Source organism: Amblyomma mixtum, chromosome 1 (assembly GCF_055824585.1).
Source record: "Amblyomma mixtum isolate Tamu chromosome 1, ASM5582458v1, whole genome shotgun sequence".
NCBI classification, from domain to species: Eukaryota; Metazoa; Arthropoda; class Arachnida; order Ixodida; family Ixodidae; genus Amblyomma; species Amblyomma mixtum.
The window spans coordinates 32,167,464-32,379,240 of NC_143012.1; the positions used below are offsets into that span (position 1 = coordinate 32,167,464).

At 48.8% G+C, this 211,777-nt stretch overlaps 3 protein-coding genes and 1 long non-coding RNA gene across 4 annotated transcripts; 2 read left to right on the plus strand and 2 right to left on the minus strand.

The window, feature by feature from the left end:
- The first annotated feature begins 11,813 nt into the window (after nt 1-11,813).
- On the plus strand, nt 11,814-174,935 carry LOC149365959 (TBC1 domain family member 2B-like). Its single transcript, XM_089547445.1, has 19 exons — nt 11,814-12,487; nt 16,355-16,511; nt 19,087-19,312; nt 20,247-20,488; nt 21,471-21,598; nt 23,849-23,983; nt 26,627-26,849; nt 29,175-29,281; nt 30,072-30,157; nt 30,292-30,388; nt 31,304-31,421; nt 31,689-31,834; nt 34,124-34,235; nt 35,310-35,441; nt 37,412-37,549; nt 39,731-39,907; nt 42,130-42,264; nt 172,293-172,370; nt 173,457-174,935. Exons 1-19 carry the CDS (start codon nt 12,138-12,140, stop codon nt 173,553-173,555), a joined length of 2,886 nt encoding a protein of 961 aa, XP_089403571.1. The 5' UTR covers nt 11,814-12,137; the 3' UTR covers nt 173,556-174,935.
- Nucleotides 43,199-170,926, minus strand: LOC149365960 (uncharacterized). Its single transcript, XM_089547444.1, has 4 exons — nt 170,582-170,926; nt 72,048-72,158; nt 50,122-50,335; nt 43,199-46,156 (listed from the first exon to the last, which is right to left on the minus strand). Exons 1-4 carry the CDS (start codon nt 170,669-170,671, stop codon nt 45,849-45,851), a joined length of 723 nt encoding a protein of 240 aa, XP_089403570.1. The 5' UTR covers nt 170,672-170,926; the 3' UTR covers nt 43,199-45,848.
- Nucleotides 90,425-94,378, plus strand: LOC149365961 (uncharacterized). The gene is made up of 4 exons (XR_016283369.1): nt 90,425-90,862; nt 91,085-91,174; nt 92,269-92,380; nt 94,264-94,378. It is a non-coding gene; the product is annotated as an uncharacterized LOC149365961 (long non-coding RNA).
- Nucleotides 174,936-177,355: 2,420 nt separating the features above from the next.
- On the minus strand, nt 177,356-185,992 carry LOC149365962 (tRNA (guanine-N(7)-)-methyltransferase). The gene is made up of 6 exons (XM_089548971.1): nt 185,900-185,992; nt 185,210-185,319; nt 182,665-182,849; nt 181,090-181,203; nt 178,622-178,723; nt 177,356-177,685 (listed from the first exon to the last, which is right to left on the minus strand). The coding sequence occupies exons 1-6, from the start codon at nt 185,989-185,991 to the stop codon at nt 177,554-177,556; spliced, it is 735 nt and encodes a 244-aa protein (XP_089405097.1). The 5' UTR covers nt 185,992; the 3' UTR covers nt 177,356-177,553.
- Between the last annotated feature and the right edge of the window lie 25,785 nt (nt 185,993-211,777).

Sequence of the window (211,777 nt, forward strand, 5' to 3'; positions counted from 1 at the left end):
CTCTTTCAGAGACGAATAAAGATGCGCAATCGCCATACAATACTTTAGCGCTCAGACACAAGGTCTTTCTAAACGTCGGCGTTATAAACTAACAAGCAAAAATCAAGCTAACGTTAGAGAAACAGTCTACACCAGCTAATTCTGTTTATCTACAGATTGCGATGTACAAAATGAAATATATTGAGGGTAAGTACAGAAAATCACAATTCCAGTCATATAAAAAGAGGGCATCGTTTTTTGTTGCAGCCTTTTTTTTTAGCGGATGACCGCATATACTTGTGAAAAGCGTAATATGCTTCGGTTAAGGGGTACATGACTGGCTGTACGCAACCATACGTGACCAGGACATCACTGTGACATGCTATGGGAAGGGGAACAATACAAAAGCATCAAGTTTGTCATTTTAACAAATACAAATCTTTCTAACTGCCACAACAAGCTTTCAAAATGGGAATTCTGGGTAAAAGACTGAAGGTGCATATTACAGGATTTGTACTTTTAAGCATCTTCAAAATATTTATGTAATGATCGCTTTGCAAGTGCATAAAGGGGAATAACTGGGTTGATTTTTCGAAGGTTGTATAGCTTTAAAATCGACATCTCGAAATGTCACTCGGAAGTAACCAGAAGTACAATAAGTCTAATTAGTCACAGTATATAGATTACAAGTTGAATACTTCTCCAAAAACTGTTGAAGACTTAAGGATTTTTTGATATCTAAACTCCTCAGGTGCACTAACAACTACATATTTGTTTTGCATCTTTTTCTCTGTTTAAATGAAATTATTAAATATGGCTGTGAGAGATTAATGATCGATGTCAAAATCTGTCGTCTTACATGCGGCTGTAAACACCGAAGTTCACTTGCACGCAAGGGCGTCCTCACGCTTTTTCCGGGGGGGGGGGGGGGGGAAGCACCCGATGTCCGGGGATGGGGGCGGCGTTAGGTTAGCACCAAAAAGGAACTAGTGCATAAATAATATCCGTAATTCCAGGGGGGGGACGCCCATGCTTCCACGGCACCGTATTGAACTGCTCGTGCAACAGTCTAACACTATACAGTATATGATCCCGTTCAGGACGAGGCAGCTGTAGCTGTCGGTAAGAAAGTGCAGATTAACGGCGACACTGTAGAAACGTTTACGGCATTAACACAGAAGCGACGAGCACTTTGTTACTACTGGTATTGATCCTCCGTAAAAAGCATAAGTAATAAAAACACATTATTATCGAAATTAACTGTAACGCTTCAGTTCACTTGCTGCCTTTTTAAACATCTATCACCCCGCACGCGCCTTCCAAAAGCAATATCTGCGACAGCTATTCTTTGTAACATATAATATCACTCTCAATTCGGAGCTGTGGAAAAAAACAGTGTGTGAGAAGATATATCTTATCACACTATGCGGTACGGGATACAAATGGGGAATGGGGCCGATGGGGCACGATTCTGAATGCTGATAAATGTGTTTATATGCCGATAACCCGAAAAACCGTACGTCATAGCCACACATATAAATTAGGCTCTCTCCCTCTTCAACAAGTATCAAACTACAAATACCTAGGAGCAACCATAAGTAGCAATCTATCGTGGAACTTGCACATAAACAATATCTGCTCTGCTGCATTTCGAAAACTGTGTCGCTTAAGACATAAACTAAAAAATGCTCCTTCTAACATTAAGCTACCTTGTTATTCTTCAATAATTAGACCTAAACTGGAATATGTATGCATAGTGTGGGACCCGTATACTAAATTTAACGTAAAAAATCTGGAAAGAATACAGAGAAGAGCCGTCAGGTTTGTTTTTAATAAATATGCAAGGACTGACTCCCCAACCACTTTAATGGAAATTAATAAAATTGAACTACTTGAACATCGGAGAAGAAAGCTTAGGTTAGAATTTATTTCTCTCTTATTACATAACAAACTTGGTTTGGATCCCTCATCATACTTAACGCCGGCGCTACCAGACAAACTCGTCAACACCATCCTATTTCTCTAACCCCTATATTCGCTAGAACAGACACTTACAAGTTTTCGTTCTTTCTACGCACAATAACAGATTGGAATCAGCTAGTCAAACCATTGTCTCATGAGTTTTAACCAATTATTGCTGTATTGTGTTGTCCTTTTTTTTTTTTTGAACGGTTGCGTTTTTTGCCGTTTGATTGACTTGTTCGCCCACCCTGCTTGGACTCAGTGTCCGCAGTATTTTGTAAATAATAATAAAAAAAAATCTCGACTCAACGAAAGGACGAAATTAGGAAAACACATGAAAGAGCAGCTGGGGCTTACCATCCAGCTGCTTCCCCACTCACCCACTTCATAGACCCCCTCCCAGTTCTGCAAATCCCCAGTTCTGGCAAAACCCCGCAAAACCCCAGTTCTGGCAAGCGCCAGTTCTGGCAGTACAAGTGTACAGCTTGGTACTGGCTGCTTCCAAAACCAATGGATGAGTGCAGCTCTTGTCGTCTGCTAGCCCTGGCGTCGCCAGTAAATTGCAGCCAGATGTGTGCCGCCTACCTCAACTGCCGCCAACATCCCGAATCACGTGAACAATATCAAACAGCACATCGCAGCGAAGTGTTGTCATGCGCCAGACTCGATGCATGTGCACCTCGCGGCAGCTGGCGCGAAATGCACGTGTGTTCTTTTACTGAACACGACTGAGTTTGCGAGCGCCGAGTTACATGTATGTGAATTACGCTGCATGCGCGTGTTTGCTTTTTAGTTAATGTACCAGGTGCAGGGTATTGTGGCGAGCCCACATACTGCGTGGGCTCATACGGGACGGAGAGACAAAAAGAGATGCTGTTAGACTCGGTTGGAACGAAACAGATGTATTCAGCTAGTCAAACCATTGTCTCATGAGTTTTAACCAATTATTGCTGCATTGTGTTGTCCTTTTTTTTTCTTGAACGGTTGCCTTTTTTGCCGTTTGATTCACTTGTTCGCCCACCCTGCTTGCAGTACATGATGCAGTACTGCATGTAGTACATGCAGTACATGATGGGGATGCTAGCGTGGCCAAGCTTACGTGAAGCTGCGTTGCCGCCGAAGTCTTCGTCAGGAGGGACGGAGGGGGTGCTGTGTTGACCCTTCCCCATTGGCTTGGGTGCCGGAGGGCCGACTGCTCAGTGGTGTCGTCTCGGGCGTTGCTCGTCTCTCTCCACTGACTCCTGACTCGCTTTCCTTGCTTCTTCGTCCATTTGGGCGATCCCTTTTTCCAGGCTGGAGCGTCTATCTCGCCCCCCCCCCCCCCCCCCCCTCTTTTAGCGCCAGTGCTTGCGTCATCCCCAGTGCTTCCCGGACCTCCCGCCGGCCTCTTTTCCCCGCCTGCCGGCGCCTGGATCACTCCAGCGGGGTGTGCAGTCGCAGTTGCGTCCCGGCAAACATCTCGGGCTGGCCTTTCCAATGTGGGTGGTGGTGGGTGGTGAAAACATTTATTTAATCATAGGGAGAGGTGTTGGGGGTCATGACCTGAAGGGTCACGCCCTTACAACCACTAGGTGGGATGCCTAGTCAGGCACCCCATTGGCGTTTGCCGCAGCCCGGGCGCGCAGCCCTTTTGGCGTTTGCCGTTGCCGCAGCCCTTTGGGCCTCGAGGGTGCAGCAAACGGACAGGGTCGCCTCCCAGTCCTCTCGGGTGGGGTTTGGGATAGGGGGTAGGGATGGGTTCTGCTGGCAGGCCCACACCATGTGGTAGGTGTCAGACACCTCCCCACAGTGTGAGCACCGCCCGTCGAATTGAGGATCGAAATGTTGCAGAGTTGCCGGGCACAACATCGTGTTGGTGAGCAGGCGCAGGAGTACCCGCTCGTTGACCTTCCCCAGCCCTTTGCACGGGATGGAAAGAGTTTGGTGCGTGGATTTGTAATAATCGCAGATTTCCTTAAAAGTGTAAACCGGATTGAAATCGAAGTCCTGGTCGGCGTCGGGTCCCGGGGGAAATTACTCCCCTAGCTTATCGCATTTGCCAAAATTGTAGCCGAGACTCGGATCCCACGCTCCGATCTCTCGTTTGGGCTCCAGGTCACCAAGGCGTCCACGGAAAGGAGGCAGCCGACGCCGCCGCCCGCGCGCTCCCTCTCCAATGTGGCGCAGGTGCTTATGTCCACAGCGTTGCCGAACGCCGCTTAGTCCGAAGGGAGGGAAGAACGGAAGGAGCTGCGGTTTTTTCCTGCCCGCTCTCCGAATGGGCCCGTTCATTTCAAACAGATCACCGCCAGTCCTCTTGATCAGCTGAGTGCTTGTCGGCATGCGAATTAAAGATGACGGCTAGGCTGTAGGCATTCGGACCCCTAATTGGCCCCTGACACCCGACGGTTTGTGGTGCCATACAGTCTCTTGCTCAAGCGCCTTCGGGTGCCTCAAAAAAGGAAGATGCCGGCGAAGACAGTGGACCTCCGGAGACGCGCAGCGCACTGTCACAGTATTGTTGCTGCAGGTATAGCTTTATTGGTCTAAAGGAAAAACGCCTCTCTGTCGACGCCCCCAGTGACGCTCCGTACGTCGGGCCCGAGACGAGCACCTGTATCTTCGGCGATTGGAATAACTTGAGTCTCTTACCGCGCAAGCCATCGTCGCCTGCTTCTGTGGCGGCTGCATCTGCATGATCTGGACGATTTCGGCACTGACCACTGAGCAGGGGCACAGTTTTACCGGAATGGCCCTGCACGAAGTTTGCACGTTTTGAAACGAATGGCATCGTTCAGAGGGCGTCATGTTGCACCACTTAAACGCATAGCGAAGACCTCGAGAACCAGTTTCATCAGGCGAATCAAACGGGCCTATATCGACCTATCGTTGGAAGAACGTAGAATACTGCCGCCGGTCAACGGTGGCTGTCAGCGACGCGAGCGCATACGAAACTCTGAAAACCTTCATTTTTTCCTCTGCTGTCTTTCTGCGCTTAAAAAAAAAAATCCCCGAAACTCCAGCAGGCTGGCATGAAACTCGTACAGGGGGGGGGGGAGATAGATAACTTTTATCTGCACCCGTCAAAAATGACATCACGCAAGAGAACACTAAGCCGGTAGGTAATCAACGATTACTCCTTAATTGCCGACCAGTGAAAACACAAGGAGGAAAAATAAGAATTGGCCGACACTTAAAGGTGCACTGAAGAGGAATCTGAACTCGTCTTTTTGCCGCGGGAACTCGATCTACACGTTCTGAGCATTCTTAGAAACTTCGATTTATTGCCCTGTGTGGCTGATTTTCCTAACTAAATCGAATTAACGTCCGGCTCCCGCCTTTTTTTAAATTCTCCCTCGTACGGTGGGCGGAGTCGACCAAAGCGTGGAGTGCCTTGCAGCCAGCTCCGTGGAGGCTTTGCTTTCGCTTTATTTTGTTTTTTAGGTTTCCTGAATAAATAGTTTCATTCGCAGATAATATAGCCGCAAAATAAGCCCGCAGAAATAAAAATACGCGCGGACTATTTGCTTCTACGGACTACTACGTATTACTCCGCCGAAGGCAGAGCGGCAAGCCGCCGCTGGACTGGTTGAAAGGCGCGTTGGTCGACTCCACCCACCGTACGAGGGAGAATTCAAAAAAATAAAAGGCGGGAGCCGGACGTTAATTCGATTTAATTAGGAAAATCAGCCACACAGGGCAATAAATCGAGGTTTCTAAGAATGCTCAGAACGTGCAGATTGAGTTCCCGCGGCAAAAAGACGAGTTCAGATTCCTCTTCAGTGCACCTTTAAAAGCAAAATAGGGAAGCCTGCCCACGGGAGAGCTGCGGGTACATTGACTGTTAATTTGAAATCTGACAATATGTAAAAAATTGGGCTCGTAAACTCCTTCCCGTTCAAAAATGCTTTTGTCCAGAATTGTTGGGTGTGCAGATAAAGCCCCGCTTTAACCAAGCCGTACGAACTTGTCAGCCTGGCATAGAGGTAGCGTTGCCTGACTCGCAACCCTAGGGCAAGAGGGTCAGGGGTTTCCTACGCACCGCTGATGTGGCTGACGCCATCTACGGGACCTCTTGTAATCGACCAGTCCTAATTTTTTTGTCACGCCGACGGCAATGCCGACACCGGCTTTCCTTCGGCACGAGGCCTTTCGCGCGAAGAGGCACATCTAAGTCGGCCCCACGTGACTGCTAGAACCCGACACCGGGCAATAAAACTTATCACGGGCTGTCTCGATCGCGAGGCCTGCTATCCGTTCCTACAGCGCAGCTGTTAATGGCTCATTTGCCGTTTGGGCAGCGTCGGTGGTGATGCACGTAACAAGGTCACGTGACCACTCGCAGATGACATGACCACTGACCAATGCATGACGGCGCTTTTAATGCAGAAGCTCTAGAAGTCCCGTTCACGAGAAAAGCTGGCGTCCGTCCTTACGCGTCACGAAAAAGCATGCGGCTCACCTGCCCACCGTGTTGTGGGCAACCTGATACCATGGAAAGTGGCAGTGAAATTAATTCAAATAAATTCAGTGCATTTATACCACATGTCCATCGCAACACTGCACATCAGTTCATTGGTCGAAAGATAGACTGCCCCCCCCCCCCCCCCCTCCAGAAACAAAAGAAGCTCGGGAAGAGCAACCTAACTCTCACAAGCCTTACCGGTGGCCGCGTTTGAAACAGCCACCTGCCGGACCATGGCGTATCGCCTAACCACTGCGCCACTGCGCCAGGAGTGCTATGAGGAATTCTGCGATCAATGCATCTATGAAAGAGAAGGAGTACTTATTGATTGGTTTGCACATTCGTGACGTCATCACTAAAGTGACCGCTCCAGGGCCTCTTACTGATTCTCAGAATTAGTGACGGCACCACCATTGATACCAGTGACGGCGTTCGCCACCGCATCAGTTAGCTCGTTTCAGTGCCTTGGAGCTGCACTCAGGGGCAGGTCTCCCTGGAGCCGCAGCCAAACGCGCATCCCACGCAAAATCTCAGCGCCGGTGCCACGGAGATCAAGCACATAAATCATCCACAACCGCGGGGCTGTAATAGCGCATTACCGAGTGTAGTAACTGTCCTGCGAGTGTTTTAGTACGCTTCAAATTTATCACGCAGCGCTTACTGCCGAATTTTACGGCTGCAACTGCCTATAACTGTTGTCGGCGTCGTCTGCGCGCGCCACTGAATGATAACTTACTGCACCCGGCTGTTCCAGGGCATTCATACCATGAAATTCTGGACGAGCGCTTTTTTCAACGGGGAGTCGTTTACGAACTCGGTTTTTCGCATATCGCGAGACTGCACGATTACAATCCCTATATATCATCAGCTCCCCTTTCGGGACACTCGTTATTTTTTGCTATTTTTATAGTCAGAAACGCGCCTCGTAGGCTTTCTATGTCATCCTTAACTACTCAGTAAAAACGCAGGAAAAACTTCAAAAGCAAGGTTTTGCTACGCATAGGAAGATTAGACTGCACCCATCAATGTAGTACTTGCTGAAGTACTTGTTGTTGGGCTAGTTGGTTCATCATAAAATTTTGAATGGCGCAAAGGAACAAACACAGAAAGACAAGGAGACAGAAAGATTGCCTGTTCATTAGAGTATATCCTGCAATATTCCGCAGTTGCCTCGCAGTTAAAAGTGATGTCCAAGAGAGTTGGAATTGCTTGGTACACGCGTGCTTTCTTGAGATTCGCTCCCATCGAAATGTCGCTACTCTGGCCACGAGTTTGGAACTTCGTCGTGAGAGTATACTGCGGCAAGGCGTAATGCGCGATGGAGGCGAAACACAAGAGACATTCCTGTGCTGTGCGATGTCAGTGCACGTTAAAAAAACCAGGTGGTAGAAATTATTCCGGAGCCCTCAGCTACGACGCCTTTTCCTCTCTACTTTATTTCACTATCTTCTTCATCCCTTCCCTCACCGCACGGTTGACGAGAGAGAGAATATATTGTCTTTCAAAAGAAAATTGAGGCCCAGAATATGTCCTGGAGCTCACAAGGGCACGCTGGTCGATCAGGACTGAGTGGCCTCCGTATAGCGAAAAGGACAGCGCTAGTTCGGGCAGGAGTGATACTGGCGTCATCATCGTCATCATCATCACCAGCCTGAGACTACAGGGCAAATGCCTCTCCCATGTCTCCCCAATTAACCCTGTCCTTGCCAGCTGCGGCTACCGTATCCCCGCAAACTTCTTAATATCATCCGCCCACCTAATCTTCTGCCACCCCGCTTGCCCTCTCTTAGAACCCAGTCCCTTATTCGTAAGGGTAATCGGTTATCTTGCCTTCACATTACATGTCCTACACAAGCCCATTTCTTCCTCTTAATTTCGACTAGGATGTCATTAACCTGCGTTTATTCCCTCACCCACTCCGCCCCCTTCCTGTCTCTTAACGGACAGGAACCAGATCTTCGATAGAAGATGGGCCGTGTCCATCTTAGGGTGAGGGAGATGAAGGGTACAGACGGAGTCTTTCAGATGCTTGTCAAATTCCACCAAGAGCTAGACAATTACTGCTCTTTAAGGTTTCCAGCCCTGGTAGATTTATTTTTACGAGAAAAAGATAAAGCAACGCTGTATACGCTACGAAGGTACGCCGTATAATGGAGGACTCCGGTTTATTTTCAGCCACCCGTATTGGGTACCCGCATACTAGCACGCAGATTCCAATCAGCGAATACTGCGTGCACACGTACTCGGCAACGGCGCGTCGACTATACAGCGCTCGGCGCACGATTTCCGACCAGAAGTCATCTACCGAGTTCCTCATTGTTTCGGTGCGTTTCGTGCCGCGGTGGCGAAAGGCCCGGCGTACAGCCTTGACAAGCGCGTGCGCCCGGCGGTACATGGGCGCATTCCTCGTGGGAACAATGTATGCGAGTGAACACGCGCAGCCAGCAAATACCTTTCTTCCCTCATTATGCGCGGAGCGCGGCGCAAGCGTAAATGCACTTCCGCACAAAGCTCGCTAAATAGATCCGAACGCGTTCCTCGCGATCGATGGAACGTTGATGGCCATCCATAGCCGCCAGCCAAAGGCACGCTCGGGAAATGAATTGCCGGGTTTAGCGCACGAACATCAACGCACGCGCGAGCATTGTGAAAGCATTCTCAAGCAATGCATATATGCTTCCCGCCTGGGGGTACAATGAAAATGCATTTAATTCACGTCATACCGGAACGTTACTTGGTAAAGCACTTCGAGCGGTATCCTCACTCTGGGGACAGTACGTATATCGGTTGCGGCTCACTTCCAAATTAAATTAGGCTAACTTAAAAATTAAATTAGGGGGCAGGTTTAAACAGATGGCGGTATAGCCCCTCCAACCTGGCCGGAATATTTTTTATCGGAATTAGCACTGGACTGTTACTTTCTTTCACGCAAAAAGAAAAAAAAAAGATGACTACCGCTGTGTAACGCGAGATTTGCTACAGCTATTGAGGGGGTGAACATAATACACTTCATTAACTATCATTTGTTTTTTGCTGGCAGGGTTCGCATGACGTCACTGTGTATGAACTCCGATGCGTGACTCGTTAACCACGGTGCTTTGCAGTGATATCGCTGCATGAAGACCTATCAGCATGTTGTGCCGCACGTTGCCACGGTGCGTTGAAGTGACGTCACTGTAGGCTGACCAATTAGCGCGGAGCCGAGTTACGCCTACTCCGCCGAATCGGAAACGTGTCCTTAGCCTTTTAGTGCCTAACGTTGCTCGTAAGCAACAGGTGAAATTTTTTATGCGAAGCATATTGCTAGAGCTACCACTCACGCCGTCGCCGTGGGACCCCCACGTGACACCGTGACGTCACACCACGTGACATCGGATGAGAGAGCCGGCCTCCACCTCGCGCCGTCGCCGTGGGACCCCTAGCCGTCGCGCCACGTGACACCGTGACGTCACACCACGTGACATCGGATGAGAGAGCCAGCCTCCACTATAGTGTACTAGCCTCCACCTCGCGCCGTCGCCGTGGGACCCCTAGCCGCCACACCCGCGCATTCCCGCGCATTTCGAACGCGCGTTCACACTCGGTGTAGGTGAAACGCTCGCTCCACCGGGCAGGCAGACGCGGCTTCCGTGGTAATCCAGGCGCTCACCCAACGCGCGTCTCGGGGTTAGTCGGCGTTCCGCTGTAGCCATGCCGTTGTCTTCCCCCACGACGAAGGCTTCTAGTGGTTGTATTAAAATGACCAAGTATTCAACCAAGGAAAGCCATGTATTACCAAGCCTAGCCACTAATATGCTTCGCATTCCCCAGGCTTAGCCAAGCTGAGCCTCAGCAATTTTTTCTCGACTACTACCACGATCTGATCCAGGGACTGAGTCATGACGTCACAGTCATCGTTCGGCTTTTGAAAGCGAAACCGCGAAAGAGCATAAGAGAAAAAAATTCATTATAATTTATAATCATTTACCCGCCGCAGGACTGCATATCACGCCCGGCTACGTTATCCTCTCCTTGGAATTTACATTGTTGCCGCAATGGGCTGTTGATTGTCTGTGCTTAGCACTATGGCTTAGCATTATACGTGTCATGCCAATATCGATTTTCTCTCAATCTGCCGTGGAGCAACGTTCCACTAATTTTTTTTTCTTATTCAGATTGCTCTCTTTCTGCCCCTAAACGTAGCTAAATACCGTATCTTCGATTTCTCCGCTCTTATTGTACGTTCCGAACAGAAATGTTTTAGGACAACATAAAGGTGCCCTAACGACCACTACTCGCATTACTTGCTCGGCAACCCGGGAGTTCTTTAAAGCGGGGGGAAAAATTGCATATTTACTTTCACTTTATGTGGACTTGCTACGTCAATTACTGAAGTTTTATTACAACCTTATTTTTCCAACTCCGACAGGACATAGCCGAATTGAGGACACGAGTTTTGTCCCCTCACAAACTAACTTAAATTACGTAAAATCACAGCAACAATATGCAAATGGCAGAATTTTCAATTTTCTCATATTTAATTGTTAAGGCCTGGGAAACCAAGCATAGCGTGAATAAAAGAGACAAAAAAGGCCAACATTTCTGAGCTCTCTTACCTGTAGAGTTTCTCACAACTCCATGCCAACGGAAAGAAGTTTGCTGAGCCCACTCCCATACAAATTTACGCCGATTTTACTTCGCGATTTACCAAGTGCGCAAGTCCTGACGCTCCAACATTACCCGTTTCCTAGTTAATAGCGATGCTGTCTTGCACATTTCCTTACACACGGCACGCAAATATATAGCACACATAAAGCGAGGAGAGCGAAGAAAGACAGGTATTGCATGACGTGTCTCCTGTACGTTAGTTCCACTCAGTTCCTTCCTACGTTATTCTGTTTTTGCTTCACTGATGAACACCTAAATTTCAACCTGTTAAAGCAAATACGGAAACGGCATAATATACGCATTATATACTCCGTAGATATAGAGCTTTGAAAACCGGAACTGCATTTCAGCTGTTTCGATGCCGAACAAAGCTAACAAAAGTTTCGGTTTCGGAAACAGTCCTAGCGACAGCACCATTACGCAGAGCAGTTTCGGTTTCGCATAACGGGAATTGCAAAGTTTCAAGACAGGCTCCAACTTGCTTTTAATGTTGACGCTACTGTACTAGTATTGTATTTTTTAGAATGCTAAAAAGTATCTAAGCGTAAACAAACATGCTAAGAACAGTGAGAATTAACGACGCAATTATGAGGTTCACTAAACTCCAACTCGTCCGCCGCAAAAATAGATGTTTTCAACATATTACCTTTGATATTTTAATACAGTATTTTATTGTTCCCGTTTTTAATAATTTAGATCGTCAAGAACGGTGAGTACGGATACGAAGCTACCTTCTTCTTGTTGTGAACCGCATGGCTTCTTCTACTTAATGCACGTGGGCGTGTGCATAGCGGTTGTAAACACGGGAGCGATCGTGGGGATCTTGACGCGGTAGCGCAGTCTAGGCTCGTTTCGAGCCGATCAAAATGCGACGGCCCGTCCTAAAACCCCTTGCATCGAAGGATCACGGCGTTCCCACCGGTAAAAGTTTGAATTTGTGACCGCGTGCCGACGCGATCGCGTCCTGCAGCCGGCACGGCTGACTGTTGTGTCGCGGCTTGAATGGTCAACCACTTTCGCTACCTCCGTTCACATCCGTCATCCTCTCGCCTGACGACGTTCGTCTCCGATTACCCCGGTCGCTGCCTCGAGGCATGCGCCCGAAATGGCCAGTGACAAAGGTGACTGCAGCGGCGGAGACGGCGCCGGTGGCGTGATCGCACTCGCAAGCGAAAGCATCGCCGGCGACGAGTCGACGTCGCCGCCGCCGCCGACAGCGTCGTCACGGTCTGCGGCGCCCAGCGTTCAGCTGTGCGGCTACCTGAATAAGCTGAGCAGCACGAGCCTCGTCAAAGTTTACAAGCGACGCTGGTTCGAGTTCGTCGAGAGCGACTGCAAGCTGTACTACTATCGCGACCCGGACGATGCCAACCCCTTGGGCGAGATCGACATCAAATCGGCGAGTTTCTACCTCGATGTGACGAACTGGGAGAAGCCCGGAGTCTTCGTAATCCGGTGAGTTCCGCGGTAGATGACGATCCCACACCTGTTCGACGCTCATTCCGGGCTCCACATGCAGACTGCATGACACTCGCGGAAACGGTTTCTCTTTATCTGACTTGACAGGCGTTCTAGCGTGCAAGCCCACGCCGCTTTAACCTACTTCTGTCTCATTCGCCTCACCTCATGCCAGCTGCTCTACTGTGACACAGCGATCAGAACAGAAATAATTCCAGGGTGAAATGATCTGACGCGTTGGATCAAGCTGTGTAGAGGATCATCGTGTACCAGTGCCACAACGTCGTGATCGTGATCGGTTTCATCCGTGATTGTATGCCAGGCAGACAGATTAGTGAAAATATCAGCACGCCCTACGCCGACCTTTGTACAGCGTGCATGGCTGAGGGCACAAATTAACGCCTCCCTCCCTTGTCAGTAAAAGTTCAGCGTTGCTGATAACAGCGTGGAGCGATGGGATCCGCCGCTCGATCGTTTTCAATTAATCTCCGGTAATCGCCGAGGTGCTCGTACAGCAACGTGTACGGGGTGGGTTGCGTTCGTAGCCAGACTGGCCGCACAGCGCAGGTACTGACGCCACGACGGGGAAGCGAACGTGTTTTTTTGTCATCGACGCCCACGATCGTGTTTCGCGTTTCGTGGAGATCTGCGTTTTGCCGTCGCGTTGCACCAGCAGCAACAGCGAGCTCCGTCGTCGACATTCCTTGAATTATTTATTCGATCTGTACGGGTTGGTCGAGCCGCACCTTGCGGGTACACCGAAAAAAAAAATGGTTGTACAGTCTTTTTTACACATTTCTAGACCATTTTTAGACATTTTTAGACGTCCTGTCCGTCCCGTCCTGTCATGTCTGTCTGTGTATTCGTCTAAAAATTTAGCACTGTTTAAATTTAAAGAAAAGAAAATTCTTAGTCTCTGGCGGCCCGTTTGCTTTTCGATAGTGTACCGAGTATACCTGTAGGATTTTTGCTTGTTCCAACCCGACACGAGACGCCTCATGTTCTGCTGACTTTAACGCAGCTTCTTTATTCTCTGCTAACTTGCAGTGGCTGCAGTTTTATAGAGATTCCTTACGTGAGGTAAATACTCTTTTTTCATAGTGCTATTTTAATGCATCATCGAAAAAGAGCATGCACATCAGCAATAACTTCAGCCTCAAGCAGCCCCTTTTGTCTTCTTCCTGTAATAAAGACAAACCCTTAGTCAGTTCAGTTTGCAGGCAGCATTGCTGAAGTGGAATTTAGAAAATAACAGGAATTATCCTGCAAGCAGTGAGCTGTCATATTTTTTTAGCTTGATACGGATGATTACAAGTACGTTTTATTAACAAATAAGTAGGCTTTTCTATCAAACAGCTGTCAGAGGCCTATGCATCAGCTTTAGCAGCTACATATGCATGCATATATCTGTACTGTTAGTTATATATAAACTTGTGTTTAGCTGTATGCAAAAACTATCTGTGCCAATATGTATGCACCTGTTTGTCGTGTATCTATTTGTAAGTATTTAGTGTGTTTAATTGATTTAAAAAGTAGGAAATTTTGTGAACCTACATCTTTCCCTTTGAGGGTTTCAAATGAGCATTGAGGCAACACCTTAGGAGGGCGATATGTTGCTCCTTTGAAGAAAAGTGTCAATAAGGTGCTGTAATTAGTACAAAAGTATAAAATTATGCCTTAAGCTCATGCATAGAGTCTCTGTGCTCTCATGCATCTGAACTACATTGCTACAAGAGAGCGAGAGATGCATGTTAGCTCTGAGATATGAAACTGTTGTCACATACCATATTTATTTCTCACATTGCTACTTTAAAGAGGCGTTTAGCGTAAGTATGGGCACATTAATAGCTACCTTGCATGTGATGGTGCTGTTGAGTCATCATCATGATCATCATCATCAGCCTGACTGCGCCCACTGCAAGGCAGAGGCCTCTCCCATGCCTCTCCAACTAACCCTGTCCTTTGCCAGCTGCGGCCACCGTATCCCAGCAAACCTCTTAATCTCATCCGCCCACCTAACTTTCTGCCGCCCCCTGCTACACTTGCCTTATCTTGAAATCCACACCGTTACCCTTAAGGACCAGCGGTTACCTTGCCTTCACATTACATGCCCTGCCCAAGCCTATTTCTTCCTCTTGATATTGATTAGGATGTCATATTGAAGCTATATTAACTGACGCAGCTAGAAAAAGAGTTTCAGCCTTATGCAGGAGAGTGGAATATATATATATTTTTTTGCATGCGTACATGTGTCTAACTTCTCCTCCATAGCAATTTTGTTTTGTTGGCCACTGTGTAGTCTTAAATCCGGTGTGTCCTCACACGCTTTTCTTGTTTCACCAAAGGATTGCGTGCCGTCATTAAATTTACTTTTCCACGCGCCATGTGTTTTCATACACTGTGAGTCTTCACACTGGGACCATGTGAAAGCCAAACCTCCACTTCTTTGTAAAACTGAAGTCAGTACAATGACATGATTACAAGAAGGACAAGTAAAGTGTGTTTCATGCCGCTGTGGCAATACAAGACCTGATAGCTGAGTTCCTTGAGAGTCAAAAACACGGAGAGATTTCCTTTAGCGATTCATCGTCATCAGTGTGTGAACTGAGCACTTGCACAAAAAGATTAGGATCGGGTGTGCAGTTGTTGGGAACGACATGCTTCAAAGCATGCGATAGGAGATAGCGTGCACAATTTTCGCTGCCCTGCTGAACGGCATGAAGGAACGAGATTATTTCCGCAGCCCTGCCAAACTGCACGAAGGCAATAGAGAAGCCAAAAAAATTTGATCAAGTCTGGGAAAGAGAGAGAGATTTATTTGCTTTATTCAACCCATAAATCTTGCATCAAAATCTGATGGGACCATATCCAAAGCTAGTTTGGGCCCATAGTCACGCATGCTTGGCAGCACAGCAATAGGTTAGAAGTCCAAACAGTGCAAATGCGTGCCATTCGTAACACGAAAAAAAGATAAAAACAAACAAACAAGCAAAATAAGATATACTGCTTGTAGCTGCTACATATTACTGACAAAAAAATTCTTTTTACAGAGCATTCAAAGCTGCTAGATATTTTGACTTCAAGTGGGATGTCATTCCAAATTTTATCTACGTAGAACTGCAGCAGTCGCTGACCATAAAGGTTGTGCGTTGAATGAAGAATAAAGTTTAGATTGCTTGCATTCCTATGCATGGTAAGCGCAGTAAAAATGTGGATTGTGAGTGGATGGTTGTTGAACTCAATGTTGTAGACTGTCTTTGACACCTTGACCTGAAACACAAGCATGAAAGGTATTTTGAGTTCTTGGTAGTGGTCGGCTTGGCTGGTGACTGTTGGAGAATGTCAAAATGTGTAACGCCCTTTTTTGAAGGCGTATAATGGGATTCAAGTATGTTTTAAAGGTAGAAGCTCGTGAGTTGCAACAATAAGCGAGGAAGGGCAAACAATGAACCAGTCTTCAGCCGGTCATTGTTCCTTTATCAGTCACTGCCCTATCACTGTGCAGCTGAAACTTTTTATGCATCCTGCCCAGACTTCTCTGAAGTGACTGAACCATGATGGGACACTCATCCACTTGTAGTGTTTGTGCAGATGTGTAAATCTATTTACTTTTCTATACGGGGAAGTAACTTCGTACTTTTTCTGTTTCCTCTCCTTCGCTTTATCTGTCATGACTCATTTATCTATTATTTCTCCACTCTTCATTCCTCCCGCCGCTGTTCAGCTGCGAGACGTGCGCAAAGCAGTAGTTGTGGCCAGCCCTTCTTCCTACGTTCACCCTTATCCTGAATGGTCACTGCCACCATCACTGTCTGGACTTATTAGTTCGGTTTTTTTTTTTTTTTTGATGGCTTTCTTCCTCAGCACGCCTCAGCGGCAGTACCACTTGGAGGCCAAAGACCGCCAGGCAAGCCTGTACTGGCTGCAGGAACTTCAGCGTTACCGCCGGGCGCACAGCCTACAGAGGAACCTGACCCTGAAGAACAGCCGCTCGGTCTCGGACACCTGTCCGTCCTCACAGGTATGCGTCTGCACTAGAAAACACTTCAACCACTGCCGTCATCATCATTGTCGTCAGCCAAACTAAGTCTGCTACAATTCAAAAGCCTTCGTCCACTGATATCCAGTTAAGCCTGTCATGCGCCGACCGAACTGTCCCCGCGAACTTCATAATCTTGTTCTAATTTTTTCTATGTTGCCCCTGCTAGATTTGCCTTCTCTTGGAATCCACTCCGTTGCCATTTGACATTGCTTCACATTACATGCCCTACCCATGTCCATTTCTTCCTTTTGATTTTGACTAGGATATCATTAACTCACATGTGTTCCCTGGCCATTTATACTCTCCTCCTGTGAGTAGATAACATCACCAATGCTTGTCTTTAGCAACACGTCAGCAGTGATAGTCTGTATCTCACCTGTGGTGTAAGAAGTTGGAGGCTCACAAGAAGGCTTGAAATTGTATTAATGACACTGTACTTATCTTTTGAAAAGTAAAATGTGAAAAGTAAAATGCTAGAGTAATATTGAGAGGTAGAAAAAAGAGCTGCACGGGTTTAAGAATGAACTTCAGTTAACAGTATCTCAGCTTAGATCAAGAGGCGGAAGTAGGCATGGGCTAAACATGTAGTGTTGAGAACAGGTAACGGATAACCTGTTGGGATGACAGTATTACAAGGGAAGGAAAATGTAGTTGGGGGCTTAGACAATCAGACTGAGAGATAAGGTTAGGAAATTCATGTGGATAGGTTTAATGCAGCTGGCACAGGATAGGAAAGAGGTAATCCCAAATTAAGGCCCTAATAATTAAAAGCAGTGCCCTTATCCAGGAGAGAATGTAATGTGGCTGCAGATGGCGATGCGAAGCTGCAAAGAGGTCTATGGGTCATTTACAGACTGTACAGGAGACAAAATTCAGTTGATAATGCAAATACTGTTACTCTGTAGAATAAATCTGTTGTATGGCTGCGATTACTGCACAGATTATTCCATATGAATAATCTACTCACGGTGGCTCGAAAGTTAGGCGGAGGATGTTTGTGAAAACTGTATGCGTATGCTGGAGATTCCTTGCGTAGCAAATATAAGCTTTCCTTGTCGTATTTACGTTATTTAGTATTATAGTAGCAGATTTTTTTCATTCTTTTTAAGGTATGTATTGTGCTTGTTATAAACCAACATGAAAATTTTGTAGGTTGCTTGTAGTCAGGCATTGTTAAACTAGTTAAAGACATTAATACTTTTGTGAATTTAGTGTGTACTACTCGGTCCATTTTGTCTACAGTACATCCATACTGTTGCACAGTATTTTCATCTCGCTCTCACAGGTGGCCTGCCCTCCTGTTCATTACATTGCAAAAACTTTGAGAAGTACTCCACAAAGGTGCTTTAAACGTGCACTAGGGAATACAAGACTGCTCGAGAGGAACACACAACTTGGCTAAGATAACGGCAGTCTGTGGGCTAGAGGATGTCAGGCTTTCCCGACTTACCTGCATTCTTGAAAGTTGAAACTGTTCCAAGATAACACCCTCCTGTGATAAGAGGATCGTTTGGCGGCATGGCAGGGACCGTCCTTATCTCGCCCCTCTCTCTTTGAAGAGGAGTGCCAGTAATGTTTGTGTCACCGCTCGCTTCACAGACGTGGTCTTGCGTTGGCAGTCTGTCGTGGATTGCTGTGGTGAACTGCATACTAGTATCCTGACTTTACATGTAGCCTGTGGTAGGTGAGTAGAATTGCTCTTGGCTTGTTATGCTATGTTGTGGGTGTAATGTTGAGTTACCTCCTCTGAGTTGTGCAACATAGCAAGCAATGTTTCAGGAGCTTTATGAACACAACCCTGGGTGAGGTTAACATGCTGCAGGAAAATACAGAACCTCGGTTCATGTGTTGGGAAACACTACCAATCAAGTGTTTCCTGGTAAAAAAAAAAACATTTTGGAGAGAGTCTTTTTATGCAGTATTTGTTTTTCCTGCTTGTGTCTCTTGGGTTTATTCCAGCACACTAATTGTTCTTGCAACTTTTTACACTGTTGTCATTCGTGCAGCCTACTTAACTGTCTCGGAAATTCGGGCCGAAACTAATTCTCATAGATTTCGTCACATTAAGTGGCTTCCCCTGTATCGGTTGCATGGGGATGTTTTCTGTTCCAACAGAAGGTTAGACTCGCTCAGTTTTATCAGTGTTTATGTAACGTATCTGTGTCTCGTTTGTTAAGAAGGCTGTATTGTGTTGAAGGCATGAACACCATTTGTTTTACTTAGCTTACGTCTGGCACACTTCATAATAGGTTTACCTGCTGTATTGTAAATGTGATCCTCATCTTAATTGTATGTTACAGAATCCTTCTGTCATATATCTGTGAACCTCTCACTGCGCGACCTCAGCCTCATCTTATTTTTTCGTTGCAGTTTTTTTGCCAATGTTTTTGATGTAGTACAAAACATGTTGTTTATGCCCGCATAATTTCTCGAGGCAAACGGCTCATTTTTACTCATGGGCGCAGGCACTTTCGGAGAAGGCATTTGGTGTGTAACGTATGCTTATTTACCGTTATCACGGATAAGTGAAATCTGCCAACTTCGCTTTGCGCAGGCAACCAGTGGTCTGCTCCACAAAAAGCCGCCGCAAGCGGAGGAAGTGCCCGGAAGCGACGATCCTGACCGGGGGCTGCTCTTATCTCCTGTGGAGTGTCCGACAACGGTCGTTGGAGAGCACACTGCCTCACAGCCTCCTCCAGTGTCCCCTGCTGTGTCGTCCGTGCTCTCCAACTTCAGGCACCCATTTCAAAAGAAGCACCAATGGTCCCCAAGTGTCGATGGTAAGTTGTGGTTCATGTTTGGCCCAGCGGAATGAGGATCGTAGGGCATTTTGAATTCTTCCTATGACATTGTTTGTATAAATGACCGTGAGCACGTGAAGTTTAGTCCTTGTTTGCTGTCAGCTCCTGTGACTTTACAGAGGGAGTTCAAGTACACAAGATAGACTGAGTATGGCCTTTACTTCTGTTGAACTTATAGTAAAGAAGACGGTAGCTATATTTTAATATTCAAAAGGAGATAGTGTAGTGTCTATCTATTGTATTGCAGCTGCAGGGATTGGGAGCTGTTAGGTTAGACGTTATTGAGTTATTATTGGGACCATTGTGTAGGTAGGTACGAGAGGTTTTATTAGGAAGTTCAGTGTGCATATAGGAAATGCCATCAGGTTTTTTGCCATTTCTGTCAAAGTTTTTTTTTTTTTTTCCTTAGTCAACAGTTTTTAAGAAATTTGCAAATTGTATTTCACCTTCATTGAATTGGCTTAACAGTTTGTTCGCCGGTGCTCATGTGTCCTCTTGCCTCAAAACTATATGTGAAGTTTCTTTTTACTTTCTCCTAATTGGCTGACTGAACAGTTTATACAGCAGCTGCTTCTTGGTACTTATAGTGTTGTTCTCTATTATGTTGTAACGTGTACATCAACAGCAGAACTGTGCGCATAAGCTTTAACCAATTCTCTTTTTTGTATACTTTCTCGAATTTGGGATGGGAGCAGTCCCAGCTTATGTGAGAATCTGGCTCACTGACACAGATTGGCTCACTGACACAGATTGGCTCACTGACACAGATTGGCTCACTCACACACGCATGCGTTATTTGATGTGAGTGGATGGTATGTGTTCATGTGAATGTGAGTGAGTGGGCGGAGGAGAAATATATTTGCGGGATCCATCGCTCATGGTATCGAGGTGTGCATACTGTCTTCTTTTTTAGAAGGAAAAACAGAAGGTCTCAGCCACTTCTACACGAGTGAAGAGGACGACAGTTACGAGTACGAAGACTGCGACATTCCGTCGTCACCTTCCAAGTTGAAGTCGCCAGCGGTGTTCACATCGTTCAAGAAAAAGCTGCAGGACTCGTTTCGAGCTCGACCCAGGGTGGAAGTGGAGATGTTCTCTTCAGCGCCACCCATTCTGCGGAAGCTGCACGAGGGAGTTTGCTGCAAGTGCAAAGAGGTATGATGCAAGAGGTGATTCATCAAGTTCAGTCGGCAGTCATATATTGTAGATTTCTGTATCTTTCAGCCATCCACCATTTGTGCTTCGCATTTTGTGCACGAATGAATGTGGAAGTTATCGCATCACTTCAAAGTATTGCTGCTACTAGCATTGAGGTTGACACTGCAAGCAAACTGTTTGAATTGAAGGGCTATATATTGAGGAAACCAAAAGATAGCTAGTCTGAGTACATGTACGGTATTAGCTTTGGACATAGTGGAGACATATCACACTTAACTGGCACAGAAACACTACCTAGACCCTGCTGTTGTCATGTTTGCTTCGTGCATGATAGTTACGAGTGCAACTTACTGTTCATAAATAACCCCTCAAGGCCCATGACAGGCTTGAATTTTAATGCTGTAAGCATCTGCTAGAGAGCAGGGTGACAAGCTCAAAGCAGTTTGGACTTAGTAGGCAGCTTCTGAGTGTCTCCAAGTTAGGCCTGCTTATTTTCTTTTTAAAGAATTGGAATGGCTTCTGGGGTTAACAGTATGACCAAATAAATAAATAAATAAATAAATAGAGAGGAAAACAACCTATACTTTCTTTTTCAAACTGTGTGCACGACCTGTGAGAACCCTAAGGCTTTTTTCCCAGCTGTCACGTTCGGTGTGCATCTCACATGGGATTTAATTTTCAGCATCCTTCCGTCCTACGCCACTAAAGACTGGAGCGGTCTTTCTCGGATATGTCAGTGCCAACACCTGCCTGTTATTGTTTGTAGAAAGTTTAACCAGTCATCTTTGTAACTAAAACTTGCGTGACATTGATACTTCTTGTTTTAGTCAATGCAGCCCTTATGTGATAAATACTCTGTGCAGGGAGGGGGGGGGGAGCCTTTATGGAGCTAAAAGGAAGTTCAGCTTGCATTGAAGGTTGTTTCTGCTTGTGTGCCAGTTTTCATGCTCTTATCCTTTCGTGCTGCTCCTGTTTAAAGCTGGAACGGGAAGCAAGTGCCTTACGGGAGGAGTTCCAGTGCAAGGAGGACGAACTCACTGCCAGCAAGGAGGTGATAAAAGTCCTCCGCCAACAACTGGAGCTTGGAAGCAGAGAACAGGAGACACTGTGAGCCATTTTCCTGAGTACAGTTTACCGCATTTTCTTGTGTAACGGGTGCGATTTTTTTTCACAAAAAATTTACCACAATTTGGGGAAGGGGTACCTTATTGAACAAGGTTTTGTTATATATATATATATATATACAGGGTGTTTCACCTAAGACTTTCTGCAATTTTTAAAAATAAGCTATTTAAATTAGATGCGCGCTTTTTCTGGCATAACATTGTCAGTGGTGCAGTACATCATAATGCAGCTAAGACGTGCTAACTAGCAGGCTTGTTAACCAATATTTAATAGTTAACTTTTAAACTATTACCGTTGGGCTCCTTAATTATTGAGAGGCATGTAGCCCACCGTAAGTAATGTCCATATCCGTTTTTAGAATTTCGAGAACGCGATTATCCTCGGCGCTGTGGCCCAACAAATTTTGGCTATTTCGACGAGTTGCGTTCACTGGAGAGGTTGCTTTGCCTGCAAGCTTCTCAAACCGCATGTATTTTGGCGCGATGTAGGCGAAATTTGTTGGGCCACAGCGCCGAGGATAATCGCGTTCTCGAAATTCTAAAAACGGATATGGACATTACTTACGGTGGGCTGCATGCCTCTCAATAATTAAGGAGCCCAACGGTAATAGTTTAAAAGTTAACTATTAAATATTGGTTAACAAGCCTGCTAGTTAGCACGTCTTAGTTGAATTATGATGTACTACACCACTGACAATGCTATGCCAGAAAAAGCGCGCTTCTAATTCAAGTAGCTTATTTTTAAAAATTGCAGAAAGTCTTAGGTGAAACACCCTGTATACATATGAAACCAGTTTTCCGGCAGGTGGTCCACCTGCCCACCAGGTTGTGAGCAACAGGCTTTCATCTGGGTGTAGGCCTTCGTGAAGGGTACACCTGGGTGAAGGCCTTCAGGGTAAATGCCTTTAGGGTGAAGGCCTTCATGGTAAATGCCACCTGGCTAAAGGCCTTTAGGTCAACTGCCTTTAGCATGTAAGGACCTTAAGTGCCTCCCTTAGTGCTACTGCACGATATTCCATGCTTAGCCATGCTAAACCGTCTACTAATTTTTTCATTGCAGTGTTGCTTGGACTTCTAATACGGGGAGGCCTTGTGGAGAGTGAAGATAGATGGGCTGGGGGTCGATGGCGCTTTTGGAGTATGGAGTTGGGGTGGGGAGGTGGGTGGTCATTATGGAGGGGCTTCACTTGCCGAGCTTACACAGAAAGAAAATTTCCACTGTTTGCACAGATAAGGGCAGTGCTACTCTTACTGCAACCGCAGTAGAAATGCTGATATAATTGCACTCGCTGGGCATCTTACACTGAAAGTCACTTTTTGCAAGCAGCTGTTGGAAAAATGATGACTGGTTAGGCCCTTCAAAGTTGATTCACACAGCCGCAAGTTTGAAGAGGTGTTCACTACCACTGTGGAAACATCAGAGTTTGCATTGGAGTGACAGCTGCATGTACAATCTGGAATGTTTCACTTGGAGCTTAAAGTCACTGGGAGCCCAGACGGTGGTTAGGCTTTCATGCAGACTCCCTGCTGGGAACTCTGCTGCTTCCTTTATGCTTTTTATTTTACAAACTTTTTTCTACATCATTTTCAAGAACTCCTATGATGAACGCATTGAATCTGTCTGCGGAAGCATGACACTTGTTTTGTGTGTCATGCAGGCTTGTGGGATGCATACAGTGTCTTGAAGTGTAGCATATATAAACACTGAGAATCTGGCTCAGTGCCTTTGGCTGTGCAGTTTAATTTCTTTTTATTTTTACTCTATGTGTTTTAACATGTATTTCACATTTTACCAGATTCGGAGTCATAACCACTCAAAGTATTTTGAAGAGACTCCTCTTCAGGACACACAACCAGTACATTTTCGCAATTGGACTTCCGCAGACGTTTAGAAAAATAACAAACTTAAGAACCTGTGATGTTTTTTGCAGATGTAATTTCCTTCATAACATTTTAGAGACACAGGGTTGCTATATTTTCATCAGCTTAGGGGTTATTTTATTGGCAAGTTTGTGTATATTTTGTGTATACCTTTTTGTATGTATGCTTTGTATATATCTTGTTTGTGTGTACTTTGATCTGAAGTCACGTTGGAGCAACTGGGCGATAGGTCGGTCACACAAAGCGAAGCATGCAGAAATATGATTTAGAAGCCTTTGAATTGAGCCAGTGAAAGCTTTGCCGTCATGTCAAAGATGACGGGAGTTAACAAGCGTTCCCTGTTGTCTCGCAGCATCAAGCTTTATGCAAATTCCAGCAATGAGAACTATACACGCATGCTACATGAGAAGGACAAGCTTCTCCTCGAGCTCAGAAATGAGCTTTACATGTGCAAACTTCAGCTTGAAAGCACTCAACACAGGCGATGGTAAGTAATCATGTCTTATATGCTGCTGTCCCCAAGCAAGCTTTCCATGGGCTGTGCTTCCCTTATTGTGGTCACTTCGAAGACCTACCATGGGCATTTTATTTTATTTTTTCTTATGATAGTTGCTCTCTTGATTTGCATGAGTCATTGCAACCTTGGCTAAACATAAGATATACAGGGTCTGTTCTGAAAGTAGTAGGACTGGTTTCTTCCTGGGCGAAGGGGCGGACGAGAGGTGGTCTGCGCGTGCAGGATCGTTGAAGGGGGATATTGGGAATGCTGGGGAAAATCGGCATTCGGCTCTCGGCCGTTGAAGAGAGGAGGTCGCTTTTACTGCGAACCCCTGTCGAAACGTCTCATCACGCAGAATCATCGACCGTTTACTGGATCAGCAATACGCGATCAAATTTTGAGTAAATCTTAGTAAAATGGGCAAAGAGACTCACAACATGATTAAGGAGGCCTACGGTGACGCTTCCATGGGTAGATCAGGTGTTTTTTGAGTGGCACAAGCTTTTCCGAGAAGGTAAGGAAAGAGTGGAGGAAGACGACCGCTCCAGACGCCCTTCGACCAGCAAGACCAACAAAAATGTGTAGCGAGTGAAACATTTACTTAACAGTGAGCGTAGAATAAGTATCAGAATGATTGCTGATGACTTGAGCATTCCTCAAGCCCAAGTTTTTGAGATCGTGGCAGAAAACTTATCCATGAGGAAAGCGTGCGCGAAGTAAGTGCTGGGAGTGTTGTCAGAGGAGGAAAAGGCCAACCGGTAGGATCTTCTTCGTCATTTGAATGAGGACCCCAATTTTTTTCCCAGCACAAAGCGGGAACACTGCCTCAGCCGCCCTACAGCCTCGACTTGGCCCTGCCAGACTTTTTTCTATTCCCGAGAATAAAATCGACGCTCGAGGGGAAACATCACGGATCGGTAGAGGTGGTTCAACAGGCTGTGACGAGGGAGCTAAACAGCACTCCTGTCCAGGCGTTCCTGGAGGCGTACGAAAACTGTGAAACTCATTGGCAGCGGCGTGTAGGTGCGGAAGGGTGCTACCTTGAAAAATTGTAATCGTTTGAACTATTCTCTTGAATAAATTTTGTTTAAAAAAATGAGTCCTACTACTTTCAGAACAGACCATGTATAAATATTTACAATTGTCATGACTTCTTTGGAGTTTTTGAACAGCGCGTGGCATTGAAAAAGGTCAAACAATACTAATGATAATAAGAATAATAATAATACTCTTATTTTCACTAATGAAACGGCACATATATTCAGGCCTGTCAATGCCATTCTTAACCTCCATAAAATCTTCATCGAGTGAAAAATTGAGGGCCATTATATATTCAGACAGTACTGATAAGGCCAAGGTTGTATGCTATGTACATTATTTTAAAGCCCATACATTACATGCAAGCGCTGCACCTTTATGTTCAGAATCAGTACTAGCTGTGTGATAAAAAAAAAACAAAGAACAAAGAAATTAATCATTTTCATTTTGGATACGCATTTGTTTTTTCAGTCTGTGCGTCTACACCAGGTGAACTAAACGCCAAATTTTAACACAAGAATGGAAATGCAACCCTTATACGCAGTTATGACGCATTCAGTTTGGTATGCTCATGTAGTTAAAAAGTGTTAAACTCTGGCTAATCCTTCACTAATAATAATGCATAGAGAACAAGTGCGGGGCTTTTTTCAGCAGTTTAAGTTCCTTGAAGTTTTTGGACATTCCTTAGAGTACCCTGTCTCTGGCACAAGAAACGATTTTTTAAAATACCAAGCAAAACTAAACTAAAACAGCAAAACCAGTCAGCCAAAACTGGAACTCTGTTTATGGCCAGGGTCCACGCTCAGATTGACGCAGCAATGACGTCACAGATATTATTCGTAAAACACTCGTACACTCATTGAATAACTGAAATAGTAACTGGAATGGATGACTCTGTTCATAAAATGCATAAAACAACCTAATACAAGCCTCAAAATTTGCTCTTTATATTGGGAGTGGGCAATAACATGCAAATAATGTTTGTGACTTCGTAAACGCACTGCTGTCCGCAGAAGTTGCCCGAACTGAGGCCACAAAAACGGCAGACTCTCAAAATCGAATTGCGCTAGAATGAATTGCTGCATGGCTTCCAAACTTTGTGGGTATTATTAGAATAGGGAGGAAAACCCAAGTAAAAGTTTTGTTAGAATATTTGAAGTTTTGTCAGAATATTTGAATCTCGACAAAACCCCGCAATTACCCGCCGCGGTGGCTCAGTGGTAAGGTGCTCGTCTACCGAGCCGGAGTACCCGGGTTCGAACCCGACCGCGGCAGCCGCGTTTCGACGGAGGCGAAAGGCAAGAGGCGCCCGTGTGCTATGCGATGTCAGTGCACGTTAAAGATACCCAGGTGGTGGTAATTATTCTGGAGACCTCCACTACAGAGACCTCCACTACGGCACCTCTTTCTCTCTTTCTTCTTTCACTCCTACCTTCCTCTCTTCCCTTATGGCGTGGTTCAGGTGTCCCTGAGATATGTGAGACAGATACTGCTCCATTTCCTTTCCTCAAAAACCAATTTACCAATTCAATTTTTTACCTTTTAAGTCCCCTTCAAGTCATTCTCACCTTCTGTCCCCCCCGCCTGCTTCAGTTCTGTGGAGAGGGAGCTGGACGAGCTGAAGGACCAGAGCTCCCTGTACCAGGAGGTGTTGAGGGAGAAAGATCGGCTCCTCATGTCACTCACCAATGAGCTGCACGACATCGAGGAGGAGAAGAAGGAGGAGCAGGCCACCATCGTGCAGGCCGAGCAGGCCGAGGAAAACGCCTGCCGAGCACAGATGGCCAAGATGGCCGAGGAGATACAGCAACTCAAGGCAAGGGGGACACCACACTTCCATTACTTATACACCAGTGTTTGGAGGTGGTGTACACCCAGTTTATTCGTTGTAAAAACGAACGAATTAAAAAGGAACTTTGCAGAAAAATTTAATATCTCTCTACTGATGGGTTAAAGACACAATTGCTCTTCTCAGTAAACTAAATTCTGGGGTCCTTTCCGACTCATCATCATCATCATCAGCCTGACTACGCCCACTGCAGGGCAAAGGCCTCTCCCATGTCTCTCCAACTAACCCTGTCCTTTGCCAGTTGCAGCCACCGTATCCCCGCAAACCTCTTAATCTCATCCGCCCATCCAACTCTCTGCCGCCCCCTGCTATGCTTGCCTTTGATTGTAATCCACTCTGTTACCCTCAAGGACCAGCGGTTATCTTGCCTTCGCAATACATGCCCTGCCCAAGCCCACTTTTTCCTCTTGATTTCAATTTAGGATGTCATTAACCCGCATTTTTTGGTAGCAGGAGATGCAGTTATTGCTGAGAGAATTTAGTTTGGAAATTTTTCTGCCACTTGAATCAAACTTGCGGCATTGCCGGAAAAAAAAAAAGAGACTCCGTGATCACTGTTTCGAAGTGAAGGGCATTGTAGCCTAGCCTTAGAGATCTTGGTAACACCGCAGTTAGCTTGCGAAAACGGCTCAAGGTTGCGATGCCTGCGATTCATTTCTTTGTTTTCTAGCTCACAAAAGCTCTGTTTTCACTGAAAATAGAGTCTTTGTGGTTAGAATGCAGCAATATCTTTTATGCGGTATCGTCTCTTTTAGGCTGCTTATAGTACTGCGTTCAAGCCGTCACTCTGAACTTTTGCTTTACTGTGTGCCTCCTCATATTAGGTCATTCAGCTCTGAAGGAGTGCTGCTGGAGTGTTCTTCATAGATGCATAGTAATGGCGCAAAATATAGCATAGCTAGGGTTCTTTTTCTTTTGTGAAGATCAAGGATTTGAGCTCTATGCTGCAGGCATTCCATTTCATCCTGTATTCTTAAGAAACAAGATTTACTGACACTTTTAATTGCATGGAATGCAGTGTCTACACATACTCTGCTAATCTACTAGTTTGATCAGAAGACCGTAACTCATTTTACCCTTTTTGGGTGGATGTGTAGTACTATACTCATGGACAACTTTCTGTGGCAAGTAAAGAGAAGGAGACGGGCCTCTGCCTACCTGTCACAGCACCAAGTAGACCGGCCTGTTAACGAGCTTTTAGCTACCTTATGAGCGTTCTTTCCTTTTTTTCTCTTTCTCTTGAAGACTGAGGCATTACAACTTCTGTCTTTGGTCGGAGACACAACGTCTTTACGGCCCCTTTCTTTCCTGCTGCCTAATCGTACGATTGCTAGGGGTGGGGGTTCTTCTATTGTAGAGCCCGACAGAGGGGTGGGATCTTTTGTGTAAGCCTGTTGGCCCTATCACCCTGGTCTTCGGGACTGTATTCTGCATTCTGGCATGAATGACCCTTGTGCTGCAGTCCTTCAGCCTTGACTGCAGTGCCAAAGAAAACTGTCCACAATTATAGCCCACAATTACAACAGGGTGTGTATAGTGTGCCTTGTGTAGTGTGGCTACAGTGCAGGAAATCTTAACACAGGGCTTTGTTGTGTTCAGTGGATCACTTGTAAGGGACTAGTCATACAGCCTCAGAGCATTTGGTGCATGTTGTCAACCTGTCCATGCTTGTGACAAGGAGTTTTTGTATGTGCATGGGAACATTGGGCGTCAAATTTAAAACATATAAAGATTGCTAAGCAAACGCACGGGTGAAAGAAATGTGGATTTGGCATTTGATGCGCCTATTATGCATGCAACAATATTTTATATAAGTATAGTGAAAAAGTTATTGTATAGGGACATTCATTAAGGGTACATAATACCCCCAACAAAAGAAATGCATTGAAAATTTTGTGCTGGAACGAATTCCAATTTGTGTTTTGTTAACATGCTCAAATTATCAAGCAATGCACAACCATCAGTGTAGGTATAAATGTTTACTTTTGTGTTCTTACACGTATGAAAGATGCAGCAACGAAGCCAGATAATCTAAACCAACCATGTTTGTTCATTAAAAAAAAAGGAGCACACAATACTTTCTAAGAGCTCATGGTAACAGAATGCAGACTGTAAGCAGCTTATGTGTGTTGCAGGCTATGCTCATTGCAAGGCGAAGCGATCTTGTGGTTAGCGCAGTTGTTCATATGCTATCTGCATATTGCTATGGAGGTCAGGCGTCGAGAGGCTTTTTGGAATTGTGCGCTTCCTTTCAACGTTTATTTTTGTTTGCACATTTTTCTCTCCTCTCAGGACGCAGTTGCAGCATTCCATGTCCAAAACAAGTTTCTCAACCAAGAAATCCTCGAACTGAATGAGCTCCGGTGGAACTCTGAGGAGAGGGAGAGGCAGCTCATCATGTACGTGCCTAGACGGATTCTCTGCTTTGTACATTGTGCATGTCAGGCCGAGGTTCCCTACTGTTGTGGCTATGCTGCTAGCGTAATTTTTTTATGCTGTGCGCTTTACCTGAGTGTGACCCCCTTTGCTGCTATTAAGGCGAAAGCCTTTAATGCCTCATCGTTGTCGACAGAAGGTTGTCAGCAGAAGGTTGTAAGCAGAAGGTTGTAAGCAGAAGGCTGTAAGCAGAAGGCTGTAAGCAGAAGGCTGTAAGCAGAAGGTTGTAAGCAAAAGGTTGTCGACAGAAGGTTGTCAGCAGAAGGTTGTCAGCAGAGGTGTCCCGCTTTTGCTAGTCAGACCAGAAAAAAAATCTTTGTGCACGATGGGATTCGAACCAGCATCCCTCCGTTCCGCAGCCGAGCATGCTAATGGCTACGCTACTTCCTGCCAACGCATACGTTGTTCTCCTTGTCTAGGACGCTGGAGACTCGGTGTTTGCAGAAAGGCGTCGAATCAGACGGATGCCTCCCAAACGCCCTCCAGTGTCTCCAGCATTTAAGGCTCACAAACAATTCTGTACTTAATTAAGATCTTAACCACACATCAGTGACACAAGCAACAACACCGCGCTTAAGGCTTTCGCCTCACCGCACTTTAGGTCAACAAAGTGCCCCCCCCCACCCCCCTGAATTTTTTTTACTGCTGTCATTGATGCTTGCCTAACTTTCTTTCTGTGATTAGGAGAGTCAAACAACACGAGTACTCACTACGTGAATCTTTTTTTTTTCTCTCTCTCTTTTTACAACCCAGAAAATGCTCAAATGCAGAGGCTAGACATTACCAGACTCAGAGCAAGCTTCTCTTCCTTCTCAAAGAGCTCAACAGTCCTCAGGAAGGCAAGTGGGATTTGTTTTTCTTGCTAAAGAACTTTTTTTTTTTGTTGTGAATGGATGTGTGGCAGGCAGTGTAATGTTGATGTATCTTTGTTGGTGTATCTGCCAATTTTCTGATCACCTGTTTGCTGCTCCAGGTGATGCTGGTGTTCAGGCCATTGTCACTCAGCTTCTCGAAGAAGCCATGCAGGACCCCACGGTTCCCAAAGAAGTCCAGGATTCCCTCCAGTCTAGGTGAGGGAACGAAGACTAGCACAACTGATGAGTCACTGTGAACACATCTAAATATCAAAACAGAATGACTGTGACAGAGTGCTTTGCTTGATTGTAAAGGATGACATGAACCAAAAGTGACGTTTCCTTCACAGCGAGCATAACAGCCAACCTGGAAAGGAAATGATTGTCGAGCGGTGCTTGAAAAATATCAACACGGGTCTAAGTGCAAATGCAGAACACTGGAATTATTTTGTGCATTGTATTTATTAGCTATGTGTGAAGAAACAAAAGTTCAGTTATATTTTTGAAGCTATGTCAAGGCTTTGTAGAATAAATTGCTGTTTAGAGTAGTTTACTTTTAGGCTGGTTTTATAGGGTTGAACGCCCGAAAGTGACTCAGGCTGTGAGGGACGCCATAGTAGAGCACTCCGGATAATTTCGACCACCTGAGATTCTTTAACGTGCACTGTCATCGCACAGTACATGGGCTTGTAACATTTCGCTTTCATCGAAATTCGACCGCCGCGGCTGGGATCGAACCCGCGCCTGTCGTGTCAGCAGCCGAGCACCATAACTGCTGAGCCACCATGGCGGTTGCAGTTTGTAGAGTAGGTTCTTTTATCTGGCTGTGAGTGTGCAAGTTGATAGCATGATCAGACTAAGTGGCTGTGTTTAGTGCTTCTACAGCAGCTTATACAGTATGCTTTCTAGTAACCTTAATGCACCTTTTAGGCACCTTTTAGTTCAATATTTGCATTGGTGTGTACACACTGCTGCAATAAATGAATTGAAGATCAGATAGATAACCATTACATTCAACTATTGTTAACGGATTCTGGAGATGCACGCTTGCAATGAATGTAAGCTCACTTCCAACCCTAACAGTCTGCATTACTAAGATTTGGTTAAATTTTCCATTTCGTTATGTTTCAGTGACGAAGTCTACGACTTGTACGGATTCAACCGAAAATGGGGAAAAGAATGCGACATCGTCGTCTCCAAGGCGGAGAACCTGAAGAGAAAGTCTGAGAGCATCTCAAGCAAGATGCAGGTAGAGAACTGCCAGGATCTCACCCATCTGTGATCTCAGTGTGCAAGATTAACAACTCGCCAAAGATTTCTAGCAATTTAAAAAAAGTCTCCACCACTCATTTGTCGGAGGAATCTACGGGAAGATCTATATATATTTATGATGCTGTTTTCGAGATAGTCAATAAAAGGGAGAAGTCTACGTGGAGATACCATATATATTTATGATGCTGTTTTCGAGGTAATCAATAAAACCTGAAGTAACTCGCACGTTTCCGTTCATTGGAAGGATCCGCTCCAAATCTCGTGGAGGGTGAAATGGGAGAACTACCGTGCTAACCTGGCCCCTGGTCGGCCCCTTCAAAAGACACCCGAGCTGAAGGCTCTTATTCGCTCCAGCATTCCACAGGAATTCAGAAGCCAAATATGGAAAGGGTATGCAAGACTTTCTTTTCTCACTGTTTGCCTAGAAACAGAGCTGTCTGTACACTAACTTCCTTCACAACACTGTGAGCATTGGTCATAGCTCATGCCACCTAAGTCTGAAGTCCCACATTTGTGCACGGCTACTGGTCATTCATTACAGCGTTTGCGCGATGATAGTGGCCCTCCTGCTTACGATATAAAAACAAGTTTTAGCTGTTTAGAAAGAGGAATGCATTTACTTTTCAACAGTTTTCGTTGTTAAAACAGTTATTGTTGGTATGAGTGCAGAGAGCAAAACACAAAGCATAAAACGATACTTTTGTTCGACTTGCCTGCTTACGTGTAGTTTTTTTTTTTTAAAAAAAAGAACTACAGCACCAAAAAGAGGGCTGCTTCTGCAGCATTTAAATGAAATGCGAATCTTGGTAAATGCTTGGTGGTATTTGGTTCCAGTGGGTAGTTATTTAGAACGGGTGCTCTGACAAAGACCGAGACTTATAAAAATGATGCAGATTAGAGGCTCAACAGCTTCAGTCAAATTGACGAAACTGAAGCATATTTGGCACATCTGTGGACTGTGCATATCACATTAAGTATGCAAAATTTCTTTGAGCGGCACTTAGTCGTTCTTTAGTTTTCAGGGTTCAAAGTCACCCGCCATGACAAGAACGTGACCCACGGGGATCTGGGTGCTGAGTGTACATACGTTCGTGGGTCATTTTTACGAGCATAAGAAAAGCTAAAATGAATAAAGAAAGGATGAAACGAAAGTCTTGTTTTGTGCTCTTTGTTTTTTGCTTACTCAACTCATTGCAGTAATAATTGCTATCAACAACACATACCGTTGAAAAGTAAATACGTTTCTCTTTTTAAGGAACTAAAACTTGTTTCTCTATCAAAAGTGGGCGGGCCACAGAAATTGCGCAGACATTATAAATAGCCAGTGACTGCACAAGCGTGAGACCACTGCCTGAAATGTTAGTAGCAGTGGTGAATAGTGGTGAATACACTGGAACCTCATTGATATGTTTCTTAAAAAAATTGCAGTGGAAAAGTATACATCTTCAAAAACTGCATGAAAAAACTAGGACACACAGAGGGCACACTGTTTAGAAGATGAATGAACTGCACCAAATAGCCCGCCAGAAAACATTCCTGGAAAAGTGTATTATCCGGCAAAATGTATGATCCAAAACCACTCAGATTTTGGAAAACATGACAGGTACGAAGGCATTTACTGACATTCCTTAAAGGCGTGGCGGCACTTGTTGGTGCAAGATCTGATGAGCTTTTGTCATGCTCGTAGACTTCTGTCTGCATTTGCGTTATCTAATCTGAGGCGTCAAAGGCAAAAGTGGCAGGGATCTCTTTGTCTTCACTGTCATTGAGTGGATACTCTGCCCCAATGCAATAACGCACTGCAAAGAAGCCGTTCAGGCCGCTGACAGCTGCTGGGCTTCGGCTGATGTTGCATGTCATTGCGCTCAACCTGCTTGTATGTTAGCTCACCTATTCTTGGTGGCTACACGTATCATGTGATCAGAACTTGATGAAGCAAAGTTGTTAACATACTTATCATGAAATATGTTATCTGAGAACGTCGTAACCTGAAGGAAAACAGTGCAACTCTATGGGACATAATTTATAACCCACGATTTTGAATGTATGAACCGGGAAATCATATGAACTGGGAACATATCAGCGATGTTCTGGTGTAAATAAAATTTAGTGATGTTTGAATGTCATGGCAAAGACCTGATACCAAAAGGGCGGTGTTCTTCGTTCAAACACGTTTTGCCTAATAATTGAGAGGTCATGACAAAGCTTTGAGACCTGGACACATGCATATTTTACAAGTGATTAGTATTGTACTCGTCTTTTAGTATGATTACACAACAGACAATAAAATGGACTACATCTGCAAAAGCAGAATCGTTAATTGTGTTCACATAGTTCTCAGTGTGTTCAAAGTGCCTTTATCTAGTTGCATAGAAACAGTTCACATATACTGTTGTGCTGCCATCGGGCTATACACTACTGAATTTTTAACACTCACATTAAACAACCAATGTTGACCAATGTATTGGTTCAGTACATAAATTCAAAATCTTTCATTCTGAAAAAACAAACACTTGGCTAATGAAGGTAGCTTTTGAGGTCATTTTAAATTACCTGAATATGATTATCCTTATATGACTGGAGCAGCTCTTTGCCTCTTTTCTCTTGGGCTTGGATAACAACCCACAAGTATGGCACTCATGTTAACAGAGTGAACTGACTGTTAGTTTTATCACGTAGGTGCGTCGAGTTCCTTGTTTCTCAAGAAAGAGCAGAAAAGGGTCCTGGTTACTACGAGGATCTTGTGATGTCCCCTTCGACCACAAGCGCCTATGATCCTGCTGTAAAACAGGTAATACTTTTCGCAGTATGCATACTCAGCATCACAGATTGTTGCATCACTTATGAGCATGATGGCCTCTTGGTTCATTTACTCCTGCTTTCATTAGAAAAGTGGTATGCACACTTTTTCTCATTTGTTATATTTATTATCAGTATAGAACAGGCTACTACCTCGCTTTTTCCATCCCTTGTTGTGTTCCTTAGTTACTGTGAGTTGCATAGTGCAGTGCGAAATTTTTGCTTGTTGTGTAACCCCCTTCCCATTGATGCACGCTACCTTCGAATTGCTTTTCAGGCTTGTCTAGCTCCTGGTGACATCTTCAGTTCAACTTAAAGGTGCACTGAAGAGGAATCTGAACTCGTCTTTTGGCCGTGGGAACTCGATCTACACGTTCCTAGCATTCTCAGAAACGGCGACTTATTGCCCTGTGTGGCCGATTTCCCTAATTAAATCTAATTAACGCCCGGCTCCCGCCTTTTTTTTTTAATTCTGCCCCGTACGGTGGGCGGAGTCGACCAACGCGGGGAGTGCCTTTCAGCCAGCTCCGTAGAGGCTTTGCTTTCGCTTCATTTTGTTTTTTAGGTTTCCGTGAATAAATAGTTTCATTTGCAGGTAATATAACCGCAAAATAAGCCCGCAGAAATAAAAATACGCGCGGACTATTTGCTTCTACGGACTACTACGTATTACTCCGCCGATGGCAGAGCGGCAAGCCGCCACGGGACTGGGTGAAAGTCACTCCCCGCGTTGGTCGACTCCGCCCACCGTACGAGGCAGAATTTAAAAAAAAAGGCGGGAGCCGGGCGTTAATTCGATTTAATTAGGGAAATCGGCCACGCAGGGCAGTAAATCGAAGGTTCTAAGGATGCTCGGAACGTGTAGATCGAGTTCCCGCGGCAAAAAGACGAGTTCAGATTCCTCTTCAGTGCACCTTTAAGCCTAGCATGTTTTCTGAGAAATACATGAAATTCTTGTTCCTTAGCTGTGTTTGTATTGAGGAGTTCGTTCTTACATGTGCGATTCATTGAACGCAGTGCCATTATTTGTAACATCAGAAGTGTTATTCACATTTTCTTCTTCAAGATTGAACTTGACCTGCTGAGGACTCTGCCGAACAATCGGCACTATGAAACTCCCGACGCTCCGGGAATAAATCCTCTTCGACGGGTGCTACTTGCGTACAGCAGACGGAATCTCATAGTCGGATACTGTCAGGTAAAACTGTGACACATCTTATCTGCTTCTTGTGTTGTTTCAATTTTTTGGAGGCCTTTCTATTGACTCCTTATCAGTTTGTCAGATATCCCAAGTGAAAAATCATATAACCCATGTAATAACCTGCTTCTGGATACAGGTTTCTGAGAATAGAACTGGCGAGCTTAAATTGTAAATGCATGCTTAAGCGGAAGAGTGGTTTTCTTAGCGATTGGTAAATATGACACAAGATTTTGAAGGTGGTTATTTTGGGGCTGCAAAACAACCTTCTATACCAACTGCCATTTTCTGGGGTGTCCACAATGCTTTTAATTCTGTTTGCTGCTTTCCTTTTTGGTGGCTTTCCATCCGCCTTTCCCCCGTCTCCCCTACAAGTGTAGAAGGGAATTTCCCTCTTCATTTTGCTACATGCCAACCGTGGCCACGGTGGTAGATGGCCACAACACTACACCGGACAACACCAGACACTTTTTCCTCATGGTGCAGCTTCTAATGCTAACATATTAAAGGGGCTGCGAAACACTGCCTGGGGGAATACCGGCTATACTTCAGGTGGGTTCTTTATGTCACACAGATGCTGACTTAAAAAGAGTTACAGGAATCGATGCACAGGAACGGGAGTTATTCAGTGAAGAAATTTCAAAATACAAGCAAACAAAATGCTGCCCTCAACTCGATTTTGGCGGGGCTTCCCACTCCTATTTCGCTCTCCCAATGACGGCACCTGGCACAACCAATCAAAACAGCCTGCCAGAGCACGTCGCGGAAGTTTGTACTCCATGGTTGCCTGCTCTCTGTAACTCGTTCCTGCTGAGACTGATGGTGTATTTTTATTTTACTTGCTTTGCAGGGCTTTTATCTAAGACAAAAAAATTGTTTTTGTTGATCTAATATAAAACGCAGACAGGTGACAAAATGTGTCTCTATTTAGTCACACAATTTGCAGTATATTTACTGTTTGTCCGGTCATCAAGCTCGCGCCAGGTGATGTCATATCCGCTGCTAAAAACCCACCACTGTGTGACGACACCATCAGAGCCATGAAGTTGTTTTTGGGAGGACATTAAAATATTAAAAAACTGAATGTATGCGGTATTACCGACGCTAATAGCACCACTGTAACTCACTGTATGCAATCAACAGGCAAAACAGTTAACTAAGATTGTGTTTCTGGGCCCCTTTAAAAAACACTGTCATGTCTGTGCATGCTGGACAAGATTGCTGCCAGATTGCATGTCCTGTACTCGTACCCTCATCCTCCTCACACCACTAAGTGCCACAGCAGCAAAAATTGCTTACAACATAAAGTAGTGATGATGATTTGATTTTAATAGCAGGAGCGGCTAGCTCGAAGAGCACCATAGCTGATATGTTTGGTGTGCACCAGGTGGGGTCAAGGAAACATTTTTCCACCCATCATGATGGTTTGGTGGCTTTGACGATCACCTACTGATCCTAAGGTCACAGGTTCAATCCCGGCCGCGGCGGCCCTATTTCAATGAAGGCAAAACACAAAAGCATACCCGTGTGCTACCCGTGTGCTGTGTGATGTGAGAACATGTTGAAGAACCCCAAGCGGTATAAATAATCCAGAGCCCTCCGCTATGGCATCCCTCATAGCCTTTGTGTTGCTTTAGGATGTTAAACCACATAGTTTACAGTTTATAGAACTATTTTTCCAAGCATTGCATCCCAGAGACGCTGAGCACTAGGCCAGGGGAAAGCTTGTGCCCATTGGAAAATTGCAGAGTTACCTGAATGCATTGGGATCGAAGCCCCGCACCTCTTGCTTACAAGAAAGATATTTTAAGCCACCAAGCCAGCACTGCGGTAATAAACGAAGGTAATAGAAGCCACAGGAAATGGCAGGCAGTTGACGGCAATGTGCAAAAGGGAGTTTCAGGACTCCCTAAATTTGGCGCTTCCGTGGGTGTATAGTACATGCGACATGACCGCTTTCTTTGCTGCAGGGTTTGAACAGGCTAGCCGCCATTGCTCTGCTGTTCATGACCGAGGAGGATGCCTTTTGGTGCCTTGTTGCTGTTGTGGAGTACATCATGCCACGAGACTACTACAGTCGCACACTGGAAGCCTCACAAGTGGATCAGGTAAATAGTATGATCTGCCATTAATGTGACATGAGCTGGAATTAGCTGGACACATTTGAGAATGGGATGAATGAATATTCTGTTGATACCTACTAGTAATTATAACTTTGATAAGAGGTCATTGTATGTGTGACTATTGTGTTCACAGATGCAAATCTCTGCAGAGAGGAGTAATGAGAAGGCACATCCAGAAGCATGAGACGCAGTCCCGAGAGGATGTGCACAGGACAGAGGCGCTAACTAGTGAATGTTTCTTATACAGATGCCCAGGGACATACATAAGCTTCACGATGCACATATGCTGTTGGTTAAACAAGTAATCCCACAGCACAGGCCTGGACCCTACTGTCTCCTAGATATCAATGTCGAAGTACCAGTTGGGCTTTGATGTTCTGCCCGATAACAGCTTTGCCTTGGCCATTGCAATGTGCGCACCACGTCTTATCTTTTCATGCTGTCCATGATGCTCTTTACCAAGTGCTTGAAATTATCTTTAGTGCAGTATGTTGCAAGACATCTGAACTCAGATGTGTACACATGTGTAGTGTTCCTCTGTATAGTTATCAAGAGTTCTGAACGCTGAACATGGCCATATACACTTGAGTTCTGCAAGTATAAAAGAAGCAGCAGGTGTTACAGCACTCACTGATGATACCTTGAAGAGTGCAAGACTGTTTAATTCGAGCATGCTTTGTTGTGTAATGTCCTTTTATACATTTATAACTGAGTTCTATGTGCTTATGCAGGTGTACGCTGTCAAGCTCTGTAAAGCTAACGCCACTACCCTATTGTGTACTCTAGGCGTCTAGTGCTTAGAGGCAGGGGTTTTTCATGGTGGCACAACACAGCTAGGGTTAATTAGTAATTACCACAATCCACTAGATAAACAAGAAGGCCTGGAAAAATAAAAGACACAAATAACTGCCGTTGGCATTGTGTTCTTACATACTATCTTTTTTTTCCATTGATGCCACTGTTTTCTATCACCAAGATTGGTGTCTGCGAAAAAAAAAAGAAAAAAGGTGCATCTGCCTCGTCACGTCACGAAGACTATGAAAGTATAAAATGCTCTGCAGTTGTTAGGTTGATGTCATCCAGTTAGGTTAATGGCAACTTACTTTTGCTGCTTCTGACGTCATTGATGTACTTGTACGAAGAACCGTTGTGCCCATACTGCTCTATGGCCCAAGCATCCAGTTTAGATCTTTAAAAAGGTAAACAGGGCACAAAAATCGGACAGGCACAAAAAAGAAAATGGACAGCTCAAGTGGTCCACTTTTACTCTCCTGGTGCCCTCAGTTTTCACCTCTGACCTTTTAACTGAATAGCGTGAACCAAATCTTCCAACTTTCAGGGCATGCCTCTAAGCACATACCAGGTGTTTCAGCGAACACTTTCAAAAATTCTCATATGTAGACTTTTCTTGGTAAAGATGTGGCTTTTGCAGCATAGTATTACCAACGTTGTCGGACACCAGAAAACCGGTGAATCGTATTAGGTAGTAAACTGGTTCATTAATTTTTAATAATTATTTTTTTAACTATTACAGTTAGGCGCCTAGTTGCAATTAGATATTTGTAGCTGGTCGTTAGTAATAGCCATATCAGTTTTTAGAATTTCGAAAATGCGATTATCCTCAGCGCTGTGGCTAGACAAAATTTGGCTTTTGGCTTTTTCGACTAGTTATGTGCACTGGAGGGAATGCTTTGCCTGCATGCTTTCGATAGCGCATGTATTTTTCACACGATGCAGCCAAACTTTGTCGAGCCACAGCGCCGAGGATAATCGCATTTTCGAAATTCTAAAAACTGACATGGCTATTACTAACGACCGGCTACAAATACCTAATTGCAACTAGGCGCCTAACTGTAATAGTTAAAAAGTTAATTATTAAAAATTAGTGAACCAGTTTACTACCTAATATGATTCACCAGTTTTCTGGTGTCCACCAACATTGGTAATACTATGCTGCAAAAGCCATATCTTTATCAAGAAAATTCTGCTTATGAGAATCTTTGAAAGTGTTCGCTGAAACACCCGGTATACATTAATTGTTGTGTCTCGCCCACATGCTAAGTACATTCGCCATGGAAACTCGTGCACATTTGTTTTTCAAAGGCACAACAATCTTAAAGAACAAGTTTTTGGCTGTTGGAGTCTAATTGCTTTTACTCTACGCAGCGAGTCCTCAAGGACCTGATGGCCGAAAAGCTGCCGCGCCTCAGCGCCCACTTGGAAGCCAACAAGGTTGACCTGTCGCTATTCACCTTCAACTGGTTCCTCACTGTTTTCGTGGACACCATTCCAGCGGAGACCTACCTCTACATCTGGGACGTGTTCCTCTACGAGGGAAACAAGGTTTGCCAACTTCCGTTTCTGGAGGGGAACTGCTAATTGCGAGGGGTTGTTTACGAGTTGCTACGTTTCAAAAGTAGCCTTGCATGTTTGATGCAGTGTGTGGCCGAGGCGAAGTGAGGAAATCATTCCCTTAATTCTTTGGACTTGTAACATATTAGATTCTTCACTGAGCATCCGATAATAAGTGGCCACGAGAGATGTTGGGATGACACCTAGATGTTGGCAGCTGAAAAGGACATAACCAGCCCCTCCAAACCTGCATCATTAATTATCCAAATAACACCCAATGCACTAAACAGAAACAATGACAGTGACAATTTTAGATATTTGATGTATATATAGGATGCAAACTAAGTGCTACAAAACCCGGGTGCATCCGTCCAGTCTCTTCGTTGTGAACAACGGAGCGGTAACATTCCTGAAAATTTTCTTTTTTTGCTGCTGACCTTGGTCAGTGACCTATGAAGTTCTTCAGCTATGATTCCCAAACAGACTGCATACCATCAAACCATTCACCACAATGTACAACAAGTTACTGTTAGATGCATCAAGACCTGGGAGAATTCAAATCTCCGCTCTTATTTGCTTGCTCTGTGTGTTGTTTGCCATATATAGACATAAAAGGTCATGCTCAGCGCATGATACAAGCTACCGCTTGATGCAGCCATTTGTACATTTCAGTTCACCCATGTCCCAATTTACATAGAATTAGATTCATCCAGGCTAACATCGGCTCGCTTCTATGTATACAAGAGATCCAGTCTAAATAAAATTAAGTGTGTGAAGCCACAAGTGAGCTTTCCAGCCTCTGTACTCATCGAGAATCACTTTGTTCAGGTGACCAAAAATCACCAAAGCCTCAGTCAGGTGCCAACAAGCTGACAAGTAAACCTGTCCATGTAGAGCACACTGATCATCCTTGGCTTCTGTGGTTGTTCACATTGTTGCATTGAAGATGCAGGACAACAGAGTTATTGCGTGCTCATCTAGAAAGCGCAATACACAAGTGGTACTGTTTGCCCAGAGGTGCTTTAGCTCTGCAAGAGGCGGCGTAGCTCCAACATTAGACGTACGAAGCACTGAATTCTCGACAGGCTGGTACCCAAGCAGTCTACGAGGGGGTACCCAAAAGAAACCGGACTAAATTTTTTGGTCGGCAAAGCTTCTGTGGTACCGCGTTTTGCCACTAGGAGCGCATAGAACGACCATTCCAGAGTCAGTAAGCCGAGTTCCGTCGTTGAAGGAGGTCAGACTAGTTTAGGCAGAGTTTTAGAGTGACGACTGTTTTGTGTGAATGTCGTTTTTGCAATGGCTGATTTTCGTGAACAGCGTGCGCCGGTGAAATTCAGATTTTTGCTTGGAAAAAGTTGAATGGAAACTCTTGTAATATTAAGAAAGACGTACAAGGACAATGCTATGGGGACAACTCAAGTGTTCCTGAATCGAATCCTGAATCAAAGGAACAATCATGCCAATGGAAAACTTCAAATTCACCTCGCCTCAAGAAAGCTCGTCAGGTGAAACCAAACCTCAAAACAATGCTGATTTGTTTTTTTGACGTGAGAAATCGTCCATTGAGAATTTGTTCCGCAGGGTCAGACAGTTAGCCAGGCTTTCTACTTGGATGTTTTGAAAAGATTGGGCAACAGTTTGCAGTGGAAGCGGCCAGATTTGTGGCGGTCGGGTGACTGGTTTTTCCATCATGGCAATGCCCCTGCTCACACAGCCCTGTCTCTACGACAATTTTGGACAAAAAATGGCATGACCCCTATTCCTCAACCCTCATACTCTCCCGACCTTGCCCCGTGCTACTTTCTTTGTTTCCTAGAATGAAAAAAATCGGTGAATGGAAAGCGTTTCGCTGATGTTGCTGAGGTGAAGAAAAAAACGACATAGGCACTGTCAAGCATCACAAAAGATGAATTTAAACAATGTTTTGAAAAATGGAATGAAAGATTCGACAAGCGTATCATTGCAAGTGGGGAATACTTTGAAGGAGATTGAAGGTCTGTGCTTAAAATGTGAACAAATAAGTTCAAACAAAAATAAGTCCGGTTTCTTTTGGGTACCCCCTCGTAGTAGTCTAAATGTGGCCACTATGCATGGGTTTCGAACTCACAACCTCAAGCTGCTGCCTCAACATGCATGGCTTGTATGTTTGCCTGGCACTGTTGCCTCAACATGCATAGTCAGACCTTGCAATGCTCCCGACACTATTGCAGGTGCTGTTCCGATTCGCCTTGGCCATCTTCAAAATTTGCGAGGCTGAAATTCTCGCCCAAGAGGACTACATGGCCATCAACCGCTACCTGCGAACCATGCCGGAGAAGATCACGGACATCAGGCAGCTCGCACAAGTAAGTCGTGCACGTCGTTGCCGTCAAAGCCTCTAGCCAAAACTTTCAGCAGGACCCACGAGATCACATGGTATCTCTCTCATTCTGAAACCATCTCCAAGGGCACTTATTCAGTGTTTCAGATTTCCTCCGCGGTAGACTTTTATTGTAATTGAAAAGGATCAATACACAACGTAACTGTAGTTGCAAGAAATGAGGAAAGAGAATGATTGAAACCATGCTTTTCTTGGTCAAATGTTTAGGGGAATCCCCCAAGGTGGAGTAGATTTGTAATAAGGGAGTAATTACTCATTGGCATCCACCCGAGTGCAGCCATACGGCTACAAAGGAAAGCTATACAGCTTTCTCAGAAACTTCGTAGTTAAAGAAAAATTCGTCCTGGTCTGGGGTTCAAACCCGGGACCACCGCTTTTCTTTCTTTTAATTTTTCTTTAACTACGAAGTTTCTGAGAAAGCTGTATAGCTTTCCTTTGTAGCCGTATGGCTGCGCTCGGGTGGATGCCAATGAGTAATTACTCCCTTATTACAAATCTACTCCACCTTGGGGGATTCCCCTAAACATTTGACCAACACTGTTCCCACTTCGAGTTATTGATCAATTCGCTCTCGCCCTACCATAAGCTTGCCGTCCTGGTTAGCTCAATTGGTAGAGCGACTGCTCCGGTGTAGCGGTGGTCCTGGGTTCGAACCCCGGACCAGGACGAATTTTTCTTTAACTACGAAGTTTCTGAGAAAGCTGTATAGCTTTCCTTTGTAGCCGTATGGCTGCGCTCGGGTGGACGTCAATGAGTAATTACTCCCTCATTACATGCTTTTCTTGTTATTGGCGATACGAAAACATTGATATGTATGCAATAAATGCACCTATCGGCAGTTTCGTCATGAGTGGGAGATGTAAAGGTGCTAAGCTGAAGGCAGAAAGCAACACGTACCCTGTGGTCAAATTTGTTTTTATTAAGAATTGATCATACATAGAAGGAAGAGGAAGCTACAAAACACACTTGGCAATGTTGTACACAGAGCTCCTTAGTAAACAGTGACCACAGACACAGCCACGTGCAGAATAAGAGGCACACACGGGCTGCAGAAAGCACAAAGGTTTGTTTTTGTTTTTTTTTTTTCCTTTAAGAGGGAGGGCGGGGTTAGAGCAAGAAGGCAACATAAAAACCTCCACCAAAACAACCAACATGCATACGCATTTATAATATATATATATTTATGTCGTACTATTGAAGGATTAGGGTCAGAAAATGGGCATACCAGATGCGTTTACGAAAAGGAACCAGGGATTTCCGACGCCTGCCTTGCAAGCAAGGCTTGGCACCTGAAACTTGCGTTCTTATCTCAACAAAATAAACAAGTGGCCATGACAGCCTCCATTGATACATCATGCACGTTCAAGAACGCCTTGCCATATTTATATTATAGTCTTACCGATGCTGATCAGAAAACACGCTTTGTCGTAACTCTAAAGGCTACCAATCTTTTTCAACAAGGATTCTGCATAACATTGCAAGCAAGCTGGAATTGAGCTGCAAACTTGCCTAGCAACTCTTCAAGCAAATGGGAAACGGATTCCTTTCAGTACTGCCATGTTCTTTGACTTGTCGCGATCAAATGCAGCATACTAATTAAAAAGACGTCGCAGTTTCATGTTCCCTGGCTTAAAGCTTATAGGGAGTTCACGAATTATAAACCTGCCTCTTTAATGGCAAATTTGCCTCCTACGTTACTTGTCAGCGAGACAAAGCCAGACCCGATGCTTGACTTCATGCAGAACAAGCTGAGAAATTAAGTCGGTGTCGATGAGTGAACGCCAAGCGTACGTAAAAGTTAAGCACACGCAAACTGAAACATCTGCTTACATGTCACAGTATTTCTGTGGATGCCAGCATGTGTTAGCCCAATAAAGGAATGCGATGGTAGCTGCAGCATAATTAAGTAACATGCTCATCATATGAGGCTAAAATAGCACGTAACAACTACTTGGAACAGCTTGTTGCTTCCAGGATACAAGCTGTAAAAGTGTCAATATTGATGCAGCATTGTCCGTGCTAAGAGGTTTCAGTATTAGACGTGCAAGCATTTGTTCCTGGAAGTTTTTCAGAAGCGGCAAAGGCCAAAGACTTTGCTGCTCTGTCGCAGGTGATGACGGCACCTTGAGACTGGAATCTGACGAACTTGGAAACGCAGAATTCCTCAAGTTTCGTTCGTTTCTGTCGTTCTAGCATTGCGCAAAAACGTTGGCACAACTTGTACAATTCCACATGCTGCGAGTCGCATGGCGGGCACGTGTACAAATTCACAGCATCTTTTTCTAAGGAGTTTTGAACACAAGCGCAGAAGCATTACGTTATGCACTATGGGCGTAATTTCTGCAATTGATTTTTATCCAGTTTTCTGCGGCATCCTGGATCTACCAAACCTGTGTTTGTGTGCAGTTCCAAATATTACCAGCATTTTCAGTCCGCTTTTTTGTCAAGCATTTGATTACGCTCAGTTTCCCGCGGTGTTACAATATCTTCGGTTCATCATGAATGGCTACCTATGTGGGATAAATGTGATCCCTTCTGTGTTCCTCATGGACCTTCGCTCTAAGACAACTAACAATTACGTGTTCATGTAAAAAGGCTGTATTTTTGTTCGAGCACTCTTGCAAAGCAATGAATTGTTTCTGCAGCCTAATTAGCTTAACCAGTTTTTAAATGTCCACACTCTCCTGCTCATTTTTCTGGATAGCAACACTCCGCCGCCAAAATGCATTAGCACTAAGGCTGCTTGAAAGGAAAGTGTTTTCATAACAGTCAAAGAAACTTGCGCTTGTCTGCTTAGAACCTCAATGACAAAAAACAGGCATCATCAGGGCAGTCAAGCTATGCTAGGAACCCACAGGACAAGATACCGCACTTTGAACACGTGCTGAACTGTCTCAATAAAGTCTTGGCAGGCATCAGTAATGCATAAAAAGGTAACTGCCCTTGAATGGGTGTCAGCTATGCAATGGCGACAGCATGAACAACGCAACAATAGGCTTTTGTAAGCCACGGTGGAAAGCAGACTATGCCAGCTCGAGTTTTTGCCACCAGATTGGGATTGTGGCCTGTGCAATGTAATGGTCTGGATTTGCAACGTCCATTTTAACGTTTCGACGTTTCAGTTCACTAGTGCTTCCATTACCATTCCTTGCCATGAGCCAAGCACACGTACACATGGTACTCATGTGAATCACGTGCCCTGCGAAGACAGTGAACAATGGCACATGAAAGGGCTGTCAGAGTCGCCTCATCGCACAGAAGAATTTTGATCACCAGTTCCCACTTGGCTAATTTACAGACCGAAATCGCGTGTTACACAACTTGGGGCAGTCATGATTACTACATCAACCAAAGCCAGTAACGTGTGAAAGTGGTTTTCTTATAACACCCTCTCTAAAGCTGCATAGCAATGGTCCACATGCTGTCGCACACACTGCTGCCATTGCATTCGCGTCACTCATTGTTTAGCCCAATGCGGCTGCTCCCCAAATCCCCGTCTGTCCGCGTTCGCGAGTGGGTCCTCTTCTACCCCGGGCGGCGTTTTTTTTTTTACCACAGGTAGTGGGGCTTGGAATGCTGCTTCTTTTCGAAGGCCTTCTTGAACTTGCGCTCCTTGCCATCCTTGTGGACACGGCGGCTCTGCTTGGCATAGCGGAGTGCCGACCGGGCACGGCTGTTGGTGTGCAGGCGGTAGGGGCGCGGCGACTCCTCGGCCTCCTTCACGTGCGACACGGGCCGGTGGATCTGGTGGCCCGAGCGGACGGGCATTGACACCGTGTAGTGGCGCTCGTGCTTGTTCTCGTGGCTTCGCTTAGTCTCGGAGTGCTTGGACGGCTTGCCGGCGTGCGTCAGCCTCTCTGCACACGCATTCAGAAATGAGACAGACAGCGTCAGTGTCACATCAAGTTTCAACAGCTACCACAAACAAACAAAAAACAACAAGCATAACGGATACGATCTTCCGTAAAACGGAAGCATATTCTCTTCCGTCCTGGCTACACCAGCGGAACCAACGAAACCTCTCGGGAGTTTTGTGACAATCGCAATATTCTACGAATACAGCGTGTCAGAGGAGTTCTTGTTTCAATTTCGCAACATTGCAAGTGCTACGAGATTTTATGTGAACCATATTTGCACGTTTATAAAACCCACAATCTCAGATTTCGCCGATGTTTGTCTGTCCGAAGCATCTGGCAGGTGATTCACCCACCACCTGCCCGGTGGGTTATGAGCAACCTGCCTGCAGGCTTTATGACCAACTATGCAAAATACTTTATGTCAAAACACGCTATGGCCGTGAATACGTTTCGAACCCCGCGGCGGCACGAACAGATCAGCTTCTTGGTCACTGCGTTAGACCACTACGTCATCTCCACAGACGAATACACCTCATCTTAAGCCAGTTTCTCGCGGTTGTTGTTGACCTCAGTAAACATGGCACAACACTCATGGGGGGAGAACTGTCCAGGGTTTGGTGGCGAATGTTTGGGAAAATCACATAGGTGATCGCGAGGAAAAGAGAGGCACGAAGCGTGGTATGCTTTGGATGTTCTTCATCAACTTCCATCTGTGCGCAATGGATCCAGATCACACCGCTATCACATCGCCCTCTTAAACCGAGCCTCGAACTGAAACTGAAGTGAAAACTGAAGCTCGCACACCCAATTCGCATTTGGCCTAACCAGGCTAAATCGTCCTTCATTTTTTTTTCTTGCTGCAAAGGGTCTGTTGTCTGTCAGTTGTGCGGCGGCTATTCGTAGCTGCTGAGCATGCAGCTGGAAACTGCAGCGAACTGCGCAGTAATAAGCATTCGAAAGGAAGTCCTGTTGCTGCTCCTCAGTTCTGTTATATGACCGTGTTGCAAGAATTGCGACGGGCTGAGCCCTCAGTGCGCCACTGTAAACATTAAGTACTCTGTAAGGGACTAAAAAAAGGGAGTAAACTGTCTTCTAGCACACTCTCTCATAGGGGCAGGGTATGTTGCTGAAGTCCCGGGCTAGATTTCGATTACTAAATATAAGGATTGCATATGGAAGGAGACTTCTAGATGCAGCCCCGAAGGTCCTGAGGTTAGCAATTAGAAGAGACTGAAACCTCGGTTATAATCTTAAATAACTGCAAGAACTTAGGGAACATGTTCCCCTTGTCAGTGTTCCCCTTGCCAACCGCTAGGATTCCGCATTTTCAGTGGTGGAAACCTACCCCAGGGCTTGGTCAGCGTACCCTTCCACCACTAACGAGCACGCTTGAGGACAGTACTCCCTTACAGGGTATGTTTCGGCTCCTTACAGAAGCCCCCCTTGGCCCTTATAGAAGTGCGATAGGTTGAGACAAGCTAAAGAACTCCTGCTGCTGTTCGCAACCATAGATTGGGTAAGTTCACGTGATATTCAGTGAGGTCTTATCAAACTTATTTTCAATAACCCGTGACAGAACTCTGATCATGTACTGAGAGGCTATGCTGGCAGCTCGGCTATGCCAGGATATACACAGCAAAATCAGGCATGCCACACAGCTGGCGAAGCGAGCGGAGGCGAGCTCAACGACGAGGCAAGCGGTGTGACGTCATGCCAGATGGCGCGGTGTCCGCCAGTTGCGGCGGTTGCTAAGCAACGGCTCAAGGTCGGTCTCTGTGCCTCCTAGGAGCACCGCCGCAGCGAAATCGCAAGTTCGTGGCCAATGTAGCTTCGTTACAAAAGAGAAAGATAAAGACCGATCGCTCCGCCGCGTGGAATTTCCGCCCCAGTCGGCTTCAAAAGCGGCCGAATGAACATGGTAGTGTAAACAGGCGCGTTCCACAACATCGTCTGGACGGTTTTGGTTCGCGCCGCCGAGATGCTGATGTCGCGCGACTGGTTTCGGTCGGTGCGTTATGGGCGCGTCCGCGACTTGTTTGGTGCTTCGAAAGCGTAAAAAAATGGTCGAAACTGGCCGCGCGAAGTTATAGCCGGTGTGAACTCTTGTTCTCAATGTTAGCTTGGTCGCGGCCGGTCTTCCCACGCGTCTTACTGCGCACCTAACCGCGTCACCCAATCCGGAGGCCTCTTATTCGCACGCGCAAGAACGGCTACTGAGTGGAGGGTCTATACAGCGTTTACATTTGAATTCGAATTCCAGCTTTCCTCCTTTCTCGCTCCTTGTAACGTTTGCGAACGAGCCAAGCCAAATCGTTCCTTTTCGCGCGAACAGCGCTGTAATAGCGTCCTCAGTTCGAGCTCCAACCGAGCTTCCAAAACTACGAACAAAAGGCCCGTATGTAGCGAAAGTACTGTTTTCTACGTATTCATTTTCGCACACCGCTCGCGCCCGCCTTGTCGTTTATCATAAATGTCAAGGAATACGACGAACGCTCCTTTGCGCGCGGGCCCCTCTTCCACACGTTCTGATCGCTGCATTCCGAGATTGGAAAACGAAAAACAAAAAAAAAAAAGAAAACGGGAGAAGCTTTCCTTCACCGATGTCTTGGCATCTCTCGGCATCTCCTCCTCGTTCAAGCGATTCGGACTCGGCTCCCGATGTTGCCCATTTTGTCTCTGCATTCTGTACCGCGAGTTTGAATTCGAGAGAGGACCAGTGCATGCTTTGCTTCGCTCGCGTATACGTCTAACCTCGTAAAAAAAAAAAATAAAACGCTGTCGATCATGCATGAAATGGCGTGCCACGCGAGGTTTGACGACTTGTCTGAGCCACGAGACGGATTTTCCCGGTTAAAAAGGATGCACGCGGACAGAGCCTGATGGACGACGCTGAAGCACAATCGAAGGGGGCCGTCACCAGCGACTCGCCTGACATGCCTCTGGAGACATCTTGCCACGAGGCGCTGTCACGAGCACATCCTTGAGTCTACAAAAGTGGCGACGCACTTTCCTGACATTTAATTGCGACTTAGACTGGCGATTTACGAAACTGCGCGGCGCGAAACGACACAAGGAACTTGGGAGAGGACAGAGTTTCGCGTAACCGATTATGTAGTTTGCGGCTTCTATAAATGTTCGGCAGTTAAAGCATAGCTCAGCCTGCGTTTCGCTGCAGTGATTCCCTTACGCGGGAATCGAGCTGCGCCTGCGCAATGACAGGTGGGTGCGCTCCCGCACGCACACCTCAAAGGACCATCTGCGCATATGCACACCCATCGCCTCTCAGGAGCGCGCATATGCAGACAACAAACCGCGATCACGGATAAAACTAAAAAAAAAATGCTTTATCTCCTGGGGATCTAGTGCACGTTAAAGATCCCCAGGTGGTCGAAATTACTCCGGAGCCCTCCACTGCGGCATCTCTTCCTTAATTTCTTCTTTCACTCCCACCTTTATCCCTCCCCTTAAGGCGCGCTTCGAGTATTCACTGAGATGCGAGACAGTTACTGCGCCATTTCCTGTCAAAAACCAATTTTCCAATTCAAACTATAAAAAAGTTGCCGCCCGCATCTGCGTACCGCAACTGCGGACTTCCGCTCGCATCTGCGGACGGCAACTGCGGACTTCCGCCCGCATCTGCGGACGGCAACTGCGTACTTGCGCCCGCATCTGCAGACGGCAACTGCGTACTTGCGCCCGCATCTTCAGACGGCAATTGCGTACTTGCGCCCGCATCTTCAGACGGCAACTGCGTACTTGCGCCCGCATCTTCAGACGGCAACTGCGTACTTGCGCCCGCATCTTCAGACGGCAACTGCGTACTTCCGCCCGCATCTTCAGACGGCAAGTGCGGACTTCCGCCCGCGTCTGCAGACGGCAACTGCGCACGCTTCGCCTGACCGCGGATAGTTAGGCGGCACATGCGCAGTTGACGTCGGCGACAGGCGCGCCAATGCATAGCGTACCGTGATGCGGCTGGGCGTGGCCTCCGCGGCCGTGGTGCTGTCCGTTGGGGTGGTCCAGGTCCTGCAGGTGGATGTCGGTGCTGTGGGGGTCACGCTGGCGCTTGCTGTGCGCCGCCCGGTGGTTGACCAGGGTGTCCCCTTGCAGGCTGGCCTCGTGTCGAGACACGGACAGCACGGCGTGCTTCTGGATGTTCTTCAGCTCCTTCTCGCCGCCCTGCGTGTCCGGGGGGGGGGGGGGGGGGGGGGGGGAGGGAAACGAGTTAGGCCGTGCTCACATAGGCTAACCTATTACTGTAGTTACACTCTTAAACTAATCGCCATAACCTATAGATTGTCTACTGACTGTCTGTAGCATTCGTATTGCCTATAGACTGTTCTCTAAGATTTGTCTATAGAGAATCTATAGACAGAAGCCTATAGACAGTCTATAGACTGTCTAAAAAAATTTTGTAAGGGCAGAGCAGTGTATTGGTGAAGTGGTGTAACAGAAATAACGGAGCCAGCGCTAACTTGAAAGAGCGCACTAGAAATAACGAATGGGACTTTAGCTACAGCCGAACCGGCGATAATTCTGAAACAAAGCAGCCGGTCCTAGAAACATCAAACTGTGGACATGGGAATGATCTTGACGTCGCGTACACTGGTGTGCTGGCTGGGCGGTGGCTTGTTCATGTTCATGTCCGTCTTTAGCTTTTTATTGCTTTCTCTTCATTATCGACTGCGTCGGAAAGGGACACACACTCGGCTGGAGTCACATCATATTTCTTAAACTAAGAGGCATGAAAAGCTTCATGTCCGCGGCAACTAGCCGGACAGTCGCTTTCGATTTAGGAAATTTTATTTTTCCTCTGTTCCCCCCATTCGCTTTTAGAGAGATCCTGAGCGCGAATTGAGTTCGGTCCGCATCGACAGACTATATATACCATGTTGCAATGGCGGCAAGGCCGTCACGGATCTTTGAGGCTAGACTACACCGCCACCCGCTTTCAACAGCGATCACGGAGTCCCTATTTCTTTCGACGTCGTCATCACCGCCACGAGTTTGAATCGAGTGACTGGACGCGTTCCGTTTTCAACTCTTCAAATCTCTCGACAATAAATGCGTACTTCTTTGGCGAACGCGTAAGAAAAAAACCCACAATAAGCAGTAAATTCTAAGAGCGAAAGCAGGATAGAGTTGTTCTTCCTCAACATCCCTTTGAGACCTTTAAGCCGGCCCGGCATTACAGTGTGCAGCTATATAACCCGCAGCACAGACGATCCATAAAGCACAGTTTTCTGCGCAATACACGCGAGTGGGAATTCGCACTCGGCGGAACAGAGACGGACGTCTGCATATCGGGGCTTTTTCGTTTTTCGAGCCGAGCCTTCTTTAGAACTTGCCCGCACCAAACGGGCGCGGACCGGGAGAAAAGAAGGCCGGGGTTGTCGGCGGACGCGTTCTGTTTATGACAGCTCCGCAAACTGGGCGGCGAAGAACAAACACGGGGGTCAGCATATGCAGCAGGGTATATGGGAGAAGGCACGGGCAACAGTTCGGTGCAGCGCTGCAGCTGCCCACGCAGCGCACTGTGCCACTGCCGTCGGTCGGCGCTCCCGCGGCAGAACGTAGTACCGTCCACTTGAATTCTTTCATTGGTGCGACTATTTTCTCTCTCTCTCTCTCTCTCTGCACCGCCCCCCTTCCCCCCCCCCCCCACACACACACACACACACTGAATGGTGGTGCGCCAGCAATACGACTACTAACCAAGCCGATACCAAACCAGCAATAACGAGAAGACGTTACGAATTACAGAACGAAAAATGAACAGTTATACAGCGACTAGAGCAGAGCGCGTACTACGTGGAGTTTTATACAATAGAGTTTCAGACGAATTCTTAGCTAATTGGTAGCAAACGGTAGTGATGTAATGGAAGAGTTAGATCTAAACTTTGCACTTGGTTAGCTACTTATTTAGCTGGGCTAATAAGTGGTCATATATATGAAGAAAACGAGAAATATTCAGGGGAGTAATCAAACCACCAGTCAAACCATAAAATAACACCGTGTTGAACTATAAAATAGTGTATCAAATATCGCAGTATGAAATATCATCGTATACAGAGTACGCGATGATCTTTTCTGCTAATAGCGCCGGGTGCCAAATGTCAATACACGCCTCCATCGAAATAAGGCCGCTTAGATTGGGATTCGAACCCGCGACCTTGAGTTCAGCAGCCGAACTAGACTTCTTCAGCCTCGTCGAGCTAAAAAAGCAGCTTTTTGTTCCGAAACCTTCCAGTTACTTTTCAGTTTATCCACTGAGCCACTCCGGTAGCTCTTCTGCCGTACTCTTTACCTCCCGAACTACAGACACATCGGTCAATGCAACGTTACTGGGAATAGCTTATCCCGGTTCTAGTAAAGTTGGGTCAACAGTCGAGCGAGGTCATCATACACAGCAGTACAGATGCGGACGACTTGGAAAGTAGTCCGGCACCGGGCGGGCGCGAGGGCGCAGTGACACAGCGTGCGACCGAATTTGGCTTTCCCGTGATCGTTTGAACGAACAGGCGCCGGCCTCCAGCGTTCCGGCGTGCTGCTCGGCACAGTTCGGCGGGAACGACATTGACGGGGAGTGTGCGTGTGTGTTATAGCTTCGCGCCTTCGAGGGGCCTATAATTAGCGCCGCGTCCATTGCTCGGGGTGGCCTCTCTCATTTGCGAACACTTTTGGCGGAGACGAATTCCCCGCGCGTTTATGCATGCGCATGGAGGCCACGCTCTCTCTCTCTCTCTCTCTCTCCCCATTTCCCTCTCCCGGACAGGCCTTCAGGACGCCTGGACGGGCGAGGTCCGAAAACTGACGTCGATGGGTCGATGAGCGAGCCCGGCCCGAGAAAGCGCAGTCTTGCTATGCGTGCGAATTCGAACGAATCAATCGGCGACCCACAAAACGCGCGGATCCAACACTACAGGGCGCTCGAGAATTGGTCTCGAAACATTTCCACAGAAAATAAAGAGAAAAAACGCGGTTGTTCGCTGCGTCCTAATTCGCGAGATGTAGCGCTAAGTTGTACTCGACTTGCCGTTGACGTTTTCCGCGGCCGCTAAAGTGCATTTCCTCTACTTTGACCTCGGGCGAAATGTCGCACTGATTTAACCACTAACTAGCCTGTGTGCGCCTAATTTGAAGGCAGATATTGTTTCTCTTGCTCTAAAGTCAGTTCTTCGGAATTGGTCACCGCTCGGAACGCGGCCGTTGCTAATGGATCCCTTGAGTCCCGTAACGGCGCCCTCGCCTCTGTGCATCCGCAGATTCATTTCGGCCGGGTGGATCTTTTGTTCCCGCCTTTCTCCTAATGAACGAATAAGACGTAAAGTGGAAGACAGGCTAGCCTTTGGCCGCGCTCTGTGCGCGCGGTCGCGGGAAGTGTATTATGTACGCAGTTCTTTTTTTTCCAAATATTTCCTGCCTATGGGCAGCAGCTGATGCGCGATGGGGCAAGTGAATGAAAGGTGAAGTGATGCACTGGTTCTCGCGAACTGGTTCAATAGGGGACTGGCACTACACAGTGAGTTGATATTAATGGATTGGCAATACACTAAGTTGATTTTATGGTTTTATGGGTTTTAACGTCCCAAAGCGACTAAGGTTATGAGAGACGCCGTAGTGGAGGGCTTCGGAAATTTCGACCACCTGGGGTTCTTTAACGTGCACTGACATCGCACACTACACGGGCCTCTAGAATTTCTCCTCCAAAGAAATTCAGCCGCCGCGGCCGGGATCGAACGCGCGTCTTTCGGGTCAGCAGCCGAGCACCATAACCACTGAAACACCGCGGCGGCGAATTGTCATTAGTGGAGTGACACTACAGTTAGTTGAGAATAAGGGAGTGGCACTACTTAATGTGATGACATTAGTGGAATGTCAGTACAGCGAGCTGACACTAGGGAATTGACAACATAGTGAACTATCACTGGGGAATTGGCACTGCAATGAGTTGGCTTTAGCGAACTTTTTCTGAAACACTCTTTCAACTTGCGCTACTTGAAAAGGCCTTGAAATGCTTATGCACTTCTGCATTGTTCAGTGTAGTGCCATTGCTATCACAGTCACCATGAAGCACACCTCTATAACGCGTGCTGTCTTTCCCCACGACCTTACCACTGCGCAGAAATGGCGGCAGGGTTGTACGAATCGCTCTCATGACGAAATCGCAACGTCATCAAAGTTCCAGCACGCCGCTGCGAAACGAACCAATCATCCTGATTGATCTTCCGACGAACACGAACCTCGATACGTATAAAAGGAAACGGCTACTTCCATTAAAGCACGAAGCCAGATTCGAGACGGCTTTAACCGTAAACTTTTTGTTCTGTTTCGATATACGTTCGCCCGCTTTTACACCCACCCCGCGAACACTGGCTGTGTTTTATTATTTCTTTGCTTACCACTCGCTTCGCGAAGCATAACTATAATACAAGCACCGACACCAGCGCTCACGATGGCATGCGGCGTCTTTAGAAACGAAGCTACGAGTAACGCGCGACCGAGAAAAGAAGAAAAAAGTGGCGACGGCAACGGAGATCGCTTCCCGTGTGGCGTGGGCGCTGCGCACAGGGTCATTACTTTTCTTCAAGCTCATTCATTTTCGTCTGCTTCTGCTACCCCTTCCGCCTCGTCTGCTTTCCGCCCCAACCTTCTTCAAGTATAAAGAACGAAAGGCATGCGAGTACGCCAAGCGCGCTTAGACGGAACCGGCGTGAGCTGCATGACTTTACTTCCGCGCCACGCGGGTAAGAAAAACAACAGATAAACAGAAGTGGGTAAACCTTTGCCCTTGCCCGCGATCGCCCTCCGCCCACGCAACAACATCGTTGCCTGCAACAGCTTGCCGCGAAATCAGTTTCCTCTCGATGGCAGCGCCCTCCTCCGTTCAGCCAAAGAACCGACACGAAGAAGCAGGCAGAAAGAGACGTTCAGCGAAAAAAAAAAGAAAACAACAACTAAATATCGACGGAATAGCAACACAAATCGCAGAAATGCCGAGGCCCAGTAGTATATGGGTGGAGAAAAAAAAAGGGGGGGAGGGGGGGAGGTACTTGTTTGTGCTGCAACACAAGCGTGCTGCTGTCTGCCGAGCTTTCCATTAACCGGGCGTGCCAGTCGTATACGAGTCTACTACGATATGGGCAAGCTTTTGCCGGGTGCCACAGGCGATATTGCTCTCTCATTCACTTTCTCCCCCCCCCCCCCCCCTATCCCTCGCACACACACAGGACCGAGAGTGGGGGGGGGGGGGATCACACAATTGCTGCGGTGTTCTCACGAATCGATTGCGCGGAAGTCGAGGTGCGCACGTCAAATACGCCTCGCGCGTATCGCTCGCGTATAACGGCGCGCGAAGGCCCCCCGGAAATTAATGCGATGAGTATAGCTCTGGGTTTAGCTCGAGCTCGTTCGAGCTAAGCCACACATAAAGACACGATTTTACGTGGTCTTTTATTCGGTCCGTTAGCGAGCTTTATTGTTGTCAAGCTCGCTCTATGTAGTTCGCGGGTTCAATTTCCGGCCTCTCAGGCTGCGTGTCAATGGAGGCGAAATGAAGGAGCACACTCGTGTACGGGGTGAGATTTTGTTTGATGTTGGAAGAAGCCGGGTCGCCGAAATTAATTAATATCCCGTAAGTGTTTCTTTGGCTCGGGTCAATATTTTATCAGTAAATTGATTAGCGTACCTACGGCCAATATTTTATCAGTAAATTGATTAACGTACCTACAACTCCGCATGGCGAGAGGTCCGCGTCGGGTAACCAACCTCCGAGTTCACGTGCGGATCGGTCGCTTTTCTATGAAGCTTTTCGGTTCATAATTGTTCATGACGCCCCATGAAGCTTTTCCGTTCAGCATTGTCCGTCACGTCCCATGAAGCTTTTCCGTTTAGAATTGTCCTTGACGCCCCATGAAGCGTTTCAGTTCATACTTGTCCGTGACGCTCCATGAAGCTTTTACGTTCATAATTGTCCGTGACGCCCCATGAAGCGTTTCAGTTCATACTTGTCCGTGACGCTCCATGAAGCTTTTCCGTTCAGCATTGTCCGTCACGCCCCATGAAGCTTTTCCGTTTAGAATTGTCCTTGACGCCCCATGAAGCGTTTCAGTTCATACTTGTCCGTGACGCCCCATGAAGCGTTTCAGTTCATACTTGTCCGTGACGCCCCATGAAGCGTTTCAGTTCATACTTGTCCGTGACGCCCCATGAAGCTTTTCCGTTCAGCATTGTCCGTCACGCCCCATGAAGCTTTTCCGTTTAGAATTGTCCTTGACGCCCCATGAAGCTTTTCCGTTCATAATTGTCCGTGACGCCCCATGAAGCGTTTCAGTTCATACTTGTCCGTGACGCCCCATGAAGCTTTTCCGTTCAGCATTGTCCGTCACGCCCCATGAAGCTTTTCCGTTTAGAATTGTCCTTGACGCCCCATGAAGCGTTTCAGTTCATACTTGTCCGTGACGCTCCATGAAGCTTTTCCGTTCATAACTGTCCGTGACGCCCCATGAAGCGTTTCAGTTCATACTTGTCCGTGACGCTCCATGAAGCTTTTCCGTTCATAATTGTCCGTGACGCCCCTTGAATCTTTTCCGTTCATAACTGTCCGTGACGCCCCATGAAGCGTTTCAGTTCATACTTGTCCGTGACGCTCCATGAAGCTTTTCCGTTCATAATTGTCCGTGACGCCCCATGAAGCTTTTCCTTTCAGAGTTGTCCGTGACGCCCCATAAAGCTTTTCCGTTCATAATTGTCCGTTACTCCGAACTGACTGTGAATGCTAGTCGGTGGTCAGTAACTGACAAAAGGTGTTCTGCCGTAGCGCTCGTCAGCGGATTAATACACGCTACATTTTCCCGATACGTTGCTTTACGAATTACTGGCACTGCACTCATCACGGCAGACATTAGCCGAACACCCTTCTTAATCCACTGGTTAAAGGTGGTTACTATAGATTAGATGTCTGTCCGGCCCGTGTGAAATTTATAGTTTCTAGTACCGATAAATGTTCGCTTTTTTTTTTATGTGCGCCTCACACCAACTACAATGGAAGCTACCGCGTCTCTGACAGGACCCCTTTAAGACGATACAAAGCGCCTTGTTTCTTATCGCTTTGTTTGCCTGTTTGAAGATAAGTAGTTAAGAACTTGGATGCGCGCCCAGACCGCGTTTTGTAAAGCATAGTGCGCTCTTTGAACTCCGAAAGCTTGAAGCGTGCCGAGAACAAAGTGGTTTCATTTACAACAAACTGCACCAAAAATCTGCGATCTGCAAAGAAATGTGCATTTTCAGCCCACGCCAAAGAACGCGTTCGCCTTTGTACTACAAGCAGCTCTACGCTCACGCTTTAGCGTAAGCGCCCGATATTGGTGACTACCAATCAACGACAGTACCGATAAGACGAGAGGAAAAAACAACAAAAAAGCCTTCGAATAGAAAAAAAAAACAAAAAAAAGGTAATCTTGTGAAATAAAAAAATCGACCGCCTTCAAAACTCAGCGAAGCGCGTTTAGCGCGAAGTTTAGCGCGGTTAATCATTTATTTGTTCAGTAGAGTGCAGCGGTTTTGCTTTCGAGATTTTCGCTTCCATGGGCGCTGGCTCGAGCCAGGCGTCCCCCCCCCCCTCCCCCCCCCCCCCCCTCCCCTCCGTTCTCTTATGCTTTACCAGAAAGGGCATGCGGGAAGACCGGGTGGTGGTGATGGGGAAAGGTTGGGGGCGCAAGTACACACATAAACAGAACCGACCGAGACACGGGAAGCAAAAAAAGATATGACTGAGAAGAAGCCGATGCCTGCCACCGTCGCGGCGTGTTTTGTCGCGCCCGCGTCCCCAAGATGCACTGCGCTGGAAAACCGCCAGCAAAGCGACCGAAAGGAAAGGCAGCCAAGGACCAAGGCGATGGGAAGGCGCGGGTATAAGATGGAAGGTGGAAGAGGGGACATAGGCCTCTAAGCAACGGCCGTGCCTTTTGTACGGAGAAAGGCATCAACAAACACAGCTCTCTCTCTCTCTCTCTCTCCACGACGCGGTTGCAGCCCAAGAAAGAGAGAAAGAAACAACGAATGCAAAAAAAAAAAAAGATTGCAGTGCCGTTAGCGGTATCGGTCGCGTCTCCTTATACTTTATTTGCTTCCGTTCTCCAGTCTGTATGAGGCGCCGTTACTTCAATCGAGCGTTGTTTCTTTAAGCTGCTCGTTTTCCCCTCTCGCAGTCCTCTGCTTCCTTCGCATACTTTCTTTTTTTTCCTTCTTCGGGAGGAAAAGGAGGCGGTGATAAATGCCCTCAACGCTGAAAGCAACGGAGGAGAGCCTCTACCTCTTCCGCGTTGTGGCGGAAAGATAAAAAAGGGGTGCGCCGGAAAGGAGAACGGTTTAGAAGACGAAAGGGGGGGGGGGGGGGGGGAGAACGCTTTATACAGCTTCTGTTTCTCCTCATCACCTATTATTCGCTTCTCTGTATATACCGCGCGCTCGAAAGTACGAAGGACAAAAAAAGAGAATTGCGGAGGATGCTGGAAGAGGCTGGGAAGGCGCTTGATACCGCCTCCTCCGCATCTTCCTCCAGTCGCACCGTTAGGACAGCGGGGGATACAAAAGGCGAAAGCAAGAAGCGACGACCGCGCCACGAGCGTCGTCCACACTCCCCACGACCCACCCTCCGCCAAAGCCAGTGTACTGATACTACTGCTGCTGCTGCTACCACCACCGCACCATAACCACCGCTACCGGCAACAACAGCAAAAGGAATCCGCGGCTGCATCCGAAATCAATAACGGGCACGGGGACCTGGCTTTCGTTGCTTTCTGCACTGTCAAGACGCCGCCGCGCGCGGCCCGAAAGAAGGCGGGCTTGGTTTGGCTTGGCTGCGGGCTCGCTATACAGCTAGTGGCTTCTTTGCTCCGCGCTGTCTGTAAGCGTGCTCACAGCAGCCGCGGCCGCGCTCCTTGACGGTTTTGTTTGCTTGTTTTTGTCTTTTCCTGACTTCTATCGACTGTTTGTTCGGATTCCCGCTTTATTTACCGCTCGCAGAAGAAGAAATCTCGTCCCGCTCAACCGCGCTTGTTCGCCGCGCTCTCTGCCTCCTGTTTGTTTGTTCGTCTGCGCCACAGCAAGGTTTTGTCAAGAAGTGAGATAGGGAGATAAACAGCGCTGATAAAAACAAACAAAAGTGGGAGGGGTTGGTGGTGCGGCGTCTCTTTTCCCCTTCGCTTATAAAGACCGAAATGGCCCCAGCTCTAGAAGTGAACAGAAATAAATGGACTACGCGGGCGCGAGTTTCCCTTTGAACCCCCCCCCCCCCCCCCCCCCCCCTCTCCCGTTTCCCCATCTCGTCTGCCTTCACCTTTTGGAGGGAGTTCGCGCAGGCCACGGTCCGGAGACCTCCGAGACAGCCACGGCACGAAGCGCGTGTTTTGGTGTGCGTGCGTTTATAAATCTCGAGGTTCGATCCACAAACACGAGCAGCGCGCGGAGAGTCGGTCCCCGGCGCGATTTGGAAAGTATCTGTCGCGCAGAGTGGTATAAATGGGACGGACTCCCGCCGGGAACCCCGGTGTTTTAGATACGAGATGCTTCCCTCTACAGCCTCACCCCTCCCCCCCCCTCCCCTACCACACTTTCTTTTTTTCTTTGCAAGTTCAGTTTTCGCTCGTGTACTCGGGGCCCGTCGAAGAAGCCTTAACGTGTACCACTCTATCGCGGAGACGTATGATGTGCGTAGACTGTGTACAAAGCGTGCTTTATATTCGTGACCTCAAGACAGAGAGAGCATTTACGAGTCGTCGATGCACTACACAAGTTCACGTCTTCAAGTTTTGCTAAGTCAACGTTGCAACTTAAAAAAAAATAGAGAAATAGAGCTCACTCCACATTTACCTTACACCGCTAACCGGTTTCTTCGTTTTTTCGTTTTCTGTTAGTTTAAGCGACGTTTAGAAGCTTCGAAATATGCGATGTGTTCGCTATAGCGAAGTTTCGGTACTGCGTATTTTGTCAAGGTTAGCGAAAGTGCCCTTATTTAACATGACCAGTGATAACAATCGCCGCCGAGCTATTTCTGAATATCCTGCGTGTAGCGTTGCGTCACGCGTAGGCGGGCCTTGCGCTCAAAAGGCGGATGACATAGCCGCTTGAGTATGTCAGCGACAACACCAGAGGCGCTCGAATCCGACGCCGACGGTGTCTCGTTAAACGGACGCCGCCACACATACGATGACGACAACGATCACATGAGACGACGGTGAATCACGCGCTTGTTCACCCGACGCGCGTTACTGCATATATCAGCCACGCGTCCTGATCCGATCGTCTGCAGCGTGTACTAGCCTCGCGCGCGCGTCACCTTGGAAAGCCGACCTCGGTGACGTTCGTCGTCTGCGTCGCTCACGAGGTCTAGAGGAGGGGGAGGTTTTGGGGCGGGTCTTGTTTACAGAGCGCCGTAATCGGAACTCCTCAGGAGGAGAGCTCAGGTGCGTGCTCTGCGGAGATAGCAACGGAGATCCTTACGCCGCCTTACGACAGTGCCGCATAACCCTTTATGCCCTCTTCCAACGGCTCAACCCCCCCCCCCCCCCTTCCTCCGTCTTCGTTGTGGCCAGGTATGGCGATAAGTCCCTACCTGTAATGAGAAGGGCCCGAAACTCAAGCACGGAGGCTCAGGTTTATTTTTGTATTCGGAGCTTAGGTAACCTGGCGCTAAGGGGATTATTCGCATGGTTATGCGCGTTATATATAGGCAGTGTGAATGTTGGACGCCATTTTGGTTTTGTTCTACTGGTGCACCTATCTTTTCGCTCCATTCGTGCCAATGTGCAAACAACTGTGGGCCGAACTAATTCAGCTTACCTGAACGCATGGAGTTCTCATTGCCGAACAGAGGTTCTCAGTACAAAAGCGCGCGTCGAATAGATTTTTAAGAATACTCTTGTTCACTGACAGGAAAAAGGGTTTCCGGCGTCGCGTGATGCTTACGCTTGCGAGAAAAATGGGTAGATAAAGATCATGTTCAGCTTTAGACACGCTTGTCTCTGCTCTTCAGCCTTGTAGGCTTATGAAATGCGCGCCTGTTAGTGACACAGTCACAACAAATTTCATACTATCCAACAAGCAGCGTTAGTGAGTGGCTCTGAGTCTCGTACAAGCTTGAAAGCATAATTGTTGCGCGGTAGACCCGTGCGGTGCAACTACCTTCTGTAACTTGTGAAGCTGCAGTTCAACTGTCGAAACTCCCGATGCGCAACTGCCGAAACTTTTGCAGCGCAACTGCCGAAACTCCTGCACCTCAACTGCCGAAACTTCTGCAGCGCAACTACCGAAACTTTTGCAGCACAATTGCCGAAACTTTTGCAGCGCAACTGCCGAAAAATCGTGCAGCGCTAATGTAACCCATGAAGTGCATCTGCTCTCGGTTACGCGGTTGCAAATTTTGATTTTCACATCGTGGCACATGCGGGTTTTCGGGGCTCATTTAATCCAAGGGGCAGCTGAAATAATTAGCTGCCAGTGAACTTAATCCGTGCGCCAGACGTTTAATCCAAGCGCCCACACGAGAGGTACGAGCGTAAACCGGTTTAATCTAAGTGTCAGAGTTTTTTAATCCACGCGGCAGGCAACTTAATCCACCTGCAGGAGACGAGCGCTGCAGACGACCTCATAGCACACAAGCATAAATGCCTCGAATACTACGAGGTCAAGATATCTCAGCGACAGATAGCTGGCGCTAGGGTTAAATTGAGCAGGAAAAAAAAATTATATATATACAGGGTGTCTCACCTAATACTTTACACAACATTTCAAAAGAAGCTCTTTGAGTTAGAACTCTTTTTACAGAATAGCATTGTCAGCTATGTAGTTCATCAGATTACAGCTTAGACTTGTAACTAGCAGGCTGGTTAACTAATACTGAATAGTTAACTTCTGAACTATTACTGCTAGGCTCCTTAACTTCTGAGAGGTGCGTAGCCCACCGCAAGTAATACCCATATCAGTTTTAAAATTTGAAAAACAGCATTACCCTCGGCGCTGTGGCCCAACAAGTTTTTTGGCTACGTCGTGCCAAAATACATGCGCTTTCGAGAAGCTTGCAGGCAAAGCAACCTCTCCAACCTCTCGAAATGGCCATAAGTTGGGCCACAGCGTCGAGGGTAACCCCGTTTTCGAAATTCTGAAAGCTGATATGGATATTGATTACGGTGGGCTATACACGCCTTTCAGTAATTAAGGAGCCTAACAGCAATAGTGAAAAAGTTAACTATTCAGTATCAATTAACAAGCTTTCAAGTTAGCACGCCTTTGCTGTATTCTGATGAATTACACCGCTCTCAATGCTATGCCGAAAGAAGTGCTATTCGAACTCCAAAAGCCTATTTTAAAAAAACTGTAGAAAGTGAGGTAAAACACCCTGTATATAGGAGAAATCCTGAGGTTTTCCCGTCCTCCCGGCAAACGCGGGTAGCCACATCACCTACGGGCGATAACCAGCCGTGTATTACTCATGCTCAGTCTCCCAAATCTCGGGCGTTATATATGTTTTTGTGCCCTTTGCCGAAACGCCCATCTCGCGCTATCTCGATGTTCTTTTGTTGTTGTTGCCGTTTTGACGTCCCACTTCTTCCGAACCGCTTTTCGGAGAAAGCTTACGCGATGCTCGAGCAGCGCGGATCAGCTTCGCGCGGCTATTAGACGAGGCTTATCCCTCTCCCCCATATATGGCACGTCATGATCAACGCCACCGCCGAGTGGTCCGACAGACCGAAGACGTGATCGCTTCTGCTCTCAGTCCTGGCTGACTTCGGTGCAGTATGCTCTGAGCGATCACGGTTCCTTTCCTTCCTTCCTTCCTTCTTTATTTCCTTCCTTCTTTATTTCCTTCCTTCTTTATTTCCTTCCTTCTTTCCTTCCTTCCTTCTTTCCTTCCTTCCTTCCTTCTTTATTTCCTTCTTTCCTTCCTTCCTTCTTTCTTAGAGGACCAATAAAAGGGATAAGAGAGTGCCTCCCCTCAAAGGAAGCAGAGAACGCGTGTACGTATAACTCGCAGGGGAGGAGGGTTGAGAGAGAGACGACGTCGACTTAGCGGAGACGCAATCGCCTTGCACATGTCTTGGAATGGCGGCTTCCTAACCGCGGCCTTCAGTTGTTAATACGCGTATGATCCGGCGTGGGCTAAGGATTGCGAACGTATACATACATGGTGATATACCGTTGTCCAGTATCATCCTAGTGACGTAACACACGTGACAGTGATGCCCCAAATGGGGACAGCAGAAACAGACTGCATTGAGTGCCGAAGAACGAACGAGCGGTGTCAAAGTGAAACGCGTAAAGCTGATCACAAGAGCGCGTGTACAGTTTTGAGAAATTCGAGAGGGGACGAAACGGCGAATTTTCTAGTTATTTCTATGCTAAATTTGAGAATGACTCCTGGATATTATGCGCCAAGAGAAAAACCAGTTAGTAGACAGAAAAAAAATCATTGCTTGTCACACACAATTGTAGAGTAACCAATAAATGAATGCTCAAACTTAGTTCCCTCTAATATGTTTCGCGAGTGTACACCGCAACGAATGCACTGAAGTTACAGCTGCGCTCGACACTGTTCGTTTCGGAGGGGGAAATTCGAGTCCTTCCGGTGTAGGGTCAGTCGTACACGCCTCCAGAGTAAACATGTTGGGAACATATTACTTTCCTGCAAAGCATTTTCATAGGGTTTTTGAGGCGGTTCTGAACTGCTCGTGCGTTTAGCATGTCTGGCTTAATCGTCACGTCGTGCGTACCCCACTCTCAAGTACTGCGCTGCACAGAACTGCATGCAATGCCTGGCTTTTGTGGCGATATCTGTTGCTCGAGTCAAGGTCCACGCTCTGTAACCTTTTAACTCGCGCGCTAATGCCAACTAAGTGTATTCCATTAGAGTTACCGATCTAACCAGTTGTGAAACGGCCCCCATAGGTCCCATGTGTCAGGACTCGGTATAAGGCGATTGTCATGCCACTTGCGGCCGTTAAGGAAACTTCTCAGGACTATGCAAACATGGCAAAGAAACTCTGCTGCTTGGTGTCGTCTGTAGGTAACCGCGCAACTGAAAGGCGGCGCCACTATCTGATATACATCTCCATAAACTTGGCTGCGGGACTCGCTGGAGTTTTGATTCGCAGTTTCGCAAACGGTATGACCGAACTCTGGGCTCCGTTGGCCGGATGACGTAACTCACTGACAGGCAAGGGCGGCCGCACGGAACGTTGAGCTTTTGGAGCCCGCGGCTGTCACATAATTTCGAGCAGTGTCGAATAATACTGGGACCCGTGCGGGTGTTATCGTACTTATTACAGCAGGCGTTCCTTCCTTCAGCGTTGCACGGAACTGAAAGTTATCCAGAAAGCATCGATGCCGTCGCGACCGAGATGTATCGCCATAACTCTATTTGCAGCACTTGCGTGCATCACTGCGAGTTGTCCCAAACGACTCAACACAGGACATCGATATAAACGGTCATTCGCTATACAAAATCTGTCGATACGACGGAATGTCGACGGCGTCGTCGCGCTGCAAAAGACTTCGATTAAAGAGACTTCGATTAAAGAGACTTCGATTAAAGAGACTTCGATTAAAGAGACTTCGATTAAAGAGACTTCGATTAAAGAGACTTCGATTAAAGAGACTTCGACGTGAGGGGACGCTCACTTGATCGGGCTCTGCACCAATTCAGATGAGAGTCTGCTCTCGGTAAATGGATCTCGGAAGGGGGACCGAAAATGTGTTCGATTTATGCGGGTATCTTCTTTTAATGCACTTTGTGTGAATGGCGTCAAAGGTGCAGTTCGAGTAAACCGGAAGTTCGAATTAAGCGGGTATCTTTTCTAAATGCACTTTGTGTGAACGGTGTCGAACCTGCAGTTCGAGCAAACCGGAAGTTCGAATTAAGCGGGTATCTTCTTTTAATGCACTTTGTGTGAACGGCGTCGATGCTGCATGCAGTTCGAGTAAACCGCAAGTTCGAATTAAGCGAGTTCTAATTCCCTAGAATCCACTGCACCTACAGTTAGACGCGGAAAAAACAGATGAAATAAAACGGATGTAAGCCCTGCCTACTTTGTCCGAGACAAAGGAGCGTTGCTGTTCAGTGCCGTGGACCGGTGACTGCATACTCGAAAGCGCTGCGTATAATTCTAAAACAAGCGCGAGTCGCGTGCGGCTGTAGCCCCCGTAGTACTGCACGGAATTAACCGCGATGTGCACACACTGTGGGGTGTACACTAGGGAAGCCGGGGAGGGGATCAACCATCGTCGCCGGCGCGGTTTTTCTCTCCCAGCGTTCCTGATAGGCGGCTCTTCGTCACACCCGCTTTTTCTTATAATCCGCGGAGGGCGGCACTCGGAACGCTTCGACCACCACGGTGGATGGACGAGGGGTCAGCGCGGGTAATCCGGCCAATTCGATCGGGCCTGACGCAACGGCGACTCCCTCTTGACAGGGGATTTGCGCTGGTAAAACGCGCCACTGTACAAACGATCGGTTTATTTTTTGTTTCCTGCTGTTTATGTACGTCGCTGGGAGAGGCGGAGTGCTCGCGAGGCCAAGGACAGACGGGCAGCGTTCGGAGCGAAGCCTTTGCACCGCACAGCTTTAATTTTTCCCGGTCCTGTCCCGGCCTGATCGGTGTTTGGTGGTGTACGCCAAATAACGCAGCCGATAGCTGGGCTTGAAGCTTTCAAATGCTTGACTCGTCAGATTTCTCGACGGAGGGTGAAAATAGTACTAATAAAAAATAAAACCGAGGAGAAAGAGAGAGGTACACGCCCCATCTTGTGCTCGGCGTGAGAGCGAAGTCGCCGTTTGTTCAACTGTCGATTTTTGTAGCGTTTTCGTCCCGACGGCGTGGAGTATTAGGCACCTTTAGCATATCGTGTACCGTGTTTACGTTACCGGTACCGGAGTACCGGGAGCCCGCGCGCAGCTAATGCGCACGCGCAAATCACCTTGACGACGCCAGATGGCGCCACGTACCCGGCAGATACACGCCCGCCTGCAGCATCGGGACCAATCAGCGCGTGCTCACCGGCGGTAGGCGGGCTCTCTGTATTCCGGTGGCGGTAACGATAACACGGTACACGGTATGCTAAAGGTGTCTATTAAAAGGGGCTCCCGTTAACTGGAATACCGCATAATTAGACCAACTTTTTCGCGCATTCGAGTCGGATTGGACTAGTCGAGAGTCTGTTGTAACTGCTGTCCCGTTCTGATGGCTCTGTAGTATGTTCTACGGTGCGCATTCAACTATAGCCAAGCGAAAGTTATAAGTTAACAGCGTGTGGCTAATTAATCGTACTTAAACGCAGCGTGACCGCGAAATGGCAGGCGGGGTTGGCGCGACGTCCGGCCCTCGATGACGGTTGATCGTATCAGCGATGATTAGCCGGAGGTGATAAAGGGGGCGACATTGCGTAACGGTGCCTGCAGCTCCAGATACAGTTAGTTACTCGATGGGAGGTGAGGAAATGCTATGATATCAAATCTAAAGCTAGCGAATGCAGCTAGAGTATAGGAGATCTTGAAGTGGTCAACCCCTAAATGTCCCTTGAGGTCCACGGCGATGGCCCGCAACGCGCAAATTCCGCTGCCTCCCACTTCACTTTCGGCAATCCTCCTCCGCAACGCCAGCGCTCGGACGACCGGAAATTACCGAACATAAGCTAGAAAAATGGCTCAAAGCTGGTCGTAAAAAATGAATAATAAAGTCAAACATGCGCCCGCGAACGCTGTAACAGCTAACTCGCGCGCCTGGAAGACTCGGAGAAGCGTGGAAAATAATAAACAAAAGGCAGTAGCTGTACAGCATCTCTCTCGGTGGTGGCGGCGCGGCGATATCGCGCTGAATCGGATGCAACTGCTCGACAGTCGTAGCCTCGGATTCCTTGGTTTTGAAGAAAGAGCGGATGCTAGAATAAGAGAAGAAAAAAGAAAGGAAGAGCGACAGAAAACCGAAAGGGGGGGGGGGAGGTGGAGTGGAGTGGAGGCAGACAATGGCGGAGAAGAACTAGACAGTAGACAGGCCAAAAATGAAGTCACCAGTTCCCACGTATAAAAGGCTATGCATGCTGTATTATGCGATGAGAAGAAGAAGCTCTTTCTCCGGAAATAGGTGCGACGTGATCGGAATACGAGGCCGGTATGTATACCTCTCACACACGCGCAACCAAGGTGTGGTGGGTCGCCGTGCCTCCGACCACACTCGTCGCCACAGACTGAAGTGGAAGAATAAGGGTAAAGGGAAAGGGGGAGGGGGGGTCGAGATATCGCGAATGCAGAATTGCGCCACACGCGCGCGCGTGCGTGTGTGAATGCCTCTCCTCTGGATCCCCGCCTTGTTTCCGTGGCGGGTCGTGTGAAAGTGTGTGTGCGTATGTAGATGAGAAAAGGCTGCTTGCTACGGCTACCGTGGTTCCCTTTCAACACACGCGGAGCTGAAGGATGCGACGTGCGAGAGCTCGCATTCGTATAGCATTGCACTCGGCACTCAAGGCGTTGGGCGCATTCCGTGTTTATACATATATAGTGCGCCTTCCACGCGAAACTGTTTGCCTGCGCGCGCGTGTGTGGAAAATTTGTTACCGCAACCTTTTTTTACTTTGACTAGGGGTAATAAAGAAATGCGTTGTCGCAAGTTCCGCGACACTGTTTTGACTTGTTTGAGCGTGCTTTTGCGGTTGTGTGTCGTTTACTTTTTACTTTTTACTTTTTGGTCGTTATTCGCGGAAGAAGACTTGCAAGATCCTCGCGCACTCCTCCGCGCTTCAAAGTAGTCTCACTCTGCGACAGCCTCGCGACTGGACTAGCTAGTCAGACCACGTGATATATTCATATATCTCGAAATCATCATCGATACTACTATTTCGCATTGCGTATGTGTGTATATATGGAGCCCAGTATACTGGTAGCTTCACTTTCACACTACCGCTTGATTGAAACATATTTGCCGGCATGCCGGAAATGTGAAGACTGCGCGGCATCACCTCTGCTGTGCTGTAGAACCGCGCACGAAAGGATGGAGAACGGCGGTTCGCTGACATACGGTCCAATTCGCCTTTGCTTTCCTGTCTGTTTTAGTTCTACGATAGAGACCGTATCTGTCGATGCGCTCTTCCGGGCGACGCGTTGCTTTTTCTTTTTTTTTCAACCTCATGACCAAGCCTCGCATGCAGACCCTGTTTGGGGCAGAAGCAGAAACACCTCACTCATACGCAGACGGTCGTTCATCTGTATAACCGTGCCCACGGGTTCGGTCTGTTCGGAAGCCAGTCCATATAGACACGGTTCTATGAGGAGCTATGGGTTCTTACCTCTAGCCTTTCCTCATTTCGCTTTTGTATGTTGTCGGAAAGCAGGAGTACTGGAGGTGGGAAAGGGGGGGGGGGGGGAATGAAGGCAGTATCCCTGCATTTTTTTTTTCTAGACGGACTCACCATTTCTCATATTTTCTTTGCTCACGATGCGACTCGGGCGTTCTATCCTTTCTCTTTTCTTTCTTTGCATTTTGTTTTTGTATCGTTCTGCTCCGCGTGTTCGGTTCAATTTCGAGAAGGGCAGCTTCGTTGCGATGCGCATATCTCAGTGTCGGTCAGGGAACCCTCTCCCGAGCGTCGTGATAAATGCGCAGTGCCGAAAGGGGCGTGGCTAAACCGAACGAGAATAAACGAAGTGAGGCGAACGCGTATGCAAACGGACGGGGTATCACTTGCGAGCGATGACCTATCGTTGGGGAAAAAAAAAGGGGGGGGGGATGAAATCTATCACCCACGTTCCGAGACATGACGGCGTGAACAAATGAGGGTGGTGGCGAAAACCCAGAGCCGCACGATATATGCAACGCCGCGTTGAAGCGTCCTGACACGCACGAACACACAAAAACGCACAAATAAGGAAACGGCGAGCTGTCGAATCGCGGTATAGATGGCGCTACCAGAGCAACAAATACGTTCGCGCCTCGACTTGTACGTTGTTGCGCGGAATTCGTTGTATCGGGTAACGGATCACACGTTCGCCGATACACCCCTGATGCATCACCTGTAGTTGCAGTAGGGTTATAATCGCTACGCATTTCATAACGCACCGCCTATATTCGACCTTCCGCTCGCTGCGCGGATCGCCGACTACAACCGATCGATGACGTCAGAGACACGATGTCGATATCTGTAAACTTCGCACAGTTACGAGCTACGAACAGAAACCTAGGTCACTTGACCAGTCCGAGATATGAAGACTTGATTATCAAGTACGAGGGTTAGATTTTGCATTGAGGTTACGTTTTGATAAGAGTCGGAATAGGAGAAAACGCGTGCAGTACGATAACTCCACATTCTAAACGCTGATACACCTATATGGGAATAAAAAGCGATTACGCACTCCTCTGGCACACACACTTTTAAAGAAGGGAGTGCACTAGAGGACACCTTGCGCCCTTTTTTACTCGTTTCTGCTTTGCTAGTGCGTTTTCTCCGAACCCTCGTCGTCTAGAATCGCAACAATGGCAGTGAAGTTCCCAGCACCTATAACACCATTCAACACGCAGCCTCGGCTTTGTTGCGACGGCAGTGTACACAGAAAGTATTCCTTAGTGCATTGTAAATGACGCAAAGTCCCAAGCTCGCTCGCCGTGAGCAGAAAGTATAGTCTGGCGACGTTTGGCTACTGTTGGACTTTCTCGCTCTTTGTAGCGACGCATCGCACACTAGACGCAGGGGTATGGCCGTGCTGTAATCTCTTTCTCTCGGCCCTGTTTAGTTTGCGCCTGGTCGTTCGTTCCAAGTGCCGCACAACTCTGCATTCCCGGCACTTTCTTTCTTTCTTTCTTTCGTTCGTTCTTTCTTTCTTTCTTTCTTTCTTTCTTTCTTTCTTTCTTTCTTTCTTTCTTTCTTTCTTTCTTTCTTTCTTTCTTTCTTTCTTTCCTTCTTTCCTTCTTTCTTTCTTTCTTTCTTTCTTTCTTTCTTTCTTTCTTCATCGCAAAAGGGCGCAGCTGTCTGGAGGGCTTTACTGCGGACGAAATGCATTCGGCGGCTTCGCAGGCCTCTCTCCTCCTTCGTCGCTGCTGTCATCCGGTCAAAATTTATCTTATCGCGGCGTCTGGAGGCGGATGGGCGAACTGTTTTCTGTCGAGTCGTCGCCGACGCGCGCTGCACAAACAAGCCGTATAAAACCGCCGGGTGGTGTCAGGGCGAGCGCGATGCATGCGCTGGGGAGGCGCGCCGAATTTTGCACTGTTGGGTCCGTTCCTTTTTTTTTTCTTTTTTCATCGGGAAAAAAAGATCGAGAATAGAAAGAGATAAAAAGAAGGCTCGCCGTCTGTACGATCTTGTGGCGGGCTCGTATTGCGTCTTCGGCGAGATAGCAATTGCGAAATGGTTGCGAAACCGTTCTTCGAAACTTCGTAGCTAGAAATTCGGAACTCATTTGCATTGAGAGCATGTTCGCGACTGCCGAACTCCCTGATGCAAACCGCCGACCTCCATCTCAAGAAAAGCAGTGGGAAGTGTTTTGTGTCGAGGACAGCAATTCTTGGATTTTGGCGAGAAGGTTATCGTAGTAAGGTGGTAACGCAAGAAGTAGTTCTTGGAACTCGACGCTGCGACGGTAGTGGTGTCGAGACGAGTTGTAACTATGGTGTCATGGCTCTGCACACTTAACCGCTCTGTGCACGGGGACGGATTTATGGGATCACTCTTGGAGGGGTGCTTGGGGAACAGAGGGGGGGGGCATTTGAACGATATGCATTTCTTGGGCCTTTCTCGTAAACAAAAAACAAAAACAAAATGGCGTTCGTTTAGCATGAATACTATTCAGGCTATCGGAAGCCCCCTTTGTGACGTATATTTCCAGCCAGAGTCTATGAATTCGAATGGGCCACCCAGTGCAAGATGAACACAAAGAACGATCCGAGCAGGCTCTCTCTCTCAGCTGTATGTGTTAAAGAGTCGACCGTGTCGCAACAGGCGGCCTGGGAAACGCGCTGTTTCTGAATGCAGCACACTAGGCTCAATGATCTCATGTTTTGTAAAGTTGCAGCCGGCGACAGCTGCAAGGTCAGGCGCTCTGCTATATGGTCGCGCCTTTCGTATAGGCGCCGGCTTGGCGGAAGCTTTCTTCTTCACAAACAAGCACCCGGCCGGTTGGGTCACGCGCTCCGTAATGCCGAGTCGAAATCATTACCACTGATTACTGTACGTTTCCTTGCATAGCGGCATTTAGAATGCGATGGAAAGCCTCCGGCCAGCTCTGGATTTCGAGAGGGCATGCGGTGATTTGGGCGAGTTTGGCAAGGCTCTCATTCTCATTCGTTTATAATCGCTTAGCATTCGTATAATGCGTTTTACGCGTTAGCAATTTTACGATCCCTAGAGAATGAAACACGCCCGAATGAAACACACACACGGGGGGGGGGGTTCACTGTAGCCCCAATAGATAGGATAGGACAGGCCAGGTTTGAAACGTGTGCATAGGAACGTTCCACTTCAGAATGAAGCAGATATAAAGAAAAAAAATCTTGCGCAGGCGGCTTTGGAAATTCTCTTACGTTACACTGCTATTAATCAAATTTCGCTCTCTTTGTTACGCGCTGCTAGTATAGCCCGACATAATTCAGATATGCAGACAGAAATCGCCCAAAGCCCCCCCCCCCCCCCCCCCCCCCTCGTCTGTATAGTTTCGGAATCGACGAACGCGTTGTAAGTCGTAGGTGTATCCACGAGACGCGCGCCTTGGAACCGGTTCGCTCCTCCGCGGTTCGCCGCGCGCCATTGGCTGCTTCGCTGCGTGACGTCAGCACGCGTTGCGCTCGAGTTCTTGGGTACGCCCGGATTGCAAGTAGCCACACTAACTACACAGTGAACGTCCATCAGTACTCACGTGCTTCTCGTGGTGATGGAAGCGCTCCTTGCTGTGCTTGTTGGACTTGTGGAGCTTACGCCAGGTCTCGCTGCCTTCCAGCTCGCTGTGCTTCTTATCGGAGCGATGCTTCTGCACAGAGAGAAGGAAGAGAAGGAAAAGAAGGGTTACGAGAAGTTCACTCGTAGGGCATCATGAAGGTATACCGTAAGTGCAATCAGCCGGGCCGGTTGGTTCATGACATATAAATAACAGCGCGAGAGACGGGACATTTGTCTCTCTTCCTTACTGTCCCGTCTGTCGCGCTGTTATTAGGAACCTTTAGCATACCGTGTTAGCGTTACCGGTACCGGAGTACCGGGAGCCCGCGCACCGGCGGTGAGCGCGCGCTGATTGGTTCCGACGCTGCGGGCGCGATCACAGCTGCCGGGTATGTGGCGCCATCCGGCGCCGTCAAGGCAATTTGCGCATGCGCATTGGCTGCGCGCAGGCTCCCGGTACTTCGGTACCGGTAACGCTAACACGGTACACGGTACGCTAAAGGTGTCTATTTATATAGGTATACCGCATGAACCTGCCAACAGCAAAAATATTTGTATAGCGTATTAGACGCGATGGAGTGATAATACACGAAGAAAAGTTTTCTCCACTCATATAATACAACTAAGGCAGTTAACCAACTAGAATGCATATTTCCGCGGCGTTCTTCGCTCAGCAAATAAGCTCAGTTCGCTGGACTTGCGAAAGAATTTTTGTTTGCTTCTCTGTACTAAAGGTAGACGTCTAATGTAACGAACGTAGATCTGGCGATATACGAGACCCCACCCAAAGTTCAGATCCTGGAGTCGGATTCAGTCCTTGCACTATGTAAGTTTATTTTTATCGTACTTGGTATCTGTGTAACACAGCAGTATCTTCCATCGTAACAGGAAAACAAGCGCGCTTTATTTCATTACGCATGAATCGCACCGATCTGGTGACGTCACTGCCCTGCAGTCAATGGGAATGCGTCGGTCGGTCTGGTGACGTCACTTTCCTCCAGCCAATGAGGATGCTTCGGCCTGGTGACGTCACTCCTCCATCCAATGAGAATGCTGCGGTCTGGTGACGTCAATTCCCCCCAGCCAATGGAAATGATCCCGTCTGGTGGCGTCACTTTCCTCCAGCCAATCGGCGAATTTTATGACAGACGACGCATTTTGGTACAATGGGGCTTCTAAAGCTATCGCACTTTTTAAAAAGGCTACATGTCCCCGCTATATACCATACACTGAAACGACCAGAATCCATTTTTAGCAGAGCAGTAGCACTTCGCGAGCGTGTTCTGCTCGTAGCCTGTCCTCCACAATAAGAGAGAAAGAGGGATGATGAAAGAGGCACACTCGCCGAGCGCACGCTCCTGCAGTCAATGGAGAAGCACAATGGCGGCGGGCGACTGCACGTTAAAGCCGAGCCGAGTCGATTGGTAATCCATGTTATCTCGCGAGCACACATCCTCCCAGCGCGCAGATAGAAAGAAAAATGCACATGTTTACAAAACAGACGTGCCGAGTCGCGCTCTTTTCGCTTCGTTTTTTTTTTTTTACCCCTCCCAGCGGCATTGCTTCTTTACGTCTCTCTCTTTCATCGGACCGCTTTTGAAAAGTGACCCCCAGAGCAGAACAGGCAGTCGACTGTGGAGCGTGTCAGTGTCCCAGTTGCGAGGTTTACGCTTGAATACGGCGCAGCGAATTAAGCGGGTTGCAAAAGGGAAAGGGGAAAAAAGGAACCGCTTTGCGCGCGTCTGCGAATCTGCTTGTTGTCGAGTCGCGCCGAGGCTTTCTTGTGCGCAGAAAAAAGGCACAATAGATTGAACGAGACAGCTAAAGTGAAGCGGACGTGACTCCTTTAAAGGCCTCTTCCTTAACCGTGAATACACAAGGGGTGTCAGATGACAGTGTTTTTTTTTTTTTTCCTCTCGTGCAGCCTGCAGTCGCCTTTCGCTAGCAAAGCGACGCACACTTTAAACGGAAAGGAATAAAAACGGTTTACTCCCACACGGGCGTATTCATGTGTAAACTACAGCAGCACGCCAGGCACCAAGTGAGAGTTTGCTTCGATACGCGCCTTGTATACAAGCACGAAATGACGCCAGGAATGAAGGAAAAAAATACAGCAGCTCTGTTCGTGTTTTTCTTTCCCTTTATGTATCTGTTCCCACTTCTTGTCATAAATGACGCTCTGGCAGCTCAGTTTTCGCAACAAATAAAACTCCTTATCGATCTGTATAACTCCAAACGATCGCAAAGAAAGGACCATTACGGAGAAACGTTTGTCCGTCCTGAACCGCGAACTCATTCATCCAAGCAATCACTCACCTTCCACTCACACTCCCTTTCCCTTCGCATTCAACCCTCACTCAAGTATCGGTACTGTCATCTGAATTTCGACGGTGATTTCCTAAGCTCGGCAGAAACCCGGCGCCGCTATCTCCTTCCGTGCAATCTGAACACAAATACGCCTATATGGGAGTAAAAAAAGGAACAAGCTGTCCTCCCTATTTACTCCCTATTTAGCTTACTCCCTATTTACTCCTATCTGTTTAGAGTGTGTACGCTCTGTTGGAGCCGGAGGCTATACGCTCTACATCCCGACTGCTGCCTCCTCCGACAGATGTTGTTCGAAACTCGCGAGCTCTTGACCTCGAGAAGGAGTTACGGCGCCGAAGAAATAACGGAAGCAATGATGAGTGAAGGAAAAAGAAAAGAAAAAAGGCCGCAGCGAGCGACGGAACTGTGCTCTGTTTTCTGTCTTAGTCAACAGCGCTGTTCCGACGTGGTTCAAGCGATACGGGTGTAAAGGTCGGTGGTGGCTGGTGGTTTGAGGGGAGCTCTCGTTGGCCTAGGCCCGCTCTAATTCAATTAACCGATACGCAGGCGACGGGCCGTGTCTACGGCAACGCCGTGGGCGCGTCCCGCCTCCGCGAAACGCGCCGAACCGGAACCGGAAGTAAACCGCCGCTTACTTCCGTTTCACCGCAGCCGCGCGCGTCCTCTGCAGCCCCCGCGAGCTTGGATTAAGCTTGGATGCGTTGTGTGCGTCGCCGAAGCGGAACCGCGGTTCGCAGCTCGGTTACGTGGACGACTAATACTGTTAAGCGATGCACGGATACGGGCTGCCGCACTCGTCTCCTGAAGTGTTATACCTGTGTGTGTACACTGTGAACACGAATGCGCCTGTATGGGAGTAAAAATGGGATAAGCTGTCTAGCACACTTCTTTTATAAAATGGAGTATGCTACAGCGCTTACTCTCTTTACTCCTTGCTCCTTGTCGCGCTGTTAGACTTTTCCGGACACCGTTCCATAGTTTCGCTTTCCGGAAAGATGTTTCTCGTTGCTGGCGATTTTGGTTTTTGCAGACGACGTCAAAGGCTAACGTACACCAGCTGGCCTTTATGGAAGAAGGCATATTACACCGCTACAAAACTGACAGATGCAGTCTCTTGAGCGCACTCATAATCAGCGCTTTATAGCCGCGAGGATGAGAACCTTAGTTAGATTTCATAGCACCACATGGACCACATGGAGTGTTGTGTTGGGTTTAATGGCACATAGGCAGCTAAGGCCATCATGCGCCAAGCACAAGGTATTCGCTTACGCTTCGATTTGCTTACGCGGAGACCCTAACTGCACGTGCCTGCGCAGTGGCAGGTGTGTGCATGCGCAGAGGATCACGACTCGCGCGCTATGCTGAATCTATCTATTATTCAAGCAACGCCACATTCGTGGAGATTTCTTGCAAGCTGCATATTTTCAGCGCACGTGTGTACGACATTAGCACTTTGAGACGGTAACTGCGAGGGTTCTTCAAGCCAGGAAGTGTAAGTGGAGCCTATGCGACGGTGGCTGCAGTCATGCCAAAGGTCGTTTCGCTGACGTAGACTCCGTAAACCGGGCGGATCGCCACAGGGCTAGACCGACGAAGGTGTGGACAGGTGTACACGTGCGCCGCTGTCCTCTCAATTCTAATCGCAAACCATAAAAAAAAAATCTTTGGAGCCCGCCACATGTCTCAAGAAACGAACCGCGAAACCGGGTAGAGACATACACGAACGGCGCTGTCGTATTCAGATCACATCCGCAGGTTCGCGCGAGCATGCAAATGGCTCTGCGATTAGGCCGTTCCCGGAAGCCCGACGCGCGCGTTGTGATTTCAAGCACGGAGTAAATTTCCCACACATTGTGTTAACTACCGGAAAGTTGCTCCACGTATAGCAGCTTCAAGCTCGGTTTTTGTCTACCGAGCTTGTCGCTACAATGGCGGTCGCTTTCGCGTCGGCCGACCAAGAAGATTTTTTGTTTTTACGACAATGGCATTATTCTCCGAAAAAATGACGATTACGGACAATTCAGTCACCTTTACGCACATATCATTTGTTTCGCCTACTAGCTAACAATAGGCCCGGTAGATCTTTGGATTAACCGAGCAGGTTAAGCCTAACGCAGTACCTTCATATTAGTTCCGCATGTTTCAGTTCGGCATGTTGGGGACCAGTTCAGTCGGCGCTGTACTTCCATACTCAGAAAACAGCCCAACGTGTATGCTTCGTGCCTTGTTTCTGTCGCCCTACCCTTAATGCGTACAGAAGAAGAAGAAAAATAAAATAAACTAAAAAGGACTCTCTTTGTACTCGAACTGTAGGAAAGGACGCCTCGGAATAAGGCGTGGAATGAGAAAAAAAATAAAGGAAGGAAAGAAAAGAAAAGGGCGACGCGATTCGCGCCAGCACGGGCAAAGGCAGTCTCCAGAGTAAAAGGCCGATCGGCAGAGGCTACGCCGGGCAACAACAACGCGACATCCAGTCAGCCGGGAGACACTCCCAAGCGAACGAGCGCCAAGAAAACGAACGGTCGAAACCCGTGTACGGTGGACGAACAAACGCATGGAGAAATGAAGTCATTTCCCATCGGGGGCAACGGGGGAAGGGGGCGTCGTATAGCTGGCGCCCTCTCTCGGAGCGCTCATCCTCCGCGGACGCACCGAGCGTCCGTTCCGAAAAAGGCGGCACAACCGAAGAGACGGCAAAGTCTCGGACGAGATTCGTTTTGTCCCCAACGTATATATAGGCGTTACAATATGTGCGAGATTTATACAAGAAGAAATGGCGCGGTACTTGTCCAGCGTTAAGCGTGACAGCATGTGGAAGGAACCCTTTGTGCCGTCCCGAATCAAGCGGTTTCTTTTTTTTTCCCCCTACAAACGAGATTGCCAAAGGAAGAAATTGTGCGCAGTTATTTTTTTGTTTTTGCGCATTGCCTTTGATAATGCAATTTTGGAAGAAGAAACAGCACGTGGCATGAAGTCGATCGTCGTTCAAACGGCCTTAGTCGTAAAAGCAAACGAAGCACACCGTACATGTTCTAGCTAGAATGACTGTAAGCGGGGACAGCAGGGCTTAGTCGGCTGCTTGATAAAGTATCTTTCGAGGGAAAAAAAAAGAATTAACCCCCGATTTACTTTGTTAAACTAAATGCGACGTAGGTCGGCTAACACAATATGTATGGACCCTTCGCATAGGCTACTTATGACGTCTTTGCAGACAATGTAAGCGGCAGCTTGCGCAACGCGGTTTCCCCCTTTCCACCTGGCTGGAGCTGTCGCAGAACCAGTTTGCCTCCTTTCCACTTCTCTGCAGCTGGCGCGCTTGGGTTTCGTCCTTTCACGTGGCCGCATCTGTTTTTCGGTTGTGACCCGCCTACTGCTAGCGCATGAAAAGGAAAGGGGATTTCCCTCTCCACTTTTTGCACCTGCCATGATTGGCAGGTGGCAAGTGGAGGCTTCACCCGCAAACACGAATGTTTTGGCAATCATTAGCAGCTGCTGACGCCTTCGCCACAAGTGACGCCACTCCTCTCCAGCCAATGAGAACGCTTCTCTCTGGTGACGTCACTCCCCTCCAGGCAATGGGCAAATTTTATGACCAATGACACACTTTCTTCCCGAGGAGGACTTTTAATGCTCTCGCATTAATATCCTCTCCCTGCTTAGTAGCGCGTAGGAGTGCGGCGACCCGTCCTAGAGGGCGCTCTCATCGTTTTGCAAGCCGACTTCCTTCCGTCCCGCGGACATTAGTAAGCCCCACGACGAGAGTTGCTAGAGCGCGCATTACTACAAGCACGTTAAAAGCGCGGTCCCTTGCCGGATCCGCACAGCGCACGGATGGCTTCCCGCCTTCCCTCTTGAAGCCTGCTCCGACATCTCATAACGGCTCGCAATGGGCATCCGCATCGCGCCGCAGCGGCAGGCAGGCAGGATGGAGTGGGCCGCGCCGCTCGGTGCTGTCCGGAAGCGACCGTGGCCTAATGCTTCGTCGTTCCCCTTTTCAAAGCAAACGCGTCGCCGGAGTGCGCAAGAGAGAAGAGTTTTGAAAGCTCATATGCTTCAAGAAACGCGCCCGCGGGGCTAAACGGGGCCGGATTTTGCGAAGGACGCGCCGTGTCGTTGATCTTGGTCTCGGAACGCGTCTCGTCGGCTGCGCCGGTTAGTGAGTGTTTATATAATATAGTTTATGAATACGATTTGGTTTGGTTTATGGGGTTTAACGTCCCAAAGCGACTCAGACTATGAGAGACGCCGTAGTGGAGGGCTCCGGAAATTTCAACCACCTGGGGTTCTTTAACGTGCACTGACATCGCACAGTACACGGGCCTCTAGAATTTCTCCTCCAAAGAAATTCAACCGCCGCGGCCGGGATCGAGCCCGCGTCTTTCTGGTCAGCAGCCGAGCACCATAACCACTGAGCCACCGCGCCGGCAGTTTATGAATACCTTGTAGCGACTTGCAGCGGAGCTTTGCGTCATTACGCTGCGGTGAATCACGAGGACAGCAACTGCGAGGCCTAGCATAGACAGCAACGCCCCCTGTGGAGCTCCATGTTGTGCTGTAGTTTCAACGTTCGTGTAGAAGGCATAGAGGGACTCTATATAGTTTTACTAAGAACCGCCACGAACAAGCTCGCCCAACACCGTACCTAGTTGTAGCATGAAACGTCGCGCGTAAGTTCCGTTTAAAAGTAAAGCAGATAAAAGGGGAAGTGGAAGAGAGAGTTACGGCTCGTTAGCAGGCACCAGCGAATACAATGAGCGTCGGCTGAGCTCGATTAACCAAAGAATAAACGCCGGCCACTCACATGTACACGCAGGGGAGAATAGATGGAAACGCATGCACACACGCACGCACACACACGCAGAGAACGCCATTGTGCGGTTAGTGTCGGTACGCACAAGAAAGCTCCCCTCCCCCCTCGCTTTCTACAACAGCGCGCTCGTGCTGGGTGTAGTGGCGGCGATTATTCTTATAGCGCCGCGGAGGAAGAGGGAAATGAGGATGAAGATGAAAGGAAAGGCTTGCACGGGCACTGGACGCCGCCGCGTCGGCTAAGCGGCCTGTCCCATTATCGTTACACAGCACGCGCAAGAGAAACGCTCTCGCCGGCCTCTATCTGGGACATGCATTCCCGCAAAGAGACCGGCGGGTGGGGAAAAAACGCTTAGTAAGTTAGCCGCTACACTATACTATGCGGAACGAGAAAACCATCGGGGATGGCAGTGAATAAAAATAGGGAAGAGAAAATCGACTGGCACGATTATCTCGTTTCTCCCTATTTTTCTTTCTCGCTCGCCCACGTGTACCGCTTCTTTCCCGTTCCTCTTCGCTCTATCATCCAGTCGCCTTGTGCGCCCTCGTCACGCTTAATGACTGCTCGTATGGCTCGGAGGGAGCGCGGAGATAAAGCTCGGAAGGAAAGGGGGGGAGTAAAGGGTAAGTGAAAAGCGAGGGAAAAGAATAGAAGCGAGGCAAGTAGGAAGCAGAGTGCCACGGAAACGTGTCCTCGTAAGCATGCAAGAGCCGGCTCGGCTCTCCGTCTCCGCCGTCGTCATCGTGTAGCCGCGGCAACCACCTCACGGCCCGGGGACCGCCGCGACTAAGACCGCGCGCGAAGCCTTAATGAGTGTGCCGTGCCGGTAGGAGACTATAGGGAAGAAGGATAGAGGGAAATGGGGAAAGGAAGGTCGCGGCGGCGACTCTCGGGACGACAGTCGAGGAGCGCGAGCGGCACGGTCGAAGAAGAGGGGGTGGGGTCAAGTTTTTGGGGATAGGGAAATTGGGGAAAGAGGAGCGTGCACTCCGGTCGAACGAGCTGTAGACTCTGCAAGTAACTAAATAGCCGAGGGAAAACAAAACTAGGGAAAGAGCGGAGATGTGGTTTCGCGTGAAGAAGGCCTCCTCTAGTGAGGTTGGTCGCCTGGTCGAAGGGACAAGCTTCCGTGTAGAGGGAAAGGAGGATACTTAAAAAAGGGAAGAAAACTGGGAACCCCAGTGCTTTGGCTAGGAGGTAATGAGCTTCCATCCGGATAAACTGCAAAAGAAAAAAAGCTGGGCGGTTGGGGATAAAGTTTTACAACATAAGAAGAGAAATTTTCAGGTTCGGGAGGACAGAACACGGGGGGAATACAGGATTGGGAGGGAGTGGGGAAGATGTGGGAACCTCCCGTTTGCGGGACACGGGGCGGTGGTTGCTCTGCGTGCGTGTAGTGGGGGCTCTTGTATCGAGCGGCCCACGCGGCGCAAATAGGATAGACGCGCGCGTGGGAGGATTTTAAGCACCGCGGCGTTGCCGATGCAGAGAAGAGAAAGCCGCCACCGCGGTAAGCTCGGGAAAAACAGGATATTGGGGAGGGAATCGTTCGAGGAGGGCCGAAGGTGACCACGGTCCTACGGGGACGGCCGCTCTGAGCGCTGGTGGGACTCCACTTTACATCGCCTCATTTCTTCGTTGTTTAACTTTCCTGCATAGCTTGTGGAAGCGCAGTGAACAAGATGTAGGGAATAATCCGATTTAGGGATAGAACGAGGGAAATAGGGATGCGAATGAGGAACAAATAGGAGAGGAGCTCCGGTTTACTCGTTGTGTAGTGGCCCTTGACTTGGCTTGACTTAGCCAGCGTTGATCCGGCATAACGCTATGTTTGTGCAACGACTACCGCCCGAGCCTTTTTATTTTTCTGCCTCTCTTTTGTCCTTGATGCGTACCATGGATGCGGCGTGATGTAGTTAAGGGGGTGACAGAAGCGAGGCGGCGGGGAGAGAAGGAGAGACGGAGAGAGAGTGAGGAGGAAGGGCAACACGCGCGTCGCGGCGCGTGGTGACAGCGGGAACAGGGAAAAGTCAAAACGAGGATGTATGTCGGGCATGGCGCGGACCAAGGCCGGCCCATTAAGGTTGCCATGGTGACGAGTCTCTTTCCGTGATGGAGGAAGAGGTCGCAGGCGCTTTCGAAACAGCAAGCGAACGCGGAGAAAAATAAAAAACAAACAAATGAAAAGTGCGTTACCGAAGGCTTGAACGAAAGGATTGGTGCGAGAAAGAAGCAGGGCTCAGAAGCAGCCTAAGAAAAATATATTGAGACGGTAGGGGAAGGGGGGGTGGGGGGAGAAGCAGGGCGACAGAGGGTAGAAAATGACACAAGCGAGCAGAGAGGCGTAAAGAAAGAAAGAAAGAAAGAAAAAGAGGAAGACCTGAAAGAGCAGGAATCCGTTCTAGACTTTGATCGATTCGCGATCCAGGACGACGAGGGTTTTCGGGAAGGTTTGGCTGGGTATGTCTGGCTGGCCCGTCTTCCGTTTTGTACCTGTGTTTATGTAGCGTATACACAAATACACGAATGGTACTACAGGGGGAGTTGTTTGGCGTTACAGCGTGCGTTTGCTTGATCACTCTGTACGGAGAAGCGACCGCGGGACGCCGCCAGGTGACGCTACATGCGGCGTTTCCCGAAGCCGTGTCTACCAGTGTAGCGTATCAGGGAAACGCGAGGCGCGCACGGGTGCATCGGGCAATGCCTGTCAGGTGGCGCCACGAACACTTTCTCCTGTTTACTTTTCGCTATATATACCTACAAGAAGTAAGCCGCTGAAGCAAAAAAAAAAAAAGCAGCACACGTCTAGATGATGCGCACGGCCCGAAGATCGGCGGCTTGATCGAATGGTATACACATGGTATATGCATTTCCTTCGGGCGTCGAGTCAGGTCAAACCCACTTAAACAGCAACGCCTAGAAAAGGTGCCCCAAAAAATAAGAACGATAAAGGGAATATCGTGGCATGCGTCAGTCAGGAGAAGTATATCGCCCGAGGCCGCTTTCGCCGGAACTGCCATAGAAGGGGGAGTCTCGTTTTCAGAGACGACAGCGCGCCTTGTATACGAAGCTTTCCGAAGAAGGCATAGAGTAAATACTCGCTATATCGAAATATTTTTATTTTAGAAATTTCGTTTCGCTCCGAACTTTTCAACAATTGGTGTTCTTGTATCTCCTATTCCTCCGAGAAATTCTTTTCACTAATGTATGTTTTGCGTGTTCTTGACGTAATCCTGTACTTGAGGAATTGATTGGGGATCTCATGGTCGTTGTGCAACCTCGGCGAGTTTGCAAATCGGCGCTGTTTATGCATAGGTAGATTAAAATAACTAAACTGACGAAAAGAAAAGTGCTTTCTGTACCTCTCTGGCTGATTTACTTTACCTAACCTTCACAAATGTATACGGGTTGGCGGCGCTAACCAATAAGAATTGCCGTCAAATGCTTTGAACCTCCGTGTCGACCAAAAGGATTAGTCTAACCTAACCTAATGAACGCGGTATTAGTGGCAGTTAACGCATATTCTCTCTCTGTAACGAACTCTATAGTATAATTCAGAGACAGAAAAAAAAAACACTGCCTTCCGTCGCCCCAGCTTACCCCCGTTAATCTATGCTCCTGAGGTTCACCCAATCAGAAAAGGAACGGCGCAACAGTAATAAGTAGCGCTGAGTCTTTCGGCTCGCCTAACGCAACTAAACGTAAAGCGCGTACAATTCTGGCGCGTCTTATCGATCGCGTTAGCGTGCCTCCCACAGCTATCGGGGGGCCCGAGGCATAATAGCCCTTCGACGCGCGGCGTATCAAGATTTATCGGGCCCCATCGCGAGCTCGCGGCCGTACACACATACGGTCAGTTTATGCGAGCGAGGAGCGCCGGCCGATGGCTCTCGCGTAGCTCGTGCAGCCGTGAATCACTCGCCTTAATTAACAGGAGCGCGGCTAGCTGCTCGCCAGGCCGGCGGGTTCGATTAATCCGACCTAACACCGTTTCTTCCCCCCCTCCCCCTCAAACATCCCTGGCTCGCCCCCGCCCCGCTGCTAGCTCGACGTCGAGAGACCACCACGCCCCCTACCCGCGCACACGCACACCATCCCTTTTCCGTTAGAAAGTCAACCGATCGAGAATTCCGCCCCGGCGCCGTTTGCGTGGGTAAGCTTCGAGCATGAATACGAATTGATGACGCCGGTATGAGGGGCGCGCCGGAAGCCCGAAAGAAAACAATAATATGAAAGAAAAGACAAGAGATACGCATTTCAGGGTGCGCTATTGTATAGGCATGGTATGCAAATACAGACGTACTGAATATAAAAAACACACGCACGCACGCACACAGTTCAGTGACAATGGTGCTCACCTGCCTGCCCAGGTACACACGGAAGACTGGTACGGTTACAAATGTACACAACATGCAGTATTGATTAGGAAGAGCCGTATACGTTGTCATACCGCGCGGACCAAACACATCCCCTTTTTTTACCCTTGTTTGTTCCCCAATTTGCCCGCACGTGGGAGACGGAGCGGAGAGGGCGTTTGCGCTCACGCGTGTTTTGGTCGCGCCGTGGCCTGACCGCATATATACGCATATGCGCCTGCGTGTGTCCGTCTACCTGTGTGTGTGCGCGTTAACGTTGGTGCATGTGTTATGGAGGCTCGGTGGGCGTCGCGCGGAGCTCTTTCGTAATGGCGACGCGCCCCCGGACGCTGCATATTGCAACTGCGTGTGCGGGAGTTGGGGAAGAGAGAGAGAGAGGGAGAGGAGAAACCTTCTAGTAAACGGCTGCACCCCGACGACCCGCCCCTTCCTAGCGCACCCCGAGCTGTCGGCTGCGGCGGCGTGAAAGCCGTCCGTGTGTGAATCGAAACGAGGCACCGGTAGCTAACTGTACGTACCTTCCATAATGGAAGGTGATAGAAGGTAGGGCACAGAAGACAAGAATGTCCAATTTTTGTTGTGACAGAAAGATCGCTTCTGTGCCTCTTTCGCGCTACGTTCACGTTTGTCTGGCAGTAATTGAATGTTTTTTTTCTTCGGTCGATTCAAACTCGTCACGTCAGGACCGAACAGGGCTCCGTGATCGCCGTCATTGAAGTGAATGGCGGTGTAGCTCAGCCTCCGAGATCTGCGAACTCGCGATCTGGAAAAACTCTTGACGTGGCCGCAGCTTACTTGCGAAATCGGCCGGTGATGGCGACACCTGTAGTATCTCACTCTGGACTTTTCTAGCTTTTGGAACTCCGTTTTCAGGACAGTATCAGCTTTGACTTCATAGAACACGCCAATCGATCCGTACAGGTCAAATTCAATTTGTCCTGAAATGAACGGCGGCGCAACAAGGACACTTAACAAGAGAGGGGACACCACATGCGCACACTACCAACTGTGGTGTCCCCTCTCTTGTTAGTGTCCTTGTTGCGCCGCCGTTCATTTCATCATGCACCAACTCGCCCCTCAGGCCATTCTTCAATTTGTCCTGAGTGGCCCTAGAAGACACCATTTCAACGCAAGTGTTCCTGAGCCTGAATCTGGAAGAAAATGTGTCGTCGGAACCTAAATTCGCCAATTGGCTGGAAGTAGAAGTGACGTCACCAGACCTGAGAATTCCCATTGCCGGAGGGAAATGACGTCACCATACCGGAGCATTCCTATTGGCTGGAGGGAAATGACCTCACCATACCAGAGCATTCCCATTGGTTGGAGGGAAATTACGTCACCACAACGGAAGTGAAAGGCGTCCCTGTGTCCCTGTGAATTTTTTCGCCCTCGTGTACTGGTTTGTCCCATATCGATCACGGACAACATATGCGCAGCGCACAAGCCACTTCCATCCCTTCGCCAAGCAAAAGCTGCAGTGCTGTGCTCTGCGGTGTTCCTGCCAAAAGTGCTATATTGCAAATAGCCGCCGGTCGCGGAGGAATCTATCATTACGGGCCATTGGTTCCGCCTAAGGCTTAATGCCCCGTCGTTAGTGCGCTCTACCCGGCGGTCTTAAGCGGGCGAGACGGAGCTCACAAGTGACTAAGCCGCGAAATGGACTGATACTTCACTCACCAACACTGTGCATAGCAGTGCATACTAGCTGCGCTAACTGAAACGGGACCGCGGGCGCTCATTACGGCTTCCAAATAACACTTTCGCAGCACGGATAAAATTGCGAGGCCACTTTGGCAACTAAAGTGCTGAGAGGCGAAAGCCGAGAACACTATGCCGTGACGTCACACCGTTCCCGTAGCTATATCGATACCCAAATTATACATCTTTCAGGGGTCTTAAGTGTTAATTACGCTTAATTACACATTTTTCTATCTAATTTGACACAAATCTAACGTTTTCCCGACCATGATGTGACAATTTTCACTATGCCATGACGACTTCCGGTGGATTTGACGTCACACTGTTCCCGTGGCTATATCGACGTCCGCGCTATTTCGACGCAAATTCTACATTCTTGCCTAAAATTAATGAACTAATTTATACACAGACATCAAACTTGGCTTCTAGGTTCATTTTTTCCTCCTATATCTGAAGCAACCATTAGTTTTCTTTTATCTATTTTAGTTCCCGAGTTAAACGCGTGTGACACGCTTTGTTAACGGACGACCGAACAGCCGGGACTCTTCCCTTACTGACCACTTTGTGCAGTGAACGAACGCGTTGCTGCCCTTAAACAGTATAGTATAAAGTAAAGTATTATACGCCAAGAGAAAAACTAGCTAGAAAACGAAAAAAAAAAAAACTGCGCTTGTCACACATATTCATGGAGTAATCAATAAATGAATGCTCAAAGTTTGTTCCCTTTTATATTGCTGGCGACTGTACACATAGTATTTCGTCTCGTAAATCAAAGCAGCATAGTTCGGCATACTCGCTCAGACGCACGCGCGAACTGCGCATATATGTGAGCATTCAAGTTTGTTCTCCCTGCACAGTTCACGTATAAAGCACCGCAGGTGCTTGTGAGTTCAGCTGCAAACACGTCGCTGCCACGCACGCAAATAAAGATAACAGAAAAAAAGGGAGGCCTCGCTCCATAACGCCCCCGCACGAGACGTAACGAGATAGCCCATACACACTATACAGGGTGTTTCACCTAAGACTCTGCAATTTTTAAAAATCAGCTATTTGAATTAGATGCGCTCTTTTTCTGGCATAGCATTGTCAGTGGTGTAGTACATCATAATTCAACTAAGACGTGCTAACTAGCAGGCTTGTTAACTAATATTTAATAGTTAACTTTTAAACTATTACCGTTGGGCTCCTTAGTTATTGAGAGGCATGTAGCCCACCGTAAGTAATGTCCATATCCGTTTTTAGAATTTCGAGAATGCGATTATCCTCGGCGCTGTGGCCCAACAAATTTTGGCTATTTCGACGAGTTACGTTCACTGGAGAGGTTGCTTTGCCTGCAAGCTTCTCAAACCGCATGTATTTTGGCGCGATGTAAGCGAAATTTGTTGGGCCACAGCGCCGAGGATAATCGCGTTCTCGAAATTCTAAAAATGGATATGGACATTACTTACGGTGGGCTGCATGCCTCTCAATAATTAAGGAGCCCAACGGTAATAGTTTAAAAGTTAACTATTAAATATTGGTTAACAAGCCTGCTAGTTAGCACGTCTTACTTGAATTATGATGTACTACACCACTGACAATGCTATGCCAGAAGAAGCGCGGATCTAATTCAAATAGCTTATTTTTAAAAATTGCAGAAAGTCTTAGGTGAAACACCCTGTATAAGGCAGAGCGAATCTCGGCCGTATATATTCGCGACTTATAAAGAGGCAAGCGAACGAAACAATAACGACTTTAGCCCTAACGTATTCCGTTTCGCCCGTACACTCTAAGAAAAAAGGGTGTAAGAAGGGTGTATCTTCACGACTTATACTATCTGAAGGCGCATGGACTAACGATGCACTTTGCAGAGTGCATCATTACACCCGTGTCGAGGTGGTGGAGGCCGTTAGTCTCTTTCAGACAACTTACCCCCTTTTTTACTCTTCAAACCAGCTGTGTTCCCTCTGCGCGAAGACGCTTACAGCAAAGTATGCAGCCCTCACTTCCTCCCCTCCCTCTCGAACATGGCCCTCTCCCGAAAGCGGGGTGGCGGGGTTATTTTGAGGACAATAGTTAAAAGCTACGCTGGCTCACGCTCCCCCACTGCATTGATCCTTTCACCCGCGCTGGCGACACTGACCGCGCCTCCTCGCTTCTTCAAGGGACCAGAAGCTATTTCTTCGAAGAACACGTACAGCGATCTTCTGCCCATCTCCGCCTGGAGGCGGCTTGGCGGATGCACAGAACGTTACTGAAAAAAGGTGCATTGGCCGCGATCAGCCACGACAACCATCACGCATGCAAACATGCTCTTGGTTGCTAACGACTTAAAATAATCACTAATATTCGGTGCATGTGCTTTCATACTCATGATTGGATATCATTTTAAAAAGAAGTAAGTCAGCAGACAGACGGCATGATCGGTGCTGTGTTACTCCTCTGACCAATCGCAGCTCTGAACGAAATCAACAGTTTAGCGCTTCAACACACCAGAGGCATAAAAATTATTGCGCTTATAATTTCGGCTTGTGGTTACGCTTTTATTAAAGCGGTAATAAAAGCTTTAAAAGGAACAGTTTTGCTTCACAGCCAGCGTAAGCTCTATTAGTCAGCGCTGTTCTTCATTTTCTAATAGCGTACGATAAATACCAGGGCGGTTAATTCCCTCCGTACAATTTCGAATAACGTGCACCACTTTTCGAATAACCCCTCGTTGTGGCACATGTTCCTGAGCAAATAACAGACGAATAACAGAAAGGGTTCAGGTTAATATGCATACAAGTTAATAAATCAAAATCAGACGAACGAGCGAGATTGTTGACGCAGTAATTTTATGTTAGCTGAAGATGCAATGTCACGCAAATCCCGAATAAATTGCACTCTCATATTTCTGCTCCATTTCAACAACAAAAAAGAGCCCTACTCGCTGATAACCGCGTGATCTTCACCACTAACACTGACAACGCTGAAAAACCAAAATGAAAGAAACTAGGGAAGGAATAATTCTGCATCTGAACTGAGTTGTGAACGTGGCCTGACCATTCCATATATATAGGTACTTTTTTGTTTAGAGCACTTTTACCAAGACACGAGCCAGGCCTCAGAGTCGCACTTTTGCTGGTCTACTATGAGATCACCAGCATTTGTACAGGGTCCGTCAAAAGTTCCCAGGCCACATGGTCCGCTTTTCATCGGTATATCCTGGCACTTAAGATTCCGATAGAGCTATCGAGGTTCTAAGGTGGTAGAACGATCCTTCTTCTATTCTCTACAGATATGTTGAGCTTCGAGGGTATCTCAACAGTCCGACTATGCTGCTGAAAAGCAAACCCTGTGGCCTTGGAACTTTTGACGGACCCTGTACATCTGCTCTGAAACTCCTCAACGCAGCGTAAAAGACATTTCTACGTTTCCTTTCCAACAAGTGTACGGATCCTTTCTCTCGGCACAAGATAGCGAAGCCCATAGTAATCAGTTTTCGAGATAGCTGCATTTCCTGATCATGTTTTGGCGCATACAAGTGTTTCACATAGAAGCAATTCAATTTCAGCTTATTTTAAATTGATAAACAGGGAGCGAGGCGACCAAAGCGATTTAAGTCTATTCGAACTTCTCTTGCGTATGAAATTGTGCTGCACGCCTACAAGAGCAGAAATTAGCTTAAACTCAGTGTACGTGTACGTAACTGTTAGCTTTTAGGTTGTTCCGCGCAGCTTTAATGCAGTCAAATAGTACTGATAGTCAGAAATGAAGTTGACTGCCTCCATTTTTTTTTTCGAACTGTAGCGCTATGGAAGCATCGAATTCCGCAACAAACCGGGAGCCAGAGGAAACAGTAATCAAGGCGCTTATATTGCGGCAGTGCATTGTGAATTCTTATGGAATGGTTCATGCGTCAGGAAATAACTCTTTCTTTTAGAGGCTAATGATAAGCACTAAACAGTACATTGCACTAGATAGACGCAGCCCGAAGACCCAAGCTCGAAAATAAATGAAACTAGGGCGTATAAACCGGCAGGTTTTCCTTCATCATCGTAAGTTGCTTCGGATGACTGAGACTTTTGTCTTGTATGCACAAATAAAACTGAGCTAAAGGACACATTGTATCGCACTGACGAACCAATCTTTAACAAAAGCATAAATTCAGCGGTGGCAACTGCCTATATAGAATAAAATGAAAGCGCGTAAATAGACGGAATCGCCCGAATAACCAGTCGGTTGAAGCGTCTTAACGGATGCTTGCTGGCATAGCGCTGGCAGTGTTCCATTTCTGCTCTGTTGACCCATTTTGAAAATATTTTGAGAACTTCGCGAACACTGGAACGATGAGAGGTGAGAACTGCTGCATCAGCAGTGGTCGACTGTCGTTTGAAGCCCTCTTCTGCGCCATCTTCCTCAAATGTTCAAATGTTGTGAATCCCCTTTGTTTGCCTGACGCTTCTGATCACTCGATGCGGCTTTATTAAATCCATATCTCTACAGCTGTATCTATTTCGATTGAGTTAAACTATTTTTGAATAGAGCGGTCTTTTTTTTGCTTTCTTCGGATTCTCCTCACAGGTGCGGCCCCACAAAAGAAAGTTGAAATTTCTCGCAGCAATATCACGCGGCAATATCAGTATTTAAAACTGTTACTGTACCTGACATTGTTGTTGTTGTTGTAGCCTACGACAGAATGACATTGAATCAATAATGCTGCAGCATTTACATCGGTTTTAGAAGTACAGGAAGGGCAGTTTATTGATATATATTTCGCAGTAGCTCCTGTACGCGGTAGTACGAGAACTTCCGAATGATGCTCGTAACTTTAAGCTGCAGCTGGTCTGAAAACTATTCTGTTGCATACGCCACACATTTACGGCAGCATCTGCGTAATTCATACTGCGTAATAGCTGGCTGCGTAAAAAGCTTCAAAGGGATACTGCAAGCACTGACAAGACGAGTCTCGCCGCGCTCGTTGTCTCCGATAAACGAAGAGTTGTGCGCACGCCGAAAGCGCGGAAAAATACGTGCCACAAGGGCAGAGAGGCGCATGCAAAAATAATAAACTACCAGCACATTGCAAAGACCAAAGGTTGTTGCCCCGCACGCGGGCAGCTTGACCTTGGGACACTACTGGGAACGCAGACGTTCTTAGTCAGCGGAGAAAAGGAAAAGAGGGGAAGCGCGGGGTCCGGCGGAACCATGGGCGGAACGAAAGAAAGGCACGAAGCATGGAGGAAGGAAAACCTCCTCTTTGGAAGCTTTGGAAGCGATGGCTGGCGATGGGTTGTAGTTTCTCCCTTCTCCCTCTTCAGGTCACGTGCCTGTCTATTTGGATTGGCCGCTCGCGTAGAGTCGAAGACGAAGCCGCTGTTTACCGCGCCTGAGTGCCGTGCGTGCAAGTCGCGACGCGCATTCCTCTTTTCATCTTTTAGTACGGGCCTCTGTGCGTTTAGGTTCTGTTCAGCGATTACTTCATCGTGCAAGCTTCATCGATGTGTGATGCTGCAGTGGGCGACATCTTCGCGAAAGAGTCAACGTCTGAAAGAAACAGCGCACGCCAGATCGTCGCGGCGCCCTCATCGTACGGATTCTTTGCGCCCAATTTCAACCGTACAAGTAAGTGACATTTTCGTTTGGTCATACGGGTTGTTTCCTGCCATCAAGTTATGGTGTGTTCAATACAGATTTTTTATCATGGATTGTGTGCGCGAGCCGCTGCTTGTTGCTATTTCTTGTTTTGAGCCGGTCGCGTGCGGCCGGAGGGAGCCTATCGTGTACAACACACGATCGCAGCGGCGCAATCTGCAGGCGTCTTTCTCATGCTTTCTTTCGCTGCAGGCTCTGATCCTTCGTCTGCCGTGCGAAAGAACATTGCCGGTCGTCTCTTCAACGCCAAGTATTTGTCCCTGCTCACGACCATTCAGTAAGGTAAGTCCAAACCGCAGTCTCCGTTCAGAAAGGGGCGAGTAAATTAGTGTGCGCGCTTCTGTGGCACGTACTGCGCGCAGTGCTCACATCTACTGCAGCACTGTATGTGATTCTTATTGCACAATAATCCCTTTATAATTTTAGCGCTGCAAGGCAACTCCTTCTGCCAGGCCGCTTTTTTTTTTTTTTTTTGCGAATGGACGGCGTCAATTTTTTTTTTCTTTACCACGGAGTAGCAAGCAAACGATAAAACAGTAAACGTGAAATTTATTTATTCATAGGCAAAAAATTAGCAGCTCATTTGTGCTCTGCGCTTCCAGGCATGCGGCCGTTTTCGCTTACACCTTGCAATATTTTTGCTAACCCAGAATGTGACTTATCATGCTAGCAGTTTTACTGCATTCGAATGGCAAGATGCGCTTGCTAATGGTGTTAAGTTGATATGTAACTGGCTCTTCACTCAGGCTGAGAACTAATAGAGAAAAGTGAACTTGTTTAGTTCTTTTTATTAGTGAAAATGTCAGGGCTAGTTGGTGGCCAAACATTAGCTCACAAAAGCGTACAGTCTATGTCACCTCTTTTTGTGCTCTTGTATTCTCTTATGAAAGAGTGAAACTTTAGGTTTGATGTTGCTCTAAGAGGTTGAATAGAAGAATACGCTAGTATCTAAGCTTTTCTGTTTAGAACAATAAGGATTTTGGTTGCACTGCGGTAATCTGTCAACGAAAAAAAAATTCTGTAATGAATACTGTCAATCTCGTAAGCAGTAACAGTATAGTTATTTCTTTTTTCTGCAGTGGCTGTTAGAAGATATGTTAATTATGTTAGGCACTTAGTGACAATTCACTGGTAATAGGCCATTGTGCTGTAGAAGTTTGTCTAGGCTTATTATGCCAGTGCACTGCGTCAATTATGCCTGTGATAAATATGTGGCAAGTGCTGTAATAGATAAAGTTTGGAACAAAAAGTTGTTTCTCGTTTTCAAACTATTCCTGTCGTTTTTTGAGCATGTGTGCTGCCATTACGTGGTTTAATGAACATATAAGTTATCACTAACCATTACACTAACGCTATAAATGACATCTCTATTGCAGTGCACCTGGGAGAAGGAGGGATGCAAAGGTGCACAACCATTATCACTCCTAGCACCGAAGTTCAGCCTGGATTCTTCAAAACCGTACGAGTGGCCGGGACTAGACGTGTGTGGTATGTTTTTATGTAATTGGGACATTGTTGCAAGTTCATCATCACTTGATGTCCATCCGTGAACATAGTATGCTATGTTGCGCAGCTGCAGCCATTCTATTACAGAGATTTTAGAGCTTTTCAATGTTTTCGAGGACTTAGTTCCGAAAGAATTTCTGAATAATGGTTTGAATAATTGTGACCACTTTTTATGGCATGAAGTATAAATCCAGTTTTTTTTCTGCAAAAGTAGGCTGGACTTCAGCAAAGATTTCATATTGAGTTAGTTTGAGAGGCGCTGCCTACAATTCATGTTGCTGGAGAAGTCAGAAAAAAATGAGGCAGAGTTATGGTAATGCTTGGCAGGGTGGCATGCTACCAAGCTAATATGACTAGCACCGTCGTTTATGCATGTAGAGCTTAATGTGATATGAAGCTATGTGAGGCTGTTCATCTTCTTTGCACTGTTCACACTTTCTTTTTGAGTAGGAAGGTGCTGTTCACTGATGTGAATAATTTCCAATAACTCACGTGAACCCATATTTGTTCTATTTCACATTGGAGTGAACTTAAAATTTAACTAAGCTCACGTGCCCTGCATGTGAAAGCAGATATGGAAGGCAACTGGTTTAATAGCCATTCTTGCATGCTGTCAGTCAGTGTTTACAATTTCATTATGCTAAGCATCTGAAAAGATGTGTAAAGGTAACACAACATTCTGTTGTGCCAGCAAAATGTAATTCATGAGAATTACTGCTGCTGCATATGCTGCAAGCATTGGATGAAGCAGCACTGTCTAAATAAAAAGACGAGCTTTGTAATTTCCTCAAGCAAAAATAGTGCTTTAGAAGGAGACTTCTATGCTGCTTGTGTAGTTAATGTAGTCTGTCAGTGAAGGCCAGTCCATAACCAAAGCTTTTTGCACAGGCATAATGTAGAGGTGTAGTGTGAAACAGGCTATGAACGTGAACAAAAAGTATCTTTATTATAATATGGTCCAAATAATTTTTTTGGTATGATGTTACCTCATGCATGGAGATAACTCTTTAGATGTGTAAGTTGCCCTTGCTATTATTTCACATTTAGCCGAAAGCTTTTCCTTGTTTTCCAGGAGTGGTAGACTAAGATTTATAGTGCATAGCCTTTGTGCATAGGCCTTTCACCAGGTATTTAAACTGTATCGAAAGGCTGTGACAATGCAATGCACCCAGAAATGCCATCACATGCGCAAGCTTCCTGCTGTTTGCTAATCGGAAATGAATTCACAGGTAATATATGCAGGGAAAATTACAATTGGAAGTATCACTCATTGATGCTCAGATAATCACCTACACTTCCCTTTTAGGAAGAAAATTCACTGTATGGGCAACAAAACATATAATGGCATCAGAGACCAGAGACATATTGTTAGCAAGGGCTGCATGAAACCTTAACCACTCTAGATACAGAGAAATAAAAACACGAGAATGGAGGGAAGGGTTTGTTAAACGGCATTTCATTTTATCACCTTTTAGTAGCTTCCATTTCATGCACATGTTTTTCTGTTTCTTGATATGACCCTCTTCTTAGTCTGGCATCCGGGATGCCTACAGCCTGACCGTGCAGCTGGGCACAATATTCTGGATTTTTCCTGAGAAGCCAGTGTGCTTGTGATAATGTCAGCATATGTGAGCGATTAAGTAGCTGCCATTTAGGACATGTTTCATTTTTCCTGCATATCTTTTCTGATTTTGGTTCTCATTAATAAACAGAAGCCTGCACTTGTGGCATTGTTTTCATGCATCGCCCTTTATCCCTGCCTTTTGTGTGGTTTACACTTTTAGACCTGAATTAACTAAGCCCATGGTCACGTCGTCTGAGCTTTGTGGTTGCAAAATTCATTATATGTTTTCTTCTCTGTGCAGGTCAAATACATGGTACATACTGCCTCCACCTGTATGAAGAAGACTGCCAGGGTCATTGCTGTAATATGGTGTAGCATGTGACAAAATAAATATGACGGTATGTTTCTTTCTCCAATTCGTTTATGAATTCTTTGTGTACATTCTGCAGTAGTACCTGCACCTGAACACACAATGACACAGACCATCTCACATGAAAGATTCGTCGCAACATTTTGACACTGCCTGCACTTCCAGAAAGACTCGGGCTTCTACCATATGGGTCAACTTTAGTTCTGCATTCAGTGGGCAGGTTTACGCTACAGAAGGGTAATAATGCTCTCGTGTGGACAGTATAAATACACCACCGAGTAGTGCATAGATACCCTTTGCAGTAGGGCATTACTTTATACCACTAGAAGGGTAACTTTATCCACCATGTAAGGGTATAAGCATGCACCACAGGGGTGCAAACTTTGCTCTGTTTATGACGGTATAAGTTTAGTCTTTGACAAAGTAACTTTGCACTTCTATACATAGCATAAATTTACCTACTAAAGGTGCAAACTTGCACCTTGCATGCTAGGATATGTTTATGCTTTCCTCAGGCTAACATTTACCCCTTTTAGAAAGGCGTAATGTTATACCTAACTGGTTTGAAGTTACTCTTCTTATGTCAGTGCAAGTTTAGGCTATTAGAGCGTAACATTACTCTATGTGCGAGAGCATAAATACTTAGTCTCCAAGAAACAGCGTAACCTTACCCCCAAAAAGGTGTCAGCTCAGCGACAAGTGTTTTACCCCCCAAAAAGACTAAGATCACACCTTTTTTTCTTAGAGTGTACTGTACCCTGCACTCGCTTGCTCCGCGTAGCGGACATAATTTTGTTCACTTATTTCTTTCCCTGGTTTAAAGAAATCGCGCGCGAGCGCGCCGCGGAAATCTAATTTTTGGCGGGGTTTATACCTACTCCTATCCTCTCGTCGCGGCAGGAAAAAAAAAGGGTCGCTTGAGTACACGTTGGGCGCCCTTAGTGTCAGGACTCGCTTGTGCGTGACGCACGAGACTTTTTTTCCGTATTTTTTTTTTGTCTCTTTGCGTTTCGCAACTTGCCCTTCTTTTTGCCGCCGTGCACGGCCGCCAGGCGGCGCGTCGAGCAATTTGAAGATTCGCCGCGGATCTTCGCGAGTATGGGCTTGGCTACGGCCGGCCATCTCGGAGGTCGCGCACTTCCAGCGAGTGCGCGTCCTTGTACACTCTAAGCAGAAAGGAGTAATACGGGAGTAAGCTCTAGCACATACCCTTTCAAAAAAGGTGTGCATTAGAGGACAACTTACACCCTTTTTACACCCATAGAGGTGTATACGTGTTTGGAGTGTATATATTCCTCGAGAAAAGCCCGGGATGCGCGTTTGGTGAATATAATGTGGAATATAAAGGACAACTTACTCCTTTTTTTTGTTCCCATATAGGCGTATTCATGTTTAGAGTGTGCGGTCCCGTCTGTTGTTTGGAACATTGCGGGTCCGACCCGATAAGCATATGCACTCCAGCCTCGCCGTTCACCCTCGACTGCCCCGAAAAGCTCGCGCTTATATAGCCTGTATACGCTGATGCGATTAGCGCGATGCGCAATATAGGCGAACGCCGGATAATTGCATTACAGCCGCCCGCGACAGGTAGAGTTCGGCCTCTCATTTCGGTCCGGCTAATTAAAGCCCCCGTAAGAGTGGGGACAGTGGGCTGCGAGCGAAATACGGAAGCCAAAAACGAAGGGAAAAAAGGCAGAACCGATTGAGAGGAACAGAGCGCTTAACTATTAACAGGGCTTAGCTGGCACCTATTAACGAAGCCAGGGCGCTTAGTTATCAGCTGAATCGGCGGGCAGTCCCCCCCGGAGCGCCACCTACTTGTGTTTCGATAATTGACCGTTCGTGCTGCTCGTCGAAAGTGCGTACACTATATACTCACGGTCTCTTTTTCTCGAGCTAAAACCGCGCAGTCTTGCGGAATCTAGAGCATGGTGTTAGTCTTGGTCCGAACAGTATGCGTATATGTTCACGCGTAGGCAATGACTGTCCCGATCCCGATAGGCCAGTCTGCGCAATCGGGAGCCAATCATGAACAGCTTCGACAAGTGATCACCCCCCCCCCCCCCCCCACACCTCCGGTTTGGCTGAAGCTGCACCTCTAGCTTCCTCAGTGCTGCACGGTTTTAGTGACATCATAAAGTTCCACTCAGTATAGGGAAAATAACGGCAAATATACAGCATTGAAGAACACGGTCTCGTTAAATTGAACGACTGTGTCGCCGTGCGCACCCATATGTATATATATATCTACTGCACACACAGCCGCTCGTGTGAAGTGTTCTTCGTAGTAACGGTAATGAGGAGGTGTTCGAGTCTATGGGGCCGAACGCGCGTATGGTACGAGGGGTGGCGCTGGGAGGCGTGAATATTTCACGGCCGTCTAAAAGCTGCCGCGGGCCGGCTTCCTTTCTCCCCCAATTGGCGCCGCCTCTCTCTCCCCAATTCTGTCCCTATTGGGGAAGAACTACTCCCCGTCCTCGTTAGCTCGAGACTGTGGCAGGCAGCAGCAGCGACAGCCTTCGCTTAGGCGTGTACACTTAGTTCTCCAGTGCTTTTTTTCTGTTTTTGTTTTTTTCCCCGATTTGTTCTTTTTTTCGTCCCAGAAAAGAGAGGGGACCCGCTTTCGTGAAAGCGCGCTCGTCTTTTTTGTTTTTGTTTTGATTGTCCGCATTTATTTCCTACCTGTCCTCTCCCCCCCCACCCCCCCCCCCGCCAGCGGGTGGCAGGTGTGCGAACAAAACAGCGCACAGGCAGCTGTCGCGTTCACGGCTGGAGCGCGATATTACGCTGATTAGGGCACGTTCGACCCTTAAGAACAACGACATATAGCGTTGTCAGGCGGAGAGGCGCCTACGTCTGCCCCGTTTACAGCTTCTTTTTTTCTCCTTTTTTTTTAGCTTCATCGAGACGAACGCGTTGTTCTCGTGTAGGTACAGCTCTTTCGCAGGCTTTCCTCTGCCATTACGCGGGCGAGAACAAAACAGCCGTGACATCGTTGCCGTCCTCTTTTTTTCCCAAACGCCGCTGGTAAGTTGTAATTTCAACCCAGCCCTTACAAAAAGAGTTTTAGACAGTCTATAGAGTGTCTATAGACTCCTGTCTATAGACAAAAGTCTATAGGCAATACAAATGCCATAGACAGTCCATAGACAATCTATAGATTTATGGCCATACACTTTTAGTAGACTTTTGTCTATAGACAGTCTATTATAGACTATGAATAGACAAAAAGAAATATCTATAGGAAGTCAATAGAGTCATTAAGAAGTCTATAGGCTATCGATAGACCATTTTTATAAGGGAGTAGTACTACATACCTCGTGCGGGAGCGAACGATATCGCCCTGAACTGCGTCGTTATTTGTTCACTGTTGCTTCCCTTGCGTGTGAGTTTGCGTGTGTGCGTTCGCGTGTGTGTGGAAGTGTGTCGAATTTATCTTAAAACGAATTTCCTTCCTGGCAAATTTATTCCTTTAATTTTTTTTCCAATTCGCTTTTGGTATTCGCTGGCAGGCGAAGCACACGGACGATTCGAAACTCACCCGCGCATGGTGCACATTCTGACCAGAAGGGAGTAAAATGGGAGTAACCCTGTCCTCTAGCGCACACCCTTGTATAACATGGAGTGCTCTGTAGGAGAGGTTACTCCCCTTTTTACTCCCATACAGGCGAATTCGCGTTGAGAGCGTACGTGCGCGGTTCTGCGGCGGCGGCTGCTGCTGCAAAATGATTCGAACTACTGGAAATTCGACTCGTCCAAAAAAAAGAAAAGCAGTGACGCGCGCGAACTGCCTTCGGAAGAATTTCAGCGGGCGAAACGACGTCAGAAACGACCGGTTTTTCTTCGCCTCGAGCGAAATTCCGCGCAGAGTAGAGATGCAGATCCGCATCTCTGCATCGCTCAGCGACACCGTTCCGTCCCGCGCGTCTCGAAATGCGCGTACAGCACACACAAACTGCAGGAGCATTTTCTGCATCGCGGCCCAGTTGGCCCCTGCGGTAGCCATTGTGCCCCTGGTCACGCTGTCAACGCGGTCCGGCGAGCCGTAATTTGCATAATTTGGGACTCGCGCGACGAGGGCAAGTGGGCGGGAATGAAAAGAGAGAAGACACGGGAAGAGCCGTCACCGGTCACCGTATACGAAAATGTCGCTTAATTTAATGGAGTCTCACAGCGCGTGCTCCGCCGGCGATGTACGTTTGTATATATATATATATATATATATATATATATATATATATATATACACACACACACACTTGGAGCTGCGCGAATGTGACCTGCGCTGCTGGCGAAACACACCGCGCGTTTGATCCCGCGGCAAGGTTTGAGGGAGACGGAGTGTTGAAAGCAACTGTGTACGCGTTGTTGTACTTTTACCTGTCAGTTCACGACGCGATATGTGGAACGCGTGGATAGGCAAACCTCATGTGATCCTGCGGGGTTGGATGGAGCAGGGGAAAATCCGTGCGACGCCTGATCGCATCTCCGTGCTGGCGTGGTCGCGAAACGCGGAGTTAGTGGCAGAGGACCGAAACAATTATATTAACGAGGTGCCAATACCAGGATGAATATCTGTTCGTCCATGCGATGGTTCTGACAAACTGCGAGACTTCTTTTAAATAGCTGTTGAGTTGTGATTAAGCATAGGTGCTATGTGGTTAACTTGCTTCGCCTCGAGCCATTTCTGCCAGCAAGTCGGGTCGTTGCAGCGATACACGCTGCACACTTCTGGGGTAGTTTCTAACTGCTCCGGAAGGGCTTTTGTAGAACTTATTACCTACAAAAACACTCCGTGGCTTGCATGTGCTTGAAAAAAAAAAAAGAACAAGAAGGCATGTACTGCTACTAAGGGAACAAAAATACGAGAAAGGGGGGCAGAAACCACACTAGCGAATCATCGCAAACAAAAGTGAACAAAAGTACGAGAAAGAGGGGTAAAAACCAAACTAGCGAATCTTCGCAAACAAAAAACACCATCACCAGACTAGCGAATCGTCGCAAACAAAAAACACCATTACCACACTAGCGAATAGTCGCAAACAAAAAATACTATCAGTACAAACGGAAGCGTTGTTTGAACAGAGGCGAGGGCTCTCGAACGGGAACGCGGTGTTCTCACCCGAGACGCGCTCGCGTCTTTGAAAGGGACGAAACGAAGTTACTACTACTGTCACGGCTAAAAGAAATGCGTTAAAGGTAGCTTCGCGCCGTCGGCGGGCACTTAAAAGACGGCTTCCCATAGCAGCAACTGAGTCTGCAATGCCGGCTATAGCTACTCCATCTTTCGAAACGAGGTCAGCCGTCCGTGACGAACGCCTCGTGTCGAGCAAGATGAAACCGAAATTCGTCTTCCATTTTGCCAACAGAGGCCGCAGCCTGTTCACCTGGACGCACATACAAACGCGCTCAGTGAAACGCGCGAGCGTCCCGGCAAAGTGCGCGCGTGAAAGCAACATCCGTTGTTTAGAAAGCCGTTGGGATGGGTCCTATTGTTCAGAGCTGTGGCGCGCTATCCTTCATCCCGGGTTCGGTGTGGCGTGGACTTCTATTGGACACGACGTCGCCGTCTTTTCGCTGACCTCTCACCGTCCGAGTCCTCTCCTTGCAAACGCTCTCAGCGGGCAGAGTGCTGCGACGAACGCCCCCCCCCCCCCCTCCCCGTCCCCTTCTTCCCCATCTTCCCCCAAGGGACGAAAGAACAACCAAAGACGTTACGTTGGGGAGAAAAGCACAGCAGCAGTAGGTTACGTAGGAAGGCGCTGTCGCCGAGGCGAAAGAGCAAAAAAAAAATAAAAATAAAACGCGCACGCCGTCGTCTTTGACTTCACCCTCCCCCCTTCCCCAATCCTCCCTCGAAAAAAAAACCTTCCCTTTTACGGCTGGTGGCCATTTTTATCGTCCTGTCGCAACCATTTATTTCCCGCCTTTCCTTTTCGATATTTTTCCTCCTGTCTCCAGCCTCAAAAAGGGGGAAAAAAAGGAAGACGACGGCGAATCGTGGAAACGACAAGTGTATAGTTCTACAGCTCGCGGGCCACAAGAAAGTGGAGGGAGGAGGAGGGGGGGGGATGAAAGGACGTAACTGGCGTTCTTATCCCGCGCTTTATGGCGGGAAGCACTGGGCAACGGTGAAACTCGGGACTGGTGAGGGTAAAGGAGGAACGGGCAATGAAGAGATGACGGGAAGACGGAACAGAATCCCAACACCTCCCCTTTCGACCCCTCCCCTCCCAATTTTTCTCCCCTTTTCTTTCCCCGCCCACCCACAATCTTCCATTTACTGCAGACGACGAATGTCTCTGCGTGTGCCCTGCCGGCGCTGCCGCCACCATGATCGTCGTTTCTTTACTTCCGGTCGAATGAGCCGCCTGTCATTTCCGGTTCCGCAGCTCCCCTTCCGTTCCGTGTTCCTTTCCTCCCTTCCCCCCTTTTCCTGTGCCCTTTCACCGCGCTCTCGCGAGGCAGCAGTGTTCCAGGCGCGCGTCCCTCTTTACGTGGTGTTACGTAAAGGGACCTCAGTGCCGCCAAGCCCCCTCCTCCCTTCCCCCCCCCCCCCCCTAGTGACCGTCTCATTCCCCGGCTACGCTTTTCCGTTCGCGCTCGCGAGCTGCCGAAGCATCGCGACGCGCGACAAGGCGATGTAATATCCGTTTCGGTGGACGTGCGTGTTTGCTTCTGCCGAGTGTGTCTTCGTACGCATGTCCCATATGAAGAATCGCGTATGGGTGTGCGGCCTTGTCTGGGCAGGTCGAAGAAGGGTCTTTCTCTCTCTCTTCTTTGCCGTATTTGTGGCTTCCGACGACCCTTGGCGAAACTCCAAGCTCGTACAGTACAGACGCCTACTACTACTACTCCCTTTCTGTGTGCGTGCCTCTTGTCTGTTTGATAGGCAAGACAGATTTGCACGCCCGTCTCTATCTCCGCTTCAATGCCGGCGTATATAGCTCTATGTGGGCGCGTATTGCTAGTTCTGTACAACACGCCACTGGCGCCGAAGGTTACATCGTACGTAGTTACGGGCGTGTCTTATATTAGAGGTTTTTAGCATTGCAGAGGCGTAGTAGCGTAGACGTATAGCTCCGGTATACCGGTACAGGCGCACGTCTACGCTAGTACGCCTCCACAATGCTAAAGGTGTCTATTGGCACAAGCACAGGGCCGTCGTGCGGCAAACACAAAACGATACTTTTTTTGCAACGCAGAAACAATTAAATTACTCACGTTATAACGGGACAGCGCAGTTAGGGGGTAGAAGTTACTTTTGTTATTCTGGTGATTTGTAACTATGGTAAGATACAACTTAAAAAAAAGAACAGCAGTTGGTAACTATAGGCCACGGTCCGGGGCATCCTGTATTACTCCGCTGACCAACCACAACTGCGTCCTTAATCAGTTTCAGCGACAGGTAATCAGTATCCTGCAAGCCAGAAGGATCAAAATTATTGAGCTTACAATTTCGTCACGTGATCAGCTTCTTGTTTAGATAACAAGATTGTCACGTTTTGTCACGGAGGAGTTCTGTTCAGCATTCCTGAATGCGAACGTAGCTTCACTGCACACTTAAGTTGTATCCGACTATAGTGGAAGATGATGATGCACTCTGGCGGACGAACACAGGGGAACAAGAACCACGCGCATGACGGAGCTCGCTTACACCGCACCATTTCCGACGTGTTCGGTGCACGTGCCACTGACTCCGTGTACACTACCAACGGAGCGACTCAAGCATCGGCAGTGCTGCCTGCAACTGCGCCCACCCGTCGCTTGGGTGACGCGCCAGCCACGGGGCCGCGCGGCAAGGACGTCGACGCGCGCTGAGTGACAGGCGGGCTTTATTGCGACGTCTCGGTCGTGCCGGGGGGCGTCCGCGTTTGATACGGAGTGAAGGGACCCCGCCGCCTGTGCAGGAACAAGAGGAGGAGGAGAACGAAGAAGAAGAAGAAGAAGACATCAGTCGTTCGTCGCCGTCGATGCGAGAGACGTCGAGCCGGAAATATGTGTGTCACTGCATTGGACGGAGAAGCGGGCGGCCTCATCGCGAACAGTCGTCGCCGCATAATGTGAGCCGGGCGAAGGCTGTGGGAGAGGGGGAAATACAAAAGGTGTATCGAGAGAGAGGGAAGGAAGGGGAGAGAGAGAGAGAGAAAACTTTTATTGCTCTTTCAAGAGATTCGCGGAGATGAAGACTTCTTGGTCGTCCTGCTTGGGCGCTGGCGACTTGAGTCTTCGAGCAAGGGTGGGCCCTCAGTCCAGGGCTCCACTGAGTCGTGCCGCTTCAACAGCGTGCTGTACCAAGGCCCTCTGGACCTCGAGCTCGCTGCTGGAGAGACAGCTCTCCCATTGCTCCTCACTCGGTGTTTGATAATTGTGGAATGCTATGTTTCTTTCGCACTCCCAGGTAATGTGATGGAAGTCGCGCCACTGACAAACTTGTATCTAATAGTCCGCGATCCAGGCTTCGCGTTATATTACTCTTGCGGCTGCTTATTTCGTTAATGCAGGAACTAATGTGCGCATGCGCGCCCGACGGTGGCGGTGTAGTAACGACAAGCCAAAGCGCTTTATTATGGCCCGTAGTACGTGTATCGCATACACGTAGCATATACACCGTGTGCTTCGCCCTATAGGCGCCTATATTACACGATATCTACATAATGTTAGGCACCGAGCGAGCTAGTGCTTGCTCTGGTGCTCAAAGAAAGGCCTTGTATTTGTACACAGCTTCTGGATTTCCAAGGCCGGCTGCATGCACGCAAGTTGAATAGCATAGGGGGGTTAGCCACAGCAAAGCCATCTAGTTCGCTAGGTGACGTTGGTCACAGGCACATCAGCACCGTGCGTCTCGAAGACGCCTCTCATTTGTTTTTTTTTTTTTGTTTGTGACGTATGGTGGCGCCAGCAATTTACTCAAACGTGGTTGAACCTGGGCGTTGTATATTCACAGAGCACTTGTTTGTTGCTGAACGGTCCGCAAACTCAGCTAAGACAGTCTTCTCGCTTTGGATTTAACGCGCTTAGCCGTGTTGTGTGTTCTATAAACGCTATACTAAAACTGGCTACTGTATCAATTGTGCGGTATCGAGGTACTGCGCTGAGGTATCGAAGTGCTACGCTGAGGTATCGAAGTGCTACGCTGAGGTATCGAAGTACTGCGCTGAGGTATCGAAGTACTGCGCTGAGGTATCGAAGTACTGCGCTCAGGTATCGAAGTACTGCGCTGAGGTATCGAAGTACTGCGCTCAGGTATCGAAGTACTGCGCTCAGGTATCGAAGTACTATGCTGAGGTGTCGAAGTACTACGCTCAGGTATCGAAGTAGTAAGCAGAGGTATCAAAGTACAACGCTGAAGTATCAAAGTACAACGCCGAAGTATCGAAGTACTACGCCGAAGTATCGAAGTACTACGCCGAAGTATCGAAGTATTACGCCTTAACAACATTACACAACACCGATTGCACACTTTTTGCCCCTTAGCGCGCCTGCAGTCAGGCCGGAACGGGCGTTCCTCTATGCAGTAATAAGCAGGCGGGGCGGCGGCGGCAGCAGCAGCAGCAGACGCTGCAGCACTCGCGCGATGCCAAAAAAAGACCATGTACGCGTTATGGGTGGAACAGAGAACGGCAGGAATGCGCGCCGCCGTCGCAGGATGCGAAAGCAACACCTCCGCAACGCGATACATGTAACGCCGGAGACGCTATGAAGGAGAGAGGGGGGGGGGGGGGGGGAGAGATCGTCTCACCAACCTCCTCCTCGCCACCCTACGCAACATCCTGCTGCACACGGTGTACCGCGGACCGTCGCGCGGCGGTGTAAGCGGCTTATCGGAGGCGCGCCGGTGCCTAACCGGCTTCCTAAAAAGGGACACGGATTTGAGCCGCTCCGGACGAAGCCAAGCGCGTCACGTGTTTGTTGCTCGAAGGACTGTTTATGCGCCGTTAGCCGCGCAGCCGCCGGCGAGATCAAAAGCAAGAGTGCCGCCACCTAGCGGCCGTCGTTCGAAAATAAGTCGGGAGGAATGTGCCGCAAAGGCGGGGGATGTGTGGTATCCGGCCCGAAATTGCTTTTTTTCTTTTATACTTTTTCGCCTCGTCGGTAATCCTCGTAATGCTGTCAGATGCCACCGCAGTTTGGCAGGACGACATACTATGAGTACAGATGACTAAGCGTTGTGATGCAACTATGAAGAAGGAAAAGAAAGCAACTATGAAGAAGGAGAAAAAGCAACTATGAAGACGGAAAAAAGCAACTATGAAGAAGGAAAAACAAAACTTCGTAACCTTTATAAACGGCCTTTCGTGTATTTTTTTTTCGAACAAGAAAAGAGGAACGCACGTGTCCACTAACCTCCCCCTAGTCATCTTGCTGTCGACGAAGTTTCTATTAAGCCGAACTGTCAGCACTCGTCCTTTCTTTTTTTTCCTCCGCGGCTCTCGACGCGCCAGATTCTGAACGCGCTTAAGTTATAACCTTCCCGCTGTCAGATTGGAGCCGCAGAAAAGGCGCATACTAAATGCGTTTAACCGCGTCCTCCGTCTTTTCCCACCTTTCTGATTAACGCCCGCCGAGGTCATAGTTACGGTCGCCGCGCTTAATAAGCACGCCTCCACTCCCCTTCCTCCGCCATCTTTTTTTCCTTCCCTGTACAAGGCTTCTTTCTAATCTTCTATAATTTAGTTTCTCCCTAAACAATGACAAAGAATGTCCCAATCAGTGTGACAGGCCGAATTCACCTCCCCCCCCCCCCTTTCCTCCAAACGAGATTCAAGCCGCATAAAAAGAGAGAGAGAACAGGAGGAGATAGATTGAAGAAAGAAAGAAAGAGCGTAGAGGTACAAAAAAGTCTTTTGTTCTCGAGAGACCACCAGCGTGGCGCTATGCTGGGCTCCCTCGTCACAAGTCCATTGTTTTGTTCAGTCTTTCGCCTGCGCACTTCATCTCAAGCCGCCGCGCGGACGTCTTGTCCGTTCCGCTTGGCGGCAGCAGCGGCGGCGGTCCACAAAAGTTAGCAGCTAGCTGGCCTTGTTCTCTCGCCCGCCCGACTCGCTCGTTGTTCACTCTATTCATGCTCTCGCACGCTGTCCCTTGGGGGGACACGCACGCACACACCCTTTTGAATAAAAGCGCGCGCGCGCCAAATGAAGACAAACTATGCTCGGCCGCGCTATAGCGCGCGCTTTTTTTTCCCGCCATTTTATTCGGCGCGGAAAAGAAGCCCCGGAGGAGCAGAACCCAAACTGCGTTGCGCGAATATATATGCGAGCGTTATGCTGGTTTAGCTCTCGGACGCGTGCGCGCGCGCCCGCCTGGGCATTGCGCTTTCGCTGCCCCGGCGCTGGCGAAAGATATCCTGTGTACTTCTGCGCCGCTACGGGGGCGGGTTTGACGGCTGTTTTATTTATTTACGTTTCGCCTCTAGAGATGAAAAACAGCCGAGCACTTTTTCACGGCGACGTGTCCGCACCTTCCTACCCCCCCCCCCCCCCCCCCCCCTCCCCGGTTTCCTCTGCTTCCCATCCTAGTGTCTTCCTCGTGTTCGCATTTCCACTCCGCACAGGCTCCCGTTTGTACTTAACGCAGACATTATATATAAAGCACTGTCTGGAGAGGCGTTGCGTGACGACAGATGGGGTACGGCGCGGTAGCGGAGAAACGGAAGTCCGGCCATTTCTGCAGCGCTGGCTCGTGCCAGAAAACTGCGGCACGATTGAAATGGTAACCAACGCTTTCTTCTCACTAATTTAGTGGCTCGGGCAGAGACTGTCTACAGAATGTTTTGCTGTTGTTTTTTTTTGGAGGGGGGGGGGGGGGGGGGGGTTGAATACGGAGAGCTTATGTTGGCCATGCATTAGAGAGTTTTAGCGCAGCGGAAACTTAGTAGTAGTATTAATAGTAGTATGTCTCCGCCGTTTTAAATTTTATTGTTTATTGTGCGCTATAGTCAGAGATAGCTAAAAACTAAGCGGTAACTGCCACTCAAAAGAGCCCCCCCCCCCTCTCCGCTGCCAATAACGTCGACCGATTCTGATGACGTCTGGTTAAGCCCATTGGGCCTGTTATTGGACATCGCAGGGAGTGGCAGATGAAAGGGTATTAATCACGGCGTCATGAAAATCGGTCGACGCTATTGGCTGGAGGGTCTCATTGTGAGGCATCTGCTGCGTCGTTTTTGAGTTGTATTCGACTACAGTAACCCGCGTGCTGTCTGCGGATTTCTTCCGGATATTACATGCATATTGCCTGGCCAGGGATACACGCAGCCATGGAGAGATAGATGCAGTGATCGTTAGTGTTTGCAAGAAGGCCCTTTTGTGGCGCGGTCTGTAAAGCACAACTGGCAAGAACCTCAAATCCAGATTGGTCTAAAATAACCCAGACGACATCGCCGATAAATGAACACGTTAAAACGGAGCTGCTGCGTTGGGCGAGTGGCTTCGCTGTTCGCCTGCTTAACCCTAGGTCGTTGGATATCGAATCCCATCCGCGGAGCGCCGCATTGCGGTGGAGGTGAAATGCTAAAGGACATCCGGATACTGTGCGATGTGAGCGCACATTAAAGAATCCTAGGTGATAGAATTTCAACGGGAGCCCTACGCTGCGGTGTCCCTTGCTACTAACAGGCAGCTTCGAGGCGTTAAACTGCACAAACTGCACCATGCCATTTCACTCCATATCACATCATACCATTGCTCGTAGTACATCGTAACGCAGTACATCGTAACGCAGTACACCGTAAACACTAACACACCATACCATAACACAGCACACTGTGACATAGCACACCATAACATAACATATCCCACCGTATTGTACGCTAGCGTACCGGATGCCCAGATTTTGGCGAAGCGGTATGCAGAAGAGACCAACCGGTCAACCGGAGACCGGTTAACTAATGCCGACAGGTTGACGTCGATAACGTCTCCCCCTCCTTTCATTTCCTTCGCGCACTTCCTGCGTTCGACTGCTGAAGAGAAGTTTGAAAGTCGTTCTTCAAGAATGAACGCCTGACGTCCGCGGCCGATATTGTTTCCGCTCCGTGACTCGTTCTCAAACTCCTCGCAGCGTTCTGTGCTGCACGCGGCCTCTTGCGGAGAAGTGAACGTTCGCATCAATCTTGGTTAAAGAGCGAGGGCCCGCTTTCTAAAGCAGCTTCGAAACGGCGCGCCGCCAGCCGAGGCAGACAGACGCGATAAATCAAGGACGGATATATTATACTGAAGAGGAACGCGAAACTAGAAGGAACGCCGCGCAATCAAACCAAGAGTCCCTCCCGCGTCGTGTTGTTCGGCAAGCAGGTTTCGCCGCACGCGAACGCGATGCGAGGGAAAGCAAACTTTACAACCGCGTTCGCTGCGCTTTGCGGCGAAGCCACTCTTCCAGTTCGGATTCCGTTTTCAAACGTCCCGCAACGCAAACGAAACCTTGATTCCCACGTAAATTGCTCATGATCGATAGGTTTGCATATGAAGTGCGGACTTCCTCTCCCTCTAGGCGGAACTTGTGAGCTCGTTAAAACGTGTTCGGGTTCGAATCCTAGACCGCCGCCCATTTCAATCCCTTAGGGGCTGTATAACGACAAATCAGTCGGCATACCACTACCTCGAATCAAGCAGGAACGTTTCTATTTCAGTAGCTGAGCGATCGTAGCCTTTTATTATTGAAAACGAGGTCGCGGGTTCGACACCGTACCGTGGCATTGTGATGGCGGGGGCATGTAACTCGTGTATCGAATTTTAGTGCATGTCCAATGCACCCTATGTGATAGTACTGATTCATCTCCACTTATTCGTCCCTTAAGCTCCGACACGTTAAAATTTATTGACGCACGAATACAAAATTTCGGTTTCTCGTAAGCGAGAAAGCTGCCTGGAAAGCTCTCTCGCGCTGCTGCAAAAACGACATCACCGGACACTGTCCGACGTAGAGGTGCTGTCGTCCTTACGCTTGAACCCAAACTCGCGTGACGCTGCTCTCACGGTCTTGCACGCCCGAAGCAAGCTGTACAGAAAGCAAACACTCGCAGCCATCCGAGTGCAATGACACGGGTCATTGGAACGCTCAACTCCTGCTCGCTCTGGAGGTCCAACAAAGGTTCTCGAGCCAGTCCCATTAAGTGTGTGCACGACTGTACCGCGTACAGGAGGACCGTGTCACACGCGAGCCGCTATTTACTCGCTAAAAGGCAGGACTAATGTCATTTGGCGCCGCGATATCACGTGACACCAGTGACAGGAAAAGAGACGGTTAAGAAGCAAAAAGAACTGACGGAAAAGCCGGGCCAGAGTGTCACCATGCCGCCGCTTCAATGCTCTCGGTGCTACTAGCGTGAGCCCAGAGAGAAAGCCGAAACTTGTTTTCAAGCGCGAAGGAATAAAGAGAAAATGGCCGTCCCAGTCGTGACGCCACGGTCGTGTCGCGCGCGGTGCCTCTTTCTTTAACTATCTCTCTCTCTCTCTCATCTCCTTTCGTTCTTCTGCCGTTAAAATAACGGTCTCCCCATTGTCGGTACACGTCCGCTCTTTTGTGAAAGTGTTGGACATTACAACGGGAGTAACGACAGGGTAGAGGTAGTTTATAAAGGGAGAAAGAAAGGGGGGAGGGGAGAGGGGGCGTCTCCACGTGCCATGCTTTCTTGCTGTGTTTTTCCTCTTCCATCGTTTCGATATTTATTTTATCCGCGCAGAAAGGAAAATGGCTCCGCTGGGATCATGCTTCGCGCTGAGGACGGTCGTCAGTTGGGGGAACAACACTATACTAACTGCCGTCCAGTCCCGCTCGTCGTTTCCCACTGGCAAGGGACGAGTCTTGGAAGACAAAAAAAGGGGCGGCCTTATTATTGAGTTAGCGAGTTTGGAGCACTCTATATATCGCTTTCGATGGAAGCAAAAGCACCAGCACACCGCGTACTTCCACAGTCCCCCCCCCCCCCCCCCCCCTCCGCCTGTTCCAGCTCCTTTTCCCCAATAGACTCCTTTACTTCCCACGAGATTTTGTACCCTCCCCCACGTTTCAACCCCCTCGCGTTTCTCTTTTTTAGTAAACTCACTGTTCACGAGACGGCGTCGTTTCCCGGACAGCAGAACGAATGAAGCCCATCAGCTTTCTCTGGTCCTCGCTTAATTAGTTTTGAGAATGGAAATGGTGTAGTAGATGGACGGACGAAGCAGTCATATAAAATCGCTTCGTGCTTTAGTACGGGCGGCGCTGCAAGGAAAATTATTTCGAGCGCGGCTTTGGCTCGGTTGATTTGCGCCTGAATTAGACGACGCACTTGGGAGGTCCGTATATAATGAGGACAAATCGATGTTTACGGAGGGGAGAAATGTTTCTCAAGACGTCCGAAAAAAAGTGTTCGTAACTGGACCCCCTCCCCTCTTTCCCTCATCTCCCATCTCCTTTGTCATCGAGAAGCCGCTGTCTTTTGGCTGTTCTGTTTGGTGACCTGGATTTTCTGGGGCGATTTGTCAACGACATCATTTCAAAGCAGTTCGCTTGGTTTCGCTTGAAGTTTATATGTCTTCGGGCCATTGTTTCGCCCTATGTAGTGGATGGCCATGAGATGCAGCGAGAAAGAAGTCATACCAGGCGCTCTAACGTGGGCGCTGTCTTATTTGCGCTCTAATATACAGTTGCGTATAGTCTATTCGTTAGTACTGCAGTTGAACCGTGTTAATTCGTGCTTTCGGTTTATCGAAACTGTCGCTTTCGTCCCCTCAACGCCCCATGTATTAGAGGGGAGATCGATCACGATCACGTTTGACCAAATTTCGCGTAATCAGCATAAACCTCTGGTCACCTCGAGTTCGAGCGATCGGGATTCGACAGCGCATGAGGAGATTTAACTTTTTTTTTTCAAAACGAGCCTAATCAACTTTGACAAAAACGGCTGAAAACTTCGAGGTTTTTATCCGCAGCAGTGCACTGGATTCTGCTACGTTATGTTCGTTAAAGTGCTAGTTATATCGATCATTTAATTTCGATATAGATTTTCGATGGAAAAATTCATGGGCGAACTTAGAATTCTCCGCCCACATGGATTAAAACTCGCGACGTTGATGATGACGTCCAAAGTGCACTTTGTTTCATTTTCCCACGTGCAGTTTCGCAACCACTGGTTATGAAACTAAAGTTACCTTAATCTTCAGACGATTGTTTGTTTGCTTGTTTGTTTGTTTGTTGGGGTTTAACGTCCCAAAGCGACTCAGGCTATGAGGGACGCCGTAGTGAAGGGCTCCGGAAATTTCGACCACCAGGGGTTCTTTAACGTGCACTGACATCGCACAGTACACGGGCCTCTAGAATTTTGCCTCCATCGTAATTCAGCCGCCGCTGCCGGGATCGAAACCCCGTCTTCCGAGCCAGGAACCGAGCGCCGTAACCATTGAGCCACCGCGGTGGGGCAATCTTCAGACGAGTCTTTTCTTCTGCGCAAGAGAGAGTTTCCCCTGACTTCGTCGAAATTTCGGGCGCCCTTCACTACGGCGTCCTTCATAGCCTGAGTCGCTTTGGGACGTTAATCCCCCATTTAGTTGCGGAAATGAACTACGGTGGCGACACTCGTCTCAGTTTTTAGCTCTTTTCCAGCTTATAAAGAGCTGCGTTTTCAGTGAAAGCGCACTCTTTTGCCATTCGAAAGTGGTAATAACATTCCGACTCAGGCCAGCATTTATTTCTCCAGAAGACGCGTTTCGCTACGCTGTTAGTCGTGAATGACGAATATGTAGTATGAGGACTCTCATCGACCACTGCTGCCTTCTCCCAATTGGCTGGCTGCCTCCCACGGTTTTACGTTGCGCAACTGCTCCTATTATACCGGAGTGCGGAGAAAGAGGAGACGGGTGGAGGGGGGGGGGGGGGGGGGGGGCTTTTTGTGAATCCAGACGCACGCGCGCACAAAGTCGAGGCAGTCCGCGGAAGTGCGCAAGTTCCGGGGGAAGAGCTATTCCGCCGATGAGTTCAAGGAGATAATGGTACCTCCGCGCTCGCATCTTTCTCCCCCGTTCGTGCTTTTCGCTTATTATTCTCCGAAAGTGATACGCACTTCACCGCTGAAGAGTAAAGTGCAGTGGCATACGGGACTTCTCAAAGAAAGATTCTGCAGTGCAGGAGGCGGGAAAGAGAACAAAACAAAACCGAACAAAACAGAACAAAACAAAACAAAAAGCAAAAAGATGAAAGCGATCTAGAGAATAGAAGGCTTGGAGAAAATCCGCATTCGCGAACCCGCGACTCAGTCGGCGCGCTTGGCGCAAACTCGCCACAGCGCATTTCCAGACGCATCTTGAAGAGGATGGAGGAAACCGCGCCGCGGCTATAGCTCGCTTCACGAATAGCGCACAATCGGAAAAGCAAAAAAAAAAAAAAACAATCCGAGAAAATCCTGCGAAAAAATAAGCCTCAGGGAACGCGAGCGCGTTCTGCAGTTGTCCCCAATTCATCCACAAGGCTGACTCCGCCGGCTGAATCACATCTTTCTCTTAATGCGAAGAAGCTTCGTTCCGTTTCGTCTCGCCCGACCGTAACTTTCTTTTTTTCTTCCCTTTCGCGAGTTCTCAGCGCTCAAGACCGCTTCGTCCTTTCTGCCTGGCTCTCTCTCCTATATGCGCACGATAAGAAGCGGAGTTCCGACACTCACCGAGCCCATGCATATAGCGTCTCGAGTGCGTATCCTTGTGTCCTATTTATCTCCATCCTCCTCCCCTCTTCCCCCTCTCGATTTATCCAGAGACGTCTTGTCTGTTTTTTGCTCCGCGTGGACAGTTTAAACTCATCACGAAGCCGTGGCGTACTCTTTGAAGCGCGGTCCGTCTCTCTCTTCCCTTAATCCTACTTTGTTTATTCTTCCAGTCACTGTGTGTGTGTAGCAAGTCCCTCCCTCTAGAGCCACATTTCTTGCGTTTTTATAATCTCTCTGCGCGTGTTTGTTTTACTCTGCTTCATTTATAACCCATGCGTTATTCCCCCCAGAGAGCTCCCGCTTTTGCTCGTTGCGTGGTACGCAGTGCTATTCGTAGTGCTTTCTCTTCTTCTTTGGCCGGAGTTGGTCCACTTCCGCGTCCCGTCGCGTGCGACATTCATTTCCGGTCCATCTGTGGGTCTCTGTGTCGCGGTTGTTATATTCTCCCCGTCTCCGTTTCCTTAAGCAAACTGACACTGTTACGCTACGGAATTATAGCTCTTTCCTCGGCGGATCTGCATTAACAGAGGCGGGACATCTGAGATCTAGAGCGTGTTTTAAAGAAAGAGTCCACAGCTGTACTGATGATCTTGTGCGCTCTAACATGGGCGCTCTTACATGGGCGCTCTAACATGGGCGCTCTAACATGGGCGCTCTAACATGGGCGCTCTAACATTTTACGCTCCTACATTTTGATCTCCTACATTGTGCGCTCTAACATTGTGCGCTCTAACATTGTGCGCTCTAGCATTGTGCGCTCTAGCATTGTGCGCTCTAGCGTTGTGCGCTCTAGCATTGTGCGCTCTAACATTGTGCGCTCTAACATTGTGCGCTCTAGCATTGTGCGCTCTAGCATTGTGCGCTCTAACATTGTGCGCTCTAACATTGTGCGCTCTAACATTGTGTGCTCTAACATTTTGCGCTCTAACATTGTGCGCTCTAACATTGTGCGCTCTAACATGTGCGCTGTAACATGTGCGTTGTGTCATGCGTGATGATCATGCACGACCTCTGTATTGTCACGATGATCTGCAAATCATACGCAACTATACAGGGGATAGTCTGCTTGGTCGAGGGTTGTTTCATGTTTGCCCCCCAAAACCATTCCGTTTACGGGGCGCCCCCGAGCTACGGATCTAGGAGAAAAAAAAACTATTAACTTCAACCTAAGTGAATCCGCCAGCTTAAGGAAAGCTCTCCCTGCGAACACGCATCTGACTTTACACTACGAACCACAAACGCTTCCGAAAAACGCGTTCACGTTTAGGCCTTGTTTGCGTCTTGAAGCAGATATCTGCTTCCGCGTGCTGCATCTCTCTATACCTCTCAAGGATTCCAGGTCAAAGAAAATGACAAAGAAAGTATTGAAAGTATTCAACCGCCACATTCCTCGTGCAACACGGCGATCGAACATATATGCCTTCCTACCGGATCTTCTCGGTGCACGTTATTATTATTTTTTATTTTTTACTTCAGCCGCGCCCCGATGTGCGGTGTTCTTGACACTTGCGCAAGACAGCTGTCACTAGTTATAGCTGCCTCCCATTTCTCCGTCGCCAACTTTACTTTTTCAAAACGCGAGACGGAAAGAACGAAAAAAAGGGCGACGGAAGAGGACACACTAGTAAGAACAAAAATATACTGTAGCTCGCGAAAGAGAGCGAGAATAAGGCAGGGGCACCCGAACCGAGAATATGTGCCTTCTCCGTTGGGAGAAACCAAGAAAAGCCCCACGGGGCTTTAACAAGCGAACGTCATGGGAGTGACGTCTAGCAGCCCGAGGGGTTCCCTGAACTGCCTGCCGCCGCGAGAAACTGGGAAACGAAGGCGAAAAAGAAAACGCGGAACGGAAAAGTACGAAAAAAAAGGTATGCGCGAAACCCACCAAACACAGGCGCACACATCTTCCGTGGGATTTCACTCGCTTACCTTACATCTACACAGAAGAAAGAGAGAAAGAAAGAAAGAAGGAGAGAAAGAAAGAGAGAAAGAAAGAAAGAAAGAAAGAAAGAAAGAAAGAAAGAAAGAAAGAAAGAAAGAAAGAAAGGAAGAAAGAAAGAACGAAAGAAAGAGGAATTAAACGCCGGCAGTCGTGTTGGCGGCGTTCGAAGCACAGGCCGCGCATCAACACGCGAAACGAAGTTTGCCTGAAGAATAGTTCCGTGCAGCGGCGCGGAAGCTTGCTACGGTGAAATTGGCGGGCACGGTTTGTGCGTGCTATACCGACGCGAGACAGATAGCGCAGCACGTTGAGATACAGTGCAGCCCCATAAGGGCCGACTGTTCAGAACATCAACGAGAAATGCTATATATAGTATATATACAGTATGCGGTTTATGCGTACTACACCAACGCGAGACAGATAGCGCACCATGTCCAGACACAGTGCAGCCCCATAAGGGCCGACTGTTCAAAACATCGACGAGAAAAGCTATATATAGTATGCATATACAGTATACGTGCGCCGGTCGTAGGTTCTTGGCATTTCCAATCGAGTTTAACTCGAGGAGCAAGGGTTGGCTCTTAAAGCGAATTCGGTTCTTTGTTCTATAGGCAGTATAAAGTCGACTGACAGAGGAAAGTCTACTGGCAGGTCCTGTTCGTCTCAGCTAATGACCTGTCACTGCGCTGCCTTCTTCCATCAATCGACTACCTCTGCGGGGAAAGCAACCAAATCATTCGTTGACCGATTGCTCGGGAACCGGACCTCACGAACCTCCAGCGCCTTGTCCCGTCTGTCTTCACTAGTCTCCGTCTGCGCGCCGTTTTACTTCCTTCAGTTGGCACGAACTAACAGCCACAAATTGGCACTGTCTTGAAGAGACATTCGACTCGCGTCGAGGGGGGACATTGAGGGGGGGGGGGGGGGGGGGGGAGAAAAAAATAGATTAAAAGAGGTAGTTCGGGAGAAAAGAACACAAGGCGTAGGCGTGGAGGAGCTTGTGCCCAGGTGTGCCATTTACTTAGATTGGCTTGGCTTGATTTACAGCTGTCCGGTACTGCATAAACGTACTCTTGAGTGCTCATTGTCTTCAGAGTTAGCCGTTGGGAAAGAAAAAAAAAATTCAACCGCGGTACTGAACAGTTGTCTGTAGTGAACGATGCGACCGAGTCGCGATGCCAGAAAACACGTTTATTTCGGGCTCGCCACGTCGTTGTCGAAACGCGGTCGTCCTGACGGCCAAAATTCTATGTGGGCAGAAGCCTGGGGGAAGGGGGGTAGAAGCGTCTCCACTTTCCAACTATCAAATGGATGTCGCATACAATGGAACACTGCCTTGCGAGCAGGTACAGCCGGTTTCGATCGATACAGGTTGCAGTTGATTCACCTCGCCATCAACGCTACAGTCCGAGCGTGATATAATAGACGTTATTTATACGTGAGGGCGCCTGAAAAGAGACAAAAAGTAAATGGGAATACTTCGAATCAAAGCGAAAGGCCTCGAATATTCTTTCACACAGCGAAATTTCTTTCACACGCATTCAAGAGTTAGTTGCTCGATCGATCTTGCATACAGTGCAGCCAGTTATCGTCATCGGATGTGATGGTCCGATTTTCAGTACTCTAAATCCTAGCTGGACAACGGAAGGCAAATAGTGGAAGACTTTCGCCGGCGGCTCGAGGGGTGCCTCGACAACTTCGTCGCGGAGGGGTTCGTTCGTTCGTCAGAGCCGTCGGCCCTTGGTCGGGGCCCGACTTTGGCCCAACAGCGGCCATTGTTGTGTCACAAACGAGGGAGTGGAAACACGAGAAACCAGACAGAAGCCGACTATGACTAATGCCTCAGCGATATTATAATCGTATGCATCCCGGACTTGCCAAAACATTTCGCAAGCTCTCGAATAAAACGGACTGTAGCCTTCACCCCACTGCGCGGTACAGCGCTTCGCGACGGCAGCGCGCGTAGCGCACGTGCGCAGAAGCGTCAAGAAGAAAGACGGGAGGTCGGTCGCTGCCGAGTAGTAGCGGAGTGGAGGAGGCGGCCAGAGAGATAGAGGGAGAGGGGGAAAATGTCAGTCACCACTCGGCGACGCGTGCAACGCTGCCTGCCGCTTCTCTGCCAGGCGATGACGTCGGCCGGCGGTTCGTGCCCCCGTTTCCGCGCCTGCACGCGGCCCGCCTCAGCCGGAGAGAATTTCAGCCGGCGTTCTCTACTGTGTGCGGTAGTAGTAGTAGTAGTAGAAAACATTTATTCACAAAAAAGGTATGCGGGACAGCGGGTCCCCGGAACCACGGCTCGCGTTGGGACTGACGCTTTGTGCTTTAGACAGATTGCTGAAGTCTGTCTGCTTCTTTGAGTCTGTCTGTCTCTCTCTTACCTTGTGGGCGAACGCACAGCGCGACTGAGTGGATGGCTGATTGTGTGGGCAGCTAAGTTAGCGAAAGTGCGCGAATGACCGCTACTTTAGTGTCGCTTATGTCGCTTGCGCGCCGCGCCGATCCGCTGCATATCGCAGGTCACCAACTATAGCCCAAAGAGTCTGTTCTTGACCGAAACGAGTGTCATAGCCTGGCAGATGTGTTCGGGAGCTAATTAAGTCAGTGCTCAAATTTTTAACTGAAGTTGATTTGTTATTAGTGAGTGAGCCAATCAGATTGCCAATCACAGTCCGCGAATATACACGAGCGAGCAGTTTGTGGAGGCCAGGTGCGAAGCCCATAATTTCCGCCTGACACACACACTGCCCTTAGGAGGCGGGCGCACCTCGCCTATAGCTTGTAATGTTTCCTTCTGTCTCCAGATTCGTCGCCGAGGATACGTCATTGGGTGAATGGTCCGTTACCTCGCGCAGTGCAACAGAGTACGTTCGTTACACTTAACAAGCACCCATTCAATCACGCGAACACTCGAAGAGCTGCGGCCCGCGGACAAACTCAGGCGAATCCATTTCCATAGAATTGAAACCATGGGAATCGAAGCTCGCCGCTCGCGGTCGCAACACGGTCAGAGCATACTTGACTGTGTGTTGCGTGTTACCTGGATTCAAGCAAAGCGTACGCGTACCTGGCTCCCTTTCTTCACTGCGCCTCGCACAGTGCAATCCGCCTTTAAGCGCCATCGCCAGGTGACTCGCGCTTCGAGAGGCCGAACAAAGAAGGCGACGGCGGTTCCCGCAGCGTGCTACAACGCGGCCCCTCCCATCTGATTTGTGGCGATATACAGCAATAGGGCGCGTGTGCATCGTTACGTATAATCGATAACAATATCCCCGAACGTACTGAGGCCTTTTACCGAGCGACTGAAACGAAACCAAAAGAGAGAGATAGGAAGGGGGTGCAGGTAAGAGGCGACGTCTATTACGTACGCGGTATGGGATCCGCGTTTGCAGCGCGGCCTGCCGAATATATCTGCGTGCGTAATATGCTCGTGGCAAAAACAAAAAACAAAGCACGCCCGGGCTCAGCCTAAGCCCCCCCCCCCTTCAGCACCTACTCTCCTGTTTCAAGCTGCCACCCACTGCTCCAATGTGTGTGTGGGGGGGGGGGGGGATGCAGCGGCGGTATGCGTGCAGCCTGTCAAATGCAGAGCCGCGCCCTTGTAAGAACGCAGCCAAACAAGCCTGAAAACGATACAAGAGCTCCCCGCGGGGCTCTGGCAACCGATAACTAGGGAAGCCGAGCGACGCGCCTCGGAAAAAGAAAAAAGTGAAGAGTGTTTGGGACGAAAGAGGCAAGGGATGGAAGCCAACACGCAGAGATCGTTTCTAAACCGGGAGACGAGCCAGCGACCGCGGCGCCTCTTTTGCGTGGGAGGCGAAAGAACGGCTGCCGCTGCCTAGCGCTCTCGAAGAGGAGAGACCCCGCTTCGAAATGCGTCAAAAAACGTGGTTCACACAAGTTTTCGCGCTCTCACCCTCTACTCTCCTCCTCATCATTCACTGCGCCCTTCTGCCTTCGGCTTCTCTCTTTCTCACTGTACCTCAGTTTGACGCAGGCGCGCGCACAAAAAGGCGTCACAGCCGGCGGGAACGTGAGGTCGTCGTGGAGACGACAGCCCATCCATTTCCGTGCCATTGACATTGGGAAAGAATGGGGCGTGGAAGAGGCGATGGGGGAAAGAGGAAAGCTCGAAACTCCGTTTTAAACCATTGGTGGAATGGCGCAGTGCACATAGTTGCGCGGTACATATGGCTTCGGGAACACACACACGCAGTGCTGCGGGATCACTGTGTTCAGAAACGGGTAAGTGCAACCGGGTCGTAGCATGCCTCCTTTCTCTCTGCATTCTAAGTAGTGCGGAAGCTCCAGCCTATATGGCCATGACCGAACGCAGATACGATCACTCTTGAGAGGTTTCGAAGTGCCGAGAAACCCGAGAACATTGTTAGTTTGCCTTCCGTACGTAACGCGTCCGGTACGCATTGCGGAAATCTAATCCCTTACACCATACACTCCGATTCAACGATGCCACACGCTGGTTGTGGTGCACTTTGCATGAATGCGCCTAATAGTTTTATGATAGACGCGCGCAGGGTGTAAAAACCGGTACTGGAACTGCCTCGGCGCTGGAGAGCCGTGGGCTCGACAGTTTCTGGCGGCGCGAGTCCAGCGAAGAGGCCAAGATTAACGGGGGACAGTGATTAAGACTGGCCGCCCCTATCTTCGGCGCGTTTTCCGCGCGACTGCCGCGCAGAGCGTCGACCCTTCTCGTGGGACCCATCGGGTATCCGTCCGAATCCCCCAGAGCTCGCGGGTGCTGGAAAAGATACCGCGTTTACGTGCATCTAAGCAGCCTCTCTTCTGATGACCGAGGCAGCCGCGGAACTAACCAGCCAGTCGTCTATTAGGGCGTTAGAGTGGACACCGAGAGAGAGAGAGAGAGCGAGAGAGTAACGCCATGAACGGCTTCTCAAAATGAGGTGGGGTGACGAGCTGCGAAAATTTGCTGGTATAACGTAGACGGGAATACGAGAAGGTCATTGAGTGACGGTTTTGTCGTGCAGTGAGATCAACTCGGATGATGATGGCGATGATCATGAGGCCGCCCCTGTCCTTGACAAAAGGCCTATTTACCGCTGGGCGATTAGGCATCACCTGGCATAACAAGCACGCCGAATTCGTGGAACTTGTTCTCCCGAAAGAGGTTCCGTTAGACACAGAGTGATGAGGCAATTCAGTCGGTGGTAGATGCGAACAACGACTCTGAACTCCCCTCTCTACCGCTGTCACTTATTCTTTTCGGCATGAAAATGAGAAACGAAAAGGACTCGCTTTCTCGGAAACACTTCTCGCTAAGCGCGATCCTTCAAGAGCGCTTCGAGTCAAAACATTCCTCCCCATTTCCTAGGAGGGACGAGAAACGCTTCCATCCCCAATTTCCCAGGAACAATCCCACTCATGCCCCCGCAGCTTACGTAACAACCACCACTATACTGCTACTTCACACTCTCACAGACGAAAAAAAAGGGGGGAGGAACACTACGAAGAGCCGGAGTTTTCTCTAAAGAAGGGAAAAGGGGAAATAAGGGTTGGTGTGCGTATATATATGGCGTCTCCTTTTCGCTACCGGCTCGCGCGGCCGAGCGAAAATTAATGGCGGAGCGAGTCAAGATTGTCGGGCACCGAGGGTTCTAGGTGGTTCTTCCGAGGTCCGCCGATCCCCGGCGAGGAAGAAGACTGCCTTCTTTCCCCACGTCCCCCCCCCCCCCCCCATAAAAAAAATGGTCGTGACAAAAAGAGCGGAGAGACGATAAGGCGACACGCACCCCAGACCGCGGATGGCCAAATCAGTCTCCGGAGAGATCGATGGCGGGGCGCGCATTGCGAACTCTAGAGATTAGGGAAAGAAAGAGAAAAAAAGAGGCTGAGAAGAAGAGAAGGAAGTTTGTCAGAGGTAAAAAGATTGGAACGATCCCGAAGGAAAAAACGGTCGCCACGGGAAGAAGAGGAAAAGAATGGGGGGTACGGTAGATGCCTTTCTAGAAAAAGAAGAATCCGGGGTAAAGAATAGGGAGTGCGAGAGAGGGAAACTGGGAAAGGAGCTTCCTGAAAGGCGTTGATGTGTCGCCTCTCCTAATGACCGTAAACTGGCGCGCAGTCTTTCCCTCTCAACCCCGTTCCTGCACTCCTCACGGCATCCTGTTTGCGACCGGAGGTGGGGAAAACGGGAAAGCCGTAAGTGCAAAAGAAAGGAGACAAGGCAAGTAGCAGAGGATAACGGTAGACGGCCCATTCATTGCTAAGTGTCTGCGAGCCACCTACCTACCCCCCCCCCCCCCCCCCATCCCCCCCTCAGCGCTCGAACTCCTAAGGAAACAAGACAAACGTGCAGTGTAGCCGAAGAGGGAGAGCAGCGGCACCCCGGGCGTTCCGAATATCGGACACCGGCAAGAAAGAGGTGAACAAAACGCAGATCGAATCGAAAAAGAAGAGGGGATCCTAGGGAGTCCAGAAGATCACCAAGGCAGAGCAACTCGACACAAATCAAAACAAATAAGCGAAGATCAGCGCTAGAAACGAAATGGGGAAAGAATGGGTGGGAGGCGAAGGACTCAAAATAGGGAAACGAAAGAGGTCGGTTAGGGACGGATAGGAAGAGGAGAGTGAGGGGGGGGGGGGGGGGGGGGGCTGGCGATAACAAAACGGCGGATCAGGGCCTCGCAAAGCCAGCAGAGCCGCAAGCGCTCGACGACGAGAAAAGGGTTGGCGGAGGAGGAGCGAAAGCGGAATTCAATTCGAATCGTTCCGCACAGCGCTGAAAAGAAGCCAGGGACGAACGTTGTCGTCGGTCGGTCGCCCCCCGACGTCTTTTGTCGGAGGGCGAAGCAGCACTGAGCCACGTCTGTCCGGCCGAAAGCCCCGGCGGGGCGAGAGAGGAGGACACCCAGACGCGACGATCGACTTCAAGGCAAAAAAGAAAGGTAAAGAAAGAACGGACGAGCAGAGAATGCGACGCGGCTTCGAGCGTAAAACGTACACGCAAAAACCCGCCGCCACAGTTTACGCCGCCTTTTCCGCGCTGGGCGCTGCAAGAATAAGTGCTTCCGCTTTGCGTGACGTAGATGCGTCAGCGGCTATTCTATTCTACTTCGGACCAAAGGGGTTGTGGCTTATTTTACTTCCTACATTCCATTTTCTTTTCGGTTTTCTACTCCCGGTTTGTTTGTTTTTTTCTTTTCCTCCAGCATTACGAGCTGTGTAGCTCCTAAAGAAAGCAGTTTGGCTAGTTGGTGCTGGTTGAATAAGCTCCAACAAGGAAGTTAGCTGACGCGGAAAAACGCAAATGAATGAAAACAAAAAAAAAATGGACACAAAGCCGGAGAACCATCCGGGGTCTATACACTCTGCCTATCGCATCTTGCAGTTAGTGAAGTAGAAACTACGAGCGCGAGACGACAGCTTCCGCGAGTGTGTTGCCTTCGCTCGTTGGCTAGTCGACCGCGCACATCGGGAAGTTATCGCCTCGCGCTCACAGCTTACACTCAAGGACGTGAGATGGGCAGAGTGTGGAGCGCTGCGTCATACGAATTCTAATCTTCTTTCTAAAATTTCATGTATATACCATAGTTTACGACATGCAAGCACGGTAACAGACATGCCATCTCTGTAGCTAATACTCTTGGGCTGTATAACAAATATGATTACCGAGTTGAGCACAATGCCTCCATTTTGTTAAGAAGCGTGGCGGTGCTCATTGCATGGTAATGACAAGGCGAGTCGCAAGAGCCAGCTTTAACGCGCTTTTGCTCGATCGCTGAACAGTTCGTTTTCAAACGTGAAAACCGAGCTGCTTCGGTTGAAAAATGTGAACGTTCACGGGTGGGCTGCTTAGGACGCTACAGACATCGACGCAGTTCCATACGCCCGGACAGTTTTCCAAAGTCGCTCACACAAGCACGCACGTCTGTGTGGGTCGAAAATAAAACTGAAACACAGAAATGACAGCGAACAGTCGTAGACACGGAGTGCCACGGGAACGAAGTACACAAGCGGCCTGCTCGCCGTTGGCAACGTTTTAGAGTCCCCAGTGTACAAGAGGACGTTCTTCCGCCGCCACGATTCCTGGGTGGCTGCCTGCCTACTCGCCACTTTGGACACGAAGTGTGGCGGCCAGAAGTTTTTGCCGGCCCCCCTGAACCCCGTGAACACCGCATTTGCTGCTGCTGTTCCATGTTCTACGCCTGCCCCCATTTTCCGGCTTTCAAATTGCCCAGCGCGTCGTGTCAACTCGGCGCAATACGCGCCATCTGTCGTCGCCGCGTGCGTTATGTTATCAGCGGCAGAACCAAGGGTTTGCGTGTGTGGGGAAGGGAGAAGTTGGGGAGTGGAGGAGGGGTGCCTCTGTTGTCGCGGTGCTTGTCACACCGAGTGGGCAGGGCCGAGCTCTTTCCGAAAAAGCGCGTCGCCGCCGCGCGTCGTGTCTCGGCCGTTGATGCATTGCCCGACGTCGGGCCGACGTCCCCCCCGACACACGCGAAAACGAAGCGGCGTGCGACGTTGCTGCACAGCTCGGGGTTGCGCTACAACCAGCTGCCACTACTGGCGGTGACGAGGGGGGGGGGGGGGGGGGGGGGGGGAGAACCGGCGTGACGACGACCCAATTTGAATAATGCACGTGCCTCTTTCACTACCTTCCTTCGTTCTTGCCACGAACCTTTCTTCTGCCTCCTTGCATGACGCAATAAGCAATGCGTCGCGGACGACAGCGGTCGTAAACTCTACCCTCTCTCTCTGCAGGTCTGATGTTGCGTTGTGGTTGTTATGCAACAACAAAAAAAAAATAATCTCTTGACGGGGTTGATGCTGTGCTGTGGTCTAAAAAATATACAAAGCAAAATGCACAAGAGGTGTACTTAATATTTTCGGGGGCCGAAACGGGTCCTCGAGATCTGTCGGCATGGGTCCGCAGGGGTTTTGAGGACAAGGTTTTGGCGCCCTGAACGCCTACTTCAGGAAAGCACACTGCGTTGACTCTGCCTAAGTACGTGTTCTGTAACCGCGCTACGGAAATGCGGAGCTGTGATTGTTTCTTCTTTTTTTTTTCTTCTAAAGCCGCATGCTCGCTGCAGTGCGCACGATCGATGAAGAACAAAATGCGAAACTTTAATCTTTCTTATGCGAGTAGGGGTTTGCTGAATACCTATACCTAGAAATGGGTCCAGCTGTTAGTTGGGTAAACGATACTCTTTGTATCTCTTTGCTTATTTCCGTCTTTAAAAACTGAGCGGAAGCTCTCTGCACGCACTTTTCGCGGAGCAATGGCGGTAATGCCAGTTGTCGAAAATAAAAACAACGCAAAAATGGCACAGCCGAGACATTCCTCGGACGTGGCTTCCGAACTAGAATGGTCACGTTTCCTGCCAACGGCTTCTCAGTCGCGCGCTTGGCGCGAAGGAAAAAGATATTTCTCCTGCCGGAACAGAATCGCTTTTCGGTGTCTTTACTGGGCCGGCGAACAAAATCGCGCCGCTCCTTCGCCCTGAATACGCGGCGCTCCGACGTGTGTCAAAAGCCACGAGAAATACAAGAAGAAAAAAATTACAAACCGCGGATGTAATAACAATCGTGAAAACCCCCGGTCCGCGGAGAAATGGAATTAAACGCGCGCCCTACGCAAGTCCCGTGCATTGCGAGATCACCACACTGAGGCATATCGTGGGGACATCGTGGAGAACGACGCCGACTTGGCGACGGTGGCTTTGTGGTGTTGTAGCGTGTAAATAGTATGGTGGTAGTACAAGCACAGACAAACACGCGCGGCGGGGACGAACGTAGCCAGCGGTAATAATGCGCACTCCGAGGGGCGTGCAAACAGAGAAAAAACCAGTCACACAAGACGACGGACAAGAAGAGTGTACACACCACAACGACTGTACACTCTTCTTGTCCGTCGTCTTGTGTGACTGGTTTTTTCTCCGTTTACAATGTACCAACTGGCCCGCATTTCAACCCTTGTGCAAACAGACTCGCGCGACCGTAATTCTCGCAGTTTCCGCGCCGCTATACTTCTCTCACCCGTGCCTCGAAAGGCGTAGTGTCGTGCTATCTGCACAAAGCTCCAACTTCCTCGTGCACTTTTCTTCGTGTACTTTGTGTCATATTTGTAGCCGGCAACGCAAACGTATATGTGTAGCAGTCTTAAGGTGTGTGTACGACACATTATACTTGAAGGACATGGGCCTCCTACTTCGTCTACTCCGTTTCGTATTTTTTTTTTGTCTCTGTTAGAAATTGTTAAGAGCGCCGGAAGGTGTCGCGTACACCGCAGAACGTGTTTATGCCAAGCCCTGCTGCTAGGTTGGGAGACGCTCTCTGAAAGCCCTCCCGGAATTGCTTTGTCAACGACGTTACGCGCGTATGACGCGCCAAGCGTGGCGCTTGCTGGGGCGCGCGAAACGAGGTGCTTGGGAAGGAGGCACCGCGGCCGTCTTTACAAATACGCGCGCTCGTGCGAGCTCTTCACAGCGGTGAAGTGCGTTTTGTGTCTTCGTATACCTCTTAGATGTTCTGTGCATCGTGTGGTAAGGTTGTCAGAAGGGAGAATATGAACAGGGTGTGTCGTTTTCTTCGCGCACCCCCCCCCCCCCCTCCGTTTTTTTATGGTGCCCTTACGCATCAGGAAATAAGCTTTACAGCGTTTTTCTTTCAATCTCGCACCGCTAGTTTCGCAATAAAGTCGCAATTAAAATGGATCATGTCGCTGACTAAGAGGACGTTCTGCGATCTAGATACGTTTCGGTGTGTTTGTACGAACACCGCGACAAGGCGTGTTACGAGAAGATGAGGAAACATCCGAGGCCAATCGGTCACTGGGGAAACGTTCCGGCGGAGAAGGCGCTCGATTCAGTTCACAATTGTACACGAGTTCGAAAAAAAAAAAAATTCCGAGATCGGTTTGGTTTGGTTTATGGGGTTTAACGTCCCAAAGCGACTCGGGCTATGAGAGACGCCGTAGTGGAGGGCTCCGGAAATTTAGACCACCTGGGGTTCTTTAACGTGCACTGACATCGCACAGTACACGGGACTCTAGAATTTCGCCTCCATCGAAATTCTAGCCGCCGCGGCCGGGATCGAACCCGCGTCTTTCGGGTCAGCAGCCGAGCACCATAACCACTGAACCACCGCGGCGGCGCCTTTTAAAGGGACACTGAGGAGAGCTCTATTAATATTTTTTTTATAGCAAAATCCGATAGTTCGGCATTTCATGGCTTTGTTGCCACTTGGCCGGCAGCGAAAGATGCATTTATTTCTAAGAAATTTGGATTCGAAGTTGAAATAGTTTTTCCCGCCGCTCTGATTCAAACTTGGGATTCTGCTATGACGACACAGAACTAAGTGACGTGAAACATGACATTCACATGACGTAACGCAGACTCCGTGATTTCTTGCGGCCAGCAGTGCGGCCCAGCAGCAGCCGAAAAGAAAGCTACCGCCGGCCGCACGTTGAAGGCATCTATCGGCTATTGCGGCCGTCGCTTCGTTTACATTTGCACCGGTGTTTTGCCAGCGTTACAATGGATCCCGTTCTCGAAGTCGTCAACGAAGTTCTCGCAAATAGACGCCTTTAGCATACCGTGTACCTTGTTACCGTTAGCGGAATACCGGGAGCCCCCATACCGCTGAGAGCAAGCGCTGATTGGTCCCGGCGCTGCAGGAGCGCGCGTAGCTATCGGGTACGTGGCGCTATCTGGCGACGTCAAGGAGATTTGCGCATGCATTTGCTGCGCCTCAGTGATTCGTAGATTCTCGTGTCCTAGTGTTGCTATAACTATTGGTTCTAGCAACACTGTTTTGTTCTATGACGCCATGAAGCTTGTACTTGCGAGTTTGGCCTGTGGCGGCGATACCTGTATTTTGGTTCTTGCTCTTTTCTACCTTACAAGAGCTTTGTTGTCGGTATGAGTGGCGTTTTTGTAATCAGGAGCTGGTATTCTGTCGATGCAAGTCAACTTCAATTTCTCCTCCGTGTCCCTTTAAGTTGTGTTAGATTTGCGTGTGTGTGAGGTTGTGAACTTTGGGATCACTGCGGCGACCCGCAGTGGAACAATGCGAAAGAAAAACGTCCACATACTATATCGACGTCCTTGGCTGTTCTGACGTCCGCTTACTATATCCACGTCCATGGCTGTTTTGACGTCTAAGTGTATTTTGTCGCGTTTAATTAACTAATTATACCTCATCAACCAAATTTTTCCCACGGCAACATTTCATCGCACACTATCTGTCCCAATCACACTTTCACGCATTGATCTTCAGAGAACGACGTAATCGTGCGGACAAATTTGCGGACATTTTTTGGTGACGCGACAGCGCCATATAATGCTCTCGCATTAATAATTTATATGAACTAAGCTTGCTCAGCGCTGACTGCAATAACCGACGTGTCCAACAAAACGTGGACCACGAAAGAACGGGCGATTTCAGCGGCGAACGATCACGATGCGCAGAATGAAGGCGTATACAGTCGTCAGCAGTATGACAGGGAGCAATTTCTTTGCGTAAAATTACATACTTCCTGGCCATTTCTGCACTAAATTTAAGAATGATATTTGGATGCGATACGTTAAGAGGAAAACTATTTACTGTGCTTGTCACTCATAATTATAAAGCAATCAATAAATCAATGCTAAAACCTTGTTTCCTCTCATATTGGTGAACGACTGTATGTGACGAGTGAGCACAGCAACAACGCCCAAGTAAAAACATACACGCCGACAATCGGAGAAACAAACCGCCAAGCTTTCGACGTTCTCCTCGTGGAAGGGACCAACAGGTTCGGCGACTCAAAACAGGAACCGCCAGAATGATTGCCGAAAAAAAAAAAAAAATTTGCGGAGAAATACGAGAGCCTTGAATTCGAAAATCGAATATTTTAGTGAACGAACGCCTCCAGAGGCGCAGTCGGCACAGGTTTCCGCACAGCTGGGGCTCCATTCGCAATCTCGGCAAAGGGGGAAAAAAAAAAGAAAAAGTGCGGGCCGATATCTCGCAGTTGCGAAAAGACCACCAGAGAGAAAAGCGAACCATAGGGTGAAACAGTATAGCGTACAATCGATAGCAGCGTATAGGAGCGTATATGTATAGCTACAGCAGCGCGCAGTTCAGGATTGGCGTATAGAAGTACAGCGCGCGCGCGTACCGATATTCTCGCGCGATTTGCGCGCCGCGCGTTTCTCTCACCCCCCCCCCCCCCCCTTCTCTTGCCGCACAGACACACACACATAGGCGCCCACACAGCTACGCAGTGCCAAGTATGTGAGGGAGGAAGCGCCGCAATTATTGCGAGACAGCGAAGAACGCGCACCAGTTATATACCGGGTGTGGCTCGCGTAATTTCGTGCAGCGCAATCGTCACGAGTCGGAAGCCGTTCGAGTTCGCTTTCATCGTGCCAAAGCTTCTCGCGACCAGTCGGGCCGCTGGTATTTGAGCGAGAAAAAAAAATGAACCTTCTGTGGATAAATCCTTGAGGTTATGCTCCTGCAGAAATGCGCATTCCCACGCACTGTGTTTGGCCATAGGTGAGAGATTGCCACGCCTTTACTCCTCTGATGTTTTTGATTACCATGATTTGATTTCAATGATGCAGAGGTAGCTAGGACAAAGGACACTTGATTGGTCTGCTCGAGGTTGGGTTGGACAGACATTTTCTTGAGACAAAGCCGTGCCATGGCGCTTTTTAAAATGAGCGGCCATAGCTGAGCTGTGGGACAAGGGGAAAGCTTGTGGCCATTGAAAAACCGCTGGGTGTATGCCCGGCAGCACTGGTTAACGAACCCCGTGCCCTCTTGCATATGAGTTCGACGCTCGAACCACTACCGATGTTCAAACCACTACCGACGTTAAAACCACTACCGACGTTAAGACCACTACCGACGTTAAGACCACTACCGACGTTAAGACCACTACCGACGTTAAGACCACTACCGACGTTAAAACCACTACCGACGTTAAAACCACTACCGACGTTAAAACCACTACCAACGTTAAAACCACTACCAACGTTCAAACCACTACCAACGTTCAAACCACTACCAACGTTCAAACCACTACCAACGTTCAAACCACTACCAACGTTCTCTCTCTTCCTCTCTTCTCTCTTGGTTCCTCTGCTTATCTCCTCACGGGTGCTGCCGTGGAAGAAGCCCATGCATTTTGTCGGGGTATTCTTCATCTCTTCACCGTTTTGTCGTCAAAGACTCGTGCCTGGATAAAACGGCTAACCTGTTCTGCGCCGCCACTGCCTCGTATTCTCTGCGCGCCTGTAAAAGAATCGAGTGTTTTCTAATGTTATCCAAGAAGTAAGCTTAGATCTCGACATGTTTTTCAGTGGAGCTGCGCAGCGGACGCGAAAAAAAAACTGGCGTGCAAGCCACATGGATGCATTTCTGCGTTAAAGTTCCGCAACACTTCCCATCTACACTCCAAACAGAAAGGAGTAAGAAGGGGAGTAAACTGTCCTCTGGCGCACATCCTTTTACAAAAGGGTGTCAGGTAGAGTACGGCTTACACCATTTTTACACCTAATACAGGTGTATTCGTGTTTAGAGTGCACCCCTCTTTGCCAAAAGTAACCGAGCAACAGGTTGAGCCGAGCAACAAAAGTAACCGAGCAACAGTTGAGCCTTTACGTGGCACCCCTAAAGACCCAAAAGGTGTCAAAACGTGAGAAAGAAAGTGTTCACCTTACTTAATTTACACAGATTCAGAGCTTAAGGGCTACCATAAGTGCTTCGCTATGCGGCTAAGTAACAAACCACCGTCGCTCTGTTACTTTCGGCAAAGGTACAGGGTCAGTCAAAAGTTCCCAGGCCACAGGGTCTGCTTTTGAGGAGTATAGCTAGGCAGTTACGACATCTACAAAGCTCAGAATACCTGTATGGGCACAAGAAGTATTGTTCTAACATCTGATTACCTTAATAGCGTCATCGGTATCTTAAGTGTCAGGATATACCGAAGAACAGTAGACCCTGTGGCCTGGGAACTTTTGACCAGCCCTGTACGTCCTTGGTTTCAAAAGTCTGTTTATTGACTCGTTTCGTGCATGCATATACTCTACAGGAATAACACACAGCAGTATGGGCGTTTGAATGCGACCAGGTATAGTACACAACAACACGCAGACCGCGCCGCCCCTCCGCGGTCCCAAGGTCCGGCCGCGATGCATCGAACTGGGTCGAAGGCCGGGGAGAGCGCCGAGGCCGACAGACTGACTGTGGGCAAGACGCGGCGGAGAGGTGGGGGAGGAAGTATAGGGGGAGCCGATCGGAATTCGCAATCAGACGGGCGCTCGGCGCTGCCCGAATTCGTCGAATCACTGCCGCCACCTCGCGGACTGCAGCCTCCTGCATTATCAGCGAGGCTGCCTGGCTCCCCGGATAGCGAAAACGCAAGACTTTGGGCCGGCGTTCTTTAGATACGTCTGCTGCTGGACCGTTCTTTTTTTTTTTTTTCCTGTTTCCAGTTGTACGTGAACGAAGGTGCTCTGCGAGCTATGGAGGTCAATCCGAATGCAGCAGCGAGGCCCCTATAGATGAGAGAATGCCTTTTTAGCTTCTTAGCCGGAAGAAGCGGCTGCTAACGTTAATGTAGTTTTGGAAGCGCCCGTCTTGCTCGGACTGCAGAGAGAAAGTCTCGGCGGCGCGTTCGGTATGCGGCGGCCAATCTAAGGTTCGCCGTTCGCGTAATACAAGGCTATAACCGCGTTTACACAAGCACACATACATTCCGCCCGTGTTCGCACCTCGGCCAGCAGGTGTCGTTTAATCGGCGTATGAAGTGAGTTTGACAGTAGTAAACGTGGATCAGCGTATGGAATTCTTCAGCGCTCAGTTATTAATGAATTTGTAATTGAATTTTTTTCCCTCCGTAGTTTCAGTTTCAATTGCTAGACAATGGTTTCGACGTCACGAGTGTGATATTACGTGAGGCATACCGTCCTTCTACTGCTGCAACCGAAACTGAGACTGCATGAAATAATAATTTCCATTGTAAGATAGGTATACTGAGCGTAGGCGAGTTTCACGTCGTGATTCACGTCTACTGATTTGTTACGCATCATTCGAAAGCAAAAACACACTACGGAAATTTTTATCGTCGGCCCCTTTAAAAACGATATTTGCGCCCAAATACGAAGCATGCAGCTTGGAATGCACTGTTGCCTTACATAACAGTCCTTCGGTTACACCTACTGCCTATAACACGTCTCGTACAAAGTCAGTTTCCTCCTCTAGATTCTCACGCAGCGATATATCGTTAACTCGTATTCGCTGCCCACATGATCAACAATCCACAATCTCCCCTTACAAAAATTTTTTACACAGTCTATAGACTATCCATAGCCCTCTGTCTATAAAATCTATACACTCTCTGTAGACAAATCTTAAAGAACAGCCTATAGGCCATGCAAATGCTATAGAAAGCCTATAGACCATCTATAGATTTATGGCCATACACTTTTAGTAGACTTGTCTGTAGACAGTCTATAGCCTATGAATAGACAAAAAGAAATCTATAGGAAGGCAATAGAGTCTAAAGAAGTCTCTAGACTGTCTACAGACCATTTTTATAAGGGTGAGGACGAATATGCCTATATGGGAGTAAAAAAAGGAGTAAGTTGTCCTCTATCGCACGCCCTTTCATGAAAGGGTGTGCGCTATAGGACAGCTCACTCTCCCTTTTTATTCATTTCGGTTTAGACTCCACGCTTCTCTGTCGCTCCCTGCATTGCCCGCGTGTTTTCCTTAATTCCAAGCCTGTCATTATCCTCCACTACTAACTTATTAGTAGTTATCCGTAACTACTAATAATACTCCCATTTAAACCTCAGCTGTCGCGGTCAAGGCGGCCTTGCCGGTAATGCAGCGGTTTCATGAATAAAAAAAACGCCACGATCGAGGTGCGAGTTCCACTAACAACCTTTGCTTTCACCTCACCCCACCTCAAAGACCATCAACAAACCTGTGCGCGAACGCGGCCCGATGCGCGAACGCACCGCGCCGGTCGGGCCGCGTTCGCAGGCACGCGTTGTGTGTATATACGCGGCGGGAAGCGGGTCAGATTATTATTCATACCGAATTTTCAGGCATAAGCTGCGCCATCGCATAAACTTGACAGGCTCCTCCTCCATGATTCACGCGCAGGCCACGTAACGCAAGCGGAATTCGGTCGACGCCGACACATACACACACAAAAAAAGCGCAAAGCCGTCTCGTCCTTGCAGCGAGTTGGAGGTAGAAACCATTATGGAAGGGCCCGCTTCTTATATTAGCATAATTAGTAAAATGTTAACGTTGCTCACGGACGAACGCGTGCGCAGGGCCCGTGGAGAGCGTAGAGACTGTTACGCACAGGTCAGGGGCGGTCGGGGTCGCGCACGTTGTGTAGGACACCGCGCGCGTATGCTCATTATGCTACTGCGGCCGAGTCAGCACCCTGTCCGTTAAGGCTGACTCGGGCATTATACCATGCCACGTGAAGCGTGTCGACGAGGGGCTCAGCGCCTGATGAGCTGTTTGCCTTTGTTCGCGTATTTGTAGACGCAATTTTTTTTTTCTACAGATCAAGTATGGTTATAAAATTTCTGCTCTGACCCCCAGCTCCACGTATTGCAGTAAGCGTGTCTTGATATGAGCCTTCTGTCGGTGCAGAAAGTTTGCGGCAAGCAGGATACAAGAATGAAAACAAAGCTATCATGGTTAGGCTGCTTGTCATCAAAAGGTGCATGCGGCGTCGGTTGGTCATAATGTGCGCACAGAACGCCTATACAATGACCGTACAATGCCATACGGTGGCCATACTGACGCCATACGGTACCCACGATGCCCATACGATGCCAGTGAAACGTCGGCTGTCGAGCCTTACCGTCTTAAATGTTTCTCTCCGCCCCGTCTACTCAGAATGATATCGGACACGCTACTCAGTCGCACAGTGTTCCTCTATGAGACTCGTGCAGTCTAGAACTGAGCGAGTCGAACTATGCCAACCCCGCATTCTCTTATCCTTACCTGGAAAAGCACGGAAAAGGACGCGGCGATTACGCATCCACCAAAGTGCGAGAGCCGAAAGGGAGCCAGTGAAGGCGATGAGATTCGTATACGAGCATATAAAACACGCCGTCAAGGCCGCTAATACGTCTCCGCTTATATACCTCTCAACCTCGAGAACGAGCGATGACGTTCGACGATGGCTCTGCAAACAATGTTGAGGCGCCCGTCATCTCGTCTCGCAATATACCCGCGGTGGCAAACAAAGATATACAACACGCAACACTGGGGGACAACACAACGTCTCCCCGAGTCGCGGAGGTGGCGCCCCCGCGGCGCCAAAGCGTCTCCTGTCCACCCACGCGGGACTGTCTACCGGTTCGTCTGCTAACGCCACCGTCCGGCGGCCATGTTTGATTTCGCGCTGCCGCGGACTCGGACCGGGGCCGCCAGAGCAAACACAGCTGCCCGTGCCGTCTTCGTTTTTCACTGTCTCTGGCACACCGGAACACACAAGCACCATTACAACATGTCTGCCCTCCGAAGGCAGTCCCCATATACACCGTAAGAGCCAAAGGCCTTCTCTGCGAACGGCCCCGCAGCCGGCGGCGGCTTCGGCATCACGGTTCGTTGGCTGGCACGGGCGGTCCAACGTGTCCTGTCCACCTAAGCAGCGGCAGTATAGGAGCGAGTGGTTTTTTTCCCGTCGGTTTCAAAAGCTCCCCCCCCCCCCCCTTTCCCCCTACCGGCCTCAACCGTCGTGCTCTCCTGTGTGTCTCGCGTTTGCCGAAGGACCGTAAACATTTGGAAAGTTTGCGCACACAGACACACACGCCAAGTCGTGTGTATCGTACAAGACGACGACAAATAGAGCGCTGGACGACGAAAGTGGAATTGGGCGACTTTTGATGGAAAAACGGAGAGAAAAAAAAAAGAAGGTAAAGAGAAAGGTTTCGAAAGTAAGGAGGAGAGTTATACGCCTCTGCCGCCCGCGAATACAGTTGGGTGCAGCTTTTGAAAAGGCTGAGCGACGAGGTGTGATGGAAGGACGCGTGCTGTGCTTTCCTAGGGAGTTCCTCATTGGAAAAGGCGTAATAAATTGCTCCCTTTCCGGCTCTTTGGGTTTAAACTGCCCTTTTGAAGCGTTTCCCTCCGAATCAAGAATGCGGAGAATCCGGGGCTGCGCGGAAGCTAGAGAGGCGGATTTGCGTTTGCTGTTCTCGTTCTTCGGATTGGACAGATTCACGGAGGCCCCGGTTGCGATTGAATCAATGAAACCTAAACACATAGAGTGTACGGAGAAGTTCAGTGATTTGAGCTGGCACAGTGCACTGCCGGGTGCAGTGGCTATTCTTCCGACGAGTACGAATCTACAGAATGAAGAAAAGAAAAAAATAATTGTAAATCAATCTAGGGAAGCGTATACTGCTCGCGTCGCCGAGACGTCAAGTATACTGTCCAGGAACAGCTCAGCGCCATTTTCCCATAAAGTTATATATGGGGTTATATATGGGGTTATATATGGGGTTTTATGGCGCATAAGCAACTATGGCTATCATGCGCCAAACACAAGGTTAGATGACGTTATGTCAAGTGTACAGAGGTTACATTATAATAGATTTAAAACATTGGCTTTCTTTAGAAACTTACAAACAAGTGAAAACTCGACAAGTGTTTGCTCGCCTAAAAGCAGTGCGGGATGAAATGGAATGTGTTCATTGTAAAATACCGTAAAAATTTTTTTTCTAAGTTCTTCGAGATGCGAACAAGAAATTAAAATGTGATTTACCGTGAGCTCCTCACCACACATTTCACACACAGGTTTGTCTTTTTTTGTCAATAAGAAGTTATGGGTGATGTGTGTGTGACCTATGCGTAAACGACATAAAATTACTTCGATAAAACGCTCTTTATGGCGGCATGATTTCCATTCTTTTAAAATGGGCTTTATGGTATGGTATCAAAGCGATGAGCCTGTTAACGCGGGATGACGAAAGTGTGTATTAAAAACTAAAAAGAAGACGAAGACTTACGTCTAGTCAATGCGTTTTTTTTTTTTTTTAAGGTAGCCCGCATGCGTGTTCAGCGGACAGTTATGCGCCTTTCTCACTTTGAGATGTCGGACAAACGGGTGCGCTGTGGTCAGATACAACTCAAGGACACAGCGGCAGATGCCCTTCAAAGAACTAAGGCCCTCCAAGCCGAGTCGACCGATTTTGGTGGCACAGTGGTGAATCCGATTAAGCCGTGCGATAGCAGTTTTCATCGGCCACCCGGGTTAATCAACTGTAACGCTCGATTTATCGCTGCGTAGTCCCTTGTCAGGTATGCATAGCCTGGCAGCCAATAAACAGCAAAGTCATGATGATCGGCCTACGCCATTGGCTGGAAGGGGCGTCCTCTGTCGGGGAAAAGCGGCTTCGTTCTTGAGTTGTATGCGACTGTGTCCGGATACAACTTGGCGATAGACTTGGAGCCTTTGCTTTTACGGTATCACTTATATCAACACGGGCCACAGGAGGACGTTGCGTTAACCAATAAAATACAAGGTTCACAATGACGTATTCGACTACGACCACTAAATAATTTATAATTCAATTTCTTCCTGATGCTTTTCTCGGTTTCGGTTTCATCAACCGAACGATACCTGCGACGTGTAGTTGATGTTCAGGTCCCGTGAGCCACGAAAAAAAAAAAAGAAAACGAAAATATAGTCCCTGATTCGTTGTTTTATTTATTTATTTATTCAAGTTACCCCTAAAGGCCCTCCAGAAGAGGGTATTACATAGGGGGGGGGGGGGGGGGGGCAGTACAGTAATCGCGATACATTTTAACAAGTGTAACAAAAAAGAACGTTAATTAAAACATAAGGCATTGCTACAACACTTAACTAGCCTGCTTCCAGAGCTGGAATGAGAATAAGCGACGCATTAGCGGTTATACTGATTTTTTTTTCATGCCTCACGTGGCCTAAACATTAACTACGCGTTACAGCCATAGTTCGGCTGATGAAAAAGAAATCGAAACAGCATAAAGAATAAATTCAGTTGTAAATTATTTAGCGGTCATAGGCGCATACCATGCGGTGATCCATGTATACTAATGTCTAAAGCATCATTTGAAAGAAGAAAACACACAAGCAAAAATTTGGAGTCTATATATAACCCTTTCACGGATGGTTACAGTCGGAGGGGGTTGGGTAGCATTTTATGGCACTTGAATGAGAGGAGTCACAAGGTTTCCCGTATTCAAGAGTGTCGCATTACCGGCAAGCGACGCAGCGCGCTGCGGTGTCCGTATAACAGCTGCCTTCCGAACGTCCAATTTTCTCGCGATCCGTCTTGCTCCACTATACGCACTGCCGCTCCCCGTCAGTCTTCCTATTCCTGAAAGCCCGCATTCTTCGCCTTTCTTTTTTTTTTTTACATCGACAGTGTGTTTATACACACGCTACCGGCCTGCATAAACGTAGACGGACAGCCATTCACCGGCCACACCGGCCAGACGTCTAGCGAACTCCCACGGGGGGGTCTTATATACAGGGTACGGCCAGCCTTTGTGTATGCACGCGAACACGCATAGAATGTCTGGCTTGCGTTCGAACTTTTTTTTTTTTAATTGACGAGATGATGCTGCTGCATCTTCCTGCGAGCTTCGCGCGCTCGATAGCTCGTCCTCTTTCTCTCGCACGGCTGGGCGGGCAGGACGGGGCCACTGTCCGCCTTGTGTCGGGACAGAGTAAAAAACAAAACAAGAAAGAGTTTCTCAACAACGGCCGCGCGGTGCACCGCCGGTTGTTGGCTTCCTGTCAATCAGTGCCGTCTTTTCACACTCCACCCCTTCCTTCCAGCGGCCATGGATGCCGCGCCGCTGAAATCAACGCCGTCGGCCGCCGCTAATCCAGTACACTGCCCTTCCATTAAAACCTCCCCCCCCCCCCCCCCCCCCCCCCACACACACACACATCACCACGCCTGAAACCACACGCCCCCTCCCAACTGCTCCTCCACGGATCGCTTCGCTGAACTCGACCTTTGCGTCGCTCGAGAGACCGCGGTAGCGGGGATGCCCGGACTTCGTTAACAATTGCAGTACACTATCCTGTTTTACTTTTTGGCTGGAAAATGATAAGGGTTGCCCGGAAATTCGTTAACAATTGCAGTATACTGTCGTGGTCTATTATTGGTTGGGAAATGATAAGGGATGTCCGGACTTCGTTAACAATTGCAGTACACTATCCTGCTTTACTTTTGGCTGGGAAATGATAAGGGATGTCCGGACTTCATTACCAATTGCAGTACACTATCCTGCTTTACTTTTGGCTGGAAAATGATAAGGGATGTCCGGACTTCGTTACCAATTGTAGTAGGCTATCCTGCTTTACTTTTGGCTGGAAAATGATAAGGGTTGCCCGGACTTCGTTACCAATTGCAGTAGGCTATCCTGCTTTACTTTTGGCTGGAAAATGATAAGGGATGTCCGGACTTCGTTAACAATTGCAGTACACTATCCTGCTTTACTTTTGGCTGGGAAATGATAAGGGATGTCCGGACTTCATTACCAATTGCAGTACACTATCCTGCTTTACTTTTGGCTGGAAAATGATAAGGGATGTCCGGACTTCGTTACCAATTGCAGTAGGCTATCCTGCTTTACTTTTGGCTGGAAAATGATAAGGGTTGCCCGGACTTCGTTACCAATTGCAGTAGGCTATCCTGCTTTACTTTTGGCTGGAAAATGATAAGCGTTCGCTGATACGCAACCGACAGCGTTGCACGTACGTTAACGCCTCAGGCGATGAGAGAAAATATCGTCAGTGACGTCGTAGAGTGCGCTCTTTGGCAGCTTTTCCGGCAAGTCAGACCGCCTGTTTTGGCTGTAGTAATAAGAAGGGCGGATATGTTTCCCTTGAAATCACCAGCTAAACGTTCGAATTTCGGGAGTTATTTCAGCGTATTTGTTGTCTGTTATTTTATTAAGTCACTGTTCTGCCTACAAACGCGTCGCTGTGGTGATCATGTGCAAACCTGAAGTAAGCATCGCCTAATGGGTGTCATCACGAGTGTGCCTTTTTCGAAAGAACCATTCCCTGTGTTCGTGCACGGCTCTCGAAGACGGAGCCCTTCGCTTTAGAGGTATCATCAGCCTGACTGCGCCAACTGCAGGGCAAAGTCCTATCCCATGTCTCTCCTCTGAAACCCTGTCCTTTGACACGTATAGTCCGGCGAGAACATAAGAGTGCGCAAAGAAAATCAGTGCTGGACTATAGCACAGAGAGTACACGATAAACACTCGCCGTTTATTAAGACTGGCGTCTATTTGGTTTGCCAGCTTCGGCAGCCGGGTTCTCTGTGCAATAATCTGCCTGCCTTTATGTGCGGTATGTGATGCAATGCTTATTAGAGGTCCGGAAAGATGCAATAAAGTCGGGCATCACAGTCGTCTTCATGTACGGAGAAAGCACAGGAGTGTGGGACTGATCCCCGGCAGGCAGAGGTTCCAGCGGAAACGAAGACAGCGTGCATGTCGCCATACTTGTTCCCATAACAGCAGAGCAGTATTGGGAGACAACAGGGGCGAGTAATCAGAAAAGCATACCGGACGACGCCAGCTACAAACACATTCCGCTTTCGCGCCTCTGATGAACGTGAGGTGTCCGCGTAGACAGGGCTTCTAATAATGCCCCAAAACTGGCGTGGACGTTTAGGTCTAGCCCGATGAGTAGCGCCTATTTCATCTCGCAAAGAGAAACAAGGGGAGAAGAAAGGGCCAGTACCCTTTACCCAGAAAGAGAATGGCGAAGCTGACAGTCGCGGAACGAGAGCTGCAGCGCTTCCACGGCAATCAAATGGTACTTAGCGATCACGGTCGAACGCAGTAGTACCCCCCTTCTCCTCCCCGTCGGATGAATCACTACGCGAAACCTTCACCAACCCGGAGAGACCTGCGAAGCGCTACCGCTAAGCTGTGTACAGGCTGCGAACCGACGGGTTTGCCCCAAGCCCTAGAGTTCGAAGAGCATGGGCGTGGAGTTTTTGTCTCCTCGGACAAACTCTCCTCTCGGGACGGCGCGGCTGCGAAGCGTTGATCGGCGAGCAGTGACGCGTGAAGAAACGCGTACCGGCGAAATATTTACACGCCGACGCCCCCGACAGGTGAGAAGAAGGGTCGCGCGTAGAGGTGGAGGCTACCTGAGCGCGCTCGGCCGCAGGGTAATTACACGAGCCAACCTACGTCGATCCACCCGCTCACTGGCCCGGTACGCGGGTACCTCTATACGCCGGGACACCCCGCGGTCAGGGTTGGAGCGGAGGCTTCGAGTGTGTGACGCGTTGACGAACGCTGAACAAAGAGTACGCGTATGCCCGCCCGAGCGAAAACAGAACAAGGCGGTGGTGTCGACGTCCATCGACCCAACCAACATGCACTGAAGGAGAGTCTCATCAGAGCCACGGTATGCGCGGAGAGTCATCGGAACTGAACATCTACACAAGAAACAAGGGAGTGAAGGGCGAGCGAGTTGAACCTTCAAAGAAAGAAGTGAAAGAGGGGGGGGGGGGGGGGGGGTAGTGGAACAGTCATGCTCGTCGAAGTAGACAACGCTTGCTCCGAGAGGGAAGGGGGTGCTGTTGTGCCGGTGACGTCAAGGGGGAACGCCCAGTGGGAAAAAACGAACCGAACAAAACAAACAAAATCGTGGGCTCTCCTTTCTCCATACACCCTTCGACATTCCCCCCCCCCCCCCCCCCCCTTTTTTTTTCCAACCGGGCCACGTCATGTATTTTGGACGAGAGGTCGACGTCTCTCGTCTGGCCTGACCAGACGAACGCTCGCCCGTCGGCTACGCCGCTTTTATTTTATTCCGTTTTTGCGCGTGTGTGGTGCCGCGAACATTTCCCCCCCTTTCCTGTACGCTCCCATTTACCTGTCTGGGTCTCTTCGCCTTTAGCTAGCTGACGCAGCGCAGCGATGGGTCGGTTGTGATGCGCCGCTGATTACGCGATTACGCTACAACGCCCGAAGCGCCACCACCGTACGCCGGGTGGATGCGATGCCGAGAGAGGGCAGGTCTGCGCGCCGAGGCACCCTACCGAGGCTAGGCGGGGTGATTACGTCTCGGGATCCATGACGGGTTACCACCACAGGCCTCCGCACGTCACTTCTGAGAAGACCTTGGCGGCTTCCCTTGATTGTTTCGCCTTCGAAGAGGAGGAGGAGGGGGGGGGGGGGGGCGAGCGGAGGGAGAGGGCGGGTATACAGGTGTGCAGAGGCGTCGTATACTGTACGCAGTGCAATTGTCGGCGGCCGCGAGGTTCCCGAGATACGGCGCATGGAATGTCGGAGCTTCCTGGCGGCACCCGGGTAGACAGAAGAGCGATACACCCTGTCAAGGCGGGGCCGGGTTTCTTGCCGATGTTTTGACAGCGGTCCCTTTTCGCGTTGCGTTGGATTCTTTCTCGTAATTAGCGTAAGAGGTCTTGTAGATGGTTTCTTTCCTTATTTTCTGGGGTAGGAGTTGGCTTCAATGACTTCGACGAAGCTCCAGTCGTCAGGAAGGGGTTCGACACGTTCGTTGGAAGAGCACGAAAGGAGGGATATTGACCCGAGAAGACGAGTTGGGGAGAGGCGGATGGTCTGGGTTGTAGGAATGATGCAAAGTCGGTGAGAGTTGCACGAATGTGTGAAACATTTTTTTTCTTCGAGCGGCCTTTGCAGAAAACTTGACAACCGTGCTTCTGAGAGATTTGGCAGGAGATAATGGATATCGTTCTCCGGGAAACACTCGAGGGGCTGAGTTAAAATTTAGAAAGCAGCTTAACAGCCAATGACGTCATTTGTGCCCGGAGGCAGTGATAAAAGAATTCTTAAAGGAACAACCAACTCGCAATTCGTAATTAAATGGACGATGACAACGACATACGTACTGGAAGTTCTCAATAGAGCATGACCATCTTCATTCGCGCATCGGTACGAGCTGGGTTTTACCACTGGATGGACACCTGCACGGGTCTGTTAGAAGTGTTAAGCTCAGCAAAGTATAAGACGTGGAAATGATAAAAAAACAAAAGCGAAGGCTTTTCGCGCCGCTTTGATGGATTGGCGCCGCGCGTCTGATTCTGTAAGCAACGGTTCTTACGTAAGTGGCCAGCGAACTTCGGCGAAAATCGCCCGCCATTCGTGAAGGCGCGAAGGCAAGCGCGGCGCCGCTACAGAATCATGAAATGGTAAAACTTGACGGACGGGGGTGGGTCGATAGGCAAGCCGCTTTTCGTGAATGTAGGAGGAGCACAAGTACCGCGGCAATTCCGATACTTATTACCAGGCAGACACCGTGGGCAGCGCGCGCGCTCTTAATGGAGGTCATCGGATATCGACCACACCCAGCAAGCACGTAGAGTGCGCCTACGCTGTGTGGGAAAAAACACCCCCCCCCCCCCCCCCTCTTTTTTGTTTTTTTAACGGGTCGAGCACCTACCGCCAACGCCTGTTCGGGGGCAAGTGGCTTGTTCGGTTCATGGCTTCCGAGGTCCCGGCCCTTTTAAACGCTGGTGTTTAGTCTAGCAAGGGAGCCCCGCTAAACGCTGTCCGATCACTGCTCGCTGCACATGCCTCGATATGGAGATGAAAAAGAATTCGAACGTGAATAACGGCGGCTGTTTGGACATTGCGGTACTAAATTTTTCTTTAACCCTTTTAGGCGCTTCGTACACAATTGTGTAAGCAGCAAACTTACAACTTTTTCTGAGAAACTGGAGCACTTAACAATGATTTCATTATTTCAGTCGAATTAAGCACCCTTCTTGTTGCAAATAAGTCGTTTTTTTTGTACCATGTAGTGAATGCAGTAAATATTATTTCACATAAGAGTGAGCTAGGTAACACTTTGTCCACCGTTTTGCTTAAAACATCGATAAAACATCGATTGTTTTTGCTTAATTTTGAGCGTAATAAGAATCTTCGAAACACAAAGAGATTCCACGACCCCTAGGGTGTTTACCTGACACACGAGAAGATTTTGATGTTACTATTTCTAACAAATCTGACACTTTGTATTGAATTCTCCACATCGTTGTAAAAACTTACCTCCTGGTCTTTCACGCTCGAAAACTAACAAATTCCCCTTCTTGAGGCCTGAATATACTACTTAGGTGAAAAAATAATTGGTTTCAGTCAAAACAAAAAATGGTGCCTGAAAGGGTTAAGTAAAATGCAAACTATCTGAAGACAAAGGTTAGTAGTATAACGCCTGTGTGTGCGTCACGTTCCTTTGTCCTGGTCTACACTGTAGTGCTTTGATCGAGGAGACAAAGAACACGAAACAATCGAAGACCATGCATGCTGCTTAAAGATTGTGGAACTATATATGCGCCAAACTTTTCCATCGGTGCGACCAACTTTTATCCGCAAAGATGCTTTCTGGAGCGAACGCGAGAACGTGCAGTTGTATCCACTACTTGTAATCGTCGCACACGGTGCAAATTCTACCTTAAGTCGGCAGACACTGCACTCCATAGATGGTGCTAACTAGTACGCCTTCCATGCGGTTATAAAGTATCCTGCGTCTCGAATCGCGAAATCCAGGCTGTTGTTGTAGAGTATGATGATGATGATAATGATGATGTGATTTTATTGAGTCAAAGCAGCTTAGGCCAAAGAGTCCGTTGCCCACAGAGTCAAATAAAATATGACGGGTAAATTCACTCAAACGGAGTCAGTTTAAACAAAAAAATACGGCTAATGCGACGCAGAATCCACGCGCGACCGAGACACTCAAAAAGAAGAAATAAGTCGCGGAAACGCACGGCCTCGTTTACTTGATAAACTGGCCGGCACCGCGTCTCAACACTACCGTTACACCAACCCCGTCCAGACAGGAGACGAACGATGACGACGACGAGGAAAAGTCACGAGGGCAAAAGCAAGGAGGACGCTGTCCGTTCCTTCGTGACCGAAGCGACCCCCCGGCAACTTCGTTAACGCCGCGCGAGACTTTCGAGAGCGGCGGCGGTGAAAGAGCCGCGCCGTGACGAGAGCTTCCGCTCAAAGAAAGACGTAGCACGTCCGACACGTTAAAAAAGAAGTCGGCCCATCGTCTGCGGCCGCGCGTTTGCTCCGCGCAGCAAGGCGAAGCAAATTCGCGCGCCGCGTTTTCTTTTCTTCTCCGTCCGGCGAGCTTTGAGGCAGATTGTGCACGGGGCCAGAACGGCTGGGGGTGAGGAGGAGGAGTGGGGGGAGAGGAGGAAGGGGGGGCGTAAAATAAAGGACGAAACGAGGCTCTTGAGCAGCGAGAAGAAAGGAAGGGGGGTGATGCGTGGAGAAATGAACAGCTTGGAGAGGGAAAGTGGGGGGGGGGGGGGGGGGGTAAGAACAGGGAAACCGCGCGGGGAAACAATACGAGAAGGAGACAACGCAAGGCCAGGCAGTGTAGCGGGTTGTTTACGGCCGATAGAAAGGGGAAGTTACGGCGCGCTGGCGTTGAGAGTCTGGCGGAAGAAAGGACGCCGCCGCCGCGGCGGTTGTGTTGTGGCGCAACTTGCGAGACGGCATAGGCGGCGACGGCGATGAGAAGGCGGCGGGGGAATCACGTAGGGTTTGCTTTTAGTCTTGTTTTCTTGATTCGCTCCGAACGCGTACTTTGGAAGTTCCGCGTTTTCCGACCAACACGCCACGCGCGGTTGTAAAAGGGGATCCTACATGGGTTGTGTATACGGTGCGCGCGTGACTCGTGTGGTTTGTAGTGGAGGATCTCCGCGCCGTCCGCACGCGGAATGCTGCTGGTATGCAAGTTTGCCTCGCCAAGGAGAGGCGACGATAACGAACGGCAAGCGACGACAGCCAACGGTAACCAGCGGTAATCGACGTTAACCAGCGATAGCCGACGACTACCAGCGACAGCTAACCGAGAGTCAAAGTCCCAGCTCAGAAAACTGTGACTGCAACCCTTCATTGGTGAGCAGGCGCTTTCTAAGTTTGTGACGCTCTTCTAAACAGTGACTACAGCTGTGATGATTCACGTCGACGGCACTGACGCCAGTGCAGTTCGCAAAATGGAGCTCTTTCCGCCTTACTTTCAGTACTGGGGCGCCGATATGCGAAATCGCGCAACGAATACGAGACTCGTTTTTGCCTATAGAGGCGGCACTATACTGATTTCTGCTAATCCACCGTTTCCGTTTTAAACGCGTGCAGTGAAGTCGCTGCCACATTTTCCGAGTCGGCTGATAAACTATACACGCTGCAGCCCTTTACCACCGTCTCTACGCGTGCATGGAAGGGTCGAGGAAAGAGGAGCGGATAAACTGTAGCGAAAACAGAGACAGCTCTGATTTGAGCACCTCGTCTTTGTAAGCAATAAGTGTCAACTAGGCTTACGCAACGCTTGCCGAGTGTTTCGGCGCTAGCCTTACTCTTAATTCAGAAACAGTCCCACTAGATGTTCACTGCAACGTAGTCGGATCTACAGTGGCGAGAAATATTAGGGGGAACAAAGTTTGAACATTCATTTATTGATTACTCCGTAATTATGCGTGACGAGCACTTTTTTCCCTCGGTTTGCAGCTAGTTTTCGTATTGGCGTATAACATCCTAATGTCAGTCTCAAATTTAGTGCGGAAATAACCGCAAAAATTCGTAGCTTTGCGCACAAAGTTTGTTGCCTTGTATATTTCTCACGACTGTACATTCGTGCAGGGGTGGGCGGCCAAACGTTCGAAGACTACAACGCCGAGGTGACTGTATATAGACCAAAAATGGTATATATACAGTCTGTATACTTCTTATAGACTATTGCCTTCCTATAGATATTTCTTTTTGACTATTCATAGTTTATAGACTGTCTATAGGTAAAAGTCTACTGAAAGTGTATGGCCATAAATCTGTAGATTGTCTATAGACTGCGTATAGCATTTGTATTGCCTATAGACTACTCTACACGATTTGTCTGTAAAGAGTCTATATACTTTATAGACAAGTGTATAGACAGTATAGTAGCAATTAACGCGGGTTAATGACATCCTAGCTGAAATCAAGAGGAAGAAATGGGCTTGGGAAGGGCATGTAATGCGAAGGCAAGATAACCGCTGGTCTTCGAGGGTAAGGGAGTGGATTCCAAGAGAAGGCAAGCGCAGCAAGGGGGCGGCAGAAAGTTAGGTGGGTGGATGATATTAAGAAGTTTGCGAGGATACAGTGGCCGCAACTGGCAAAGGACAGGGTTAATTGGAGAGACATGAGAAAGGCCTTTGCCCTGCAGTCGGTGTAGTCAGGCTGATGATGATGATGATAGACAGTCTGCAGACTATCTAAAATTTGTTTGTGTGGGCGATACAGATGGGAAGGCCACAAATTCAATCCAATCCAGTCGGGACAGGGACTGCGGATACCATGAAATACCATGGAAAAGGTAGCCGGCTAAAACCGCGGAAAATACGGTGTGCGCGTGGGTTACACGCTTCTCTCGGGGCCGGCATGAAAAGGAGCGCTAGCAACAGCAGCGCTGAAGGCGGCCTTTTGTTTACGGACAAAGCGGACACGGGCCGGCCAATCTGGCAACCGTGTTCGCTCGTACGGCGCTTGAGAATGATGGGGGCATGTATTAACGGCGTGGGCGACGAAGGTATACGGCCTTCCTCCTCGAGCGTTGCGGCGTCCAACAAAACCGCGCACTTTTCCTGGCCGGCGTTTTCAGCGTCGAGACCGGGGGAAAAAAAAAAAAAAAACGAGGGATCTCTCGCGCATGCGTCCACGACCGTCTAAGGCCTGGTTATGGGACTCGAATTTTTATTTTTTAATATTTTTTAATGCGGCGTTAGCGTTCCGCTATTGTTTGTGCCGGCTTTCCATGCTGGCGCTGACTCAAAGGGGCTTTTACGAGCCGAAGAGGTTCATGGTCACTCGGAGAAGGAACATGTTATGGCGGAATTCGGTTGGCTGTAGTTCAATGTGTTTTCTCTCCCGCCTAATCGGTACCGCCCGATGAAAGGCGCTCACTTCCACGTGTGTGAAGGACTCTGTGGCGCACAACGGGCACACTCACTAAACGGCTGTCGTCGCGAAGAGCAACACATGCTGGTTCAAGAATTGCTGTGAGGTTCATATGATATTTTTTTTTTCCTGCGGTACTTCATAAACACTGTCAACCTGTTCTTGAGGGTTTGCAATTATTCAAGATGTCTGTACAGATTACGGGAAGTGCTATTATACAGACGTCCATATCAACGCTGTACACACTACACGGATAGGCCGACAGCGACAACGCTCACACGCGCCACCTCTGCGTAACCTGTTCAAAGTGGACGTCGCTTTCTGTACTTACATGCAGTGTTAGAACCACACGGTGCGAATGCGCGGTTCTTCTGAACGCATTTGCATTGCGACTCGACTAGAAACATCTCAGCCGGCAAGTTATTTCACTCTACAGATCACGGCTGGTCGATACGGTCGGATCTATAGGAGTCATCATCATCATCGGTGCCTAAAACGTAAGTCGATAATGGCAACATTCACCAAGTGTAAAACAAGCCTACTGGGGGAGTCTCATTTCCGCGTCGGTATCAATGTCACTTCGATCTCCTCTCCTCCGTCTTCACATTAAAGCAATTCCGCGTCCGGTCGAGAATATCGAAGTCGCGCACTAAAAAAAAAAAAAAAAGAACATGTTGGAAAAGTAGGGCGGCAGCGTATAGTCTATATAGCGGCCTCCTTTAGAGGGCCGTACGTTGATTTATTCACCTCGCCTCCAATGAACAGCGCCGACAATACGCACAGTATAGTATATCTCATCCAGAAAGAGGTGATGGTGGTGGTGGCGCTGACGTCGCGTTGCTGCGAAGACCCGCCGGCAGCAGCGCGTTACGGACAATCGACGCTTTGTCCCGGCCGCGTCCTCCAATGGAGAGAGCGCGTTCAGAGTGAGAGAGAGACAAAGAAGAGAAGAGACGCGGCGAGATTGCAGCGCCAGATACGATGCAATGCCACAAGAATGGGACGTTTATGCACATACACAACGCGCGGGCGCACCAGAACCAGTTTTTTTATCGGAACATCGTCGGGGCGCATCCGAGACATCGACGGCGAGACGAGGCTTGTGCTCGGAAGATTACGGGGCGTGCATTCTGGTTGAATCTGGATTGCGGTGGTTTATATAGTGGGCGCTTAAAAATAGGCGTAAGGTCGCCTCGGGCAGTGTATGCAGTCCCATTATACCGCGCAACGAACAAAAAGCTTGGCTTCGATGTATGGCGCGGCTGAGACAGCAAGGTGTGAAGCGATGAAGGGATTCTGGGTGTCCGCTTGAACGCAACTATTAGGCTGTGTAGGCTTGCAGACATTCGCAACTGCAGAATCTGACACGTCGCCGCAGTTCAGTAAGGGGGTCACGTCATGAGTGCTATTGGTGATCTATGTTGGGCGTTTTGGGAAATCGGCCGTGAGCGGAGACTTCGGTGCATATGAAGTAAGCCGGGTATTGAGACTTAATCCGTACTCCTCGAAGCTACGGCGTCGGTGTCAGTGGTGAAGCCTCACGGCTGCTGCGGTACTTTGTCAGAATTCTTTTCGACATCTTCCGGGGAGGGAGTGTGGCGGATTCAGGGAAATATGAGGTCGAGTGAATTGAATTTCAATGGTTTTAGAACATGACAGAGCGCTGAACAATCGTCAGCTGTAGCATATGCGCACTTCATTGAAAGGGGGCACTGGAACAAGCGGGCGGATAGGAAGAACACACACACTCACTAACGAGCGCGGCACTGCCTTCTACATGTCCCTCCGTGTCTTCCAACGTTGTGTTTAGTGAAGCAGAACTAACTTGCCCAACGAGATACTTTGTACCACAGTCAGCTATTTTTCTTGAGCTTATCTGATCATACGCGATTGCAAAGCCAAGGGTTAATTTATGGGCAATTCTTGGAAGGGGCGGTTAGGGGTCGGGCGCGTTTGCTCATGGAACGCAGTTTTGTTCTCATAAGAAAAGCCGGGGGGGGGGGGGGGGGGCATTTTCTAAATCCTTCCATGTGCACAGCACTGTGTCGTAAGGAGCACACTGTATTTAAAAGAACGTTGCCCAAAGAATTTTCCGTGACCCGACACGACTGCCTGCCCGTCGCTGGGTCGTCGTCGCCTCTGACGTAAGCCGCAGAACCGGTGGTCTCCACTTAGCTTGAAAGAGACCCACGGGGAGATCCAGAATTCACTAACCGACGGACTCATCGCGACTGGCGCAGCTGCGCATATATTTATCGGTGCTACAGAAGAGGATGGCGCCGGATCTAATGGGGGGCGGGTGGGGTGTGCGCAGTGCTCTTTAATCGGCGCCGAATCTCAATCCCGAAACGAGGTCGGCCGACCGACCGGCGGTGGAAAACGGGCGAGGCGTCGAGGTCGGTCGCGCGGCGCGGGCGACGAAGAAACGGAACGACAGAGAAAAAAAAAGAAAGAAGAACAAAAGTAAAAAAGAGGAGAGAGAGAGAGAGAGGGGGGGACATATTATGGGCACGGAGTGGTCGGAACAGTCCGCTGCCGTCTCGAGCCGGGTCGCTCCCGCGTCGTGGAAGACGGCGGCGACGCTACCAACCCGCTTCGACAAACAAAAAGCCTCGGCCCTGAAGCCAGCTCCCCCGCGGGGGGCCAGTGGTCGTATTCGACCGGCGCCTTTCCTCTCTAGCTCGCTGCGGGGTCGAAAGGGTGGAGGCAGCAGCCGCTACCCGAGGCAACGGCGCGTGCGTTTTCAACAAGGTCGAAGCCGAGCCTAGCTACAGCTCGGTGTACTATACCTTCCCCCGCGGTGTGGTCCACGGAAGGATGGATGTGGGGCACGGCTCGCCAGGAATGAATGGACGGGTGAATGGATGAATGAACGGGTGTGGAAGTGGGTAGGGGGACCCTCGCACTTGTACTGCGTACCAATAGCACCAAAAGCGACGGTGCCTCTCGCGCGGTACTCGGAAGGAGGGCGTAATTGCGAGCAATGGCGACGACACCTGCCGGAGCATGTTGCCGCTCAAGGTATTCGTGAAGGGTTTCGGAACTGCACTATACTGAAGTTTCCTGTCAGATCGCCTTACACGAAAGTAAGCAAAGGATAGGAAGAAGGAAGGAAAGAGAGAAAGAAAGACAAAGAAGGAAGGACAGAAAGAAAGAGAAAGATACAAGCCACAGCGATGAATGAAAGATGGTTTCTTTGCAAGTCTCTCGCCGACAGTATAGCGTGTAACGGGGAAAACAAGATAATTGAGCTACTGGGCGGTCTGCGCTCGTATTCAATCGCGCTGACGCTCCATGCAGAGCTTGCGGCTTCGTAAACACGCGGGCGTATTAAATCTCGATGCGTTGCTTGCTTGTACTGCGTCGAGTCCGGCGGTTGAATCCGCCGAAGCGCCGCGGCGTTGCATTTACTGTCCTTGCCAAAAGTAACCGGGGTTTGTTTACTAGCCGTGTAGCGAAGCACTTCACGGCACCGTGTGTGAGGTAAGGAGAACCCTTGTCCGCACCTTTCAATGCCTTTTGGTCTGCGGGAGGTGCCGTAAGGGCTCCGTGGTGCGGCTTAGAAACAAACCCCGTTGTCTGGTTACCTTTGCACAGACTGTACAAACCGCATGCAAGAGTCGTGCAAGAGAAAGAACGCGTTTGAAAATTCTCGAGCCGAGTCGCACTGAAGATCCTGAGCCGTAATTGGAATGTTCCGTAATGGACCTCGCGACACGAAAAGCGGGAAAATCGATTGTGCATAGAGGGGCGGTCGCGGAAGGCTGCAGCCGTCTTACTATATTGTGGGTGGTCCGAACTCACCCACACACATTCGCGGGAACGGTGGCATGTAGTGACCACAGGGGGTTCGCTCCGCGCGGTGTTCAGCTCCCTTCCGAAAAGCAGACGCATTCATGGGCCGGGTCAGGGAGAACCCGTGCCCTTTGGCGCAGTAGGGGGTGAAGAGGGGAGGGGCTGTACGTGAACGACTGTTTTGACAAGAATGTTAATGCGCATTTCTAACCCAGTGGGAGCACACGCCTTTGTGGGTGGCTGCGCTTGTTGAATTTCTTCTCGCAGCGCGTTCCCCACCGCGGTGAATGAGTGAAAGGACCGCGTTTCTTTACGGTGTCGTTCACGATTTGAAAATCTCCCAGGAGACTTTTTCCGAGCGACTGCACGGAGTGGCCGGTTCCCCGTTTTCACTGTGCGCTTTGCAGTGTGCCGCACCTTGCGTATTGCCGTGCCGCATCTCGCGTATTGCCGTGCCGCATCTCGCGTATTGCCGTGCCGCACCTTGCGTATTGCCGTGCCGCATCTCGCGTATTGCCGTGCCGCATCTCGTGTATTGCCGTGCCGCATCTCGCGTATTGCCGTGCCGCATCTCGCGTATTGCCGTGCCGCATCTCGCGTATTGGCGTGCCGCATCTCGCGTATTGGCGTGCCGCATCTCGCGTATTGGCGTGCCGCATCTCGCGTATTGGCGTGCCGCATCCCTCGTATTGCCGTGCCGCATCTCGTGTATTGCCGTGCCTCATCTCGCGTATTGCCGTGCCGCATCTCGTGCAGTGCCGCATCTCGTGCATTATGTAGTGCCGCATCTTGTGTTGTACCGGTCTATTAGCGACTGAAAAAGCTAAATTTCTTTCGACGCGAGTACAATGGCCGAGCGCGTTTACCCCGTAGTCTTCATTCCGAAGGATTGCTGCCGCTAGGGATCAAGGTTCGTACGTTTTATGGGCTTTCCATGCGCTAGACAGCGTTGTTAAAATTGAACGCTTGTGCAGTCCGTCTGTTTTCTTTCCGTGTCCTTTTCGCGCGTAGTCGTTGATCATGGTTCTCGCATAACCGACCAATCCCAAGCAACCACTGCGGCGACGGTTTTTCTCCCATGCATGTACTACCTACAAATATTTGGCTACTTCGTCCACCATCCATCTACACCGTCTACCACTGCGTAAAAGACACGTGGCTTACGCGGAAGGCCCGATTTACTCTATCAAGCACACTCTCAGGCGCACGCGAGCGAGCACTGCTGGAATTTCCGGCCACTTTTCCCCGGCTAGCGAGGAGATAAGCCGCGCATGCGCAGTGCACGCTATAGGAGCAGTTGAACGGGAAGAATTTTTTTTTAACTCTGAGCATCCGGCCAGACGTCGTCTCAGGCCTTGCGCAGAAAACAGAACAAATATACCGGCATAACCCAGACCGTATACATAACAAGAAGCGCGCGTAGGCCTTTCAATAAGCGAACTGCGAAAGAGAAAGAACAGTAGAGTGGACAACCTCCTCGTGAGCCTCGCCGAAGAGTGCTGCAGGCTCTCCGCATTCGCGCTCTCCCCGTGTTCTTTCATCTTCTTTTCGTTTGTTCTGTTCGGCGTGGCATGCGAATCATCGTTCGCGATGCTCGCACCATAACACTCCACCCTGCGCACGGGCCGGCCTACTCGGAACTGATGCCATACGTTGCTCGCCAGACATCGTACGACCGGACCCACGTGACGTACGCCCAGTGACTCGCTCCCCCACTAAATAACCAGCCACGGTGGGGGGTGGGAGAGGGAATTGGGAGCACTTTTCCTTCTTCCAGACTCCGGAGAGCGCGCGTGGCGATGGTGGGCGGGGGTGGGCTGGGGGGCATCGCCACGGGCAAAAACTATGCCCCAAGAAGTCGTGGAGGAGGCAGAGAAAGAGAGAGAGAGAGCGAAGAAGGCGTAGGCGCAGCAGCAACAACTGTATTTCATTTTGTATTAGTTTTTTCCCTTCGGGAATGAAAGACCTCCCTTCTCCCTCAGCTAAGAGAGCGGTGTACGAAAAAACTGCTGAAGCAGGGGCAGAAATGATGGTTGTGGTACTTTGAAGAGGTGGTGGCGGGGGCTAGCAGCAGCAGAGTCGACGGCGAGCGGTTGTTTTTAGGCATTCGCCCTCACCCCCCCCCCCCCCCCCCCCCCCCGCCCCAACTCTGCAAAGCTTGAAGAAAAGGAATCTTTGGCTGTCCTGTTTGTTAATTTTTTTTTGTTTTTCGGGCTCGTTTCGGGCCAGCGAAGCACTGCGCGGAGAGAGTTTGGGAAGGTCGTTCGCCACCAGCCCCCCCCCCCCCTCTCGTCTGACGTGTTGCAGCAACCCATGCTGAGCCATGCGTGAGAATAAGGCAAAATAAGAAAAAGCAAGGAGCAAAAACTGAGAGGGGAGTGAGGGCGGAAAAGCGGATATCCGGCAGAGAAGGAAACGACGAGGAGAAATGCACGCAAATTTTTGGCTGGGGATGTTTGCTTTCACGGATGGCTGGGCTATACGCTGTGTGTAGACTCAACTGGCCTCTTGCATTCGGTCGAAGGAAACTGCTCCGTCGATTCTAGTGCAGAACGCATTCGGTGACTGGTGTGCTTTGTTCCACGCTGGCGCTGCAATGCCGTATAGAAGATGAAACCTGTATGCGCGGGTTTTCTTTCTTCGTGCATAAGCGTTGTCGACGCTGAAATTCGAACCGACTTTCGGAATTGCTTGGGTCGCTCAGATTCCAAGCAGTGCATACAAGTTCGGCTATACATGTGCGCTGAAGTTATAGCGCGGAGTCCGTCTTTGTTTAGCAAAAAATTGAGCTGCATGGCGTAGGGTGGTTTCAAAAGCGGAGAATGCCGTTTGCCCCTGCTGACGTCATCGAACGACCTATACGTACAGTCCGCTACACGAAGGCTTACGAAGCGAGACATTCGTGATAACAAAATACCTTCTCGGTCTTGAACCGCAACCCACACTCAGAAATCTGCACTTGTCTTTTATACGATACACTGAGCCGTCACTTTTAGGCGCGGCTTCCGTGTCCCGGAAACTTTTGAAGCAGACTGCACACATGTAAATGGCGCAATGAAATGGTCGGCGCCTCACTACCATGCCTCCGTCCCACTCGTCCATTACTTTTACTAATCAAAATGGTTATAAACGGAACTATACCTATAGTTGGAATACCCATCGTCCGTGCGACGACCTTTGGGCGCGGCGGGGGCCCCGGACAGGGAAATAAATAAAGCGGCGGATTACGCAGCCGACAGGAACAACCAGTCTTATAGCACTTGTCGCGTATCCGTTGTACGGAAATGTAGCTGGCAAGCGCGCCCTTTGGTGCCGGGGATGTAATGAAGCCGGCGCGCGGGGTATTATAAAACGTTAGCCAGGAACATACGCAGATCACCCCTGGCACGTCAAGGCCACGCGTCTCGCCGTCGACAAAAGCGCGAAGCACGAAGGTCAAGTCGAGCCCGTACGAGGCCGCCGCGTTTGAGAGAGAGGAGGTGTCTGGCAAAATAAAGGAGGCACGCCGCATGTCTCGATCCCACAGCGGCGTCGGGATCCGGCGTAAGCAAGATCGATGCCCGCGAGTGTGCGAGCGAACGAGGCGCTTCTATCACCGCCTACGCCGGGCTTTCCATTTTCGATCCGCACCGCCCAGCGCGGTCTTGTTTATTCGGGAAATTGGTTTTTACGTGACGAAGCAACTAGCGTGTTCTATAAACGTACGCCGGGGCGGGAAGCTTCGGATTAATCTCAAACCGTCTGGGGTTCTTTAACGTGCACTGACATCTAAAGCGACCAGCGCGGCGGCCGGGATTCGATCTCGCGACCTTGGGCATAGCAGCTGAGCGCCAGAGCCACCGAGACGCTCGCTGCATGCGTACACTCTGAACAGAAAGGAATAAAAAGGGACTAACACCCAACGTTTTGCTAAAATGGACTAAGCTGTCCTCTAGCCCACTTCTTTACTGCCTTTTTTTTTTTTGCTCCTAAATAGGCGTGTTCGTGTTTGGAGTGTTTGTTCTCGTCTGTTCTTTTGAGGAGTCTCATTGCATGCGGGTCAGCGTATACTCAGCCGTTATACCGTGTTGTGCATCTTTATCGTAACGACTTTGAAAGATCTTCCCGCTTTAACCTCTGGCTCATTCGCGGTGGAACTGGGCACGGAGCTCGCATATTTCGGTCACTTTCGTCTGTTGTAAGTTTGTTGACTGTGCTTGTCTGGTTCGGACGTGCATGACGCAAGCCCGGAACCGTACGCGCCTCTGCACACGACACATGGCGCCGCCGCCGCGCCGCCCGTCGGCGGAAATCCGGCGTTGGCGGTTTTCGGACCCTCGACGTTTGCGTAAACGTTTCCGAGCTTGCATCATGCGCAGGCGGACCAGGTCAAGTACCGTTGTGAAACTGACTACGAGACAAAAGTTACCGAAATATTCAAGCTCCGCGCGCAGTTTTATTGCAAACGAGTGAGCGGTTGAGGCGGAAAAAGTCGATACGATAAAGTTGTACAGGGTCGGTCACAAGTTCCCAGGCCACAGGGTCTGCTTTTCAGCGGCATATCCTGCCTCTTATGATAGCAGTAAAGCTACCAAGGCTCTCGGAGGTGAAAATTATAGTTCTGCTATCCTCATTAGAGATTTTGGGTTTCGGAGGATGATGTAACTGAAAGCAGAACCTATGGCCTGGGAACTTTTGACCGACCCTGTACGTCACGGTACACTTTAAACAGGAATACGCCTGTATGGGAGTAAAACGGGAGTAAGCCGTCATCCAGCGCGCTCCCTACTATAAAAGAGTGCGCTAGAGGACAGGTTACTTCCCTTTCTACTCATTTCTGTTTAAAGTGCACATACACCGTCGAATACTGGCGACTGGAAACCCCGAGGAATGATTAACGAAGGTCGTCGGCACTCAAAGATGAGTGTGGTTAACACGGTTCTTTCGGACTCGTGTTTATGTGTACCGATGTGGAGCGACCCACAAGTGCGCACGTTATATCATCCTCCCTGCACGCGGGCACCCGAAGTGTGTGCATGGCGCGTGCTATCGGTTCCTTCGCTCCCTCGCCGGCTCAATGGGCAGCGGGGACCAATTTGCTCGGGCCACGAGAGCCAGTGCCGGCGACGAGACAGCGGTGCGTGTGTGTGTGTGTTTGGGCTCTCGCGAACACGGACCGGGTACGAGAAGAAAACACGAAACCGGTCTGGGCCAGTGGGGGGAGACGGGTCGCCCCTCCTGCGAGGAATGCCCTGGGCGGGCGGCGAAGGCCGCGATCCGTGTGATGTGTGCGGAGCTACGCCCGGATTATTTGCGTGGTGCGAGACCATTAGAATGCAGAGACGCGGCGAAAACCACGTACACAAACGCGCATGGAAGATCGCTTGGAGTCTGCAGACAGCTGACGCCTACGTGCAAGACAGTCCCTCGCTCTTTGCTGTCGTTCACACTCGCGCGGAAGGACTGCAAATATCTATTTAAGCTTAGTTTCTGTAACATTTAGTTCTGTAACGCTTAGCTTCGGAACTCTTAACTACGTAACCCTTAACTACGTAACCCTTAACTACGTAACCCTTAACTACGTAACGCTTAGCTTCGTAACGCTTAGCTTCGTAACGCTTAGCTTCGTAACGCTTAGTTCTGTAACGCTTAGTTCTGTAACATTGTTTTGTAAAAGCTTGTAGGAAAACTACGTTATTCCCACGCCTTCAGAATAGAGGAGAAGCGTTAGGGGTGCGCAAAATCGAGCGGTTTGGTCAGGAAGTCTGATCACGTCCAATGAGGTGTAATTTGCTCGGCGCAAGCATGCACGCTTTGTGAATTTTTACTTTTAGACCAGAGGGCACATAGGAAGATGATAAATTTTACTCTACCGAGTGCGTGCTCGTCCGTCTGCTGAATTCTTAGCGCTATCAAATTGGAACTCGCTTAGTTCCAAGTGGGTTGGGCGGGTTCGACTTGAAGGTATGGCGGATTATCCTTGAGATTAAAGATTAAAGCGGATTAAGCGTCATTGCATGCCCATCGGTGCCAGCCCTGTCAGAGCGGCAGCATGTTTTAGCATGCGTGACAAAGCAATAAAACTGATCATTTGGTGTTGCAAACGACAGCAAAATACAGCCTGGTTATTCATTGCATCCAGTCTTATGAAGACTACGGTCATTAGGATGACGAAGACTTTTATATGTTACCCACGTTTCTAACACTCCAACTTGGACATGCAGGAGATGCCACTGTCGTGGCTTCTGTGTGACGCATTACACACTTGTGCAGTGTGATCGTTTAATTACGAATTCGGACGCCGATGTTCTTTACAAAGCTCAGTCGACATGGCAGCTTGTTTTTGGTTACAGTACTTTCAGATGAGCGGGCGATCTAAAAATCGGCCCACAGGAAAAGGAATAATGTAAAAAGTCCTAAAAGCCACAAAGTGGGACGATTCATACCCAAGTATACCTTAAATGTGATGCTGCGTTTTTCATGGTATATTTTTTCGTTTTGATGCATAATCGAACGAGAAATAGTAGCCTTCACGTTAACTGTTTTGCTTCAGGAGTCCCCCTTTTGTCTTTGTTTTTTTTTTATGCTAGAGTGCCGGCCACGAAAACGACTAAACACCTGTTTTTTTTTTTTCTGCTGGCAGCATTGTAAGCGTCCATGCTAAGGAGTGGAAACAAGATTCTGGCGCTCGCAGTCTTTTTTTTCGGCCTTTTCAAAACTCGCCGTACCCGTTAACGTCGCCCCTAACTACTATTTCTACGCTTTCACCCTTTTTTGAAAACGGCATAACTGTACTAAACCACAGAGCAACGTAGTTAGGTTTCACTAAAAACCGCGCTGCACTTCACACCCTCGCGAACACTGAGCGGGAAAGAACAGCAGACAACCGAGGGGGGCTGGAAGTGGCGAGGTTGTTCGCAGGTAGTAATAACAGCTCCTGATTGATCGGCGTTCGCTGGTATGACCAGTGACGACACGCAACGTCAAGGCAGCCACAGCTCGCCAGCCAATCACCTGCGAACAGCTTCTCGAATTCGATCTCCGATTGGCTGGCACCAACTTTGCGTAGCTTCTACAACGTTGCGCGGTTTTATCGAGAAGGAAGGAAGGAAGGAAGGAAGAGAACGAAAGAGGGCAGGGAAGAAAGAAAGAAAGACAAAGAAAGAAAGAAAGAAAGAAAGAAAGAAAGAAAGAAAGAAAGAAAGAAAGAAAGGAAGAAAGAAAGAAGGGGAGGGAAAGAAAGAGGAGAGCGAGGGCTAGAAGTGCTCTCGCTTAAAAATAACTGCTGGAACATAAACCAAAACCTGGAACAAGCTTAGATGAAAATGGCATCCTTTGTTGAACCCGTATAGCATGCTCACTGCTTGCGTTGGGTAGTAACGGCAGCTATATTCGACTCGATTATGCGGAAAAAAGGAAGCGAGAGAGGAAGAGGATACCCGGAAACGCTAGGGAACGAATTGCTAAGTTGAGAGGAAGCATCGATGATGCGCGGTCACAAACAAGTATTGCGTGCCGCGGCCGCCAGATACCATCCTCGGCGCCGGGGGGCCGATGGAGATCCGACGCTGGGCCGACGTCGGCGGAGCGCTGGCCAGATGCCCTTTTTCCCACGGGTCCGCCGAAAGCCATCCATCGTTCGCCGCCATTTGCTTATGCCATGCCATGCTATGCGCCTCGCCTGCCTGGCTGCGGGATCAGGCGCCAGCGTGTGTATTACGGGTATGCGAGCGAGCTATAGTGCGCGCCATCGGACACTTGTGGATCGTCGGTCTTCCTGTGTGCAAACCAGCTTTTTTTTTTTTTTTTGATGCAGCGGAGAAAGTTTTAGTCGGGAGAAGCGTGCAAGCAAACACGAAAGACCAGGGAAACAAGGTGCAAGGCGCGAAGGTTTTGTTCCTTCAGTGCACAGTGGTCGTGCAAGTCGCGTGTGAAGAGTGAGACAGAGCGCGTTGTTACGATAATTATAAGGATCAGTTCAATCAAGGGAGCAATTAATTACTCATTAGCATCCGCATGAGCGGTCGTATACGGGAGCAAAAGATAGCTCCGCAGCTTTCTCGGAATCTTGGAACTTGAAAAGATGAGCTCGTCCAGGCTCGGTTGTAACTGAATTCGGATTTTAATTATGCCTAATTAGAAGGATAATCTACTTTTAATTGATGTAGTTCTATGTACCGAACTTGCACTACGTATGATATGTACGTATGATAGAAGAAGGAGAGAGAAAGAGAAAGAAAGTGGCTCCTCTTCCGAGTCCGGCATCTTAAACCCAATGTAAGCTGTTTCCAGAATAGCTGGATTCGATACTAGCTGGTTTCAATACCGCGTCTCACCGCCGCCTATCGGTATGCGAACCAGTTGCGAACAAGCTGTAACCGTGTACGTTGAGAAACGCGGAAAATTTCCAGTTCGGTGCGTTGTACTCTAGCACAAACGCACACGCAGGCAACCGGTTTTGCATAACTAACCTAACTTATTACCCGAGGCTGTATACGCAGGAAGAAAAAATATAAAACAGCCCGGAAGCGGCGGGAGGATCGTGGAAGCTACCAATTTTATGGCCGCCTCCTCGACATCTCTTTCGCAGCGCAGGGTTCTAAAAACAAACAAACAAATAAACAAAACGCGCCGAGTGCGCCGTCCTTCCTTCGGTCGGCGCTGTATCTTCGCCCTGCGCCTTCGTTCGGCGCGGTTGTGCTTTCAATCACCGTCCGGGGGTTTTAAAGCCCGTAAAAACTTTTCTCGCTTGGGCCCCCGAGAACAGAAGGAGATGGAGGGGGGGGGGGGGGGAGGTGCTTGAAAACGGGGGGGGGGGGGGGGGTTCTCCTCCGGGGGCCGCTCTCGAAGACTCTCGCATACATTAGCGATTCGGCAGGCCGCGCGAGAGCGCCCGGGTATCGGCATAACTCAGTTTTGGTCCCTTCTGCGTGCCTGCGAGCTCTCCTCCTCTCTCATATCCTTCTCGACCTCTTTTTCTTCCTTCCCCACACACACGCATTGCCGGCTGAGTTGCGTGCAAAGCGCACTTTGAAGTGCGCTATATAAGTGTTTGTTTTGTGCAAACACGAAAGCAGTGGAAGCCGCTAATAACATATATAGTGGTGCCCATATTGGCGCTGCGAAGAAACGCATCAAAACGCCCGGCAACTTCATTACAAAGCGCTTTTCACTAGCCCAAACGAGACTGTAAGACGTGATACATACGTCTGTTGTTTACACGCAGTCGGATTTGTTTTATAGAATCAATGGCGTGGGACAGTTATGACCTATGGGACCACCCACTGCCGAGCTGCATAGGTATCACCGCACTTTTTCTTATCCCAAACGAATAGGGGGCGTGCCATTTCTTTGCAAATACAGTGCAGACGCGGTTATTGGGGCGTTCTATTTAAACAGTCCAGAACAGCCAGCGCAGTGGTTGCGTTCTTGCTTTAGAGACGCTTTGCAGACCGGTGGTCTCACTTCTGAAACGTCGAGATATTATCGACTACGTACGCAGCCAGACAACAGCGGGGAATCTTTCAGCCTCTGACCACGCTGCATGGAACTGTGCCGATCAGCTTGTGCAAAAGACAGGGCAGAACAGCGAGCAGGTAACCTCGACAGAAAGTAAACAAAATCAAAGCAGGCGACGTAATCTTCGCAGTGACACCAAGCCGTATACACGAAATTCCCGAGACATCCCCACGAGCATTCCCTCGTGCACGGCGCGCCGTATTATACGGGAAACAATCTCCGCTGCCCGCGCGGTGTCCACCCGGAGTCCGGCACGTATTACCGCGCTTTTCCTCGCAACCTCCTCTCCCCTTTTTTTCTTCCCGCCGACGCTCGTACGTGCGTGTTGTATGCACGGACGGGCCTCCGTCCCTGCCCCCCGCGCACACACAACGCTATTCTGCCCTTCCTCCTCCTATGGCCATAGCTGAATCCATAGCCGAAGCCGGCGTAGGAGGAACAGCAGCAGCAGCAGCTGCCCACCTCACTCCTCAGACTCATCAATTCAGTTGCCTGAACCCCCCCCCCCCTTCTCTCTCTCTTCGAGCCATCCACGCTCCCTGCGGTACTGTGTCAGCGAGGGTAATGGTTCCTACGGGACCGTTCGCGCCGGTGCCCTCGAATATACATACCCACCGATGCCGCCTGGGAAGACGGAGTCTGCCTGGGCCTCTCTGCCTGGAACGCACATCCTCCTCTTGGCTCGTGAAACGCCTGCAGCTAACGCACCGAACTCAACATTTCCCCTCTTTCTCCTCCGGACGCCGCAGTGGAGGGCGAAAGCGCATGAATCGCAACGCCTTAATTGAGACGATCGAAGATTACACACACCAGCAACAGCGGCAGCAATGCGGAGAGGCAGGATCCGCAGAACGGCGGGAGCCATGATTACCGGGAGTTGATCGTTTTGAGGAAAGAAAAAGAGGAAAAAGACGGAACGAAGGAAGAGAAAAAAAAAAACAGCGAGTCGGTGTTTAAAAAGAAATGGAGAAACGGCAAAGTCCGGAGTCCATTCGCCACACGCTTTCTTCTTTCTCCTACCTCCTCCTATAGAGGAAATTACGTATATCAGCTATACGCTAGTCATTTGTCACGGAGAGCGGGGAGGCCATTAGTCTTTTTCGTGTGTGTGGCAGCGAGGGAGGGGAGGTTTCCCTTTTAGCGTTCTTTGTTCACCGAAACCCGGCTGGGATGCACTCCCGCACACACACTCTATCGCGCGGTTTCAGGATTGCTTCTTTCGACATACTCTTTTTTTTTTTTTTTGCTGTTCGCTTCCCGACATCCTACGCCGCGCACAAGGTCGTCTGGGGCTTCTCCTGTTTCTTGACCGTGTTTTATAAAGCCGGGAAGGGGGGGGGGGGGGTGCGGAGCAACGCAAAGTTTGCCGGGGCAACCCAGCCGCGACCTTGGATTCCTTTGTTTGCTCATACTACACGGCACTTGCCCTCTTCCGTACCTGAGCCCCGCGATGGGCGGCTCACCGCTCGTTACTCTCGTTTTACACTGTAACGAGGTGGGTATCGAGTTACCGTATACACCGCTCTAAACGCGAATGCGCCTACATGAGAGTAAAAAGGGAGTAAACTCATTTAGCGTACCTTTTTTAAAAGGGAGTATGCTAGAGATGCGCCTACATGGGAGTAAAAAGGGAGTAAACTCACCTAGCGTACCTTTTTTAAAAGGGAATATGCTAGAGATGCGCCTACACAGGAGTAAAAAGGGAGTAAACTCATCTAGCGTACCTTTTTTAAAAGGGATTATGCTAGAGATGCGCCTCCATGGGAGTAAACTAATCTAGCGTACCTTTTTTAAAAGGGAGTATGCTAGAGATGCGCCTACATGGGAGTAAAAAGGGAGTAAACTCATCTAGCGTACCTTTTTTAAAAGGGAATATGCTAGAGATGCGCCTACACAGGAGTAAAAAGGGAGTAAACTCATCTAGCGTACCTTTTTTAAAAGGGATTATGCTAGAGATGCGCCTCCATGGGAGTAAACTAATCTAGCGTACCTTTTTTAAAAGGGAGTATGCTAGAGATGCGCCTACATGGGAGTAAAAATGGAGTAAACTCATCTAGCGTACCTTTTTTAAAAGGGAATATGCTAGAGATGCGCCTACACAGGAGTAAAAAGGGAGTAAACTCATCTAGCGTACTTTTTTTAAAAGGGATTATGCTAGAGATGCGCCTCCATGGGAGTAAACTAATCTAGCGTACCTTTTTTAAAAGGGAGTATGCTAGAGATGCGCCTACATGGGAGTAAAAAGGGAGTAAACTCATCTAGCGTACCTTTTTTAAAAGAGATTATGCTAGAGATGCGCCTACACAGGAGTAAAAAGGGAGTAAACTCATCTAGCGTACCTTTTTAAAAGGGAATATGCTAGAGATGCGCCTACACAGGAGTAAAAAGGGAGTAAACTCATCTAGCGTACCTTTTTTAAAAGGGATTATGCTAGAGATGCGCCTCCATGGGAGTAAACTAATCTAGCGTACCTTTTTTAAAAGGGAGTATGCTAGAGATGCGCCTACATGGGAGTAAAAATGGAGTAAACTCATCTAGCGTACCTTTTTTAAAAGGGAATATGCTAGAGATGCGCCTACACAGGAGTAAAAAGGGAGTAAACTCATCTAGCGTACCTTTTTTAAAAGGGATTATGCTAGAGATGCGCCTCCATGGGAGTAAACTAATCTAGCGTACCTTTTTTAAAAGGGAGTATGCTAGAGATGCGCCTACATGGGAGTAAACTCATCTAGCGTACCTTTTTTAAAAGGGAATATGCTAGAGATGCGCCTACACAGGAGTAAAAAGGGAGTAAACTCATCTAGCGTACCTTTTTTAAAAGGGATTATGCTAGAGATGCGCCTCCATGGGAGTAAACTAATCTAGCGTACCTTTTTTAAAAGGGAGTATGCTAGAGATGCGCCTACATGGGAGTAAAAAGGGAGTAAACTCATCTAGCGTACCTTTTTTAAAAGGGAATATGCTAGAGATGCGCCTACACAGGAGTAAAAAGGGAGTAAACTCATCTAGCGTACCTTTTTTAAAAGGGATTATGCTAGAGATGCGCCTCCATGGGAGTAAACTAATCTAGCGTACCTTTTTTAAAAGGGAGTATGCTAGAGATGCGCCTACATGGGAGTAAAAAGGGAGTAAACTCATCTAGCGTACCTTTTTTAAAAGGGAATATGCTAGAGATGCGCCTACACAGGAGTAAAAAGGGAGTAAACTCATCTAGCGTACCTTTTTTAAAAGGGATTATGCTAGAGATGCGCCTCCATGGGAGTAAACTAATCTAGCGTACCTTTTTTAAAAGGGAGTATGCTAGAGATGCGCCTACATGGGAGTAAAAAGGGAGTAAACTCATCTAGCGTACCTTTTTTAAAAGGGAATATGCTAGAGATGCGCCTACACAGGAGTAAAAAGGGAGTAAACTCATCTAGCGTACCTTTTTTAAAAGGGATTATGCTAGAGATGCGCCTCCATGGGAGTAAACTAATCTAGCGTACCTTTTTTAAAAGGGAGTATGCTAGAGATGCGCCTACATGGGAGTAAAAAGGGAGTAAACTCATCTAGCGTACCTTTTTTAAAAGGGAATATGCTAGAGATGCGCCTACACAGGAGTAAAAAGGGAGTAAACTCATCTAGCGTACCTTTTTTAAAAGGGATTATGCTAGAGATGCGCCTCCATGGGAGTAAACTAATCTAGCGTACCTTTTTTAAAAGGGAGTATGCTAGAGATGCGCCTACATGGGAGTAAAAAGGGAGTAAACTCATCTAGCGTACCTTTTTTAAAAGGGAATATGCTAGAGATGCGCCTACACAGGAGTAAAAAGGGAGTAAACTCATCTAGCGTACCTTTTTTAAAAGGGATTATGCTAGAGATGCGCCTCCATGGGAGTAAACTAATCTAGCGTACCTTTTTTAAAAGGGAGTATGCTAGAGATGCGCCTACATGGGAGTAAAAAGGGAGTAAACTCATCTAGCGTACCTTTTTTAAAAGGGAATATGCTAGAGATGCGCCTACACAGGAGTAAAAAGGGAGTAAACTCATCTAGCGTACCTTTTTTAAAAGGGATTATGCTAGAGATGCGCCTCCATGGGAGTAAACTAATCTAGCGTACCTTTTTTAAAAGGGAGTATGCTAGAGATGCGCCTACATGGAAGTAAAAATGGAGTAAACTCATCTAGCGTACCTTTTTTAAAAGGGAATATGCTAGAGATGCGCCTACACAGGAGTAAAAAGGGAGTAAACTCATCTAGCGTACCTTTTTTAAAAGGGATTATGCTAGAGATGCGCCTCCATGGGAGTAAACTAATCTAGCGTACCTTTTTTAAAAGGGAGTATGCTAGAGATGCGCCTACATGGGAGTAAAAATGGAGTAAACTCATCTAGCGTACCTTTTTTAAAAGGGATTATGCTAGAGATGCGCCTAAATGGGAATAAAAAGGGAGTAAACTCATCTAGCGTACCTTATTTAAAAGGGATTGCCTATATGGGAGTATCCTTTTATAAAAGAAATCACGCCATAGCACGTCTTACTCCTTTTTTACTCCTTTCTGCTAGAGAGTACGGAGCGAGACTGCGCCTGCAGGAACATTCAGCGCCGATGAAAAAAAAAATTTTAAGGCCTCCCGAGAATTCAGTTAAGGGAAGAGAGCCTATGGCTAGCTTGACTGCTACGTATGAATGGATGAAATTTTATTTGATACGATTGCCTCATTCGTGTAGGTGGGGCAGGGAGAGTGTTGGGTAGGGTAAGACGAGGGTTCAACTTGCCCTATACCGAACACTTCCACTTCCCACACCTATGTGAACGAGCTCGCTCATCTTGGCTGCTCGTAATTTTGAACAGCCATTTCCCCGCGATAAAGGCGCGAGCGGCGTAGGCGGGATTCCTTATCGAAGGCGAAGTGGTTCCGCTCCGGCTGTAGTATTTTACGAGGCCAGGATAAGGTTATTTCACTGTAAAATAAAAAAGAAAAAGCCCTTGCGGTTATGAACGCAAGCGAAGAAGCGCTCGCCGGATGCGCTAAGCTAAAATATGTAGATTGCCGTCTATTGCGAGCCACATGTACACAAATTTGCCTGAATTTATACGTTGTCTTTTATTTCGCAATCGCCCGTCCGTTCGTTGAAGGTTCCGTGTTACTCGTGTTTTCATTTTTGTTTTGAATGCTATAGAGAAAGAGGTCAGTCTTTATTACCTTGATGGCGCATAATCTCGCTTTAGCATTTTGAGTACGCCGCTGATGTGGAGGGGTTATTTGCTTCCGGGTAAACGGGTAAATGCGCTCTATAAAAGAGGGCGCAAAATTTGCGTTGTGAAGTGACTTTTCCATAGAAGACGTTTGCGGTATAAGACAGTGGTCAACGTATGCGGGGTGCTTCACTTTACTCAACGCAGGTTTCGCCTAAGAGGAGGAATTTAAAAAATCTATAATCAGGGCGTGTTAGGAGGTGATTTACGAAAACGCCTGGCCAGATAAGCCTCATTAAAACTTCCTGTTGGGCGAGTTGGTAGTTCATCTTGAAGTAGAAATGTTATATCGCAAACAAAGACACGGACAAGAGAGACGAAACACACACATAAGCGCGATTAGATGGAAGACAAACGGAAGTGTGATGCCCTTGCCTACCCGCGCATGCGCTCGCGATTTGATGGTTCTGACACAACCCTTGTTTTTTTTTTTTGTCATCTTTTGTCTCTCACTATCCTTCGGCCTATAAAAGGTGTGGCTTTCGACGAATAAGTCCAGTTGACAGTTAGCGCTTGTGTGTGTGTTTCGTCTCTCTTGTCCGTGTCTTTGTTTGCGCTATAACATTTCTACTTCAAGACAGATAAGCCTACTTCTAAAGCTGTGCTCTGTTATCGTAGGATTTCTATGCGAAAATTAATCGATATCGAATGAGAAGGAAAGAGACGAGGTGTATACACTTCCAGTTCGCTAACACGAAGGGTTAGCTATAGTAAAGGCGGATTCGGCGCGGAAAGCGGTTATCCGACGGGCGATCAAAACATGACCTAGTTTGTAAGCGCGATGCTCGTCACACAGTGCGGAACAAAGACGCTGTAACTACTGCCGTACAGTAGTCTGCCTCGCTACAGCAAAGTGAACGCGACTATGTATAATATAAGTTCGCGCGAGGTCATCGCCACTATAAGCAGTAATTCGTTAAAAGCGGAGCGGGCCGTTATAGAAATGCTTGGCAGTGGCTATCCCAAAGGTATAGTAGTGAAAACCGTCGGAAAGGCTTGAATGAAAAGAAGTCGCTTAAAGAAAGGAACCGCGATTAATCTATAGACAGCACAGAACTTCGTTACCGGGTCTCCGAGGCCTTGACGCGCAGAAGGCCTTTCATATCTTCCCCATCTGGAAAATGTCTGACGCGGTGTGTAATACTTTATATACAGATTCTCGAAACCGAGACTTCGCACACCTATGCGGCCCGTTCCGCGCGGAGGCGCTAACACGGACCAGAACATTCGCGTTTCCGGCGAGGCTATACAAACGATGCGTGTTTAAACTGTTGCTGAAAAAAAGAAAAGAAGAAAAAGCATTTCGCGCCACGGACTTCGTCGAAAGAGCAGCGGCAGCCGTAACTGAACACCGACCAAAACCGCGCGCGCAAAAAAAAAAAGATTAAATCCACTGCTCTCGTCGAACACTTACAACCCCCAGCCCTCGTCTACTCTGCTGCCGCTGCCAGCAAGAAGCAGGGAGGGAGGGAGGGAGGGAGGGGGGGGAGGCCGGGTGCGCGGTGGATAGAGCTCAGGGGCACGACCCGTCGGCGGAAAACGATAAAAAGGCGCGCCACGGTTACTACACCCCCGCGAAGAACTTTTGACAGACACCGCGAGGCGCGAGCCGATGCCGCGGTTTCCTAGTCGCTCGCACTCTTCTCTGTCTCCCCCAGCGCCCTCAGGCCGAACGACTATTTCGAGCCCGCCTGCCTCTGCCTGAGCAGCGGAGCTTTCCAGCGAAGCACCATCACTACCACCTCGCTAGCGAGTTCCCGCTTGTTTATTTGAACTGGTCCGGCCCGGCCCTCTTTTCAGTAGACGACGCGAACTTCACCGCCACCACGTCTGTGCCGTTGCTGCTCCGCTGGGAGGGTCGGTAGAAGGCCCCCCTTCGAGACGTCTGTATGGCTTCCATCTGGGGTAGCAAAGCTGCGAGACGGATGGCCGGGCATCGGCGGACCTTTTTAGGCCGTCATAACGGGCGCGGTTATGGCACGAACGCGAGCGGCGGGGCGTCGTGTCGGCGTCGAACCGTGTCGGGTTTCAAGCGAACGGTTCGATTCGCCTGCGACAAAACACCACCGCGCCCCTCCGACATCGCCTTCGGCGAATGCGTCCCCGAGCATATTGCCCTTTCCCATGATGCTGTTCGTCAGGGGGGAAGAGGGCCCACACATCGGTTCATATGACGTCACTCTGATTGGTAATGAAGGGAGATTTACAATCGCTCTGAGGATTCGACTCGAATGTTTGAGTCCAATCTACGCCGACAGAATTGAGTGAAATTAGCGAGTTTTAAAATGGAGTTAGGGGAATAGCGGGGCGGCAGCGCGCATGCGCAGAACAGAAAACAAAATCACTGCGAAAATGGCAGGTGTTTTTTGGCATTACGTACCATGTTAGGGGTGTTAACGTTATGCTCAAGCACACTGGCACTCCGCTATGCCCCTAATTTATAGGGTCCCGTTATCTAAAACTCCCTATTGACTAAAACGAGTTGGGTCACTCTGCGGCGTTCAGAACAACGCCGGTGTAGTTCTTCGAAGAGATCGCCGTAATGAGGGAGATAGAAAGGGGGAAGGGGGGGCACAACTCGACCGAAACCAGTTTTTAAACGTTCGGGCGACTCGCTCGGCCCGCTGCTTGCGATGAACACTAACCGAAGGTCACGTTCTCAGCTACCGTCAACCGGCTCGACCTCAGAAACATAACCGCTAAAGTTTTGTATACGTATGCACGTCAGCTGCTTAGCACTGAGGTTGCAGCGTTCGCGCGAGTTACTGATGCCTGCGGTACGAGCCACAGTGCCGAACGGGGACCGGAGAGGTCACGAAAGGGTTGAGGCGCCTAGAATTGCCATTGTTCGCGGGAAGCCAGGCGACTCGAACTGACCTCGTACACCTCGGTCCAAAGAATACCGCCGCGCTGTATTACAGAGTATCCAGTTTCCGGCAGGAGCGTCGAATGTCATTCTTAAAAGGCGCCGACCGTGTACACGTGAACTCTGCGGGAGCCCCGGGGGGACTTGGAGGAAAGAAGTTTTTTTTTCAGAGCGTTACTTCTCGCGTTTGGGGTCTCAGCGGTATGCGTTATAACGCAAATCGTAACCAGGTGGTTGCCATGGCAACCGAGGTCGTTACTTAACGGAACAAACTAATATCCTTGTCTGGCAGGCGTCAAAGTCGGGCCGCATAGTCCCGACATTCGTGTAAACTTTGTGGGCCAACCGTTTGCGGCAGAATGTTCCTGATGTTGTCGTACGATTCAGCATACCCTAGCACAAACTTACTAGTTAGGCTAAAGCCTAGCTCGCGGCAGGGATTCGAACCGGCGACCTATGTACCCCAAATTCCACGTCTTTACGGATCTTCATATGAACACTACTGCTCAACCATTCGTCGCAGTGTGTTCGGGGTGGTGGCATACGATTCCGCGTTTCGTGCAGCATAAACTTACTAGTTAAGTCCAGCTCGCGGAAGGGATTCGAACCGGGGACCTAATGTTAGGTGCGTTAACGCTGTGGAGATTTGAAAAATGAGCTTTCTGCTTAAGCATTTAGTTTGATTAGCTACCTCCACGATTCAAATACTCACATAATTGCATTATGTTCGACGTACGTTGATGCACTACAGCCGCTTGCAAAAGTTCATGAGACACGTGTTCTCGGGTTCAAACCAGTGGCAGCGCCCCCTCGCGACCCAGTAGTCATCTGGTATAGTTGATACCAGCAGAAGCATATACACTTCCCCCAATACTTGCACCCACTTTGGGCGATTGACTTGCTCCCCTTACGGCGAATTAATCCCATAAACTTTTGCCGTCGACTGTACATATTGAAGAATGAGCGCACTAGCCCGCAGAGAATCGAAGTGATCGAATTAAAGTTCAGAGGGAAAAAAAAAGAGAAACCAAGCAACGATGTCTAGAGAAGAAATTGGTGCTTGCGCTAACCCGCCAGAAATTAAGAGGGGAAAATAATTACAGCCCCGCGACACCTAACAGAGACATTTGGCGCGGAGGGAACCGATAACAGGCCAGTCGTGAGGTACCGTCGTCATCTCACGAAATAAATAACGGAAAAGACCAGCGGGTGTGTGTGTTTTATGTGGGCACTATACGTACGACGGCGTCAAAACGCCGGCCGCCGCAATTTGGGTCAACGGCAGTGGACCGTCACCCAGTTTTTCTTCTTTTTTTTTGCGCGCGCGACCAGTTCGAGAAGCACGTAGCCTGCGGGAAGGGAAAAAAATGGAAAGGGGGAAGGGGGGGGGGGGGCTAGAGAAGAAGTAACGCGATATTAACTTCAACTGTGTTCAAAACAAAAATCCGACCCGCGCAGCAGACGACAAAATGACAAACGACAGGGGCCCCAATTAGAGCGACGAAAACTTTTTTTTTGTTATTTCGTTTTTTGTCTCCGGTCGCGTGCGCACTCGACGACAAAGAAAAAAAAAAGAGTTTCACGGATCGCGTACCCCAAATTGGGTGAACTTCGTATTGAAAGCGGGTCCGTTGACCGCGGTTTTGAAACGAGCACTTCTGGGTAAGGTGAAACAAACGAGAAAAACAAAATGCGCGTGGATTGTCGTTGTTGCGTTTTTCGAGTGCGACGGCTGTATCCGGAAGTTAATTGCGGCTCGCTGACTGCCATTATAGTTGTCAAGGTTTATGCCGGTAATGAAGCCATCAGGAAGGCTTCGCTTGGACACTTTTATTGTGTATTTTTCGTTAACGTGTTAATTCGTGCACGCTTTGCATACAGACTTGCACGCTACTTCAGCTTAATTTAGCCCTGAATCGACTTTTGTTTCGCAATGTGCCGTGCCTGTAAGCTCAGCTTCACTGCCAAGCGTTCGGGCCGCTAGGTGCGGCCTAACTGCCAGGAACTGCTGAGTACCTGACGGAGCATGAAAAATATGTAATGACTAAAGCTAGTAGGAATTGAAAAAAATAGGGTCACCAAAAATAGGGCATTGTGGAATTACAATAGGTACGAAGTGGTAAGAGGGATTTAGAAAGAGGTGAGGTTTGACTTTTTCGGCAATGTGGTCCTGAGCATGAGACCAGGTGTTGAAGCAAGGTTAGAAATCAAACAACGCGGCGTAGGGAGGCTTGCTTTGGGAGCACATAACAGTACACCAAATCCGGCGGTACAGGGTGGTATGGGCGTCGTTCGAGGGCGGAGAAGCTAGCATTAAGACAGAATTTGAGGAGCGACTGAAAGAAATGGGAGGAAAAGCAGTGGGCTGGGAAAGTTTTCAGTTGCTTTTACCCGAGGAATGTCGACATAGAACGGAGAAAGCGAACTAAAAAACTGACAGGCAAATATCTGGACAGCAGTTTGGGGGAAAATCAGCAATTGTCGGCTAAGAAAAAGTTAAAAGAAACAGAGAAGGCTCTGCGGAAAACGGTTGATGACGAAATCGGTACTGGTAACATATAGTGCGTTTAAGCAGGAAAGAAAATATCTACGATAATTGTTGGGGAAGCCCTTTGTTGTTCGAGGCCAGGACAGCAGTTTTGCCGACTAAGACGTATCGAGTCAGGTACCACGAGATAGACACGTTGTTCGGTGCGTGTGGAGAGGACGAGTAAATAGCTGAACACTTGATACTTTTCTGTAAAGGGCTTCACCCTATTTGAAAGCAGGGGGGTGATTTACTGAAAGCAGTGGGGTTTAAGGACAGTGGAGGGAAAACAGATTCTAAGCGGGTAGAAGTAGCCAAGCGAAGGTTATCTGACTGGCGGCTAAAATCGAGAGAGTGAAATTTCACGAGTCGTGGCTTGAGCCACCGCCCGATTTAAAGGGTTCAGCCTTATCCATCCATACGCAGTTCATAGTTCACTGTACGTGACTCGAAAGTGCGATGAATGAACATGCGAGATCCACGGTGCAACTTCCGAACTGAGTTCACAGTTCGTTTCCGCCAAGTTTACGCAATGTCTCCATCCTACGTTGCGTCGTGTATCAGTTGAAGGACTGCAAACGGGCGGCTTTAACTACACGGCTAAAGTTTCGCCGTGGAAGCGATCCGACCCGAGATGAACCGGCCCAAGTGACAAAGCGTGCCGTCATGTGCTCTGTGACGCGAACATTGCTAAGCAACCCTGCGTACGGCGCGCTGTGAATGACGCCTATTTCACGCCGCTCGCGTCTCGAAAGCCGTCATCTGCGACTTCGCTCGTTAGGCGAATCATTGCCTGGGATGACGGCCCGGCGGTGGCACTGACGTTACATATGCGGGAACACAAACGCCCACTTACATGTTACCGGCAAAAACACCCGGCCGGCTCCCATCTCCGGAAGAACTTTCGGATGGTTGATTCTGGCGTTCACCAGGGAACACGTTTTTGTCGAAAACTGGGGCAAAAGCGATTAAGTGATCGCGTTCGCCTCAGCGATAAAGCCATGTCGAGGACTTCGCCCTTTGTCGATTCCGGAGGTTACCGCGGTAAATCTCAATGCTGCATCATGGTAATTCGTAACCTTTTCTGCAAGTGAAACTGCAGACGGCGTGTCTAGATCAAAGCCGGCCGTAGATGCGCCTATCGCAACCTGTGTGTAGCGGCGGTGTTCTCCGTTGTAAAAATTAAGCGCATAGCAAGCGACTGCACTAAAATCTTTTACTCCAGTGAACGCAGAATAAAGCCGGTGCAAATGTGAATGCGCCCAGCCGCAGGGTTCAACGTTGCGGCGCATGCACTGAACTCGCACGCGAGTTACATGGTGTGATCCTTACAAGAACTTATCGCTACACAGAAGAGGTGATGCGCAGGAAGGTAGCTACGCTTTCTTGCAAGCAATCAGTACGCGCATTGAAGCAGTTCTACTGGAAACGCCAGAAGCTCGCATCCTTTAACCGGCACGAGTTTGTATAGAGAGTCCTGAACTGGACAGTGTAACGATCAACATCAATAGAGTGTGGTTTTCGGGGGGCTGTCTACAACTGTCATCCACCGTGCATGCCGGCTTTCCGATAGCAGCGGCGGAATGCAATGTGGTCCCGGGACGCGGCCTCCGAATTCAAAAAAGAAACGCCGTCACGAGTCGCTGCGTGTTTGCACGGATTACCGCGAACCGTAAAGAAACGAGAAACGCGGGAACAAGCGGCCAGGCCGGCCGGCCTGCTTGCCGGGGCGAGGGCAGCTTACCTTGGGCTCGTGGTGGTCCGCGCTGGCAAGCGCTGAAAAGCAGACAAGGGCCAGCAGTAGGGCCGCCAGGTATAGCGCGATCCTGGCCATCTTTTCAGACTACGGCACACAGTCGTCGGCGAATAAGCGACCACGAAGGAAATCCGCTGTCGTTCGGCTGAGGGAGTGCGCGCGCGCGCGTTGAGCGAAGACAAAAAACTAGTTTCTCGCACGAAGCGTCTCGACGCGGGACTGCCGCAGCGACGGTGTGGTCGAGGCGCGGGAGAGAGGATCAACTGAAGGAGCAGCGTAGCCACGCGATGCGAGAGATACGGCCTGCGAGGGAGCGGCTTCTTTTGCGGCGCAAAAGTTGCTTCGCCGGGATGATTGGTCAAGAAAGGACGGTGGAGAGGGCTGCGAGAAAGGAGAGGAGGCGCCGGACTAATTCGACTCGTCCGGCGCGGCGGTGGCGGCGCGCTGCGGTGGCGTGCGGAAGCTTAATCTGCAGCGCCACCGCGCAGCGCCGATTAAGTTTGCGCGCCGAATTGGATACCTTGTAACGTTAAAAAAAAAGATTAGCACTGGTGACGTGCCACAGAAGCGGCAGATACGCTCGGCGTTGCGGTTACGAACACGCCGATACCAAAAGTGTCAGGTGTGTTTGCTAAGCACGGTGCCGCGTCGTGCGATTTTCGCCGCTCCGGTGACGTCATTGTGCTGATCTTTTCTAATCGCTACTGTACACCTGTAGTCCTGTATTCTTGATGGATGAAAGGGCACCCGGCAGAGAGGGCGGTTTTCCTTAAAGGGGCTCTAATGAGAGTTTCGGTATGCCTGGGATGTTAAAGCACGCCGTTTCATGAATATTGTCCAGCAAGAATTGTAGTCAAACTTTAAATGTAGCGTGTTTGCACCTTTGCACGCTGGAAGGTCGGCGCTTCTCCGCCGGCCCCACCTCCGGGGGCGGAGCTTCCTGACCTGTTGGAGCTACGCGACTTATTGGCCGCGGCCATTGAGCTGCCTGACTCTGAAAGAATCTAATCTAACCAATAGCCATCTCTCAACTTGTATACACAGGTGCGAGCGACGGAGGAGGGTGCGAGAATGAAAAAGTGGCCGGGAAGGGCTCGCCAACTTTCGTGCGCAGTTGTGGGCTCTCTGCTGCGTGCAGAGGTGTATTACTTGGCTCAGGTGCTCATGACTACACAATGCAGTGATTGAACGAGTTTATGTGCTCTCCTCGGAAGGGGTTTCAGAGCCCCTGTAACCTGCATTTGGTTCAGACCTACACTTCCCACTTCTCCCCTCCCACACGGCACAGTTCCGGGGTCCATCCAATGTCCAGAGGGGGGCAGCTACCACGCCTTCCCTTTCTTCACGATCTCCTCCTCCCTACATCCAGTATGCCTTCAATGTGCCCTATACGGCTGCAATGTAAATCACTAATGATTCCTTGCATGGTGTGAATTGTGTGCTCACGGCTTTCATTGTAATCTTTCTCTTCCAGTTTCACCCAGCCGGGATATGTTCCATAAACCAGTTGGGACCAGTTACGATTTTTAAAATGGAATTGTAATATTGTCAACACATGGTTTTCGCCGCACTGCCAGACACGATGAAGTTCGTCGCGTACAGAGCTTGCTAGATATGCAGCGCAAATGTTAACTATTTTCTTTTGTCCAAAAAAAAAAATCTATGAAACCGGTATTCATGGTGCGATATTTGCCTGCAGGTTGCCTTTGGTGATCTCAATCCATTCCCAATGAGGGTCATCAATGCCAAGAGAGCCACTCACATGCAGGCAGTGAAGGTAAGTGAGCGCCATAATTCAGCCTTTTTGCTTGTGTCAGTGCGAATGAAATCTTTTACGCTTATTATTTTCACGCTTCTATGCCTTGCCTTTGGTTATTCCTACATCGCTCTCTAGAACCTCTCCAAACGACAGGATGACGATTTATTGCGCCCTCAGTGTAATCTTTGAACAAACAATTTAAAAGACTCTCTCAATAGTTCATGCTTTATGGGGTTTAATGTCCCAAAGCGACTCAGGCTATGAGAGACGCCGTAGTGAAGGACTCCGCAAATTTCAACCACCTGGGGTTCTTTATCGTGCACTGACATCGCACTGTACACGGGCCTCTAGAATTTCGCCTCCATAGAAATTCAACCGCCACGGCCGGGATCGAACTCGCATCTTTTGGGTCAGCAGCCGAGCACCATAACCACTGATCCACCGCGGCAGCGTCTCTAGTTAGTCATAGCGTGGAAAAATGTATTGAGAGTGCACTTCGGGCACTATGTTGATGCCCTCTTTTGTCATAAGAACATGCTGCTTTCAGTATAAGCCGCACATTTTGTACCTTTCAATTTCACTTATTAATTTACAGTTATTTAGAATCCCTTCAGTACAGAATTAAAAATAACTGGTGAGCAAGTGGAACAGCTCCTCATTGTTATAGCCTAAACATGAGGGAAAAAAGTTATACATTTGCTGTGTTGGACAAAACTCCCCAGGCCCTAGGGCCTGCCTTTAAGCCTTGTGGTGGGGCACTTACAACAACCCTGAGGCTCGGAATCTCTGAAGGATGAGAAGTCTTACTCTCACCACTGAGCATCTTTTTGAGCTTCACAGATGCTGTAAGTGCATGGCTACACTGCCAAGGCAGGCCTTGTGGCCTAGGGACTTTTGACCTAGCGTATTTATAAGAATAGTCGCCTGCAGCCTTCTGACAAAAGAATTGGGCCGAAATCTTGTTCTCATTGCCCGTTTGTTGTACATGCCATAACGAGAAAAAAATTGTATGTGTAAGTTCACCCATTGGATTACATGCAAGGCAGTCCTTGTGTTTACAGTCATAGAATTTATACATGATGCGCACCAAATGGTGACCTGCAGGAGCAGCTACGGAAGCTGGATGAAATACGCAACTCGCTACCAGGAAGAAAGGCCTTGGAATGCAGCAGTCCTGTGTCACCGGATGATCCGTCGAAGTAGTCCAGTGGACACAAATATCCTGGATACCGGTGATACGTTACCAACATTTGCCAAGCACTGGAGTCGACCGAGTGTTTGCTGTAATGTGTTCCACAATCAATTGCCTTGAGGTGTCACGTGTGAGCATGTGTTTGGACACTTCTGGCACAAGAACATGCTGTGTTAGAACACTCTTAATACTGACAGTTTGCTCTGTGGCCTACGACCAAGATGAAAGCGTTGACAGGTTTCGTCGATTTGATGTGATAGCTTATTTCAGGCTGCTTATCCACCTGGAGTGACTATGCACCAAATACTACATCTTAAATGCAATTTCACGCACTGCACCTATATGCTTTTGCAGCGAAGCTAAAATTTGCTCGCATGGCTTGAAGGAAACTCTGGACAAAAAACATTGAGCCTTCTACTAGCATATCACAGCTGGTGTTATAGATGTTGGACGTCAGAAGCACACCGTACTGCGGACTGAAAACTGCAACTCCTGTGAACATTTCCAGACTTTCATGCCGTATTCTTACGAGACATTTGTGTGATAGTTAGCTATGCCACTTTTGGGATGTCGTGGCTGCAACAATGAATTGTAATCCAAAGAACTTCATGAATGCAAATAATCTGCAGGCTGCTCTAGCTCTAGATGAACAAGATTTCAATCCAGTAACAATGCATTCTAATCTCTTCTGAAAGCAGAAGCATGCTGGAACAATGCTATGATGATTTGACATGCTGCGAGCAGCAAGCCTTGGTCCTGTGATATATTTACAACTATGAAATTCATGGTCTACTTCATGTTTTTTTACCTTACGAAAAACAGAACAAAATATACTTTTGTCATTGCTACGCAACGTTTATGCACTGAACTATTTGAGAGTGTTTGATATTAAGCTCAGTGACACACGACTTATGTCTAAAAGTGCCTTGAGCAAACGTGAATTTTTTTTCTGCATGCTAATGATTTCTTTTTTTTTGTTCTGTGCTCGTTCTTTGTAACTAAAATGTTGCAAATAGCATTCCAGACAATGACTAACTTTCCGCTGATGAGAAAGCTTCGACATTGTCTACTTGGCCAGACAATGTATGCCTACCAGCCTGTGTGTCTGCAACAAGACTGGACTTAGTCCACATAGCTTCATATAGAACAATCTTATACTTATAGCTCTGGCAGTGCCATGCTTAAAACTATAAACCGCAACTACTTCGCAAGCATGCAATATATACACCAGCCGGAAAATGCCGTGTAATATTTTTGTAACATAACATATTAATTCTTTGAACTTTATATAGAGATATTTTGCACATGTTTTTGTGCCTATAAACAGCGTTTGAAAGCCTGCTCATGTTGTACGACACACTGAAGGAGAATAAAAATATTCCCACAGCTGATGGTGGATTATGTCTATTTTGTGTAGATTCTCAGCAATCGACTCTGTGGTAGCAGTTACAAGAAACAAAACACATTGCACTGTATGACAGCTATATTCTCTTGCTTCTTTCCAGTGAATTCAAGACCGCATCATACAATAATCCCATGGTTAGATTTTAATTCGCAGCAGGTGCAGAACTGCCGCAGCTTTTTGCACACATAGCAATGACGTGATCATTTCATCACGTGAAGTCCTTTGGATGCAAGCAAAAGCCTAAATGTACTGAATTCTAAAGAAAATGGCTAGCATTTGGAAATGTTTGAAGCCTAGGATTTTGTCATCTAGGTTCACAAGTCACACTCAGCCTGGATGCAGTCACTGAACCACAGATGCTGAAACTCTTTCATATCTAACAAGCACTAATGTAAACCTGCATGTCAGTCAAGATGCACATTTGACTCCATAGTCAGGTAGATTTTGTCTTGCGAATGTTTGGTTCAAGTCACAGTAGTACTTTGGAGCCTCAGAGGACAAAATAAAGGCAAGTTGCCCGATTCACAGAAATGTATCAACAGACATCTCTGCTTCACCCTGTTTTACAATACACTGTAAAAACTGTCTTTAAATTTGTGACTACCTCTGAACTATTTCAATGCTTCCAGAACCAAAAGACGTCAAATTTACCTCAAAACAGCCTGAGAAAGCAGAATACCTGGTGAGACACGAAAACTAGCATCGTTAAACTAGATCATCCAAACACCCCTTTCCCAGTGCTCATTTTACTGGCCAACTGAAGCATTAACTTAGAGGTCCTTTTTGGATGTGTTCACTTAGGTTGTGAAGAGATAGGTACAGTCTTTGTCAAAAGTAACCAGGCTGCATGGTTTGCTTCTAGCTTGTATAGTGGAGCCCTTATGGCTTTCCTAAAAATGAAAACGTGTTGGAAGGTAAGAACACCCCCAGTCCTTACCTTTAACGACCATTTGAGCTTCAGGGAAGCTGCAAGGGCTCCACTGTACGAGCTAGAAGCAAACCATGAGGCCTGGTTACTTTTGACAAAGACTGTACATGTTGTGCATGGGAAAATAGAAGAGACACTTTTATATCAAGGGTGAAGGAGGCAGGGTGTTGGCATATGTCCACCACCTTCCCTCCACTTGGTCGTGTCTGGTGCTCAAGTATAGACCAACTATAAGTTCGTTCTCGTTCTGCAGAATGGGCAGTGCTACATAATACCCAGTGCTGACCACCTTTCACTCTGTGTGTTCTCCACTTGTTCTCAGATCACTTCGGTTTCAATAAATTCTTTTTCATGCAAACACCAAAAGTGACAATGAAATATCACCTCAGTCAACGCTGTCACATCCTTCTACGCCCCTTCCTTTGTGTATTTCTTGAGAGGAACCTATGGAGCTGCACACGGTGGCGGAAACTGCTCTCTCGAAACAAAAGCTGCTTACACAATGAACAGGCAAATGAATAGGATCGATATGACTGGCTCATTAGGATACTATACAGTAGACTACCATTAAGACAAACTTAGATAAGATGTACAGGTAGCAGCAGCATGAAAGGGAACAAGGGAGCGCATGGCCTCCATGCTTCGCGAAGCGCTGCCGCTGAGACCCGGCGGCAAAGGCACATGCGCCTGGTGGCACTCATTCTCAAGCTTTCGAGGGTAGCACTTCATGCCGCATGCAGGCCACACTCTCCCATGTTCCCTTTCATAGTGCCGCTACCTGTACAATACAAAATTTGGCTGGTTTCCCATAGACCCATGTAAAAAAAAATAAAACCTGCTTAAAAGACGAACTGCCTATTGTGCCCTTCGGTTAAAACGAACTTTCGCAGTGACTGTGATCCACGGCACGGAGCAGTGCTCATGGAGTGTCGACGAGGCACTTTCGAGACAGACTAGACAAAAAAAAAATCAAAACAACGCTTCCTTGCCAGGAAACATACCTTGAAAGAGGGCTTCCCCTCGTCCTAGCCAACCCCGCAAGGCAGCTTTCCCCCGTCTTCGCGCGAAAGTGCGGGAAAGTGTCCTTGCGGGTGCGGGTAGGGAATGTCGGGGCTCATTTGTGCCGACCTGTGCGTGGTGCAGCAATATGACATGGCCAGACATGGCTAGACCTCTGGCGGGCGAAAAGGCGTGTAGGCATAGAGTGCACCCGCTAATCGATTTGGCACTAACACAATTACAGATGTAAGCAGAATTTTAAACTTATGCGACGTTATAGCTATCACCAAGTTCCCCTTGATGCAAATGGCTATGGGCTCCTCAAAGAACTTGTAACAGTGTGTGCCACGCAAAAAATGACTCTACGTGCATTTCTTTTCTCCGTGGTCCAATCACAGTCATTAAATGAGAAGCAAACTAACTCTGTGCAGCAGTGACATCAAAAAACTATTGAGAAGATGTGATCACTTAACGCAGAATGTGAGCATTTCATCTTTAATAAGTGACGTAGTTTCAACTCAACACAGTCATTCACTCAATGTTCCAGCATCGTGACATGCATCATGTAATCAAACTACAATCATCTTGAATTTACCAGCAGTTTGCAACGTAGGGTTCTTCAATCACCTTGAATTCACCACCAGTTTGCAACGTAGGAATCTTCAATCACTTTGAATTCACCCGCAGTTTGCAACGTAGGGATCTTCAATCCTCCTGAACACAGCGAGATACTTTTCTCCAGAGTTCCTCGTCACCTTCTTGCCTTCTTCTGTGCTTTCATAAAGCTTCTCAACGACGACGTCAGCCTTCTGCAAAAGTTGAAAACACCATGAACACGTGCTGTGGCACATGCAAGCGCTAGTTTGTGTCACTGCGGATTGAAGCCGCCACGAAACCGCAGTGTCCCATGCTACAGGTTGTGTCCCATGTAACTCGTAAGAAGAATTCAACATGCCTTGACAGACAAGTTGAAGCCTGAACAATATAGAACTTCTTATGACACCTCTTCTTATGTCAGTCACTGAGATGTGATGGAAAAAGCAGGCCTTTAAGATCTCAAAGCAATACAGCGAGCCCAGGAACGCGAGCGAAAGCTACTAGGCCACCAAAATCCTGCTTTAGGTGTCGTCGAAGCAGAAGTGAGGCACTGTAAACATGAAGGCCACACAGTTCGTACAGCTGAGGCAGAAGCAATGCAAATGCGAAAGCAAGACCCAGCAATTTGTAAACATGAACAAGGACATCTACACGTTAAAAATAAAAAAAACTTACAACTAAAGCATGTTTTTCAGAAACTTCAATTTCACAGCACAGCTAATGCTCAAAAATTCACCTTACCAGCTCGTAACCAACCCTTGTTTGTGTTTGAGGTATCACGTGTTGTTACAGAACAAAATGCAAAAGCAAAGAGACACAATTATCCAGGGTACCCTCATAGCCCACACAGATATATGCATGTGTACTTCCTGCCTTTAACAAGAAATGGTGTTTTAAGTTTGGTTGGTTGGTTTATGGGGTTTAACGTCCTAATGTGACTCAGACTATGAGGGACACCGTAATGGAGGCCTGTGGATAATTTAGACCACCCGGGACTTTTTAACGTGCACTGACTTTGCACAATACACGGGCCTCTATCCAAATGCGACTGCTGCAGCCAGGAGTGAACCTGTGTCCTTTGGGTCAGCGGCCGAGCACCACAAGCTATGTACCACCATGGCGGCTGGTGATTTAACTGATATGCTCACCAAGTCTTCTTTGGACACTCGCTCAAACAGGGGGTGCTCAGACAGGTGAGAAACCATCCACTCATGAAGTCCCTTGACGTCTGTTATAGTGTAGAGGAGGCCCTGAGGAAAGACACAAAGGTGAGATGTTTTTCTACCCGAGACGTCACGATGGCCAAGCTCAAGAATACAGTGAGTAGCGCAGCGCACATAAAAAAATGAAAACAAAAGCAGCGATCTTTCTGTGAATCAATTCTCAGGTCTACTTTGGCAAATAAATGTGCGCTGGCTCATTAAGAATGCACAGAGCTTTAAGACGAGGTTGGACATCATTCGATTTTTCTTTTTTTTTTTAAATTCGGTGTACCTTTTTCGGTGCTTATTTCAGAGCGCAATTCTCACTTTTTTCGGTGAACATTATTTCCTACAGGTGAATCACCATTCTTTTTTGTGATTGTACAGTCGATCCCGGATATATAGAACCCGGATATATCGAATTATTGCCTATATAGAACAGATGTAGAATCCCCTTGGGAATCTCATGCAAAAGTATAGCAAATTTGTTCACGTTTATCGAACTCCTGTGCACCCTATATTTGATATATCGAACTCCGTGCCATGCCGAGCCCCCGCAAGTGCGCTTCTCCCAGTATGCGCCACCCTGGAAGTGGGCTTCTTCCACTAGCGCGCGCTCCTGCAAATGGGCTTCTCCTAATAAGGGTTCACGCGGCGCTGGCCTTTGACAGCTGCGCTCTTAGTCACGTGATGGGAACTTTGTGGGGGGTGTGAAAGGAAATGGGAATGGTCATAAGGAACTGGGAAGAAGGAAACCGTGCTGGCCGCAGGCTCGCAGACGCCCAATTTCTGATGCTCACATCGTGGCTGACATCATCGATACCGAGGAAGCGGACCCGAGCAGTGACGAAGATTGTGGCGAAGAGGCCCAGCCGCCATGCACTGCGGCTGAACTTGCATCCGCATTCAGCGTCATTCGTCGCTGTTGTGGCGCAATGGAGGGCACAGGACTTTCTCATTTGGATACTATCAACAAGCTTGAGGACAGCTTAATGAACTGCATGGTGCAGAGGAAGAGGCAAGCCAAGCTCACTGACTTTTTTCTTGCGAAATAAAGCGCGCTGGTCGTGGAGTTGTGCTTTTGTTTTTGTGGACTTAAGAGGGGTAAATCGGTAAGTTCCCACTTGCTACGATGCCGGGAAATTGTCCGAGATTTGCGCAATTTTAAAATAAGCGTCTAATAGGCATATTTTATATTTCGAATTATTGATATATCGAACTTTTTCGCGTTCCCCTTCGAGTTCGATATATCCGGGATCGACTGTATGTGGTATTCCTGAGGGATCAGAAGTCGCTTGGTGTATACCTTCACCCTTCTATCAGCAAGAGCAGCTGATTTACCAATGATTAATGCACAAATGATCCTACATTCATGGACAAAATTTTATGGCATAAGAATTTGCAGAAAAAAAAATTTCTGTGTTGCCTCGCTAGCCAGTTGGCTGTACTCTTTGCAGCAGATGATGCATGCATGCTGCCTCCAATTTCTATGCTCTTCAATTATCTAATTTGCTCAGTTGCGGACAAGTAGTTTTTTTTCTCGAACTCGTATCACTTAAACTTTTGTCCATGGTTGTTACATGCAGCCGTCAGACAAAAATGAAAGTGGAAGTTTACTTTCAAAAACAGGGCTGTCTTGTTATCATTAGTTTGTTGTGCTGAGGGGCTTAAACCAAAAGGCCCAAACACTAGCTGTAATCTCCTCCTTCAACTGTCATGCAAGAAACTTTCATCCAAATGCGCTACACCACCCAATAGAAGACACTCAATTTTTCATAGAGCATATGTTCACTCCTTGCTTATGCCTCAAATGACTAAGTACCTAGCTATATGAAAATGGACATCAGAGCCTCAAATGGCATTCACAAACAAAATGCCCTCAGACAGCGCTTATCAGGCATGAAGTAGGAAATTTAATGAAGCCGAAACGTATTTCACTGAGAAACTCATCATTTACCCTCTTCCCAAGCTGTCACAATCTCACTAATGGAATCCATAGCACAAGCACAGAAACTGACTAATGGTTTGTGGAATGCAGACTTATCATGTTGGATAGTTCAGCCATATAGCAGTCATCCATTAGTTTGGGCATTTAAAAAGGAATAGAAATAGCGTCACCCTGCTCCATACAGCAGTACAAGTGCAACAATTCTATCAGGAACATCCAAACGATTCCACAAAGCTAAGCCTGTCTTTTCAATGCCCCAATGGCACTCGGCCGCTCACTGCTAAGTGTTTTCCAGTATCAGCCCTTATAGCCCCCCCCCCCCCTTTTTTTTTTTACAAAGCATGGCTGTCAGAAGCTAGCAGTCGATGAATATTGGGCATCATCGCAGTCTTGAATTTCAGCCCTGGGCCCATTTACACAGTGACTGTGCATTTACAAGTGGTGGATAATTCGCCAGTCCACTTACCTGGACCCTAAGCACATAGGCGTATTCAGCCAAAAGCTGCCTGCTGATTATCCTCCACTTGTGCTTCTGCTTCTTGAAATGGGGGTCGGGGAACAGGAAGAACATTTTCGAGAGCTGGAAAAAAATAAATAAAAGAAAGCATAAAACGACATGATACTACCAGCCAATCATATACACATTTTCATGTCGTACCTACACGTTACCCCCAGCTGTCCATGAATGTTATGCCAGCACTTCGTCTTACTTTACTCCACATTTATTTACATTACTCTGCATCACTTTTTCTCACCTCAGGTAAATGGTTTTTATATAGTTACTTTTGGTTCTCGTGACAGCATTCAATGCAATTTCTTCATGAAGCTTATAGATATACAGAACAGTGACATTTTTACAAATCTGCATGTAATAAATAAATCAATAGGCTGTAAAAAGCCTAGTCTCCATGGTTCAGAAAAGCAAAAAACATGATAGAGAGAGACTTGGCAATGTGTCCACGAGCTTTACTGCAAATCAAATAAAAAGCGAAACAGCGCTTCTGGTTCGCAGTGGTTGCTTTGTGCAAAACTAAGGACTTCCCTTGTTCTGCTGAGTGCCTCATAAAAAGAAATTTTAAAATGAGGCTACATTTCATTTTACGAAGTACTTAGTTAATATGTTGCACTGCCTGCTCCTATTGATTTAATCATCAACAGAACAAGGTTGTGTCCTTAATCTCCCCTTAATCCTGTCCTCACTATGGCCATCTTGTCCTGGAAAACTTCCCAAGCAGCACAAAAAATTGGCCCAACATTGGAATGGCTGGCTTCACTCTGGCCCTTTGTAGTACTGACATTTGCCAATACATTTCCAATATTGGGCTGACTAGCTATGCTGCTGGGGTTGCTTATCTCATATGCCCATCTGACAATCCTATGCCCCTTGCTGCAGTTACTTCTCTTGGAATCTAGTCACTAGATTACTATCGCTACTCATCTGCTCTCCACATTACATGTCCTACCTATACCTATTTGTTCTTGATTTTAGTAAATATATCACACACACACTGACCAATAATATCAGCAGCAAGCTGAATGATGAAGAAATAGTCAGCGAGCTGGGGAAAACAGGGAAAGAAAGAGGAGGAACGGGGGAGGACAGCAGTTTGAGGAAAAAGACGAGAACCCTGTACACAGAAAAACACAGAAAGCGAAGCTACCACGCGACTGGTTGAAAGGCACTGCACGCGTTAGTTGAGTCCTACCTTCAGCAGTGAGTACGAAAAAAGGCGGGAGCCGGGACGTTTAATCCGATTTAAATTAGGGAAATTGGTGGCTACACAGGACAATAATTTGAAGTTTCTAAAAATGCTTGGAATGTGTAGATCGACTTCCCGCAGTAAGAAGACGAGTTCAGATTCCTCTTTAGTGCACCTTTAAGAGAGGAAGTGGAAGAAAATGTCCTTGGATTATGTTGCAGGCCACTGTTTTGTGAGCCAGATCCCCATGGCCAGCTTGCTGCAAGGTTCTGATCTTGTACTGAACCTTCCACCCCTCAGCACAGTGCAAAAAAAAAAAAATGAAAACTAAAATGCCATACCTGCCCTTTCCTAAAGAAGTTTGGCAGGTGCTTCATGGCGTTTGTGCGGATGCAGGCTATGTTTTCGTACTGGCCCGGATGCTGTACCCTGAGCGCCTTGATCCTGTCCTGCACGTAGTCCGACACCTTCACTCGGATCTCCATGCCCACCATGTGTGTGTCGGGAAACATCGGTGATAGAGCGACTGCAATGAAGACCATACAAAAGGGCATTAGGCATGTTGACTACAGCAAGAAGGCATGGACAAAAGAGAGGTAGACATCTTAGAGCATGCCCTGTCTGCGTTGTGTTCGGTCTGTCATCTCTTTCCTCTAGTTAATATGACTCAGAGATCAGTTCACAAACTACCCCAACTCAATGCCTTGGCATGTGAAGGGGGATTACCTAAATGTTCTGGTTTGGTTTGGTTTATTGGGGTTTAACGTCCCAAAGCGACTCAGGCTATGAGAGACGCCGTAGTGGAGGGCTCAGCAAATTTCGACCACCTGGTGTTCTTTAATGTGCACTGACATCGCACAGTACACGGGTCTCTAGAATTTCACCTCCAAAGAAATTCAACCGCCGCGGCCGGGATCGAACTCGCGTCTTTCGGGTCAGCAGCCGAGCACCGTAACCACTGAGGCACCGCGGCGGATACCTAAATGTTCTGAATTGACAGTAGGGCATTGCCATGGACTTATAGCATGGCTGTGAAAGGCTGGGAAAGGGTCATCTTCACTGTCTACTGTAATGCTAAACAATTTATAATTTCTTCTCTTGTGCTGTTTTGGTTTCATCAACCAAATGATGGCTCTGACGTGTGACGCGTGTTTAGGCCATGTGAGACATGCAAAAAAAATGCAATATAACCGCTGAGATATTGTAGTCATTCCAGCTCTTGAAGCAGGCTGGCTTAAGCGTTGCAGTGAATTAAAATTGTGTACCAACAGTTATATTACAGTTTTTTTCATGCCTCGCGCAACCTAGACACACCTCACGTGTAACAGCCATCGTTTGGTTGACGAAACCGAAACTGAAGCAGCATGAGAGAAGAAATTTAATTATATATTATTTAGTGGTCGTAAGAGAATACGATGCTGTGATCCACATGTAATAATGTTTAACGCATCGCCTGAAAGAAGGAATCAAGCAAGCAAAACTTTGGTGCCTTTTAATCCCCATGGTACATCCTTTAATCAAACCATGGTACAAACATTTCTGCCCAACATGGCTGGTTTCCGGGTCAAAAACAACTGTATTCAGGCTGCATGGATTTTTGGCAAACCTTTGGCCCAGGACATAAGAGGAGTGCAGTTGCATGCTAAACAGCTTCACAAGATGTCCCCACCAGTAATGTGCCTTGTGCCTCCAGCAAGTCAATGTAAAGACATCAGCAATGTTCAAGCTAAAAGTGTCACTGAAAATGAGCAAGGTTACCGAACAGTGCGTATGGGTGCAGTGCAACTGCGCATGACAGAACTGCTGCTCGAGAGGTGTGGCATGTGATCGATGTGCGATGACTTGATAAGGGCAACGAAGCAGTGCGCCTTGGGGATTCCGCGGAGAGTGCTGCTGGGGCGCGGTCATACTTTCGGAAGCCAGCACGAGCTATTGCGATGTATTGCATAGATGAGAGGGCGGCAAGGAGGATAGAGGATGGAAGCGGTGTCTCTAAAGATGGAGCAGCTGTTTCGCATCAGTGGCTAATACGTGAGCAGCCTGGTTTCTTATGTCGCATTGAGCACCCCTCTATCTGTGCTGTTTCATCCCATTCACACCTCTGTGCGTTTGTTTGCCGTGGTCAGGTCTTAGTACCCGCTTTGTTGTAGCCTGAGCACTACACTATCGACAGCCTAGACTGCATGCTCTGCTCCACCACTATGTTCCCTATTGTGCCCGTTGAAAGCGATGGTTTGGTCGGGAATAAACTGGTGTCTTTTATGCTGACTCTGGGTGTGTCACACGTGGGGCGAGGCCATGGCTGGCAAACCCCATTCCCTAGAAGGCGAGGCCTTCAACCTTGACAGACAAGACAACCTGTATGAGGCTAGCATTGCTTTTCTCAAAGTTGTAAACATGGGCCCATACAATGGCCATAAAAATGCAACAATGTAAGCACTCGTATACCACTGTTAAAAAATATACATGCCAAAGCATGCATGTATGCAAGTTGAATGCAGATAGCAAACAAAGAAACGCATTCCACAGCAGTATACATTACGATGGGGGCTTCAAAGATCTTGGGTAGAGTCATACAGCACACAGAATCCAGCCTAACAGGATTCGAGCCTAACAGATCTCCTTATTGCTAATATACTTTGACTGCTGAGTATTCTGTCTTTATGATGCTATGTAGTATGATCTTAGTGTTTCTCCTTTACAACAGTGGACGACATGATGTGACAGACAATAAGTGCACTGCGCCTATAGCAGAATGAACGTTCATGGTACAATAAGCAGACAAAACACAGGCAGAAGCTGTAGCCAACACCCTAATCGTGTGAGGAAATCGAACACAGCTCCATCTGCAGGTCATGCAAGCATAGGGTGCGAGGAAATACTAACCAAGAAGGCCACCGTATCCGCATCCGATGTCAGCGAACTCCACCTGCTTTTCCGCCGTTAACTCATGCGGAAAGTACTCGCTCCAGTCCATGTCGTCGGGGCATTGCGGGCTGCAAGTTCACAGAAGCAGGCACGTGCATCAGTAGCGAGTCCGACGGAACGTGCCATTCATTACTAACAACTTCCGTCTAGCCAACCCAACAAAAGCACAAGAACGGAAAAATCGAGTTGTCAACTCATAGGATGACCGCCGTAACCATGATCGCCGTAACCACTGAGCCACCGGCGCGGGGTGAAGGCCGATATTCGTACAAGTAAAGAGCACTACACAGTTATATGCAACGTCTATAACTATACGCAAGGCGGTATACGCTTGTTACTCCAGCATCGAAATGGTCCGATATATGACACGGTGATTTATTTCAATAAACGATTGAAAAGAGGACTTTAAAAAAAATTCGTGGCTCTTCGGCTTAGAACAGGGGAAGAAAAGTGCGAAATTTGATTCGGTAAAGTGTTTTCGAGGCGTTGTTACATGGTCGTACAGGCGGTAGGCGCGATGTAAACATTGCCTTGCACATGCAGTCAGCCCACACTTGGCACATGTCTGAGCGCTCACTGAGCGCTCATTGTGAAGTGCTCAGGGCACGCGAGTAAAAAGAAAGTGCACATACTGTTTAATAGACTTACTAATTGAAACAGTGGTCAGCTATTGGATTAGAGTGTGCTCGTTGTCGGTAATACCGCTTTTGCGGCAGCTTCGCCTCTACTTCGCCGGCCATGCTTTGCAAATTGCAAGAGGTGAAATGTGGGATTGTTATTTTCACGGTGAAAGCTACCGCACACTTATTTCCACGGCAATATGTGCTACGGTAGCGCCATCTTCAGTCTAAAAAAGCAGTCTGCCGCTTCTTTTTTTTTTCTTCTCTTTGATCGCTTTTTTTTAATTATAAGTCTTAAAATAAAACAAACTTAAAATATACGCTAATAAAACAATTGAAGCACTTCAACAACCTCATACTGATCATAAAAAATAGTGTGTCAGGCATTGCACAGATGACGCCACATTACTTTTAGCACCATGTTAGTTCACTATAACCATGGAGAAAGGAAACAACTTTCTCCGTGTTTAGCACCGTTTTTTATTTTTGTTGTTGCCCTACCGTAGCAGAATGCGGTTTTCCTTGTATGATTGCCCATTGTTACATAGTGCAGAGCACCACTGCGTCTACCAAACGACAGAGGATCGAGGTCTGTGGTCTCCAAGAATGCGGTGACGTCCCCGTGCACTCCTCACGGGGCAGTGGAAATCTGCACGAATAAATCACAGTGGAAACGCCAATTTCCAAATGAGGACGACATTGCCCTGGTAGTTTTCGATGTATTTCTATTTTCAAAACGCTAGATGGTAGAATCGGCTGTTTCATTCCTCATCGCGTCTTACATCTCAGCGTGGGATTGTCCGTAATTTTGGCATCATCAATATTTTGAAAATTTACAGCTTCTTTCAAGGCATAAATTGTTGCTACATTTTGAGAAGGGGCATTTTCCATGTGCAGGTTGTCCTTGCATGCGATATTTTTGTACCGAAGAAGACGAATAACTTATTGCCCCGCTGCGATGTCTAGTGGCTAGGGCACTCGACCTGCTGAGCCCGAAAATGCGTGTTCGATTCCGACCGCGGCGACCGAGTAAAAGAACAATATGTACGCATACCTTCGGTGCTCGAAAGGCCAGCTTGATTTGCTTGAGGTATCAGCTCAGATTCTGATTAGGGCCTTGCGCAGTGGTATAACCGGCCTTTGCGCACGCATCCATTTTCAGCCGTGCACTGTCATGCAAAAGTGACAACACTGTACTGGCACGCCCTTTGCCTTAATCGTCTTCGTGGCACCCGTAACACTGTACACCCGTTTTCTTTAAATTCACTGAATGTGCTGAAAGCATGAATTCGTCTGCGCTGGGGCCACACCCGCCGCGCCAGGGTCACATGCTCGGCGTGTCACTGTGCTTTCTCCCTCCGCTCCCTTTCTTTAGCCTACTCGCCTTGCGTACGTTCTCTTACCATGCTTCTCGCTTGCACTATAGCACGATTATGTAATTATGAAGTGATTTTAGAATGCGATTAAGAAGATAGATAGATAGATAGATACTTGAGGCCGTACCCTTTGTAACGGGCGGGCACCACTAAAGTGAGCACCCAGACCAAAAAACAAAAAAGAAACACAAAAAACCACCGCGTTGGCGAACGTGAGTCCTGGTACGTGCGCGAGCTTCCAGAGGTCGCGGACCATAGTGTACTGATGGCACCCCCACAGGCACCGACGTCTGAGGATGCATTGCGCTCGGAGTGCAGACTGACGGATCTTGGCCTCGTGCAGCCTGTACATGTCAGTCTCAGCGCACAAATTTATGCCCAGGTATTTGTACGATGTTTCGACTGTCAGGGGCTCTTCGTTCAGCATCAGCAACAGCTGATCAGTCGCCTCGCCCGCCAGCTGAACAACCATGCATTTTCGTTGGTTGAACTTGAGTCCAAGGCTTCGCAGCTCCACGGCACAAACGTCTAGCATTTTCCGTACATCCTGTGGTGTTTCTCCCATAATTACTATGTCATCAGCAAAGGCAAGACCCGGCAGTCGGCTGGAGTTGTCAATTCCTCTGGTGCTGTACTTAAGGCCGAATCCCAGGTTTGCCTTTTCCAGTCCGCACACATACAGCAGGTAGAGGAGGGGAGACAATGGGCATCCCTGCCGAAGCCCTTGGCGCACGCAGACCCGCTCCGATTGCACATTGCCAAATAAGGCTGTGATTGCATTTTCCCGGTACAACCTCTTTATCGTATCGAGGAGTGGAGGTGCCACCCCCAGAGTACCAAGGCGGTGGAAGAGAGCTTCGTGCGGAACGTTGTCATATGCCTTTTCGACATCCAGAAAGCAGCAGATGAGACTCCTGCCCTCCTTCCTGGCGATGTCTATGCAGCTGGTGAGTACGAAGAGGTTGTCTTCTAGCCTCCTGCCGAGACGAAACCCATTCTGCAGCTCCGTTAAGACGTGGGCTGATTCAGCCCATCCACTGATCCAGGCTTTCAACACTTGCATAAAGTCTCGGTACACCACGCTGGTGACCGTGAGTGCCCGGTAGTCGCCGATATGAGCAGCATTGCCGCCGTGCTTCAGCAGGAGCACCACCCTGCCATTGTGCCAGTTCTCGGGTATGTCTCCGCCGTTGATAATGGTGGTAAACAAATCGGCAAGCTGTTCCCTCGAGTTTGGACCGAGTAGATTTAGTAGGCGAGCTGGTATTCCATCGGGTCCCGTGGCCGTGCAAGCGCTGATGCAGCCCAGTGCCCGATTCATGCCTGGCAGTGCGACCGCCCATGTGATGTCCGGTTGGTCCTGGGGTGGAGCTGAGGACAATGTCTTCTCAAGCTTGTGCTCAGGCGTGTGGGTTGGTGGCCCATACAGGGCTGACAAGTAGTCAGTGACGTGCTGTTGCAGGTCGGTGATGGGCAGTCCTGTAGCACTATCCACCATTTCTATTGGCCCCTCCCTTTTCCTGTCTAGTGAGTTGACATACCGCCAGAACCTCTGAGCTGCCGACTTGCCCTCTGCCCGCAGTTCTTGCATTTGCTTGATATTTGCGGCCGCCAGCTTTGCCTGCACCAATGACTGCATTTCATGTTTGCGCTGCAGGTACCTGTCCCATGTCGCTGCTGCTGCCTCAGGGTCCTTATCTTTCACCGCCCTGCGGTGGGCGCGGTTCGCGTCCCTGCGCGCTTGCCATGCCTCTGCCACCTGCCTGTCCCACCATGGCTTCTTGTAGGCTTGCCATGTCCCTTGTGGACCATGTGTGAGCGCATTATCGAACGCAGGGCTTCCATGTATTCGTCGTATGTAGCGGCTCCGATCCGCCTCTGGCTCTCTTCAAATTCCTTGGCGACGACCTCCATCTGTCTTACCGGAAGGTAGAAAGCTTTCGACCGTCGCGGTCGAGTCTTCCGACGTTGTTTACGGCTGAAGTCCAGACGCAGGCGATTATGGTCGCTGCCCATGCTAACCAGGCCCTCTTCATCAATATCGAGGTGCTGCAGAAGGCTCAGTAAACGAGGGGATAGCATCGCATAGTTATAGTATATTCTAGGCACTATAGCATAGTCAATACATGTTGTTAATTTGTGGCGCCATCTGTTTTGTGTCGTGCAAGATGCGCATTGTAATGGTTAGTAAATTGTCTGTCAGATGGCGCCACTCACCCGTTAAAACGGGTTAAACCGAGATTGTTGAGGCATTTTGTTTTTTTTATTATTACTTTCTGCAGCGAACGCGAAGCGCGGGTGATTTGACTTCAATTCCGATTCGTCATGCTTGAGGCGTCAAGGCGAATAATTTCACTACAGTATAAAGCAGGAGAGGCCATTCGTGATTCACTGCAAATGCCATGGGAGCGCTCAGAGGAAGAGCAATTTGAAAATAAATATTTCCATCTGCTTATTTACAAGGGTTGGAGAGATAGAGAGAGAGAGAGATAAAAGAGCAGGGTTTCAACTACGGTTAAACCGAGTTAGACGTGCGGAAGCACGGTTTGACTTGGTTTATCTGTTAGTTTCTCCTTGGTTTACTCTGTTTCGTTTGCGATTTCGCTGTTCCTGAAGTCGAACGGCTCGCTGTTCCGTTGTTTCGGCCGCTAATGCGGCCCGAGGCTTTTGTCGGTTATTCGCAGGTTTTTGCGTTTTGCCAAGCTTTGCGGATCGCTAGTTTCAAGTTGACGCCGTCTTCACTCCCGCTGTACATTAATGCGGCGTAATCGGCGCAACTCCTCAGATACGTTAGACGGTCCCGACTCGTTCTCTATCACGGCGTAGACTGACGTATCCGGGCAGGCGCAGTTCCTTACATCACTAAGCCGCATGACTGATGACGCCAAGCGAACGTTTAACTGGTAGCTACGTACGGATGTGGTGAGAGCCTGGAGTACCGAATGTTTGCTTATGCTGCCGAAGAGTTCATGATTGCTGCCATATTGCCAACGCGCTGTCCAGCCGTGTGTTAACGAGCGAGTTTAATTAATACCTCCGTGTCATGAACGCTGCTGAAGTCGCCGTGTGCTGAAGCCGCCAGCACGTGCTGTGGGCGCTTTGGCGAAGTCTTTTTTTCTTGCGCTCGATCTATCAATGCTACTTCTTCGACGCTCATGCTGGTCCCCCCGTGATCACGAGACAGAGATATGGGCTCATTCAACATGTCAGGAAATAGGCGCTCAGCATGTACTAGGTTCACGTCGCTCGTCATATGGCCAGTTTAGGTGCTGGCGCTGCGTATGGCGTTCCTGCAACTGTTCCCTCGGTTTTAGTTTGAACGCTTGTCGTGTGACCACATAGATTCGTCATCGGAGAGGAGGAAAATCGTTGCGGTGCTGTACTTGCCTCTGCCTGTGTGTATTTGCTTTTGCTGTCGCGCTGCCGAACAACCGGCGCTCATGCAAGCATATGGCGCTCCACTGAAGGGAAAGAGCGAATGATTTGGCTCTCCTGATACCAGTTCTACACAGCTCTAGCGCGTGAACAACGGGCGGCAATCATAAGCGCGACGTCGCTGCAAGAAAACTGATTCCACTTCTGCGTCGTCATATCCACGTGTTCCATAACAGTGAAGAGACGATAACGCCTGCGCCCGATTTTTTTTTTTCTGCTATCTAAGAGATGCATTCCCTTTACGGAAGCTATTTCAGCCATCGTTCGTACCTTCGACCGTTTGTACCGCCTGTTCCGGGCAGCGCTACGGCAGTTCTCGGCCACTGCGACGAAGATCTAACGCCCTGATTTCGAAGTGCCTTTCAATCTGAGCATGACGGCGTTATTTGCTTTTCTTCATTAGGAGCAACGAATCAGACTAGACACGAGCGTCGCATCGCCAGTCATTCACTATCTTCCGGCGCTTCGAGATGTATAGACACTATCTTTGCGACAGCAAAAGAAATCTGATGCCTCCGCCGTCGTGTGTTCTTTGCTGTCCAATACAAGGGTGGCGATGCAGAAGTGCAAGCGAAGCTATTGCCGTGACACCGTGTTTAGTGTTTGCGGCCTGTTGCCCATATACAACGGAGGTGTCAGATTGGCTGCATAGGGGCGAAATGATTCGCTCCAAGTCCTAAACGGAGCTTGGCATGTTTTAACGCCGAGAGTTCCACAGCGATCGAGAGCGCAACATCAACCGCAAAAACAGCCAAGCCAGAGCAGGAAGTCACAGCAGGCCAACTATTTCTCCCTTCCGATGAAGAATCAATGTGGACATCACACGACAAGCGCGAAAAGAGAAAGCGAGCGAACAGTTGCAAGATCATCACGCGTAGCTTTAACCCTTTGATCGCAGGTCGTGAAGTTCATATCCTTATTTTCTGACATTGTGGCGCATAAGTTCTAACTCTTCTCCGTCTCGTGAGCACAGAGTGACTCGCGTAAGCGCCTAACTAGTAGCTTTAATAGAACGTTCGGAACAGATGCGTACAAAAGACAGTGAAAGCGTCAATAACACATGCCAGCTGTTCCAGCACAACAGCGACTTCGCCAGCTCTACGTGCGTGGGGGCTCCAAATTCACTCATTAACACGCAGCTTATGACAGAGCACTACAGCAGCGCAGCGACCTAGTTCTTCCACAACAAAAGCGAACATGCCGGACTCTGACCGCGTTTATACGTTGGTAATTTCCAGGGAATAAAACGGCAGATTGAGAGAAGTTTATTGGACAGTGGGGCCTAAAGGGACTGCTGTCCCTCGAAAAAAAAGAAACACTCCAATGAAAAAGTGACCGCAGTCGCCAAAGGCAACAAAAACCACACTGCAGGAAGCCCGCCAAAGTACTCACACACAATCTTGGAGTTCGCAGCGCAGAGTTTACCGCGACAAAAGTGGCACTAAATATCCACGTTACACGGCTTTCCCGCGCGCACATCGCACACTCACTTTCACTGGTGTCTAGTACGGGAGAGGCAGCATGGCCACACGATCACGCCGCCCGTCGATGAAGCGGGGGACTAGCTGCAAAGGAAGTGGTATCGTAAAGGAACTGGTAGCCGAAAAGTACGGAGAAGCACACGGAGTCGAACTGAATATGGCCGCCAACACGGTACGCTACTTTCCGAAAAAAATATGCTGTTTTCCGTAAAGTAACGCACCATGCTGGCGGCCACGCCACGCTTTCAACTCACCCCAGCTGTGAGTTAAAACTGGATAACTGGGCTCGCACACTTGCCCTCCTTCCTTGGATGATAAGAATTAAGCGAGCAGCATGTGCGTCAAGCGATATCGCGCATTCGGAGCGGTGTCATAGCCAAGGAGCAGGCTTACATCACCCAGTTTACACTCGCAGCCGGGATGCAGTCGCCAGCTTCGCTGACCGCAGCGCCACCGATCGGCTGCGAGCCTGCTCGGTTACAGTGAACTAGAATCTTCTATAGAGTTCACTGCGGCACGCACGTAATTTATACATTAGCAAGGTGTCTTGCGCGGCAAGTTGGTTAAGGAACATTCTGAGAGATGCAGCGCCGGCAGACAACGGACGAGAACAACGAGTACACACAACTTCGCTAACAACTTTAATCCAGAAGGTTGTTAATGTTGCGACTGAAAGAAGGATGAAAAGGAAAGTGCGCGGGCCTGCCGACTGGCTCGAGCTGAGCCACAATCGCTGCCACGTGCAGATAGAGGTGGTGGTGGTGTGACACTTTTTATTAACAGTCTTTATGTTAGGCGTTCAGTAGGTCCTGGGCCAAGGTGACGAGGGCGCGTTGCAGGTTCAGGTCCCAGGAGGCAAGCCAGATGGGCCACGGTGGGGGTGGCGGGAAAGGATAGGCGGGGGACTGGAAGGCTACGTGGCATTGTATAAGGCAGTGTTCTATGTCTGCATATGTGTGTGGACAGTTTGGGCACTGAGGTGTGGAAGTGTGCCGGTACAGGTAAAGTTTAGCTGGTGTACGTAGGAGATTAAACTGTATTCGGCGAAGAATGCGAGCTTCACGGATCGATAAGGATGGGTGTGGTGGCGGTAAATTCAGCTAAGTCTAATTTTTGCTGCGTGTAGTGTTCGTCAACAGTGTGTCTGTAAGCCCTGACCGCCTGCTCCGTCGGTGGGCTCGTCCATGGGATCCCCGGTGTACAGTTTCGCAAAAAAGCTGGTGAGCCAGCTCATTGCCGGGGATGCCCATGTGACCAGGGACCCACCGAAGGGTCACCGGTCGTGGGCTTAATGCTAAGAGGGCGGCATCTAAGCCCGATCGGGTAGGGAAAGGGAAGGCACGTGGAAGGCACGCAGAGCTGCCTGCGAGTCTGTATAGACAACGTATTGGGGGGCGGGGGGTAGGGTGGCAAAGTATGCAGATAGAGGAGAGTTGAAAGATATTGACACGCGGTGGCAAGCCAAGGAACAGAACGACATGATGACTGATGAAATATGATTTTAATGGCTGCGGGCCCACCGCAAGCGCTCCGTCACGCGCCACAGCCCGCTTCGTCATCTGCTTCGCAACAATATGAGAGGAAAGAGTGAAAGAAGACTGATGAAATAGGATTTTAATGGCTGCGGGCCTAGCGCAAGCGCTCCGTCCCGCGCCACAGCCCGCTTCTTCGTCATCTGCTTCGTAACAATATGAGGGGAAAGAGTGAAAGAACAGACTCGCGTCGCAGCAACCGCGCCCGCCGAAGCGAATAAGGCGCTGGTTGTAACAAATACCCCAAAGCCCCCGCCACAACCGTTGTGTTATTGTTGCGATTGTAGGAAGGATGAAAAGGAAAGTGCACGGTGGTGGCGGAAAACATTTATGTACGAATTCACTTAAGGGGATTACGCATGGGCTGACCCAGAGGGGGCCAGCCCTTACAAGTACTGGTGGAGGTCCCTAGTTCGAGACCCCAGTGGCGTCGGCCGCCGCCCGGGCTCGCGCGACCAAGGCCTGTTGGGTCTGCAGGTCAGAGCAGCCGAGCAGGGTCGCCTCCCAGTCCTCCCGGGTTGGGTTGGGTGAGGGGGGGACAGCAGGGTTGAAGGGGCAGGCCCACACCATGTGGTAGATGTCCGATGTCAGTGCACGTTAAAGAACCCCAGGTGGTCGAAATTTCCGGAGCCCTTCATTTACACAGAAGAAAGAAGTGATGCGCACGCGCAAAGATAAGTGCGAGCACGGAAAGAACCAACAGAAACGCCACCTGTTCATTATCGTCATCCACACCCAATAACGCTGCCCGAAGAAGCGATAAAAAGGAGGGGAAGGAAGACGGACGCGTGGAAAACGCAAAAACGTAGAGCGTAATCAAACAAATCTAAAATGATGTCGATGAAGCCAACAACCAACACGGCTAAACGAGTCACAATGAAAGAGGTATAAAACAACAACGCGGCGGGGAGTATCTGTCCTCGCTTCGGCGAGCGCGGCTTCGGCCGCTTATCTGTTTTTTGGTGGTGGTGGTGGTGAAAAACATTTATAATGCAATAAATATTTACAGAGAGGTGATTGGGGTAGGCCCTATTGGCCCTTTCCCCTAACAATACTAGGTGGAGCCCCTATTCCGGGGCCCCATTGGCAAGCAACGCCGCCCGCGTCCGGTGAACCAAGGCCTTTTGGGTCTTTAGGTCCTGACAGCCGAGCAGGGCCGCCTCCCAGTCCTCTCTGGTGGGGTTGGGGTTGGGGGGGATAGATGGGTTTGACTGACACGCCCAAACCATGTGGAAGGTGTCAGCCACCTCCCCACAGAACTGGCACGCGCCATCAAAGGATGTATTGAAATGTTTAAGCACCGCCGGGCACAGTACAGTGTTAGTAAGAATTTTGATGAGGAGGCGCTCGTCAGCGCGATCCAGACCCTTACAAGGGGCCGGGTAGCGCCGGTGCTCCTCCTTGTAGTAATCGGTGATTTGTTTGAATGTAATGGCCAGATTGTCTGATTGGGAGTACCCTTCCAAGGACAGGGAGATAGCCCGGGGAGAGAGTGCGCGGACGGCCTGATCGGCCTGTTCGTTTCCCTGGAGTCCCTGGTGACCAGCGTCCGCTCCGGCGGACGCAGTTGTTGCTGCGACGCGCGTCTTTTCTTTCCTTTTTCTCTTTCCTCTGATCTTTTAAGTCTCCTCTATCTGCACGTGGCAGCGGTGGTGGCTTGGCTCGAGCCAGTAGCAGGCCCGTGCAATTTCTTTTTCATACTTCTCTCAGTCACAACAACAACGGCCATGCGAATCACGTGACAGGGATGAAAGCACTGAACGAAACAAAAAAGAACAGGAAAAGCCTGTGTAATTAGTCAAGAAACGACACGGCTAAAAGATGACGAGATCAAAAGTGCTAAAACAGAGTAAGGCAAACAACCCTAAAAAATCGGTGAGAATGATAAGAAGCGAAGGTGTAAGTGAAATTCAACAAACGCAGCCTAAAAAGAAGCAACGAAGCAAGAAAACATGAAGGCGATGAAACCTACGATGAGATAACAGGGATGTTTTGGCAGAAAACTAAGACGGGCAAGATCGTCAAAAGTGGGCGCGAACAAAACATCGCAGGCTAAAACCAAAAATTGGAGAACGCTTAAGCCTAGATTCGAACGCGGAAGCGCGTTGCAGCGCTGCCAGGGAGTTCACGGAACGCTATCGCCCGCCCGGCGCGACGCCTTGCCCGTTGGACGAATCGAAAATTGATTTTTTTTTTATGGAAAGGAAATGAAGCAGTAACACTCTCACTTAAGCATCTTGTTGGACAGCCGAACGACGCAAGCCACGCATGATAGCATTTTTTTTTTAAGCAGCCCCCTATTAGAGGTCACGCCGCCGCGGTGGCTCAGCGGTTATGGTGCTCGGCTGCTGACCCAAAAGACGCGGGTTCGATCCCGGCCGCGGCGGCTAGAATTTCTTTGGAGGAGAAATTCTAGAGGCCCGCGTACTGTGCGATGTCAGTGCACGTTAAAGAACCCCAGGTGGTCGAAATTTCCGGAGCCCTCCACTACGGCGTCTCTTATAGCCTTAGTCGCTTTGGGGCGTTAAACCCCATAAAGCAAACCAAACCTATTAGAGGTCACTTGTTCGAATCCCTGCCGCGAGATACTCTAACTTAACTAGTAACTTTATGCAGCACGAAACGATGAATCGTATGATACTATCCGGAACATTCTGCGGCAAACGGTTGGCATGATGCGATTGTTTTTACTCAACCCTTGGGTGATCCGTCATGGCTGCCGAGAGGTGCGGACGTGTGTCGCATTGCCTCCGCAGTTTTTGACCATTCCGAACCGTACCAATCCACAGCGCCACCAGATTTTATTTGGAGCTGAAAGAACTCACAAGCTGCCCCACCTGGACACCAGGTTCCGAACGGTAGGACCAAATTTTGGCTCCTCATCGGACTTGACTCTGCGATTCGGACGGCGTCTCGCCGAGCCTACCGGCAGGGCATCTTCGCCTACGGGAATACATGGGCCAGTAGGCCTGACAAGGCAGCGGTGGTGCGGCCTGAAATCGACCCCGCTCTGCGAACGACACATTCGATCAGACCATGGAAGGATTGCCCCAAAACTTACCGGACGCCCAGGAGATGGATGAGGACGACCTCAACACCACTGACTCCGAGAGCCCGGTGAGCAACGCTGACGCGGCGTCCGCCACGCAGGAGCCGCCCAACCCTTACAACAACGACGCCAGCTGGGAATTGGCATTGTCCAAACGCCAGAAGAAACTCCAGAGGAAAAGCAGACGGATCGCTGCGGGGAACAATTCGACCACCCAAAACAACCCCGGCGAAGACAACTCCACTCAACTCACCCCAACCGACGGAGGGCCAGCCGCCGCCGGCAGAAACGCCAACGGACAAGGAACAGGACACCAGCCAAGGCGCAGGCTGCCTCCGCTCCCTAAGAACGATTTCAAAATTATCATTCGACCGAAGAAAGGACTTGCTGTCAGACAGCTTCACACCCACCAGGTAGCCCGCGCTGTAGTTGCAGCGTGCAACCAACAATGCAAAGACGAAGATTTCATCATACGGCTCCGGCCAGGATCTAACATCATTATCGTAAGCACCCCACATGAATCAGCTGCCCAACTCGTGAGACGCATTACCAGCCTCACCTTTGCGGGACGCGCATTTGAGATGAACACCTACGTGGCCGCGCCGGACGATGTCCAACGTGGCGTGATACATGGAATTGATCCCGGGACCACACCGGAAGAACTCAAGGCCCATTTACGAGTGCGCACCCAAGGAGTCACCATACTCAGCGCCCGGATGTTAGGAAAAACCAAGACGGCCGTCATCACCTTTGACGGTCCCATTGTCCCAAAATATGTTATCTACTACGGGGGCGAGACGGCATGCTACCCGTACCGCCCCACGAGACAAGTGTGTTATGTGTGTTTCCAGCAAGGCCACCGCTCCGACGTGTGCCCCACACCTAATGTGCGCGCGTGTAGCCAGTGCGGAACGCAAAACCCGCCGACTGGACATTCCTGCACTCCAAAGTGCGTAATTTGTGGTGAGGCCCACCCTACCGGGTCGAAGGACTGCCGCGAACGACTCAAGAAAGTCAGAAGGCAGCAAACCAAGACCGCCCTCAGCAACGCTACAGGTGAAAACGCCAGCAACAGCGGCGGACGCGACAGCAGACGCCGCAGCCGCGGTGACCGCAGCAGACGGCCGCGGTGGTTCAGCTCGGAGGGAGACACATCACGGAGCCGCTCGGGATCCCGCTCATCACGGCATCGCTCGCGGTCCCATTCGTTTCCCCCCCTGCCACCCCCTGCGGGGACGAATGCCGGGAACCAGCACCGGAAGAACGAAGACACAGGGTCCGCCCAGAAAAGCAGCAACAAGGTGAGCTGGAGAGCCGATGCTCCCGGGTTTGCTCCACATTCGGGTGGGACTGGTAACAAATTCAACACCAATACAAACAACGCAAACAACCGTGACCTTGAACATGGAGACGCAGAGAAAGCAGCACTTAAGCGCGAACTAGAACTTGCTCGCGTTAAACAGAATGAGTTGGAACGCCAAATTGCGGAACTCACAAAGATAGTTCAAGACCTAAAATCCAACTGCCACCCGCTGTCGAACGCTACACAAACAAACTCCTCGTTGCAGATGAGCGATGAGGAACGCTCAAACTTCAAAGCGGAAATACAACGGATGATGCAACAAATGGTGCAACAAATGATGCAACAGACAATGCATCAGGTACAAGGACAACTAGCAGAGCTACGGAGTGCTTTCCGCAAACAAAAACACACAGAGAACATTAAGGAAAAGGCCTACAACCGTCCTGCGTTAGCAGCTCTCGCCAATCCATCTACTTCCCAGGGAACGGGCAATTGCACAAGCTCAAGAACCTAAATCATGGCTAACACGAACCACAGCAAACAAGACATCTTAGACATATGGCAATGGAACTGCAGAGGCTATCGCAAGAAACAAGGCCTCATCAAACAATTCATTCAGACGCAGCTAACACCACCTGATGTTATCGCACTTCAAGAAACGGGCGCGACACCCACTCTCACGGGATACACATGCTACGACAGCCACATGACGGGAAAGACAGCCATCTTAGTGAGCAAGGCAGTCATAGCCATCAATCACGACAGCATACCCGACACTGACATTGAGCATGTGATTGTAGAGATCGTACCGAAAAAGAAAAGGAAAGGGGGAAGTGTATTCATCGTCAACGTGTACAGCCCCCCGAAGCAAAGAAAAGCACAATTTTTTGAACTTTTTCACGGTGTCCACAGACTAGCGAAAAACAACACGTTAATCATCTTGGGGGATTTCAACGCCATGGACAAGAGCTGGGGGTACCAAAAGGCCACCATTAAAGGCAAAACGCTTGCCGAGGTTGCAGATAACTTCAACTGCAACCTACTCACGGACCCAGCAACCCCTACCAGAATTGGAAATAGCGTCAGCATCGACACCTGCCCCGACCTCACATTCGTAAGAGGACTCGGACAAACACAATGGGAGAACCTATTGGAAAATTTAGGCAGCGACCACTACATACTCAAGACGCAAGTAACCTCAGACAGGCTGAGACGCCAGTTGGGCGCGGCAAAAATAACGGACTGGAATGCGTTCCGCGAAGCATGCGACAGCAACCTTACCGAGAATGGCATACAGTCGTTAGAGGAATGGGGAAGCATGCTAAGGGATACGCAAGACAAGTACACCAAAACCATAAACCGAACAGCGGAAACACCCGAGGTGGACGGTCGGCTGCTCAAGCTTTGGGATGCTAGGCGCAGTCTCACCAGGAGATGGAAAAAACAAAAACATAACAGGAAACTCAAACTTAAAATCGCCGAAATTACAGCGAAAACAGAGGAATACGCCACACAGCTGGCAAAACAAAATTGGCAACAATTCAGCGATTCCCTTAGTGGGACGCTAAGCACGACACGGACTTGGCGTATCCTTAGAGCGCTCCTCGATCCGACAAAGACAAAAGCTGAAAACAATAAATCCATATACCGGTTCATTCACCAGTTCGAGGGCACTGACTCGGAACTCCTCGACAGATTGCGCGCCAAATGCTTTGGCAGCACGAACCCGCCGACCTATACAGGGGAGTACCGGGGAGACGATAACGCTAATCTGGACAGACCCATCACACGAGAAGAGGTCTACGCGGCCATGCGAAACACCACCAGAAATACGGCCGCGGGAGCGGATAAAATAAACAACGCACTCATCCGCAACCTCAGCGATGCGCTGGTCGCTGAACTGACAGACTTCCTAAACAAACATTGGGAAGCTGAAACTGTCCCCGAGGAGTGGAAACATGCTGAAGTGGTGATGATACCCAAGCCAGGCAAGAAACTGCAGATAGAAAACCTCAGGCCGATCTCGCTTACGTCATGCCTGGGAAAACTATACGAGCGAGTGGTAACGCAGAGACTTCAAAACTACATGGAAGACAACGAACTGATCCCTCACAGCATGTTCGGCTTTAGAGCAAAATTATCAGCTCAAGACGTACTCCTCCAATTATATGAAGGTGTACTTCGGAACGTTCCTCGGGACGGAGAAAACGTGATAATGGCCCTAGACATCAAAGGGGCTTTTGACAATGTGAGCCACGAAGCAATCCTTACGGGCCTGGACAACCTGAACTGCGGGCGCAGGATTCACAGCTTCGTCAAAGCATTTCTATCCAACAGAACTGCAACCATCGGTATAGGAGAACTTCGGTCCGAGAAGTTTCGAACGCCTAACAAGGGAACACCTCAAGGGTCGGTCATTTCACCCACGCTATTCAACGTGGCCATGATCGGACTGGCGAAGCAACTAAAAGAAATTGACGATATCCACCATGCCATTTATGCCGACGACATCACAATATGGACTAACACTGGCTCACTCGGCGAGAAAGAGGATAGGCTACAAGAAGCGGCCACCTGCGTTGAAAACTATGTCAAAGCAAGAGGGCTAGCATGCTCGACCGAAAAATCTGAGCTCTTACGGATTTGGAGAGGAAAACGGAACCGAACAGTCCCTACCAGTAAAGAACTTCGACTACAAGTTTACCTCGAAGGAGAACCAATACCAGAGAAGACACTCATACGGGTACTAGGGATGTGGATACAGTCAAATCAACGCTGTACTCACACCCTTGCGCTATTAAAGGCATCTACACTTCAAGTGGCCCGCATGATTACGCGCATCTCACACAGACGTCATGGCATGCGCGAAGAAGACACACTCAAGCTGGTCAGGAGCCTAGTGGTCAGCCGGGCGACATACAGTCTCCCCTACTACAATCATATCAAAAGTGAAATACAACAGGCGGACGCGATTTTACGCAAAGCGTATAAAACCGCGCTTCGGCTACCCCATAACACCTCAACTGAAAAGCTCTTAGCCTTGGGACTGCACAACACGTTCGAGGAATTACGGGAAGCGCAGCATGTTGCCCAAATGCGCAGACTACAGCAGACCTCCACAGGCAGAGTTCTTTTAAAGAAACTGGGCTACACCGAACAAATTCGAGAAATATTGAGAACTAAAACGATCCCCGATGAGTACCGCAGCACGCTCAGGGTGGCACCAATACCAAGAAACATGGACCCGAACCTCCACAAAGACCGAAGAGAGGCAAGGGCCGACCGCTTACAGAAAACACACGCATCCCAGGATACAACAGTGTATGTCGACGCTGCCACATATGCTATGACTAGGGGACAAGGCACCAACAACGCAGTGGCAACTGTAGTCAACTCGGAATTACACGAGATTACCAGCGCCTCCCTGCAAGACTGCACGATAGCTGAGGCTGAAGAAGCGGCCGTCGCTCTAGCGGCAGCGGAGGGCTATCGGACTGGGCGGTCACTGACAATTCTTACTGATTCACAAGCAGCCTGCCGCAACTATCTTTGCGGCAGAGTAGGTCACAGAGCGCTCCGCATACTCCGCTCTGTAGACTGCAAGACGCAACAAACACATGCAAAACCACACAAGCCGATCAAACATAAGATCATCTGGGTACCGGGGCACACGGGGGTGGCAGGAAACCAAGAGGCAGACAGGATAGCTCGAGGATATACTAACTACCGAGCATCCAACGTCAACGACCTTGAGGAATCCCTGCCAGTACCTCAGGAATACTCGGCCATACTCAACAACTACAAAGGCAGCAGGATGCGGTACCCACCACCGCACAAATCTTTAAACAAAGAAGAGGCTGTCACATGGAGACAACTGCAAACGGGGTCATATCCAAATCTAAACACACTAAGTAAAATTCACCCCACACTTTACGCACACAATTGTCCGTGGTGCCATGAAAAACCTACACTGTATCACATCACATGGGCATGTCAGAAAGTCGACATCGTCCCAGTTATACAAAACCCCAGTGTGGAGCAATGGGAGGGTCTGCTCTCCAGCGACTGCCGCGATGACCAGATCGGTTTGATACGGCGAGCTCAGCTGACGGCAGCATCCAGCGGAGCCCTGGAATAGGGGCAACCGACCGTTGCGGATGGACTCATCTGACCACATAAAAAAAAAGCACTTGTGCTAGAGCCAAATAAAGTTATCCTATCCTATCCTACTCAACCCTTGATTATTTCTGTCACGCGGTGCCGTCAACTATACTAAGCTGTATACACTGCCACGTGAGAGAATGCACAGAATCATATCGAGGCAGTAAGGAATGCACGCACTCAACTGGCGGCATGCCGACGCGCACATCTTTTAGGAACTGTCGTGTCCGGTCGCTGTGTTGAATGCAGCGAAAGACGCACACGGTACTTTTAGACTTCGTTTATTTAAAGCCGATGAGGGTGCGACCAGCGTCGACCGAGGCAGGAGCCGAACTGGCCGCCCGAAGAAAGGAGGGAGCGGACAGCGTCCACGGGAGGGAGTGGCTTCCCAGAACAGGAGGAGGGTGCGGGGGCGCACCGTGGGGGGGAATCTGGCGACAGCGTGCGACGAGGGGCAACTGTCGTTAGGAGGAGGATTGAGTGGTCGTTAGGAGGGGGCGCACACACACAAAAGCAATAAGGGGACACAACACTTCCTTCCCCCTTAGAAAGTTGCCTGGTATCGTGCAGGGGGTCGGCGCTCACGCGTGGAGGCGCGCTGGCTTTGTGCGCTCGGGGGAGAAACACTTGTAGGCTGGCTGTTGTTCGCTGTGTCTCCTAGGTCTGTCCTGGGCGAAGTCTCTTCTTCCGGGAAGAGGTGCCAGGCTATGTGGGAAAATGGTGCACGTGTTCTCTCCGCTGGCGGACAGCTCTCAGACGGCGTCGTAAATCTACGCAGCTGGTTGAGATGTCGGCGTGCTACTGTGCCATGTATGTTGACGAGCCAAGAGCGCAGGCCTATGCGTCTGACAATTGTAGCTTCCTCCCAGCGTGGCTTTTTCAGAAACTGTCGGGCGAGGACGCGCTGCCCCTCATTAAGCGTGCCGCAGCGCGGAATTGCTTTTTCTTCCCGGAACGTCTCTGCTTTTGGCTCGGGGAGGATGGCTGTGAGCTGGGTTCGCATTTCACGCTCGAACATCATTTTCGAGGGGGTCTCGCCTGTTGTGCTCTGAACCGTCGTGTGCTGCTTGAAGAGAAAGCGCGCAAGGCGGCGCTGCAGCGAGCCTGTCTGATCTCTTTCAAGGGCGCGTTTGAGCTCGGCTACGTAGCGCTCGGCTTGTCCGTTTGTCGCTGGGTGGTAGGGGGCCGATGTAACTGATGAGATCCCGTTGTCGCGATAAAACTTGAGGATCTCCGCAGACACAAACGGTGTTCCGTTGTCCGACACTACCTTGCGTGGCAGGCCGAACGTTGCAAATAGTGATCGGAGGTTGTCAATGACTGCTGCCGAAGTCGTCTGTCCCATTTGCCTTATCTCAAGCCACTTTGTGTAGGCATCTACGACCACAAGGAAAGTGCAGCCCTCAATTGGTCCTGCAAAATCAATGTGCAGTGTGTGCCATGGTGTGTCTGGCTTTTCCCATTCTGGGACAGGAGCTTTCGGCGGGGCGCTCCGGCTGCTCTGGCAAGGCTTGCATTCTCGCACCACTGTTTCGATGTCGTTGTCAATGCCAGGCCACCACATGTAGCTTCTGGCACACTTTTTCATTGCAACGATGCCCCGATGTCCGGCGTGGATGAGAGACATAGCTTGTGCGCGTAGTTCTCTCGGCATCACAACTCGGGACCCAAATATGATGCAGCCGCGATGGGTGCTCAACTCTGTAGCTCGCCTGCGGTAAGCGTCGAAGTTGTCCCCTTTGAGTTTATGCACGTTGCCTTGTTGAACAGCTGTGTAAACTAGCCGGAGAGCTGCGCACTTCTGCGTAGATGCTGCAACTGTGCCTGCTGTAAGCGGAGGTTCTGGCAGTGCTTCGAACATCAGAACGTCTCCTGGTGGAAATGGTTCGTCAACAGTTGCGTCTAGTGGCAGACGGCTTAGCGCATCGGCGTTTTGATGTTTACTGCATATCATCACGCCTAGTGGAGAAAACCAGTTTCTCCCTAGAAGGCTTGATCCTGTGCCCTTCACAACAAGCAGAGGTAGCGTATGGGTCTGGCCGTTGTAGTTAACCTGCACGTTGGCAGAGCCCAATAGTGGCAGATTCTGTCCTGACCACTTTCGCAGGTGCGTGTCGTCTTGTTGCAGGGCGGGTGCGTCAGATGGCCATGAAGTTCGGAACGTGTCCTCACTGATCAGAGTACAGGCTGCGCCGGAGTCCACCTCGAACTTAATCAGCTGGTGATGTACGCTTACTTCTGTAAAAATCTTCGGTCGCGTGCCGAGATTCATGGTGTTCAGGTCGTACAACACAGATGGTGTTGCTGATGTTGCTTCATGGAGATCAGATAGCGGCGTATTCTCTGAGGCGTTGACGCTGTGATTAGGCTGGGAAGGTGACTTTATCTTGGCAAGTCTCCGTTTCGTAATGCATGCTCTTTCGATATGCCCTCGCTTGTGGCAAAAATTACACGTGGCTGACTGGAATCGACATCCCTGGGGGTTGTGTTGGTCGTCACACCGCCAGCAGCGTTGTGCCTTTTTGACCGATTTTACAACAACAGAAGGCTTGCGCACCTGGTTGCTTGTCTGGTGTACCGGCTCGGTGTTCCGGCGAATCCCTCTCTGCTGGTGACCGGCGCTCTCCGCTCGAACGGCGATGTCGTAAGCTTTGCTGAATGTGAGGTCCTTCTCAGCGAACAGGCGCTGCTGCAGTGACTCGTCACTCAGTCCGCACACAAATCTGTCGCGTAACATCACGTCCAAGGGAAGCATGGTGGTGTTAGCAGAAGAAGCTGCGTCTCCCTCCTGCCCGGTAGCTGTTGTCGACAGCGTTCCAAAATTGCAGTCGGCAGCGAGCTTCTTGAGCGCGGCTACGTAGGCGCTCACAGTTTCTCCTCCCAGTTGATCTCGTCGTTGGAAGCGAGCCCGGCTGTAGACCTCGGATGGTCTTGGGTCGTAGTGCTTTTGCAGCGCTTTTACGATGTCGTCGTAAGACACTGCCGCTGGTGTGCTTGGCTGAATAAGGGCGCAGACAGTATCGTAGGTCTGCTCCCCGCACAGCGTCAGCAGGTTGGCCCTCTTCAAGGCTGGGTCTGTGATGTTGTTAGCTTCAAAGTAGAACTGAAGGCGTCCAACCCACGATGACCACGATGAGCCGTTGAATTCTGGTATCTGATTGGGAAACCCTCGCGTAGCCATGGCTTGTCAATAGCGTTGCGTAGCGCGGGTCGAATCCACTTTCTCGTCGCCACTGTCGTGTCCGGTCGCTGTGTTGAATGCAGCGAAAGACGCACACGGTACTTTTAGACTTCGTTTATTTAAAGCCGATGAGGGTGCGACCAGCGTCGACCGAGGCAGGAGCCGAACTGGCCGCCCGAAGAAAGGAGGGAGCGGACAGCGTCCACGGGAGGGAGTGGCTTCCCAGAACAGGAGGAGGGTGCGGGGGCGCACCGTGGGGGGGAATCTGGCGACAGCGTGCGACGAGGGGCAACTGTCGTTAGGAGGAGGATTGAGTGGTCGTTAGGAGGGGGCGCACACACACAAAAGCAATAAGGGGACACAACAGGAACTTAATAGTGGCTGCTTATTCTTGGTTGAGTTTTGCTCTTTACCAGAATTTCTGTTTCTTCGGAGTTTGGGGAGAGAGGCGTCGGCAGGGGCTGCAGTCTCGGCAGTAGGTGGCCAAACTACCGGACTTTTTATCGTCATCATTTTTATGCTCTAGTAACCTTTTCTTTATACATCGGCCTGTTTTTTCACCTTATTCGCACGGCTGTCGCCACGTTTTTGTTTTTGTTTTTGTTTTTAGACCTCCTTCATTGTCACTCGTTTATCCGTGTTAGTTGTTGGCTTCATCGCCATCACTTTAGATTTGTTTTATTACGCATTGAGTCCCCCCCCCCCCCCGCACTCGTTTCTTTTTTTATTCAAATACCCTAAAGGCCCTTTACAGGCATTACATAGGGGGTTAAAGAAAAACAATAAAGCAATCGCATTACATAACACAGTGAAAAATATCACAAAGCATAAACAAACATGAGCTCAGATAAATAGGGAAGACAACAGGATAAATAAAGTATTTTAAAACACGCACACACGTGGACCACATTGTTCAAGACAATCTAAAAAAGAATACACTTCTGATAATATTTCATTAAGGGCCAGCAAAGAGTAAGCTCTTCAGTTTGTTAAGAAATGCGTCGTAATTGTTTTCGAGAACAATTTCTGCAGGTAGTTTATTCCAGTGATAGATGGCAAGGAACAATGGCGAATGACGCATAAGTTCAGTGTGAGCTATCTGGGGTTGCACTTTGAAGCAGTGGTCTAATCGGGGGAAAATGCGATGTGCTGGTTTGATATGAGAATCTGTGAATGGCGAGTGATTGTGATACATCTTGTGAAAGTGACATAGCAGGGTTACAAGTCTTCGCTTTCCAAGAGAGCTTAAATTTAGAGATGATTTAATATCTGTGATGCTGGAGTAGCGCGCGTATTTCCTTGTGATAAACCTAGCAGCCTTATTTTGAAGTGATTCCAGTTTATCCGCAAGATAAGCTTGATGTGGGTTCCAGATGAAAGCGGCATATTCTAGTTGTGATCTGACTAAAGTTGTGTATGCTAAAAGTTTGGTCGCCTGATTTGAAAAGTACAAGCTACGCCTAATGAAACCTAGGGTTTTGTATGCTTTAGTGGTGATATAGTCAATGTGTTTGTGCCATGTTAAATGCTCCCTTTTTTTTTTCGCTTGTTCGGGTTGCGTTACTGGGTGTGGGTGGCGATAAGAAATAGGCAGCGTTTCTGTTGGTGCTTTCCGTGTTCGAGCTGCGCTTATCTTTGCGCATGCGTACCACTCCCTCCTTGTGGTTCGTCTGGGTGAGGGGGTACCCGTTACAGCCGGCGTCGTTGCTTCGGCGGACGCGGTTGTTGCGACGAGCGTTCGCTCCTACACTCTTTCCTCTTATATCTTTCAACTCTCCTCCATATGCACGCGGCAACGGTTGCGGCTCAGCCCGAGCCAGTGGGCAGACCCATGCAATCTCCTGTTAAGGCGAAAGACTTTAATGCCTCATACTGTCGTTAGCAGACGCGTCGGCAGATTCGTCCGCCTTTCGGTGTCGATGCTTAAAAGGCTCAAGGTTCCGACATGAATAAAGGCGCATCTAGTGAAAGCATGGGCTTCATAAATAAAATAAAAGGAGTAAAGTCAAGAAAAGGAAAATAACAATGAGAAAATGAACAAAAATAAAAACAAAATAATATGTGAAATAAAATAAAAAAACAATAAAATTAAGAAAAGGAGCAAAAATAAATAAAAACAAAAGATGAAAAATAAAAAAGTAAATAAAAAAATCTCTGCCTCTCCCGTAACCGAGAGTAGAGTAAGCATGAAATGTTTACGGGCCTAATGTCATCTCGGTGGACACCCGAACCGCACCGTACAGGAAGGGAGGAACGCCACCACCCGTTCAGCGCGATGCCTTGCCATTTGAACGCAAGGTTTTTTGAGGAAAGGCAATGACGCAGTAATTCTCTGCCATCTCGGTGGACACCCGAACCGCACCGTAATGGAAGGGAGGAACGCCACCACCCGTTCGGCGCGATGCCTTGCCCTTTGAACGCAGCGCTTCTCCCCCGGACCCCTGTGCGCCTGCGCGGCTTTGCTTCGATGCGCGAAGCCCCTAAGAGATCACGTTTGACAACGAAGTGTATCGTGGCATTTATGTGCTTTTTGCACGCGTTATTAGAAATCGGAAATTATAATTCCGTGCATTATCAAACGCACAGCGACTGATATCTTGATAAACATTGAGAAGCCACTGGCAGCGGTTATTTTTTGTGACTCCTTTGGAGACCAACCGGCGCTTGCATGCCGGTCGCGTAGGAGGGCTTACAGAGTCTCGTTAAATCTCGTTGTCTCGTACGGTGCCAGGATGTTCTCGTTTCAGAGCCCGGATGATGGCTCTCGGTCTCGGCGTGACGTCACCACACTGCCGACAACGGGGGCTAAAAGCATTTCATGCTTAAAACAGTGGCCAGGAAACGCTTTCGCTTTGCAGCACTTTAGAGAGCCAAAGTGCCCCCTGAATTTTTCATCCTTCTTTCAGTCACGACGACGACAACAACTTCGGAATAAAGTTTTTAGTCAGCGCAGTTGTGTGCCCTCGTTCTCTGCCGTTGTCTGCCGGCAGTGTGATTTTCGGAATTTATACATCAATAGATTTCTTGCGTAAATGTCATAAATTACGAATCACTATTATGCCGCTTTCATCAAATACATATCCAGATGGCGCTTGAATGTATTTATTGCAGTATTGACGAGTGAGACAGAAAAAAAAATCTCTACCTCTCCCGTAACCGAGAGTAGAGTAAGCATGAAATGTTTACGGGCCTAATGTCATCTCGGTGGACACCCGAACCGCACCGTACAGGAAGGGAGGAACGCCACCACCCGTTCAGCGCGATGCCTTGCCATTTGAACGCAAGGTTTTTTGAGGAAAGGAAATGGCGCAGTAATTCTCTCCCATCTCGCTGGACACCCGAACCACACCGTAATGGAAGGGAGGAACGCCACCACCCGTTCGGCGCGATGCCTTGCCCTTTGAACGCAGCGCTTCTCCCCCGGGCCCCTGTGCGCCTGCGGGGCTTTGCTTCGATGCGCGAAGCCCCTAAGAGTTCACGTATGACAACGAAGTGTATCGTGGCATTTATGTGCTTTTTGAACGCGTTATTAGAAATCGGAAATTATAATTCCGTGCATTATCAAACGCACAGCGACTGATATCTTGATAAACATTGAGAAGGCACTGGCAGCAGTTATTTTTTTGTGACTCCTTTGGAGACCAACCGGCGCTTGCATGCCGGTCGCGTAGGAGGGCTTACAGAGTCTCGTGAAATCTCAAGTCTCGAACGGTGCCCGGATGTTCTCGTTTCAGAGCCCGGATGACTGGAATTCAGTGCCCGGATGATGGCTCTCGGTCTCGGCGTGACGTCACCACACTGCCGACAACGGGGGCTAAAAGCATTTCATGCTTAAAATGTGGCGAACAGTGCTCACAACTTTAGTCGCAGTAGGCAGTTTGGTTTCACGGTGCTTAAAATTCCGAAGCGACTCAGGCTATGAGTGACGCCGTTGTGAAGAACTCCGGAAATTTCGACCCCCTGGGGTTCTTCAACGTGAACTGACATCGCACAGTACACGGGAATCTAGCATTCCGCCTCCATCGAAATACGGCCACCGCGGCTGGGATCGAACCAGCGCATTACGGGTCAACAGCCGGGCGTTATAACCACTGAGCCACCGCAGCGGCTTAATCTGAGGTAAGGACTCCCTAATGCGTACTGTGCAGTCAACCAAATATGCGGGCCGAGAATGTTGCCGGCAGAAATCAGACGCAGCCTTTTATGCAGTTGGATCATGACTAAAACCTAGGCACGAAGTGCTGGTAGGCAGGTGACCGAGTGCGCACGGCCAGCGAGCACAGAGGATGTGGCGGACCAAGTGCACAAGAACGAGCCCAAAAATACTGGAAATAAATATTTATTGTGAGAATCGAGAAGGTATACATCCACACGTAAATTGACATAGTCACGCACACTCTTTTTTTTCTCATGTGCAATTCTATGCGTCGCAGAACACAATGACTTTGATCCTTATGCACATATATTCACAACACCGACACGCTGAAATGATATCCTGGTATGTCTTATCGGAAGCAATGTCGGTTGTGTGAAGCTAAACCCGGAGGAACCCGCTGAGCATACTTGCGGGAGCACTTGTAGAGTTCAAACAACCATATTGAATACCTCATGACCTTCCCTTTATATCACACACACGGATCGAAATCTAATCATTTTAATTTAATTTCTATCGAGAAAGCTTGGAAAGCAAGCGGATGACCCTGGCGCACAGTTCTTGGCCAATATAAAACATTCGTGAGAAGTCTGTCTGGTTGGGATTCAATAATAAAGAAGAAAAAAAGGAGCGAAGTTCTTGACTGACATTCCTTTCTTCCTTTGTCATCCTTTACCAGCTTATGGCTGGCCATACATCGCAGTCTTTGACTTGATCTTTGTTTTGGAGCGTACAGTTTACCGCAGGTGCACTACAGTGGCGGCATCTGGCGCCAGCCACGTACACCTCGTGGGGCTTAAAAGCTATGTAGGAGTAAAGTGCTGCCCTCTCTCCAGGGCTACATCAAGCAAATGATACTCGCATTACAGTTCGGCGTCAGCCTCAGCAAAACGACGCCCCAATGTTTCGCCAAGGGTTTACGCCTAGCGCATCAATACAATACATGCGCTGATAGAAATGTCCTAAAAATGAAACACAGTGAGTTCTCTGTCTTCCCAGCCCACCAGCATTCTTCTTCACAGGTGTTATGAAAATGAAAACTACGGAGAAGCTGCGACTGCGACAAACAATCTAAAAACCTAAAAAGTACTTCTACACATGCATAAAAGTTTCATGTTTACACGGTCCAGCGAGACACGGACAAAATATTCTTGCATTGCTTACGCTACACATACACGCATCAAGCAAATACAACACAAACGAGGAAATACCTAAACCTTTCTTGCATGCCTTTGTAAAGACTGCAAAAATTCGCGCAGATCCAGTCTGCGCCAGTGGTGCAAAAGTAAAAAGGCATAGGAAATGAGTTAAAAGCCACTTGCGTAATGCGCGAAATGCAGCTAGTTCACCAAGGGTGTTAGATAAGTGCATTTTACACTTTTCGCCGTAGCTGCAGGTAACGTGGCTAATATCGAATTTATGCGGTGGTGATATAAATAGTATAAGCAGTTGTCTCGAAAGCTAACGTGGACGAAAAGCATGACAGGCGAAGTCTCCCGATATTAACAAATACTTCTGTATCGGGCAGCAGAACTTGTGATTTACTAAATTTCTCTTGGACATGGTTCTTGCCGCAACACAAGGAAATAACTATTTCATGAGGATGTATTTTTTTTTTGTATTACTGCTGGCACCTGAAATATAGATCTGTCTTCTTTGAAATCTTCATAATCTGCCATCGAAGTCATGTCCCACGTTAAGTAGCTTGTGAAAAACACTCTGTCATGAGAATGAGTTTGCAAGTGCCTAAGGGGAACATATCTACGACTCCAATCGGCTATTAACGCCGGCATGTGGTACCTTGATCGTTTTGAGAATTGATGTTACAGCGAATGACGTACATCGAGAACCGATCTGCGCTACGCTGCGCTTTTTGCATACAGCCGCAGACGGTACAGCTTTTTGTGACAATTGCATCATTCAAATATCCGGTTAGCACCAGCTGAGTAGCATTAGGCAAGGGGCTTTCAAGTCTTTCCACGGAAGAGGCGTCAGCTAAGTGCCATGACAACGCATGCACACAAGTTTGATGGAGCATTCTATTGAATATTGTCGATTTTAGACGAACACAATATGGCGTGCTCATTTACCTCTGAAGGATCAACCACGTCAGGAACCCTGATATTGACTGGACTCTGTGGTAAGAGGTTGTGTTTGGCTGCAAATGATAATTACTTGAAATCTATACGCCCTAAATTGTGGCTTAAATTCTGAGACCTAACTAAAATCTATATT

What these genes read in the sequence shown, in the direction of transcription:
- LOC149365962 (XM_089548971.1), bottom strand. Translation starts at nt 185,991, where the DNA reads ATGGCCGGCGAAGTAGAGGCGAAGCTGCCGCAAAAGCGGTATTACCGA. An exon ending in ACTTCTTTAGGAAAGGGCAG is followed by an intron (nt 181,204 to 182,664) that starts GTATGGCATTTT and finishes ATTTTTTTCCAG; the next exon opens with CTCTCGAAAATGTTCTTCCT. An exon ending in GAGTGTCCAAAGAAGACTTG is followed by an intron (nt 177,686 to 178,621) that starts GTGAGCATATCA and finishes CAACTTTTGCAG; the next exon opens with AAGGCTGACGTCGTCGTTGA.
- LOC149365959 (XM_089547445.1), top strand. Translation starts at nt 12,138, where the DNA reads ATGGCCAGTGACAAAGGTGACTGCAGCGGCGGAGACGGCGCCGGTGGC. An exon ending in ACACCTGTCCGTCCTCACAG is followed by an intron (nt 16,512 to 19,086) that starts GTATGCGTCTGC and finishes CGCTTTGCGCAG; the next exon opens with GCAACCAGTGGTCTGCTCCA. An exon ending in AAGCCTCACAAGTGGATCAG is followed by an intron (nt 37,550 to 39,730) that starts GTAAATAGTATG and finishes TACTCTACGCAG; the next exon opens with CGAGTCCTCAAGGACCTGAT.
- LOC149365960 (XM_089547444.1), bottom strand. Translation starts at nt 170,671, where the DNA reads ATGGCCAGGATCGCGCTATACCTGGCGGCCCTACTGCTGGCCCTTGTC. An exon ending in CGGACCACCACGAGCCCAAG is followed by an intron (nt 72,159 to 170,581) that starts GTAAGCTGCCCT and finishes CTCTCTGTGCAG; the next exon opens with AAGCATCGCTCCGATAAGAA. An exon ending in CCACGCCCAGCCGCATCACG is followed by an intron (nt 46,157 to 50,121) that starts GTACGCTATGCA and finishes ATGCGTGTGCAG; the next exon opens with AGAGGCTGACGCACGCCGGC.